The sequence below is a fragment of the Cetorhinus maximus genome, chromosome 15 (assembly GCF_964194155.1).
Source record: "Cetorhinus maximus chromosome 15, sCetMax3.hap1.1, whole genome shotgun sequence".
NCBI lineage: Eukaryota > Metazoa > Chordata > Chondrichthyes > Lamniformes > Cetorhinidae > Cetorhinus > Cetorhinus maximus.
This window is the reverse complement of record NC_135893.1, coordinates 5,726,692-5,965,343: the sequence shown is the minus strand read 5'-3', so window position 1 is coordinate 5,965,343 and position 238,652 is coordinate 5,726,692. Positions and strand designations below refer to the sequence as shown.

The window sequence follows — 238,652 nt, the reverse complement described above, 5'->3', positions numbered from 1 at the left end:
AACTCTCTTGGCAATAGTCCCTGACAGAAAAGATTATTTACTATGATCATTTAAAGGGTGCTCAGTCATGCAACATACACGGATGTTACACAACTGTTGACATATATGAATATTTTCTGCATACCCTTTTTATAGAAAATGGTGTGTAGTGCACATTGGAAGCCAAAGATTCCACATATCACTTTGAAAGTACCTGTTAAGCAACCAGATGAACTTCTGGGCACAATGTTCCAGCCATCAACTACTGAACCATCGAACCAAAGAAAAGTTGTGGTGCAGAAATAGGCCATTCAGGCCAATGTATCTGCACCGGCAAAAAAGAGAAAGAAGAAACTAGCTGCTCATTTTAATGCCACTTTCCAGCATCTGGTCCGTAGACTTGCAGGTTACAGCACTTAAGATGCAGATCCAGCTACCTCTTTAAATGAGGAGTGTTTCAGCCTCAACCATCTCTGTCCAGTGCCCATCATCCCATCCAGTGTGCATCCCCCAACCCCTCCTGCCACCATTTTGATTGATCTAACGGTTGCCCCACATGCTGCCGGCTGTTTAAACTAGTTAAGTTCTCCATTAAGCCAGTTGAATCACACGGGATTACAGTCAGCTTATCGATGACCAATTTCAGACCAAAAAAAGTTTAGTTTAACATCCAAATCACTTCAAAAGATGCTGAGCGTGGTCAAAAGGGAAAAATAAGAACAGGATTGAGGGTGACCCAATTATCCAACCTCATCCTACTTTTTGAACTTTGTTTCATTGGTGTTTAGGAAATGTACCTGATCAACCCCTACCTATCAGTATCCTTTATATATAACTAAACTGGCTGATTAAGTGGTGGAATGTTTTGTCCAAGGTATTACAAATAATGGTTCATTAAGCGGGTGCTCTCCTGGATAGAGCTATGACATAGCATGTCAGCAGTGGCTCAGTGGGTAGCGCACTCATGTCGTAAGTCAGGTTGTGGAGCCAAGTCCTAATCCAGAGGGTTGGCACCCCATTGCAGTACTGGGAGTGCTGCGCTGTCAGAGACAATATTTACCTCTCAACCAAAACCCATAGAAAAGGTTATTTAGTCACAGTCATTTGTGTGCAAATTGGCAACTGCATTTCTCTACAACAGTGACTACACTCAAAACTATCTCATTGGCTGTGGAATGCTTTGGGAAGTCCTGAGGTCATGAAAGGCACAGCAGAATTTTTTTTTTTAACTGTCAAAGCTGATAATTTAATGTTTGGAGATACTAGTAAGTTCCCATCTATTCTCTTCACAGGGCACAGTGACAGCAATGATCGACAGTGAGCATTGGATAAAACACTTTGCACCACAAGGAGTTTAATTCTAAATAAAGTGCAATAAATATACTGGCACGATATGACCAACAGTCATTTGTTCACCCTATGATTTCATTATGGGAAAATTCAAAAATATTATAGCAAAAGGAATAGTCCATCTTGCCTATCTATCCGACTTCCTATGTGACAGACAGCTTTGATGCATTGGTAAATCTGGTAACTGAATTATGTCTGGCCCTGCTGCAGCTTTCCGTTGCTGGTTACACGTGTATCAATCTATTGCCAAAATGTCTGCCTCAATTCTGCATTTATTTTTGCCTCCCTTAATTTAAAACTAATCCTTGATCTTGAGCTATATTTGAGAAAATGTTGGACCTTCTTGGCGAGGTGTAATTTTTTAGACCACATTTCGTTCAGTTTTCAAGTTCACTTAAGAGGAATACTGACGCCAGAGTTTACTATGGCTGAGTATAAAGTAAATTGGATCCATGCCCTAAAGACTGGTTTAAGAGGTGAATTTTATAAACTGTCCAGGATAAAGATTAATTAGTTTAAAATGGAGCAGATTATATAAATGGCAAAAAAAAAAATCCAATTGTAACTCTGTTTTCTACCTAATTTAAACCAGATGGAGAATTTACTGATTTCTGGTTCCCTTGAAGTGTTATTGCTTATTTTTTAACAAAAGTGTGATCTTTGCAAAAGAATGCATGTTGTAAACTTAACCTTTCCCAATTGATCACTATCTCCCATCCCCTGAATCATGAGCTACTTCTCGTTTATTTATCAGTAAGAATTAACTGTTGTAATACACAACACATCAGCGTAAATGGGTATATAATGCAGATCTCCACTATAGAGGAATTGATCATAAAAGGATTAACACCTTTTGTTAGGAATCTGCCAGTATCCTGGGAGATTGGAGTGAGGGTTGTGGTGACTCTTTCTGATTTCTTGTCTCCTTTTGAGGATTATTAATTTTGTACTGTCGCTTTATGATTAACAAGCTCGGTATTACATCTGACATCCATGTTGGAAGTTTTCCTTTTGAGGTTGATCGACCTGTGGTCCTTCAAGGAACAATTAAATACATTTTTGAAAAATGTAATTGGCAGAAAGAAGTTAGACATTGGCATCCTGGGGGCCCAGTTGTTAATCATTGAAGAGTCAGGAATTTTTGACAGATTCCTGACTTGGCTGTGTTTCTGAAGACAAGTTATGCTGGAAGAGACCAAGAAAACAAATGGCATGAATGTGTGGAAAGCTGATGGCCTGTTCTGATCTTAATGGCCTAATTTATGAATGTATACACTTGAATCTCAATCAAACCACCTCCTGTGGTGCATGGCTTTCTGAAGGTGACTTGTTCAAAGTTTACACATGGTGTTTTTAATGTGACCCTTTTGTTATGCTTTTATGGGCTGTGGGCATCGCTGATTGGGCCAGCATTTTTATTGCCCCATCCCTAATCACCCTTGAGAAGGTGGTGATGAGCTGCCTTCTTGAACCGCTACAGTCCATGTGGTGTAGGTACACCCACAGTGCTGTTAGGAAGAGAGTTCCTGGATTTTGACCCAGCAGCAGTGAAGAAATGGCGATGTGGTTCCAAGTCAGGATGGTGTGTCAATAACATTTACATTGTCAAAGTAAAAATCCCTCTGGGTACATCCTAGGGTGAGCTTTACAGTTCCCTAGCCTGCGCTTTTGAAGGCAATGGGTACATAAATTAAAGTGGGTGGCCAGTCAGCTGCTTGCTGCTCACCCCAAGCTGTCCCCCATATTACAGGGGTTTGGGAGGGGGGCGGGGGGAATGGATAAGGTGTCAGGCAGTCTGGCCCACCCTTAGGCCATTTGAGGTCCTCAAGTGGACAATTAACTGCCTCCACTGTAATCTCTTGGTCTGTGGGGAAAGGTGGAAGGCAGGCAAGCAGTCTAGCAGCTTTCACTGCATGGGCTGATGGTGGGCAGAAATGGGTGTACCTCCTTTGAGGGGTCCCCTGTGGCCAGCAAGGGCACTCCCTGAGATAGTTACCGCCCACCTCCCATCCTTTGTCTAACTCTTCTCTGCAAACCACCCCAAACCCGGTGTCTCTAACCTGACCCCTACCATCCTGGCACACCCCTCGCTGGCGAATTACAGTTGTCCATCCTGCCAGTCCAGTGTCCATTTTCTCCTCTTCTCAGGGACTGCCTGTAGTCCCAGGGATGGTCACTGCTGGAACTACAGAGCTGCTGGTCAAACAGCTCTCTAGGACGGGACTTCCTGTCTCCGGGGAGGTGGGGGGAGGAACTCTCATTCTCACTTTATAAAGCCGTCTCACCCACATCGTATTATAACTGTGGAGCAGCCATATTTCTGGTTGGCAATGTGACAACGGACTCTTAACGCGGGTGAGGGGATGGTGGTGTATAGCGTAATCCATCTCCCTTAAGCCCTTCTGCCATCATGCATTGAGAGGCTGGAGCCTGTATAAAATCCATCCCCTAGTGCTTAATGAGTCAAGTTGATAACTTCAGATATAGTAAGTCACTAGTCAGTGACCATCATTGAATACCCATTTATTGTGCAGCCATGATTCATATTTCTTGTTTCAAGTATATTATCTTGCATAAATTAATGAAAGTACTTCCCTCCCATTTCTGTCAACAAGGAACCCTTAAATCTGGGTGAAAATCCCAACAATCACTGTCTGTTTCCAGGAAAGTTTTCCTCCTCATCTTTCTCTGGCATGGTCAATTTGTCATAAATTCATTCATTTTTGCAACTCTTGAATTTTATTGGATAGCATCTGCAAATCCTAGAGAATTATATTGGTTGGATAACTTATGTCTATGAGTTTAGTTACCTGCAACTAATTTTAGTGGAGGGGATGACAGAAATTGAAGTTCAATGTGCAAGGAGAGATTTACAATGTGCTAATTTTGACCTCATATCACTTTTTTACCAAATGCCTTTCAGTGACTCTGTCCTTCCTATCTGGACAGGTGGATGATGGTAGTTCCTCCTGAGACTTTGCCAAGTCAAGTTTTTAAACTTTCTAAGAAAACGGGCTTGATTTGAAAATCAGAAGAAAATCTCAGTTACAGTTAGTTTCATGGCATCCCTTCTTACCATGTGATTGCTGGTCTCCCTGCTGCTGGAAATTTTTTTGCATTGCTTTGTTTGTTTTTAGACAGGATCCAAGCTGTGTTCCAATTCAGCATTGACTAATTATTACAGGCACTGCAGTGATGCGGAACCCAAAGCTTCTCATGAGTCATGCTGTACTGAATCTTCATGCGGAATAGTCAAATCATAGACACATTTAAAATTGTTTTCAGAAGTCCAGTTTGAAAGGAGGAGACGCTAGAGGGAATCAACTTATTTTTACCGTTGGACACAAAGCAGTGCAAATTTTCACTCAACATTTTAAATTCTCCAAATAAGGTGGTTATAATGACACAACAGTGCAATATCTGGCACTGTGAAGAGTTAGTTTTGTGTGCATGCCAGCACACTTCACCAGCATTGTTGTACACAAGCAGCCAGGGGGAGGTTAGACACTTGCTAGCAGTAAAGAAGGAATGTCAGCAGAAGAATCGTCCTGGGCCACTCTTGTCCGTCCTCCGATACTTATTTAACATCACGTTTACTAGGAGCAGGTTACCTGTTTAGTGCCTCAGCCATGGTAACCCAGTCAAATACATGATTCACAACAAAATGATTAAACTTACTTATTTGTTTCCTTCTGTTGCGAGCTTCATAGAATGTTTTCAGTAGTGAGGTCTATTCCTCTGAGAATTCTGTTCCGAGTTCCTGAGGCCTTTCAGAGGTAACACTCTCAGCTGAATAAAGAGTTCAGCAAGGCAGCGTCCTGTAACTTCCAAAATGCAGAAGTGTTGCTGGGAATTCTGTGGACAAAACAACGAGATATTCATTTTATTCCATCACCAAAACTGCCAAAAGAGCCAATTTAATGGCTGTTATCTTAGCTGGGAGGAGGGGGCAAATACACCCCAGATTTTCTTGTGATTGAACACAGGCTTTTCAATTTGTAAGCATACCGTTCCTCCTTCCTACCATTTCCCCTGCCCCCACCCCCACTGACCATTTCTAGCAGTGAGAAAGAGCTAAGGCTTGTTTGCATTAAAGTGCAGAAAGCTAATATTAGGCTGTGACTATTGCAAAAGTAATTGTGAATTTATGATTTTTGTATTAAAGAAATTTTCCAAAAAAGTGTAAATTGAGGTCATTTTAAATGGTCTACCTATTCAAGTGGTTGTTTATATAATGACAGTATGTTACACATTTATTTATGTAAGGTGATGGGGAATAAACTAATTTATCTAACTTCAGAGAGCGAGGAAAAACATTATTTACTCTTTATTTTTTCATCCAGGTGTAATGTCATGGGAGATCTATTATATCAAAAGTCTTGCATCTAGCATGTGTTTGTCACGTGTGTGTCCTGATTGGCACTTTTTTAAAAGCGGCAAGTTAAAACATTCCTCTATTTCCTATAAAAACAAAAAGCTAAAAGCTACTGCGGATGCTGGAAATCCAAAACAAAAACAGAATTACCTGGAAAAACTCAGCAGGTCTGGCAGCATCGGTGGAGAAGAAATCAGTTAGCGTTTCGAGCCTTCATGGCCCTTCGGCAGAACTGAAGCATAGTTAGGAGAAAGGAGAAATATAAGCTGGTTTAAGGTGGGGGGGTGCGGGGGGGGGAAGAGAGAAGTTGAGGGTGTGGTGATTGTGGAGATAAGCAAGCCGTGATAGGCTAAGAAAAGTGCTAATTAAGAATGGAAGACAGAACATTCAAAGTACAGCTCTAGTAGGGGTGGGGTGGAAAAGACTAACAAGGTTTTAGTTTTAGATTTAAAAATAATGGAAATAGGTGGGGAAAGAAGAATCTATATAAATTATTGAAAAAAAAGGTGGGGGGGGAAGAAACGGGGTGGGGATTGGGGATGGGGGGAGGGGGAGTTTAAGATCTAAAGTTGTTGAATTCAATATTCAGCCCGGAAGGCTGTAAAGTGCCTAGTCGGAAGATGAGGTGCTGTTCCTCCAGTTTGCACTGGGCTTCACTGGAACAATGCAGCAAGCCAAGGACAGACATGTGGGCAAGAGAACAGGGTGGAGTGTTAAAATGGCAAGCGACAGGGAGGTTTGGGTCTTTCTTGCGGACAGACCGCAGGTGTTCTGCAAAACGGTCGCCCAGTTTGTGTTTGGTCTCTCCAATGTAGAGGAGACCGCATTGGGAGCAACGAATGCAGTAGACTAAGTTATGGGAAATGCAAGTGAAATGCTGCTTCACTTGAAAGGAATGTTTGGGCCCTTGGACGGTGAGGAGAGGAAGTGAAGGGGCAGGTGTTGCATCTTCTGCGTGGGCATGGGGAGGTGCCATAGGTGGGGGTTGAGGAGTAGGGGGTGATGGAGGAGTGGACCAGGGTGTCCCGGAGGGAACGATCCCTACGGAATGCCGTCGGGGGGGGTGAAGGGGAGATGTGTTTGGTGGTGGCATCATGCTGGAGTTGGCGGAAATGGCGGAGGATGATCCTTTGAATGCGGAGGCTGGTGGGGTGATAAGTGAGGACAAGGGGGACCCTATCATGTTTCTGGGAAGGAGGAGAAGGCGTGAGGGAGGATGCGCGGGATATGGGCCGGACACGGTTGAGGGCCCTGTCAACGACCGTTTTCCACCACACCCCCACTAGAGCTGTACTTTGAGTGTCCTGTCTTCCATTCTTAATTAGCACTTTTCTTAGCCTATCACGGCTTGCTTATCTCCACAATCACCACACCCTCAACTTCCCTCTATTTCCTAGCGCATTTCTCTTAAACATTTTCCAAATCCTTTTGTGGCCAAGCATTGCTTCTAGCACCCAGGAACAACATAACCTACAGCTTACCATAAACTATGTCATGCGAGATAGTTAAAGGATTCTGTGGCAAATTAACTTTGGTATAACTTTCACTGAAGAGTAAGAGAAAGCAAAAGAGGAAAATGATGGTTTCCAGAGCTAATTTGTTGCAATAAGAACTTGCGGAAGGGAGATAATGAAAAGCAGAAGAGAGAAAAATAATAAATTTCTTGTATTTTACTGCACCAATGTATGTAGCACTTGGGCTACATTCTACCGTGGTAAAAGTAAGAGTCGTTAGTTATGTTTCCAATGCTTGCATTGTTCTGACATTGGGAAAGGGAAGCATCTACAGATGGATCCAGGTGTGCCCTCAGATGATTTTTAGCGATCAAAAAGCAGTGTTAAAAAGCTGAAAGCAAGCATTCAAACAAGAATGCTGGTACAACGGTTCACTACAGTTTCTCTCATCTTTAAAAGCTTATGTCCTTTTTGGCCCCAACTCATGATAAAGTGGCCACTTAGCATTCCTAATTTAAGCCTACCTATTACAGGTGGTTTCTGATTGTTTCGTGCTGAAAATGCTTCTGCCCTGAATTACCCAGAGACGTCACTCTCAGCGATGACTGAAGAAAGCCACTGACTCACAGCAGACTGGTTAGCAGCAATACATCAAAGCATGAATCAGCTACTCTCTGCAACTTGTGTGATGCGTGTAGCTTTCTCCCTATAGCCAATGCTGATGTATCTGATGTGAAGGTGGCTTATTGAAAATTTCATGCCTGGATTTTGTGCAATGTTGATTGATATAGCTACCACGTTTTTAGGAATTTGGCTTTGGTCAAGGTGTGCTTCTAAAAATACAGGTTGCAAAAGAAGAAAGTCCATCCGCATTTGGAAATCTGCTCACCTCATATCAAAAACCGGTTGCTGCACGTTTCTCAAATGTCAGGGTGTGAGGAGATTGGACAGGTGACAGTCCCCAGTCCTTGTCCTAATTTATGCCCAGGAAAATCCATTGCCGACTAACTGGATTGCTGTTTGAAAGAGCTGGTCCAGAGTTCATGGGCAGAATGGCCTCCTAGAATCATGGAATGGTTACAGCACATTCAGCCTGCCATGTTGGCACTGGCTCTTTGCAGGAGCAGTTCACCCTGTCTTCTCACCATAGTCCTGCACGTTCTTCTCAGATAATCTAATTCCCTCTTGAATGCCTGGACTGAACTTGCCTCCACCACACTCAAGCAGATCGTAACCACTCACTGCATAAAAAGATTTTTCCTCATTCTGCCGATTACCTTAACTCTCTGCCTTCTGGTTCTCGACCCTTCCACCAATGGGACCAGTTTCTCCCTATCTACTCTGTCCAGACCCCTCATTATTTTGGATAGCTCTATCAAGTCTCCTCTCAACCTTCCCTTCTCCAAGGAAGATTGTCCCAACTTCTCCAATCTATCTACGTTTCTGAAGTTCCTCATCCCAGGGACCATTCTCATGAATCTTTTCTGTACCTTCTCTAAAGTCTTCACATCCTTCCTAAAGTGCAGAGCCCATGACCGAACACAATGCTCCAGTTGAGGCCGAATCAGTATTTTATACAGATTCAAATTACTTTTTTGCTTTTGTGCCCTATGCCTGTATTGATAAAGCCCATCCATATGCTTTATTAACATTTCTCTCAACCTCTTGCCACCTTCAATGATTTATGCACACACACACACACCCAGGTCCCTCTGCTCCCGCACTCCTTTTAGAATTGTATCCTTTATATTGCCTCTCCATTTTCTTGCTACCAAAATGAATCATTTCACATTGCTCCACGTTAAACTTCATCTGCCACCTGTCTGCCCATTCCACCAATTGTGCTTTTGACGCTATCCTCTACACTATCCTCCTCACAGCTCACAATACTTTCAAGTTTTATCTCATCCATAAATTTTGAAGTGGAAATGGGAAGACTCAGTGATGGCACCGATATGTGATTGGAAGCTTGTCTCAGGGTTGACATCAAGCCTGTTTCAGCCTCAAGAGATTTGCTGGGGAAAATACTTAGGCTACAGAGAAATGTTGGACAAAGGTCAAGCCTGATCATGGCTTAAAGCATTGGGACTTTGACTTCTTCTCTATGGTTTGAAAGGAAGGTTTAAACTGAAGATTAAAAGCTGGAGCATAGATTCGTCCATTGGGAATGTTACACCGCGAATTGAAGGAACATGCATTTTTTCACACTTGACATAAAGTGGAGAATTTGATTTCCTCACTGTGGTACTCTCGATACTAACTTAATTATTTTGTGCAGCAGTCTTGATATTCTGCTTTCAACCTAAACCCAAATAGGAATTTTAAACTATCTTAACACTATATGCAAGGCAGTGAAGGAGATGGCGGTGTAGTGGTAATGTCACTGGACGAGTAATCCAGATCCCAGCCTAATGTCCTGGGGCATGCTTTCAACTCCCACCATGATAGCATGAATTCAATTAATAACCTGGAATTGTAAAGCTAGTCTCAGTAATGGTGACCAAGAAACCATTGTTGTAAAAACCCATTGAGTTCACTAATGTCCCACAGGGAAGGAAATCTGCCTTGGTTGCCTGGCCTGCATGTGACTCCAACACTCAGCAATGTGGTTGACCCTTAACTGCCCTCTGAAATGGCCTCGTAAGCCACTCAGTGCAAGGGCAATGAGGGATGAGCAACTAATGCCAGTGATAAAAACAAAAAACTACTGCGGACGCTGGAAATCCAAAACAAAAACAAAATTACCTGGAAAAACTCAGCAGGTCTGGCAGCATCGGCGGAGAAGAAAAGAGTCGACGTTTCGAGTCCTCATGACCCTTCAGCAGAACTGAGTGAAGTTAGGAGAGGGGTGAAATATAAGCTGGTTTAAGGTCGGGGGGGCGCAGGGGGAGAGAAGTTGGTGGGGGGGGTGGTTGTAGGGACAAGCAAGCTGTGATACAGATAATCAAAAGATGTTACAGACAAAGGAACAGGAAGGTGTTGAAGGTGGTGATATTATCTAAACGAATGTGCTAATTAAGAATGGATGGCAGGACACTCAAAGTACAGCTCTAGTGGGGGTGGGGTGGAAAGACTGACAGGGCATTATAGTTATAGATTTAAAAATAATGGAAATAGGTGGGAAAAGAAAAATATATATAAATTATTGGAAAAAACAAAAGGGAAGAAACGGAAATGGGGGTGGGGATGGGGGAGGGAGTTTAAGATCTAAAGTTGTTGAATTCAATATTCAGCCCGGAAGGCTGTAAAGTGCCTAGTCGGAAGATGAGGTGCTGTTCCTCCAGTTTGCACTGGGCTTCACTGGAACAATGCAGCAAGCCAAGGACAGACATATGGGCAAGAGAACAGGGTGGAGTGTTAAAATGGCAAGCGACAGGGAGGTTTGGGTCTTTCTTGCGGACAGACCGCAGGTGTTCTGCAAAGCGGTCACCCAGTTTGTGTTTGGTCTCTCCAATGTAGAGGAGACCGCATTGGGAGCAACGAATGCAGTAGACTAAGTTATGGGAAATGCAAGTGAAATGCTGCTTCACTTGAAAGGAGTGTTTGGGCCCTTGGACGGTGAGGAGAGAGGAAGTGAAGGGGCAGGTGTTGCATCTTCTGCGTGGGCATGGGGAGGTGCCATAGGTGGGGGTTGAGGAGTAGGGGGTGATGGAGGAGTGGACCAGGGTGTCCCGGAGGGAACGATCCCTATGTGCCATCATGTGATATCCCTAATGCCAGTGATGCCCACATCCCATGAAAGAACAAAAAAAAGTACCTACGTTTAAAATCTTTTTGAAACTGCTTTATTCTTTTATAAAAATCTACATCTTATCGTAATGCTTAGAGCCAATGCAGTGAGGGATTGGGAGTGACGGAATTCTCAAACTTAGATACATGACCAATGAAATGATGTCAGAGAATTGTGTTGTGCTTTAATCTGCTCTGCTAAATACATTTTTTGCCTTTGCTGTGTCACATCCAGGAATCTGTGGGTAAAGGTCAAACCATCTCATGTTAATACAGCACACGTATTTTCTACATTGCGTTTGTCACTGCAAGATGTCATGTGTCCATATTTGAAATTCACTGGATTCTACAAGAGTCGAAGTTCAATGAGACTTTAGACTGAGAATTCTGCATAGGGTTTTCCATGCTGGGTGCTGATTATTTTGGTGACAGTTTAGGTCATAATGTTATAATCAAATTTGCGACAGTTACAATGATGTTCTGCACTATAGGTGAAAGAAACAAAAATAATCTTTTTTAACTGAGATGAGCCACAGTTATTATACAGATATTACCACATGTGTGCCTGCAGTAATGTTATTGCTTGCTAATCACAACCCTAATGCATTGCTAAACTGATCTAAAACAACAAAATTACCAAGAAACAGGGCTGACAATATAAAGACTTCCTTCAATTTAATGCAACTTCTTAATTGGGAGGAAGCTTTAGTTCACTTATATCCACTAGACAATTTCCAGAGATAAATTGACTTTGTGTATTTTGCTACATGTCAAATTAGTGACTGCAGGTGAATGGAGTTGAGCCACGATCTAATAGATCAGCCTTGATCTGACAGAATGGCGGAATAGGCTCGCGAAGCCTAATGGCCTACTTCTGCTCCTAGATAGAACTACTGAGATTCATTATCATCGACCGGAAGCAACTAAAGGAATGCTACAATTTTGAAGAAGTGCCTGATTTTTCTGAGCTGGTGAGTTGTTGTGATTTGGGTTGTTAAAATACTGTTTAATCTCTCAAACCATTTCACAGTAGTTTCCACCAGATTGCCCAGTTTCCTCTGGGGAAACCTTTATTTTTTGAGGTGGTGGGAATCTGGAGCTCACTGCCTGAAAGGGTGAAAGAGGCAGAAACCCTCATCACATTCACAAAAACACATGGATAAGCACCCGAGGTTCGATAAATTCAGGGCTATGGACTGCTGGGAGGTGGGATTAGACTGGATAGCTCTCTTTTTTTTTTAGTTAGCACAGGCATGATGGGCTGACTGGTATTCTGTGCTGTAAATCTTTCCAGGATTTTAAGATTAACAGTTGTTCTGTTTTGCAGCACTCTTTTTGTGCTGGATTAAACCCTGCTTTTCCACGACTCTTTCCAATTAGATGAAATATCAAGCCACAGAGATTTTGTCAGTCTGAAACTAAAATATTTATTCGCAAGAACATTGTATCTTCAATGTGCAGATGCTGTGATAAATACAAACTTAACTAAGGGAAATCCTTATGGGGCTATTTCTGCTTTACATGTGACTTTCCATGAAGTACCCGAGATAGTTATTTGGTAGCACAGGGCTTGAGTATTGCTGAAAAAAGAGGTCAACGCTTTTTGGCCTGCACTCATCAGGGCACTCGTCTTGCACAATGAGTGCAAGGATGAGAAGCTTAGACATGTCTCTTTTTTTCAGCAATACTCAAGCATTGGGATATTCTTTTGAAACTAATATGGAAACTGTTTTCGAATGGCAAGTTGTTTTTTTTTTAACGTTAAAGATGTTTTGTGAATCAGAGCAAACACAGAAAATGCTGGAGGCACTCAGCAGGTCAATAGGTATCTGGAGTGAGACCTGCTGATTGGCCAGGTGGTTAACAGTGAGGTTGGAAGATAGAGACGGGATGGTCAAATGGGCAGATAAGTGGCAGATGGAATTTAACCCTGAAAAGTGTGAGGTGATACACTTTGGTAGGAGTAATTTGACAAGGAGTTCTGAGGAGCAAAGGGACCTTGGCGTGTGTGTCCATAGATCTCTGAAGGCGGAGGGGCATGTTACTGGGGTGGTGAAAAAGGCATATGGGACACTTGCCTTTATCAATCGAGGCATAGATTACAAAAGTAGGGAGGTCATGTTGGAGTTATATAGAACCTTGGTGAGGCCACAACTGGAGTACTGTGTGCAGTTCTGGTCGCCACATTATAGGAAGGATGTGATTGCACTGGAGGGGGTACAGAGGAGATTCACCAGGATGTTGCCTGGGATGAAACATTTAAGTTATGAAGAGAGGTTGGATAGACTTGGGTTGTTTTCATTGGAGCGGAGAAGGGGGCGACCTGATCGAGGTGTACAAGATTATGAGGGGCAAGGACAAGGTGGATAGGGAGCAGCTGTTCCCCTTGGTTGAAGGGTCAGTCACGAGGGGACACAAGTTCAAGGTGAGGGGCAGGAGGTTTAGGGGAGATGTGAGGAAAAACTTTTTTACCCAGAGGGTGGTGATGGTCTGGAATGCACTGCCTGGGAGGGTGGTGGAGGCGGGTTGCCTCACATCCTTTAAAAAGTACCTAGATGAGCACTTGGCACGTCATAACATTCAAGACTTGGGCCAAGTGCTGGTAAATGGGATTAGGTAGGTAGGTCAGATGTTTCTCACGTGTCGGTGGAGACTCGATGGGCCGAAGGGCCTCTTCTGCACTGTAATTCTGTATCATAGGGTAGAATTTTCCCCCCATTGGGCAGGTTGTGCGGGGGTGGGCACGGATCCGATTGGCGCCCCTGATCGGGTCCGCACTGCCATTTTACGTGGGCGGGCCAATTAAGGCCCGCCCAGTGTGATGCGCACCCGGAATCGCTGTGCGCTCCCTGTGCAGGGGGGGTGGTTTCCTGAGCCGGGAGTGCGGTCTTACGCGCATGCGCACAAAAGAGCGCAGAAACCTCCCTGAGGCACAGAGGTGCCACAGGGAGATAAGTTTTAAGTTTTAAAAATTTTAATAAAGAAAATATATTTAAGAAATGTCCCTTCATGTGACAGTGTCGCATGACCTGGGACATGTCAATGAGCTTGAATGAAAAAATGCATTTAATTTAATAAACCCTACATGAAACCTCATCCCGCCCGTGGATGAGGTTCCATGAAAAATGCGAAGGCCGCCTGGGCCCTTCGCCTGCCCCGTCAACCTTAAGGTTGGATGGGCAGCTTTCTCAATAGGCTTAATTAGTTCATTAATGGCCTTAATAGGTCTTTGACAGTTCGGCGGGCGCGCAGCCCACTCGGCTGTGCACCCGCCGAACTGAAAATGTAAATGATGCGCGGTGACATCGGGACACACGCCAAGCTCCGCGTCAGCCCCACCCCTGCTCGCCGAGCCGAAGATTCAGCCGATAATATTTCACATGTAAACCCTTCTTCAGAACTTGGTTCTCATCTGTTCTTTGCAAATGCTGACTGATCTTTGTGTTTCAAGAAGCATGTTTGAAAGGTAGGGGGAGTTTAATCACAGTTGATAAATTTGTTTCTTTGAAAATGAGTCACAGTTAAGTGGTGTTACATCCATACATGATTCACACTCAAGTGACACCCAGATCACACAGGGCTCCGTCGGAACAAGTCGACCATAAATTGGCCACTAAACTAACAACTATTATCCAGTGTATAAACCAAAACAATAGGGCCCATTGAAAAGTTGAGGTGCAATGTACAATCAAAAGCAGAAAACTGGAAAAGCTGGAAACCTGAAGCAAAAGCACAGTCAGTCTGTGTGTGTGTGGATAAGACCGGTTTTCATCATTTCGCTCAATGTGGGGAGGGTTGCCCAGCCACACTCCCCCCTATTGGAAGGGGCTGCTCTTCAACTTCTGGCTCCACTCCTGATCACATCCCTAATCTTTGGGCATCCAGTGCAAAGGGGGTGTGGGAAAGTTAGGAGAGCTCCTCGTGTCCCTGCTCTTGGGCTGGGAAAGGATGACAATTTACAGGTTCAGGTTTAACACGGCTTTGGGGGTGGGGGAGGGGGTGTGGTGGTGATTGGGATGCGGCTTTGGCTGCCTCTCTTCCATGGTCTTGTCCACCCCTTGGTGGCCCTAGAAAAAGAGTGTGTGGTGTCTGCTTTAAGGCCAGTGATTGGGGGGGGGGAAGTGGAATCTGTATCTTGGCCCTTAGAATTACTATTTATTCTTAGGTTTTGTGGCTTAGTTCTTCTGAAGGAAGTGCTTTCAAGGACTTGAGCACAAAAAGCAAGACTGACTCTGCAGTGCAGTACTGAGGGAATGCTTCACTATTGGATGTGCTGCTTTTTGGATGAAACAGTAAACTCTTTTCTCTTGAATGCAGTCGAGTGCAGAATATCCCATGACTCAGTTTTGAGGTAAAGGAGGGGGGTTCTCCCCGGTGTCCTGGCTACTATTTACCTCTCAACCAACATCACTAAAAACAGATTATCTGGTCATTATCGCATTGCTGTTTACAGGAGCTGGCTGTGTGCCACATGCTTCCCTCCCATTCCAACAGTGACTAGGCTTCGAAAGTTATTTCATTGGCTTTGAAGCACTTTGGGGACATCCTGAAATTGTGAAAGTCACTTGATAAGTACAATTCCTCTTTATTACTTTTGCCCTCCTGGTCTTACTTTGCATGACACTGAGACAACTGGGTGTCTCCTTTTGGGTCTGTTTAGAACAGGCATTTGTGGAGGGAACAGGAGAAACAAGAGTTTTGGAGTTTTTCAGCTGCAACATTTTAATTGTCCTCTTGACAAACGGTGAGTTTTTCAGGCTGATGGAGCTTTAGATTTTGCTGGTTTTTAGTTCACTGCCCCTTGTTCTCCTTCTTTGCAGCGGTTCTATTCCACCTCCCACCTCGAGATAGGAAAAAAGGATGACATGTCCCAAATATCCCTACTATGCACCTCCTTTCCCCCCGACTCTCTCCACCACCACCACCACCTCTGCTGTACAGCCTCCTGCGGCCAGTGGGCAGCACAGCTCATCCTCTGGGCTGACAGAAAGCCCGCATCGTTACGTCACTCAGTCGCTCCCCCCGCCCCACCCCGCCCCCCGCGCCTCAGGAGAGCCCCGATTGGCTGCGCCGGGCGACGGGCTCGCCTCTCAATAGGGCGGCGTCCCCTGTCAATCACCGGGCAGGCTGACGTAATGCGCTCAGAGAGGAGGGGTCGGCGTTTTGTCAGTCTGGGTCCTCCGGGTTCTTAAAAAAAAAATATATATAATCATTTTTTTGAGGCAGAATTTTATGAGTTTTTAATTTTTGCAAAAAAAGGGGAAATTTGCTTCCGCGGTTTGTTGTTGTTTTGGGGGGGGGGCAAGGGGGCGCACTTGAGGCGTAAAAAAGTATCCTTGTTGTGGGGGGAGGATGGAGTAGATACAAAGTGTCGGGCGGGCGGGCGCGGCTGGTGCTGAGCATGAGTTGGGACGCACTGGTTACAATTGTATCCACCCGCAGGCGGCGGTAACATTGTTACCCTCGGCTTCCCCTCCTCCCCCCTTTACGCCGGCTCTGCGCTCAACTCGGCCTCTCTTGTCTGGACCGCTCCTGCTCACAAGGGTAAGTGTTTGATGTGTCTGTTTTTTTTGGAGGTGGGGTTGGCGGCTGTCCCTCGGTTCCTCTCTCTCTGTCCCTCCTTCCCCCCTCCCTCCTACCCTTTAATATTCCTCTCCATTCCACCCCCCCCTCTCCCAATTCCTGGGATCGCACTGTGCATCCTCCCTCCCCTCCTCCCGGCCCCAGGAGCCAAACTCTTCACCAGTGAGGAAAATCCGAATCGTTATTTGGTCCTGAAGTTGGTTTTTTTCTGTCCAACTCGTCTCCTGATTATATTATGTGTACGTTTTAAAAAAAAACTTATTTTTTTTTTGTTTAAAAAATATATTTTCCTTAAAAGCTTGAGCCGAGCCTTGTTCTTTAATTTTGTTATCTGTGATGAATTTTTTTCCGCATTAAGAGGCTGTCAGAGGCACAACTGATGTGTTTTGTCTCGTTGCAGATCAAGGGCGTATGCCTGTGCCTTTTTTTAATGTTTTATTTTCCCCCCCCTCCCAAAAATATAACTTGACTCCAAGACATCCCAGTTGGTATTTAGGTGATTGTAATGTAGCATTTCCACCCCTCCCCCCCCCAAAAAAAAATGACTTGCTGTGAGGGTTGGAATGTTGAACCTTTTTCATTTGCAGGATCTGCCTGTGTGTACCTGTGCCTGTGTGTACCTGTGTGTGTGTGTACCTGTGTGTGTGTGTGTGTGAAGTGTGAGTAGAAATTTGGGTTTGTGCAGGTTTATTAGTTTTGGTTTATTTTCATTCCTGGGGAGGAGGGGGGGAAATGGGGATGTTTTTGAGCATCTGTCAGTCTGACTGCAGCATCCGAGCTGGCAGCCATGTTAGAGATGGAACAACTGGAAAAGTCATCAAAGCATCAGAGGCGGTGGGTTTTTTTTTCCCCTGTCTGTCTGTGTGTGTGTGTGTGTGTATGTGTATGAGAGAGAGAGTGTGTGCTTTCGTTCATTAAACACCCTCCCCATTGTCATCTTTGTTCTAGGGACTGATCGCTGTTAACTGAGAGAGCCACACAAAAGACCAAGATGTCTGGAGCATCTGTCAAAGTGGCGGTACGGGTCAGACCCTTCAACTCCAGAGAGATCGGCAAGGATTCCAAATGCATTATCCAGATGCAGGGCAGCTCCACCAGTAAGTGAGACCCCTTTCCACCCCACCATCTCTTCCCCCCCCCTGCACCTCAGCACCACTGCGTCACCCAGATTTAATGCCTCTCCTGTGCCTCACTGCAGATTTTCGCCGCTCCACGGTTACAAGGGCATATTGATTTAATGTGAAGAGGCTGGCTATAACGTGGACCTTTCTTTCCGAACACAGCAGTAAAATGCGAACCCTGTTGCAATATATGGGTGGTATATTGTGATTCAAATTTATATCCTGAGGTGGCTGTAAAGCACCCTTTTGAAAATTCTAGCATCCAGACACATGAATTGAATTAGCACCAACCTAGCTGACATCAGTAATTAGTTTGCTTTTTCAGTACTTAAAATGCCTACATTTTGATTTCTGGCAGTTTTGCAAATGCTCCACATGTGTGAGGGGCCAGAACAGATTTGGTAACTGGAGTGAATTTATTCCACCCAAGAGTTGTCTGTTTATCAGCAAAGGAGGTGAATATATTTTGTGAACAATTCAACTCTGAAGAAAGCGTGTGCTGTAGTTAGGGTAAAAATATATTGCGCATCTTTACAGGTCGAGGCATTTCTGGTAATTGAAGTTTGTCCTCAGGCATTTATGATTTAAATTGCAGCCAAAAAATATAGTTTCGGTTTTTGTATTGAGTGGGTTTGTTTACAAATTGTGCACATCCTCCTGCTTTATGGAGGGTAAGTTGTGAAATTGGTCAGTGTAGCCTTTTGATGTGTTATTGCATTTATTAAAATTACACCTATGGTATTATTGGTACAACATAGATATACATTCAATGTTGGGATTCTATTTTGTCAAAGCAGGATTGCATCTACAAGGCTGGTTTATACTTTTAAACTGGATGTTAAGGCAGTGCATACAGATCTTTGAGTAATTTGCACTTCCAAATGTTCTAATACTGCCATGGAATTATTATTTTGGATTTTTTTGTGCGTGTTTGACATCGAGCATTTCTAATTCCATTTGTTTTGACCTAGGATTCCAAGTGTGTTTTAGTTTTGTGCTGACTGAGCTGGCAGCTGGGGGAGGGACTGGCTTTGCTGCTTTCGTTCTGTGCAGACTATCCAGATGACGATTCTTCCATGGAATAAGACAAACATCAAAATGACCTTGTACCAAATTGGCAAGCTTTCTTTTTTTAAAGACATCTATATGGAAAAATATATTTGTTTTTATTGCATAGGGAAATCATTGTCACTAAGTGCAGAATGAAATGATGACATATTGGCACGATGCCCAGTCTCCACACATGGTCAGATTTGACTGCATATGGTGCAGACTGGTGCAAATAATCACATGATGCACTGTTGAGGTAGGGCAGGTATACTAGACAGAATCTTGCATGTTTTTTAATAACAATTTTAAATTATTTATCCTTTTATGCCCTATTTTATTATCTAATTTCTCTTCTGGGCTCCATGCCCACATAATCTGTAAGCTAAGAGCTGCAAGTTTAGTTCTTTATTATTTGCTTCCTTTGCTGAGGTGACGACATACTGAAAGGGAAATAATTTGTGAATGATTTAAATTTTCACCCACTTCTTGTGACGTGGACTGAAGTTTACCACCTTAATAACCGGTACTGACAAATTAGATAATTCATTTCGACATTAACTAATTGATTTGTATATATTTTTGATTTCAAAATGTGTGGTCGTGACCAAAAAGTTACTTGCACTATAAGCAACTCGCATTTATAAAGCACCGTTAACATTGTGAAGTGCCCCATAGTGATTCACTGCAGCATGATCAAACAAAAAAAAAAGGACACGGAGCCACATATGGAGCTATTAGGGGTGATGACCGAAAGATTGGTCAAAGAAGTAGGCTTGAGGCCTCAAGGGGAGGAAAGAGTGGAAGAGAAGTTAAGGGAGGTGATTCCAGAGTTTAGCAGCTGAAGATATGGCCGCCAGTGGTGGAGCGATTAAAATCCGCGATGGTCAAGAGGCCAGAATTGGAGGAGTGTCGTAGGGCTGGAGGAAGTTATAGAGATAGGGAGGGGTGCCGTCATGGAGGGATTTGAAAACACGGCTGAGAATTTTGGAAATTGAGGTGCAATTTGACTGGGAGCCATTGTAGGTCAGCAAGGTGGTGATAGATGAACAGGATCTTGGGCAAGAGTTTTATATGACCTTGAATGGATGGAGGGTAAAATCTGGGATGCTGGCCAAAAACACATTAGAATGGAAAAGTCTAAATGTGGCAAAGGCAGCTAACAAGTAGGGATTAAAGAAATCTCCAACTAAGGAAACCTTGCACTGAACTGTAAGATCTACTGATGAAATTATTTATTTTGGCTACAAAATACTGTCTAATCTTCACTGTGTATAATTTCCTTTAACAAATTGCTGGCAATGCTGCGATTTATCCAGAAATATATCATGTGGATTTCTGATGTTGAATATTATAAAGAGAAATCTAAAAACATTTGAATCGTAGGATAATTGGTTAAATTCTATTCCCTCAACACACTGAAATGTTTTCATGTACTAGCTGTGAAAATATACCAAAGGTTTCAAGATTTTAATGCATCTTAGGGAAAGAGGTTTGCTAATTAATGACTCAGCAGAGAAGTACAGGTCCTGCATTTCTCTTTGTAGGTATCAGATGGCTTTTGGCCTTCACTCTGTACACATTGAGCTGTTCAGCAATTGGTCTATTGGCCACAGCAGATATTGTCTTAATCGCACTGATTCATCCACACAATGTTCTCAGATTCTGATGGTTTAGTGGGTGAAGCATCACCTGGTATGGCACTAAGCTGTGCAGAACAGAAGGTCTTGGGTTTGATTTATTGTCTCTGTTGAACAAGATGATATTGTGGGGTTACAGTTGGCATTGGGCTGGAGGGAAAATTAGCCAGGGGTCCTGATGGTTCTCCAGGAATTTCCACTGGAAGTCTATTTGTGTGGGTGCCTCTTAAATGGAAGATGGAACTTGGCTGTGAAACCCTCAACACTTGGTGCAGCTTAACCTCAGATATAAGGGGGTGGTCAGCTTTTTTTCTTTATTCTTACATGAGATGTGGACGGCGCTGGCAAGGCCAGCATTTGTTGCCCATCCCTAAATGCCCTTGAACTGTGTGGCTTGCTAGGCCATTTCAGTCAAGTGTCAACCACCTGGCTGTCAGCCCGGAGTCACATGTGGGCCAGACCAGGCGAGGATGGCAGATTTCCTTCCCTGAAGGGTATTTTTTTTTTAATCAACTCCTTAATTTTTCAAATCCATTTATAACTCTGAATGAATTTGTGCTTTTCTTTAAGATCTAACAACAGTGAACTGGCTGGGTTTTTATCACTGTCAATAATTTCATGGTCACCATTACTGAGACTGGCTTTATATTTCAGATTTATTAATTGAATTTAAATTCCACCAGCTGCCATGGTGGGATTTGAACCCATGTCTCCAGAACATTAACCTGGGCCTCAGACTACCCTCTCCGTATGGAGGCGGGGGGGATAGTGGAATCCATGGAGCTGCACTCAGTGAGAGCTGGCATGTTCAGTAGGGGCTGGGGAAGTTAGAAACTTGTACTTTGTCTAAACTGAAGTAGGAGCCCAAGTCCTGAAGATGTTTTTTCTACTGTGAATGATGATTTATTGAGATTTTTATTTAATGGCAACAAATTAATGCTGTAGCTGGCTGTCATAGACTCAATTATAGGTTATTTGAGCCAACTGTATTTGCAGGGTGGTGAACTTTGGCAGATTAAATGAGAATTTACTTTAATTGTGTTGCGAAACATACAATTTACTCTGGCAAAATAGAGATGCCAAGCTGTTAGTTTTACTCCTGGAAATACTTTTTTGTTGTGGAGGGGATGCTGTGGAAGTTTAAAAATAATGAGCGTTATGAGTAATATGTAAAAGTGATCCCATCTGCTCAGGTTTCTACGTTGAATTTAAATTGCACTGGCTTTTTCATCCAACTTCCAATTACCTTACTGACTTTGTCACATTCAGCCTTCACATTTCACCAGGGTTATCCTCAAGGGTATTACAATTGTATTTTTTTTTCAAAATTGGAATGCATAAATAGACTTCAGATGACATCTTGAATGCAGGATTCAAACCAGAGCAGTTTGTCACGAGACTAGAAAGTATAAATGCCCTTGACCGTACTCCCAAGCTAATTCAAAATCCAAAATTGGCGTTATTAGCTAATTATGACAGTTAAGCAAGATATTTGGGTTTTAATATGTACAGGCATATTACACCTCAGAAGCACTTATTACTGGCAGTTGATCTCTGCTTCACTTGACTGCGTAAGAAAGTTATTCGGCCCATTGCGTCCATGCTGACCCTCTGCAAGAGCGAATTAGGCAGTGCCATTCCCCCATCCTTACCCTGTAGCCCCAAAAATCCTTTCTCTTCGGGCGCTTATTCAGTTCCCTTTAGAAAGCCATGATTGAATCTACCTTCACCGCACTCTCAGGCAGTGCATTCCAGATCCTAACCACTTGGTGCATAAAAAAGTGTCGTGTCCCCCCCCCACCCCCCCCACTGCCTCCAGCATATTAGGAAATTGTCTCTTTGACATGGGGTTACTCAAGAAAAACCTGGCCAATGGAGGTTTTGCATTGAGTAACAGGAAGAGCTTGAGTTTATAATAGGAGAGATGCCTTTGAAAAGGTTATTGCGTCTTTCATAAAACTGTCCGTTTCATAAAGTAATTGAGCTCAATTGATTTCCTGATTGCTTGAGACTTGTTCTTGTGGTTTGACTTCATTGGATACCCTTGAGCGCACCATGCTCTTTTAAGGTACTTCCAGCCATCATTATTCATTTGCAAAACATGTCTGATCAACACTGGTGACTTAAACCAATGCAGCAGCCCCTAATGTGACCAGAAATCCACCCGTAATCTTTTAGCACCTGGTTACTGTTGGGCACAAATGTTTTTTTTCCATTACAGTTTATATACCTAGAGCTTGGGGACACTTCTGAAAAGAGCAGCTGGTGTACAGAGTACAGGGTGTACTACTTCAGTGGCTATGAATGAGAATGATCATTCATGCATACACTGGAGTGTATGTGTGGGAGAGCAAATGTTCCTCTTTCATGATATGAATGTTTTAAGCTACCTTCTTCGAAGGTGAGTTCTGAAACAACAACTTATTAAATGAAAAGTGCTTTATAGAAATTTGTCTCAAGGTGCTTCTTAGCAAGATAAAACAATATGACACTGAGCCACGTAAAGGGATATCAGGTCAGATGACCAAAAGCTTGGTCAAAGAGAGGTATGTTTTAAGGAGTGTCTTAAAAGGAGGAAAGCGAGGTGGAGAGGCAAAGAGTTGTAGAGAAAGAATTCCAGATCTTGAAGCCTAGACAGCTGATGGGACAGCCACCAACATGCAGTGTTTAAAAATGGCGATGCTCAAGTGGCCAGAATTAGAGGAACGCAGATATCTTGGTGGTATGTGGGGCTGGAGGCAATTACAGATGAATTGGAGTGTAAAAGTTTATAATTACTATCATGGGATACAATCTGTTGAGTCATCATTTAGCTGGAAGAAAAATCAATAGTTCATTACTGGCCATAAATTTTATTTTTATTTTATCTTTTGTGCAATATCCTTCAAGGGGACGGTCCACAAATGCATGCAGTGTTTAGAAACATACAGCGCAGAAGGAATCATTTGGCCCATTGTCCCCCTACTGGTTCTATGAAAGAGCCAACTAGTCCCACTTTCCTGTTTTTCAACATAGCCCTTCAAATTTCTCTCCTTAAAGTATATACCCAATAGAGAGTTGGAACATAAAATAATTGGACTTGCATTTAGCATGCACAATTCGCTTGCAGCTGCAAAACAGTTAAAAGAAAATCCAGTCGTGGCCTTGAAGCTTGAACTTGATAAGCAATTATAATTGCTGTATGATTTAATAACTTTTAGATTTTTTTCTCACAGGAAATTATTGAGCGGTTATGTTAAGCGGGCAGGCCAGATTAGCAACTAACTCCAGGCAGATGGTCAACATTTCGCAAAAACCAACTATTTAAGTCAAAATGATGACATTACCAACCTAAACCTTAACAAAGTAAAAGAACAGTAACACATTTAAAAAGGTTGCACCTTGAAAATTGACTGTATGGTCAAGTTATTTAAAATACTTTTTTTTAAAGTAGCAAAGTACTTTAGATTTTACTTTTTCATTGGTTCCAACAGACTTGTAGTGAGTGACCAAAAGCTTGAATAAGGTGCTAAATTTTGGTCTGAGAGAACTGACTGCTGTTTAAAATAAAACTGCAGCCATTCCTCCACCTGTGCTTCAGGAAGCAATAACCTTGATCAGTGCAACAAAAAAAAATCGCAACTTAATTTACGACTTAATAGCAGGGAAAAAAGGGCAAAGGATATTGGCAGCTGCCATCATAATTGTATTTTGTGTAAGCTGCATTTTAGAGTTTGTAGCTAACTATACATTAAGGCAACATCCTGAGCAGGTTGGCCTTGTGAACAATGTCAACGTGCTCTAAATGCAGGAGGGCTTGGACAGTATATCATTCAATAAAACAAAGTTGGATTTTTAAAGGCGCTGGTGTTGTTATGGAACTTCTGTAATCATGATTTGCGTGAACTGCTCCCCTCTTGTTGTTTTGTCATTTTGTTATCTGATTTCCCTCTTATTTCCTCTTCTTTAGGACATTGGTCATGAAGAATGATCAAAGCTAGTAACATTAAGCATGTCAGTGTGCATTAGATGCTCTGCAATTGGAAATGAGAATGTCTGGTTTAAGGGAGATGATAGGTCCCTCCCCACTTTTGAGGTGGTTGTTGAAATGGTACCTGCACCATAAGAGCCTGACGAAACCTGATGGTGTTTTGACCATTTGAAGTTGAGTTGCCTGCCTGCTGATTAACTAAACAGTTCTGGTCGTAGCCGGTTGTAACAACTCAGATTTTGTTGAAATGGCTTGGCGTACTGCATGCTTTCAGCCTGTCTGCATTGCAGAATTGTAGCTAACCCTGGCTCCTCTGTTAATTGATTTGTCATCGCGGCACAGTGCTACAACAGAAGGCAAAGAAAGGATTATTGATCCCTGTGCTAAGCTTTGATAATGCATTGAAAGTTGAGGAAATGCAGTCCAACTCCAGAAGAAAGCTGAAATGAGAGGATATTTCGTAAAGTGAGCTTACATTTTCTAATTTAGAAGTAAGGATCTAGTGGGCAAATGCATGTGGTAGGGTATGAGTTAGTCATAGCTGCACAGTGCTGCTATTGGTCAATGGTGTAGTGCTGACAATGCTTGAATAAGGAAGAGGAAAATAGCCAGGATTCCCACTTTGGATCGGGGTGGGGAACGTGTATATGTTTGAATTGAGGGTGAGATCAAGTTCTGCTGTAAGGCTCAACATGATTAAGTAACCCATTATCAACAACTTGTAGTTATATAGCACTTTCAAAGTGAAGGAATATTTTGTGGTGATTTACAAGTAGGGGTATTGAAAAGCCGAGCAGGGAGAGATTGGAGGGATAAACAAAACTTGGCCAAAGAAATGGGTCTTGTGGTTTTTTCTGCTGGTTGGGAGTTGAAGGGCTGGGGTAAGAATTCCAATGAGCGGGGCTGAAGGCTCTGCTGCCACTGTTGTTGGGTGCAGCAAAGGTGGGGGAGAGTGCACCGATGGCAGGAGTGTGAAGAACAGAGCTTTTGAGGGGGGGGGGATACAGAACTGGAGCAGACTGCAGAGATAGTGTGGCAAAGCCATAGAGAGATTTACAAGACCAGGGTAATACTCATTGTTCATGCGCAAGGGTCTCTGGTGAATTTACTGGAAGTTATCAGCACCAATGGCACTCCAGCATGAGTGACTGCATTCAGGAGAGGAGTGAAGAGAGGGCTGGGAAAACATTTTTAATATAGAGACTTGCAAATGACTGTAATCTCTCCTATTTTTTCCACAGGCCTATGACTTAATATTCCACTTGACTTATTCCTCAGGAATTTAGTTCATTTCCAACGCTTACAAACTTTTTATGTAGCTTTTATTGGTGAAGCCGCTTTATTTTAATCTGTGCTGCTAAATTCCTGCTGAGTAAGTTTCAATTCACTTTCCAAATTTGTTTCAGCTTTGCACTCTACCCAAAGGCCAATCTTACATCTTTGGTTTCTATCCTTGATCACTTTTACACTTGCAGGTCAGCAGCACGAGTGCCTTGATTTATTTTTGTTTAAAGTGTTGCTGATTCACTCTCGGTGCATACTGGGAAGGTAAGCGTTAACTATCTACATGTATGCTGGCTTGTTAGATTTTTAAAAGGTAAAATGTAATTAGTATAATAATGTAATTGCTCCACTTTACCACATTTAGAAAATGCCTATAATGCGGGCTTCATGAGTACTAAGAACTGGATTGAGACTGTTGACCTTGATGGCCATTGTAGAGAAATGCACTTGGGAGTAATTGCTTTGTGATTGACCCAAGACAGGATGTTGAGTAAGCAGTTTGACAGCACATAGGTGTTGGAAGGATCAAGGGAGGTGGTGGAGAGGTTGAGCTGGGTGATGTCATTAGACATGTGAGAGCTGATTCCAGGTCTTTGCATGATGTTGCCAAGCAGCTGGCAACAGCTTAGATGAATAACAAGAGGGGAATGAGGATAGATCCTCGATGACTCTGGAGATGGTGGTGTGAAGATGGCAAGAGCAGCCACCGCTCGAGACGTTCTAACCATGATTTGGAATCGAGCACAAGCAGTCCCTCGAGCTGGGCAATGGAGGAGGTGCATTGGAGGAGGACCTTGTTAAAAGCGACCGAAAAGTTGAAAAAGGAAAGTGCATCACCGTCACAGGATGCAATTTTTTTTACCTTGACCACCAGGAATGTGGATTTATCTCGCCACAAATAAACAAATTGATTTATTTTCTCCGTTTTAATGTCGAGAGAAAGAAAGAAGCAGAGACAAGCAATGTGCCTTGTAATCTGTGCTTTTTTCATGATATTTGTTGTATTTCCACAGCAGAAGTTGCATCTTAAAATCGTGCACGGATTTAAGCAGTGGAATAAAACAAATTTAAGAGCAGATTTTTTTTAATTGAAATGCATTTTGAGAATGGCTTACTAAGTGGTTCCCATTTGGTAGCCAAATTGGTTTGAAGCGTTTATCATGAAGCTTTATATCTGGGTGTTAAGGGTGCCTCACCATATATATGAATATATGTAGGCTGGTAAATATCCCCGAAGTAATTAACTAATAATGCTCGTTGATCTAGTTTTTTTGTACTCATGTTAAAGTGGAAATCAACGTTATGTAGGCAAATATATAACCAAGTTTGCGATGCTTCGTGTCCTGCAAACCATGCCTGGTCACATTAGGATTTGAATTTTTGTGGTTGCTGCACTGGCACTGAAACTTTTCCCTTTTGCATGTAGTGTTTATATTGGAAACAAGAATTACCATGTTATTTAGGAGAGGTGCAGGCAGTGTAGTGTAGTGAGCTAAATATATATATATTACGTTTCAAAATATTTTTGGACAATAATTAAATTATTCCTTTTATACCTGAACTGGGAGGGCTCTGGTGCAGTGAAATGGATTAAGTTTGTGACCAAGTAGTTTGCGTACACTGTAAAATGTTTATAGCAATGTTTATAAGTGAATACCGGGGGGGGGTGTTGGACTGTCAGACTTTCTCATGGCCTTTGTGGTCCGTATATTTTAGTTAACATCTGGATGCCCTTGTGGTGCTGGCCCAAGTTTGAGATTTTCCTTGGCTTTTTAAGAAAAAAAACACTTGAACATTCTTTCCCTGGCAAGGCGGCCTAAAAATAATTGTGGTTGGGTCGTTTGTTATGTTTTGGCCCATGGCGCACACCAATTGGAGGGACGTTCTGAACAAAGAATTGCATTCAAGAAAGAAATGTTTGACTGGTATCTTCAGTGTTGCTTAAAAATTACCACTTCTACAACAATGACTTGTATTTATATAGCATCTTTAACGTAGTGAAACATCCCAAGGTGCTTCGTAGGTACATTATCAAACACAATTTGACACCCAGCCACATAAGGAGATATTAGGGGTGATGACCAAAAGCTTGGTCAAAGAGGTAGGTTTTAAGGGGCACCTTAGTGAGGATGGAGGTGGAGAGGTTTAGGAAGGGAAACATAGAGCTTGGGATCTTGGCAGTTGAAGGCACGGCCGCCAGTGGTGGAGAGGTTACAATCAGGGATGCTCAAGAAGCCAGAATTGGAGGAGCACATATCTCTCGGGGTTGTAGGGCTGAGCATATTACGAAGATAGCAAGGGGCTAGGCCATGGAGGCCTTTGAAAACGAGAATGAATGTTAACATTGAGGCATGTTTTAACAAGGAGCCGCTGTAGGTCAGTGAGCACAAGGGTGGGCGATGGTTGAATGGGACTTGGAGTGAGTTAGGAGATGGCAGCAGAGTTTTGGGTGACTTCAAGTTTCTGGAGGGTAGAATGTGGGAGGCTGGCCATGAGTAATGTTGACATAGTTGGGTGTGGAAGTAACAATTTTAAGTAATTTTTAACTCTTCAGCCTGATTGTCACCTATTATTGAACAGTTCCACGTTTCTTCTGACTGAGGGGAACGCAGGTTCTTTAGTTGCTGGTGGTTTGCGATTGTGGTTTTGCCCCTATGATGTAAAATGATTTGGGCAAAAAAAAAGTTACTGGTTGCAGTTACAGCCTTTGATTATTATCATTGCTTCAATGTTATGATGATCAATAAGTCCGTAAGCATACTTGTAGTTCTCTGTTTGGTGAGTGAGCTCAGCCTCCAGTCTTTACATTAACAGCCCAGTGTGGTAGAACGATTCTTTATGGTGAGAGCAATTCTTTCCTTAAACTTTTATATTGCTCACTGGCAGGAGACAATGATTTAAAACTAATCCCTCGGCATATGGGTATTTTGGATTTAAATATCTGTACTCTCTCATAGCAGTATTCACCTGGACCTGCCTATGTTATTTTCATGATATTTTCTTTATTCTTTCATGGGATGTGGGCGTTTGCTGGCAGGGCCAACATTTGTTGCCCATCTCCAATTGCCTTTGAACTGAGTGGCTTGCTCGGCCATCTCAGAGGCCTGTTAAGAATCAACCACATTGTTGTGGGACTGGAGCCACGTGTCGAGTTCAAACGATGATGGTTTCAGGGTCACCCTCACCGAGATTAGCTTTCAATTCCAGATTTATTAACTGAATTTAAATTCCACCAGCTGCCATGGTGCGATTTGAACCCATGTCTCCAGAGCATTAGTCTGGGTCTCCGGATTACTAGTCCAGTGACGACATCACGACACCACCATCTCCCCACAATTTTATTAAGCTTAAACATGAATTTATTTACTGTATTTACTTCATCTCTCGCTTTTCTATCATGGGCCAAGGCCTTGATTCTTCAGTTTTACGAATGACACCATAATGTCCACTAATTAGAGCCCATGTTTGACATGTCAGGGGGGAATCATTTTGTACAAATATTGATGAGTAATTCACATTTTTACATCGTGCAATCAGTGCTGCCCAACTCAACTCTTCATTCTACACCCCGATTTTCAAAACAAATATGACGTTGCATTTTGTTCATAGCATTTTTGTGCGTGTGAAATGCAAATAACTTTCGAAGACAAAATTAAGTTCACTTTCAAGGTTTCGCTCCTATCCTAACACAGTTGCTGCAGATTTTGGGCCTGCCTTGGATTTTCTTTTCTCAGACACAACGTGCTGCTCCCTTCTAACTACCGAGTTTCGTGCAATTTGCAGTGTTCCTGAGCTGCCCAATTTCTAATTGTGCGATTGAGTAACGAGGGGGGTTTAACAACTGTGTTTTGGCTGGGTATTGTGTCTTTCACACATGTTTTCCTTCACTCTTTCTGAAGACAGACTGACTTGGTAATTTAAGTCCAAGTATGAACTGCAGGTGAGCATGCAGAGTAATAACTAATGTAATTCCACTTGCTTCTCTCCTTGACAACGTGGGAAAAAATAAGTCACACAACCTTCCCTTTTTGTGGTCTGACTTGCTTTTTTTTTTGGGCATTGCCTCTCTGACTACAAAAACTGGCTGCCTTTTTTCTCTCTCTCAGAGTTCAGATCCTGCACCTGCACTTCGTGGTCTTGTTTAAAACCTGAGCGCCCGTGTGTCCCTTTGACTCTCTTCTGTTAATTCTAACCCCAGGAGGCAGAGCAGTAACGTTTCTGCCATCTCCCTGTGCAGGCATTCACCAGCAGGCCTGTTGACCAAACAGAACACCACCCTTCTAAGTTTGTATTCTCTGCGGAGTCCTCAGGCTGTGTCTTGATGAACAGAAGCATCATTATCATGATGGGTGAACATTAGTTGGCCCAACTGAGGCTGTTGGGCCTGGGATGAGTGAAACCCTTGTGTCAAGTTTGAAATAGAAAGGAGCTGTGAAATTCCCCAAACTGTCTTGCCTGGCTTTCATATGCATTCTTCAATCTGTTGGCCTTTTAAACTTGTGCAAAACTGCTTTATTTAAAACCCTTAAAAGCATAACCCAGTCCTCCCAAGTTCTTTCCAAGAAAATAAGTTATTCAAAAATATGGAAGTCTGATTGTGGGGAAGAGAGAGTTCAACGGAACTCCTAAAATTGGTTGAGGTAAGTAGCTTAGATGCTTTCAAAAATAAACGAGATTAGTAGATGAGAGAAAAGAAAAATATGTGGGATGATGTAGATAGAATAGGAGGAGGAGGAGTATAAATTCCAGCATTGACTAGTTGGGCTGAGTGGCCTGTTTTTGTGCTTATTTTGTCAGACAAATGAACAACCTCTTGTGGTGTTGCCATAAACATTGATGAGTAGAATTTTCCTGTTAATCTCTTGAACTCTCAGTTAGTGGTATAAGTAGTATAGATTTGGCCTTTATTGCAAAGGGACTATAGTACAAGAATAAAGAAGTCTTGCCACAGTTTACAAGGTTTTGGTGAGACTGCATCGGGAGTACTGGGTGCAGTTTTGGTCTCCACATTTAAGAAAAAGGATAAACATGCATTGGAGGCAGTACAGTGAAGATTCACTAAATTGGTCCCTGGGATGAGGGGTTGTCCTATGATGAGAGGCTGAGTAAATAGGGCTTATATTCTCTGGAATTTTAGAAGAATGAGAGGCCATCTCATTGAAACCTACAAAATTCTGAAGGGGTTTGATAAGGTGGACGCTGAGAGATTGTTTCTGCTGGTCGGGGAATCTAAAACGTGGGGTCACAGTCTCAGGATAAGGGGCCGATCATTTAGGATTGAGATGAAGAGAAATTTCTTCACTCAGGATTGTGAGTCTTTGGAATTCTCTACCCCAGAGGGATGTGGACGCTCCATTGTTGAATATATTTAAGGCTGGGATACACAGATTTTTGGTCTCTCGGGATTAAGGGATGTGGGGAGTGGGTGGGAAAATGAAGTTGAAGCCCAAGATCAGCTATGATCATATCAAATAGCGGAGCAGGTTCGATGGGCTGTGTTGCCTGCTCCTGCTCCTATTTCTAATGCAGATTTGGAACTTCCGAACATGGTTATCAGGAGAGAGACCTTTGAGACATTTTACCAGTGCTTCACTCCAATGTTAATTACGGGTTTATTACTGGTGGTACTGTTAAAACTATTTATATAGCATCGTTTTATTGGAGAAAAATGTCCCCCAAAGTGCTTATAGTAATTTTACACAGTATTAATGCATCTTGCATTGTATTCTGTTTTCTCCCATAACATTGATGCTTCTACCAAAATGTACTGACTCCAATATAATAACTCAAATAACATAATCTGAGGTAAAACCTTTATAAATTGGTTTCTTGTAAGTACATCTGTTATGTACTGGACAAATTAAAACCCAATTTGTGGCAGCATTTGAGCATGTAGTGCCAAATGGATTAAAGTGTAGGGTAAAAAAAAATTGTGCCACTTTTCTGTTGGCCATTTTGTGTTTTTACTGTATTGGGATGAATAGCTATTAGATGCTTGAAGGTAGGTAATTACTAAAGCATGTAATTAACTGAGTTTTCATTTATAATTTCCTAATTGCTTTGAATGTGAGGCGTACTGTCTGCATGTATTTTAACATCACATAATTCAAGTTATGATTATTCAAACTTATCACTAAATGATGACTGAATTGCTTAATTCAAATTCTTGGATAATTCAAATGTTTTATCAGAATATTACTTCAGGTTATCAGGAGTAGGCTGAGTTATGCCATTTAATACTACAGTGTTAACATTAACCAGTTCTCGGGGAGGGAGTTGCCCTGGGAGTTCTCAACATCAACTCTGGGCCCCATGAAGCCTCATGGCATCAGGTCAAACATAGGCCAGGAAACATCCTGCTGATGACCACGTACTGTCCCCACCTCAGCTGATGAATCAGTGCACCTCCGTGTTGAACACCACTTGGAGGAAGCACTGAAGGTGGCAAGGGCACAGAGTGTACTCTGGGTGGGGAACTTCAATGTCCATCACCAAGAATGGCTCAGTAGCACCACTACTGACTGAGCTGGCCAAATTCTAAAGGATATAGTTGCTAGAGTGGGTCTGCGGCAGGTGGTGGGGAATCAACAGGAGGGAAAACATACTTGACCACGTCCTCACCAATCTGCCTGCCGCTGATGCATCTGTCCATGACAGTGTCGGTAGGAGTGACCACAGCACCTGCTAAATGGGATATATTAAGAACAGATTGAGCAACTGGAAACTGGCATCCATGAGGCGCTATGGGCCATCAAGAGCAGCAGAATTGTTCTCGACCAGTATCTGTAATCTCATGGCCCGACATTTACCCCACTCCACCTTTATCACCAAGCCAGGGTATCAACCCTGGTTCAATGAAGAGTGCAGGAAGGTATGCTGGGAGCAGCACACCTAAAAATGAGGTGTCAACCTCGTGAAGCTACGTCAAGACTATTTGCGTGCCAAACAGCGGAAGCAGCATGTGATGGACAGAGCTAAGTGAACCCACAACCAACGATCAGGTTTAAGCTCTTCAGTCCTGCAATATCCAGTTGTGAATGGTGGTGGAGAATTAAACAACTCACTGGAGGAGGAGACTCCACAAATAGCCCCATCCTCAATGATGGGGGAGCCCAGCACATAAATGCGAAAGATAAGGCTGAAACATTTGCAACAGTCTTCAGCCAGAAGTGCTGAGTAGATGATCCACCTTGATCTCCTCCAGAGGATCCCAGCATCATAGATGCCAGTCTTCAGTGAACTTGATTCACTCCACGTGATATCAAGAAATGGTTGAAGGCACTGGATACTGCAAAGGCTATGGGCCCTGACAATTTTTTTCCGGCAATAGCACTGAAGACTTGTGCTTCAGAACTGGCTGCGCCACTAGCCAAGTCGTTCCAGCACAGCTACACTGGCATCTTGTGGAACCGTGTCCAGCTATGTCCCGTCCACAAAGATTAGGACAAATCCAAACCAACCAATTACCACCCCATCAGCCTACTCTCGATCATCAATAAAGTGATGGAAGGGGTCACCAACAGTGCTATCGAGCAGGACTTGATTAATAATAACCTGCTTATTGACGGTCAGTTTGGATTCCGCCAGGATCACTCAGCTCCTGACCTCATTACAGCCTTCATTCAGACATGGACAAAATAGTTGAACTCCTGAGGTGAGAGTGACTGCCCTTGACATCAAGGCAGCATTTGACTCCGTATGGCACCGAGGAGCCGTAGAAAAATTGGGATCAATAGGAATCTGGGGGAAAACTCTCGGCTGGTTGGAGTCATACCTAGCACAAAGGAAGATGGTTGTAGTTGTTGGAGGTCAATTGGCTCAGTTCCAGGACATCACTGCAGGAGCTCCTCAGGGTAGTGTCCTCAGCCTAACCATCTTCAGCTGCTTCATCGATGACCTTCCTTCCATCATAAGGTCAGAAGTGGGGATGTTCGCTGGCGTTCACCATTCACGACTCCTCAAATACTGAAGCAGCCCATGTCCAAATGCAGCAAGACCTGGACAATATTCAGGTTTGGGCTGACAAGTGGCAAGTAACATTTGTGCCACACAAGTGCCAGGCAATGACCATCTCCAACAGGAGAGAATCTAACCATCATCCCTTGACATTCAATGGCATTACCATTGCTGAATCCCCCACTATCAACATCCTGGGGGTTACCATTGACCAGAAACTGAACTGGACTAGCCATATAAATACTGTGGCTACAAGAGCAGGTCAGAGGCTAGGAATCCGATGGTGCATAACTCACCTCCTGACTCCCCAAAGCCTGTCCACCATCTGCAAAGCACAAGTCAGGAATGTGATGGAATACTCTCCACTTTCCTGATGAGTGCAGCTCCAATAACACTAAGGAGCTTGAAACCATCCAGGACAAAGCAGCCCGCTTGATTGGCACCACACCCACAAACATTCACTCCCTCCGCCATTGATGCACAGTGACAGCAGTGTGTACCATCTACAAAATGCCCTGCAGGAACTCACCAAGGATCCTTAGATAGCACCTTCCAAACCCACAACAGCTACCACCTAGAAGGACAAGGGCAGCAGATATATGGGAACACCACCACCTGGAAGTTCCCCTCCAAGCCACACACCATCCTGCCTTGGAACTATATCATTGTTCCTTCACTGTCACTGGGTCGATATCCTGGAACTCCCTTCCTAACAGCGCTGTGGGTGTACCTACACCACGTGGACTCCAGTGGTTCAAGAAGGCAGCTCACCACCACCTTCTCAAGGGCAATTAGGAATGGGCAATAAATGCTAGCCGAACCAGCGATGCCCACATCCCATGAATGACTAAAAAAGTGCATTCATAGTTAATAAAGGGGAAAAAAAGTGAAATAAAAACAGAAAATGCCGGAAAAGAGAAGTCATATGGACTTGAAACGTTAACTCTGTTTCTCTGTCCACAGATGCTGTCAGACCTGAGTTTTTCCACCATTTTCTGTTTCTATTTCAGATTTCCAGCATCCACAGTATTTTGCTTTTATAAAAGAAAAACATGGTTTAGTTGTATTAACTACCACTGTAATCTGAGTTTAACTGAATCAGGGATGCATCTTCTTTCGCATGGTAGAAATAATGTTGCCTTCTTCCTATTTTTACTGAATAAGACATTTGATCTTCAGTAACTAATTTAGTTAATTCTGTGGGCTTTGTTGCTTTTAGGAGCAGACTCTGACCATTAGCATCAGTCACTGGCTGAAATCCTGGCACTTTCTGTTGCATTGCAGTCGGTAGGCAACAGCAAGACTTCAGCTCACCAATGGGCAGGTCCCGTGATGCTGACACACTCTGTATTGAAACCGAATATTGCAAATGCAGGTCATTCCTGGGGTTGAATAATCATTGACAAAGGCTGCAATGGCTAAGCATTTGAGGAGGAAATGGCGGAAGGAAACATTGGGGAAAAAAAACAATTTGCCAGAAAAGAAAATGAAGAAAAAATAGAAATAAAACACCAAACAATGTGAAAGATGTAAGATTTTATTTTCACCAAAATTCTCTTAAACTCTCGCATCAAAAGCATGCACTTAACCTTAAATGTTATTTTTGCTCAATTCTTACTATTTTTCTTGGTGGTGGTGGTGGTATCTGTGTGTGTAATGGAGCTAAGAATAAGATTTTACAATACTTGCTCACTAGTAATAAACCGCTTGTTTGAGCTGGAGTCCTGTATATGCGAAGAATAATCTTAAAACCACACAGCAGCCGGTGCAGCTCTAAACCTGTGCTGGATTATAACCATTTAGTGTATTAGGCTTCTGAGCAAGCATTTTTTTTTTCCCTCTGCTTTCTGAATATAGAATCGAGAGAATTACACAGTGCAGGAGGAGGTGCCTCTGTGCCAGCTTGCTTTCCTGTATTGATGCAGTGTGAGCACAGACCACGTGGTTGTTCTTTTGCACATTTACTTTCACGTTGGGTTGCAGCTTACAAAAACTGAAAGTGCTGTTTTGGATGAGTTGGTGACTAGCAGAGGCACAAGAGTCCTGTGGTCTTGCATGTGTCCATACCAACTTCATGCCTGAAATCCTCTTGCGGTGTCGCATTTAACCTTCAGAACTTGAGTATTGCTGGGAAAAAAAAAGAGGCTATTGGAGCTTTTCGCTTTGCACTCATCAGGACAGTTTGCACAGGAATACCAATAGTAAAGGGAGCAATAATTTATACTGCATGAGAAGAGTGCGCTGATTGGTTGGCAAAGGGACTCTGATTTGTAGAGGCGTTGCCATGGAGAATGGACCAGGGGACAGTTAACTGCCAAGGTTTTGTTCATATTCAAATTAGGCAGGCCGACTCTGCCCTGAGGAATGAACCAGGGAATGGCTGTCCCCAAAGCTTTTCTTTAGTTGAAAAAGGTGAAATTCATGCACATGCTCCTTCAGTCTGCCAAGGACAGGGCCCCATGTGTGAGTATATGTAGTTTATAGCACATGTAAGTGAACCACACTGAGCCCGACTAATGATCTTAAATTGATTTTCACTGTGCTAAGAATTACACTGAAAACCAATTTAAGATCATCAGTTGGGCTCAGTGTGGCTCACGTATGCATGGTAGAAGCTACATATATTTACACACAGGGCTCTATCCTTTGCAGACAGAAGAAGCACGTTCATGCATTTTGCCTTTTTCAACTAAGCAAAAGCTTGGGGTACAGCCTTTCCCTGGTTCATACCCCATGGCAATGCCTTGACCAATCAGAGTTGACCTGCCTGGTTTGAATTTGAACAAAAGCTTGGCAGTTAGTTGTTCCCTGGTGCATTTTCCCTGGCAATGCCTCTACCAATCAGAGCCCACTTGCCAACCAATCAGCACACTCTTCTCATGCAGTATAAATTGTTGTTCTCTTTACTATTGGTATTCTTGTGAATTGTCCTGATGAGTGCAAGATGAAAAGCTGCAACAGCATGTCTTTTTTTTAGCAATACTTTAGAACTTTCCAAGGTTTTGAATGCTGAGCGTATAGAAGTGTAAAAATTTGTGCATACCTGGCATGTTAATTTGCAATGTCTCTCCAGCCCTCTTACTTAAAGATGCTTCTTAAAACCTACTGCTTTGACCAAACATTTGCCCTCATATCTGTTTACATTGCTCAGCGTCAAATTTTGTTCAATACTCCCGTGAAGCACCATGAGATTTTTTACGACATTAAAGGTGCTGTATAAATATAAGTTGTTGTTGCACTTGCGGTGGTTGTCTTTTATTTCGTTCCTATATTAAACTCCAGTTTTTGCTAAGGATCCTATTACTGGTTGCAGCAGATGTAACACTTGTACTTCTTGAAGCCGAGAACTTAAATAGAAAATATTGCCCATCCAATATAAATTGGACCAAAGAGAAGTAAACCTTTTTTAAAAAAAAATTATTTCTTAGTAGCAGAATATGCATGGCTTCAAAAATAATGAACTGTACCATGAGTTGCAGTGAGTTTTACAGCAGGTTGACTGTTTCTATTTGTCTTCTAGCGCTTTCACAAGCTAGATCATTGAATAGTAAACCATCACATGCCTGCCTTTCTGTTTTCATGTGCACCAGTCAGTTGTGTTAGTCTTCCTCCAAACGTGTGTTGCTGTCAAACTGGACCTTGTGGTCCTTGTCTCGCTAATGTGGTTGTCTGACATCTGGTGAAATTAATCCTCCCACATCCAGTTGAACAATTTGAAATCATCTATCCTCCTGCTGTCTAAAAGTGCCTTAAAATGGGATGGATCATATACTCAATGCATTGTGAAGCCTGATCTTTGCAGTGTTCCTTTTGCTTCTCCAAGTCTAGGATATTATTTTTTTTTTAAATGACAGAGGATTCCCTCCTTTCTCTCTCTCCAAATTAGGAAAAGAGCCTCTTCTGCTGTACTAAAGAAACTGGCTCAGTCGAAAAGCCAAGTTTCATCTTGCTTAGTCTTCAGTGAGTCTAATTTTGGAACGTCATTACAACATCTGGGGCATGTGAATATTCATCATATATTTAATGAGGAATACATATGAATGATGAACTCACTGCGTCAGAGTTTTAAGTAGGGCAAAATATGTTTTTGATTGTCAAATTGCACTCTCAGCCTCTACGGAACTCAAAATAAACCTGAAGTAGGATGACTTCATGAGCATGCAGGAATTAAAAAAATCTTAGTCCAGTTCCAATTTAGTAAACACACCTTATTAATCTTTAATTTCTATATTTATCTTAAACTTCTTGGAATAGACTAACAGCCCTTGATGAAGATAGAATATATGTGATGCTTCCAAAAATGATTTTTAGATCTTGGCTTCCATTTAAAGTGGAGGAGACTGCTTGCTCGAGCTTGTGCTTAACCCTACATGCTGCATTATTAATAAAGCAGTTTTTGGCAGAGTTGGTCTAAATTGATGTACAAGTGTCCTTGATTAACCTAACTGTAAATGGTGATGCCCTCCAGACTTGCAAAGTTCTTGGATAAGAATTTTTGTCTATTTTGCTGAAGTTTTATGTAGCTGAAAGGAATGTTTGGTAATAATGAGAGCTGGTGGTCATTTTGAACCCCCTCTCACACCCACTCTTGACAGCAAGCATAGCCCGCGCTGCTTTCAATTTAGAGGTAGGCAGAGGCAGAGTAAAGCCTTCTCCTCTGCCCTAACCCTGTGCCGTAACACTGCAGTTTAACAACAGCCTGAGAAGGGCACTGCTAGTCCTTACTGTGAAATTTCCACTTCCTACATCACATATGCTTTGCCAGATTAGCAATTTACCAAATTGTGGCTATTTTTGCATTGCATACCTGTGTGAATAGCATCTGCATTGACATTGTGCAAGTGAATCCTGCAAAACTAGTTTCAGAGCCAGCCAAATTAGAAAAAGACATATCTTCTACAATTTTTGTTCCCTTTGGCCTTCTAGCCCAAAGCTGAGAGAACCGTAGGTTACATGATGCTGTGCACTTCACCTGGAGTTGCTTTTTGGGATGGTCTCAAAGATGGGAAATATTCATTCCGGGGGCCCTAAAATCACTCCTATGCCTTTGTAGCTGGCGTTTGAGAGTAAGTTTCGCTTTATTCTTGGCAGCAAAGTATACTCCACGGTCATTTGATGGGACCTTGTGGATTAAATTGCTTTTGAAAAGGTAAGAAGACACTCTCTTGTATGGTTGGGCTTCGTGAGGGAAGGACACAGTGGCCTCCATTCTGTTTACTGTTGATGCAACTTACTGAAGGTTGTCTAGTTTGTGATTGGTAAAAGGGGCCCTTGGATTTGTATTGCATTGTGTTTGTTCCTTTTATTTCAATCCGAAAATTAAGACCCTGAGCAATTGCTGACAGTAAACTGTTTGCTCCATCAGCAAAGCAGCTTGTAATACTGCGGTGTTAAAGTTAATTCTGTTTGTTGATTGATATTCATCACACTTAGATTTATAATTGCTTTAGGTCCTTTCTTTCAGATTTTATAGAGAGTGAAGTGCTTTTGGTTTGATGAGCATCCAAACGTTTTGTTACATCCGACTTGTTATTACACTTAACCTTTTGCAACTGCTAAATCTCTCGGGTACTATGAGGGGAAAAAGTTATCTTGGACTCTAAATTTACACGGGACTGCTGAAATGGCAAGTTTGATTGGGTATTCTGGGTAATTAGTTACTGTAGAAATCAGTAAGGTCAATGTGTACACCAATCAGGGGCTGGCTTTCTCTGGAAATGTTTGGACCGTGCACCTAGCATATGACCCACCAGCTGGTGAGCGGTATTTATAGACTGTCTATCTCTACCGACAGCTGAACTGAGTCCTTGGGAGTGCAAGTTAAGTCTGAAAGTTTGTTGGGGATTGCTGGGATTTACAGACACACCTGCCTTAATTTCTTCTTTGGCCTGCTTTTCTCCCTCCCCACCGAGAAATTCAAGTGTGAATAGCTGCAACCCTGGTGAATTCCTTGAGCAATATCTGGGGCATTTCATGCCTTGGAAACCCAGCTGTGTATATATTCAAAAATTCAGTGGGAGTTATCTCTTGGATGCAGGTTGAGTCGGTAGTTAGGAAGGCAAATGCGATGTTGGCATTTATTTCGAGAGGACTAGAATATAAAAGCAGGGATGTGCTGCTGAGGCTTTATAAGGCTCTGGTCAGACCACATTTAGAATATTGTGAGCAATTTTGGGCCCCGTATCTCAGGAAGGATGTTCTGGCCCTGGAGAGGGTCCAGAGGAGGTTCACGAGAATGATCCCAGGAATGAAAGGCTTAACATATGAGGAACGTTTGAGGACTCTGGGTCTATACTCGATGGAGTTTAGAAGGATGAGGGGGGGAACTGATTGAAACTTACAGAATACTGAAAGGCCTGGATAGAGTGGGCGTGGGGAAGATGTTTCCATTAGTAGAAGAGACTAGAACCCGAGGGCACAGCCTCAGAGTAAAGGGAAGACCTTTTAGAACAGAGATGAGGAGAAACTTCTTTAGCCAGAGAGTGGTGAATCTATGGAATTCATTGCCATAGAGGGCTGTGGAGGCCAGATCATTGAGTGTATTTAAGACTGAGATAGATAGGTTCTTGATTGGTAAGGGGATCAAGGGTTACAGGGAGAAGGCGGGAGAATGGGGTTGAGAAACTTATCAGCCGTGATTGAATGGCGGAGGAGACTCGATGGGCCGAATGGCCTAATTTCTGCTCCTATGTCTTATGGATGCTTTCTGCACATCTTAGGAATTCACTGTGTGGACTGAAGCTTAATATTTTTCCAAAAGGCATTGGATTGATGTTTTTAAGCATGCTTTTGAGCAGGACCACAAGCTTGGTTTCTTGATTTCTTCTGCACGGAATATTCAACAAAAAGCAATTTGCATAAAAGGGGAAAAAATGGAGGGCAGGAGTGTTTGGGTTTGGTAGACATTGTGGCACAGCAGGTTAAGGGATCAACACATTATGCCTCTTTCTTCCTGTCCCTCAGTTTCTGATCTCTTCAATGTTGTCATTAAGCAGAACCACGCACACGCGGGACAATTTTTCTGTGTAAAAATTTGAGTCTGCTGAAGATATTTTCTCTGGTTCACTGGTGTCAGTCGTTCCCATAAGTGGATCCCATGTCCTTTTGGGGAGTAGAGAGAGACTGTGCCAGCTATCATGATAGCTGATTGTACATGTGGGCTTGAGTATTAAATACACTATAGGATACTCCGGATAAGATACTGTAAGGTACACTCTGTACTACATATGGGGCCACCTGACCTGGGGGTTTCAGGTCATATAGCACAATGTTAGGGAGTTAGCCAGTTCCGTTCTGTTATTCCCTTGAGAGGCTGAGTAAATTAGGCCTATATTCCCTGGAGTTTGGAAGAATGAGAGGCGCTCTCATTGACACATGCAAGATTCTAAAGGGCCTTGACAGGCTAGACACTGAGTTTGTTTCTTCTGGCTGGTGAATCTAGAACATGGGGCATCAGGGTAAGGGGCCGATCATTTAGGACTGAGATGAGGAGAAATTTCTTCTTTCGTAGGGTTTGGAATTCTCTATCACAGAGGGGCTGTGGATGCTCCAACATTGAAAAATGCTTAATGAAGTGTGAATTGGTAAATTGCCTTAGTTCACAAATGAACATAGAGAATAAGCTATGATTGGACTGATTTGCATTCAATCATTGTAACTTGTTTTTGCATAATAATGAACATTCAACAGTCATCGTTCTTGACTTAAAATAAAGTTAACTAACCTGCTTAATTCCATCTGAGCATCTGCTAAAAGCTGGTCTTTCCAGCTTTCGTTTTAAAGACTGCTATGTCTTCGCAGCCTTTGCTGAACTTCACTATCAGTAAATTACTTCCTAACTAGAAGGAAAGGCATACCAAACTCTTCCTACTGACAATCTGGGACTTGCCAATACAGTGGGTTTTAGGGGTGTGTGTATTACCGAATCAAGCTAACAAAATTGTTTGGGTGGGAGTTGGGGGTTGCGGGGGTGGGGTGGTTGGGAAAGCTGGGTGGCACCAACGTTTAGAAGTAACTAATTTTCCAAATCTTTTCTGCAGGGGGAAAAGGCTTATAAAAACCAAAATGTGGCATGCTCCAAGGCAGGCAACATTCCTGGAGTCCTGCTGTGTACTGCTTAGTAATGACTTTGGACACAGTGGGAGATTAACTCCATTTGGCTTGCTTAATAGAACAAAGACATTACTTCAAAGAACTGGATGCTTGGGTCATTAGCTCTTTTTATATTCAGAGGATATGTTAAATTAATGTATATTTCATCTCCCATCAGTTGGTACTGATGGACTGTGTGGCTTTTTTTTAATTCCTCCTTGGAATGTGGGTGTCACTGGCAAGGCCTGGATCCCTAATTGCCCTTGTGAGTGGCTTGTGAGGCCATTTCAGAGGGAAGTTAAGGGTCAATCACATTGCTGTGGGCCTGGAGTCACACGTAGGCCATACTGGGTAAGGACGGCAGATTTCCTTCCCTAAAGGGCGTGAGTGAACCAGATGGGTTTTTACAACAATCGACGATAGTCTCATGGTCACCATTACTGAGACTAGCTTTCAATTCCAGATTTATTAATTGAATTTAAGTTCCACCAGCTGCTGTGGTGGGATTTGAACCCATGACCCCAGAGCATAGCCTGGGCCTCTGATTACTAGCCCAGTACCACTATGTTGCCATCTTCCCCGGACATTAACATTAGCTTTTGACGAAGATTTTTTTGATGAAACCCCCTCTGTGCACTCTTGCTTCAAGATCCCATGTTAAACATCTGCTTTAATTATATACCTCAATTATTTACAATATATATTAATGACTTAGATGAGGGAAGTGAATGTACCAAGTTTGGGGATGACAAAAATAGGTGGGAAGGCAAGTGGTGAGGATGACTCAAGGAGTCTACAGAGGAATATAGACAGGTTAAGTGAGTGGGCAAAAACTTGGCAGAAGGAAAATGTGAGGTTATGCACTTTGGCAAGAAGAATAGAGGAGCTGAATATTATTTAAATAGAGAAAGGCTGCAGCACAGAGGAGGAACTTAGAACAATCACCATCATTAGAGAAAAAGTACTGAGCAAACTATTGGGATTAAAGGGTGACAAGTCCCCAGGACCTGATGGCCTACATCCCAGGGTCTTAAAGGAAGTGGCAGCGGAGATAGTGGATGCAATGCCTATAATATTTCAAAATTCCCTGGATTCTGGAAAGGTTCCAGTGGATTGGAAAAATGCTAATATAATGCCCTTATTCAAAAAGGGGGGGAGGCAGAAAGTAGGAAACTATAGACCAGTTAGTTTAACGTCTGTCGTTGGGAATCCATTATTAAGGAAGTAGTAATGGGGCATTTGGAAAGCCAAAATGCAATCCATCAGAGTCAGCATGGTTTTATGAAGAGTAAATTGTGTTTGACTAATTTGCTAGAGTTCTTTGAAGATGTGACAAGCAAAGGGAATAGACAAAGTAGACGTGGAGCGGATGTTTCCCCTTGTGGGGCATTCTAGAATGAGAGGCCATAGTTTTAGGCTAAAGGGTGGTAGATTTAAATCAGAGATGAGGAGGAATTACTTTTCTCAAAGGGTCGTGAATCTGTGGAATTCACTACCTCAGAGTGCATTGGATGCCAGGACACTAAATAAATTTAAGGAGGAGATAGACAGATTTTTAATTAGTAACGGGTTGAAAGGTTATGGGGAGAGGGCGGGAAATTGGAGTCGAGGCCTAAATGAGATCAGCCATGATCATATTGAATGGTGAGGCAGGCTGGAGGGGCTGAATTGCCTACTCCTGCTCCTAGTTCTTATGTTCTTATATTTGACAGCCTTGTGCATGAATCCCAAAAAGCTAACATACAAGTTCAACAGGTAATAGGGAAGGCAAATGGAATTTTGGCCTTTATTTCAAAGGGAACGGAGTATAAAAATAAGGAAAAAAGCAAAAAACTGTGGATGCTGGAAATCCAAAATAAAAATACCTGGAAAAACTCAGCAGGTCTGGCAGCATCTGCGGAGAGGAACACAGTTAACGTTTCGAGTCCGTATGACTCTTCAACAGAACTAAGTAAAAATAGAAAAGAGGTGAAATATAAGCTGGTTTAAGGGGTGTTGTGGGTGGGACGTAGAGCTGGATAGAGGGCCAGTGATAGATGGAGATAGCCAAAAGATGTCATAAAAATAGGGAAGTCTTGCTAAAACTATACAAGGCACTAGTTAGATCACACCTAGAATACTGTGAACAATTTTGGTTCCCTTATCTAAGGAAAGATAGATTGGCATTGGAGGCAGCCCAGAGAAGGTTCACGAGGTTGATCTCGGATATGGAGAGATTTTCTTATGAGGATAGGTTGAGTAGGTTGGGCCGGTACTCATTGGAGTTTCAAAGAACGAGAGGCGACCTTATTGAAACATATAAGATACTTGGTGGCTTGACAGGGTAGATGCTGAGAGGTTGTTTCTCCTTGTGGGAGAGTCTAGGACCAGAAGGCATAATCTCAGAGTAAGGGGTTGCCCATTTAAAACAGAGATGAGGAGAAATTTCTTTTGAGGGTAGTCAATCTGTGGAAATCTTTATAGCAGAGGACTGTAGAGGTTGGGTCGTTAAGTATATTCAAGGCTGAGATAGACATTTTTAATCAGTAATATAATCGAGGGTTATAGGGGAAAGGCAGGAAAGTGGAGTTGAGGATTATCAGATCAGCCATGATCTCATTGAATGGCGCAGCAGACTCGTTGGGCTGAATGGCCTATTTCTGCTCCTATGTCTTATGGTCTTATGATCTTATTTTTTATTTTGGAGTTATCTTGCAAACCTGAAATGTGGATGTAGAACCTTCACATTTCCAAACACATCTATTATTTGGTTAGTTTTTACAGTTCTCTAACATGGTGTTTAATCGCACCATAAACTGCAATTTAATGCTTTGATACCAAAGAAAATTTGGTCAATGTCTCAAAAAATACTGTTATCCTTATTTTCATTTTAATGGTTATGGTGGGTTGAATGTACTTTGGAACATTTAACAGTATGTATTTGTTAAAGGGTTCTGTTTAAAGTGGCAATTTGCAGTGAATGGCTAATTGTCAACACTGTGTAATGTGGCTCCTTATTTTACATTACTCACATGATTGCTTCACTTCATCTCACCAAATCCATCGACAGATCACTTCAACTCGATCTTAAATAGCTGAGGTAGTGAGGGCATAAATGGTGGAAAATGCTCTCGCTCCAGGATGTTGCAGAAAATAAGTCTGACTTGGTATTGTTAGGAACTAGAGGCAGTTGTAAGCAAGATATGTGTATTTGTGTGGGTTAGGAATAAGCTATAGCTTTAAGTTTAATTTATATTTCTGTCTTTGTGTGTTAAGGGAACCTTAGTTTCACTTTAAACTGATGTCTGCAACACTGGGGGGAGGGAGGGTGGCGATGGGGGGGATTTGTTTGTATACCTACATTCTAATGAGGTTTTATGACCCTTGAAGTAGAAAAACTATGCTGTTGCCTAGAAACAGGGGATACGCCCCTGAGACAGAGGGAAAACAGAAAAGCAGTTTGAGTTCAGTTGGTAGGACCATTCCACAGAAACTGCCGGAGCAGACAGGAAGGGAGCTGCAGGGAGCAGGTCCCAAAGGAGAAGCTGAAAGTCCCAGAAACCAGGGAGTGGAGACAAAAAGTCCCAGGAAGACAGTTAAGTCAAGGAACAAGCACAGGAATCAGGAACAGGTCCTGTTCAGTGGAAGTGAAAGCAAGGAGTAGAGGCTCCAAATTAAAGAGAAAAAGCTGCAGGAAGCAGACTCGAGGCAAAGTGGGCTTGCGAAAAGCCAGAAGATCTGAGGAGACAGCCAAAGGTTGGTGACTGCTTTCTACAGATTTGTGAAGCAGTGGTGTTCTGTTGGCACGGCTGAGTATCTGAGAGTGCATGGAAGGTGCAGCTTTAATGCACATGGCAATCCGGGGTAGGAACATTGGAAAGAGAGAATAGATAGATCTCTGAACTGTATTCTTCTGTAGCAAGTGGCTCTCAAACTCCTTGGCTTGAGGACCCCGTTTCCAAATGGATTAGTAATCATGGGTGCCCCACCTAAATTATGATGCCGTACAATACTCATAATGGGAAAGTACTGCACGTAAAGAGAGTTTTAGTTATGCTTTTTAGAAAACAGGTAATTACTTGGAAAAGAAAGACTTGCATTTATGTAGCGCCTTTCATGCCTACTGGATGTCTCAAAGCACTGTACAGCCAGTGAGGTAGTCACCATGATAATGTAGGAAATGCAACAAGCCAGCTTGCACACACTGTTCCCAGAAGCAGCAATGTGATAGAGTGTGAGGTTAATTGAGGGATTGGCCAGGGCACTGGAGATAATTCCCCTGCTCTTCTTTAAAATAGTGCCATGGGATCCTTTATGTCTACCAGAGAGGGTGGACAGGGGCCTCGGTTTAATATATAATACAAAGGATGCCACCCATATCAGCACAGCATTCCCTCCTTACTGCATTGGAGTGTCAGCTTTGATTTTTGTGCTGAAGTCCTGGTGTGGGACTTGAATCCAGAATCTTGGACCCAGAGGTGAGTGTGCTTGAAGCAACAATTTGAGGACTATTTCTCTGGTGTAGGCAGTGATGGGTTACATCAAGCAAACCAGAGAGGATAAGTGTAACTCTACTAAAGGTTCTAACGAGCTGAACTGGAAACTCTTTCGAGTTATCAACAGTCACAGATTGCAACTCTTTCGAGTACAATCACAGTTCTTGGTTTCCGGGAGTGGGACATGAACCCACAACCCTCTGATTCAAAGGCGAGGGTGCTATGGACTGAGCCACAGCTGACACCTGAGGTGTACTCAGCCACCATGCCACACATGTAGATCAGTTGAAGTCTAGTAGGTAGGTTATCCATGCGAATCAAAGTATTGGTCCTTCTGGGGACTGTTTGTTTTTGACTTCTTGTTACTGCCAATCGGCAAAAAATTTGTAATTTCAATTGTTGGGTATTAAAAAGCAAGTGGACCATCAACTGGCCAAAAAATTGCAGCGCAACATTACCTAAACAAGTGCAAGTGATTAAAATATTTTGGAATTAGTCCACCCAATGAGTCTGCTTTAGCATGGACAAACAGCAAGTTATAATTGAGTAACCCTTTAGTACTTGAGTGCCCAGTTAAGATCATCTGTATGAAGGAACACATGGGTTCTGTCTGAGCCATTCCCTACCTTGTATCCATCAGAGACTTGGTTGGAAGCTATTGAGAAGAACTACAAGCTGGATTTCCTATAGCTTTGAAACTGTTTTATATATTGGGCAAGTGAATGGCTGGTTTCTTGACTCAATGCGCTGATGTGATGTGACATTGTGGTATTTACATCTGTTTGGAATAGAGGAGAGAATGTGGTGGGTATCCCTGTGGTTTCCAGTATATTATACCTTAATTTTGAGTTGAAGGTAGTGGGAGGTCTGAATCTTATCTTTTTGGTAATGTTTTGAATATTAAATGAATAGCATGTAAGCTACTTTTTTTTAATTCAAGTAGCATTTCTAAACTAAGATTAGCTTTTTCACACCTAGTCTGTTGTGAGTACGATTACTTTTGTGTGGTTGCTAATGTTATGTATAGCCTTGCTTGTTAAAAGCTTTATTTCACGTATATCATACAGGATAACATATTTGAAAGCTGGTGTTTCAATTCTTGATTGCGTTAGGAAAAACATAATAATGAAGCAAAAAAATTGCAATTTAAGATGAAATTCTTTGTATTTGCATATACCAGTGATTCTGTGTCCTCAAGGAGTATGTGTACATTATCAAATTGAAGGAATATTATCACTCGTGGGAAAATAAAAGGTGAATAAAACATATGTGGTTAGTCATGATATTGTATTTCTTAAAAATTGCTACATCTCCTCCCTGGTGTTTTTCTCTACATTACTTTTCTGTGCTACATTGTGTTTCTGTGCAGTAGATTCTATGTAGATGCTCCAAAGCTGCTTGTATTTTGCATTTGTTCATTGTTACATTCCAGATATGGTCTTCTATACACTTTGCTTCCTCCTAATAATCCCCACGTTTGAAATCCAGGTTCATCATGGCCCTCTACTTCTCAAAACATTCTTTGCCGGGAGCTCAAAACTGTCATCCCTTTTTCCCTTCCTCCTCCTTCAGGTACCATGCTCTTAAAAAGGCGTGGGTGACCAAGGACTTCCATTGGGTTGGTCCATGGTTACGCTTGGCAAAGTAGTGCAGTGGTTTGCCATTGCCTACTGCAGTGTGGCTGACCAGGAAACTCTCCCGCTCTTACCACCTTCCATCAGGCATATTGAAAGAGTTTACAGGTTGATTAATCAATCTGTTTGGCTGCGTGATGAATGTACCTTCCATGGCCATCAAGCCCTGAAGTGGGACTTGAACCTGGATCTTTGGGCCCAGGGGCAGGGACGCTACCACTATGCCACAAGACCTCCAGTTTTCCCTCCCTTCCTTATTAAAGGAAAAAGCTTCACAATTTTCTGAAATGAAAAACAGCAAATGCTGGAAATACCCAGCTGATCTGGCAGCATCTGTGGAGAGAAAAACAGAGTTAATGTTTGGAGTTCATGTGGCTCTTCTTTAGAGCTGAAGAGAGGTAGAAATGGGATGGATTTTATACTGTTGAAGGGAGGGGGTAGAGCAGGTGGAGCAAAATAGTTCAGGGAGAGGTGGAAGCTTAGGAGAGATTTGACAAAGATGTCATGGACACAAGACAAAGGGATGTTAAAGATGGTGTTAAAGATTAAGGAAGGTGCTAATAGTAGCACAAAGGTCAGATTGCAGAATGTGGGAATAGAAGAACAAGGGTCAGCACTCTCTGAAAGCAAAACATAAGAACAGGCTACAGGATGGCCCTGTGGGGGGGGGAGGGGGGGTCGAGAAAAAAAATCTTCAAAAAAAAGATCAAAATGAAGGACAGAATTCATGGCCTGAAGTTGTTGAACTCGATGTTAAGTCAGGAAGGCTGCAAAGTGCCTAATCGGAAGATGAGGTGCTGTTCCTCCTGTTTGCGTTGGGCTTCACTGGAACATTGCAGCAGGCCAAGGACGGACATGTGGGTATGAGAGTGAGATGGTGAATTAAAATGATAAGTGAGAGGAAGGTCAGGGTCATGCTTGCGGACTGAGCGAAGGTGTTCCGCAAGGTCTGTCTGTGCGTTTAGTCTCCTCGACATGGAGGAGACCGTATTGAACACAGCAGGCTAAAGTGAAAGAAATGCTATTGAGTTGCTGCCTCACCTGAAAGGAGTGTTTGTGGCCTTGGATAGTGAGGAGGGAAGAGGCAAAGGGGCAGGTGTTACACCTGCGTGGGAAGGTGATGAGGTGTTGGCTGTGATTGAGGAGCGGACCAGGGGGTCCCGGAGGCACCCAGCTTTTGCTTTTATTCACAACTTTCTGATTGTTGTGGTGTTGCAATGGACCTTGGCCCGTTTGCTTCAGTTTTATTTTATTTTTTAAAAAATCTTGCATGTTCTTCCACATTGCTGTTGCCATGGAGATTTATATTTATGTACTTCCTGCAACTTGATGTGCATTTGCTGGTAGCTAGATTGAAGTTGTCATGGGCACAATCTTGTCTCCTATTCCGCCGATGTATAATTACATGCTGCTTTGGGGCAGTGATTCTGAACAGATTGTTACACAGCTGCAGCAGATAAGTTCAAATTTTATTTTCTGACTTTTAGACTTGTGACTAGGTAAGTCTCGCCTACAGTTGTCCCACAAAACGCTGCATACGCTACCTTGCCGCTTCTGCTCTCGTGTTTGCTACTTCCCGTGCACTTTAGTGGCTTACGTGCTGCAGCCCTATCTGTTTGTGCATTTAACAAAGCTCCCATTCAACAAAGTACTTTCTCCATTGTGCGCCTTGCTCAGTAAAGGATCAATTGAGCGAAACAAAGAAGAATGGATTTGGGGTAAAGTCCTTTCCTTGCTGAACAGTGGTTTTGCTGCTGAGTGAATTAATAATGCTGGAATGGAGAAGCTGGTCAGTGGGTTAGGTCATGTGATCCCGTGGTAGGTCTCTGTGGGGCTATCTATGCTGGAAAATATGTGAAAGTGGCACAGAGCACAATGCAGACCTTTTAGAAAACTGAACCAAAGGCTTTGGAAGCCTTTTAAGTGGGACAGGGTCTTGGCCCGTTCGGGTCTTGATTTCACTGACGTACGGTGCAAGGCTAAATAGTCTCATCCACTGCAAATTTCTAAATTCCTAACCTTACAAGTCTCTTGAAGGAAAAATCTGTGAGAAATATACCAACATGATATTAACAGAACAGTTTATGCACAGTAACTGGGCAACGGCTTCTAAATCAGAACTACATCCAAATAATACATTGTTGTTGCACCTTCTTTGTGAAGCTTATATTTTACTTTGGCTGTTTTGATCCCCAGCATGTTTCTTATTTTGATTCTGCATCTTAATTTTGTCCTGCATCTTTATGCCTTTTAAGTTGTTCTGTGTGTCCTTTTAGGAAGGCAAATGGTATGTTGGCCTTCATTGCAAGAGGATTTGAGTATAGGAGCAAGGATGTCTTACTGCAGCTGTACAGGGCCTTGGTGAGACCACACCTGTGGAGTATTGTGTGCAGTTTTGGCCTCCTTACCCGAGAAAGGATATATGTGCCATAGAGGGAGTGCAGCAAATGTTCACCGAACTGATTCCTGGGATGGAAGAATTGTTGTATGAGGAGAGATTGGGTCGACTAGGCGTGTATTCACTGGAGTTTAGAAGAATGAGAGGGGATCTGATTGAAACGTATAAAATCCTGACAGGGCTGGACAGACTGGATGCAGGGATGATATTTACCCTGGCTGGGGGTCTAGAACAAGGGGCCTCAGGGTATGGGGTGGGCCGTTTAAGACCGAGTACGGAGTAGGCCATTTAGGACTGAGACGAGGAGAAATGTCTTCACCAGAGGGCGATGATCCTATAGAATTCTCTACCTCAGAAGGTTGTGGATGCCAGGTCACTGAATACATTTAAGAAGGAAATAGGTTTCTAGACTCTAAAGGCGTCAAGGGGTATGGGGAGAGCATGGGAGTATGGCGTTGAGATAGGGGATCAGCCATGATCATATTGAATGGCGGAGCAGGCTCGAAGGGTCGAATGACCTACTCCTATTTTTTATGTTTCCTTATTATGAAGGTAATGGTGAACTGTTTTTCCTATTCGATATGTATGAGGCCTTCCCTTGTATTTGTGCCTTTCAAAATGGATGATGGTCCTCAACAGTGTCAATTTCAAAGTCATGACCAAACCAGTAATGTTACCCATCTGATTGAGGAGGATGATTTTGGGAAAGTGGGAGGTAATGAGACCTCCTGAAATGTTACATTACCAAAAGCCACTGTGCGATTGAAAAGGATGTTATTAGTAATACCTGCAGAAACCATCTTTAAAGGCTGTGGGACACGGCTGCAATTACTGTAGGCCCCAGGAAAGAATGAGAGCATTGCTCAGATTGAGCCCAAGGGTTCAACTCTAACATTTGTGGTTTGCTGTTAACTTGCTGCAGGAGAGTTAACTACCGTCTCCCTTTTCAGGCACCCAGTACTTCCATCAAGCACTGCTGGCTTAGGTAAAACCTAATATGCTTTGAATATAGAGTAAAGCTCCCTCTTTTCTACCCAAGGATATAGTTGAGTCATAACCTCAGAATTAAAACCATACTTGGCCAGTGTGACATTTACCACTTCCCAAATTAGTGATAGTTTTGTGCCATTGGTCAGCACCATTTTGGAGCTAATCTGGCATTGTCAAAATTCATGTCACACAAAACATAGCCAGCGGATCTTTCTTCCCATTAGTTTGGGTTGAATTTAAGTACAAATCACAGAAGTTAAAGGGCGAAGTCTAACCCATTGTACCAACTGAGTCCCTTCATTGTTATTTTTTGAGAGGAGGGGAGGGGTAACAATTGCAGTAATCACTTCATAGAAGATAGCAATTCGTTGTCTTGCGCAGAATCCTTTTTGATACAGCTTTACTAGTTTCATTACTTAAACATGGACGTAAATTGTTGCACTTTTATTGATGTGTTGAGTATTTTCACTAGGTGAATAGCTGGTATTAGTTTGGGCTTGGCAATGTTTTTTAACTTCCATTTTAAAATTTGTAGTCACTGTTGAACAATGGTGACCCACGCTTGGTGTACGTTGAGGGTGAGGAATGCAGATGTTTCCTTCGACTGAGTTACAATTAGTCACCCTAGTGGTTATTGTAGCTATGGATTTCATAGCACAGGTATAGTTTTCATTCAAGTGTACTGTCAGAAATTTGCACTGTGGGTAAGTGGAATTACTGACCCCAATACTAGCGCAAACCTGACACCGTAAAGGAGATTTTATGGAAATAAAGCTGATTGTCTCTTGGAAGGTGCAAAATTTTTTAGTACAGATTTCGTTTCTATGATACTAGATCAGATCCTGAGTGAATATTGCTCATGATCTCTCCCCTTCCACAAATCTTTTAAAAACCCTCCTTTCGTTGGAGGTTTGAGTTTGGGAAGAATTGAAATTTTGGTGGCCCACAGCTTTGTGGCTCATTGGTATATAAGCTTGCTTTAGTCAGAAGCACTAGCTAACATCAGGTTGGTCACCCCACCCCGGCTACAAACAGTGCGGCCTTTCAACTTTCTGGGAAGAGGAGGAAAGAACAGCATTTGCAGATTTTCAGAGGTTTGACTGGGAGCCACTTACCCATTCTTTTCCTGGGTCTAGTGATCAAATACATAGACACAGTGTACTTATAGCACAAGGCACATGGAAGCAAATATCAAACATTTCTGTACAAACCAGTGAGGTAGAAGTGTGTATACCGTCGCATATTAATTAGAAGTCCAATACAATGACCGTTTGAGTGCATTTTAATGGTCTTACAAAATTCCTTTTTATAATCTACCGTGTATAATTGTTTCAAAGACAAAATACTGCAGATGCTGAAAATCTGAAGCAAACACAGAATATGCTGGAAGCACCCAGAACTGAGGGTAGTCATGCATTTAAATGTTAACTCTGTTTCACTCCCCCACTGATATTACCTGACCTGCTGAGTATATCCAGTTTTTTCTGCAGATTCGTTTACTGGGCTAACAAGACCTTAAAGATGTCTGACAGTTTTAGTCAGTAATAAATGCCAAATGGTGAGTCATGGGTGGCAATGTTCCTGAGAAACAAATAAATCCACCATGTATTGATGCATAAAGAGACAACTTATTTGTGTAGATTTATATGTAAAACTGTAAGCAACTTAGATAATGTTTGAATAAAAATCACTTAGTCCCTTCAGAGAACTTATCTGGTGAAATCCATTTTAAAAACTGCAGTGCCACATCTTGTAGGGAACAGTAGATAGAGCTTTGGGTGATCTTTCTGTGGTCATTCATCCGTAAGCTTCATTAATGTGACATTAGCAAGAATGCAAAGGTACCTTGAAAAGGGATTATCTTGCAACTATTGAACATCTAACCGCAATTGTGGTTTTGAGTTTGTGTTTGTGTGTGTGTGCGTGTGTGTTAATTCAGCAAGGTTAGTGTTAACTACATAATGGGTAAGGAATTGAAATGCATGTTTTCAGTTATCAGAAGCCTGTTCGCTTGTGTTGCGTAAGTTATTCAACAGTGCTCTTGTTGGTTTGTGCAAGCTATTCACTGAATAGTTTCTAATTTGCATTTCTATTTTACGGACTGTTGAGTGGACCATGGTTGCTATAGTCTTGACGGTATTTGTGTCCTGACAGCCTGTAGTTCATTTGGAACGTTTTTCCATCAAGCATTTCTCAGGAAAAAAGACATATGTTCAACTAATGGGACTGGAGATTCATTAATGCGTGTCAATACATCAATATTCTAATCCTGGGGAGATTCCGAATCCTATGATTGAGCCAGACTGACCTTTACCTCTGAAAGCTAGGTTGAGATCAAATCAACTTCCTGGAAATACAATATCTGTAATCTGCTGCTAACTGGCTTGTGAAACCTTTAAGGTTTATCATACTGGTTACGCAACAAGGTGCTCATATTGAGTCTTGCATTGGCGTGACGTTTTACTGGAGAGTTAAATAGCTTATCAGACAGTTTGTTGGGTTCTTGCTCATTCATCTGAATTGCTGAAGTGTCCATGCCTTCTCCCCGGTTAAATGCATTAGGAGAAATTTAATTGATTTTCAGACCCGTGATGCAGTGAGAACATCATCTGTAATCATGACCGTTCTTGGTCTAAAAAGAAAGAAAAGATGGTTTCTATTTTAATGCATTAATCTGACATTACTTTTATTTGCACTTATAAACTGCCACAGAGATACAATCTGTTGACAGCTAATTAAATAAAACAGATATGATTGTTACCCAGATAACGAGTTGATTGAAATACTGATGGGATTTAAACGTTCCATAGTGGACAAGTAACTCACTTAATTAAATTATTGGCCTTAAAATGACCTCTTCCACCACATTAGACCATTTCTAAATATCTGTAGATAATGTGAGCAAACCGTTTTAAAAAAAATACTATTTTCTTTCAAGACTTTGGAGTATTAGTATCGAATGCAGTAAATTATTTCTTGGAGCAGCGTAATCACATTTTATATGCACAATGCCTCAACAATGGGCAGAGACTATACTGAACTGAACAACATTTCCTCAGACACTTGACATCCTAGTTTTAGTGAAAACATGTTTTTTTTTTGCAGGTCAGAGATTATTTTATTTGCTCCAATGTGCAGGCTTCTGTAATTGTCCCAATTTTAAAGAAAAATAAGCCCTAAAGTTCATGGGAACTGTAGTTTTTATGCTATAGTGAGATCTCTGTCAATAGTATAATGTTATCGGGGTAGTTCCTAATCACAGCCAAGGACTTTTAAAATTGTACGGGATTAAATTTTAAGTAAACAGTTGCACAATTTGAAGCCATGGTGAAGCATTGTCGTAAGTGCCGCCTTTTGGATACATCGTTAAATCAAGGCTCAATCTGCTCTCTCAGTTGGATGCAAATATCCTATGTCACTACTTTTCGAAGAGCAAGGGAACTTCATCTGGTTCCTGGTCAATATTTATACTTCATTCCACAACACTGATTTTTAAAAAAGGAATTATCTGGTCATTATTGGATTGCTATTTGTGAGAGCTTGCTGTGTGCAAATTGGCTCCATGTTTCCTACATTCCTATAGTAACTACCCTTCAAAAATACTTTGTTAGCTGCAGAATGCTTCGGAAGGTGCTGAAGCTGTGAAAGGTGGTGCATAAATGCAAATCTCTGCCCATCTGTATATTTTCAGAAAGTGAGCCTAACTTAATTGAGACCTGACCACCAGAAATTTAAGTGGAACTGAATGTGGCAGTTCCTTGTGGATGAGAGTTTCTATGAGATTGGAATGCTCTGTAAATTGAAAGTGGTATTTAAGGTATAGACTTTTTTTGTGTGTGTATAATGATTTATCTCTGTTTTCTACATAACTAAAGAATTTTACAATATTTATATTGAATTGTTCAACTGGAGGATTGCACAAAATATGGAATGAAAGTCGCCAAAGTCCCAGAGGATCATAGGCTGCTCATTCGAGAGAGACGACTGGTGGTGGGTTTAACCTGAGGGTCACCACACCTCGGGTGAGGGGCAAGGTTGAGAAGGCCTTTATGGATGGCCTCAGCCAGTACAGGAATTGAGCCCACGCTGTTGGCGACACTCTGCATCACAAACCAGCCATCCAGCCAACTGAGCTAAACAACTCCCACAGACAGAAGGAGCTAGTCAAAGTGTACAAATGTAACTTTGGGGTTTGCAATGTTAGTGTTAAGCATAACTAGGTCTAGATATGAAGCAATATTCCATTTACTCTTCTCAACAACGTGCCAAAAGACAATATTAGGGCGTTCCAAAATGCATCAGTGAACCATTTTCCGCTTGTGTGATTGACATCCTTGTCTTGAAATTTGCTTTATTTTGTGGACAAATTTGAACTCGCTAGGAATTGGATTGAGATCCCTCAGAAAACTGTAACTTGGAAGGAGGAGCGGGAGCGAGAGATTACTTCAAAATGCATTGGTTGAGAAAAGATTCGTATCAAATTTGCAGAGTGAGGGCAGTATGCTACCCAATTTACCTCTATTAGGAAGCGGTGCCTTATGCAGGGAGTATCTTGTAGGTTCTTAGTGATGCAAGGATATTTGGACATGAAGTGGCTGTAGCTGAACCCAGGCTTTTCCAAGATGTAGGCATATTCTCTGACTGTCAATTGCCAGCCCTGCATCAACGTATAGTAATTATCTCTTTTAATGTGCGACTGACATTAGCAAGTATAATCCGGAGGCAGGACTGAATCTTAAGACATGGTGCTCTTCCCCACTGAGCCTTTAGTGTCCAGACATTGGATTAATGCATGTTATTTCACTAAACCTTGTACTGAATGGAATAACTGGCCTTGGGATGAATTAATTTGAGATTGTTATTTGCGTTGAGTCAGTATTTGTACAATGGGTATTTTCAGCTAATGGGAAAATCCAAAACGATGTACGTTTTGTGAAATAACATGACGGTAGCAGGTAGGGTTGGAGAATTCATCTGAGAAGAAGCACATGAGGTTTTACCAGGAAACATGAATCTGTAGAAAATGTTTCCTTAGTGATCTTAAATTTGACACATGGCTGGTTGTGCGGACGGCCATTGTTACTCAAATGTTCCCCCTGTGCTTGTGAAAGAGTTGCCATTACCTCACTAACCCTGGGAGATATTCCCATTTGTTTTGTTTTTTTGTCGTCTTTTTCCCTGTTCATTTACAATTAAATAGCTGGTAGTATTTACCCTGGAGAAATGTCCTCCGATTAAATTTTACAAGGCAGCCCTTATACAGGGAGAAACCAAAAAAAAAAGTGACTTAATCCCTTGAACACATGAATTTTTATGATTTCAGAAACGTACTACACACTTTATTTCTTAAGTGAACAGCTTCCACTGGTCTTGGTTTATTTGAAAAGCTGTCTCCACTGACTAGATGAACAGATGCAGCAAACTTCATTCTCGCAGTGAGTTTAGACATCATCATGTGACTAAAGGCACGGCGAAGTTCAATTAAAAACCACTCTTTTTAAAAAAAAAATCAAGCTTGCTATTCCATCATAAAAATTTGGGAATGCTAAATGAGATGCTGCTTCATTTATTAAAAATCTATTTGAACAAATTTGTGATCCAGTAACAGGAGTAAGGGAGGAGATGGAGTTGACGGGCCACATGGGATTAGCTAATTTTTCTTGAAGCTGACTTTCTATAGAGATAAGTCTTAAGTGTGTAGAGTCTGCTGACAGCAATGCACACATTAGACCAACATTTGGTTGTGATTTATTTGACATTAGTTGCCCAGGCCTCTCAACTTGGCACAGTTACACCTTCATGCGCACATATACTTTTATCAGTCAGTTTTAGGCAATGCTATCAAGAACCCTGAAGCTGCATTACTATGACCGACAGGAGTGATTTGAAGAATGCTACATTACGTTGGTAAGATGTGAGTGATCCAGTAGCCATGATAGTGAATTTATGGCCAGGAAATCATTAAGAGCTTGAGTTCAAAGCTCGACATCTAAGCCACCGAGTAGGTTGAAATCAATTCATCCAGTCAGTTGCTGGTTGAGGTAAAGATGCAAATGTTTTCTTTCTGCTGTAGCTGAGCACTATTCCCAGAACACCATGAAAAGAATGGTATTGATGTTCATAGCGTGACACATGATATGAACTGAGCACAATTGTGCATATTTTATGGGTGGAGGGGTGGATAGAGGGCTGAAGATGTGATGGTACTCTCCCTTTTTTTTTTACATCTGATGGTTCTTGTTCAAAACTAACTCTCTGCAGGGGAAACTGGTATTGATACTTAAAAAAAAAAACTCTCGTTTGCTTACTGTTATCCCCTTCAGTCAGGGTTTAGTTTCTCCGGGCCATTTTTGTTTCTGAAGCTGCTTTGAATTGCACTGCATTTTAAACCCCTTGTTGCTTGCAGAGCATTCTATTTAGATTCCACATGCATTAGCATGTGCTGAGGAGCACATGTAGATCGTGGAGAGAGGAGGATGTTCCAAAGGCAGATACTGTAGGACTCTGGAGACAACAGGGCAGAAAACAAAGCCATTGCTGAGAATGCACTATTTGCATTTAGATGGATAGGAGTGGAACAATGCAAGGGCAATGGTGCAGAGCTAGACAGTGGAGGATGGTGTGGTTGGTTCATGTTAGTTGCCGTGCAAAGATCAAGTGGTGTAAGGATACTTTACTCCTTAAGACATGGGCAGCAGGTACATGGGAACACCACCACCTGGAGGTTCCCCTCCAAGTCACTCACCATCCTGACTTGGAACTATATCGGCCGTTCCTTCACTGTGGCTGGGTCAAGATCCTGGAACCCCCTTCCTAACAGCACTGTGGGTGCACCTACACCATATGGACTGCAGCGGTTCAAGAAGGCAGCTCACCACCACCTTCTCAAGGGCAGCTAGGGATGGGCAATAAATGCTGGCCCAGCCAGTGAAGCCCACATCCCCTGGATTAATTTGATTTTAAAAAGCCACTGAGGATGTTACTTGCTGTGAGTAAAGTGGAAGCTGAATTAGAGAAATTTGAACAAGAAGCTTTGGTATAAATGGGCATAGAGCTGGGAGGTGATGACTTGCTTGAGAAGAAAGGGAAAGGGGAGGTTGAATGGGGAGAGTGGATTATTTTGGGGAGGGGGTGATGATTGTATTTTTAGAAGGGAAGATGGTTGAAGTCTTGGGCAAAGGAACCATTACGGAATTGGCTAGCATGGGAATCATGAGGGGAGTTGAATGGGAAAGAGGAAAAGGAATCACAAGGAAGAGAAGAATGTGGTTGACAGTGGGGAGTGAGGGGTGAGAAAATTTGGAGTGATGGGATACTGGGATGGAGTGGGTGGGAGACTGAGGGGAGAGGTGAAAAATGGCAGAGAGAGGGAGGAATAGAAGGTGGCAGCCCAGGCAAATGCTTGGATGATATTAATCTGGAAGGTGATCTTGGTAAATGTGGTTTTAGGTAAGCACGGGGGCCCAAACTAATGCCTGACATGGCTGAGCCCCATTAACGATAAATGACTCAACTTTGTGCAAGGTACTCATGAATTTAAAGCCCTTTAATTTGGAACAAAGGTGAGATCTATATCGGGAGAATGGTGGGGGTGGGAGATGGTGAATGATTTGGTGGGACTGAGGGATCAAAGGTAGAGTTGAAGGAGCAATTTAGCAGGTCAGTGGCAGTAAGTGTCATCACAGGTTGGCGAGTGGAGAAGTGTGAGGTGCAAGTTTGAGCCAACTCATGCCAGTGAGCAGAGACGAGCAGGAGAGCACCCAAAGGAACAGCGGATAAAGAATAAGTGAAAGAGCAAGGGAAGGAGCCAAAGAGAGAATGAATAAGGTGCATATTGGGTGAAGGGGTACGAAAGGATTTTTTTAAAAAGGGGGAGATGTTTGCAGTAGAATTGGCATTGATTGTTTTACTCTTGAAGCACTAGCTCTGAAGACTAAGTGAGGGCTAACAGCTGCACCTGGTGGCATGTGAACTTCGCAAGTAGTGTTGAGTTCAGAAATCTACTGGAAATATTTTAAATATTGAGTTAATATGCAGCAAAAATGAAGAGTATATTCTGATTCATTTTTGACTTGATTTAACTGACCATCTGCCATTTGAGTTATTCACATCCCTTTCTCATTCATTGCTCCCTAAGAAACTCTTCTCACACGGTTATACTTTTCCTGGTCTTTTTGCCTGGCTAAATTTCAATAATGTTGCCTGCATTAGGGTTAATGTGGATTGGATCTATTTCAGGACCGCCATTTTCTTGATAACCTGACATTAGGGAATGTTCGCTCGAAATCATTCTATTTTTGTGTTCGTGTTTTTGTAGGTGTGCACGGAATGTTTTATAATTCATCCCAGGTTAAACCCAAAAAAAAATAGGCTGTTTCAACCATTTCACTAGCAGTCTTATGCTGTAACTCTCAATAATCAATGTGATTCCTTTGTTTTAATATTCTGGTGTTGCAGGCATTTGGAGGGAGATGAGATATGGTGTCAGTATCTCGGGTGCTTTGATGATTTCAGCTGCTTTTATATTAAGCTGGGGTGGAACAGAAGAATACAGATGTGATGGTTAGAAATTAAACTCTAATGCTTGAGGCAGCTCCATCCTTGTATCCAATGACTGTTGCACAACCTCATACATACATCTTGAGGTGGACAAAGTTTATTAGCTGTGTTTGCTCCAACCTACAGACCAGTTCATAAATAACTAAATGTGACCTCTACATCTTCTAGCTGCGCCTCAAAGCCAGAATGTCAATAAATAAATCAGTATTTTATGGTACAAATTAAGAGTAAAAAGATTGGGCCATGCCTTGATTCAACGTTCATGGTTTTTACGTAGTTATATAAGGGTATATAAAAGGTGAAATCTCCTCGTATGTCTTTTTTCTGTCTTCGCTGGTCTCCAAACAGTATTCTATCTACCCTATGTTACCGCGCCTGACAGCTCAATATTGTAACGTGTTAGCAGATGATGGCTGACAGCTGCAGCAAAACATTCAGGACCTATATAATGTCAGAAGCCTGACATTAAATTTATGTCTCAATTTACTGGTAGGTGCAGTGAATTCACTTCACTGCCGCTGGCCATGTCAATCTATAAAGTGATCGTCGTAGGAATTTTTTCCATAAGCATTGGCGTGACAGAAATTTGCAGCTTAATGGATGCTGCAGCGGAACACTGGAACAGAGTTTCCGATTGGGGTTATTTGTTCATGGGACGTGGGCGTCGCTGGCTAGGCCAGCAATTATTGCCCCATCCCCAGTTGCCCTTGCTCATTTAAGAGTCAACCATATTGCTTGCTGTTGGTCTGGAGTCACATGTAGGCCAGACCAGGTAAGAACGGCAGATTTCCTTCCCTGAAGGACATTAGTGAACCAGATGGGTTTTTATGACAATCGTCAATGGTTTTGTGGTCAGCAGACAATTAACTCTAGGTTTTTATTGAATTCAAATTTCACCATCTGCCATGGTGGGATTGAGGAATTCTAGTCCAGTGGCATACCACTATGTCACTGGAGCTAGACCTGTAGAAGCAATGGCTTGCTTGGCCTTAAGTAACACACAATAAAAAAAAAATTGCATTTCCCCCTGGCATTATCAAGATAAAGGGTGCACAGCTGAAACATTTTCATTCTGACAGTTCAATGGTGCCTCTTCTGCTACTGTGATGCAAAAGCCAATGTCACTGCTCTTGGGGTTAACAAAATTACGTACTTTGTCCTGACATTTTATTGCTATTATAGTCTCATGGCAACAATTCAATATAACAGCGTGTTGGAGCTCTTAAGAATATAGGATTTGTGGTTTTTTTTTAAAGAATAAAGTGTTTTCCAGTCTGTTTAATTGTAATCTTTTTAGATGAGCTCTTGAGCCACTTTCACCTGTCAGTTTAATTTCTCTGCTGTGATCTTTAACTACTTCAATCTGCTATGACAGCAAGAACTTTTCTCTTCTCTTCTCCCTTCCGGAACCCTCCCCTGCGTGATCTTCACCAGCATGTGTATTACCTACAGCTTCAAGGACAAGGCAATCATCTTGGCCCTTGATTGATGGTTGTGCTGTTGTGTCAGCCTCTAGATGTGTGAGCAGCACCAATGGTATGGGTATTTCTCCCCTCCCCGGCACTTCTCCTTGCCTTCCTATTGGTGAAAAATCAGGTTTTAGCTTGGCACTTTTCATCCTGCAGCATAGCTAACTTCAGACCTGACACGTCAGCTTTTGTAAGTGCATCTCGTGTGTTTGGAGATGTTTAAAAACAATTTGCATTTACGAGGATTAAAATAGATGGAATGCAGACGGTTGGGATGTTGTTTGTGGTCAGTTGTTTGAGCATTTTGAATGCTAAGTTGTATCTTCTGTGCCCTTTGGCAAATGTTGGAGCAATATATAACATTGTACCAGCAGCCAACTATAAGCAATTCAGGATATTGATTTGATGGACCATAGAGCCCTCCTTATCATCTTGTACTATTGTTTCCCAAGTTTGATGCCACTCCTATCTAGTTGCTATTATAGAACAACGGCCTTAAGTTATTGCTCAAAAATGACCAAGGTTAAATGTTGCCTAGTATGGAGTTGACTGGGAATGAGGGACTAAACAAGAATCATTGCTTGAAATGGTGTTCATTTTGTGATAACCTCTCTTATTTCTGCCTTGTGCGATATAGTTTACAACGGTTAAATTTTAAGTATTTTGGAAATGAGTTTGATACTCGAAATGAGATACACATGTTATGTTGTATTTTAAATTGCTAAATGCATTATTTAACAAATGAGTAACTCCATGCATTTGCATTTAAACTCTTGTATGGATTAATTCTTGAGCTAAATGAATAATGTTTTTTATTGGATCCTTTGTATTTCATGTAAAGCTGTTATAATTTTATCATTCTATATATCCTTTGGATTCATACCATTTTCAAGGTGTGTAGGGAACAGTAATGTCCATCTTGGTTTATAGATAGAAATAAAATAGTTAGAATATGGCTGGGATGGGGTGCCTGATGTCCACATACAATAAAGCTTAGTAAATATCACAAAGGAATTGTCTTTTAGCGCTCCTGTGGTTGCAAGTAGTGTCTCAGTGATTGCGTGTATCATCAATCAATATTTACAGCATCACATCAAGCTAGTTTACAATTGTATAGTTGAAGGTTTTTGTTGCTTCAAGTCAATAGCTGATTGTTCATTCGAAAGGCAATATCATCCATATTATGAAAGACTGACTACAGATTAATAAATAGTGAAATGATTGCTAAGTTGGTTTTACATTACAGTTCTAAATTTACATGTTAATTTTATACGAAACAAGAAACGTACCTGGTACAAAATGGCATGCTTTGATCTCTAGTGGCGAGCTCCTCTTGACGTCACTCTGAAGTTGGCAGCAAGACAATAAGGTGGCTTATCCAATTGTTATCTACAACTGTATGCCCGGAGGATATGTAATTTGATTCAGCTCGATGTACCAACTTTTCAGAGAAAGGTGTGAAGGTGTAGAGTAAATGATAGCAAGGAAGTAGGAAACTCCAGCTGCAATTGCTGCCAATGTCTTATTAATTACATTAAGGTTTGATGTAAATTATGTTAAGGTCAAATGTTAATTACATTGTTAAACAGGTGATGGGTATTGGAGCACCTTTAAGTGGGGATAGCTGGGACACTGGTGGGGGGAGTACTAGTGTTGACTATGAACTAAGTCAATAAACTCTCTTCAGCAAAGAAAAATACTGTGTCTTGGTTTTAACTTTACCAACTGGTGTGGATCCAGTTAACAATCAAATCGACATGATATTGGACTAATTTTAAAATTAAATGGTGTCTATTAGATTAACTGGTTTAAATTGCCATTGCATTTCAGAGAAGGTTTACTAGACTAATACCTGGAATGGGCAGGTTGTCTTATGAGGAAAGGTTGGACAGGCTTGGCTTGTATCTGCTGGAGCTTAGAAGAGTAAGAGACGACTTGATTGAAACATATAAGACCCTGAGGGGTTTTGACAGGGTGGATGTGGAAAGCATGTTTACTTTTGTGGGAGAATCTAGAACTAGGAGTCACTGTTTAAAAATAAGGGGTTGCCCATGTAAGATAGAGATGAGAAGAATTTTTTTTCTGAGTGTTGAGACTCTTTGGAGCTCTTCTTCCACTGCGTTTTGAGGAAGAGAGTCTTTGGATATTTTTAAGGCAGCACTAGATAGATTTTTGCTTAACAAGGGGGGTGAAAGGTTATCGGGGATAGGTGGGAATATGGAGTTGAGGTTACAATCAGATCAGCCATGCTCTTGTTGAATGGTGGAGCAGGCTCGAGGGGCCGTGTGGCCGTGTGCTGCTCCTAATTTGTATGCTCGTATATTCTTTTAAACTGTGGCTTTTTGTTCATGAATGTATTCTGAATTAGCACAGCGACTTCATGCTTAAGAAAATGTAATTGCATTTAGTTGCATTGGTATTTGTATGGAAGGATAGATTTTGCAGCATCTCCTTGACTGTATCTGTTCCCAACAAAATAAAGTGATGGTGAGAACAGGACATATTTATTTTTGCAATACATCTTCATTCTGTTACATAATAAATACAGACCATCTATTTATCTGGCGGAGGGGGTGGGTTTAAAGTTACTAGATTTAAATTGATGCAGTATTTTACCTTGAAGGATCAAACTAGCGATAATATTTATGCTACAGAATATCTACTAAATATAATATCTTTGGAAATAGGCTTGCTAAATTAATAGCTAAACCAGCATGCTGGAGCTTGGTTCTATTTTACAGTATTACTTTGTATGATTTTGCATATTTATTGTCATTCCTATGATTTCAAAGATCTAATGACTGGTTAAGTGGTTTTCTTGATAAAATGGTACTCCTAGCAGGTTTCTCGATGAGCTTTGTAAAACTCAAAATTTATCCTATGAACATATTGGAATCATTGACAGCCAGAAAATATTTTTTCCAAGACATTTCTTCTGCTTTTCCCCCCCCCTCTCCCTGTAACTTAAGGAGCGTGGAGGAAGGGAAATAGTGAAACTATTCAGAAATGTCTCCTTGCGAAGATGTGAGTCTTGATTGTGTTGCCATAACAGTGGCATCACTGAGACTGCCATGCTCAATGAACCAGCTGGAGCTGTTTGTTTGGATGACCTTATTCTGGTCGTTGCATTTTTGGCTCCCTGCCATCAAGCCAGCTGGAGATCATTACCCTTTCTGATCCTGGATACCGATCGTGGTTCTAGAATGCATTTCCAAAGCCCAGCCTTGGTAGGGGCTCATATACACCTCATGGATTCCCATGAGATATTAATCTCAGTTTAACCCAGAGACTTCTCATTGGTCCTTTTATGAGGCCACTTGGAAAAAATGATCAAACTGAAAAATTTCCTCTTAGGATAACTTCCCTCTTCCCTTCATTCTACATCTTTGTGCTGATGTCCCCTCCCCACCCCCCCACCACCACCACCACCATCCCACAGTAAGAAAAGGTTGGGTGGAGAGAGGAGATTTAAATGAAAAGTGATTACTGTGACCTAATAAAATTACGAAAGGTTTTAATAATGGATACAGAGAGTGTGTGTTTCTTCTTGTGGGGAAGAGCGAAACTAGAGGCCATCAATATAAGATAGTCACTGAAGAAATAAATAGGGAATTTAGAAGAAACTTCTTTACTCAGAGTGGTGAGAATGTGGAACTGGTTACCACCGGACGTGATTGAGGTGAATGGTATCGATGCATTTAAGGGGAATCTAGGTAAGCATATGAGGGAGGAGGTAATAGAGGGTTATTTTAGATGGGTAGAGTTTCCTGTGGTCCATAAATGCTGTCATGAACTGATTGGATTAAATGGCCTGTTTCTGTATGTATATTCTGTGTAATCTTGAGCAGTAATTTTGTATGTTAAAAATAAATCAGTCTCTGAAAGCATGGATTTTCAGAAGTAGGAGTGACGCCTTCTTAAGGTCCAAGTCTAGTCATCCGTGTGAATCACCATACTTCACAATTGACGTCAGCACTGTGGGTGGTGTTGAACAGTACGTGTTCTGCAGTATGCAGATGGTGCGGCTGTGTCAAGGTGAAATCAGATTGTTCTACACTGCTTGCTCAGTCCTTTTATTGGAGTAAAGTGTTATAATGTATATTTGAACTTGTATTAAAATAGTTTTCTCACCAAGCCCAGTGTTCACCAATATGTTCTGCTAATGAAGTTAGTCAAGGAGTGACCAAAGGAGAAAATTGGGACTTTACCTTTGTTTACAAAACATGTTAACACATTGAGCATCAAAACTTGAAGTAAAAAATAAATAACACTAAATTTATTTTCCTAATTCTTTTTTTGCTTTCTGCACTCTTACCTTAGAACCAGATGTGGAGCTCACTTTGTACAAATGCAATAGTCTTGCAGTTATATCCTTGACGAGCAGATATTATGAGTTCAAATCCTGTTGGTTCGTATCAGAAAAATTAACATGGAAACATCTAGATTGGAATAATGTCTCAGGGACATTCCACCTTACCCAGTCTGGTCTGCACTGATTCCAGTTTCGCACCGTAGGTTGACCCCTAATGCTCTCTGAAGGGATTCAGCAAACCATTCGGTTGCAAAAGGAACGGCACAAGGCAAAGGCTTGGCACCAGCTCCCCAGAATATTAAGTGTAGACATTGCTGTGTCATCCACATCTTGAAGGAAATTTACGCCAAACCTTCAAGAAGTGGGGGCTGCACTGGTTCTTGATTGAGGCAGAGGTCATATCATCATCCAGTCCTGATGCCTTGAGCATCCCCTATTTCAATTAGTCCACAGTTTGTGGCTGTGCTTTCAGCTGTCTGGACCCTAAGCTCTGGAATTCCCCACCCTAAATCCCTCTGTGCCTCTATTCTTTTTTAAGATGTTCCTTAAAACCTGCATCTTTGACCAAGCTTTTGACCATCTGCCCTAATATCTCCTTATGTGGTTTGGTGTCCGATTTTGCTTTATAACAATCCTGTGATACGCCTTGGGATGTTATATCATTCCAAAGGTGCTGTAGAAATACAAGTTTTTGAAAAGACAGTTAGGATTGGATTAGGGCAGGGAAGTTGATGCAATGAGTCTAATTTTGATGCTTCAGGTATCATGGGTGTGTAGCAGGTTTAATGGATCAACTGGGCTTTTCCTGTCCTTCATTTTCCTATGTTCAAATGCTGGAAGCAAAGCAATCAGTGAACCAGTTTCATTCTAAGACTTGAAGAACATTTTGTGCTGTAAGTTGGATACCTTTCACAGTTATTTTCCCTCAACCAGGTACCTGACTGACGAAATCACAAAGCGGCAGGGCTGCTGGGAAAGCCATATTGTATCTCCACTAGAGGCTTGGAAAGATGTTCTTTATAATGCAGAACAGTTATTTTTGATTTCTAACTGCACCCGCTTTCCCACTTCGGCTGTGATTGAAGTTGTGACAGAATTCGATTTGCAGTATTGTAATTGGCATCCCAGTACTTGAGTTGCAGTGTGAAAATTCCAGTAAAACAGAAAAAGGAATGTATTAGAAAGATCATTATTTTAATTTAAAAGAAGGATCCACATACTGTGTGTGGTATTGATGTTTGATATCTGAGAACCCAGTAGTTTATCTCTTTGAACCAGATCGCAGAAGTATTGGAAGCCGAGTAACTCTTTCAAACTTATATAAATTTTTTTTTTTAAAGTCTGTATGACATACATTAAGATGGAAGCTGACAAAGCAGCGCGCTCCACCTTAATATTAACTCTACCTTAAACATTCACTTAGGCCACCACAGACGCACAGTAGCAGCAGTGTGTACCATCTACAAGATGCACTGCAGCAACTCACCAAGGCTCCTTCGACAACACCTTCCAAACCCGTGACCTTTACCATCTAGAAGGACAAGGGCAGCAGACACATGGGAACACCACCTGCAAGTTCCCCTCCAAGCCACATACCATCCTGACTTGGAACTGTATTGCTGTTCCTTCACTGTCGCTGGGTCAAAATCTTGGACCTCCCTCCCTAACAGCACTGTGGATGTGCCTGCAGGGGAAGCGGTGGTGTAGTGATATTGTCGCTGGACTAGTATTCCAGAGACCCAGGGTAATGCCCTGGGGACCCGGGTTCAAATCCCACCATGGCAGATAGTGAAATTTGAACTCAATAAAAACCTGGAACTAAAAGCCTAATGATGACCATGAAACCATTGTCCGTTGTCATAAAAACACATCTGGTTCACTAATGTCCTATTTAAGGAAGGAAATCTGCCATCCTTACATGGCCCGGCCTATATGTGACTCCTGACCCACAGCAATGTGGTTGACTCTTAAAATGCCCTCGCGAGCCACTCCGTTGTATCAAACCTCTATAAAGTCTCAAAGGAATGAAACCGGATAGACCACCTGGCATCAACCTAGGAACTGGAAACAACAACGGCAAATTCAGCCCTGTCCACCATGCAAAGACCTCCTTACTAACATCTGGGGCTGGTGCAAAAATTGGGAGAGCTGTCTCTCAGATTAGTCAAGCAACAGCCTGATATAGTCATACTCAGGGAATCATATCTTACAGATAATGTCCCAGACACCACCATCACCATCCCTGGGTATGTCCTGCCCCACTGATCCAGCAGAGGTGGCGGCACAGTGGTATACAGTCGGGAAGGAGTTTCCCTAGGAGTCTTCAACATTGACTCCGGATCCCATGAAGTCCCCATAGCATCAGGTCAAACATGGGCAAGGAACTTTCCTGCTGATTACCACATAACCCCACCCCCCACAGCTGGTGAATCAATGCTCCTCCATATTGAATACCACTTGGAGGAAGCACTGAGGTTGGCAAGGGCATAGAATGTACTCTGGGTGGGGGACTTCAATGTCTATCAGTGGCTCGGTAGCACAACTACTGACCGAGCTGGCCGAGTCCTAAAGTACATAGCTGCTGGACTGGGTCTGCAGCAGGTGGTGAGGTAACCACCGAGAGGGGAAAACATAGTTGACCTCATCCTCACCTACCTGCCTGCTGCAGACAGTATTGTTAGGAGTGACCACCGCACAGTCCTCGTGGAGACAATTCCTTGTCTTCACAGTGAGAATACCTTCCATTGTGTTTTGTAGCACATTCACCATTCTAAATGGGATAGATTTCAAACAGATTTAACAACTCAAAACTGGGCAACTATGACGCGCTGTGGGCCATCAGCAGCAGCAGCAGAATGGTACTCAACCACAATCAGTAACCTCATGGACCAGCATATCCCCCACTCTGCCATTACTGCCAAGTCAGGGAATCAACTCTGGTTAAATGAAGAATGCAGGAGGGCATGCCAGAAGCAGCACCAGGCATACCTAAAAATGGTGTCAACCTGGTGAAGTTACAACACAGGACTACTTGCGTGCCAAACAGCATAAGTAGCAAGTGATAGACAGAGCTAAGCGATTCCACAACCAACAGATCAGATCTAAGCTCTGCAGTCCTGCCACATCCAGTCGTGAATGGTGGTGGACAATTAAATAACTCACTGGAGGAGGAGGCTCCACAAATATCCCCATCCTCAATGATGGGGGAGCCAAGCACATCAGTGCAAAAGATAAGCCTGAAACATTTGCAATGATCTTCAGTCAGAAGTGCTGAATGGATGATCCATCTCGGCCTCCTCCGAAGGTCCCCAGCATCACAGATGCCAGTCTTCAGCCAATTCAATTCACTCCGCGTGATATCAAGAAATGGCTGAAGGCACTGGATAGTGCAAAGGTTATGGGCCCTGACAATATTCTGGTAATAGTACTGAAGACTTGTGCTCCAGAACTTGCCACGTCACTAGCCAAGCTGTTCCAGTACAGCTACAACACTGGCATCTACCCAGCAATATGGAAACTTGCCCAAGTATGTCCTGTACACAAAAAGCAGGACAAACCCAACACGGTGAATTGCAGCCCCATCATTAGCAAAGTGATGGAGGGGCTCATCACCAGTGCTATCAAGCGTCACTGCTTAACAATAACCTGCTCACTGATGCTCAGTTTGGCTTCTGCCGGGCCCACTCAGCTCTTGACCTCATTACAGCCTTGGTTCAAACATGGACAAAAGAGCTGAACTTCAGAGGTGAGATGAGAGTGACTGCCCTTGACATCAAGGCAGCATTTTGACTGAGTGTAGCATCAAGTAGCCCTAGAAAAACTGGAGTCAATGGGAATCGGGGGGGGAAAACTCTCTGCTGGTTGGAGTCAAACCTAGCATAAAGGAAGGCGGCTGTGGTTATTGGAGGTCTGTCATCTCAGCTCCAGGACATCATTGTGGGAGTTCCTCAGGGTAATGTGCTAGGCCAAAACACCTTAGGCTGCTTCATCAATGACCTCCCTTCCATCTCAAGATCAGAAGTGGGGATGTTCGCTGATGATTGCACGATGTTCTGGTCTGGTTGGAGAAGCACATGTGTTAATGCTCTGTTACTTGTGTTAATAAACAACATGTGCTTCATCTTACACTGGTCTCTGCGGTGTAGTGTCTTGTTTACCAACTCATTCACTAGTAGGTAGGCGTACAACCGTGTTTGCTGAGTTAGCGACCCGACAGAAGGAACATAAACATGTACTCACATGACATGAGTTGCAGCGGTTCAGAAGGCAGCTCACCACCACCTTCTCAAGGGCAATTGGGGATGGGCAATAAATGCTGGCCTAGCCAGTGAAGTCCATATTCCTTGAATTACTAAAAAAGAACATGGACTGAAGCAGTTCAAGGTGGCGGCTCACCATCACCTTCTAAAGAACAACTAAGGATTGACAACAATTACTGGCCTAGCCAGTGACACTCACATCCTGCGATAAAACAAATTTCAAACTGTTCCCCCCCCCACCCCTGCCAAATGTGGGTTTATTGCTTTAATGCAGTAGCTGCATCAAAGAAAGCTTGCACCCTCAAATAAGTGTTGCTGCAGTTGTATAGAGCCTTTGAGTTCGCACCTGGACTACTGTGTACAATTTTGGTCTCCTTGCCTAAGGAAGGATATACTGGCCATAGAGGGAGTGCAATGAAGATTCACCGGACTGATTTCAGGAATGGCGGGATTGTCCTAGGAGGGGAGACTGAGGAGTCTGAGCCTGCATTCTACAGAGTTTAGAAGAATGAGAAATGACCTCATTGAAGCATACAAAACTCTCACTGGGCTTGATGCAGGAAGGATGTTTTCTGCTGGCTGGGGGTGGGGGATGGGGGGTCATCTAGAACCAGAGGACACCATTGTCTCAGAATATGAGATTAGGCCATTTAGGGCTGAAATGAGGAGGAATTCCTTCACTCGAGGGTGGTGAATCTTTTGAATTCTCTACCCCAGAGGGCTATGGAAGCTCAGTCATTGAGTATGTTTAGGACAGAGAGCGATAGATTTCTAGATATTAAAGATATCAAGGGAAATGGGGGTAGTACGGGAAAATGGCATCGAGATGGAAGATTAGCCGTGATCTAGTTGAATGGTGGAGCAGGCTAGAGGGGCCGAATGGCCTACTTCTGCTCCTTTGTTCCTACATGGTAAGGTGCCAAAAGGAGAACTGGACAACAGCTGGAGGCATGCAGATATCCTAAGGAATGTCATTGAAGGTTTTGTTTAAGTGCACTGTTCATCTTGGAATTTTACTTAGACCTGATTGCCTAATAGCTATAACTAAAAGATTTCCCTATTGTGACAGTCCAATATAAGAAATGTGATATTCTAGTTTGCCTGGTTTTAGTATTTTGTTGACGAAAGATGACTGAGAGGTGACCTGCTAACACTTGGTTGGGAAGTGATGCAGATTCATGATGAACATGTATACACTGACCCTTGCACTTCAGGAATAACGATGGTGTAGAGATGTTGCTAGAATGTAGCTGATATCTTGGGGAAAAAGTTATTTATGTTGAGGCCAATGTGTTTTTATGATTTGATCATAAATTCACTTAACCGCCAAAATTAAATCCAGTTATGTCAATTTGGAGACTAGAAGGGGATGCAGTTCCTCATTTTCTCTTGCACTCTTACACAGTGGATTAACTTAAAAGAAATTATAAACTTTATAAAATATAACATTTATATTTATTTGCCAAATACACAATTAAGTCAGAGCACAGAGACTTGTATTTATATAATACGTTATCATGCTTTTCAGAAATGGCTCCAGTGCTTTGCGCTCAATGAATTATTTGATATGCAGTGGTTATAATGTAGAAAAATAAAACAGTCATTTTGCACGTTTAGTTGAATTTGAGTTCAAATGTCTTGGCTAGTTACTTGCAGTTACAGGTCCGAGGATAAATTTACCTCTGCTTGCAATCCACAGTTGGTTATGGCAAAGATGAGTGGGAATCAGTTGCTGATGACTGCCTGCACTTTAAATGGATATGATGAGCAAGTCTTTGCTCGTTAGTCATGGCTTCTTCAGAGATTGACCAGCAAGTCAGGAAACAGATCGCTGATGCATCAAGATAATTACGGACGCAGCGGTTCTGTGATTTTTGCCAACTGCTGTTCCTGTCCAGTCATAGAATTGAAATTATACTGCAAAATTATCTAACAGCATTGAGCCTTGGAGAATGTGGCATTAAGAAGGAATTAAAAGAGCTGTATTTTCTTTCACCACTCTCCCAAATTTCCCTAGCCTGCTTTAGTCGTAGCATGAAGCTAGTCAATCGGTTGCCTACTTTTTCAAAAATTATTCATAAAATGTGTCAACAAACATTACAGAATGGTTCAAATGTGATATTACATGAAGTGAAATATAGATTAATTTTCAGTACAGGAATTCTGCGATATCTCACTCCACTTACTTGACAGTATTTTATATGGTTCAAATTCTGGCTTCTTGTGAAGATGATGCTCTGTGTTTAAGTAAAATTGCACTGTTTTTGGTTGCTGGCTTTCATTGTGAAGGCATATCTCTGTGTTTCAGTTACAAATACTGTTAGTTTTATTGGACTATGCAAACTGAAATATACCATGAACAGCAAAGCCATCAAACTCCATGTTCATCTTGGTCAGTAATGGCCAATTCATTTGTTTTGAATTTACAAACATGCAATGTTGATGTATTCAGTGCTCATCACAAAAGAAAAGTGGATAAATTACTCTCTGATTAGTGATAACATCCAATCAGCCTCTGATGGAAAGCAAATTTGAATTGCTTGATATGAAAATAATCTATTTTATTGTTTTATATTCGCTTATTTGTTATTGAAAATTCTTAACTATTTTAGTGTTTTATTATTTATCTCTGGGGAATTTATAATTTTTTTCTGTTTCCTCTCTGTTCTTTGCAATGACGTCACGTTCCCTCTTGTAAACATTTCTATTGGCTTCTTAAACGGCATCTTTGTTAAAAAAAAATCATTCGTTCATGGGATGCGGGCATTGCTGGCTAGGCCAGCATTGGTTGCCCATCCCTAATTGCCCTTGTTCAGAGGGCATTTTTAAGAGTCAACCGCATTGCTGTGGTAAGGACGGCAGATTTCCTTCCCCTAAAGTGAACCAGATCAGCAAAGATTTCATGGTCATCATCAGACTTTCAATTCCGGATTTCTGTTTATCGAATTCCAATTTCTTCATCTGCCGTGGTGGGATTCGAACCCTGGACTCCAGAGCATTACCCCCTGGGTCTCTGGGATGCAAGCCCAGTGACAATGCCACAATGCCACTGCCTCCCCTAAAGTGCCTCAAAAATGGATTTTTGGTAAAAATGCCCTTTCAGATTCCTGAGCATGGAATCACACAAAAAAAATACAACTGCTAATTTCTCACAGGGTTAGCATTTCCTCAAATTCTTCGAGGCTGGCGGCTCTGTGCTATGAATGAAGGATGGCTCTTTTTTTGTGTGTGTGTGTGTGTGTGTGTGTGTGTGTGTGTGTGTGTGTGTGTGAAAGCTTTGTAAAATACACCGTGAGGATCGGACTGGGATGGGATGTTTTTGCGTAACGCCGCTACTCCTTCAATAAAAAAAAAAATCCCCGAGCAGTTTTATGGGTTAGTATTTAAGAAAAGTGACAGCGAGCTGTGTCAGACAATCCTGTGTCAGAAAGGAGGAGGAATGTCTATTTTTATTGGGGACTGCGGAACAAGCCGTGCCAGCAGCTGTCTTGTGGCCTTTTTGAAGTGCTGCATGTTTGCATTCCAGAGATGCTACAGGTTCTTGCCTGCGACATTACCAAGTAATGAGCCTTTTATTTAAATATACGGTACACAGAGGTTTCGTTAGCACCAGAATTGAAGAGCTGGGAGCAAATACTTTTGAAATATAAGCCTTTGATCCTTTTTTTAAGAGCTTTTTTTTCCCCCTCTCATTCCTCTCCACCTACCGTTGCTACCAGGCCACCTGTGCCAAAGCTCCAGCTGGAGCGCAGCCATTTCTGTGGCTTCTGATATTCATACTCTTGAATGCTTCCTCATTTCTGACTAAGAACGTGGGGGATTCCTCCTGGAGAGTCCCTGCTGGATCCTGGTGCCTCAGATTATTTCACTCCGAGCAAGGGTTTAGGTAACGGGTCATGGGCAGGTGTCGGGCCGCCCAACTGGAATCGTGTCAACGGACACAAAGATCATAGGGACTATCCAGGAATGTTACTCCTGCTATTTCAAATATATTGGCTAGGGGATCTGTATTACAAAAGATGTTATCAACGTTTAAGAACATAAGAACTAGGAGCAGGAGTAGGCAATTCAGCCCCTCGAGCCTGCCCCGCCATTCAATACGATCATGGCTGATCTCATTTCGGCCTCGACTCCAATTTCCCGCCCTCTCCCCATAACCTTTCAACCCGTTACTAATTAAAAATCTGTCTATCTCCTCAAATTTATTCAGCGTCCCGGCATCCACTGCACTCTGAGGTAGTGAATTCCACAGATTCACGACCCTTTGAGAAAAGTAATTCCTCCTCATCTCCTCTGATTTAAATCTACCACCCCTTATCCTAAAACTATGGCCTCTTGTTCTAGAATGCCCCGGAAGGGGAAACATCCATTCCATGTTTAATTTGCCTATCCCCTTTAGCATCTTATATACCTCAATTAGATCTCCTCTCACCCTTCTAAACTCTAGTGAGTTTAGGCCTAAACTGCTCAATCTCTCCTCATAAGACAAGCCCCGCATCTCTGGAATCAATCTAGTGAACTTCCTCTGAACCGCCTCCAGTGCAACTACATCCTTCCTCAAGGGGAACAAAACCGTGCACAGCACTCCAGGTGCGGTCTCACCAATGCCTTGTACAGTTGCAACAACACTTCCCTATTTTTATACTCTATTCCTTTAGCAATAAATGCCAAAATTCCATTTGCCTTCCTTATTACCTGCTGTACCTGCAAGCTAGCTTTCAGCGATTCATGCACGAGGACACCCAGACCCCTCTGCTTTGAGGCATTCTGAACTTTCTCTCCATTTAAATAATAAGTCGCCTTTTTATTCTTCCGACCAAAATGGATAACCTCACACTTATCCGCGTTAAACTCCATCTGCCAAATTTTGGCCCATTCACCTAACCTGTCCATATCCATTTGTAAATTTCTTATTTCTTCATTGCAACTTACTTTCCCACCTATTTTGGTGTCATCTGCAAATTTAGCTACAGTACCTTCTATCCCTGAATCCAAGTCATTAATATAGATTGTAAATAGTTGGGGCCCAAGGACCGAACCCTGTGGCACCCCACTAGTTACAGCTTGCCATCCAGAAAAAGACCCATTTATCCCGACTCTCTGCTTTCTGTTGGTTAGCCAATCCTATATCCAAGCTAATATATTATCCCTAACTCTGTGTGATCTTATCTTGCGTATTAATCGTTTGTCCGGCACCTTATCAAAGGTAAGTCCAGATATACTACATCAACAGGATCCCCATTATCCACTTTGCTTGTCACATCTTCAAAGAACTCTAGCAAATTAGTCAAACACTATTTACTCTTCATAAAACCATGCTGACTCTGATGGATTGCATTTTGACTTTCCAAATGTCCCATCACTACTTCCTTAATAATGGATTCCAACAATTTTCCAACGACAGACATTAAACTAACTGGTTTATAGCTTCCTACTTTCTGTCTCTTTCCCCCCCCCCTCTTTTTTTTTGAATAAGGCATTATATTAGCATTTTTCCAATCCACTTTATTTTTTCATTTTCCCCTTGCTTTCCTGCATTGGATCTGTAGTTCTTGCTGAAGCTGTCATTGACTTAGCATTGCTTCAGGAAGGTTTCTTCACAGAGTCTCGAATGACAAACACCGACTGAGTGGTTAGTTGCCATGCTCTTGGGCTTTGTTCACTGCAGCTGCAATGCCTAAAGTTAGCAACAAAGAATCTCCAACAACACCCCCCGTCCCACCCCTCCCCCTGACAAATAAACTCAAAAGTATTTCAGTGCATAGCGTACAAAAACAAACTTTGTCCCAAAGACCATTGCTCATTTTTTGTAATGGCTTAAATTGTGTAAAACAGTTTTTTTTAAAAGAACAAGTGAAATTTCTATTAACCTGTTGGCCGTTACTCTGGACATTTATTTGTGCATGTCTGGCCTGGTTCTCCCATGCACGCTAGATATTGTAGTTTCTCAGAAATAGGTGAAAACTACAACTCCTATGACGCACCTTTAATGTTAGGAGCTATAACTTTGCAGGTTGCTTTGCGTTTGGACATTGTGGACAACAGAAGCAGGGTGAGCAGTGCCAATATAGTCAGTCCACTGTCACACTTACACCGAATTTCATGGAAGCTACAGAATGCAATCAGGCCTGATTTGTTCCAGCATTTATGGTCCAGGGAGCATCCTCCCACCCTTCTATCTAACCCCTCAGTTTTGTGGATTAAAAAAGAAACTGATTTTGATTATGTGGCTTAGTTTATTCTGGTTTTGTACAAATCACATTTTTTGCAAGATGTTGTGGTGAATCTGTATAAAACCTTAGTAAGACACAGTCTTGGATTCCACACTATAAAAGACATGAAAAAGGCATTAAAGGCAGTATGACACTAATTCATTAGCCTGTTGCCTGGTATGAGGAAAACAATTATGAAGAAAGACCGGGAAAGAAAGGGGAATTTCTTGTTACAACAAAGACAATTACAAGGTGATGTGATGGAGGAGGCGTTTAAATTATGATGGAATGGGACAGAGTGGATGGAAATATGTCGTCATATGTTCAGTGGTTGAGGGGCCTTGAACAAGGGAGCAAAGACATAAGGTTAAGTAGAAGATAATTAGGATAGAGAGCAGAAGAATATTTTGTTTTGTCTAAGGTTGAGAGGCTGGGGGATGCACTTTGCGAGTTAATGTTTGAAGCAGCGACCATGTTAATATTTTAAAAACGAATGCTACAGGCGGCTAAAGGAAGGAGGAGTAAAGGGATATGGGAACATAAAATGTGGAAGATAAAAGCTGCGGAGATTGGTGGGACTGAATGGCCTGTTTGTGTTGTAACGTCCATGTAACTCCACGCAGCTAGTGACGACAGCTGGAACCAACAGTTTTCATATGTATTGATCCAGATTAGTAGCAGCTTGCCACCACCTTCTCGAGGGCAGTTAGGGAAGGGCAACAAATGCTGGCTTTGTCAGCGCTGTCTGCATCCCGTGAAAGAATAAATATAAAAATCACTTCTTTAATTGTTCCTTCAAACAATATCCTCGTTCACTGAAAAAGAGGCAGATGTAAAGTAATGCGCAAAACACAGAGATGATTGCGGATAACAAATGGGACAAGATTTGAATTCACTCTGTAGTATAGAAGAGTAATAAGTAATTTGTATTTTTTCAAAAGCAGGTAATCAAAAATGAATCGCCTTTTCACCATCACGATTGCAGCTATCCCTGTTTGTTGTAGAACAAAAATCACTCCAAGCATTATATTGGGAAATGTTAATCTCTTGTGTTCTACTATATTGAATGCATTAGCATGGAGCCAGATAGTTACACAAGGGGATTACTTCAATTGACAGAGCCACTAACAACTGTTTCTATTTCTGGAGGATGGCCTTTTAAGTTATGAATGCAGTGCCAGTGTTGGTTTTCATTTTGGCATTTGGAATGAGGATGCTGCATCCTTCAGTTCACGATTAGCTATTAGACCAAATTTCCATGAATGAGACATTTTTGTGGAATTGCATCCTGAAATTGGGCATGGGTTTGCCACATGACAGTGTCCGTACAAGGAACGAAGAGTTTGTTTTTGTTTTTAGGAGCTTAAAGGGAGATTAAAGTTTTGATTGACTTGGAGCTTCAGCGTGTTCCCACAGTCTCGTCAGTCTAATCATTTTCTACAGTGACTGTAAAATGGAAAATGTTTTATATAATTTTCTTTCAATGTTGCAGTTTAAATAACAATTTTCCACACGCATAAGAATTTTGTTGCTTCTAAACGACACCTTGCTGATACCTTCCTACTAATCTGACAATGAATTGGCTTTGCTCCAGTTCAACAGTGAGAGATGTGATGTGAGGAGTAGATGCTTCCATTTTAGTTGGGGGAGAATGAGCAGTCTCAATAGTACAGGTGGTCATAGACTTTGCACAAGGTAGGGGACCATGCATACCTTTCTACGCACCTTGGCAATTTCTTTTCCATTGTGCTAGACCTATGGGTTCTCCTGGATAAATTAGGCAAGGCTTGACTTGGCAGGCGCTTATATATGAAACATGACGGTGCTGATTATTCATCCATTCATCCAACGTCATCATTCTTCACCCCGGGAAGTTGATGCCTAATCAGTAAAGGGAATGTAGGATTTTGTTCAATTTGTACATTTTCAAATATTAAGGATTAGAGGGATATGGATTAAAGGATAACACATCCATGGTTTTGACCTATTTTCTCTCACTCTAATCAGTATGTAGCTAGACTGCATTTCGCCTCGACAAGATTTTAACATTTTTAAAAATGCGCTTCGTAATTAAGTTTACGTACGTAACTTGGAAAATGATGCATCAATTTTCAAAGCTGTATGGAAAGCATTTTTAAATCTTCATGTTGACCATTGTTTTGATGATATTGTAATATTGCTGGATGATGTGAATGGATAGTTATCCAAATTGTATTTCCTAAATATTACAAAACTGCTAAATGAGACATTAACAATTTTAAATGGCTGTCACTATAATCCGTGGAAAACAATTCTCACTTTTCCATAGACCTTTAATAGGCTTGAAATTGGTGTTTGATTTCACGCTGATTTTTATTTAATTAAGTGAAGGTACAGTTACGACATAGATATTAAACCTCCAATTGTATTCCACTTTGAATGCATTGCACCATTCGTTCCTGACCTCTCATTAAGACTCATGCCTGACTTTTGACAGGTCTTTTGCAAAATGAGTGTGGGGGCAGCCCCAAAATTTATTAATAAAAGCAAAATACCGCAGATGCTGGAAATGTCAAATAAAAACAGAAAATGCTGGAAAAGCTGCTCAGGCCTGGCCGCATCTGTGAAGAGAGGAAAGGAGTTAACGTTTTGAGTCCGTATGACTCCTTTTCAGAGCTCTGGAGAAGCCATACAGATTTGAAACGTTAACTATGTTTCCCACTCCACTGATGCTGCCAGACCTGCTGCATTTTTCCAGCATTTTTCGTTTTTATTCCAAAAGTTCCTAATGCCCAGTTTAACATAAATGTCATAAATGTGGCTGCAGTGGAAGCCAAAAGTCAGCTTTAATTTGTTGAGTCTTACCAACTGGGGTCCTGAAATAGCGCACAGCCCCGGAATGTGCAAAAAGTTAGTTTGTTGCAAAAGTTTAAATAATTTAGGGATAGTTTAAATAATTTAGGGATTTATTCTTCTTAAATGCTTGTGTAGTGTGATGGCCTTTTTTTTTGTAAATTATCCTGTGTATAAATTTTTTAAGACAATTATTGTAATAGTACTGTTACGGCAACTTTAAAATATCATCTTTTTGAAAAAGATTTTGCATTCATATCTCTGAATTTACTAGTCCAATAACATAACCAATATGCAGTCTGCCCCATGTGAGGTTCTGTCTCCAGGGCAATACAAATTGAGATTAAATGTGACAGCAGCTGGTGCTTTTATTTTTCAAACTGATTATTTCACAGGGTGTCCGCGTCGTTGGTTAGGCCAGTATTTATTACTCACCCCTAATCGCCTTTGAGAAGGTGGCGGTGAACTGCCTTCTTGAACTGCTGCAGGCCGTGTGGTGTAGGTACACCCACAGGACTGTTAGGGAGAGTGTTCCAGGATTTTGACCCAGCAACAGTGAAGGAACGGCGATATATTTCTGATTCAGGGTGGCTTGGAGGGGAACTTGCAGGTGATGGTGTTCCCATGCACCTGCTGCACTTGTCCTTCTAGGTGGTAGAGATTGTGGGTTTTTAAAGTGCTGTCGAAGGAGCCTTGGGTGAGTTTCTGTAGTGCACCTTGTAGATGGTACGCACTGTTACTACTGTGCGCCAGTGGTGGAGGGAGTGAACGTTTAAGGTGGCCGATGGAGTGCCAATCATGTGGGCTGTTTTGTCCAGGATGGTGTCGTGCTTACTAAGTGTTGTGGGAGCTGCACTCATCCAGGCAAATGGAGAGTATTCCATCACATTCCTGACTTGTGCCTTGTAGATGATGGACAGGCTTTGGGGAGTTAGGAGGTGAGTTACTCACCACAGAATTCCTAGCCTCTGACTTGTTTTTGTAGTCACAGTATTTATATGCCTGGTCCAGTTGAGTTTCTAACAGATGGTAACCCCCAGGATGTTGTTAGTTAGAGATGATAATGCTATTGAATGTCAAGGGGAGATGGTTAGATTCTCTCTTGTTGGAGATGGTCATTGCCTGGTACTTGGGTGGTGCATATGGACATGGACTGGTGCCAACCATTGTGCAATCATCAATGAACATTCCCACTTGTAACCTTATTATGGAGGGAAGGTCATAAGTGGGGATGTTTGTTGATGATTGCACAATGCTTGGCACCATAGGGGCTAATAAGTGACAAGTAACATTTGTGCCACACAACTGCCAAACAATGACCATTCCTCCATAGCATTTGATGCCCCTCCCCAACAAGGATCTATTAATGTTCAACTCGAAAACTTCAAGCATCCAGAACATTTTGTGGGGAGGGTTCCACTACCTATTGTGAAAAAGTGCTTCCTCACTCTTTTTATAAGATATAGCTTTCATTTTATGATTATGCCCCCATGTTCTGAATTCCCCCAGGAGTGGAAGTAGTTTATTTGTATTGGATCTCTATTATTTTAAATAACTGGATCAATCCCTCGACCATCTGAACTCCAAAGAACGTGGCAGCACCTTTAAAGCAGATGCTTATCCATGGAAGCTGTTCGACGCAAACAAAAAAGTATTGTTAAAAACTGGAATTGTGACTATCAGAACGTTGAGAGCAAGGAGTAAGGCAATGTAGCCCTAAATGTGTCCTTTTAGGGAAGAGCACCTAACATTTAAATGGTTCATTAAAATTCTGTGAAGTGGATGATGAATTTTACAAATTGTCAGTTTTGTTCGGCTTACCGCTTCACATAAGTTTATTCAGCAGAACCTGACTCTTTGATGTATAATAACAATCAAGTACATTCTGTACCTTCTGCTATTGAGTAACCACCAAACGACAGGGAAAAAAAATGCATCTTAATCTCAGCAACATAACAAAGCTTCTATTCTAGACTCCCAAATGTCACACATACTCTTTCTCCCTCACTCTCGTTCTTGTAAGAATTCTTATGATGAGGATTTGTGATGAAGCTTGAGGGGGGGGAAAAACTGAAACAAGCAAGTTTGCTAAGCATATTTTCAGGATGATGCTCATCGGTTTCCAGGTTTTAATCATGACTTTATGTTGGGTACCATTTTTTTTTTAAAAAAAAGCAATTTAGTAACTGAATTATTCCCAAGTAATTTTTGTTATGTGTGCTGAGGGAACTTCCAAATTTGACCAACAAAATGTTGTATTACAGTAAAACTCTTTTTTGGTTTTTTTCTTCTATGGGATTCTTCCCCGCTTCCAAATTTTATGTTCTCTTCTTCCACCCCCTCCATTTTCCTTATTGGGCTTCGCTGAATGTTGTCCCTCATCAGTCATGATGGATGAGGGGACTGCAGTTGTGAAGTAATTTGCAGTGAAATGGTTGCTCAACCAGGCAGTTGGCTATGCTGTATTGGAAATTTCATGCTCCGTTTCCTCGAGGGGGGAGAACCTTCTCATATTACCACCTCTTCCCCCCCCACCCCCCCCCCCCCCCACACACACACACACACACACACACACACACACACACACAACTGAAATGCAGTGGAAACCTTTTATTCGTTCATGGGATCTGAATATCACTGGCAAAGCTGAAATTTATTGCCCTTCCCCAATTGCCCTTGAGAAGTTGTGGTGAGCTACCTTCTTGAACTGCTGCAGTCCATGCGGCGTGGGTACACCCCACAGTGCTGTTAGGGGTGGAGGGAGTTCCAGGATATTGACCCATCAGCAGTGAAGGAATGGCAGTATAGTTCCAAGTCAGGACGGTGTGTTTCTTGGAGGGGAACTTGCAGCTGGTGGTGTTCCTTGCTTCTGCTACCCCTTGTCTGTTTCGATGTTAAGAGGTCATGGGTTTGGATGGTACTATCAAAGGAGGCTTGGTGAGTTGCTGCAGTGCAACTTGCAGATGGTACACGCTGCTGCAATTTTGCTTTGGTGGTGAGGGAGTGAATTTTTGAATTGGTGCATAGCTGCTGATCACGTGGGCTGCTTTGTCCTGGATGGTGTCAAGCTTCTTGAGCGTTGTTGGAGCTGCACTCATCCAGGCAAGTGGAGAGTATTCCATCACACTCCTGACTTGTGCCTTGCAGATGGTGGACAGGACTAAGGAGTGTATTGTAACTTATCCAGGTTACCACTGGTTTGCTGCACTTCACAGCTTGTTCAGAGGTAAAGGCTTTAAAATAACTCATTGACTCATCTCTGTTTCTCTTGCTTTAGGTATTATAAACCCGAAGAACCCAAAGGAATCACCAAAGACCTTCAGCTTTGATCACTCTTATTGGTCACATACCTCGGTAAGAATCTTGCTCCCACCAACCTAGATTATTTCAATAAAAGTATATTTGTAGCAAGACCATTAAGGGTCCTCAACACCTGATTCTTGCACTTTAAAGGAAGAAGTAGTTAAGTGATACTCTTGATACTAAAAACAGAGTATACAGTAAATTTTAGTGCCTCATTATGTCCTAATGTAGATTAATGCGAATGATTTTCTTCCCCTCCCATCCCAAACCTCTCTCCTCCATCTTTAAAACATGCTGCTTCGGCCGTGGTGTTATGTAAATTTGATTCTCTCCTTTTTCCTTTTTCATTTGATCATTGTGCTGTTGAATTCTCAATGTGGGTGAATTCGTTGAGTAGAGGCCGGGCAGCTCTTATTGAAACTGTTGCCGCTGGACAATTTTTCTATTCCTCTAAGGGATTGAGTTAGAATAACATTGTGAGATGTCTCGGACCAAATTGCCTTCACGCCCTCTCTTTTTTTCTTGGTTGGGTCACGGAGCAGTGGGAAGAAATTTGGAGCACATTCAGGCTTTAAAAAGTTACTGACGAGAGAGCTGGATAATGTCTGCACCAAATAAGTTGGTATGAGAAATGGTTTCAATAGGAATGCAGCATCATTGACTCTTAAGCAGAAAACACTATAGCAACAGTTTGCTTTTTCCAAGTCCTGAATGGGCCACTTGTGATTTCCAGCACTGGCAACATTATTCAGCTAGTCAGAAAAACAAAGTGGATTGCAGTAGTTGTGACCAATTTGATTGCTCTGTTCCATCTTGGGTGTTTTTTTTTTGGCATAGTTTATTAAGGAGGTTAAGGTTCAATTCTTAGGACCCCAAGTTTCTTTCTTTTAAACATTCATAAATGCACCAAAATTTGGCTGCTGTAGATAATAAATTTAGCAGCTAAAAACATGTTGTGTGTCCAAGATTTCAGTCACGCTTCTTGGAGGGAGAGTTTGCTCTGTATTTAAAAGAGTTGGTGCTCCCGATCACATGAGGGCACCCGGAAAAATTGTCACCTGTGTCCTTTATTTCTTGTTGAGAATTGCAATTTACTGTGTAGGTTACCTACTTTGTTAAACTTGTGTGTCTGCAAGTTAGTTTGCTTTGAAATGGTTTTGGTAACGTTATCATTAATGTTTGTCACATATTCTAAGCTCTTTAAAGTCTGTAACTGACAGCTGCTTTTGTCACTGCAGCTCTGACATGTTATGCAAAGCGTGCTCACCTTGAAGTGTTTGGTGTGTCAGTCACTCGATCCTCCGTTGTTGTCTATTCTATGGTCTACATCGTCTCCCCCGTCTCACTCACCGATGAAGTGATAGGGCATCTTCCATTATTATTGTCATAACTATGCAGAGCCCAACAGGCTTCTCATATTACTAGGGCTGGTGAGAATTTTATTTATTTAACAAAACTTAAAATGTGCAGTGCAGGGTGATTGATTTGCACTTTGCTATTGGTGTTTCATGCTAAATCTAGCGGAGGCGAGATGCTTTCCCCAGACTGCCTGTAAACGTCGTACTCCTGCAGGAGCAGGGATTCTCTGCAAAATTCTCTCTCTTTCTGTCTCCTTACCTCCCTTACCCTTTCCCAAAAGGAAAAGCCGGTAAACTTGGAAATGAAGGGTACCGGTGAAACCTGTCCGAACTGGCCTTGTATACCTTGAAATGGAACTCCAGTATGACTGGTGCCAGTATTACTGATTTTTTTTACTGGGATTTGACAATTTTGAGCTTTTCTCCCCCCTTGTACAATTCTACCTGGTTGCCAGGTGCTTCCCAAAAATATTTGAAGGAAACCAATCTGGAGACCTGGGCTGATAATCCAGACATCTTATGTCCACGTCCCACCACTGTATAGTAGGGTTCCAGTTTTGCCACGTTTATTGGAACAGTCTCAGCAGCTGTTTTGTTCTTGCAATTGTCTTTTTGGGATAAGTGCATTATCCTGCCCTTGTCCTATTCTGCACTGAATCAAACATGACGTGAAACGACGTTTTCTTTCCCTCTTCAGCCCGAAGATCCGGCCTTTGCTTCTCAGAGTCAAGTCTACAATGACATTGGTAAAGAAATGCTGCAGCACTCGTTTGAGGGTTACAATGTATGCATTTTCGCATACGGGCAAACGGGGGCCGGAAAATCCTACACGATGATGGGAAAGCAGGATAAAGACCATCAAGGAATAATTCCACAGGTGAAGTTCAATCTCAATTTATGGCGACGCAACTGAACATTTTGCCTGTAGGTAGCTTCTCATTTTGTCGAGTGGGCCCCGACTCTGCCGCCCCTCGTGTTTTCGTAAGTTAACAGGAGTCTTGCTCTCAATGCCTTTGTCCAGCATGTTATTGATTTGTATTATGGCAGAGCTGGCAAATGGAAACTCCAACTGGCAATCATGGTTGTCGGCACTTTCGTAGAATGTGCAATCTATTTTCTTGTTTCATCTTGCATTCCGAAAAAGAAACCTCAGCCCCAACGTCAGTCAATCTTTATGTTTGGGAGTAGAATGGTCACTAATACTTTAGTGCTTCAATCCAGATTTTTTGTAAACTGCGAGGAGGACAGTGTAGAACCTCAAAAGGACATGAGCAAGTTGGTGGAGTAGGCAAATAAGGCAGATGAATTCAATGCTGAGAAGTGTGAGGTGAAGTGATGCATTTTGATAGGAAGAACATGAGGAGACAATATAAAATAAAGGGTACAATTCTTAAGGAGGTGCAGGAGCAAAGGGACGTAGGTGTATGTGTGCAGAGATCATTGAAGTTGGCAGGACAGGTGGAGAGAGCAGTTAATAAAGCATGCAGTATCCTGGGTTTGTTATTAGGGGCATAGAGTACAAGAGCAGAGAGGTTATGCTGAGCTTATATAAGACAGTAGTTAGACCTCAGCTGGAGTATTGGGTACAGTTCAGGGCGCCACACTACAGGAAGGATGTGAACGTATTGGAGAGAGTGCAGAAGAGGTTTACAAGAATGGTTCTAGGGATGAGAAACTTCAGTTATGAAGATAGATTGGAGAGGTTAGGACTTGGAGAGGAGAGGGCTAAGAGGAGATTTGATAGAGATGTTCAAAATCTTGAGGGGGCTGGACAGAGTAGATAGGGAGAAGCTGTTCCCGCTTGTAAAAGGATTGAGAACCAGAGGGCACCGATTTAAAGTGATTTGCAAAAGGAGCAAATGTGATGCAAGAAAAAACTTTTTCACACAGCGAGTGGCTCGACTCTGGAATGCACGGCCTGAAAGTGTGGTGGACGCAGGTTCAATCGAGGCATTCAAGAGGGCATCAGATGACTATTTGAATAGAAACAATGTGCCAGGGTATGGGGGGAAAAGACAGGAGAATGGCACTAAGTCATAATGCTCATTTGGAGAGCTGGTGCAGACACAATGGGCCGAATGGTGGTCTCCTGTGCCATAACAATTCTGTAATCCATCAAAGAAATGACTAAAATGTGATTTCACTGCAATCAAAATTCAGTAAGGAGTAGTTCTGTCTGTAGCCGTCAGCTGCAATAGGGATCAAGGAGGATGTCTAGGTGCAGTGGAAAACTTAGTATTTTGAGAATTTTCAATCTTTGTACACAATACAAAATAATTGACAGGTTTAGAACAAATTCAAAAGTTAACAGCTGTCTAAGAGTTCAAGAGCAGAAATCTGCTTCAATCCTGCTCATCTAGAGATGGCATCCCAAAGACTATATTCACACGTACAAGATTAGATTGAGTTTGATTGGTGGCTTCCACTCAAACCTTAAACTGTAATTTATTCCTTCTTTCTACAGCTTTGTGAAGAACTCTTTGAAAAGATCAACGACAACAGCAATTCTGACATGTCGTATTCTGTGGAGGTAAGAAACGATGCAAAAAGAACGTGTCAAGGAGAACAGCCATTGGATTAGAACACAGCCTTTCAGTTCTGAGAAACTTATTGAAGGCTGACGTTTATTTCAGTTTCCTGTTGTTGTGGGGGCCGTTGTGTAGCCTGAACACATCTCCAACGTTCCTGGATTTCAGACAAACCTTTTATTTAAAGAACTTAAAAAAAAATAAAAATAAAAACAGGTCGAAGTCATGCGGCTTTGTATAACTTGGTCGAGTAATTTATTGGATTGAGAGATGGAACGCATTAGCCTAACGCAAAGTACAGTGAGTTTCACAGATGGTTATGGCTTTACAGCACAAGTGGCATTTTCAACATTCCCACTAACATCTTCTGTGGGGAGTTTTCTGATGTGAACTGATGTGCATTTTGCTTGTATACATGAGTCTTTAACTTTCATATTGGCTGAACTGATCCCACATTTGTATATTTATGTAACAATAAGTTAAACAGTCACATTTCAAAACTCACCTTATTAAATGTTGTTCTCAGACCTAAGATTGCCTGTTAACTAATGAAGTTTTGCAATAAGACCATGAGTAATGAAACAAGAGTCATTAGCTCCATAAAGTCTGTCACCAGACTTTGCGCTGTGGAAATTTTGGATCTGAAGTCAGGCCCAGGAAGAGATGAATGTGACACCTGATGAAGGTCATGAATAAGCTGAGTGCTAATAGCCTGACTTGGCTTCCGTAAAGCTACTCTGAAATCCAAATTATATCACATGAACCATATGAGTTGTGGGTTATTTTTAAACTTTGAAGTGATGTTGATGCTACACAACTTCAGTTTATGGCCTTCACCGTCATCTAGAAATTAGGCTCCTGAAACAATAATTGACTTGTGAATTGAACACGATGCCAAGCAGTTTCCCACTTCGTGGTTGGAGTTGTAGATTGTTGGTTAACAGATTTTTAAAAAAAATTACATCACTTTCATTCTATAATGTTTGCAGTCCTTGAATCTAAAACAGTTTTCTGGGGTACATGGGATTTACAAGAATCCAGAATTTAAAATGCGTAGTTGATAGTAATTGTAATTATTCTCTCTGCCTTCTCTCCCCTTCCAACACAATAAAGAAATCAGCTGGCAGAAGCATTAATTGCATTTAACAATTGCTTTCTAAAAAAAAAAATACATCCTAGACACTTAGTGGTCAGCAGATGCAACTTATTCAATAATTTAGACTATTTGTGATATCTAAAGATGGTAAATACAATGAAGTGTTCAGGATTTTTAAGGCAGTGAAATACAAAGACACTTCAAAAGTAATGAGTTTGATATCCTTAATTTCAAATATTGACTGATATATTAAACCAACTTGATTGCCATTTAAGCCCTCCCTTAAACATGATGTTTGCAAATTTCTCCGCTACAGTCAATTCTGTACCATATTGGTTGATAGTATTTGTGTTTAGCTATATACTAAACGAATACATAAACATTCCAAATTACATTTCTCCCTCTCCATAATGCAACATAAAAACTGATGATGTGTGATACTCCTATCAATACACTTTGCTGAACCACTCTCCCTCTGTTATGGCAGGCGGATGGTAAATGCCAAGCTGCCCGAACCCCAGAGGGAAACTTGAAGCAGCTGCCACAACTATTTGCAATTTGTAATTATTTCAAGATGCAGACTTTGAATTCAGTAAAAAGGCCACCAAGTCTTATAGGTTTCTTACAAAACTAAATTAAACCTTTATTAATAGAAGAAATGGTTTTAAGCGTATACATTGATCTACAAATTACTGATATGATAACTTCTAAATCCCCTAATTAACCTAAACCCCAATTACACCTCCGTTAAGGCAGCAGTGAGACATAGGTTTTAAAAGACCCAGGCAATGTAACACACAACACCCTGAACAGTCGAATTCAAATTGAGTTTTTCTCAGCTTCAGTTCCTTGTAGACAGCAGCTTGTGGCTTAGATGCTGGAGGCTTTTCACACTTGTGTTAGATCTTTGAATGCCTGCCCTTACACACAGCCTTCTCTCCTCTATACATATTTTCCCCTTTGAATGCAAATTCCCATTGTTTCGCTATGTCTTTGGACCTTACCTCTCTAATAATAAAATCTATCATAATGCTAAATTACCAGTCATCTTTGCGAAAAATAAACACACTATTTCTTAACTTCTCCTGGCTAGCTGTAACATTTCACTCCCTCTTTTGAATTCAAGCTAGTCTGGTTTATTTAAAATGCAAGTGTTCCCTTTACACCTTGCATTCTAAAACTTCCCCCATGTTTACCTACTTAACATTTCAAACCTAACTTATCTTCTGATACATCAAAGCCTTCAGACCAGCTGCCTTTAATTCAATTAAGATGCACACGCACACACTCTCTCAGTCTCACGCACACGCACACACCCACACTCTCACACCCATAGACATAGACCCCGCTATTACTCTACAATAAATTCCAATGACATTATGAAAATTATTATACCTTCCTGACACTGTCCTTTCTTGTCCTCCTAAAAGATCAAACTGCCTTAACACTGACCTAATTTCTAAAACCTTTCTGTTCCTTGCTCTTGTTGCCCAAACCCAGTCATGTTTTAATGTTGTTTACAGGTCAGTTACATGGAAATTTATTGTGAAAGGGTTCGAGATCTGCTAAATCCCAAGACCAAAGGAAACCTACGTGTCAGAGAGCACCCACTGCTGGGACCCTACGTAGAAGATCTTTCCAAACTGGCTGTAACATCATACACGGACATTGCCGATCTTATGGATGCAGGCAACAAAGCTAGGTTGTTCATCAAGTGCTGAATCAGATTAATCTAAATTTGGGCTATAAGCACTTAATATCCTTACTACTTATTCCTTTCTTTAAATTCTAAAACGCATCTTTGTTTTAGGCATTGAATTTATCATTGTCATGCCTGCTCTGTCTGAGAAGCTATGACCCCTTGGCTCATTGTCTGCCGATGCTTCACCCTGTGCCATTTTTCTTTGTAGCTTCTTTGCCATCCACGCCCAGGGGCAGAGCGAGGAGGCAGATCCCAAGTCTACCTCAGTCGGAACGGGAATTGAACCCGTGCTGTTGCCGTTTTTTTTCATTTCTGAACCCCACGCTAGTCATCTAGCCAGCTGAGCTAACCTACCCCCATTGAACTTTATAAAGACAAGCAAATTGTTAAGATGGAAATCATCTCATTTTCTTATAGTAACGATCAGGGGCAGGGCGGTGATGTTTAAGCACTCATTGAAGCTTGAAACAAAAATAGCATTTTGCATTAAGATTTATAGCACTGCTTCCTAATTTTAGTTTATTCATTGAGTTGTATTTTCATTTATCTTGTGCATACAAAACTGCACTCGTTCAGGCTATGCAGAATGCTGCACAATTTATTGTCACTGGACCGGTATTCCATAGACCCAGGGTAATGCCCTGGGTTTGAATCCCACCACAGCAGGTGGTGGAATTTGAATTCAATAAAAATCTGGAATTAAAAGGCTGATGATGACCCTGAAACCACTGTCGTAAAAACCCATCTGGTTCGCTAATGCCCTTTAGGGAAGGAAATCTGCCGTCCTTACCGGGCGATTCCAGACCCACAGCAATGTGGTTGACTCTTAAATGCCTTCTGAACAAGGGCAATTAGGGATGGGCAATAAATACTGGCCCAGCCAGTGACATCCACATCCCAGGAACAAATATAAAAAACAAATTATCATTTGTAATTCTTTGAATTGTGACTCTTGACCACTTTCAAAAATCAAGGTTTTTGTGTAAGTGTTTGTCTGGTGTAGTACCCAACCTTTTTTTATAATTGTATTGAGAATTTGATCTTCCCTGATCTAGTGTTAAGGTTATCAGGTATCTGAATTAGAGCTCTACTCAATGCAACATTATTGTATAAATAATATAAAGAGCTGTGTGATGCTGGAGAATTGGCCAGGAGGAAATGGCTGGTGATTAACCAAGAAAAGGAATGTATTTAATTTAAGAGACAAATAAACTAGCAGCTGAGTTCTGGATACCGGGGAAGTTCGTGGAGGAAGCAGATTCCCTGTCCTGTGGAGCATTAGGTAAAGGATAATTTTTGACTCTGATTTTACCAGCTATAAAACACAATCATGTTTTTAATTTCAGAACTGTGGCAGCTACAAATATGAATGAGACCAGCAGTCGGTCACATGCTGTTTTCACCATAGTTTTTACCCAGAAGAGACATGATGTGGAAACTGACCTTTGCACAGAAAAGGTATAAAGCTGGTGATTAATTTGGGAGAGGAAACTTTTCACTTTGTTGGGTTCTAAATTTATTTTCACTTACTGCCTTTTCTACTTCTGGTGTGAATTGTTATTCCAGTTCTGTTTAACAGTTAGCAAACATCCCTATAAAATACTTTTGTCTTTCCATTTGTTCCCAACCAAGTACAATGCAACAATCCAACTTTTCGGCAAGTAAATTGGTATCTCAATAAAATCGCTATACCGTTCACTAACTGGAGGATTTTGAAGGGGTTTCATTGTCTAAGGCCAGTCATTAGTGCCATTCACAAGCGTATTCTCAGTGTAGTCAGCGATAAATCTTTTTGAGTATTTTTACTTTTTTTCTCCTTCTTCTGTCAGGAGCCATGGCCTTGTGGGTGGCACTCTGAGTCAGAAGGTTGTGGGTTGAAGTCCCACGCCAGAGACTTGAGCACAGAAGTCCACACTGGCACTTCGGTGCAGCACTGAGGGATTGCAGCACTGTCGGAGGTGCCATCTTTTAGATGAGACGTTAAGCCGTGGCCCTGTGCACCTGCTCGGGTGGGCGTAAGAGATCCCATGGTGCTATTTTGAAGCGCAGGGGCGTTATTCCCAGTGCCCTGGCCAATATTTATCACTCAATTATCATCACTAAAACAACAGATTATCTGATCGTTATCATATCGAGATTTGTGGGAATTTGCTGCATGGAAATTGGCTGCTGTATTTCCTACATTACAACAGGGATTACACTTCAAAAATACTTCAATGCCTGTAAAGCACTTTGGGATCACCTGTTGCCTTGAAAGATGCCATATAATTCCATTGTTTTTTTTTCCTTGCAAAGCATCATGTTCAAGAGAGGAATCAGTTACACTCAGACTTGATTCTTATAAAGCTACCCATGGGGAGGTTAACTGTAGTGATGTTAATAAAAAATAAAACAAGTTTGAATCTTTTTGTAAAAGTTGATGTTTAGCCGTTTGATGCCTTGGATATTTAATGCTAAGGGCATGGAGCAACCATTCATTTGTAAGTACTTGCCAGTTTTCCAATACCCTGCGCAGTTTGAGGGTGCAGTAAGTTTGCACAGGAATGACTTGGAAAATTATCCCTTATCCCTGCGGAGAGGTCATTGGTTTACTCACTCAAGTTGAGTAAAAACGATGTTCATTCCACTCGGTAATCATTTTTGTTTCACCTCCTCGCCCCTGCCCCCCACCCACACCTCTACCTGTAACATCGCTTGATGGTTTGGTTGAATTTGAAGCTGATTTTATTCTTTTTAAATGTAAGGCCAGTTATCCAGATTTTGAAAGCCAACGGAAGTTTGATGGATGTTCATATTTCCTCCTCGATTAGGTAAGCAAAATTAGCCTCGTTGACCTGGCTGGTAGTGAACGAGCTGACTCCACTGGGGCTAAAGGAACAAGATTAAAGGTAAAAGTGAATGGCAGATTTCTTGTCTACATTCCTTTAGCTCTGCTAATTGAGTACAGTGAATCTTTATGTAATCTCCAATAGTACGCTTGATGTGAGCATGTGCATGCTCATGTTTTCCACTGACTGACAATAGTTTTGTTTAAATTCTCAGTACATTGTATTTTGGGAGACTTGTTAACGGGATCTAAAATGTAGCATTGTGTTATAAATATTTAATTGTCATGGGGAGCTTATTTGTGGGTCCACCAAGACTTTGATGAAAAAAAAAAAATCAAAGCACCTTGAACTCTACAGAAGGAATGAAGCTCTGGTTTAATTCTTGACACAAATTCAATATATTGACCCAAAACAATTTTGATTTATGACTTCTTCACTTTCAGGAAGGAGCGAATATCAACAAATCACTCACAACGTTAGGAAAAGTCATCTCTGCCCTTGCGGAAGTGGTGAGTTTGTGACTAAATCTGTATTGTCTCAATTTTGTTGTAACAAATTTTAAGACGGATAAGGGCTGTTTTACTATAACTTTTTTTTGTCTTTTTAAATTGTGCTGCCATTGCAGGATAATGCCCCCAGTAAGGTAATGTTCAGACTATAATCCTATTATGTGCTTACCTAATCTTTGTTTCATCAAAAAAGAGTCTAAAAAGAACCTCCATTGGAAACTCTGTGTCGTGTAGTATACTTCCTTCACTGGATACACATTGCTTGCTTGCTTCAGAAACAGCACAAGATAGAAATGTCGCATATATAATTGGTGGAATTAATAAGTGTCTGCTTTTTTAAATTACTGAGGAGATGTTTTTTTAATGGTGTGACAGTCGTTCTGTCTGTTTTTGGTTCTGAAGTACTAAGGCACGATATAGACCTCACTAATACATCCATTTAGCTATTTAGAACTGTATGCACATTTGGCTGGCAAAAACTTAACCTTTTGACTAAAGGTTTGCTGTTCATTGAAGATGAATTCAAGAATGTGGATTAAATGTTGAGCTGGAACTGCACATTTATTTTTAATACTTGGCTAACATTGTTGTTGAAGCTTGATACAAGTTGCCCTTCATCACGGTGACTAAAGATGCTGCTGATCTTTGCAGGCGAAACTGATTTCCATCCCCTCTCATCTGTTCATCACCGTTTTATCTTTCATGTATTACAATGCCGTTTAACTTTTTTCAGTCACTGTAAAGTGGTGGCCCTGTGCAGCTATTGGCTCTTTCTCTGGTCCCTTCCTCTGCAGTAAACAGGTTGCACTTTGTAGCTGTGGTGAAAACATGTCACAGGTTACAGCAGGGTTTTGGAAGTTGGCAGAATGAATGTTACGTAGGTTGAGGGCCAACTGCCAGTTTAAGGAACTGATGTCATGCTTCTTATGCTTATCCCTGCTGAGCCTTTTGAGTTCCTGATTTTCTCGTGACATTTGAAAACTGGTTCGGTGTTTGGAGCGTGGCCCTTGGTAGCTTCGGAGACGCTCCTATTCCGAAAAAACGAAACAAAAAACCTATGAAAGTAGCAATGAGCAGGAAGCAGTATTTAGAAAACTGATGCTTTTCAGGATTAACTCAGCCTTCCATTTGAGTCGTGGCCATAGTTCAGAGTTCTCTTCTGATCCTTCCTCTGCCTTTTGGAAACAGTTGAATCTCTATTTACCAATTGCCGCATTTCCCTTTTTAAGTTGTGTAATATCAAGAGTAACGCGAGGCAGCTTCGCCTGAGCTTCCTCGTATTAATGTTTGTGGTCAGCCCTTTACATGAATTTAACCAGAGATTTGAAAGGGAGTGCCTTACATTTATGCATTTGAAGTAGGTAAGGTAGGGGTGGGGGTTGGTGGTGGGGAAGCTGTGGGCAAGTTATGAAACCACCAAAGATCGAAAGCAGTAAAAATAATCAGTGCAAAAGCGAAGGCACCATTTACCAGCCAACAAATCTACCTTAGTTAAAGGTGAAAAGCAACTTAACTCTGGCTAGTCAGTGAGTGCAAGTTGTTTGGGAGCACACGAGAATTGAAAATCTTACCATCTTTAATGGGGAATGGAAATGCTTTGGTTCTGGCACAATTTGACTTTTAGCCATTCATATATTATAGATTTAGCTCTGGAGCACTCTCTCTTTATTAGTGAAGCAATTGGCAATATTTGGAAATAGACGCTGATTGGAATTAACAAAAATCCAGCTTTAGGTAAAGAAAGACCCGAGATGGTCAATGGCATTTGGGTTATAATTTGAATATCCCTTTTACATGTGTTGAACAGAGCAAGAAGAAAAAGAAGTCCGACTTCATTCCCTACAGAGACTCTGTTCTGACATGGCTTCTAAGGGAGAATCTAGGTAAGGTGACCAATCAAAATAAAGTATTTGTCCACCCGCCTGGTACAATCTGTCTTGGTGGTCAGGGAGTGAACAGGGTTATGATTAATCATCAAAATGAATGGAATAGGCTATTTGATACAGGTTATTTTCTGTATGCTGAGGAGGTACAGTTGGGAATATATAATTACCATGAATCTTCATAATTTATCTGTTTACTCGTCAGTAAATTTGTCTAGTGTTTATAGACTAAACTATAACCTGATGGTCTTTATTATTCACTTCCACAGCCAAGGAAACCAAATGGTGGTTCTTGGTATAAAATGCAGTGGAAAAGGTTCTTTGTTCAAATCCTGCACTCAGTATGAAATTTAAGTTGCAATTTTATTATTTTGGTATGTCACAAGAACACAACAGACTAAACACTTGTGCCTCTAAATCAGGAAGTCTCGAGTTCAAATCCCAGTTAAAGACTTTGAGATAAAGTAGATTTGCAGAAAAACAGAAGCAGGAGCAGGTCATTCGGCCCTTCGAGCCTGCTCCGCCATTCAGTATGATCACAGCTGATCCTCTATCTCAATGCCGTACTCCTGCTCTCTCCCCATACCCCTTGATGCCTTTAGAGTGTGGATATCTATCTATTTCTTTCTTTAAATATTTATTCAGTGACTTGGCCTCCACAGCCTTCTGCAGTAGAGAATTCATCAACCTCTGAGTGAAGAAGTTTCTCCTGATCTCAGTCCTAAATGGCCTACCCCCGTATCCTGAGACTGTGACCCCTTGTTCTAGACACCCCACATCCCTGCATCCAGTCTGTCCATCCCTGTCAGAGTGTTATATGTTTCAATGTAACCTGTTAACTTGTTAATGCTACTAATTTTAGCAGTGTAGGTTTATAGATGCTGATTGTGACATGTTTCTCTTAGGTGGAAACTCGCGAACTGCTATGGTCGCTGCTCTCAGTCCAGCTGACATAAACTATGATGAAACTCTCAGCACTTTAAGGTATTTCTGTTTTTAAGCATCTTGCGGTACTAATTCTACCCTTCAAGTTTAGCAGGCTATAATTGTGATGACTCTGCCAGAAACAAATTAATTTGTATCTCTGCAGCAGTAAATTTGACTTCCTGAGGAGGCCAAATTCACTAAAAGCAATATTTACCTGGCAGCAGCTCTTGTTTTGATTTTTAAAAAAAAAAAAATTAATTAATATAAGCTTTGGGGTTTAAAAATTGAAGTGAGAGCCTAACTTTAAATCTACAGAATTTTGTAACAATGCCTTTTCCATATTTTAACACAGCGCTAATGAATTTCAGAGTGTCTGATTTGAGCATTTGAGGGCTTTTACCTGACCACCCAGATTAAAGATTCACTCCCTCCACCACCCGTGCAACGTGGCTGCAGTGTGTACCATCTGCAAGATGCACTACAGCAATTCACTAAGGCGTCTTCAATAGAATCTCCCAAACCTGCGACCTAGCGACTTAGGAGTACAAGGGCAGCTGACTCGTGGGAGCACCACTGCTACCGCCGAGTCAAACACCATCCTGGCTTGGAAATATATCGCTGTTGCTGCATTGTCGCTGGGTCAAAATTCTGGAACTCCCTCTCAACAGCACTGTGGGAGTCTCTTCACCACACAGGTTACAGGGCTTCAAGAAGGTGGCTCACCCCCACCTTTTTCAGCAGCAATTAGGGATGGGCAATAAATGCTGGCCTTGCCAGCAACACCCACACAAAAAAAAATCTTTCCCTGGTTGGGCTGTGCAATTTTGTGCGCTGACGTACGTTCATATGGAGCTTCACCCAAAGTTTTAATTTTCTACTTAATCCTTTCGTCACCCATTGAGCGAGTCATTGATCACCATTTAATTTTTCGAGGAGGTGGGAAGGATGTGATGAAACTCATGGTTTGGTCATGGGTGTGACGTTGGCAAGCCTTGACACTAGCTCTTTCTTTGACGAGTTTATGTTCTCTTTTTCTGTTGTAATTTTCAATCTCATCGGCATTTTTATTTTGTAGGTATGCAGATCGTGCAAAGCAGATCAAATGCAACGCGGTGATTAATGAAGATCCAAATGCAAAACTTATCCGGGAATTGAAGGACGAAGTCACAAGATTGAAGGACTTGCTGTGTTCTCAGGGTCTGGGAGATATCTTAGACAGTAAGTGGATTAAACACTAAGTGTAACGTTTTAAGAGATCCTCAATAATTAAAGAGCATCTGCTGCTGTGGACATGAGGATTGCTTAGGGCAGTGAAACCCTCCCATATATCCGGGGAGAAAAAAAGAATCTTATTCAAATTACCACCATTCTTCTACGCTCCTTACCAGGTTGCCATTTAGTCTCACTGTTAGTACAGAAATCCTTTCAGTGATGGCTATGTAAGATCTAAGGGATAATCCAAATAATAATCTCCTATTTTTTTGTGTGTGAGAATGACAGTGTGAATTAATGAGGCCACGTGTAATCCTAAGCAATAGCATCGCCAATCAAATTCAAGAACCTTAAATAGTTCCCTACCACTTGCAGGAAACCATTTCATTTTCACCTTCATGTAGTAACAAAGGTGAAATTCAACTAAAATGTTTGTTTAGCCCTTGTGTCTGCTTGGCATAAGTAATGCCACTAATTGTCTGTCATCATCTGGAGAGCATTGCAACGTGAACAGTTTAAGATATATATTCAGAGTTAAAATGTACATGCAGCAATCCTTAATTTTTGTAATACTGACCACTTGCAGTTTCCAAGTAGCTTTATCAGGAAGGCTTAACCATGTAACGTGACCATAAAGATCTTCCTCCTAAGATCAGCATGGTTACTTTTAGTATGGGCTTCTCTGAACAAATTGTACAGACAGAGCTACACAGTAACTTGATATGTAGTAATATCCGCCGAAGAGGAGAAGGATAAGGCTGTTCAAACACACTCCTCCATATTGAGCAGGACTCCATAGCATGAATCTGCCTCCTCCTCGCCTTCTGTTGAAAACCCATCAGTAGCTCGGCGTGGCACACTGCTGTAATAAAAGGAAGACACAGTGGGACTTTAGTGAAGCATTTGCCTTCACCTTTCTAGATGTGTGTTTCACTGCAATTTAATGGGGAGTTACTAGAGATGAATTAGATGTGTTTGCAGGCAAAAACTGCAGATGAAATTTTATATATTCAGGAGTTTAGACTGCATTGCTTCATTGGCTGTTTGTATTTAATATGTTTGTCATACCACCTGAAATTAATTATGTGGCATATCTTTTCCATAATGTGCACCTATTTTTAAGGTATCTCTTCCTGCACTGCCTTATGGACTTAAAAATTGCTGCCCGACATGATTTCTGTCCCGGGGGCAGCCAGATAACATGATGGGTTGACTAGTTTCCAAATTAGGGGGGGATGGGGGAATAAATGTCCAGCAAGGACTGCACTGTATTGTTTTATGGGGGATTCATTTGTCTGCCCTCTAAGGCAACTCTCCTTGTGATGCTTGTCGCAATAAGCCTGGCAAAACCGGCAAATATCTGCTTGAGGAACTGAAACTATGTTTGAAGAAATGAAAGATTAATCTTCAATAACCCAGCAAAGATGATGCACTGCTGAGCACAGGAGTCAATCCTGCGCTCGCTGGCACATTAACCCAATACTAACACACAACTGAATTCCACCTGATGTAACAACGTTCTCTCGGTGACCTTAAAAAAAACTGAGATGTAGCAAAAATCCACTGACAGTAGCATTTTGTCTACTAGCGCTTGGCGTATGGTTATGTCACTAATGACTTGTAACTTCGCATATGAATTTTAACATTGGCCCTTAACGATCATCCATATCCTACTCTCAGATATTCTCAGTTTCTACTTTTGTGTAATATAGTTTTATAATGCAGGCATTTTGAAAGAAAATATCTCTGATTCCCATTCCTTAAAAATTGCTTTTGTTTGCGATTGTGATGGTAAGAAAGTTTGAGGAGTTAAAAGATCTGAATGATAATTTCATGCATACAACTATGAGAATACAGCCATTCCTTACTGTGTGAATGTTTTGTACTTTAATGTGAACATTTAAATCTAAAGCTTCAGTATCCCTTTTATTAAGGAATTGCGTCCAACCTGTTGATGTAAATCTAATGCCATTTTGGAATGTGGGAGGTCGCTGAAAATCTAGCGCAAATCCACATGATCAATATTATGATCCATGTAGGAGTTGCATTTTATGGAAGTTTTTAGTGATTTATTTTTGGCCTAATTCAGTGCAACTCAGAATGAAGGGATACTGCACCTTTTTAAACTTTGGTGAAGTGTTTTGCAAGCCTAATGTTCAACTGAAAACGAGTATGCCTGAGTTTTCAGAATGATCTTTGACCCTTCTCGTTCTCCTCCTGCACCCCTCCAGTTGAACCAATGACTGATGATTACTCTGGAAGTGGAATCAAATGTGTGTATACGTGTGTCGGTACTTTCTAATTCTCCTGCAAATCTGCTTTAAATCAGCCCTGCTTCACCCCAAGCTTTGCATGATCAAATCAGTGGTGTCGCTTGCAGGGGAACCTCAGATAGATTTTCTGAAGACTGCCGGTGTTGTCCTACTTGCGTGTTCTGTGCCAGTATCTGGAATAAATGGGATGGTTGGAAATGTGTTCTAATATATGTGTGCTTGCAAGTTTGCTTTTGTGCGTGGGTGAGTGGCGCAGACATGAGTGTACGTATCTGCTGTGGGTTACTAAGTTGCTACGTTAACTTTCAGGGAGCATCTTTTCAGCTTCCAACTGCACCCCCACCCCGATTTCTTTTTAGCTTTTAGTTATCTTTTCGCAGGTCACTTGATTTACTATTTGATTTAAGAAATGAATGGCATCACATCAGACTACAATAACTCTGTGGAGCACATATTTCACAAGTAACTCCAGACATGTCATGAAACTGCCCTGAAAATGCAGCATACATGTGCCTGAAAGTCATGGCCTGGAATAGTATGTGTACCCTGAGTTCTGGATAAGCCGAAGGATTTTTGGAAGCATTTGCTCTGTTTTCTGGTACATAAACAATATTTTAAAATAATAATTAAAATAAGCAAAACAAAAACAGAATTACCTGGAAAAACTCAGCAGGTCTGGCAGCATCGGCAGAGAAGAAAAGAGTCGACGTTTCGAGTCCTCATGACCCTTCGGCAAAATAAGCATTTTGCTTTCAGACAGCACTGACCTTTATTCTGTTATTCGCACCTACTCTGGACCAATGCTTTGTTTCTTTAATACTATTATTATTACTCACTTCGCCTTTTGTTCCATGACATCTTTGTCGTTTAATCTCCCCCACCCTCTAGCCTACCCCTGACCTTTTTTCTTTTGCCCCACTTGCCCTTCTCCCTTTCTCGACAGCATTAAAACCCATCACGTTCCTGCCTCTTTTCAGCTCCAAAGCTGAAGTCATATTGGACTCAAAACGTTGACTCTGTTTCTCTCTCCACAGATACTGCTAGACCTGCAGAGTTTTTCCACCGCTTTCTGTTTTTTGTTTTAAAATAAAATTTGGCCAAGCATTTTTACCGTTTATGTTTAAACTTTTCAGCAGATAAAATAGTGACGAACAAGTAAATTTCTGCCACACAATTCGAGGCAGCCTGGTCAGCTAAAGTGTTCTGCTGATCAGGCATAGTTAATTCCATTCTTACGGGTGGTTGAGAATTTATCATAACTTCACAGAAGTAGCCAAATTGGCGTGAGAACCACAAAAAACAAAAAAAATTGCGGATGCTGGAAATCTGAAATAAAAACAGAGAATGCTGGCAATACTCAGCGAGTCTGGCAACATGTTTGGAGAGAGAAACAGAGTTAACCTTTCAGGTCGATGACCTTTTATCAGACCTGGGAAAAGTTAGAAATGTAATAGATTTTAAACAAGTGAAAGCGGGGAGGAGAGAACAAAAGGGTAGCCTGTGATAAGGTGGAAGACAGAAGAGATTGAATGCAATATTGGGCAGCCAAATGAGCAGAAAGTGCCTACTTACTACCTTGTCTATTGAACTTGCATTCCTTTTAACATATAACTAACTGCTCAGTGCTGTGGTAGTTTTAATCCCAAGTAGTAGGGGAATCTGGAACTCACTGCCTGAAAGGGTGGTAGAGGTAGAAACCCTCATAACATCTAAGTAGTATTTGGATGTGCACTTGTGATGCCATGGCATACAAGGCTCTGCGCCTAGCGCTGGAAAATGGGATTAGAATAGTTAGGTACTTGTTTGACTGGTGCAGACTCAATGGGCCGAAGGGCCTTTTTCTGTGCTGTAGACCTCTATGACTCTAGTACTCGTACTGATTTGTCTGTTTGTACCTCTTTTTTGTCAAGTTATGTTGAACAGTCAGCAGGGAGTAGGAATGGAATTAACTGTGCCAACTAAAGTACAGAACCTTCATAATTTTCTATTTCAGCTGTACTTTGAATCAATCCAATATGTTAATTAAATGTATTTAAAGAATTACAAATGGCTTACAATTGCAAACCACCACCAATTTCAGATTGTTTGACACATGTCGGTGATGCCTAAGTTTCTGTTTTCAAAAATTAGTGGAATGCATGTGTATTTGGCAAATATTACACATTCTTCCTCCCATTCCAACTTGATGTTAGAAAGATGGAGGATCCAGGGCATCAGTGGAGAGATTTTCAGTTCATCTGGCACATCACAGACCCAGAGCACTTGCAACAAAAACTAGTTTTACAAGAATATACAGTCGATAGCGAAGGAAATATTAATGATCTCAGCCTAATCACTACATCCGTATTATCTGTTCTGAGGCCACCTTCCACACTGATGGCCCATACAATAAAACAAATAGGCATTTTCCATGTTTGCGTACATTGTAGAATGATTTGATGCCAACCATATAATGATATCAATGTACTTGTCTGTTTCAGCTAATGTGTTTGCTATTTTCAACATAACAATCTTTTTATAAGCTTTGTGTGCAAGAGAGAAGTGTCTGTGTTGTAAGTGCATGTGTAATTTCCTCTGCTGTAGCTAGCTGCTTTGCCAGTCCCTTTATCAGATATTAACGTAACCAGATCTGCTACTCTGTTTCCTTATTGTTGCTAATACTACACTGATGGTGGTTTTAAAGTCTTATCGGGGCTCCATCGTTTGACCAAGAAAAAGCCCTATGCATCCTTGAGTTTACTTGTTGTAGACAGTACAACGTGAGTGGCTAAGTATCATAGGAAACACCTCCTCTGGTTCACCTCTGCACATTCAATGAACAGAATCTGCTAAATTGAATATGCACTTGCATGAATTACAGCAAAGTTAGTTCACATTATGTATGCTTATATGTATGTGTGACACACACATTTAATACAGGGTGTTTATAAATTCCTTGTGCAACGTTAAACTGTAATAACTTTGTCCGTGTGAGAAATAAACTGTAAATGGCATTAGGAAAGAATAATAATTTAAAAAAAAAATGTCCATGAAATCACCCAGCAGCAGCAGGAGAATAGTTTCAACATTCAGAGGATTGGATTGAACAATGTACCACAAAAGATGGTAGCTGTGTTGAAGGCTTAGAAATTTGAACTGTTTTACGTTTGAACTTTCTGAGTTACACTTTCATATGCTGCTTGCAGTTTGCGTCTTGTCACGTGTACATCCAAAGTTGCTACAGTTTAAGTTTGCTCAAGGACTTTACAATTTCTGTATTTATTACCATGCACATATATACACGATTCTTGTTTCTTCTGTTTGCTATTACTCTTATCAAAACTGGAATGCACTGTTTTAGAACTACCATCTAGTGTGCATGTCCATTTCCATAACCCTGTCTCGTGTGTCTTATGTCTTTCCTTTCCTCTTTCTCTTTCTCTTTTTTTTTTTCCTCCCTTTTCCCTCGGTCCGCTCCCCCTCTTACTCAGATTTGAAAGAGATACAGAACAGTAAGCATAAGTACAAACTAGCTTCAGGAAATCAAAGGCCTGGCCATTTCTCCACAGCACCCGTGGGTTCACTGACAGCTTCCCCGTCCTCATCTTCGTTGAGCAGCCAGGCAGGCATTCAGTCAGTGACCAGCCTGCAAGAGAGAATCATGTCAACTCCAGGTGGTGAAGAGGCCATTGAACGCTTAAAGGTATGTTGTGCTTTATTGGACGTTACTGTGCTTTAACCTTGCTATTTGCTTTGAGATACTTCCAAAATTTCATCCAGCCTGAAATTTAATTTGCATTAGTTAGGATGAAAAACATTTTTATGTTGAGTTTTGGACACTAGAAAGTGGTAATATGCAATTTTGATGTGGAGCTCACTACATTTGAACACATTTCATATTATAACAGTTTTCATAGGAGGAGACTGTTTAGCCCCTTGACCTGTCTGCTGCCGTTCAGTAAGATTGTAACTGCTCTGCGACCTAACTACATGTAACCCACCTTTGTCCCGTACCCCTTAACACCTTTGGTTGATAAAAATATACCCTATCTGTTCCCCTTCATATCTTGAAAACTACACTCAAATCACCCCTTCGTCTACTAGATTCCAGGGAATACAGCCCTAATTTGCATAACCCCACTTCTTAATTTAACCCTTGGAGTCTGGAGGAGGCTGAGGGGGTGACCTAATTGAGGGGTGTACAAAATTGAGGGGCCGAGATAAGGGAGACAGGAAAAACCTGTTTTCCCCTAGCTGAGGGGTCAATTACCAGGGGACATAGAGTTAAAATGATTGGTAGATGGATTAAAGGGGACGTGAAGGAAAACTTTTTCCCCCTGAGGGTGGTGGACATCTGGAATTCACAGCCTAAATTGGGTGGTTGAGACTGAAATGCTCAACTCAATTTAAAAGGTACCTGGATCTGCACCTGAAGTGTTGTAACCTGCAAGGCTATGGACCAGGTGCTAGGAAGTTTGATTAAGATGAGCGGCTGATTTTTTCTTTTATCCTTTTTTTTTTGCTGCTGCTGCAGAAATGATGGGCTGAATGGCCTCTTTCTACTCCGTAGCTTTTCTATGGTTCTATAGTAGGTAGGGAGAAACTATTCCCATTGTCAGAAAGGTTGAGAACTAGCGGACACTTATTGGCAAACCGCAGCGGTAACATGAGGAAAAACTTTTTAACGCAGCAAGTGGTTAGGATCTGAATTGCACTCCATGATGGAGGGAGGAGGCAGGTTCTACCTTGACTTTCAAAGGGAATTGGATAATTTGAGGAGAAGCTTGCAGGACTACTGGGAAAAGACGGTAGAGTGGGACAAGGTGAGTTCTTCTTGCAGAGAACCAGCGTGGACGCAATGGGCCAAGTAGCTTCCTTCTGTGGTGTAATCTTCCTATGATTCTATATATGTGGGATTTGTTGCTTTTCTGCTTCTATAGTTTACTGTACTAAAAGCCCTTGAAGTTCCTCTTGTCCCCAATCCCCTGGCTGGGGTGGGGGAGGGTCTAGAACCAGGGGACACAGTCTCAGAATAAGGGGCAGGCCATTTAGGACTGAGATGAGGAGGAATTTCTTTACTTAGAGGGTGGTGAATCTTTGGAATTCTCTACCCCGCCGGGCTGTGGAGGCTCAGCCGCTGAGTATGTTTGAGGCTGAGATTGATAGATTTCTACATAATAAAAGCATCAAGGGATACGGGGGTAGTGCAGGAAAATGGTGTTGAAGTAGACCATCAGCCATGATCTCATTGATTGGTGGAGCGGGCTCCAAGGGCTGAATGGCCTACTCCTCCTATTTCTTAGGTTCTTACGTTCTGTGCCCTTGTTTTTTTTTTCTCTCTGTTAAAACCATTTTTTTCCCCCACAACATTGCCACACAGACCACATTGGGCAGCATGCCATAATGTTAACTTGCAGTCATAAACACTGCAGCGCTGATGATTTGTTTCGGTTGATTTTTTTGGTGCTCCAATACACAATACTGTATAATCTGCATTTGATGCTACTTGAGGCAGCAATTTAACCAGGAGAAAATGCATATTATGGCTACAGGAAAGCATTAGATAGACCCAGGTAAGCAAAATCTGAGGCTGTTTTCCCTGGCTGGAGAGTCCAGGATAGGACTCAGTCTCAGGGGTGAGGACTGGGCCATTTGGGACTGCGATGAGAAATTTCTTCTCCCTGAGGGTTGTGAATCTTTGAGATACCCTACCCCAGAGGGCTGTGGCTGCTTGGGTGTTGACTATGTTCAAGACAGAGACTGATAGATTTTTGGGCACTAAGGGAATCTTAGGAGTGTGGGGATAGGGTAGGAAGGTGGAGTTGATCTGAAATATCAGCCATGACCTTGCTGGATGGTGGTGCAGGCCCGAGGAGCTGAATGGTCTCCTCTTTCCCTTTTTTTAATATAAGAAATAGGAGAATGCATTGGAATGTGAATGGGAGAATGTGGCTGGAAAATTGGCTAAATTTTGAAGTTGCCAAAGCCATTGTTGATATAAAGGTTTGCGGAGTCCACATAGCTGACATAGTTAGGATTGTTATAAACACTGAAAGGCAAATATGTTTCAGTAGTTATTGAGATAAGGGGAGGGGGAATATTATGTTACTTAACATTAAAGAACTATTGGGAGTACCTGATATTTCACCTGGTCGTTTATTTGTGCAGGGCCCATTTTGTTCCTTTAGCTGTTAAAGTGGATGGTAAAAATAACATTGCAAAAAATGTTGAAAGGTTATCCAAACATTTAGCAGAACAGAGCTTGGGCAAAAATTATTTGCTGCTGCCAGATTATTTGAGCAGAATGAGGGCCAATTTTGGCCAGTTGTCAGCAGGGCTGCTACTTGTGGGATGGCAACTAGATCTGGGGTGGGGGAGGGAACGAAAGAAGGCACCTTGTATATTTCACTCTATGCCCAAGATGACCCTTGTTACCACTGAGGAAGGTAATGTAGAATTTTTAAGTAAATCAATGTTCATCGATGTTTAAAATTTGGAAGAACGTACCCAATTACTCCAGAGGTTAGTAATCCAAAAATGAAAATAGTCAAAATTTTTGGGCAGGACAAATTATATTGCTTTAAGCCAGTGCCTCTCAGTATAGTAGATACTGGACTTTGACTATGTAGAGAGGTGCAAAGCAAGGACTACACAATTCTCTGCAATGAAAGAAGATTCATCTCTATACTTGTTGCCCAAAAGCCAGGTCAAACACAGGTGCCCAGGAAAAGTCACTTGGGTGTGCTGCATGATATGAGTGGAGCGTAGAATAGTAACTAGTAATAGTAGAGGGGTAGATTGAAGCATAGGAAATGCTGCAGTAGAAACTAAGCAGGGAACTGTCATACTTCTGAACGAATGACCTGACAAGGATCTACTTAACTGAAGAGGAATTCTGTAAAATAAATTGTACTGGCGTTTTTCACTGACTTTTCATTAATGTAAAGGACTCATAACTCATAGTTGCATCTAATGAAAGAATACCTGACAGACATCACTGGTTAGTGACTATCCTTACCCTTTAGGGAGTTCATAGTTCTTTGAAACCTTAATGGACCTTCAGATTAGTTCTAGGAATGCATCTCTACTAGCCAATAAATGGTCATTCACACATTTATCATTTTGATTTCAACTTGAGTGCTCACTGCTGGAATTTGGAGACGGTCACGTCGAAGAAATGCACTTTTAACAACTAAATACACACTGTTTTTGTGAAATCCCTAGCTGTTAACCACATTCTTTCTGTACAGCTCTGACCATGTCTTTTTTTGACTAAAACTTGTAGTGGGAACAGTGCTGAAAGAGGTATTTAGTAGTGAATCACTGTGCTGTGTTACTTTCAATGTTCACTTGAAGAGTAATTACAGATACCTTAATGTTTGACAGCTCAAAGTGTGACCATATGAAACAATTGACTGACATGCTTACAGAATGATGAAATACTAACGGACTTGCCTCCCCCTGTCACTGTAGTCTTTTTATTACTAAAGTAATAAGTATTTGGTTGAGGGAATATGGAGAATTGTGTTGCACTATGTTATTACTGGTATATGCTGGCTTGACACATTTTCCTTCAGTTTCTGATGGACGTGTGAAGGTGACTTTACTGAGTCAGAGTAGGGCTCCTGCTGCTCTCGTGTGTGCAGTAGTTGTCCCTAGTGACCTGGGCGAGGAGACACTCAGAGGAAGCTTAGTAACTCCCATAAGAAAAGAAAGATTACTTCCAGTTACAAACAGCAACGGCAAAAGCCTTGGAATGTGTCTCCAGCCTGGCCAGCTAAGAAGCGGCCAAATGTCAACGACAAGAGAGGGGCAAGGTTTTCAAAAAACACATTGGCCTAGCACATTTTTCCTTCTCCAGTCCGGTGTCTGCTTGGCTCTGTGGTAGCACTTTCCACTCCGAATCAGATTATGGGTTCTATGTCCACTCCAAATACTTGAGCACATAATCTAGGCTGACTATTCAGTACAGAAGGAGTGCTGCATTGTTAGAGATGCCATCTTTTGGATGAGACACCAAACTTGGGCCCCGTCTGCCTATTCAAAGGGGCGTAAAAGAGCCTGTGGTACTATTTAGAGTAAATTGAGGGGCGTTCTGTTGATTATCGTGGCCAACATTTATTCTTCAAACAATACTGCCAAAACAAAACTGGCCATTTGTCTGTCTATTTATGCAATCTACAATGTGCAGATTGGGTGACATGTTTGCCTACATAATGGTGATGACACGTGTGTGTGTGTGTGTGTGTGGTGTGTGTGTGTGTGTGTGTGTGTGTGTGTGTGTGCTAACGCTTTTACTGCATCGTGGAAAGTGGTTTACTGCCCCTCCCCCACTGACATATTAAAGTACTAAAGCACTTTGCACATCAATGGGAAGAGTAGTGTTCTAATGATGCTGCCGTCAATACTGGTTACTACAGCAACTAGAGAGACCATGTCTTGTAGTCCCTTGATAGTGAACCTGTCACTGCATGATGTCATTTTACTGGAAGATGAAACTAACATTTCAAGGTAGATGTAAATTTATAATTAGAAGGAAACTATTGTATGTTTACAAATTGAAGTATAACAAGCCCACTTATAAAAAAAAGTTATGATTTTAATGGTCTTCTCATCAGGGCATTTTTGCAGTTATGTATAATGCACTAAATTTAAATTTCTGATTTATGCAACAGGAATTAAATTATAAAACATGCGCTTAATGAGTTCCTTTATAGACAATATGCCATCACAATCTGTAACTAAGGTCAGCCAAATGGGACATGCATAGAATTGTTTAAGTGCACAGTATCAGAAGGGAGAATCTGAAATCCAATGCTTCAGATAAATTTTCTGTGATATTTAAATATAATATAGTTAAATAAGTTGGCAGTAATGTGATAACCATTTCGGCACCTAATTGCATCTCCAGTACTAATGAAACCCTAAATCCCTAGTCCAGGTCTTTGTCACCTCAAGCTTTGACTTGGAGTCATGGAGTAATTATGGCACAGAAGGAAGCCATTCAGCCCATCGACCCCATGCCAGCCCTCTGTAGAGCAATCCAGTCAGTCTCATTTCCCAGTTCTATACCCATAGTCATTGTTGAACATTCTTAATGTATTCCCACCACTCAAGTCCATAAGTCCATAAGACCATAAGGCATACGAGCAGAAGTAAGCCATTCAGCCCATCGAGTCTGCTCCACCATTCAATGAGATCATGACTGATCTGATAATCCTCAACTCCACTTTCCTGCCTTTTCGCCAACTCTTCATTAGACATTAGATATAGCTCCATTTAAAATGCCATGGCGTGCATCCCCACCCACAAAGAAGTCCCGAAATTTGCTCACATTGTTGATGTAAGAGCACTTTGCTCCCCACGTTTTAACCACTGCTTGTTGCTCTGTGTGCTCTGCTCTGCCACAGGGTCTTCCTTCCTTTGGTGCTCCTTACCTACTGTCCTTCCCTCTGCCTTACTTTCCTCCTCCCCTGCTTTGTAAAATCTTCTCAAAACTCTTCTCGTTGCCAGTGGCTGTGACCCCTTTGACGACCCACCCACCATTACCCCAGAACATCTTTTTAAAAATTCATTCACGGGATGTGGGCTTCGCTGGCCAGGCTAGCGCTTGTTACCCGTCCCTAATTGCCCTTGAGAAGGTGGTGGTGAGCCGCCTTTTTGAACTGCTGCAGAGCATTTGCTTTCCCTTTTCCTGCTGTTTGGGAATTTCTTTTCCCGCAAAATGCCTTGTTTTTTCCTGCAGATATACAATTATACAAATTGAAGGGATGTATATTTGGGGTTTTATTTTTGTCTTTTCCTCATCGCACCACCTGCAGCCTCAAGTACTTTTTAATGTCTCGTTAGGGCACATTTGAATTTTCTAAAATACTGTTTAGATCAAAGTGACAGCTATGTTGTTTATTGCATTGAGAATTGCACTATTTTTGGCCAGTAATTAAACACGTTGTCCTTTTCACGGTATGACAATTTGGAGACTAGGTAGCAAATTATTTTGTTTGAAATATTAGAAGAATCGAACCACGAGGGCCATTCACTTCTGAGCCAATCTTACAGCTGAAGTAGATCCAGTTGGGGGTATGTGGTACCGTGGCCACCATCTGAGAGACCCTTAAGAATCTTGATTATTAATCCTTGATTCCTGATTCAGCCGATTGGGTTTTGTGCTTTATGGGAGTTAAAGCAGTGAAGATAACCTGCTTATTTTGGATACAATCTGAAGCTTTTTACTTGTGGATGGGATGCCAATCTAAGATGGGCGCTTCCTTCCCCAAAGTGTTACAGTTGACCTGGTCATACAGCCAAAGCTTCTGCTCATATTCATTTCAACGTAAGAGAGAAAGGCAGCTTTTATCATTGGTATTTGACAGTGGAGTACTTCCTCTCTTGGAAGTATTTCTATTCAGGAGATGCTTGATGACCAATCTTGCCTGAAAGGGTTTGCTTTTACCTGGATTTGATAAGCTGGCAAATTTATTTACCTTTAACACTTCTTTCCTATCCCTTCTATAAAGAAAGACATCCATTTATATAGCAATTTTCATGACCGTCGGATGTCTCAAAGCACTTTATAGCCAATAAGTTTGCTTGACAATAGTAAAAAAAGAAAAATCGAAGCAAGTCATCAGAATATATGGAGTTAGGCCGCAGATCAATCCCAATCTCATTGAATGGTGGAATAGGCTCAAGGGTGTAAGTGGCCTACTCCTGTTCCTATACAGTGATTGATTGTTTTCAGAATAAGTCTCATTGCCCTCTTACTAGGGTAAATCTTGGTATGTGCAATATATATGTAGATTCCAGTTTAATATTGTAATGGAAAGATATGCACCCACAGATTCTGTTTCATTTCCAGCATCAAATTACTAATCTCCGAGTCAGTACCCACATCCTAATTTTTTTGACCTACAAGGGCAAATGTAGGTCCCTTACAGTCTGAAACAGGGAGAATTTATAATGGACGACAAGGAAATAGCAGAGCAATTAAACAACAACGTTAGTTCCATCTTCCCAGAAATATGAGGGAACCAAGATTCTAGTGAGGAAGAATTGAGGAAAATTAGCATTAGTTGAAAAAAACAAGTGCTGGCGAAATTATTGGGACTGAAAGCTGGATAAACCCCCTGGGCCTGATGATCTACGTCCCAGGGTACTAAAGGAGGTGGCCATGAAACTAGTGGATGCATTTGTTGTCATCTTTCAAAATACTGCAGATTCTGGAATAGCCCCAGCAAATGTAACCCCACTATTTAAAAAAAAAAATAAACAAAGAGGGAAGGAAAAAATAGGGAATTACAGACCGGTTAGCCTAACATCAGCAGCAGGGAAAATTCTAGAGTCGATTGTAAAGGATGTGATAACAGGACACTTAGAAAATATCAATGGGATTAGACAGAGTCAATGTGGATTTATGAAAGGGAAATCACCTTTGACCAACCTACTGGAGATTTTTGAGAACGTAACTAGTAGATGAGGGAGAACCAGTGGACATAGTGTATTTGGATTTTCAAAAAGATTTTGATAAAGTCCCACATAAGAGGTTAGTGTGCAAAGTTAAAGCACATGGGATTGGGGCTAATAGATTGGCATGGATTGAGAATTGGTTAGCAGACTGGAAACAGAGTAGGAATAAATGGGTCTTTTTCGGAGTGGCAGGCAGTGACTAGTGGGGTATAGCAGGGATCAGTGCTTGGGCTCCAGCTATTCACATATATATCAATGATTTAGATGAGGGAACCAAATGTAATATTTCCAAGTTTTCTGATGACACAAAACTAGGTGGGAATGTGAGCAGTGAGGAGGATGTAAAGAGGCTTCAAGACGATTTATACAAGTTGAGTGAGTGGGCAAATACATGGCAGATGCAGTATAACATGGATAAGTGTGAATTATCCACTTCGGTAGGAAAAACAGAATGGCAGAGTATTATATAAATGGTGATAGATTGGGAAATATTGATGTACAAAGGGACCTGGGTGTTCTTGTACACCAATCACTGAAAGCAAGCATGCAGGTGCAGCAAGCAGTTAAGAAGGCAAATGGTATGTTGGTCTTCATTGCGAGAGGATTTGAGTACAGGAACAAGGATGCCTTACTGCAGCTGTACGGGGCCTTGGTGAGACCACACCTAAAGTATTGTGTGCAGTTTTGGTCTCCTTGTCTCAAAGAATATACCTGTCATAGAGGGAGTGCAGTGAAGGTTCACCAGACTGATTCCTGGGATGGCAGGATTGTCGTATGAGGAGAGGTTGGGCCGACTAGGCCTATATTCACTGGAACAAAAACAGAATTATCTGGAAAAAAACTCAGCAGGTCTGGCAAGGTCTGCCAGACCTGATGAGTTTTTCCAGGTAATTCTGTTTTTGTTTTGGATTTCCAGCATCCACAGTAGTTTTTTGTTTTTATCTCTGTATTCACTGGAGTTTAGAAGAAAGGGAGGGGATCTCATTGAAACATATAAAATTCTGAACTGACTGGATACAGGGATGATATTTCCTCTGGCTGGGGGCGGAGGGGATTTAGAACAAGGGGTCACAGTCTGAGGATATGGGGTAGGCCATTCAGGATTGAGATGAGGAGAAATGTTTTTGGTCAGAGGATGGTGAACCTGTGGGATTCGCTACCACAGAAGGCTGTGGAGGCCAAGCCACTGAATATATTTAAGAAGGAAATAGATTTCTAGACACTAAAGGTATCAAGGGGTATGGTGGGGGAGAGTGGACGTATGGCGTTGAGATAGAGGATCAGCCATGATCATATTGAGTGTTGGAGCAGGCTCGAAGGGCTGAATGACCTACTCCTGCTCCTATTTTCTATGTTTAAACCAACCAAGTATTTTTTTTGTGTGAAAGTTGTGGTGAGGGGATTTTGAGTAAAGAAGACAATTTCATCTGTATGTTTCACATACTGAAAGTGTGAATCAGTGGCACTCACTTCCAAGAAGAGGATTCCTCGGGTTCTTTTTATTCTCTCTGTGACAGATTTGGTAACTAGATCTATTGCGATGTAATAAAACCTGAAGAAACAAGTGGGACTGTCCAGTGGGTCAGTTTTAAACACACATTGCTCTATTTGCAGGAATCAGAGAAGATCATTGCTGAGCTGAATGAGACCTGGGAGGAAAAGCTTCGGAAAACCGAAGCCATTAGGATGGAGAGGTCAGACCACTCATTCTTCAGAAACTCTACTCAAAAGCTACTCTGCCAATAAAACAAGATGTTGCTTTTAATCCTGTAGAACGTGTTGAATTCAACTCTTTGTCTTCCACCAATACCGAACCTCTTGATATCCTGTTGTGGTTTAAAAACCTGGGTTGAGTTGTACCAGTGTTTGTTCTATATTTATAATTATTTGTCTGGTTTTAACAAAAGAATTGCTTTCACCATGGTGCAAGTCCTTTCCCTACATGTTGAGGGACACACAAAAATAACAAATCTTCAGCCGATCTTAGAAGTTTGTAAACTGATAATGTTTTAACATTTTTAAGCGTGCTTTTTAAAAATATATGTACATCTGACGGGCTGCAAAATTTAATTTGGCTTTGCTAAGTTGTCCTTTGCAAGCAAATTTCATTCAATTTCAGAGCCACACTGTTCGACCTAGACATTTGCCCAGTTACCTTCATGATAACACACAAGGACGAGATCATTTGCTATACTAAGTCCAAATTGCTTTTTAGAAACTGACTCTTCATTTTGTGTTTCTGCATGAATAAAATGACTATCATTGCCAACCCCACCCCCCCCGCCCCCACAATAATGCTGCCTTAGCTATGCAGCCACGGTTAATGATTATCCGTAATTGAATTTGACAACAAGCAGATGGCACCTTTTAATTTAAAAGTGAAAAACTGATCTTTTATTAGAACGTTGCTTATATCACGTGCTCTCACCCCTTCAACACCACTGAAATTGCCGTCTTTTACCTGATGGCCTGGGAAATGGGGGCGACAGTTTGCAAATTTTGTGTCGGTGAGTGACCCTCTGGATAGAAAATATATATAGTTTTTAAGATGGCACTGTCTTCAGTGAGTAGTTATTTCAACCACTTATCGGAAAAAATTATAACCGAGTCCTGAATCATCTTGCAGCTAATGTTCAACTTGAGACCCTCTATAGTTGCAGTTAGTGGTTTAGTTGCTGCAGTTATTGTGCTATTAACATAAAATGTTATGAGATATATATATATATATATATATATATTTCATTGTGAAATTTATCGATGCACATATATGTGCCCACAACTGCAGTAAATCCAATTTGATTTCCTTTTGCGCTTATAGGGCAATGTATAATGACTCTTTAAAAAGGCTTTTTTTAATGCTTCCGAAATCCCCACTTTTTGTTATCCGTTCTGTTGTTTCATACACTGACTGCAGCTGCTGGGGATATAGAGCTAACGTTTTTGCGCATTTGAACATGTTGAATTTTCCATTTGAAGGTGAAGCCACCTTTTCGGTGAATCCTCATTTGCTTTCTCTGTTTTGCAAAGCTTCTCTGTTGTTTTCGTTCCGTGTGCTGATCGTTCTCATTTTGCTGTGACACCGTAATCAGAGCTGTTTGTGAAGCTGAGCTGAAACCATTCATTAGCAGCTGACTGGAATGCCATTTCTCTAATTCTAGGGAGGCCCTGTTGGCTGAAATGGGAGTTGCTATACGAGAGGACGGAGGCACATTGGGAGTATTCTCTCCGAAAAAGGTAGATCCCTTTCATAAAGCCGTCCTTGTATGTGAAACGAAAAGCTGGCACGGATGTAGAAAAATGTATCACGTGATTACTTTATTCAGTTGAATCGTCTACTTTCCTCGTGTAGCTATTCGCTTTTTAATTTTTCCTAAAGCTTTTTTTTTCAGCCACTCCACAGCTTTGGTTTTTCTGTCACTCATCTGCTTGCAATGGTTACGTCTCTCACATCATTCATACTACAACTGTGCATTTTGTGTTTAAAACCTGCACTGGTGTGCACTGGCCAGAAGTCTTTAGAAAGTCTTAAGAAATTCTTACACGATTTTATAGTTGTATTTATATCCAGCAAATGTGCGTAATCTCAACTACAGTGTGCCAAAAATGGCCGGAGTTTTTCAGAGCACAAGGCTCTTTCTCTCGTTTTCTTTTCCATCTTGGGATAGAATAGGATGAAAATGCTCAATTTACTTGTTGCTGCCAACCCAAACTGAAGGCTATTATCTGTGACAGTAGGTGTGTCATCGTTTTGCACAAAGCAGAACAGATTCCACGGAGGAAAATCAGATTACACAACGCAACAAAGTACTCTTGAAACTTTGATATATTATTTCATGGATTATTCCAAGGTCTGTTGGAAAGACCTGGTCATCTTGTTTGTCAAATACTTTTGTAAGCACCCAGGATTGTCGTGTTTCGTTTGTTTTGTGGGTTGCTTTTCCGTGTTTGATGCCTGTTCTTTTAGGTTAGGTTATTTACTGAAATTGAAAAACGTCAGAGGTATTTCTGTAGTAACTGACTGACTGTGGTTTTGGCGCAAGACTGGATTACTCCGAGTAGAACCAACACAAAATATGCAAACAGTTTGAGCATTCGAGGTTTGGGTGTCACTGTGTGAGTGACATGAGTGAGTTCTACAGCAACTATTCAATTAAAGACACGTTAATAATGCAATATGAAAAAGTTTGGCAGAAATTTCAGCTTTTTTAAATTCTGAAATTAAAATTCAACAATGCAGCATAACTTCAATCCCACAGTGAGAATGCTTTAGGGTCTGTTCTGCTATTGATGACCCTTCAATTCTAGTGACTTTTACACGTCTGAATTTTAGCTGGGTAAATTGTGCAATGCCATTTTTACCATTTCAACAAGTATTAGGGAATAATATTGTCCACACTTGTTTAATCTTTACAGTTGTGAATTGTGAAGTTAATTGGTACGGAATTATAAAAATGGTGCTTGCCACTGTAATATTTTTCTTTAAAACTATTGATCTCTTGAGTGTAAAGATAGCACAAGTACTTAAGCCATCTATGTGCACACCAGTGTAAAGCTATTTCATTATTTGTTTGTCATCGTCGTGTTCTTCAACTTTAAATTTTTGTTCCTGTTTTCTACCATTGCATTCTGCTCAGATTTGCACCCGGACATCATCTGACTTGTTTGAATCAGATGAAATGTTTACTCCTAAAAAGGTTGGTTTGCCACATTAAGTTCGTGAGCCTGAGACTGAAGGTTAATAGTTGTAAAACTTTCACAGTGGTAATACCTCTCATGAAAATGTTTTATTGAGTTTCCAAGCTCAGTCAAAGCCACACATTTTGTGCTCTCTATTTTAATAGGCAGGCAGCGACAAATGAGTCAATAATTTCTCCTTCGTTTCCAATGTAATGGTTGTCCAGATCTCCTGTGGTTAAATACAGGGAATAATATTGTCCACACTTGTTTAATCTTTACAGTTGTGAATTGTGAAGTTAATTGGTGCGGAATTATAAAAATGGTGCTTGCCAATGTAATATTTTTCTTTAAAACTATTGATCTCAGCCCCTGAGCCCTGTGATTTTTCACCAACTACATGGGCATCGTAGGTTTTGGATGCCGGCTGAACTTCAGTGTTGTGTTGTCAGTGGGAGTGTTGGGTTTCTATTGCCATTCACAAAGAGAATCAGAAGTGAGCCCCTAGATGTTGCCAAGCAACATCTGCAGCGGTTCAAGAAGGCAGCTCACTGCCTTCTCAAGGGCCATTAAGGATGGGCAGTCAATGCTGGCCCAGCCAGCGACGCCCACATCCCATGAATGAATAAAATAAAGCAGTCATTTGAACTGGGAAATATTAAGCTTTATCTTCAATGCTGAATACAGCTGTGCTATTTACCACAAAGTTCAGATAGTGAGAGGTTACTACCCCCCCCCCCCCCCCCCCCCCCTCCCCAAGTTTGAAGCATTCTCTTGCTTGCCACTTTGTAATAATTCAGTGTAACTGGCCCAAAGGAATGATAGCATGGTCACCCCTCTTATAACAATTTTTACTTTCTGGAGTGTGTTATCTCAACTACAATGCACAAAAATGGCCATACTTATTATTTATTTTTTTAAGAGCACAAGGTTCTCTTTCTCTCATTTGCTGTTCCTTCTTAAATAGAGGGCCTGAGCTTCCACGGAATGGCAATCAGCGTCGGTTTGCCACTCCGTGCCCAATTACCTACATTTATTTTTTTCCCAGCCTGTCTCGCCTGACCTTTTGACTCAGGCTGGGCCAGATCCAGACAGTGCCGCGTGTCCCTGGGGCCTAGTGTCCAAGTGAAGGAAGCCATGCCCCCTTTTATGGCACTAGCTGCTGTAAACTGGGTATGTTTAAAGGTCCTTGACAGGCCAGGGAGAAGGTGTGGAAGGTAATTGCATAGGATTTGTGGGGTGGGTGGGTGGGTGGGAGGAGGTTGGAGTTTGGTAGGCTGGGAACAGAGGTCAGTGGGATGGGGGGGTTGTTAGGGGCTAGGCCGGGCCTTAGGGTTGGGGGTTGGGTCCGGTCGGGCTTGGGGAGGGTGGTCCCAGAGTTGGGCCTGCTTGTGGGGTAACTATTGGTGTATCCGGTCGGAACTGTCTGAAGTTTATGATTTTAAATCGCTTTTTCGGAGGGTCCCCAGGGAACGTTTGCACGCCTGGGCAATTGCTGTGCAATATTACCTGGGAGCTTTCGAAGGGGGGATTCCCCAGCGCATCTTTGGGGTACCGGCCCCAACCACCCCCAACCCCTTCAAACTGACACTGAGGAGTCGGAAGTTAAGGCCCAGAATATGATGGAAAAAAAAAACACTGGCTTTTTAACAGCTCAGTTCACTTGTTGTTGCCCCAACCAAACTGTGAGCTATTTTGGAATTATCTGTGGCAGCCGTGTCATCATTTCGCACGACAGCTGAACAGATTCCACAGAGGAAAATCAGGTTGTTTTGCTGTTCCTCCTTCCTCCCTCCCTCCCTCCCTCGCTCGTTGCTCGAATATCTTGCAGAATCTGACTGGCCGTGAGTAATTTGAACCAGTCAAACAGATTCTGTTTTGAATAATCGACAGAAAATTGAAATTGAAATTTGGCCTTTTTTTCCCCCCCCCTAAAGGAGAGATTCTTTCCTTTTTAATTTTAAATAGTTGTTACCTCAGGAAGGCATGTAACTGATTTAGAACAAAAATGTCTCAAAGTTCTGTGAAACTTTTGCCCTAAATGATACTTCCTGTGCTGATTTTCTTTTCCTAAAAAAAATATCAGTATAGAATGAATCTTAATATTGGCATTTTGGACCTTCTTTAGATCACGTGATTTACAAAGAAATTGATGTGCTAGTTAATCAGTTGCGTTGAAAATGGATAATTAGTACTAACTTGCGTTTATCTAGCTGTGATGCAGAAAAACACCCCTTCACAGGACTGTTACCAAACGAAATTTATCACAAAGCCGCGGAAGAAAATATTAGGTCGGTTTTAAGGAGCAACATCGAAGAGGGGAGAGAGAGAGAGGTTTAGGGTAGGAATTCCAGAGATCAGGACCTAGGCAGCCAAAGGCATGGCCGCCAATGGTGGAGCGATTAAAATTGACGGTGCTCAGGAGGCCAGGATTGGAAACGAGTGCCGGTGTCTCGGAGGATTGTCGGGGCTGGAGGAGATTACAGGGGGTGCTGGGGCCGCAGCAGGATTTGAAAATGAAGATGAGAATTTTAAAACCGAGGCTTTGCTTAACTGGAATCCTGTGTTGGTCAGTGAGCGCTGGGAGGATGGGTGATTGGGACTTGGTCGGGGCTAGGCTACGGGCAACAGAGCTCAAGTCTGTGTAGGGTGGATGATGAGAGGCCGACCTGGAGAGCATTAGAATAGGCAAGTCTAGAGGCGACAGAATCGCAGATGAGGGTTTCAGCAGCAGATGAGCTGTCCCAGAGACTGAATTGGGCGATGTTACAGAGGTATAAGTAAGCGGCCTGTGTAATTCCCCTCCAATACAATACACACTACAGGGGATGTATTCAAATCTCCTCCCCCTGGGCGAATTCCCATGGTTACACTGACACATTTGTGGGCGTGTAAGAATATGACTCCTGTGAGTAAACCTGTATATGTAACTAGGGAGAGAGGATTTTTAAAAAATGAAATGGGGCTTAAGCATGCATGTTCTGTAAGTGGTGAGCAGGTGATGTGCATCATGCAATACATATTTCCTGATTAACTGATGGAAATGGATTAAGATTGACATTGTGGATCTTAATTGCATGCAGACTGTGTGATGCACGTCCATATTGAGGCTATCAATTGGACATTGGTATCTGCGTTGAAGTAAACCAGAGGTTAATCATAGTTCTGAGGTTAATCCACAGAGATAAACCTTGAAAGAAATTGCATGTCACTTTTTAACGTTAAAAGCTTGATATAAAATATAAACGTTAACAATCTCTTGTGCATTCTGATTTTACTCAATTTTTATGGAAAGCAAATCAAAGGTGACTCTCAATTACCATTAAAATTTAAAACGGATAAAAATCGCATCATGAGTCAAACTGCTCTGAACCAAATTCAGTCATATTGGATGGAGGTGGTTGTCTAGTTTTCAACTATGCCAAGTTAAGTTTAGCTCGACATGTATGGGAACAAAATAGAAAATTATGATTTGGTTAGTGTTGAGTCATCATAGTGTGTGGCTGGTTGTGTGGCTTTGACTTTGTGGGATTCATCTATTCAAGTGTAGAACCTTTGGGAAATACGTGACATTATCACAATAGTTTAGTTTGAAGTCTCATGAACTCGAATGGATTTATTTCAGTTTTAAATTCTGTGCCGTCTAATCTCTCCCTACTCCTTTTGTGTTTCACATAATTCATGGTTCTCTTCACTTGTTACCCGTTTTGTTGCAGTGTCTTCCTTGTGTGTCTCCTCGCACTCATGCTTTTTCTGTCACTCTTTACTTTGGCATTTCTGCTTCCTGACACACCATGTTGCTTAGATTTTGAATCCAAGGCCATGTGATCTTTTTGCCGACTCCTATGGCGTGTTCTCTCCGAAGAAGGTTGGTATATATGATAGTGTTGAGATTATGGTGTTAAATGGTCTGTTTATAATGCGTGGTGCCCGTGTTAATATTAAAACGTTGCATATGCCAGTGTTGAATCTGCCATGTCCATTTAGCACTGTACACATCACAGGAGGTGTGTTTCAACCTGCTGATCAGTACTCACCCCTGGAATACCACTTGCCATAGCACTATCCTTCTGCAAATTGGCTTTGGACCACAAAATAAGTAACAAGGGTCTTCAATTAACTAATAGGAATGATTTAGAGAAAAGTACGGTGTCTCAAAACCGGCAAACTCAGGACCGAGTCCATGCCGGAGTTTGGATCTTGCCTGTTTGCAAAGAGAAAAAAAATCAGAACCTTAACTCAATTAATAAGAGATGCATGACATCAAAGGTATAAGTTTATTTTTTTTATTAAAGTTTGAAAAAAGAATACATAATAGTGAAGAAATAACATTTTGGATAAAAATTAATAAGGTAAGTCAGGCTGATCTGGGTCAGGTGAGGCCACGGGTCGCTAAGAGCGTGGGAAAAGACCAGCGCGAGAAGCCGATAACTAACCCGGTGCGCTACTGCGCCGATGCTGCAGCCAGCCAAAATTGCCCCGGTTAAGTTATTTTACTCATTTAATAACAGTTAAAATCGATGCATAGCAGCTTATAAAAATGCCTGGTTTTCAGTCAACTCCAGTTTTCGTTTAGCTGGATTTGAGACATTGTACACATACTGTAATCTGTAGTAGCTTAAACTTAGATGTAGCTTGTGAGAATGTCTCCTGGGATTGCTGTTCTAAATAGGTTGAAAACTAACTGTCTCTTAGACAGTGTTGGGGTGCTGTTAGACTTTTACCTTGTAGGTCAGTTTTGCTCCCACCCTGAAGCATTTGCAAACATGTGTTGTGCTCCATCTTGCCGCCTGCTTCCTTATTGATTATATTCACTGAGCTAAAGCCAAGTGAATATGTGATGAAAAGCCATGAAACCCAACGTGTAGTTTCGTGCTGAAATGATTTAGACACTGAGCCATTTTTCATGAAAGGTCAAATTAAGGATGATCAAAGCAAAGTATTTGTGCCTTTTTAATTGTCAGTTTTAAAACTGAACTTTATGGATGGATGTGGTTGGCACAGTGGTTTACATCCTGTCCTTTCATCTTAAATGCTGAACTATTTCTCTGTTGACTACATAAAAGTTTGGCTGCTCTGTTTTGTTGTTATAATGATATAAACACCAATGGCTGATAAGGGATTTACGTTGCATAAACACATTGCACCATTATCTGTTGAACCTCACTCCTGAAAATATTTCATACTCATTGGCAATAGCTTATCCATATAAAGAGTGGATTTATAGCTAAGGGAGCCTACCGATATCTGTATTTCAGCTCTCCCAACATCCAGTAGGCAACAGCCTTTATAGCATCCTGTCTGTTTACAGAAATTTAAAGCAATGCCCTTGCATCTGATTCTCTGTATCAAATAGGAAATTAGAATTTGTGGATTTTCCCTCCCCTGAATTAATCTATTGAAGTCGGTGTTGTGGTAGGTTCTATACACTGGCTATTTGTACCTCACTTAAGTGATCATTGTTGACGTGTGAGTTTGGACATGAGGCATTGGACTGGTGGGGGCCAGCGAAATCCATTGTGACCATGCCTGCAAAGTGCATTTATACAGGAGTCATTGATATCATTGGTCTTTTCCAATGTTTTTGTTCTCCCTTCTCCCCCATCCCTCCCCCATTCACCAGCCTGACCCGTCTGGATACACAAGGACCAGTTCTGGCATCTCAACTGCCTAGTTAACTTGGCAAAGACTTAGGGATTGAAGCTGATTCTCTCCTGTTCTCTTTCATCCATTTGTATGTTTATCTATGGAGATACTCAGTGACCAAGTTGTGAAGATTTCTTGGATTTAAGGTTATTGCGAGGATATATGTGACCCAGACCAATCACTGAAATGCAATGTGATTTAATTCGATCTCAAACAGTTTAGTAAATGTAACCCTGTTTTGGCTGTTAAGAGAGGGCTTTTGTGTTCCAAAGAATAATGTGAATCAAAGTAAAATTTGCCTAGGTTATTTATAAAGGCTACAGATGTTAAGTATGCAGTTCTCCTGTTTTATTTTTTTTTTACTGTTCTCATTTTAATGTCAGACACCACATCTTGTGAATCTCAACGAGGATCCTCTCATGTCAGAGTGTCTTCTGTACTACATCAAAGATGGCATCACAAGGTAATGAGACTAAATGAAATGTCAAGCCAAACTTTGAATGAGCTGGCAACCAGTGGATAAACTGGGTTGTTGACTTAACTTTATAAAGCTCGACAGTGATGGATTTTTTTCTCATTAAAATGGACTACCTGGATTTTGATTCGAAAGGTTAGGTTTTTGTGAAACTTAAGCTAAAGTACTCACAGTTTTGGAATCTAATCTTTTCTTGAATTTGCATGACTTAAATGTAATTTAAGATATTTTTAATAGTTAGATAACCTTTTCAATGCTTCACATCTGACTCTTAACAGCATAAAATTCTGACAGTTGAAGAATACCTCACTGAAGCCCAATGTTCGGCCAGTCAAAAATCTTTAAGTTGCACCTAATGTCTCACAGGCAAGGCTTGCTGTCAAGTTCCTTACGTCAAACCCTCCCAGTGAAGGATATCGGGTGAACGTAGGAGCAAGAGTAGATCGTTTAGCCCCTTGGACCTGTTCAGCCATTCAGTGAGATCGTGGCTCATCTACGACCTAACTGCATTTACCTGGCGTTGGCCTATTTCCTTTAGTGCCTTACCTTATCAATCTCAGTTTTAGAATTCATATTAGATCTAGCATCAATTGCTGTTTGCAGAAGAGAGTGCCAAATTTCTACCACCTTTGTTTGTAAAAGTGTTTCCTAATTTCACTGCTGAATGGCCAAGCCACAATATTTAGACCATATCCCCTAGTCCTAGACTCCCCCAAACAGGAATGATTTATTTTTCTCCCCAGCCTACCTTTTCCCCTTAATATTTTGAAAGCTTGAACTGATTCCGATCATTTTAAATGGTGTAATCAATAAAGGGGTCTAGTATACTTTAATCAGAGACATGTTATTCATGTTATACTTTTGAATTTGTTTGTACCCCTGTAGGAGATTTGCACCAAAATAATTGCATAGAATATACAGAGCATGAAACTGGTTAATCTGTCCAACCAGTCCACGTTGACTTAGCTGACAAAATGAAATTTAATGTTAAGGTTAATTGTTCAACTTATTCAAAAAAAAATACAGAATTTGGAAATTTTCTGAATCCATTTTACCACCAAATTTTGAACAAATTAATAGTATGTTGTCCTTGTTATCTCTTGCATAGCATCATATTTGCTTCAGAGGTTTCTGCCTGTTCGTAGGATATCAGAATGAATCGAGCATTAAGAGGTTTTCATTTAATAAAGTTGTGTTAGGTGTAGGTATGAACTATTTTGATATATGCAGACTGAAATAGGATCAAAGTTGACTTTTAGTCTTACGAAAATTATTTTCTTTCCAAGCATTTCATTTATGCTCAAAATGAGGGCATCTGTGGTGCGGAATGGAACAACATTTTTTTTGGTATTATCATTAAGGATAGGCTTCCATGTTAGGCATTGAACTCTCTTTGACTGCAATTACCCTGACAAGCCTACATTTAAATTTCAGAATCATATCCCCAACGATGCTACTATAACCTTCTGATTTCTCGCACTGCCCTTATGAGCCTTGAGTGAATTGCTGATTCAGTTGCTGTTTTCTAAATGTCCCCCAAGTTTCCAAAAAAAAAAACAAGTTTGATCCTATCAGTTTTAGCTGAGCAATTGCCTAGATTCAGAGGGGGCCAATACCATTTTCAACAGCGACGCATGCTGCAACCTGAATTTAATCAGGTGTGTAATGAAATATTTGACACAATAGCAAGTGGAAATCTCACCTGATTGAGGTGTATGTTTAAATGCAGTGAATATATATCTTTCTTAATTATAAGGGTTGGCCAGGCCGATGCCCAGAGACGTCAGGATATTGTTCTCAGTGGCGCACACATCAGAGAAGAGCACTGTAGTTTCAGGAGTGACAAGAACCAAAATGGAGAAGGTAAGAACTAACAAGCCAATTCCCCCTTATGTTTGTGCCTAGGTTTTTTCTTCAACAAATATTTTCCAAGTGATTTTATCTCATTGTCCTAGCATTTGGGATCAAAATTGCAAGTTTCCCGAATCTGAATAGGGTTCCGTGGATCTTGTATTGATACCAGGCAGTCCCTACAGGTTACTGTAGATTAAAATAGTATGGCTTTACATACATTGGGCTATACTCCACTTTTTTTAAAGCAGGGATGTTGGAATAATTATGCATTCAATCATGCTAAAGCTTTCCAACAGAGGCTCCAATCATATTTTGAAAAATAAAGAGTTTGTATTTTAACTTCACTCGACTCAGTGTGATGCTGCTTTTCACAAATTGAAAAAGAGCATGTTAAAGGTGTCGAAAGAAACTGATTTCACAGTGCACTACTGTTCCACATGACCCAGAGCAGGGTATGATACCAGGGTGGAACTTGTGATATGTTGCTGGACCACAAAATAAGCTCTGTTTACATGGATGCTATTAAACGTTTGTCCATTCTGATTGGAGCTGAGTTAATAAAGATTCCAATCAGAGCTGTTGTTTGGCTTAGAACCTGTATTATCCTCCCTTTAGAGAACCAATGACTTGTAAAAAGAGATGAATTTCCAAAATGACAAACGGAAATGAGCGGAGGACGAGATTTCACATTTAAAGACTTTTACTTTAACAAACAAGCTAAAATCAACCTAGATCAAACATTGCTTAACAGGCAACTAATAGAACAAACTAGAAAAGATGTTTTCGCACTAACTAACAAATACAATCGAGATATGACTTACAACCTATTTCTCTGTGCAGCGCACATCTGGCAGATGTGTAGCGTTACAAGAACAGGTCCACTGTTCCTCCTGGTTCTCTAGCAGATTCACCTTTCCCTGCCACGATAGGTTGCAAGTTCCAGTGTCCTTCGAAAGTCATTCCGCTCAACCTGAGTATTCAAGACCCAGTCCAACTTCCACCAGCAAGGCCCACTTTGGCGACTCCTTGTTCTTTAAATCTTCAAAGATTCTCCTCTTTCCTTTTGCATGGAAAACAAATTCTTACAAGCATCCTGCTTCTCCGTGGCAACACCTGCCTTGTGTTTCTCAGCCTGTGTCACACTAAAGCAGCTGTCCCTTTTTACTGTGAGTCACTGTGAAAAGATGTGAAAACTGTCACTTGATTTCAATAGATTCCTGTTTGAGATTCACCCCCATGGCAACCAGACCATATAGACCTGTCTCTGAGCTAAGGCCCTTCCAGAATTTTCCATTTTAAGTTAAAGGACATTTTAATACATAACTGCCTTGTAAGGCCCAGCGTGCATAACCTGTGTTTTCGGGGTATTATTTAGGCCAATAAACGCTATAATGTAAGTGAATCTGATGCCCATTAAAAATGGGTGATGATGACTAGTTGGTTTTAATGTTAGGTTTTGTGAATGGTGCAATGCTCGTAAACTACTAGCAGCTTCCGAATGTGCTGGTAACGCTAGGTACGCTTGTGCCTTGTACACTATTTTTTGGCAGTTTTAGAAGTTGCCACAGCTTGTAAAGCACTGCACAGAAGATGTAACGTACAGATCAGCCCACTGCTTCCTCTGACAGTCATCAGCAGCTCAACGGAAATATGTTTTATGCATCCAGTAGCCTGGTTTTCCTCCCACCTCCTGTAAGCCGGCAATGCTTCAATCTGCTCGCTCTCATATTTGTCTTCGCAGTTATCGTTACTCTGGTGCCCTGCGAAGGATCTGAAACTTATGTGAATGGCAAACGAGTCGCCAATCCAGTGAAATTACGTTCAGGTAGGCAAAGCACAGGATAAAGTGTCGGCCTGTTACATTTATGTTCCATATACTTATAGGGTCTGGGTTAGCATGGTCTTTGACACTGCATAGTAGTATTTTCTACTATGGTTTGATACTTTCCTAGTTGGGAGAGGGGGAAGATGGTGGCATAGTGATAATGTCACTGGATTAGTAATACAGAGACCCCAGACGGATCACTGGGGACATGGGGTCAAATCCCACCACGACAGCTGGTGCAAGTTTAAGTTCAATGAATAAACCTAGAATGTTAAACTAGTCAGCTATCATCGATTGTTGTAAAAATCCATGTGGTTCACTCATGTCCTTTAGGGAAGGAAACCTGCCAACCTTACCCAGTCTGGCCTACATGTGACTCCAGGCCCACAGCAACGTGGTTGACTCTTCACTGCCCTCTGCACTGACCTAGCAAGCCACTCAGTTTAAAAAGAAGCCTATCTGCGGCTGACTGACAATGGAGCGCGCGGTGTCCAAGCTGATGCAAGTGCTTGCACATGTCCACTGACCAGCAGGAATCAGTAGCCATGAGTGGGAACCCCAGCTGTTTGTCCTTCTCTCATGTTAGACTCCAGGGATGCTGAGTGGCAACTACAGACCAAAAAACCTTAACATCAATACCTAGTAACATAATCGAATGGATCATCGGGACCATTTGAATATAGAATCATGAAATGATTACAGCACAGGAGGCCCCTTAATTCTTAAAACTCTTTGACCAAGCTTTCAGTCATATGGCCTAATATCTCCTTATGTGGCTCAGTGTCAAATTTCGTTTTGTAAACGCTTCTAAGTGCCTTGGGGTTTCTTTTTACATTAGAGGCACTATATAAATGCAACTTGTTGTTTTTTGCAGTCTGTTTTTTTAAAGTAATTTTTACCTGTCCTGGTTTTAGCTGCGTTGTCCTGAAATTTGAAACTGTTGGCTCAATCTTGCTTTAGGGAATCGTATAATTATGGGCAAGAATCACGTCTTCCGATTCAATCATCCTGAGCAGGCACGTGCTGAACGTGAGAAGACCCCGTCTGCTGAGACCCCAGTAGAACCTGTTGATTGGGCTTTTGCTCAGCGAGAACTCTTGGAGAAACAAGGCATAGATATGAAACAAGAAATGGAGAAAAGGTAACTGTATCTGGAGAATTCTGCTTTTTTCCTTTAAAATGTATATTTTGGGTCAGTTTTTAAGATAATGCTGAAAATGGACCTAGTATCAAGATTATAGGTGCACAGACAAGATGTGCGGGATAAAAATACTTCATTATGCCAACTCCTGCTGCACAAGTGATACACTTCTGTTGCCCACACTTGTGTGCCTGAGGCTTACAAAATTGCTGACACATGCATTAAATAATGGTGCATTCGCCTGGTTGTGACTGTACTGGATCCCAATGCACATAGTCATGCATGCTTTTTTTTTTTGCATGCTTACCTGCACAGACCCCAAGTTTCAAAATTGTTAAACATTGCCTAATGTAAAGATGTATTTAAATCCTGCAGTGCTAGACATTATCTAACTAATGTGAAATGCCTGTTGATCATAAATGGTTGGTCTTGAGCAGCTGGACTAGTATATGTAAGGATGGCTGTGTTAACAGTTTACTTTGGATTCTGAGACGTGATCAGCTCTAGTTGTGACACTGAAGGTGAGCTATCACTGAGCTGTTTTGTGTAGAGTAGTGCATTAAATTTCTTGCCTATTTTGGTGGCTGCTCGCAGATTTTCTGCTCAGAGACCTAAATTAGAGAAACAAAATCATAGTTTTAACAGTTACCATTGAAACAAAATATAGTTCCTTGAATGGAAAGCATATATATATTTTTTTAGTGTGTGTGTGTGTGTGTATATATATTATACATATAGACAGACAGACAGATGTATACATCACAAGGCACTATTCAATAAATGAATTGCTTTCTGAAATGCAGTCAAATGTTGTTATGCTGGCGAGTATAGCAGTCAGTGCGTGGAGAGCAAGATTCCAAAAGCAGCACATTAATGAGTATTAATCAGTTTTTGTTGGTTGGGAAGGATGTCAGCAAAGGCAGCAGATGAGCTGCTTGTTCCTCATTGTCAGTATCATGAGATCTTTTGCATCTATTTGAGGGGGGGAAGCGGTGCCTCAGTATAAAATCAAATCCAAAACGACAGTGCTTCTGATAATGCTCCCCCCCCAGCACTGTAGGATTAACCCTGATTATGCGCTCAAGACCACGGTGGGAAGTCAATCCGACTGGGAGCCAAGAGTGTTGCAAACTTAAACAGGTGTCAGGCTCTTGTACAAACAGGGAGCAATCTTTGCAATATTCCAACAGTGTCACTGCATCTTATCATTATCCCATGCACAACACTTGTATGCAATGGAATGTCGGATAAGCTACCATTTCAGATTTGCCTTGCCTCAGCAGTGTTTCAATGTCTTCTGTTAAAGAAGCACGTGTAAGGACGTGCCGCAGATTTTCCTTTTGCAAAATTATCACTGCATTTGGGAAAATCATTCGGTGTAAAATGTTTCTGGTAATGCTCTTTAAAGGGCACAATCAACATAAGCTCGTTTCTAACGAGACCTATTGTGCAAAGTCTTGTTATGACTGCTAATTGGAAGTTTGAAAGGACTCCAAATCTATCTAAAATTGCCTGTGCACTCAACACTCCATCCCTCGACTGCTGTGGTGTCGTCTACTATTTATTGGTAATGCCCTTTTTTGTACGTGTGACATGTAATTTGCATAGTTCTGCGAGCACGTATGGACAGAGAAAAATTGAACTGCTTTACTTGAAAACCAGGATGAGAGTTAGGCATTTTCAAAGCTGCCCACACCTGGGTCTGTGTTGAACTAACCAGGCCCCGGATCCACATTGTGAAAAGCGTCTAAAATATCCTATTCTCAACAGGCTTCAAGAAATGGAGATCCTATACAAGAAAGAGAAGGAGGAGGCAGATCTGCTTCTGGAGCAACAACGCCTGGTAAGGATTTTTGACTCCCTTAATTCTAACATTTCTTGTGTGTCAGATGTTTTTATTGCATTATACTGGCCTGAAATGAGTGGGTTGTTCAAGCTTGCTTCGTTGATTTCCAGACACTACTAATTTTGCACAATCTTCTACCTCTGACTTTCCATTGAGCTCTTTGTGATGAGTCTTGAAATGGATCATTTAAAACTGCATGGTACAATCCACTTCTCTTGCATGGGACTTGATCTTCCTCGTACCTTCCGGAGAAATAACGATTCTGCCATTTTTGAACAATATCCCACAGCAAGACTTATTCAGAGAGATGAGGGTTATGCACTCAGCAGATGCTTTAGCTTATGAGATAATTAATAGAAGGGTTTTGTTTTCTTGAAGAAGAGCAGCTGTTGCAAAATAAAACCATCCCGTCGTTAAATGGACATGACTATCTTTCATGTGAATCAGTTGAGTTTTAGAGCAGAACTTAGGAGGGAGATTGGTGGAGGAAATAATTAAACGCTGAACAGAGTCAGCAGCAAATAATTGTGATCATTGGTCAGTTAAATAAACCTTTTCCTTGTGAGGTTAGGAAACAGGATGTCTCGCATCTTTAATTGCTTAGAGACAAACTTTATTTTAAATCCTTTTTGAAGTTAGTCGTTTTTTTGAATTGATGCTGTAGACCTGTAGTTTGTCTAATATTAAAAAACAAATGTGCAATATTATCCCCGTAGACTTATTTTGGATTTGTTCTTAAAAGATAAAGATGAGATAGGAACTGGCTGGCACCATGGCTAGTCTCTGGGACTTAAGTTCAAATCTTAAGTTGATGGATGAAATTATCTTCCTGTTCAAGTTGTAAGAATCCTTTGGGAAGTCTTCAGTTCTTAATGGGCAATGACTCCGCTTAATTTATTTCTAGTTGGGAGTCTCTCTTGGAGAGGTCTAATGATGTTTGGTCTGGGAATTGGATAAGTGTCATGCTGGTGCAGTAGGAGGCTGAGCTTTACTCTGACGTCTAATGATGCTGTGCCTCCAATGGACAGGCTTCATACTGAAACTGGATTCCTGAAATGGAAAGTGCTCCACTTTCTGGTATTAACATCCCTCATCTTGATCAGTACGAACGTTTAAAGAACACCTCAGTTCTTCTGATTGACTCAGTAACCATGTGGACCAGAGAGGCCGTTGGTTTAGCCCTCCAGCCTGTGCTCAGTTAACTGAACTCTGCCCACATTGTAGGAGGGAAGCCACAGTTGGCTTCAGTGTGAGGCAAAGGTTCTGAGTCCCCTGATTGCTGTTGTACTTCAATTACCCACCTCTGACTGTTGAACAAGTGCGGGATTGAGCACAGCCTTGCTGGAGTAGCCAGCTGAGCCTTACTCCCTAAGTTAATGCTTAATGAATGGCCATGTGGACTCATGCAGCTACTGGAAAGATGCCTGGTGCCTGTGCAGCCTTAGCCCAGGAGGAAATAATTGGGGTTCTGATCTATTGTTTGAGAGGTATGCTGGTTATAGATTATGGTAGATTTTTTTTTTCTTCCTTATGTTTTAAACAGTCTTGGAAAAGGTGACTTGTATTCTGTAAACATCAGATGAGAAAATTAATCCGCATTTTAAAAACATGCTGCAAATAGTGTTCATTCTGCCTCCCCTAATTGTCCCTGTGAAACAATTAAGGAAGGAGGAAGAGCCATTATGAATAGCTAGCATTTTCCAAGGTTACCAATTAGAATCTATTAGATGCTTACAGAAAGGATGGTCAGCAACATCCATTTAGTTAAATAAATGATGGGGAAAAAAATGAATGGGGCTCAATATCTTTTTTTCTAAGCGTTTAATAATATAGGCTGGTGAGATTCCCTCGGAAGTATTAGTATTTGTGTTAATGACATATTGGTAAATTTCAGCAGCGTGTGAGCCCTACTTTCTGCCCATTCCCACGAGTGTGGTACACAAGTCACCTTTTTAAGCCCCAACGTGAGATCTGAATTCAAACTCATAAAAGCAAAGAAGTCCAACTGTTGTCCAATTGAATGTCTAAGTTTAGTTGATCAGCCGATTTGGTTCTTTGGCAGTTGATTTTTATTTTTAAATGTCAGCAGTAAGTAATTTTTTTTTAAAAAAGAGGTCAATATGCAACATGGTTTTCTCTTCTTGGTTTAAGAGAAAAAACTCTACCATGCTTCTAAAGTTTCGATAACCTGTTGCTATGTTTTTTTTTCAAATGCACCTAATGCACAGCAAAGGTTAGGAATTTGAGTGCTATAATTTTTTTTTTAAAAAAAGGACAGCAATGGACCTTCAAGCTTATTTCTTATCTAGTGATCTTTGTACTGCCCATACTGGCCTCACACTTTCTATTTCACCTTGAGATAGTAAATGCTGGCTATTTTGAGGTGACATTGTACTGATGCCTTGCTTGTTCCAATACATTAATCTTCTGAATGATTTGAATTTGTGATGTTAATTGTCATCAATTATGTTCAATGTTCCAAATTAGACTGATGATAACAGTTTATGTAGACTTCATCTTTTTCCCCAAGATTTAAGAGTTGGTAGTATCTCATTCTTGCTTAAACCTGATCCCCCAAATAATTTTTTTAAAAACCCACATGCGTGCACAATCTTTTTACAAATCTTGTGTTGTTAGAATAATGTAGCACTGAGACATTACTAAGGAGTCTGGCAAAATCTTCTGTCGAATTTAATCTATGTATTTTTTATGAAAGCAATTTTTTAATCAAAAATATTAAGCTTTTGATCTGATGTTAGTAGTTTAAAGGAATGACGAGTAACATTGGTCAGTCGATCTCAAAATGACCCTACTCCCTTCTCTGCAAGAATGAGAAGCTACTTTAAAACATATCTTGGCTGTGTTTTAGTACTGAGATGAGTATTGGCTGCTCTGGACTTAACTGCATTTATACGTGCACCTGCATTACTAACCCATCTTAACAACATCCATTCGACCACTGTACCAAACTGGATGCACTACACATTTATCCTGTCGTTTTGAATGGGGATTGCAAAAGAGGCAATCACTTTTTTGCATGTTTTTGTAGCATGCCTTGGGTGCAGCTTTGAAATTCAGAAAGGGGGATAAAAACAATTTTTGAATTTGTCTGTATAAATGAATAAGGGCAGTTTTAACGTTAAACATTTAAAAAGTTGAAATTTTGGATTTTGTTTCCCTTTTGTTTGTCAAAATAATCATCTGCAGAATTGTGGTGCAGAATATATAAATTACCTGATTTGTTTCTGCAAATATTTTTGAATGGCATTATGTGCAGAAAGATCCACCTGTACGGTAACCCTGAGAAGCACCTCAAAAGTCACGTAAGCGAGAAAGTGGGTAACTGGAAGCATCTGCTGTTTAAGCTTAAACGGCAGAGGCTGCTTTATCGAGATAGATTGTATCAAAGGTGGGCAACATCCAGCTGAGTTTAAAAATATTTGCACAAAAGTGTTTGAATCTTTTGGGATTCTGGACCATAATTGTGTGTTTGATTTTGTACCAAAGCTTTTAAGCATGCTCATCTAACTCATCATAGTTCTCCCATTCCCCGTGTTTTGTTCATAATTTTAGTTTTTGTTTTCATTCAATTTGAAATTTTGGGTTTAATTTTAATTTTGGTTGTTTTGGGGCATTTTTTTGGTTTTTTTTTTAAAGGATGCAGACTCTGATAGTGGGGATGATTCAGACAAGAGATCTTGTGAAGAGAGTTGGCGATTGATAACCTCCCTGAGGGAGAAGCTACCTCCCAGCAAGCTGCAAACCATTGTAAAAAAGTGTGGCCTACCCAGCAGTGGGAAAAAACACGAACAGATCAAAGTTTACCAGATTCCCAAGCGGCGTAAAATTACCAAAGACCCGAAATGGGTGACTTTTTCAGACCTTAAGATCCAGGCCGTAAAGGAGATCTGTTATGAGGTGGCCCTGAATGATTTCAGGCATACTAGGCAGGAGATTGAGGCACTGGCAATTGTTAAAATGAAGGAGCTGTGCGCGACGTATGGAAAGAAGGACCCCAGTGAGAGAGATTCTTGGCGAGCCGTTGCAAGAGATGTGTGGGACACGGTAGGTGTTGGAGAGGAGAGGATTGAAGAAGTAATAGCCACTGTGAAAACTCCGAGTGATGTGGATGACCTTAAGTGCCATGTAGACAAACTGGAAAATATCTTACAAGAAGTGAAGAAGCAGAACAATACGAAGGAGGAAGAGATAAAGATTCTCCGCAAGAAAATGCTGCAGATGGAGAAAGTTTTGCCACTGATGGACCCTCAAGAACAGCAAGGGAAACATGTTTCTGGTAATGACAGGAGCAACAGTGAAAACAAGAAAAACAAATGTGATTCCGTAAACGAGGATGAGATCAGCAAGGATGAGCGTGTTTCAAAACTCATGTCTGAGGATCCGGAATTCAGGCGTGGTCGTTTGCGATGGATGAGGCTGGAGCAAATTCGATTGAAAAACCTGCAACAGCAAGAGATCACGAAACAGCTGCGCAGGCAGAGTGTGCCCCACAGGTTCATCCCACCCCAGGACCGGAAACTGCGGTTCCCTTTTAAAAGCAACCCCAGCCACAGAAACTCCTGGAGCCCCGGCACGCACATAATTATAACGGACGAGGAGGCGGTGGAATTTGTGGTTGAAAGGGATTCAAGGGAAGGAGGCGACACCGAGGAAGACGTCAACGAAAAGAACGACGGCCATCAGCCTCGCGCCTGGCGCTCGTATGGGTCAGGCAGAGGATATAACCAAGGCAACAGGCAGCACCACAGGAATGAGCAGCAAGTTCGCTGGCGGAGCAACTCCTTCAGCAACGGTCAGCAGCGTGGCTTGCGCCGACAGACTTCAAGCTCAACCGAATCGTTACAGTCGTCGGATGGCCGTCAAACGCCAGAGTCTCCAACGCACCGTCAGAGGCGCAACCATCAGCGGCCACATTACTTTAATAGCGGGTCTTATGAAAATTGTTTCCATGCATTTGAATACAGTAGAACTGATAGACCATACCACAACCATTTCACTACCCCGCCAAGAATGCGCCGACAATATTCGGCACCAAACCTTAAAGCACGAGAGACGACTGTGTAGAACCGATCACTGGAAATAAGCCTTTTTCTCCCCTTCAGAGTTGCCCAGGGTGCTTAAGCTGACAATTATGTCTGGCTATCGATCTTCCTACATCATTAAAAACCCAAACTGCACGGTGGCCAGATTTTTGTTTATTAACACATTTTGGAAACTGAAAAGGCCAAGTCTTGCTTCATAGGATTCACCTTAATCTTGATCACCCAACCACAATAAACGCTCATCTTTTTGCACTAGTTTTGAAAGCTGACAGTCTAATTAAAAGATGCGCCAAAAATTGGCATTGAGAATTGACACATGTCACTTGGTCAGTAAACCTGTTTTGTTCATTTCAATATCAGTTTTATGGCACTGAAGCTTTATTCCTCATTATCCCGTTTCTCTGAATTTAAACTGGATAGAGAAATTCTAATGTGTTTCATAAATCTTTGTGTCAATTGGCAAAATTCTTGACAAACTGATAAACAGAATACAATGCACTTGGTGTTTTAATAGTGTTAATGGGCTCAAACATTTAATGGCTGAGTTGTTCTTAATTTTGCCTGCTGATATGTTTTGTGAAACCAATTTGGTCCAAGTGTTAAACTGCTGTTTATTATTTTGGATGGGTTTCTCTGTTTAAAATCACAGTGCAAGTGTATTTTCTGCAAGCCTGCTTCATTAGCTCTTATCGTGCCTTTCTAAAGGTCCAAATTGAATTTTTGTTCTTTTTTGGAACAGAAAACCCAATGCTAAACAAAACAGAATAGTATTTTCTTTTTGCATTTTGACTTCTGTGTAATACGCCCCAACTTATTTACGATAATTTTCAATATTTTTCACTTAGTGGAAGAATCTAGTGGCAAGTCTCCTTTTATAAGTATAGGTTTACATATTTAAAAAGAAATTAAAACTACCTCCCCTCCACCCTTCCAGGAGTGATCCTTTTGCGATTTTAAAAACTTTTAGCTTGTTTTTGTAGTATTCGTTACGATTTGAAATATCACCTGGGTAAACTGAGGGATATTGCATTTCAATATTTAAGTTTGTCCATTTCACTGATAAAGAAAGGTTGAATAATTCTCGTGCTTGACGATTAGGAACAAGTTAGCTTTTAAAGGTAATGCATGTGTGAATGTCTGTGAATGTGTCTTGGAAGGTTGGGGAGATGCTGACAAAAAGGAATTTTAAACTAACAATAGTGCCTTATCCACCTTAACATATTGCAGCAAGCTCTTAATATGTACTGCATCGCTTTACTTCAGTCTGAACCTGCTGCAGACATTATTTATCACTTTCATTTCTTATAAGTCACAATAATAAAACAATAGAAATAAATAGTTTCTCCTTTAATCATTTAACATTTATGTTAGAAGGATTCAATTGTGTACCAAAAGTACCTGAGCTCCATTTGCATTTCATTTCGTTAACATTTCAAAATTGCATTGTGCCCTTACTCTTAGGAACTTTCTATTCAACTAATGCAGGAACCACATCACTCCAACATTATTTACTTCCTCTTGGAAATTTTAACCTATTGAATATGTTTTTTAAGAAGCTTCATCCCAAAACACGGCGGGGGGGGAAATAAAAGCTTTCAAAACCTCATAATTTCAGAACTAGCATTCATTGGATACACTTTTGGAGATCGATACTTTGCATGTGAGCTTTTTGATTGAGTGATTTGAAACTTGATTTTTTTAAAAGATTTTTTTTTTGCTCTCACTTTAACCACATTAACTTTATATTTTAGATAATTACGTTCTATGTTGTTGCTTGATACCTGGAATGAGGATTATGAACAATCCTCATGATTGGTGCTCTGTAGGGGCGAAAAAAAGTCATCATTTTCGATTTGTCTTGATTGAGGTGATGCCCAGGGCTGCTTAGTTCCCCATAAAAGTGCCCTCAATTTAATTGAAGTTTTTTTTTAATCAGCATGTCATAATTTCCTTAACTTCATGTATAATTAGATGCTTTTGTTAAGAAAATATGTACTTCAGCTTATTTCTAGCTTCTGCCTCAATTCTGAGTTTCAAAAAGTCAAATCTGGAACATCATTAATCCTTTTACACTCTGAAAGCTTTGAATTAGCACTTCAAAATCTGGGTACCTTTTAACATTAGTCATGTATTTTGCTTCAATGGAAACTTGAAAATTTCTCCCAGGAAATTTTGTTCCACATCATTGGGTCTGATCTTAAATATTTAGCTTCCAAGTAATAGTGCTGAGCAATGAGTACCCAGAATAAGAATTCCTGAATTTAAATAAAGAACATCATCTACAAATTAATTGTGTTCTCAAAAATCATTTCTGCAGCGGATTTTTACAATACCTTGCTGCTGATGAGTGAAAATTATCACACATGGTGTAATGACAATTTCACGGATGACTTGATATAAAATGACCAGCTTCTGAAATGTACAGTTTTTGGTTTTAGTTTACAGACGTTGTATAGTGTGCTACAATGTTAGACATTGACCGTCTGGGATATAGTGCAGCTTCATTTAACTACCCTGTTTTAAAAACTTGAATGTGCTTTGATTCACACATGCATGAGCATTCTGTTTGTTTGCAAAGACATTGAGTTTCGAAGAACGTTTAAGTTGCCGCAGTGCCTCCAAAGCTACAGATTGACCAGTGCCTTTTCAATATAGTGCCTAATTAATCCCATTCACGAGATATCCCATTTTCCAACATCACCATTACATTTTGCAGGAAAGTTTATGTTGATCTTAATGATGATGCATGCTACTAGTTTTGTTTCTTTAATAAAATCATTCTGCATTGTTTTACAATCTTGGTAAGTTAAAGGATATGGTGCTAGTCAGTTTCTTGTACAGAAAAAAAGGAAGGAAATCACAGAATACTGGGACACTTTACCCTCCTGTGGATGGTTCATTGTGTGCTTTTAAAATGGGTCTTTGTGGACATTTGTTAAACCATTATAATCATTTTTTAAGTGAACGTTAAAAATTAACTAATTGCAAGATAACATCCAAGTATTTACAAACTTGATTTATGCAAGTCCAGCTTTGTAAATTTATGGCTCCCATAACTTTGGAATTGCAATAATTACGGTCTGACTGATGCCTCTGTATTTAGTTTCATTTTTGTCTTTTTTGGCTATTGTATTGTACGTTGGTGTCCGGTTCAAATCATTTGAGACGTTGTGTTGTAAAGGTTTCAGTCAAATAAAGTGCCAAGTCTTCCAAGTTTGTGGTGGCTTTTCTCAATAAAATGCCTTTAATTTTTCAGATGTGATGAAAATCACCCCCCCAATGCCCACATTGTATTTTCAACTTTTCATATTACTGGGGTTGTATTTGGTAGCCTTGGTTTTATTTTAGATGCTATCTTGCTGAATAATTGAAAAATGCATGTGGGAAATAAAAGAAATATGGCCAATGATTGAAGAATCTAACTTGTATAGGGTTTCCTTTATTTTTCTGGCCATCTTGATTAAATTTAGAAACTGGTAACTGTCTCCAAACTTCCCAAAAATAATCACCATACAAAAGTTGCCACTTTGTTTTGCCAAATTATGGCTATTTCTGTGGCGTGTCCTCTAATTCAGGCTTTGTATGAACAATCAGAGGGCGCCTGTTGGCAAAGAAGTTTCTACTTTTTTGTCTCGCTTAGACCAAGGTAGTGAATAATAGGCTATACTCCTGTTTTTCTTTTGTGAGGAAGTTTTCTGATCTATGATAGGCCAATGGCTTCTAAATAACTCTGCCTTGGGGAGGTGCAATGGAGTGGACCTCAACTTCTAATAGCTGTACTCAACTTTCCTCCAATTCCGTTTTCGAATTAATCCAATCAGCTTTTGTTCTGCGGCAGGACTGAAATTGCCCCGGTCGAAGGCACAATTTTGGCTTTTGACCTTGGTGCATTAACTACTTAGGGTACCCCCATCACTCATTCATTTAAGGTAGCATTTAAAAATGTTCATCCAAGTTACTGATTTACTGTAAATGTACATTGAGCTGGTGCAGCTGCAGTGTTAAGTTTCCAAGCAAAAACGTAAGAAATGTGCAAATAAAGAACAGTTTGCACAGGCTGAAATGAGGAAGTAGTTTGGCCTTCTGTCAACATTCAGTGGCTACATGTCTAATCCCAAGAGTGAAAATTAGTCCTGCTCAAATCAAGGAGGAGTAAAATGTCCTGAAGTGTAAGAGTTATCAACCCTTCCAAAGATTCTACAAATTTTAAAACCTCACCTGCAGTCCCTGTACTGAAATGATTTGAAAGCTTCCGTGAATGTTCTGGCCACAGGGTGTGTATGATTTTGGTAATACTTGAAAACAAGGTTCCTTTATTTTTGATAAATAAAAGTTTAGTTTTACTTTAAATTGTAACCAAACCAAAAGAAAAAAATACCAGCTGTGGGTTGCACAAAGGTGGGGAGACAACACTTCTGCTCAGATCAGGAGATGAGTGCAACAGAGATCAAACTTGCATGAATTTCAGCTCCCGTTCTGACCTTTTGCACCCTAAAAATATTAAAACAACTTGCAACCAGGCTTTCTGGTTTAGTAACTTATTGGAGCTGAAAGCATTGCAAGCATGTGCATTTTAATATTGCAGCCTTACTAGCAACTAAAACACACTCCACAGCCGTGTTATTGTAACGATTATGGTGCCAGTATCGTAAAATGGCAATATTTATAAAACTCCCAGCTTGTAATGGTTCTTAAAAATACAGAATTTAAAAACCCTACAATTGCAAGTGAAGTTCAACACAGATAAACCTGTGAGGTAGTACATTTTGTTAGGAAGAATAGTGAGGTCACTCCATTACTTGGAAGATGCAAGTCTTAGCTGGACTTGAGGAACAAAGAGATCTCAGAGTACAAATACACCAATCACTAAAAGTTGTGCCACAGCTTAACAAGGCCATAAAAAAGAAAGGCAAACCAAGCCCAGGGCATTATTTCTAGAGGGATAGAATTGAAAAGTAGGGAAGTTATGCTAAACCGGCACTGAACCTTGGTTAGACCACACGTCAAATACTGTGTGCAATTCTGGTCACCACATTATATAAAGGATATAGAGGCACTGGAGAGGATGGGGAGAAGATTTAAAAATGATCCGAGAAATGGAAGGACATACATACCAGGAAAGGATCAATAGGTTGCGTCTCTTTTCTCTTGCAAAAAGAAGGCCAATAGGTGACCTAATAGAGGTCTTTAAAACAGTGAAAGGTTTTGATCGAGTGGATACAGAGAGAATGTTTCCACTTGTAAGAAAGAGCATAACTAGAAGCCATCAATATAAGGTGGTAACCAAGACATCCAATAGGGAATTCAGAAGACACTTCTTTAACCAAAGAGTAGTAAGAATATGGAACTTGCTACCACAGGGATTGGTTGAAGTGATTGTATAGATGTTTTTAAGGGGAAGCTAGACAAGTATTTGAGGGTGAAGGGAATAGAAGGTTGCGATTATAGATTTAGCTGAGGAAAGATGAGAGGTGGTTTGAGTGAAGCATAAACACTGGAGTGGATTGTTTGGGCTGAATTGCCTGTTTCCGTGCCATATATCCTATGTAACCCTATATAATCCGGTGCTTAAAAAAATATTGCTGGGAGTAAAGTTTTAAATATTTCTTTACCCCATATATGACCGAGCTAAACTCACTTTTGTCTGTGCAACTTGTCTCTTCTGTGGTGCCCTCAGCTGCGAGATCAAAGCACTAAAACTGTCAGTGTTAATTCTGAACATCAGAAGCTTTTTTAAAAATAAAACCAACTATAATACATGTGGGGATCTTACTGGATTCCGTCCATAGGATCCTAAGTATTTTGAAGAATGTATTGATAAACTGTACAAAAGTGGGATTTCTTAATGAATTCCAATTACCAGCTCTGATATTGATGGATCCTTCCCACTCGCTCCCCAGTACATGACAGAGCAAATTCAAATCAGTACAAGATACAGAAGCTGCCATCCCAAAGTTTTAAATTAAATTGCAGCATCACATTTGTCATGGGCTGCTGCGATTGAAAAGACAGTGGGTACCCTTGACTTCTGACCCATCAGCTTGTTCTAATCATCTAAGGGATGTGGGTGTTGCTGGCAAGGCCAGCATTTATTGCCTATCGCTAATTACCCTTGAGAAGATGGTGCTGAGCTGCCTTCTTGAGCTGCTGCAATCTGTGCGGTGTAGGTACACTTGGTGTTCTGTTAGGTGGGACTTTCCAGGGCTTTGACCTAGTGACCATGAAGGAACAGCAATCTGTTTCCAAATCAGGACTTGGAAGGAAACTTGCAGGCGATGGTGTTCTCATGTGCCTGCTGCCTTTGTCCTTCTCGGTAGGTATATACCATTATACTGTTCATTCAGCATAGGCTTTGACACATGTGGAAGCAATTTAGTTGATTTGGCCTTTCGACTTGAACAGGATTTTCTTTCCCCATCTGTTTCAGTGCAATCAAATTACTTATTTAGGAACCTCATCCTTTTTGGGTGCTTCAAACCAGTTTTGCATCATCATTAAGATGGGAGATCCATGTTGCTCAACCAGTGTCACTTACTCCCCAAAAAATCGGATGCAAGTCAAGCACAGACCATTGTGATGATATGAAATATAAACACAAAATGCTGGAGTTCCACAGCATGTCGGTCAGCCTTTGGAAAGGGTAAAGACTGTTTCTGACATTTTGGGTGTGTCCTTCGTTAAGACACAAGGTATAACTGAGTTTATTTGGAAGCATACAAAACTTCAGATCCTGACCTTTTTCTTTATAAATGCTCATCTGTGTATTTGTAGCATTTTCTGTTTGACTTGCAGAATTTCCATTTTAGCCACGGTTTCTTTAGTTTAACAGCGACCACATGTTTGGCACAAGTGATAGGTTTGCGAAGGAGATTGGATTGGTTTAGGGGGGAGTTCCAGAGGGCAGGTCCCAAAACAGCTGCAGGCTCAGCCTTCAAAAGGTGCAATGGGGAAGGGTCAGTGGGTGGATACGTGTAGGACATTTGAGTCGGAAAACAGAGTGGACTGGGAGGGGGCACAAAGCTGGAAGAGGGATGCACAAGACTGTTGAAGGATTTGCATATGAGGATATGGATTTTAATTTCAATCCTTGGGAGATGGAGGGCCAGTGTATGTTGGCGAGGACGAAGGTGATGAATAAGTTGGATGCAAAAGTTAGCATTTTGGGCGATTTGGAGATTACGAAGGTCAGACGAGCACTGGAGGGGTAGAGTCTAGATGTGATAAAGGCACGAATCAGAATTGAGGGCAGCAGTCGTTATAAGGCAGTGATGGAGGCACTCAGTTTTACAAAGCTGCACGTTTTGGTTATGGATAGGATGTCAATCTGCGTTGAACAGATTAGTTGGAGTTTCACACACTGGTTCAGCAGCGAGTAGGGGAGAGGGAGCTGATGTGAACATGTTGATTGGGGCAGCAAATAATAACTTTGGTTTCCCAGTTGTCCAGTTGGAAGAAATTCTGGTACATCTATGACTGAATATCAGGCATGCAACCTGATAGCACAAAGGTGGTCATGGGGTTTGGAGAAGTTGAACTTGGCTTCAACAGCATACACATGGAAGCAGACTACATGCTTCTGGATCAGGTCACAGAGGGTGCAGCATGAAAACTGGGAAGAAATCTAATTTGCTAATAGCTTTTACCATGTAGCATCAGAATTTGAACATTGGAACTTTGAACAGGTATACCTGTGATCAGAAAGTGAACTCATGTCTGTGGCTTCATTACATTATTGGGGTACTGCAAGGATCAGTGCTGGGGCCACAGCTGTTCGCAGTCAATATCGGTGATTTGGATGTAGGGAACCAAATGTAATAATTCCAAATTTGTTGATGACACAAAACTAGGTGGAAATGTAAGTCGTGAGGGGGGTGCAAGGAGGCTTCAAGGGCACTTGGACAGGCTAAGTGAGTCGGCAAGAACATTGGAGATGAAATATAATGTGAATAAGTGTGATGTTATCTGCTTTGGTGGAAAAAACAGAAAGGCAGTGTATTTCTCAAATGATGAGATGTTGGGAAATGTTGATGTCCAAAGGGACCTGGGTGTCCTTGTTCATGAGTCACTAGAAGCTAGCATGCAGGTGCAGCAAGCAATTAGGAAGGCAAATGGTAAGTCGGCTTCATCACAAGGGAATTTAAGTACAGGAGTAAAGATGTCTTGCTGAAATTGTATAGAGCCTTGGTGAGACCTCACCTGGAGTATTGTGTATAGTTTTGGCCACTTTATCTAAGATATACTTGTCATTGAGGGAATGCAACAGGGGTTCACGAGACTAGTGCGTGGGTAGCAGAATTGTCTCATGAGGAGAGATTGAGGAAACTGGGCTTTTGTTCTCTAGAGTTTCGAAGAATGAGGGGCGATCTCATTGAAACTTGTAAAATTCTTGCAGCGGGTGACAGGGTAGATGTGGATAGGTTGTTTCCCCTGGCTGGTGAGCCTGGAACCAGGGGACACAGTCTCAGAATGAGGGGCAGGCCATTTAGCACTGAGATGAGGAGGAATTTCTTCACTCAGAGGGTGGTGAATCTTTGGAATTCTCTACCCCAGAGGGCTGTGGAAGCTCAATCATTGAGCATGGTCAAGACAGAAATCCATAGATTTCGTGATACTAATGACGTCAAGGGATATGGGGATAGCACAGAAAAGTGCTAGGTGTTGAGGTAGATGATCAGCCATGATCTAATCGAATGGCGGAGCGGGCTCGAAGGCCGAATGCCTACTGCTGCTGCCACGTTCCTATTATTTTTGATTTTCAAAACAATTGCCAGCTTTGTGAACTACTGCCTCCTAGGGGCTGTCCAGTAATGGTGCATCCTCGCAAGGTAACGTTTGAAGGTAATTTGTTTTCTTTTCCTTCATCCTATCCCAGGTATGAGCTTTGATTTTTGTGTATGCAGGGAATGTAGAAATGATTGAGAAGAGTTAATACAAGTTTTTTTTTTTAAGCTGCAGACCAGCTAGATTACCAGTAAGCCTGTGTTAAGATCAGTCCTTCAACTTAATCGAACGGCAAACTGTGTCAATATTAGAACTTCTCTTCTAAGAAAAATATGTTTGGATTTTGATATCCATAGCATTGAAATGACCTTCACTCACAAGCAAATGTGATTCTCTACTACTTAATTACATCTATTCCTGTCTGTGAGCTATTATAATTTTTAATATGTGAAAGTACTAAAACTACCATGGTCTGTAATTAATAATTAACTCTGCAAGTTAATTAACATGATAAAGCAACAGTGGAGATTAGTACTGGTACTGACTAACCCCCTAGTATGAGACCAGACTTGTGGTATACCAATTGCTTATAGTAATTAAGCTTTATTAATAACACAGCCATTCCCAATTACAATTCTGAGGGGATGCTGGCATGGCCCCTGCGCAAGGATGACACGCACATTCGTGAAGCATTCCATATAAATAGACTAGGTTGGTCATCACTTATTCCTATGGTTTCACATGCTTTCACCTTCCTGCTCCTGAGAGACTAGTTTTTGTGATGCATTGAGGAGTAATGTATTCCTCAGTGATATTTAGTCTTAAAAGTACTAACCCATGCGATATTGGTAGCTCTTGTGTTTCAGTTCCATTTTCGCATGGGGGATGCTGTATTGTATCAACTGCTTCCTTGGCCTTTGATTTATAAAACCTAAGCCCACAAGTAAGGGAAAAGAGACTGCCCTTTTATAAATACTCTGCTTTAATAAGTGAAAGCAGCTCCTTTTTCAATTTAATCAAACATTTATTCTTTAATTTTTAAAACAAGTTTGTACTATATACATATCTAATAGTTAATTGAAAAAATAATTAGAATCCCTTTTTTTCCACTTTTGTGGACTCAATCTTTTTAAGATTAGGCGAAGGAAAGTATCTACACTTGACCCTATGGTGCAAGTCAAATTTTGGATCACACAGCAAGATATGTTACCCCTGTACGGAAAGCAGTAACCAGTTGACCTTTAGAACCCCGTCTTTGACTCACGGAACCTTGTTGGATCTCTGCTATTGTCCTTTCTTCTACACGTCTTCTGTCTTTATTGCCAGGACTATGAAAGTAAGCTCGAAGCTTTACAGAAACAAGTGGAAACCCGTTCACTAGTTGCAGAAACAACTGAGGAAGAGGAGGAGGAAGAGGAAGAAGAAGGTGATGTAATTTGATTCATCGTGATTTTGTTCATTAATGCTACTTCCAGGCATCTGTTAAGTTCTCCGATAAAACCTGTGTGGATCGATTCAAAATGTTCATAGCAATTGGTTGTAAAATATACTTGACATCTCCTACAAAGCAAAATATAAAAACCCACTTAAATATGGAATAGGGATGTTGGAGAAGGAAAGGAGAAGTGACAGTGGTTCAATATATTTGGTGACACCTCTTTTTTATGATGTCTTTTGCCTGCGCTGTTTGTTCTTTTTCTGCCCTGGAAATCTCCTGCTAAAGCTTACCTTTACAGAATCATGAGGCCTCCTGATTTTAACGAGATATTAAGCTGTTTATCAAGTGACTATAGTCAATGTTCATCGCATTCAAGCTAAACAATGATAAAATAAATCTTGTCAACTTTCTGTTTAGTCAATTGATAGAATGTTAGACAAGTTTCAAAGACATGAAATCCTGTTGAGTGATTGAATGTGATGACACATTGACTGTGGTCACTTGATGCTCAGCCAGATCAGTCTGAGATTTTGACTGAAGTAGATGCTTTGCTGCATTCACATGCCATTGTGAACTGTTCATTGATCGGGGCTGAAGTGGTTACAGTCCTGCAATCTTTCTTTGTTTCCTGAAAAACCTGGAGTCTTCAGACCCACCCTCCATCGAAGACATTTGAGTGATTAAGCATTGGTGGTCTGTCCAGCTGTCAGATGGAAGGAGAGTAAGAAAGTACTACTAAGCTTGTTAATGCCACCTTTCAGATGGTGAAATCTTGGCACTGCCCCTCTTCAATCACCGCTAATACAACTTCTGAGGGAGATGAAAATGCATGGCTAATCTCAGGAAAAACTTTGGGCGAATGCTCCCTGACACCCTGAAATATTCAAGCAAACTCCAGGGAACCTGGGGCACTTGTGACCCATGACTATATATGCTTATCTAATACCGTCTTGGTCCTTCCCTGATATATTCCAATTTCTTAGGACTTGGAATTGTACAAGGTTGGGAAAGGCCATTTCCATCAAGCAGGCTAGTCCCATTTCCTAATACATATTCACTTCAACCTCTCAGTGATGGTCAGCCTATTCTCATTCATTGCAAAGTTGATCTTTGGAGTACCATGTGCCACAGTTTTGTTCTGTTCTCTACATCTCTATGCCTTACCGTTGCTACAGACCATATAGTTCTGGTGTTGCACATTAAGCGCAGAATTAAATTCCCCTCTCGGGAGTGGGCTAGGAGGTGTTGCGGGGGATGGTGGAGGACGTGGAGCAGGGGAATGGGGTGGTGTCATAGAATCGGGAGAGAAGGCAGGCGCAGGATGTGCCTGTTGCCTTCCCAACTCCCTCAGATCCAGTTAGTGCTGGGGAAGGGCGAAGATGGCCTTCCTGCTGGGAGAACAATTAAGGGTCTTAACCACTGCCTCTAGTATTCTACGGGCAAGGAGGAGGGGTGGTTTGCCGGGGAATTTGGTGGCTCTATGCCATTTGGGGAGGCTGCCCAGTAAAATAACTGGCTGCTTCCTTGTAGGCTCAGAGGGTAGGCAGGTGAGGGATGGCCCTCCTGATTGGGCCCACAAAGTATCCCCATCGGAAATATACCACCCGCCCCGCCCCCAAAACCTCTCATAGGACCTGCTTGACTGGCCCCAGCAATCGCCACACGTTTACTTCCATTTTGGGGCCACCACCATTTTCACTGCGCTGGGGTGTGCTGCAATACCAACTTCATTGGGGCTGGAGACAAACAGGCTTTCTGGTTGGCCGACGGCTCTTTTCACGGGGCGGGGGGTGGGGTTTGATGGGGATCTCCACCCTTAAAGGGATGAAATCCCGAAATAATTGCCTGGTGACCATGCAGTTGCGTCGGGCCTCCCAGAATTGGCCACAGCAGGGGCACCCCAGCTTTTTGGCCAATGGGCAGGGTCTACCACCACAGCCATGAAATTCAACCTCAAGTGTCACATTCTTATCTCGAACTTATTTTCTGTAGAATGTTGAGTAAAGAAAAAATCTCTGTTGGGTTTTTAAAAATTTTCAAATTTTTTTTTAAAAATTCCATTAATTTTATTAATGGAAATTAATAAATATCCATTAATCCTGAAGCTCCCTCTTAATAAGTATCAAATATATTGATTACTGATATGTGATTGTATAAGTGGGTACCAAGTCTGAGCTGATATGTATTCATGGTTTTCTACTGCTTGGTTATTAATGGCCTTTGATAAGTTTCGGTTCTAAATGATGTGTGAATCTTGGTTTGCCTCCGTAGCCCCCTGGACCCAACGTGATTACGAGCTAGCAGAGTGGGCATTCAGGAAATGGAAGTATCACCAGTTTACATCTTTGCGTGACCTACTTTGGGGAAACGCTGTCTATCTAAAGGAGGCTAATGCTATTAGTGTTGAGCTGAAGAAAAAGGTACTGCCTGTTCTGTTGTTTGCCACCAAATGACATTAACTCCCTCATTACGTTTTCAATGGCCTTTGTGAAATTTCCTCTCGCCATTGTTCAAATTAAGTCAATTCTAAACCGAAACCCCTACTGACTGCTCAAAAATATTGGCCTTCAGCCTGTGCTGCTGTTGACTGTACTGGCCTTGTGCTGACAGCTTGTGCTATTCTGGTCTAGAATGTGCTCTTCGGAAAAAAACTCAGAAGCTGCTCCACAAAAGGACATCGCTCTACAGAGCTGATGTCAGGAAAAAAGTGCTGATGTTTCTTTTCAATTATGTGCTGGTGTTAGTACTGTGGGGCAGAGTTGTAAAAGAAAAAAAAAACCGGATTGGACCAATCAACATTAATTAGTCACCAGTTTTAGATGATTGAGAAACATACATAATTAACTAATGTTTACAGTTAAGTTCTTACGGAGAAACAAGTCTAACTGGTTTTAATTTTTAAGAGGCAAAACTATCTTTTGTAAAACTTGGTCTGTCACTACAAACCAGAAGCAAGTGCGATCAACTGACTTTTCCTAATGCGTGGCTCGGACATCAGTTCACAGTGCACAGTTAACAAGTTTTAACTTGCAGAATGTTGTGGGGAGAGGTCATTTGAGTTTTGGTATTCGTAACCAGTTGCAGAGCCTGACATATGCCACATAATACGATGGTGGGTTTTCATATTGCACCATAACATAAATAGAAGCAGGAGTACATCTTGCAGCCCTTTGAACCCGCTCCACCATTCAGTTAGATCATGGCTGATCGCCTACTTTCCATTTTCCCATGCTATTTCATTAGTATCCACAAACCTGTCGATCTCTGTCTTGATTGTACTCAGTGATTGAGCATCCGCAGCTCTCTGGGGGAGAGAGTACCAAAGATTCACAAGTGTCTGAGTGGTGAAATTTCTCCTCATCTCAGACCTGAAAGTCCAACTTCTTACCCTGAGACCGTGATCTCTAATTCTCTACTCCCTAGCCAGGAGAAACACCCTCCCAGCATTTACCTTGTAAAGCCCCTTGAGAATTTTGTGTTTCAATGAGTTTACACCTCATCTAAGCTACGGAAAATTTAGGTTTGGTCTACTCAATCTCTCCTTATAGGATAACCTCCTTATCCCAATAATCAACCTATTAAGCATAGGTAGCATTCCCTCTAAGACAAGTACATCCATCCTTGGGTAAGGAGACCGTTTTGTGCTGTATTTTACTTCGCCATCATACCATGTATTACATCAGCTATTGATTTGAGGAAGAAGGGATGTTAAGCATTTGCCAGAATAGAGACGATAATTCTAGCTGGTGGTTTCATAACTGATTTTTTTTTTTTTCCCCCCAAACCCCTCCCCACCCCCAACCCTACACTTTTTTTATTCAGGTGCAGTTCCAATTTGTGTTGCTCACAGACACACTCTATTCCCCACTTCCGCCCGAGTTACTCCCTGCTGAGGCCGAATCAGATCGGGAAGCTCAGCAATTCCCAAGAACCGTTGTTGCCGTGGAGGTACAAGATCTGAAGAACGGTGCCACACACTACTGGTCCTTGGAGAAACTCAAGTAAGGATGCCTTAAATACTTGCAACATAACCAGCATGCCAAAAGGTTAGGCATGTTACAGTATCATGTTTTATAATGGGGCTGAAGTGTCTTTCGTAACCAACCTATACTATATTTCCTAGACTGCTTTAATGATTTGTTTCTAGAAAGCGCTTCCAACAATTAATGGGGAAGTTACAAATCTTCCACTACTAATGGTATAGTGTTTAGAGTGATATGAGTGATACATGGGTTTGCTGTCCACAGTGCAACTGGAGCACCTCCCTCTCTACCTGTTTTACTAATGGCCTACTGAAGATGGAATTATTTCCTGTTGAAGAACCTTAGCTGCCTCCAAGACAACTGCTTTTAAAGAAACATATTTGTTCCGTTAGTCTCCATTGCGTGTGGCGCCAGCATGTAGACAAGTGGGGGTGGGGTTTGGAGGGAGGGGGAGGGTTGCAAGATTTCTCGGTATGTGCGGTCCGACTCGTGGCCCATGGAGCCGTGCTTTGCACGAAATGGTTGTATCATTGTCTACGTACAGGGAGTGTTTAATTCCATGCATTATTTTGAAAGGTTGAAATGGTGGGATAAGATGCTGTGTCAGCAGAAATTTTTTTATCCTTGCACCTTTTTTCACCACCTTGGTGGTTGCTCTTTTAAGCTACCAATTCTGTTGGAGAAGTTACTCACCTACTAAAATGGGAAATTTGAACAAACATCTGGAGTTACTGTGCAGTTTCGTGTGCTGAGGGAAAGATGTTAAGCAAACACCTTGTTTTCCCTTCCCTGCCCCCGTTTTAAGGTTAATTTCTTCCCATTTCTTTAGATTGTTCCGTACTATTCCCAATCCCTCAACAAAAGATTGAGCTTCTGAGTTGCACAGATTTGGTCGCAATTTCCTCTCCGGTTCTTCTTTGCAGTTGTTTCATCGCTGCCTCTTTTTTGCTTTGCTTTGCTTTGCTTTACCATGGTGGGAAGGGAGAGAGTGTTCCTGCCAGTGTATGCTGCAGAACGTCCATTACATAGCTTAGTATGTCTGTCAGTGTGCTGCTGGCTATGGCATGTGTTGCTGTTCACTTTTTAAATAGGTTGTGATTGACTTGGTCCAAAGAGCATTGATGCTTAGGGGATCAAAATGTAGACAAATGGTCTCCTGTGTAGTAGTTGAGCAACATTCGCACATAGGATGCGGCTAGATAAATCTCAGATTCCCCAATGCCCTTGTGGAAGGGAAAACTCAGAAGAAAGTCATACAAAATATTGCGACGTTTTAACCATGGAACGTACATTCTAAACGTGCGTGCTTTGTTTGTGCAGGCAGAGATTGGAGCTAATGCGTGAAATGTATGACCGTGCTGGAGAAATGGCTTCCGCCACACAGGATGACAGCGAGAGCATGATGACAGGCAGTGACCCATTCTATGACCGCTTCCATTGGTTTAAGCTCGTGGGAAGGTATGTCATTGTTTCCTTCACGTCAGAAACATTTGGCAATGAAGTTGTCAGCTGCAGGGCAGAGACCTGGCTTAGATGTCTACCAGGTACTGGTGAAATAGATATTTTTATCAGAGATTTTTTTGCAGATTTTCTCTCTGCAGCACGCTTATTCCTACTGTAGGTTTCACATCAACAAGCCCAAGTTAGTATGAGTGATAGCAGAAGCATGCATTCCTGTATAACTCATAAACGCATGAAATGTAACCCAACAAAACCCTACTGAAGTTGTTTGGTTTACTTTCAGGTTTGTATTTGAGAAAACATTTTTAAATTTCCAATCAATATTCCTTCAAGCATTGAGGATGCAGAAGTCTGATTATTGAATGTAATAGAATTAAAATCTAGCCTGTGGATCCATTGTTTTCTGAAAGTTTTGCAGCTCTTGGGTTAATGTATAATCCATATTGACAATTATTCTCCATCAGTAAACAATGGTTATCAGTTAAGTTTATAACAAAGGTTTTAACTGTTGAAACATTATCAGCTGCATGACACATTCTGGTTGGTCAGGAAAGGTGATCACTTTTTGTATGCTGCTATAGGCGATAGTCAGTTAACAGATTTGGTTATCATCTTCACCAAGTGAACTCAATATTGTGCTGCAAGGTTCCAATCTGAAATGGCTGAGTTCCTCTCATCCCAGATTCTGGTGGATGTGGGTTCACCGAAGGAAACTGGCCAGTTTAGCACCAGCACAGCAAAGGAATGGCAGCACTGCGGTTATGTTACGGAACTAGTAATCCAGAGGCCTAGCCTAATGATCCAGAGCCGTGAGTTCAAATCCCACCATGGCAGCTGGGGGAGTTTAAATTCAGTTAATAAATCGGGAAACAAAAAAGCTGGTATTATTGATGGTAATCCATGAAACTACCAGATTGTCGTAAAAACCTATCTGGTTCACAAATACCCTTAAGGAAAATCTGCCATCCTTATCTGGTCTGGCCTACATGTGACTTTAAACCCACAGCAATGTAGTTGACTCTTAACTGCCCTCTGAAATGGCCTAGCAAGTCACCACCACCACCTCAGGACAGTTGGGGATGGGGCAATAAATGCTGGCCTAGCCAGCGACACTTGAATCCGTGTACGAATAAAAAAAACTGAATCAGGTCTCAGAATAACATAATTAATATTGGTGTAGTAAAGGGCAAGTGTGATATGGAATAATTACTAACGTCCAGTTCCTAAAACAGAAAAGCTTTTGACCCTGAAATCTCTCATCTTGAACACACGTTCACTGTTATTTTTCTCTTAAAATCCCACCCCTACCCCTCCCACCCCCCAACATACTCGCATGGCACTTTGCCTCATCTCCTGTGTGAGGATTGACTGTGAATATGAAAGATTATTTGACTTCAGGGCCATCATAGCCGCTTCTGGACTTGCCTACATCTTAAATTTGTGAATGCACATTTCCCACAGAAACCAGTCATTAGAAGCATCAAACTTTGTCAATATATCCCTGTCCCAACGAAGGAGTACTGAGAACAATTGCAGCTGCACTTCGACTATGGCGACTCAGATTGACTGAGGATTAAATACGGAACTGTCTAGAGATCCGCCATTGGATAGCTTTAGGAAAATGAAGAAAATTCCTGAAAAAGACACATGCTCTCGAAGCTTTTTGTCTTGCACTCATCAGGACAATTCGAAGAATACCAGATGTAAAGGGAACAGCAATGTTTACTTCATGAGAGAGTGCTGATCGGTTGGATAGTGGAAACTGGTAGACGCATTGCCATGGTGAATGCATCAGTTAACTAGTGCTATACTACCAAATGACTAAAATGAAGAATGGTGGACAAGTGATGGTGATTTGGAAGACAATTGTCTCATTTCAGGGGTTGAGGTGCCACTTTGCTTTTGTCATTTATGGTGTCACTTGAGTCCTGAACTAGGTTACCTTGAAATCACTTTCGGGTATCAATTGATCATTCTATTCTGTAATTTCTCAAATCAATCGCTTGCAATTTTCCATTCATCTATGCGGGATGCACCAGTATTTAAAAGCTAGACGCCCTTGCTGCTGTACTCTATCAACTTTTTATGAAAATCAAAAACTTCTATGGCAGATATTCACAGCTTATTTAATTAAGCGATGACTTTGTTTTAGTTTTTAGCTGATAAGGAACCTTCGTTCCAAAACCACCATATTTGCTTTCATGCTGGGCAGTAGGGGAAATGGGGAAATAAATCCATCATTATTGGGAAGTGTTGAGCTTCTGAAGTGTATGTGCGAGCTTGGAAAGAAGGGGAAGATCTGGAAACTTGAAGAACTTGATTAAACATGCTCTTTGTGAAGAATGTTTGTATTAAAAAGAAATCCCAGTATGGTGCTCTTTATGTGCTTCATATCTGGGCCATATATAGACTGATGTGTTATCGGTCATTTGCAACTGGCATTTGCTGAGCTGCTGCTGATGCAGAAGGATTAACCAGCTGCTAAAGTTGAGTTAGTGGTTTCTAAGGTTTCCTATCTCCCAGCTCAGAGCTGCATTAATAACACAAGCATCTGCTAAAATGTTTGTGTCCCCGGTGAATTTTTAAGAGCGAGCCACAGAGCTTAGAAGAATATTTCGGGAGCGTGTGGCGTCAAAAACTCTTTATTGCCCTGTTAAAATGCGGGAAGAAAAATGTATTCAAGAAACGCCTTGGTCTGTCTGATTGTTCTTAAGTGTTAAGTTCTAGCCACTTTTTTTTGGTGAGCCACAGCTGATGGACTCTTCCCAGTGAACTTGCACCTGGTGTGTGAGATCCCAGTCTCTGGTCTGTTTGGAGAAGGCACCAAGCTGGAGTAAGCTGCTTTCCCACAGAGAGGGGATACTGTGAAAGCAAAGTCAACCTACAAGAGTCTTAGACACCTCCCAATTCTTAGCTGGAGAGTCGTATTCTGAAGCCATCGAATGGGGCACCTGCCTGCCCTATTGATGTTGTGCACCCTAGTTCCTAAAGAGAGTATTTTTTTCTTCAATCGTGGGATGTGGGCATCACTGGCTGGGCCAGCATTTATTGCCCATCTCTTGTTGCCCTTGAGAAGGTGGTGGTGAGCTGTCTTCTTGACCTCCTGCAGCCCATGTGGTGTAGGTACACTGACTGTGCAGTTAGGAAGGGAGTTCCAGGATTTTGACCTAGCAACAGTGAAGGAACAGCGATACATTTCCAAGTCAGGATGGTGAGTGCCTTGGAGGGGAACATCCAGGTGGTGGTGACCCATGGATCTACTGCCCTTTGTCCTTCTAGATGGTAGCAGTTGTGGGTTTGGAAGTTGCTGTTGAAGGAGCCTTGGTGAATTTCTGCAGTGCATCTTGTAGATGTACACACTGCTGCCACTGTGCATCGGTGGTGGAGGGAGTGAATGTTTGTGGATGGGATGCCAATCAAGCGGGCTGCTTTGTCCTGGGTGGTGTCAAGCTTCTTTAGTGATGTTGGAGCTGCACTCATCCAGGCAAGTGGAGGGTTTTTCATTATACTCCTGACTTGTGCCTTATAGATGGTGGACAGGCTTTGGGGAGTCAGGAGGTGAGTTACTCGCTGCAGGATTCCTTGCCTCTGACCTGCTCTTGTAGCCATAGTGTTAACATGGCTAGTCCAGTTCAGTTTCTAGTCAATGGTAAACGGCCCCCCCCCCGCCACCCCCGGATATTGATAGTGGGGGATTCCGTAATGGTAGTGTCATTAATGTCAAGGGATGATGGTTAGATTCTCTCTTGTTGGAGGTGGTCATTGCCTGGCATTTGTGTGGTGCAAATGTTACATGCCTCTTGTCAGCCCAAGCCTGGATATTGCCCAGGCCTTGCTGCTTATGGACATGGACTGCTTCACTACCTGAGGAGTTGCGAATGGTGCTGCACATTGTGCAATCATCAGTGAACATCCCCACTTCTGACCTTATGATGGAAGGGAGGTCATTGATGAAGCAGCTGAAGATGGTTGGGCCTAGGACATTACCCTGAGGAACTCCTGCAATGAAGTCCTGGAAATGAGATGATTGATCTCCAATAACCACGACCATCTTTCTTCGTGCTAGGTATGACTCCAGTGGAGAATTTTTCCCCTGATTCCCATTGACCCTGGTTTTGCTAGGGCTCCTTGATGCCACACTCAGTCAAATGCGGCCTTGATGTCAAGGGCAGTCACTCTCGCCTCACCTCTGGAGTTCAGCTTTTTTGTCCATGTTTGAACCAAGGCTGTAATGAGGTCAGGAGCTGAGCTGAGATAACATCTAAAGGAAGGGAAAGTAAGGAGAAAGTTCCCAATACTCTGACAGAAGTGTGTGTGTGTCTGGGGTGGGGAGGGATTACCGTTTCCTCTTTCATTCTCTCTCTCTCTCTCTCGTTCTCTTGTTCTCTCTCTCGTTCTCTCTCTCGTTCTCTCTCTCTCTCTCTCTCTCGTTCTCTCTCTCTCGTTCTCTCTCTCTCGTTCTCTCTCTCTCGTTCTCTCTCTCTCGTTCTCTCTCTCTCGTTCTCTCTCTCTCGTTCTCTCTCTCTCTCGTTATCTCTCTCTCTCTCTCTCTCTCGTTATCTCTCTCTCTTTCGTTATCTCTCTCTTTCGTTATCTCTCTCTCTCGTTATCTCTCTCTCGTTCTCTCTCTCTCTCGTTATCTCTCTCTCTCTCTCTCTCTCGTTATCTCTCTCTCTTTCGTTATCTCTCTCTTTCGTTATCTCTCTCTCTCGTTATCTCTCTCTCGTTATCTCTCTCTCTCGTTATCTCTCTCTCTCGTTATCTCTCTCTCGTTATCTCTCTCTCTCTTGTTCTCTCTCTTTCCCTCTCTCTTAACTCCATTGACATGCCTTCATATCCATAAAATATCCTTGCCAAATAAAATTCTGTCTGTCTCAGCCTTGATCATTTAAATTGACCCCCAACATCCACAGCCTCTTGGGGCAGAGTGTTCCAGAATTTTACTAGTCTTTGGGTGGAATAAGTGCTTCCTGATTTCCCTCCTAAGTGACTTGGCTCTAATTTTAAGTTTGTGCCATCTTATTCTGAATTTCCCCATCCAAAGAAATAGCTTCTCTGGACCTACCCTGATGAATCCTTCCATCGTTTTAAACACCTCAGTTAGATGGCCCTTCAGCTGCCTAAACTGAAGGGACTGTGACACCAGTTTATGCAAACTGTCTTCATGATTCAGCCCTTTAAGCCCCCATTATTTTGGCAAGTCTGTGCTGTCACCCTTCCAAGGCCAACATATGGTCCCTGAGGTGCAGTGCACCCCACTGAACTGAACATAATTCTCCAGGTAGAGGCTGACCAAGGCTCTACAACTGGACATATCTTCCTCCCCTTTGCATTCCAACCCTCTGGAGATAGAAGCCAACATTCCATTTGCCATTTAGATTACACTTTGTACCTGTGCACTAGCTTTTAATGACTGGTGTACGTGGACACCCAATCCCACAATATCTAGTCCCTTGCCATTTGAAAATATTCTAATTTGTCCTCCTTGAATCCAAATTGGATGACCTCACACTTTTTTAATCTTTAGATTATTATATTTTCCACCCGTACCCTCTCTCTCCATTGGCTTTAAGAAGTCTCTATTGTCATATTTATCCTTTCTGATAGTGGCTTGGTCCCATTCAGGCACAGCTCCTTCCTGTCTCGAGTACTGGCGTCAATGTTCTATGAAAAAGCACACCAGTCTTTCAACCATGCTTTTACTTTCCTGGTTTCCCCTTCTCGCTCGCTCGCTCCCTCCCTCCGTACCTCCCCCTGCTCGCTCCCTCCTTCCCTCCCCGCTCAATCCCTCCCTCAACCAATACCACCTCTAAACAAATTAACTAGTTGTTTATCTCATTGCTGTCACAGGTCCTTGCTGTGCACAGATTGGCTGCTGTATTCACCTATATAATAAGTGACTAGCTCCAAAAGTAATTCAGTTGTTGTAAAGCATTTTGGAATTTCCTAATGACATGACAGGAGCTATTCCAAGTTCATTCTTCGTTTGTTTTCCAAATTGAAAATTCTTCTCAAAATATCCAACCAAATAATTTAAAAGGTTTCAAAAAGATGATGTTGCAGGTCACTTGGTAAACAAATGGATTTGTTGTAAATTGCTAGAAAGCAACTCAAGCTGCCATTAAAAATGCACCTATTTCGTAGCGATGTGCCTCTTAACTTTTATTTCTGACTTTCTATTGTTTTGATATGTTTGTTAAAGCGAATGAAATGTTAAAGGTCGAGCATGCAATTTTGCTTTCTAGCTTGAAGAGATTGAAATAATCATTAACACCCATTTTTCTCTGAAGTCAAATTAGACTCGTGCAATGGAAAATAACCCTTTTCTTGCCCTTAACTGCACTCCAGTTCCCCAATTTTCCACGGCTGTGTGAACGAGCACCTTGCCGATCGCACGCCCTCGCCCACCTTCTCCACAGCTGATTCTGATATCACAGAGCTTGCTGATGAGCAGCAGGACGAAATTGAGGACCTGGACGACGAGGCCTTTGTGGACGATACTAGCTCAGACCTGGGGAATGAAGAGGGATCAGACATCTTCGGCGATGGGCAGGATCCGTTTTATGACCGGTCCCCCTGGTTCATTTTAGTGGGAAGGTTGGTGAGGTTCTTTGGAGAATAGTGGGAAGGGACTAGCTCTTTTCATTGAAAGCCCTACGACCTGCGGCAACAAAGCCCTGGTACCAAACAACGTACGGAAAGCTTTATTCTGTTGTACCGTTTAGCTCACGGAATTGGGGCTTTTTTTTTAAAAAAATGAATCCACTTCGCTTAAAAAAAAATCATAATTGCTCCCAACTGTTCGTTTGTAAATTTGCGCAGGTGTTCCCAAGTGAGGACATTTAACATTGATTTCCAAATAAGTCCAACTAACCCTGCCATGAATTCCTATCACCAGCCGTCTCCGGTATGAGATTAGAGGATTTATCGGCTATCTTAAACTGGCCGAATCTAAAAGTGCACTCCTAGCACTGAGGATGCTGCTGCAATTGCGGATAAGAATAATGAATTGAGCGCAACAAATTGGGAAGCTATTGTTGGGGGTAGATGTCTTTCCGGCCTCTATACACGGGAAATTTAATGAAAACTGCATCTGCGTTGTGAAATTTAATCAAGTTAATTTTCTCCGCCTCTGTTCTTCCGACCTTTTGTGCGGTCCCTCTGCACCCCTGCAACTAAAGCGAGGTTTAGCTGACCAGAGGCTTCTGTGCCATCGGATCAAAATAGATTCGTAAAATTGTCCCGACTGGTATACAGTTTGTGAATGTGCTGCTCTGCTATCCAATAGCAAGTATTTAAAATGAAAACAGAAAATGCTGGAAAAGTTCAGCAGGTTTGGCAGCACCTGTGGAGAGAGAAACAGAGTTAATGCTTTGAGTGTGTATGACCCTTCTTCAGAAGAGTAGTCCATACGGACTCAAAACGTTAACTCTGTTTCTCTCCCCACGGATGCTGCCAGACCTGCTGAATTTCTCCGGCATTTTCTGTTTTTAATTAAGATTTCCAGCATCTGTGTTATTTTGCTTTTTTTTTTAAAGCAAATATTTAAATCCTGATTAGATAGAGTTTTGGCATGCACTGATTGCCCTGTTGCTGAAACTGGATTGGGGGCAGCACATGTATCTTTCACAGGTCTCTACACCTTACTAGAAATATCTTCTTGTGATCCAAAATACGCCAATCCCCACTTTGGCTTCACCTAGCACTCAGGGCCCCTGATAGCCTAATGACCAAGGCTGCTGCCTCCTCCTGCCTGAACACATGAGCATTGATGCCAGCTGTGATAAATTGGGGGGGGAAAAATGATTCTTTAAGCAAAAAAAAATTAAACTCTCTGATATTATGCAACAATAAAGGATGTGAAGCATATTCTCAATCCAACTCAGGGTAATGGAGAGAAGCCTTTTCCGTTTTGATCCTGCTGTTCTTGAGCAGTTGTCCGACTACTTGGCACAAACCAAATGTTAGATGTACAAGCCCGGCACCTAACTCCATGAGCTAAACCAAACTAAGTAACTGCATACAGTACAGTAAGTGAAACCAGATTAGAAATGAGGAATGTACATGAATTTGAGCCAGTGGGTGAGAAAATATCATTCTGTTGTAAATTTGTACAGCATACCTTTCTTATTATCATTCCTAATTTTGCCAGGCAAATTTATATTAAATGTATATTTATTGGCCTGATAGGATCTTACAAGATCAAACCAGCACCAGAATGGTGGAGATGAAGCTAAGTTCTAACTCCAGGAAGAATTTAAAATGAAAGGTGTAGAATAGGGAGGTTATAAAAGTAAGAAACACTGAACAGGTTAGCAAAAACCAAGTGATTAAGTTAGGCTAAGATCCAAGTTATTTGCAAGCTAACTAACTTCCAGTCCTGGTTGCCACACGGTTGGAAGGACGCGAGGGCCCTGGAAAGGGTACAGAGGAGATTTACTGGAGAGGTTCCAGGGATGAGGGATTTTAGCTACAAGGTTAGATTGGAGAAACTGGGATTGTTCTCCTTGGAGGAAAGGAGATTAAGGAGAAATCTGATAGAGGTGTAGAAGATTATGACAGGTTTAGATAAAGTGGATAAAGAAAAATTGTTCCCATTGGCTGATGGTACAAGGTCTAGGGGTCACAGATTTAAGGTTTTGGGCAAGAGATACACGGGAGATGTGAAGGATAACCTTTGACACAGCAAGTGGTAATGGCCTGGAACTTGCTGCCTTCCAGGGTGGGGAAAGCGGAGACTATGAATGATTTCAAAAGGAAATTGGATGGGCCCTTGAGGGAAATAAATTTGCAGGGCTATGGGGATAGAGCAGGGGAATGGGAGAGCAGAGAGCCAGCAAGGGCTCGATGGGCCAAATGGCCTTCTCCTCCTCCTCCTCCTGTACTGTGATGACTTTCCTGCCGCACTTTGCTAGGCTGTCCCAAAAAAAAAGGTTGACGTTAATTGCGCAATTATTTCCCCTTCGGTTACGATTGTCGATTTATATTCCACAGTCTGCAATGTGAACCAGAGAGGTTCCAGAATGGATTGACCCTAGGGTTTTGGAATGCTAACAACGAAATGAAGTATAATAAGCAGGTTCTGCTGTATGAATATTCCACTGAATTTGCTTCCATCAGTAAAAGAGCTCGTCCCTTTAGCTGTCTCCCATGGCATGCTGGGTGTGTATGACAATTTCACGCTTTTGATGAATTTAAAAAAATAATAATTTTTGTCTGGTGTCCTCAAACTGCATATTTGCGTGTTCCTAATACAACATCCCCTTACTATTGGCTGTAACTTTTACTTTGATTCAGAGTTTTATTTGGAAGGTTGTTTTGTTTGGAATTTGTTTTGTCAACATGCCATTTTTTTTTACCTCACCAATCTTACTGCTGATATTGTTTCAACCTCTTCAGTCTGCTTAAAGAAAGACACATTAAGCGTAGGCGTTAATATGAATTTCAAACTGTGTCTGATAAGAGTAACTTTTGTTCCACTGGCTGTCTGAGGGAGCTCGGCGATTTTTTTTTTTCCAAAATTTTTCCAGTTTGCTCTTTTTAAAGAGAGGAAAAATATATGCTTGCTTAGCAGAGCCTGTGTGGGAAAAGAGTACAAGGTACAATAACATTACTGCATTCTAAATATTTGTTGGCATTTCACACTTGACAAATGGTCCTGGGGCTACCGATTGGTCCTGTAAAATGAAGGCTAATATTTCTACATTGACGGTCAATGGGAATACATGTTCCGATTACTTAGGAGACTGCAGCTGTTGTATTCTTATTTCAGTTCCTTTTGCCATTCCTTACTAAAAGTATAGTTGTGCTGATAAATGCCGCAACTGATACTAATTATTCCCGCCAACCTTTTGGATTGTTTCTGATTATTCGAATATGTAAACATTAGCGCTGTTTTGCTTGTTTTATGTTTTTTTTAACGGTAACCTTTTGTAGTAGGAGTGGTTACTGGCTCAAAGCAGACTGAATAAGGCTCATGTGTTTTTTTTTTCCGTTCTGTTTTAGGTCTTTCTTTGTCTCGCTATTTTTAACCTTCATAGTGTTAGCTGTTTGCCATATTTTTCTGTTTTTTTAAAATATTTTTTGTGTTTACTTTAGTCTGATTAGGACTCATTTTTTATGTTTAGTTTTCATTTACAGCACTATCCTCTTTTCTCTCTCTCTCACAATTGGAAGATGTGTTGTTGGTAAACAAGTGTGTTTGAAGCATTGGCCATGATGATGGGGTGGGGGGTTTGGTGTAATAGGCCATAGTTGTAATTTAGTGTTTTATAGATCTGTCCATCTTGACAGTAGGGATTTGCATTTAAGTGATGAACCATCAAGGCCCTAGGGCTGCCTGAAGTATCATCAAATGTTATTTTAAGAGTTCCTTTTGTAGATTCTGATTTTTTTTCTTCCCCTCCTAAATTAAAATGCAGAACTTCAAATTTATGGGGGAGGGGGGGTGGGATCTTTTGATGCGTGAGGATTCATCTAACTGTGTCTCCCAGTTCACCAGGTTAGTTGAGCAGGAGTGGGACAGAGAGAGAATCGATTGCACTTGGCAGATCAGCAGCTGATTCTGTTGAATTGGAAATCGCAACATGATATGTTAAGTTACTGCCTACTTATGGATGTTTGGGATCTCTGATTGCAACAGTAGAGGAATTGTTATCTATGCTTTGTTGCTGACTGTCATATCAAGACAGTCATGTAAATTCTGCATTGCAGTGTTTACATAGTTTATGGGCACAGGTCATATCTGGGCAGTCCCTCAGAACTATCAGTGGTAAATTGGAGGTTTGTATATTGGTAAACGTACAGAATTTGGCAAATCAAATCAGACAGATTTTAAGTAAAGCTTTGGGCAGTTTAGTGTGATGAAGGAAAGCTGTGAACATGTTCATTATCCTGATAGGAAGTGACATCTTTATATTCAGATTGCTACATGAAATTAAATCAAACTCAGGCTTGAAATGAAGATGCCTGATGGTTATTTTTTTGGAAATACAATTCAAAACACGCTTTTTCTTTTAAAAAAAAAGTCACCAACATTGATAACCTTCGTAACTGGTGTCTTTCAAAATTAAAATACACAAAGTCAGTGCTTCATTGAGGCATTTTCCCAGTAACATCTCAAGTTATTTAATAAACAGCTGAAATGTTGTCTTTCTGGCAGCATATCAAACTCTTAAATCTTAAACTGTGTACACCTTTGACAAAAAATCTGCTTGGGCGATGTTTCCTACTGTAGAAATAAAACGAAATGATTCGTTAGCGTTTTATACTGAACCCAAATTATTATTGATGCTAATATCCGTTTATCTGAACTTTAATTGTCCCAATTTCTAAAAAGGATACAGCCTGAATATATCTGCACATCCCTACTGTCAGGTGTTGCGAGCATTCATGCAATCTCCAAATGTTTAGCTAAATTATAGTTTTGTGCCTATTTTCTTTCTTTGTTCACAGAGCTTTTGTGTACCTCAGCAATTTGCTGTATCCAGTACCCCTTGTTCACAAGATTGCCATAGTTAGTGAGAAGGGGGAGGTCCGAGGTTTCCTCCGAGTGGGTGTACAGTCCATTACAGGTGGGTTTTCAAGATCGAGGTGCAGTATTGTCCATAACCCTGGTGAGGGGGATAGCATGGAGCCTCAGCTGTGCCTTTTATTATGACTTGAGGTCATAACATGTTTCTGAAGATTGATAGACAAATTGTTTCTTTTATCTGCTAGACCGATGTTGTCTTTCTGGCAGCATATCAAACTCTTAAATCCTAAACTGTGTACACCTTTGACAAAAAATCTGCTTGGGCGATGTTTCCTACTGTAGAATTTTAATTTTAATTTTAATTCCTTCTGTGAATTTTAAAAAGGCGAAATGGTGCACGGCCAATCCCGTTGCCCGAATTGAGCAAGGGTACTTGCGTAGTGGAGTTACGATCGTGCCTAACTGTAAAGGAAATATTTTCCTTTTGTCGTTTTAGCCTTCATGTTGCGTTGTACAGCTTCGCAATGTAGGTTGTGTAAAAAACAGAGTTTATCAAAGTGCCAGAACCTGTTCAGTTAGCTTTCCAAGCCAGTGCTTTACTGACATTGCTCCATCCAGTTATCCATTTTTCCCTAACCCTTTGATGGTTATACAAGAGGACAGACTAATAAACCTGATGTTAAATACATCAGTAGGGTCTTGAAACCTTTCAGTGTGGTCAACTGGTACAGTTTGACTTGTGGTCAGGTAAATATTAATGAGACATTGTTTCTCGAGCAGGAAGATTTTTCACCCCGTGGGGTGGTCCAACTTTCTGGCCAGCAAAGGTCATTGTATCTATTCTGCCAGATTTAAACCATCAGCCAACTGGTCAGGTTTTGAGATCTGATCACTGCAGGCTTCACTTGTAGCAATTCAAAAGGTTCCAAAGTTGCGGGAAAAAAAGTGTGTTGACTGTAGTATGTAGTACTCCTAGTATTTTGTATAAGAGTCTGTGCTTAACCCATATTTGTTTGTATTTTGTGCTGAATGTCTTCCTCTTACCTAGCTGATGAGGAGGCACCAGACTATGGATCCGGTGTACGTCAGTCGGGCACTGCCAAAATCTCATTCGACGATGATAACTTCAAAGAGGTACATGTAGCTTTGCTGATTCTAACACACATCCACCACATATTTGCATGTCTAAATTGATGCAAGCCCAGGTTATTGTTATCTTTCTCATTTTGTTTTTTGCTGCTTTGTTTGCAGAGTTACGTTTCTTCTCTAGTGATGTCACGCTCTGGGCTCTCACTGGAGGAACTTAGGATTGTAGAAGGGCAGGGTCAGAGTACAGATGTCATCACCCCATCGGAGGAGATGAACAGAATCAACGAACTGGGTAAATTGTTTAGAATAAGCTTGAAGCAACATTGACATTGTGAGCAATTGCTTTTTCAGACTGCAATTGGAATGTAATAAGATTACGCAGGATGTTCAAATGAGTTCATTTGCATGAACCTCTTGACTACATTCAGTATAATCCAGAAAGTAAAGCCATTTCAGTAGCGGTACTGTAGAGCCTTGTCAAGGTTTAGTCATAGAAATCATTACATAAGCTGCTGTATAAATCTTACTGTTTAGAATTTTGTAGAAATCCTATTAAGAATAATTGGGGTACTGAGTGAATCTGGTGCTTAAAAATCTTCTTACAGAACTCAGCCCAGGTCATATCTTTTTAAGTTATAATGAAAGTTGGTATTGAAATTTCGCTCTCCGTGGGTATTCACGTTTACATCAGAGCACGAGTAATAAAATCCAACAGGATTTACAAATGTTAGCATTGGAATACAGTAAAATTCCATTTTTTTTTCCTGCAGAAATGGATTAACATCACGGTGTTTGTGAATATAACTATTTGAATATGTGGAGAAAAGAGTACCCCGATTAAGTTATTTAATACTTATGTCACAGAAAATTCAACAATGCTGTATATTTTTTCATTCTACTCCCCGAAGGGCAGTGAGCTGTATCATGGATCCTGCTGCAGTATTCACAGGAACGCTGCAGAACATTGCCAGCGGTTCACAGTGAGATTAGGCATGGACACTTATGCACTTTTCTGCCTGGCCTCTGAGAAGCTGTTTCCTCCTCTCTCCTAACCAGGGTGAAAAAAGATTGCTTACAGTACCTCTCCCCAAAGGTCAGACCCCTTGTCTGCTGCCAGAAAGATGCTTTTTAAATAAATTCCAATACAGATAAGGTTCTTCCTTTCACTCCCTCTCTTGTCTCCCATTGTAAATTTTATTCTAAATGTAAAACTGAGATTTGCTCCCAATTTTAGGCTAATGTGGCAGCTTTCACAATTTAGGAAACCTCTCCTCGGTCAAAGCAATGACAAATAAAATAAAAATATTCCAGCTGCTTTGAAACTATTAATTGTAAATTAAATGATGAGGCGTTTAACACTCTGAACTTGTTATTGCAACGAGCTTAAGCTATTTGCCAGGATCATAGTCTCGTCTAGTTCCTAAATTGATTTAATACATTTGGATTTATGCCTCTCTTTCAGATGATTTTATAGAACCATTGTAAAAACAGAAAGTGCTGGTAAAACCCAGGTCTGGCAGCATCCGTGCAGAGAGGAACAGCTAACGTTTCGAGTCCAATACGACTCCTCTTTGGAACATTATTATAGAATCACAGAATGGCCCCAGCTCAGAAGAGGAGGCCAGTCAGCCCCCCTGAGCCTGTACTGGCTCTTGACAAGAGCAATTTAGCGAGTCCCCTGCCCTTTCCCTTTAGCCCTGTAAGGCTTTTCCCCTTAAGTGTTTCATGGGATTGAACCTGCCTCCACCACACACACTCAGGCAGTGCATTCCAGGTTGTAACCACCCGCTGTGTAAAGAAATGGTTCCTCCCTTCGTCTTTGTTTCTGTTGCCCTTCACCTTAAATCTGTGGTCATCGACCCTTCCAGCAATGGAGACAGTTTCTTTCCTACCTGTCCCACGTGACTCTGAACAATCCCATCAAATCTCTTCTCAACCTTCCCTTAAGGGACCTTGTTTGATTTTTGCTGACGACCTATTAAAAATGATGGTAAATAACACACGGAACTAAGTTTCTTGAGAGGGTTCAAAGCTTCGCCTGGAGGAGGGTATTCACCTGTTCAACCTTTTTTCACATAGGGTGTTGTGAGCCAAATGATTTTAAACTGTGTTTGTTCGGGTGCGGTCATTAGATTAATGCTACTGTATCGGGGTCTTCTGAATGGCAGATTTTAAACCGGGCACGGAGCTGGACCCCAAGCTATCCCTGGAGGGGATTTCTGACGACATTGGGGAACACCTGAAAATTGGCAGTGTTTTCACCTTCCGAGTCACGGTGCTGCAAGCCAGTGGAATCCCACCGGAATACGCGGACATCTTCTGTCAGTTCAAGTAAGGAACTTATTCGCGGTTGCGCTTTGTGGTTTATGTCCGTGCTGTCGGCCTGAGAGTGACCGTCACAGGCATGATCTCAATTTGCCAGGTGGTTAATCAAAACAGCACCGTTGACTCTGAGATTTCGCTGGGTTTCAAAGCGATGATGCGCTGTGCAGCCCCTTCATATCGTCACCTGCGAGCAAGTGTTATTTTTGGCCGTTGACGCTATTGCATTAACAAGCTATTTTATTTTTAAGCACGTTTGCTAGTATTTTTATTTTCACGATTTTTCTAAAATAACAGCTAGGATGTGGGGCGAAGCAAATAACAATTCGGGTAGAATTAAACTAGGTCACGCGGCAATTTTGTTTTAGGCGCTGATCAATAATTTTAAAGTAATTGCCTCATTTGCTATTCCACACTGCAGCTATGGTGTAACAAACACATCACTCCTTTTCTCACCCCATCCAACTTTCTCCCTTACTGCCCCCTGCTGTCTCACCCACACCTCTCCCCTCTCCTGTCACTCTCCCTCTTCTGCCCTCTCCCCCGGTCTCTCCCTGACTCTCTGTCCACTCCTGCCACTACTCAGCTCACTCCCCTCACCCCCCCCACTCTTGGTTCTCTTTCGTTCTCCCTCCCCATCCCGTGCCTCCCTTCTCCTTCCGCATCCCATGCCCCCTCCCCCCCTCCCTATCTCAACCCCCTCCCTACCTCAACCCCCTCCCTATCTTCCCCCCCTCCCTATCTCCCCCCTCCCGATCTCCCCCCTCCCTATCTCCCCCCCTCCCTATCTCCCCCCCTCCCTATCTCCCCCCTCCCGATCTCCCCCCTCCCGATCTCCCCCCCCCCTCCCGATCTCCCCCCCCTCCCGATCTCCCCCCTCCCGATCTCCCCCCCTCCCGATCTCCCCCCCTCCCGATCTCCCCCCCTCCCGATCTCCCCCCTCCCCGATCTCCCCCCTCCCCGATCTCCCCCCCTCCCGATCTCCCCCCCTCCCGATCTCCTCCCTCCCCGATCTCCCCCCTCCCCGATCTCCCCCCCTCCCCGATCTCCCCCCCTCCCTATCTCCCCCCCTCCCTATCTCCCCCCCTCCCTATCTCCCCCCTCCCTATCTCCCCCCCTCCCTATCTCCCCCCCTCCCTATCTCCCCCCCCTCCCTATCTCCCCCCCCTCCCTATCTCCCCCCCCTCCCTATCTCCCCCCCCTCCCTATCTCCCCCCCCTCCCTATCTCCCCCCCCTCCCTATCTCCCCCCCCTCCCTATCTCCCCCCCCTCCCTATCTCCCCCCCCTCCCTATCTCCCTCCCCTCCCTATCTCCCCCCCCCTCCTATCTCCCCCCTCCCTTCCCCCCCTTCCCCTCTCTCCCCTGTCCCTCAGATATAGATTAAGAGCTTAAATAGCTTCATGGTTGCTAATGAGTTGCCGTTAGATTTCTCGTTTCCCTGATCTTTATTCGTCTCCCACAGTGAAATGCTCCATCTGGTGGTCCTACCAGGCGTTTAAAAACTGCCACTGAAGCAAATAATTCCGTTAGTATTTGCTGTCATCTTATTCATAGGAAAATGCTGTGTTCTAATTTTCTTCCAGTAGATTTAGCAGTTTTGTTGCATTAGTGAATTTTTTTTGAGGCTGCCAAGTTCTAAGTTTTCAAGAGCAAAAATGTGCTTTCTCTTTAATCAGATGAGAAAATGTTCCTTGGCAGTGTCATCCCTCCTTCGCGTGCACAGTAGTTTATCCACAAAAACCTGGGAAAAACCAGCTTGGATGATAATTTCATAAATGACCCTAGAACCAGAGAAGCCCACAATCCCATTTATTTTCCTACATTACAACAGTGTATGCACTTTGAAAGTCACTCATTTATTGTAAAGCACTTTGAGACGTCCACTGGTCGTGAAAGACATCATATAAACGCAAGCCTTACATATTTTCCCGTAAGCTGAAATTACAAACGTTTAGCTTCCTCAGCCGCTTCAGAAAGCATTAAAAGACAAACCCTCAGTGTAGAATTGGAGTCACACCTATAAGCCAAACTGGATAGGGTGGCAGATTTCCTTCTCCAAAGGACATTAGTGAAATGACTCTAGCTTTTTAAGGACGGTTAGGAGTTTCCTGTGATTTCTCCGGCATTTGGCGAGAACCTAACATTGATTGAATGCAATTTCCTGAAATAAAAACAGAAAATGCTGGAATCACTTGGCAGCATCTGTGGAGGGACACAGAGTTAATGTTTCAGGTGCATGAACCTTCATCAGAACTGGGAGTACAATTCTTGTTGAGTTTCTTCTCTAGCCTCATAGCCACTATATTACAATACCCACCGCACTGCTATGGTTCAATGCTGAAAACTTATCATTGCAATTAAAGCCATGTACAAATTACTATCAGGAAGTGGAAGGTAGAAATTGTTATTAGCAGTCTCTTGGTGGTACAGAAGTTGAATCTTTCTGAAAAGAGAGACATGTTGCTGAAGCTTTTCATCTTGCACTCATCAGGACAAATGCAGGAATACCAAATTTCAAACCATCACGGCGATCATTCACACTCGCTAGAAGCGGCGTACATTCATAAACAGGGACCCATTCTCTGCAAACAGAAGGAATATGTTCAAGCCTTGCCCCTTTTTTGTTTGAATTACCCGGGGGTCTATAGTTGCCTGTTGCTTTCTCCATGGCAACGGCTCAGCTAATCAGAATCGACTTGCCAACCGATCAGCACCCCTTTTCTCCTGCAGGATAAATTGTTGTGATTGTTTGATTGAAATTTGGCATTCTTGCATTTGTCCTGATGAGTGCAGGAGGAAAAGCTCCGGCAACATGTCTCTCTCTTCAGCAGTGTTGAAATTGTTAGGATCAGTGTCTGAAAGTTTAATGTGCCTGCATCAAACCTCCCCCATCCAGCATTTCAACAGAGGCGTTAACTTGTTTAACTTAAAATGTCATGAGATATAATTGTTTGTTGCCAGCTTCCTGCATCGCCATGACGAGGCCTTCTCGACAGAACCCCTAAAGAACAGCGGCCGGGGTACACCCCTTGGCTTCTACCACGTGCAGAATGTGAGTCTGAGACACCAGTGCATTTCTTTTTCAAACGCTTGACCAGTCATTTCATCAGCTACATATCCAAATTTTAAACGCCTTCCCAAAGTTAGTTTAAAAACCTGCCTTTAAAATGTTCTCCATCATTCGTTTAGGTCGCTGTCGAAGTGACTGAATCATTTGTAGAATACATCAAGACGAAGCCAATTGTATTTGAAGTATTTGGGCACTATCAGCAGCACCCGTATCATTACCAAGGTCAAGATTTTAAGAGGTAAAACCCATGCAGAGAATTGTAAATAGCTTTGAAAGGTTTGACGTTTGTTAAGTCAATAATCGAATTTGCTCGGCAAGGGTTGAGTGAAAGCAGACTTTCCTTTAGGCCCTGTCTACGTGCCTCTACCTTCCCCACCTTACACCAACGGCTCTTCCCCTCCAATTCTTCAGCAATGCAGTAACTAGCACGAGCACATTAAGATCTTTTTTGAGTCCGGTATGTACTTTAAAACCCTGAATCGTTTTTTCTGCGCCAGTATTGCTGCCGTGTGCTGGCTACATACCTGACCTGAATTAACTTAAGTTGAGCAGCTCTCTCTAATTCAGGGGTAAAATATTGTACAGCTATTTTTCTTTCTTCACTCAGGGAGTGCTGGTAAAACCAGCATTCATTGCCCGCCCCTAATTTCCTGTTGAAGATGGTGGTGAGCCACAGCCTTGAACACAGCTGCATGGTTTGCTTAGGCCATTTCAGAGGGCAGTTAAGTGCCTGTCAGATTGCTGTGGGCCTAAAGTCTCTCTCAAATTAGAAAGGACATGACTGAATCAAATGGATCCGTATCTGACTGACACTAGTTTTTATTCTCTCTTTATTTAATGAACTCAATTTAAGGCCCTCAATTGCTGTGGTGAGGTTTGAGCTCTTATCTCCACCTCATTAATCTAGACCTCTGGATTACCAGTCCAGTAACATAACCACTATGCTATCATACCACCAATTATTCAGTAATCTCATACTCGAGAGGAAATGCAGACATGTTCTCCATAATCAAAAATACAATGCGTGGGAAAGGAGTGAGAGAATAAAGTACAATTAAAATGAGATTCCATTGCAATTGTCTGTCCCAATTGTTCGTTCTTAGATCTTATGTACTTTCGATGTTTAGTTTCGAGAACATTGCAAAGTTAGTAGAAAATGAATAAACTAATTTTTTTTTATATATATTGTTCTTGCTCACAGTCCACCGCAACCAGCTCGCAAATATTTCCCTCCTCCCATGCCTCTTTCAAAGCCAGGTGAGTCTGAATGGAAGCTTCTTTGTGGATGTGGTATTAATATTAGGTGCAGTCAATTGTGCAATTTCAGCGATGTGCAATCTCTCCTTGTGCAGCCCACCCACCCACCTCCCCGGCCTCTCAGGCACACGACACCCACCCACCCACCCCCCAATGACCTCTGTTTCCCCACCCCCCGCCCTGCCAAACAACCTCCCTGTCTTTCCTTGCTTGCTTACTTTGGATTGACGTAGGAATCTGTACTTTGCTCCTCCAGCATAGGCCTAGCTTTATGATTATTTTATGACCACACGTTTCTACCCTGGGCTATACAACCATTTTCAGTAAGAATATGACCTAACACAGTAGCACTATTTTCTTTTTGTAACTTTTTGATCTTTATCTCTTTTCTGATTGTGCTCCTATAATTTGATGTGTTAGTTTCTTGTCCAACTGCAACAATTAACAAAGATATGCGTGGGATTTAATTTTCAGGATAGAATATAATATTTAATAAAATGTACACCTGTCAACTTGGGTCTTCAATCCTTGTCCATATGAGTAAATTTCAGTGACTTAATAACAGAAATATATTTATACAAATCTGGAGTAATGGGCCTGTGGATAAAAATGTTTCCTAAAGGAGCAAAAGGAACTTTATTGTTCATTTAATGTTATTAAACATACACTTAAAGATATGGAATGATTTTGGAATTATTCCCAAGAAAGATTTGAATTGCAAAGAGAAGAAAAGGATGTCATTAATATCAAGGCTTGTAAACCAAAATATTTTTAAAGTTTTTTTTTGCATGTTAAACATATCTTTTCTTTTCTATTCTTCCCCTCACCCCTTTGCCCCCTACACCATCCATGCCCTTGATTTCTCTTCCATTTCAGACCATGAGCGAAAGATTGAGTTGATTAGATATCTGATGTCTGGCTATGTAAATGTAGAGTTGCTTGATGCTCTCTCTGAGAACGCCAACACGTTTGTCTCATCTGCTGCCGGCTCATTCATCAACAGCGCTGATCAGCTGCCAGTGTTTCTTTTTCATCCTCTTCCCAATTGTCACGTTCTGAAAGTTCCAAAGCATCATGGTTGGTAACTAGCACAGAGCCATGGCAAATTAGTGATGCCTTAGGACCCTACCCAATGTTGTCCTCCCCTATCTCGCACTACTCCTGTAGTTCAGATGTACAGATTATAGCCTCCATTGTTCAAGATCAGCTCGTGCCCCGCGTTGTACTGAAGTAGATGCTCTAAGCGTAGAGAGAGCTTTGTGAAGCTTAATCCATAGTTTAAAATCTACCTTTATTTTCATATTGTGAGTCTGTGCCTTAACGTTGGGTCTTCGTTTGTCGTCTCATCGTTTAACGATTTAGGTTTGTTTTTTTGAATTTCATTTTTTTCCCTCCTTTTTTGAAGTGATGTGAAAAATTTAATTGGAGAAACAGCATTTGAAGTCTCATCTGGGTCTGAAGCCCTTCAGATTTCCTGCCATCAGAACTTGTGCTAGAAAACTGTCCAAAGTGGAGATTCCACTGACCTGGCCAGATTTTCCATTTAAGTGATAATAGTTAAGTGCAAGGACGGATTTGGATATGGGGTGTATTTGTTGTAGGTTATCCAAGACACCTATTGCTTTCTCCAAATTGGCCATCTGTTTTGGAAGAAAAAACAGTTGGTTGTATTCTGTCAGATGAGAAAGGGACAAAAAATAAACATTTCAATTTTTCTTAAAACCTAATTGTAATGACCAGGACCATAATACAGCATAGCACCAACACTGCAGAGAATAGATAGGCGGATGAGGTGAATCAGATAGTCATGATGGACAATATCAGTTTTGGGTCGTCAGAGGTTTTCTATTGCTGCTGGTGATTCTGGGAAACTAGAGAGAGAAAACTGCGATAAATCTCCATTTCAACACTGTGTTGGGGTGGGGGGGAGAGGGGGTGCGGGAGAGGAGATTGTCAGGCACAAGAGAGTAAAATTCAGGGTTAACAGTGGCCTTTGGAAAAACTGATCAAGCAGACATAATTAAGATTATAAATAATGGAGAGGCTGACGACTGTAACATTATATAATGAGTGAAGTGGTGGAATTGGATGATGAGCTGAAGGAACAGCCAGAATGTGAAGCTGTCGAATTGGTGAAAGGAAGCAAAATGAGCCGTCAACTGCGTTAAAAAGAAAGCTAGATAGCTTAGGTAGAAGACGTTATTATGGGTAACGTATTTCCAAGTGAGGGGTGCTGGACCCTTTCAAACATTTTCGAGATGTTCAAGGAGTCAGTAACAGACAAGATGACTTTTATCATTGGAGTGACCTTGCTGAATATCGCACTGGGTTAGGTCAGGGCTTTCACTCCCGTCCCTTATCGTTTTGTGCCTTAGTTGCGAGCCTCCGAGAGTACAGAATCTCCTGGTGTACGGAAACAAATACACAAAACACCAAAATAAAAGCAAAATGTTGCGGATGCTGGAAATCTGAAATAAGAACAAAAAATGCTGGAAAAAAACTCAGCAGGTCTGGCAGCATCTGTGGAGAGAGAAACAAGAGTTAACAGTTCGAGTCCAATTTTATATTATATGTAAAACACCAATATATTACTTTAAAAAAACTTAGTGGAAGGTAACTAACACTACACTCTGACAGATGGTATTTGGTGAATGGAAATGCAGCAATCAAAGTATGTGGACTTTTACATACGAGTCAAATATCCTTTCTGCCGAGCCACTAAAACGCGTTCAATCCCTTTTCTTGTTCTCTACTGTTGCCAAAGTGTTGCAAAAAAAAAATCCTCAACCAAAAAGCTGCTTTTAAAAAATATTTCACAAAAATATAAACTTTGGTGACTAGTTTTCTCTCTCAGGATGTGTTCTGAAATTACTTAGTTACTCTTTTTTTTCCTGCTGTTCTCCATTAGGTTGTATTGATGTATGCCAGTACAGTTGTGTGCTTGTCCAATATTTGCCATGGTCCAGAGAAATGTAGTTTTTATTCTTTCTCTTATTTTTACGCTGTGCATAGTTTTAAGATGTGAAAATATTTGCTTTTTAATCAAATAAGGTAGATATCAATCTTTTAGCTCCCTGGTATGGAGACAACCAGTTCCTTCAAAAAAAAAAGGCTGGATTTTCTAATGCATGTTTACTCTTCAACAGAATTGCTAACAAGGGATTTGCTTTGAATGATTTTGTCGAAGTTTCTGTGAAGTGAAAGTTACCCTTGTGCAGTAATCCATCTAATAGTCTTCTCATTTTCTGTACTGTCGAGCTGCTGCGTAGTTCAAAAGTAGTCCAGTATGCATTTGCCATTTCAAAACCAGTACCACACTTTAAATTGCACATGAGTTGAGGGAAGCAACTGTCATTAAATGAGCATTCTGGTTTAAAGACGGCGAGGGCGTGAATAAGTTCAGCTGTGGAGGGAATCACAGTGAATAAGGCTAGTTGTTCCAATGTAATCGCAACTTTCTCATATCCAGGGGGCCTGTGTGTTGGAGCATGGAGTCTGAATATCAAAATTGGCACCAAGGTCAGACTCTGGGTAGAAGCAGCATAGCAATTGTCACAACAAGATGTTTTGTCTCTTTCATTTACTTAAAATTGACCTTTAATTTAGATGACACTTGAATATTTTGGCAAATGAAATAGAAAACAGAAAAATTTGTTTGTGTTGACATTTAGAGCACAGCCTTTGCACTGTAAAATAGTTCCACCAAATGCCATCTGTTTTGAGAAAAGGTTTTATACAAAATACTGGAGGCTGATGTTAACTAAGTTAGGGGCACAGTTTAAAAATAAGAAGTCTTCCATTTAAAACTGAAATGAGGAGGAATTATCTTCTCTGAGGGTCATTAGACTTGGGAATTCTCTTGCACAGAAGGCAGTGCAAGCTGGCCATTGAATACATTCAAGGCTGAATTAGACAGACTTTTGCTGCCTGTCCCCCATAACTCTCGACTCCCTCGGCGATCAAGGTGGAGTTCAGGCCACAATCCGATCAGCCATGATCTTGTTGAATGGCAGAGCAGGCCCAGTGGGCCGAATGGCCTACTCCTTTTTCTTATGATATTATTAAGTAACATATAGAACCATAAAATATTTCTGAATTCATATACGTTGGATAAACTCTTCAACTTTTGTTTTTTTTATTTGCTCTCGAGGTATGAGTGACCCTGACATGGCTGCAGTTCTTGCTCAGCTGTGGTCCCCCTCCTCCTCAAAATAAATGCTGATGAGCCTTCTCCTTGAACTGCCACAGAATTTGTGCTGCTGGTGTCCCCAGAATGGTGTTGGGTAGAGAATTCCAGGAATATGGCCTAGCCTTGATCAATGTATGTCCAAGCAAGGATACAGGTAAAATGGAGGTGATGGTGTTCCCATAATTTTGCTGCTCTCCTCGTAAATAAAGAAAGGACGTCCTTGCAGTTTTATGGCTCCTTTCATTACCTCAGGATGCCCCACAGTGTTTTACAACCAGTGAAGGACTTTTGGGGTGTTGTCACTGTTGTAATGGAGGAAAAGTAGAGGTTATAGTGCTGCAAGGTGTGTATAGTAAATTCCACGGAGACAATGCGACAGTGTTAGAGCTCATTAGCACCAATCAAGTGGACGCCTTTATCACAGATGTTATTCAGCTTCTGGGTGCTGTTGTGGCTGCACCTGACCAGGTGATTGCATGGTAGAGAGCACTTGAGCTGCAGGGGGATAAAGGTGATGGCCGTGCTCCATCTTTGAAGGAGAAGGACGAGGAGGAGCAGCAGGAGGAGGAGGACAAGCCTCATGTGGCAACGGTCCCTACAGCACACAACTGGTTGTCATTGATTAGTGAGTTGTCCATCATTGACTTGAGGCTTGCAGATAGTGGAGAGACCTCAAAGGGTCAAGCAACGAGCCACTCATCACAAAGTACCCAGCTTTTGTAGCCAAGTGCTGATATGGCTGTTGCAGTTAAAATGTGACCTATGTTTCTTATCATTATGAAGCACCCAAATCCACTCTCAACCTGAGAGCAGCAACTAGCTGTAATTGATAAATAGCTTAGCTGTAACTCTTCAGATTTACAGGCCTGGTGGGCTAACTGCTCTGTCATTCATTTAGACCAGTGGACGAGCAGCTTTTTCTTTGCGACGTTCAGTCCCCTAGTCTAGGAAGTTGAAAGGGTTGAGGTTCAATCTTTCTAGTTTTCAAGAATTGGAGTCTTGTGAAGGATTGGGGGAAGAAAAAACTTGTTGGAAGAGGAAGAATGCTTGATTGTTTTTTCTGTATTTCTGGGGTTTGAATTTGTGGACAGAGGTTTTGCTCTTGGTTTTGGAACTGTCAGCTGTTTTTTGTGTATGTGAGATCTCAGATTTTCCCTGCGCACCAAGCCGGGTTTTTGCGTTTGCGGTCTTGCGATGTTTATACGTAGGAATGTTTATATTTTCTGTGCACACACCTTTCTGCAAAGTAGTGTAGTCGACTCACTGGTGTTGACATAAGTATTTGGTCCTCGGCTCGGCAGACTGGACATCCCTGGTTTATCTCGCGTGTTACCTGCGTTGGAACTGGATTATCAGACAGGAATACAATTTACCAGACACCATATCAAAGTTGCAGTTTAGCATTCTGTAATTTCAGCATTCGAAAGATTAAGTTGTCATCATATTTCCATCCATACTTTCTTAACTTAGCTTTAGTGAATCAGTTAATTTATCTTTTTTACCTCTGACATCAGTTTGTTACTTTACAGCAACCTGACACTGACTTGTTATGACCTGGCCAGGCAGACCAAATCCACAAGGGAAACTTGGCCAAGCTATCACAACGGTTTTGCAATTTGTATTTATTACGAGAAGATTTTTGCACTGAAATCAGAAGTAATGAGTCCACTAACACCTTTAAGAGATTTAAAAAGCTAAATCAAAACATTTATGAACAAAAGAAAAGATTTCAAGCACATACATAAAATTACAGTTATTTAATACTACAACTAATCCCAAAATTCCTAATTAACCTGATTCCGAACCACACATCCTCTTTAAGGCAACGGTTCAAAATAGATTTTACGTTTAAATAGCAAGCCAGCAAGTTTATCACAGCACCCACTCGACAGGGGAATCCAAAAGGCTTTCCTCCACCCTTGGTTACTGGACACAGCAGACTTCTGCAAAAGTGGCTGGAGGATTTCCCAAGCCTGTTTTACACACTCCTTTTAAATCCTACATGGCCCCACAACGTAGCCTTCCATTCTCTTTTATATATGTTTCTCTCTCTTTAATCTGTAAATTCCATTGTTCTACATGCCTTTGGAAATTTACTTTTCCCATTGTATAAAAATCTTTCATGTTGCCAATTTGGTCAGTACCTTTGGAAAAAATAAGCACACTGCTTGGTCTTGCTTATTTTGTTAGCTGTAAACATTCCTTTGAAACCCAAACAACTCTTCACTTATCTAAAAATGCAAATTTCCTTCACACCCTACATGCTGCCCACATCCATGTTTACTCATTAGCATTTCAAATGCCCTTTACCCCTAACTTCTTTTGATAATCTCAAGCTTGCAGTCCATCTAACTCTAATTCAATTAAATCACACAGACAGAACCATCTATATTCACGCCCATAAGCCTACTTTACAATAAACAACAATAATATAATGAAAAATATCTTAGCTTCATGACACTGACTAACTGATGTATCAGATAATTTACTATTTGGGTCAGAATAAAGAACATGGCATCAAGTTCTATTTGAAAGATCTTTAATGTTCAGAAGATTAAAGTGGGAGGAGGTGAGGAGATGGGGAGTCTGTGTTTAGAATTAATTGCTTGTTTTATATTTTGTCCTCCTTTTCCTAAGATGTTTTATTTTGAAAATGATAAAATAAATGGAAAATGGCGGCAGGTTATTGCAGACTCTTGCAGCATGATAAGTTTCATGTGTTGACATTCTATTTCTTTTCACGTTTCAGTTCCAGCCACTAAATTGAATGCCTTGAGCAAACCTAATCTAGGACAATGCGTCAGTAAATACGACTTGCTTGTCTGGTTTGAGATCAGTGAACTGGAACCTACAGGAGAGTAAGTTGATAACTGACTAGGTCTGTTGTTACTGATCAATACATGTACAGTCAGGCATAACACAATTTGCAGGATCTTATTCTCATAATATCGAGAATGTCACCTGAGATGAGTTTCATTAGTTGTGTAAATGCTTGTACAGATTTACATATCAAAACTGAAATGTGCATAAGTGTTACTATCTTCTGTGAACTGTGTACCTGGGGAGGGGTAGACACCATGAAGGTGATAATAGTGCAGTGGAAATTGGGTCATCCACTTTGGGTACAAAAGGATAGAACAGGTTGCTTCCTAAATGATGAAAAACTAGAAACAATGACAGCCCAAAGAGACTTGTAAGTCTAGGTACATAGATCACGAAAATGTCTTGAACAGGTACAGAAAGTTATCAGAAAGGCTAATGACATGCTGGCCTTGATACTTAGAGGACTGGAATACAAGGGTGGGTAGATATCATGCTGCAGTTACACAAAACTCTGGTTATTCCACACCTGGAGTTAATGTGTTCAGTTCTGGGCACCACACCTTAGGAAGGATAGATATTGGACTTGGAGGGAGTGCAGCGTAGGTTTACCAGAATGATACCTGAACTCCAAGGAGAGATTATACAAACTGGTATTGCATTCCCTGGAATTTAGAAGATTAGAGAGTGATTGGAGCAGGGTTCTCTAGATGTTAAGTGGAACAGATGGGTAGATAGAAAGGAGCTATTTCCACTGGTTGCAGAGTCTAAGACTAGGGGACATATTCTAAAGGTTAGAGCCAGACTTTTCAGTAGTAAAATTACTTTTACACACAAGGGTAGACAGTACTTTGGAATTCTCCTGTGCAAACTACAATTGATGCTTAATTGATCATTTTAAACTTGAGATTAAAAGATTTTTGTTAATCAAGGGTACATAAAATAAAAAATAGGAGCAGGACTACACCACGCGGCTCATCGAGCCTGCTCCGCCATTCAATATGATCATGGCTGATCTTGGGCTTCAACTCCGCTTCCCCACCCACTCCCCATATTCCTCGAGACACCAAAAATCTGTCTATCCCAGCCTTAAATGCATTCAACAATGGGGCATCTGCAACCCTTTGGGATAGAGAATTCCAAAGATTCGCAACCCTTTGAGAGTGAAAAGATTTCTCCTCATCTCAGCCCTAAATGATCGGCCCCTTATCCTGAGACTCTGCCTCCCCCATGTTTTAGATTCCCCCGACCAGGGGAAACAATTTCCCAGCGTCCTCCCTGTCAAACCCCTTCAGAATTTTGTACGTTGCAATGCCTCTAAACTCCAGGGAATATAAGCCCAATTTACTTAGCCTGTCATCATTGGACAACCCCCCCCAGCCATCCCAGGGACCAATCCCTTGCTGTACCGCCTCCAACGCAAGTGTATCCTTTCTTAAATGTGGAGACCCAGACTGCACACGCTAGTCCAGATGCAGCCTCACCAGAACCCTGTGCAGCTGTGGCAAGACATCTTTATTCTTGTACTCCAATCCCCTTGCAATAAAGGCCAAAATGCCATTTGCCTTCCTAATTGCTTGCTGTACCTACATGCTATTAAGGGATATGAGGCAAAGACTGGCATATCGCGTTAGTTCACAGATCAGCTGTTGTCTCATTGACTGGCAGAACAGGCTCAAGGGGATAAATATCCTCCTCCCTCTTTGCATGTTCCTATAATAAGGTCGTACATTGTTTTTAATACCCCTTGAACGTTCTTTGTGACCATGAAGACTTTTGGAATAGTCGTTAAAACTGTGATCAGTTTATAAAATTATAACAAGGTTTTTCTTTGTGCAAAGCTTATTACAGCAGGTGAGCAAAGAAAGAATGGTTCAGTTGAGCCTTTTCCCAATTTGGATTGGATTCTTGCTGTGACAATATCTTGTCTGTTCTGCAGGTATATCCCAGCAGTGGTGGACCATAGCGGAGGCCTGCCATGTCAAGGCACTTACCTGCTTCACCAGGTAAGTATTTCAGATAAACTCACCTGTTTAACACTATCTCTGGTAAATAGTTTATGCCAATAAGATCGTTCTGACCTTAAAAATTGTGAAGTGAACGTATTGAACTTTCAAACCTCAGTTAAATCCACATGTGTTCAATTCTGATCCAAGCAGCCATAACATTATCTTGAAATATCATTGTTACTTGGTATGTGTTCCTACCCTAGCAGTGCAATTGTCCTATTGCACCCAACTCTTAATTCTATGGAACTGGTTTTTTGGCCTATTAGATGCAACAGGATTCCTCGGTGAAGGTTTAACCTTGGCCGCACGAACTGAAGCCAAATCGCCGCTTGTTGATGTTAGGGAAATAGCTGTTGTTGGGTTTGACGCTCAGATAATCCCAAATGTTTCTAAATACGAGAGTGGAAATTTGAAACTGGGCTGGTCCTCGTTCTGTCTTTGACACGGTAATAGTCTCTCAATTTTAGTGAGGGGAGAGAAATAGCAGCCAAATGAGATTCTCAAAACTGAGCTGGGCTTTCATTGGAGGCAGGAAAATTTAGAGGGGCCATCATCTGGGAGTTTAGAGTGATATGGACAAATAGTACAACTGTAAGGCCATTTAGATTATATAGCAAAGTTAACGTGCAGCAAGCATACACTATCCTTCTGAAATGTGGGTTAGAGCCGCGCCATAAGCAACTACTTCCCCCCCTAATTATTTGTAAAGAGCTGAAGTGCCCCTCCTTCAGTTGTCAGGTGTTGTGCCAATCAGAGTCTCATTTCCACCCTGCGCTGAGATGGCTTCAGTGGACCCCTGTCGTCTCCGAGTTGGTAGGGATGGAATACAGCTAGCTTCTTGCTCCTGTAGAGTAACCCTGAGTGAGTGTGTGTGAGAGAGAGAGAGAGTGAGTTGAGAGAGACAGTGAGTTTGCTTCTGCGCTCACACATGAGCTGACACTGTTCACATTTTCATCTTATGATGCTCTTCACAGAGTGACTGAACCAGCTACCACATAAACCATAGACACTTGGGTGATCTGACAGTGAGCTGGACACTTTGAGTTGGTGCAGTTGGCACAGGGCATTTAGCAAGGAAGAAATACTGAGAAAATTAAAGAAAAAGGTGCATAAATAACAATTATAAAAATGCTATTATAAAGCAGCACATAGACATACCTGATCAACTATTCTGTGAATGTAGTGTGCGGTTTGCATAGTGTGTTAAAAGGTGTGATTGTAAAATATAGTTCTCAGAAAATAGTCCATTTTGTTTATCATTGTACATTTGGGCAATAAATGCTGGCCCAGCCAGCAAAGCCCACATGTGAATGAATTTTAAAAAAAAACTGAACATATACATTGTTGACATACATTAGACTAGTGAGGAGAAGTGAGACATCCTTTGGTTGAATTGACCTCTGACCATGCCAGGAGAATTATTTTTTAGCTTGGAGATTTTGTGGAGCAGAGACTAAATAAATAAAATAATCTTTTAGGGAAGAGGTTTAATATTGTGACAATAGAAAGAAAGACTTGAATTTATATAGAGCCTGTCACAACTTCAGGTTGTCCCCAAACCCTTTACAGTACATTATAACAGTGACTACACTTCAAAAGTGCCTCATGTTGGAAACAAGTCTGCCAATGGTGTGCACAGCAAGCTCCCACAAGCAACAATATGATCATGACCAAATAAAGTGTTTTAGTGTTGTTGGCTGAGGGATAAATATCGGTCAGGACACCAGCAATAGAACTTCTTCAAAAATAGTGCCACAGGATCCTTTTACATCCACCTGAAAGGGCAGGTAGTGCCTCAGCGCTAACAGCTCATCTGAAAGCTGCGAGTCACTGTTGTAATGTTGGAAACGGAGCATAGCAAATAGCAATGTGATAATGACCAGTTAAAACCACATTTCTCATAATTTCGGTTAATTTAGTGCGTATTATTTGAAGAATTTGGTAATGTTGAATTAGTCCATGACAGTGATGTGCTAAGTATTCTGGCTGTCTATCATACAGATTTAGTCTGACTTCCTCTATTGTTTTCTGTGTTTCTAACTACAAATGTACCTGAAGCGTTTTGCATCAGACATCCTGGTTGTTTGAGTATTGCAGGACGGTGATCAGACTAAAATTGTAATAATAAAATATGTTTCAGTATGATGTTACAGATTTTTATTTTTAGAATACTTTGTTCTAATTTCTGATTTTAAAAAAAAAATCTGATATAAACAATAATTTAGTTTTCTTTAAGCTTAGTTGGCTGATCTGCTTTTGTTCATCTTACCAAGGCTTAGCTCCAATTTGCACACAGCCAAGGTCCTATTAATGGCAATGAAATAAATGACCGGGCCATTTATTTTGGTGCTGTTGGTTGAGCAATAAATGTCAACCAGGATACCTCAGTTCCCCTTCACAAAGTGCCTTCACCTGAGAGGGCATGCAAAAGACTGCAGCTCAGACTGCGCTGCACTCCCTCAGTACTGCAGCTCAATGGCAGCCTTGATTGCGTGCTTAGTCCTGGAGTGTGGCTTGCACCTGCAACTTTCTGATGTGACAGTGAGAGTGAAACCACTGACCCACATTTGGGAACTTTTTTTTTCTTTCAATAGGGAATTCAGCGCAGGATTACAGTAACAATTGTACATGAAAAGGGCAGCGAACTTCATTGGAAGGATGTTCGAGAGTTAGTTGTTGGTGAGTTGTTTTCTCAAAATCCAATATGCTTTACAATTGAAAATATTAAACTTTGATTTGTGAAGCATTTTGATTTTGCTGCTCAGCCCATTCTACTGAAATCTTTCACAAATGTTCCCCGATTTCTGAAGTATTTCTCTACAGACCGACTGAATTACTGTAGTTAGTAATGTTTGAAGTATCAAGATTTATTAACAGCATTCTCATTTTAGCCTGAGCAGTACATCTCGGCATTTGGAATTTAAAAGCGTTCCGTGTTCTTATATTGGACAATCTGATTTATGACAAACTCGTCCAAGGAATCTTTTATCTGCTTCACACACGAAAAAATGCAGAAACCGCACGAGACAGAGAAGCTCATTCAGAGCCAGTAACCTTGTGTTTTTCCCTCGTCCCCCAGGCCGCATAAGGAATAAGCCAGAGGTGGATGAAGCTGTTGTAGATGCCGTTTTATCTTTGAATATTATCTCTGCGAAACATATCAAATCTTCAAATGAGACCCACAGGTACGTTTGTGTGGGTTTTTTTTTTGGAAGAAAAAGCACATCCTGCAGTTCAGTTCCTTTGCCCATACTTTTACAAAATAGTGTTCAAAATCTTGATAGCCTGTGTTTGTTTATTTGTTTGAGTAGTACACATTTGCAAAGCATCTCTCTGACTGGATTATCAGTGTGGTTTTGAGGTTTGAACAACTTCCTTTGTTAAATGGTTTTGTTTGCCAAAAGTCCACTTCCAGAGACCAGCTAATTAAAGCTACAGCGGTGCAGATTGCCATCAAGTGGCATCTGCAACCAAGGTTGATCTCCAAAAAGTGGAGAAGTTGGTCAGAGCAGAATGGGCTGTTGATACGTGCATGTTCAGGTGGCTCATAGACCACGCTTGCCTGGATGAGTACTTGTCTGTTGGGGGGGTTGAGGATTAATAGCTTGGATGTTCTAATATATAAAGATCTCTTACGCTGAACAGGTTTGGAAATTGAATCAAGGTCTTAATCTCATTCCAAAGTACTCGGGAACGGAGAAGTAATTCTGTGGTCAGGAAGCCTCTAACTTTTACATTGTACTGATCTAGGTCATTGACATTTTTGCAGTTTATTTTATTGCTTTCACAAGTCATGTCTGGCTGCTTTTTCTTTTAATGGGGCTGTATTTTGTATTCTTCTCCATTCCACTCTGTCTTCATTGCTACTAATGGATGCTTCTTGTATTTTTCAGGCTGTTTCTTGATTTGGATTCACCTAGGTATTTTGCTTTTTTTCATTGCTGCTTGTTTATTTTGTGCATGTTAGATTAGCATTCCATTTATTTTTTTTAAAAGACATCTGATTATTAATTTCCTCTGCTTTTTATACATTCGTTCTTCAGTGCTGTTACCAAACTTGTCTTTATATCACAGGCCTCGGAAATAGTCAAGGGAAACGGTTTACTTATTTCCGTGGGCGTGACATCGTAAGCGGCAGGGGCTCCGAGCTCTTACCTATTGACCTCGGGCTCTAGAAACTGGTCTTCAGCTCCACAGACAATGTTCTAGAACCGTAATTACAGAAAGTAGTGGAAATACTTGGCAGGTCAGACAGCATCGGTGGAAGCGAGAAAGGGAGTTAACATTTCAAGTTGTTCAGCTTTCATCACTGACCTGAAATGTTAACTCTGTTTTTCTCTCTCTCTCCACAGATGCTGTCTGATCTGTGGAGATTTTCCCAGCATTTTCTGTTTTTCTTTCAGATTTCCAGCATCTGCAGTATTTTCTTTTATCAATGTAACTGTATAGCGCGTAGTTTGGCAAAAAATGCTACCATTCTGACCATTTAACTATTTGAATTCAGCAAAGTTAAATGATCCTTTTCTGGTACTGTTGCAGTAGAGGAGTGTGAACCATTTTTTGCACAGTAAATGGAGTGCTGGTAACAATTTTCACAGATGGAGTGATAGTAACAGAGCTAGATTGGTGTGTGATACCAACAAGAGCCTAATCTTTAACTTAAAATTAATCAGCTCTTTAAGGGGATAGTGTGCCACAATGATGTGGAATATGAATGTTGGCAACAATAAGATTATTGTCAATTTCAGATTCGCCTACAGGAAGTTAGCTTAATAAGACTAAACAGAGTCATCCATGGGATGGCTACAATTAAACCTCAGTGTCTCAAGGATAAGGGGAAGAACAATTGATCAGGAATCTCCACAGCAGGTGAGCTGTGTAGACACCCGAGAACAGAATCAGGTTCACCGTGATGCCCCACAAGGTGCAATAGCCTCCAGACGGCCCCGGCCTTAAGTTCACATTTGGAGGGAGTGGCCTCCCTGAGGGCAAGGAACGAAAATTGAGAATTTAAATTAAGGTTTGCGGCAATGGAATATTGTACAGGTCGCGTATCCTTTACCTGAAACCCTCAGGGCCAAATGCATTTTGGGTTTCAGATTATTTTTGTTTACAGATGCCGCATATAAACTTGCATTACAACTGCCTAAGCCTAGGCTAGCTATAGACTAAAGTAAATAAATTGGCCAGAAAAGTAAGATGTATCACTGAATAATAAATGCAGGGTGCCTGTAATAAGTTTCTTTTTGACATGTTCACCACAAGCTAAAGAGTGCAGACAAACAACTAGCCTTCCCATGCTAAAGGTTGATGAGGTTTAAAACAAAACTGCAGTTTTTGGATGTGTTTGGTTTTCTGATTTATGGGTAAAGGATACTCGATCCGTGTGAGTTATATTTGCCCTAAATTATCGCAACTGGTGAAATATCATAGCGTTTTCCAGATTGTGACCACTTAACATTAGAGATGGTGGGGTGGGAAATCGGGAAAAGAAGGGATCACCATCCTCATTTTAACCACACTTGCAATCGTGAGAAAGCTCTAAAAGGAAATAGCCTGTGATATAAACAGTTATTTCCACTGGCAGCATCTGTAACTCAACAAAACATTATCTGCAGCAATTCCAGTAAAACCTAGCCATGGGAAACAGTTCCTGTCCAACATTCCTCTTGTATAGTATCCCCCGTGCCATTTCCCCTAGTCTTCAGTCGTGGCAGTAGTTGTTCAGTGTACATCTGAGTGTTCAGGCAATGTTCACCGCCTCCATAGGGTAATACTCAATCCATATTATAGGCCATGTGCTGTGGTGATACCCTGCAGATCCATCATATAATCTTAATCAAATGACTTGTGTAGATGGTATTTATGGCTATAAATCTGCACTTGGAAAAAAGATAATAAGTTCTCTTTCTGCCCACCTCTTCTCCCACCCATCCTCACAGGCACGGGGGTACTTGCTGGTCACCTGTCTTGCTGACTGACTTTGACACTCAGTTCCCCAGTGCCTCAAATTTACAATTCTCATCTTTATGTTTAAATTCCTTCATGAATTTGTTGCTCCCTCTTTCAGTAGTCTCCTTCACCTCCAGTCCTTCACCCGCCTCCCCAAGCTCTTCTATTCTTCTGATTCTGCCTTTTAGTTGCATTGTTAATTTAGAGAGGTGACGTTGATTGTGAATTAATTTTACTTCATAACGCTTACATTATGAAGTAATTCCCCTTGTAATTTTCTCTTGATCCTGGGGAGGCATTTCGTCCAGCAGCAGATCATATTAGCATTTCAAATTTTCAAGATTTGAAGGAAAATTGGACTGAAGGTAGACCAGTTTTGTTCACCCTGATAGTGCCATTTGCCTTCATTTGTATTGACTGATTACATTCTTCATCATAGCCCTGAAGTTGTACCAACATTGACTGTTGTAAAATGCCTATGATGAACATTAGCATAATGCTTTTATGTTCTGTTTTTTATTCCATACCTTAAGCAAAGCGCATTCAGATTATGCATTCCACGTGCAGCGTGTATATTGATGAGGCTGATGTGGGTTTTCTCAGTGTGGGCGTTAGTTAATAATTTGATAAGATGCCTTCAATTTTGAATGCGCATAGCACAAAGCAAATTTGAGTCTTAATTTTAATTAAAAGGAGCTAATTGAACCTTGTATTAAAGGCATACCGTCAAAAACTCACATTTCTGAATGTCGCGTTTACTGCAATAATCGTTTTCCATTTCACAGTGAGGGATGTGGCTGAGGATCAATCCACAACTTTCCGTTGAAAAGCCCCCTTAGAATGATGGGGGGGGGGGGTGGGGGGGGGGTGGGGGGTGAGATGGAAAGGAATAGAGCAATACAAAACTTAATGGTTTAATGTACTGGCCTGGACTCTGTCATTTGGGGTTGCAACACTCCTGGGCCACTAGGTAGGGGAAACATTAGTCAGGGTTCTGCTTCTGATTTCCAACCAGCTTGAAAGTGTGCGTGCACAAGGAGATGTCAGGTGAAGAAATGATCCTCCACAGTAAAACAACTTGCTGAAATTATTAGCTTCACTCGGTTATGCAGAGTAACCTCTCTTTCAAAGCGCCAAAATGCGCATTTTTGTTTTTAAATTCCCCCCCATAACCTCAACTCTCCCCATCTCTGTAATCTCCTCCAGCCCCACAACTTTCCGAGATATCTGCGCTCATCTAATCCTGGCCTCGTGAGCAACCCTGATTTTGATTTCATCACCATTGATGGCCATGCCTTCAGCTGCTTAGGTGCTAAGGTGCTGGAATTGCCTCCCTAAACCCCTCTTCCTCTGTTTCCCCCTTTTAAAATGCTGCTTAAGACTTACCTCTTTGACCAAGCTTTTGGCCATTTGCCTTAATGTTGCCATATGTCGCTTGGTGTCTGATTTTGCTTGTTTCACCTATGGAGTTCCTGGTGTTTCATAAATGCAAGTTGTTGTTGTTGAGGGCTTGCAATGTCTGAAAGCAAGATGGAGGATAATTACCAAGTAAGAGTTCAGAATTTCTATAACTTATCGCAAGGTAAGTTGAAGATTCATTACAAGATTTGTCTGGAGCTGTATGGAATCTTGAAGTGATGGGTTTGCCCGTGTGTGTTGGAAGTTCCTCACATGCTGATTTAGTTCCAGCCATACATTTCCCTACGAGGACAGGAAGAGAATACCTGAAGTGTTACCTTAGGCCATCCTTGTGCACTTTTTGGCTCCTGGTTTCAGAGCAACCCTTGGAAATTCTTTTGGAGTATGCCAGCTACCCATCCCATCAGCCGGGAATATTATAGTATTGGGGATGGATGGGGCGGCCAACAGGAAGACAAAAGGAGAAAGTATCAGGGAAAACAGCTTAAAGTCATTCTTACCTCTTAAATGCAGAGGCTGATCATCTTACATTGAGTGCATTCAGTTGCGAAAGCATCAACATTACAATGTAAACATATACTCCAGGTATGATGGAAAATCTTACAGGAAAAGACAATTAACTTTAAATTGAATATCAACACTTGTGTAGGTAAACCTATTTCTCACAAAGTGGATAAGTTCTATCTTTGTAAATTAAGGCAGACACTCTCTCTTTCTGATGTCATTAAAATTGTCCAGTTTTGGACCCATCTATACTGAATTTAAAATGTAACTTGATGTCATGGTGGCACTGAGCAAAGTATTTACCATCAAATATTTTCGGAAGACATCTCTTTGTTTACTCCAGACGACAACTGATCATTGAAAAGCAGTTGGTGCTTGATTTGCATTATGGACAAACGCAAAAGCGTTTGGTCAAAAATTTCACTGTTACTCTGGTAGCTTAACAATGATTCATGGCTGAGACTTGAATATTGTAAATGAAATGACATTTTCTATCTGTAAAGAAAATGTTATTTTGCAAAATGCCTCTCCTTAGAATCAATTTTCTTACAATGCGTACGATTGTGACTTCAATTACAGATAAGTGAGGTGCTTTGACTTTAAAATTTATAGCTTGGTTTATAGCCACTCTTCTTCCAATGCCCCTCCAAGCAGTCAGCCTACAGAGGCCATCAGTGACTGTCACCCAGCTGTCTGTTTGGTTGACCGCCATCTTCAGATCTCGCTTGTAGGTGTCCTTGTAGCAGAGGTATTGGCACCCAGGAGGTCATGACTTGTCCACCGTACGGAAGGTCTTTGGGTATACAGCCTTCTTCCACCCTATGAATGTGACCAAGCCGACACATATGTCATTGACTTCGCGTTGAGTGCATGCTAATGGAATTGGCACACCTCAGGACCTTTGAATTGGTGACCTTGTCCTGCCGAGAGATGCCAAGGATACATCCAGGACAGCAAAGATGGAAGCTTTTTTTGGCCTAGCATCTGTTGTTCAGGTTTCACTACTGTAGAGGAGTGCTGAGGACTCAAACTTTGGTAGACTTGCAGTTTGGTGTTCAGTCAGGTTGCTGTTGTTCCACACACTCTTACTCAGGTTGGACATAACAGCTGCAAGTTTTGCCACGCGCATGTCGATTTCAGCATTGTGACAGTTTGCTGGTGATTGTGGAGCACAGATAATGTGAAGCTATCGACAACGTCCAGCGTCACATTGTCAATTTCACTAGATGGTGGAATGGCAACATCCTGGACATGACATTCGCCTTCCTGATGCTGAGGGTCAAACCAAACTCCTTGCAGGCATGAGAGATTTTATCCATTTGCTTTATAGCTATATATCAGAAGATTACTGTATTTTAAATTAGCCCTTTTTGCTAATATTTTGCTGCCATTCCTATGATTTTTGCACCTTTTTGATGCTGAATTCATGAATTGACAAATAGCTCCATTTGTAAAAATATCAAAAAAGTATAGAATATCATCAGTGGCACAAATGATATCGTCCAACATATGTTGTTTACCCTTTACAACAGTGTCTCTTGGGAGGTTTTCCAGTGCGTTGTGTAATTACAAATAGAAATAGAAATGACAGTAACAAGACGTAACTCGGCGAGAATCTTTTTAATGCAGCGCGTTGTTACAATCCTGAAAGGGTGATGGAAGCAGATTCAATAGCAAAAGAGAATTGGATAAATATTTGAAAAAAATTTGTAGGTCTATGGACAAACCAGGGGTGTGGGACGAATTGATCACACCTTCGGACAAGATGGTCTCAATGGGCTCCTTCTCTGCTGTCTGATTCTTTGATAACAGTCCTTTTACACATTGTAGTTTAACATATCGGAAACCTTGTGTTCTTTGGCACGCAAAGGAACTAAATATGGCAGGAAAGGAGACTGATCTTCTACATCAACTCCACATTCCCGCACTACCTTACATCCCTTGATTCCCTGAGAGTGCAAAAAAATCTATTGATTTTAATTCTTGAATATGCACGATGCCTGAACATCCACAACCCTCTGGAGTAGAGAGTTCCAAAGATTCACAACCCCCTGAGTGAGGAAGTTTCTCCTCATCTCAATCCTAAGTATTGATCATTAAATAGTGGGGGGGGGAGGTTTTAGCTGAGAAGAGAGGGATAAGAGCATAAATACTTCATTCAGATTTCAAAATTTACATTTTTTCTTCAAACTGAGTGCTTAAATTTTTTTCCAGCAGCCTTTTGAGTCGTGAGATGGTGGTTTGCACCATGATGGACAACTCTGTGTTAAACATCGCCTGGTGTGGCTTAGAAGCCCCACTCTGGCATGGCAATCTCTGCCACTGCTAATGCAGAGGAAGACAGTGGACTGAGAAGCTGCAGGATTCGCTGGCTCCTGTTTTTATGAGCTCTCTTCTCGCCCAACTGGGCTTTCTATTTCGCCTCTCCCCTTCCAATGCCCTTCTGAATAGACAGCCTCCAGAGGTCATGGCCGTCAGCGACTGTCTTCCGGTTGCCCGTGTCGATGTCTTCATATCTCGCTTCCAGGTGTCCTTGTGGCGGAGGTATGGATGCTCAGGGGACTGTGCCCAGTGGCCAGCTCGCCTTACAGAAGGTCTTCGGTTGTGCGGCCATCATCCTATGAACATGGCCAAGCCAGCACAGATATCATTGACTTTGCATTGAGTGTCTGCTGATGGAATTAGCACACTCCAGGACCTCTTGAGTTGTTGACCTTGCCTGCCAATAGGTTCCAAGGATACATCTGGGACAACAAAGGTGGAAACTGTTGAGCCTTTTTTCTGGCCTAGCATCTGTTGTCCAGGTCCCACTATTGTAGAGGAGTGTGCTGAGGATGCAGGGCTTGGGAGACTCACGGTTCTGTGTTCTCAGTCAGGTTGCTGATATTCCACACACACTCAATCAGTTTGGACATAACAGCTACAATTTTTGCAATGCGCATGTTGGTTTCAGCATCGTGAGTTGAAGCTATCAACAACCTCCAGCGTCACCTTGTCGATTCTGATGGATGGTGGTGTGGCAACACCCTGGGCCGTGACATTCATCTTCCTGATGCTGATGCTCAAACCAAACTCTTTACAGGAATGAGAGATTTTATCCATTTGCTGTTGAAGGTGTTTCCCTGCGTGAAATGCTAGCGCTGAAGGCACTGCTAATATGCTTCATGTTCTAACGATGAACAGCCACTGGACACAGTATCAGAGAGTTGTCAGCACTTGTGGGACTGCAGACCAACCAGAATAACCAGCTTCAGGAGAGGTTGGATAAGGTGGCCAGTCTAAAAGAAAAATAAGCATAGACCTGCATTGTTTGTTTCAAATGTATTCTCGGAATGAATGAGTAAAACTGAGCAGCAATTTGGGGTTTTTTTTGTTAATTAAAGGTTAATTAACGTGTTCAGAATGCCAATGCTGAAGTACACCATCCAAATGCATAAGTTATGATTCTTTTTGAGTATTGCTGAAAAAAAGATATGTCTAAGCTTTTCATCTTGCACTCATCAAGACACTAGCAAGAATACCAATATAAGGAGAAAACAAGAAGTTATACTGTATGTGAAGAGAGTGCAGATTGGTTGGCAAGTGGCATTTGCCAAGGAGGATGCACCAGTGATGGTGACTGACAATTAACTGCCAAGCATTGTTTGATCAAACCTAATTTCTCATTTCCAGCCTATTGAATCCTCGGTATTGTTGCAATGTGAATTTGTTTCTGCAATTTGCAAACCAGGCAGCTTGACCCTGATTGGTCAAGGCATTGCCCTGAGGAATGAGTCGGCAAATGGCTGTCACTTATTTTGTTTAGCTGGAACAGGCGCAATGTGTGTACATGTTCTTTCTTTCTGTCTGCAAAGAACAGGGCCCCGTGTATTAATATATGTAGCTTCCAGTACACACACAAATGCACCACATTGCGAGCCTGACTGGCAATCTTAAATTGGTTATTGGCGTAATTCTTAGCACACCGAAGAATGTATTGTGTTGTCAGTGTGCACACTCAAGATTGCTTCATTCCTATGAAATGCCTGTAAAACACTTGTCTCAGCTTAGTAACTAGAATCTCTGTGTGAAAACACCGGATATTCTGTTTTGCTTTTGCTCCAGCTTAAGATCTCTGTATGTAGAACTGACCAATATTGCTTATATCCCTTTCTCCTCACAGAAGTTTTTATCGGTTTGAGGCCGTTTGGGATAGCTCCCTGCATAATTCCCTCCTCCTGAACCGCGTGACTCCATATGGTGAAAGAATCTACATGACCCTTTCTGCATACCTGGAGGTTTGTCTCTAACCAACTGTTTCTAATAAATCAGCAATATTTTTTGATGGCCATCAGCTTCATTTTACAGCATTTCAAATGTAAAAAAATACCTAATGTTCTCCTTGTGCTGGTTTTCACTCAGACGTGCAAATTGGGTAGTGTTTAAGGAATGCATAGGCAACAGCTTCTCTACATAAACTGGTCGATCTTCCTGGGGTCTCTCTCACTTGAGTTGAGACCTAGTCTAGTCTTCAGGTGAATTGGAGTTGATGGGGAGGTGATAACTATGCAAAGGCTATAAGATGTAAGATACAGGTCTGGAATATAAAACTTTCATAAAAACAGCATATTCTGACCTTTTTTTATTCGCTATATTACTTCAAAACTGTCCTCGTTAAATAATAAAACCTTTTTAAGTAGTAGAGATGTAGCATTGTTTGGGATATGAATTTGTCTGCAGTTTGGGTAAGATGCTGGGAGTTGCAAAATTGCTAAAGAAAATGTGAGTCAACAAAACTGAGGTGCAGAGACACCACTGTTCAAAATAGAAAACTGTAGTATTAGTTCAAAACCTTTTGAGTGCTGACCTTAGCTTCTAGAAATCTGTTGCGACCAGTGCATATTTTCAAATCGTCGTCAGGATGATATAATAATTTTCATAATGTTATTTGGAATTTATTGTAGAGTAATAGTGATGTCTGTATGTGTGTGCGCCTGTGTGTGTGGGACTTAATTGAATTAGAGACAACTGGTCTGAAGGCTTTGATGTAAGAAGAGAAGTTAGGTTTGAAATGCTAAATAGGTAAACATGGGTTAAGTTTTAGAATGTGAAGCGTAAAGGGAACATTTGCATATTTAAATAAGCCAGAGTAGCTTGAATTCAAAAGAGAGGGAGTGAAATGTTTCCCCTTAGCCAGGAGAAGTTAAGAAACAGTGTGTTTATTTTTCCCAAAGATTACTGGTAAAATTGGTACTATGCTAGATTTTTATTATTAGAGAGGTAAAGTCCAAAACACAGTGAAACAATGGGAATTTGCATGCAAAGGGGAAAATATGTATAAAGGAGATAAGGCTGTCTGCAAAGGAAGGCATTTTTAAGATCTAAAGTGTGAAAAGCTACCAGCCTCTAAGCCTTAAGTTGCTGTCTACACGAACTGAAGTTAAGAAAACTCACTTTGAATTCGACAATTCAGGGTATCGTGTTACTTTGCCTGGGTCCTTTTAAATCTGTGTTTTACTGTTGCCTTAACAAAGGTGTAACTGGGAGTTAGATTAATTAGGGGAGCTAGCAGTTATCATAGTAGTAATTTGTAGACCTATGTATGTGCTTAAAATTATTTCTTTTATTAATAAATGTTTAATTTAGTTTTGTAAAAACCCTCTAAGACTCAGTGGACTTATTACTACTGAATTCAAGGCACACATCTCTAAATAAATATACAAATTGTAAAACAGTTGTTTCAAGTTTCCCTTTGGGATTTGAGCAGCTCAGCATTTACCATCTGCTGTGCCATAACAACCATGGTTTCGCTTTCATGGCTCCAAGAAATTGTCATCTTTGTACTTGAACAAAATGGCTGAAAATGTGAGGTGGTCATTTTGCTCTATTGACAGAAGCTTCTCTTAAGAACTGTATTGTTGACTTGTTTTCAGGAAGTTTGCAGCTGAGCCCCAGGTTGCGCTCATTTTGTCTTATTCTTCAGATGTCTAAATTGGCATGACAGTTGTGATGTCAAATTGAGTGACAGAAGAGTCAGGATAGGTATCACCATGCCCAGTTTATCTTTTTGCTGTGCCGATGACTCATCAAACCACTAGTCACGTGTAGTGACCAGTGAGGAAATCAGTCCTGCAATTAAATACGGATTAAGTCATTGCTAATCCCTAGCTGTTCAATGGGGAGTTTTGAGATAAACTCAGGTCACAACTAGCTGCACTTTTCCCAACGTTGGTTTAAGTACAAATGAAATGATGACAGTTTGCTAAATCTGTGATTTTTTTTTGTGTGCTTCAACTCTTGATTTAACTTGTTTCTGCATCTTTTCACCTTTCAGCTTGATCATTGCATTCAGCCTGCAATAATCACCAAGGACATCTGTATGATCTTCTACTCCCGGGATGCCAAGATCTCACCTCCGCGGTCCCTGCGTAATCTGTTTGGCAGCGGCTATTCAAAGACACCCGACTGGTACTTGAGCCTTTCAAGATCAAATAAAAGGGAAGATGCTAGATGGGGGTTTAAAAGTGTTACCAACATTAAAATAAATTAGGAGAAATTTAGCCCAGTCACACTCCTTTGCATGTAAAGTGGGCTAGATATTGTTGCTTTTCGTAAAATGACTAGTGGTTGCAAATGCAATACTTTGTGAATGGTGAAGGGAGATATTAATGATGAGGACAAAAAGTAGCAATTTGTTTTTCTGGTTTTGTTTTAGTAACCGAGTAAGTGGCATCTATGAGCTCAGTTTGTGCAAGATGGCCGACACAGGGAGCCCTGGTAAGTCTAAGATTCTGGTGCTCTGGTATCTGTTTGTTACATGATTCACCCTCTACCTTTTGTTTAGCACATGACAATACACACGTACACGTAGGGCAGAATTTTGCCCTTGGCGGCGGGGATGGTCGGGAAGCTGACCGCTTGGCCTGCGATTGGCACCGGACCGCGATTTCACACTGGCTGGCCACCCAGCATGAAACGCGAGCCGCAGCGCTAAGCCCAGCAACAGGATAGGTGACCCTCCTTTTTAACCAGCACAGTTGGTGTCGTTCCACACCTTTAATATTAAAAGTCTAGAGTGGTTTCTTATGCATTTGTAGCTGAAATAAATTTCGTCAATTTCACAAAACCCCTACAATGTCTTCATTTGAATGTTTTTGCAACCAGTGCCTGATTTTTATTCGGTGAGCTTTGTCTCACTCCTATCTAATATCTACAGAACAGCATGCTAGAGGAAGAACCAATTAAGTTAATATGATCTCCTTTGAAAATACATTTTCAGGAAGTATATTGATCTCCATAGATATTCACAGAAGATTAACTTTCAATGATCATGATGCACATCCTGAGTGTTATCTTGTTACAATCCTTGGAAATGTCGTCTAATTATAATACACGAGTGATCTTGGTTGCAGGAAACTGCAGGTTTCTGGAGAGCGGGTCTCTCCAGGGACTTGCAATTATTTGGTTTACTGCTTTACATTTATGCTTTCTTGTCGTTTTCCTCGACTGTTTTTTTTAAAAGATTGATCTGCATCGTTTCCCACCTCAGAGGTTGGGCAGTACGTAGAAACGTACGGAGCAGGATAGAAAGCTGTTCAGCCCAGCAAATCTGCACTGGCTCTGTGCCACCTCTGACCAGCGTCTAGGCCGTTTACAAGTATAAACTGGGCTGGATGATAAATACTGACTGTTGTTGGGCTGGTGAGAAGATGCTTGAAGTGTTGTCTATTACACTCTACCTGGAGCATGCATCACATCCAGACTCCGCAAAGCCTGTCCACTATCCCAAGTCAGTAGTGTGATGGAATACTCCCTACTTACCTGGATGAGTGCAGCTCCAACAACACTCCAGAAGCTTGACACCATCCAGGACAAAGCTTGATTGGCATCACATCCACAAACATTCATTACTTCCACCACTGACACACAGTAGCAGCAGTGAGTACCAACTACAAGATGCACTGTAGGAACTCACCAAGCCTCCTTAGACAGCACCTTCCAAACTCACGATCGCTATCGTCTAGAAGGACAAGGGCAGCAGGCACATGGGAACACCACCAGCTGCAAGTTTCCCCCAAGCCACTGACCATCCTGAATTGGAAATATATTGCCTTCCCTTCACTGTCGCTGGGTCAAAATCCTGGAACTCCCTCCCTAACAGCACTGTGGGTGTACCTACACCACGGACTGCAGCGGTTCAAGAAGGCAGCTCACCATCACCTTCTCAAGGGCAATTAGGGATGGGCAATAAATGCTGGCCCAGCCAGCGACACTCGCATCCCATCAGTGAATAAAACAAGAAATATGCTATTAGGAGTAATGGGTTGTAGAGGGAGAAAATTGAAAGGATAATTGAAAATATTGAGTTTCTATCACAAGTGATGACTCAAATTCTTTTTGAAATAGTTTAGTTTTTTTGTGCAGATAAGATCATAATTACATCGTTGAAGTCTTTCTCCCCCATTGCCAGAACCAGTCCACAACCTATGAACATGCAATTGCGATAGGCAGGAAAGGCCATCTGGCCCATCAAGCCTGCCCCCCCCCCCCCACCCCACCATGATGGCAGGACCATCATGGCAAAACAATTCCTCTCACCCTTGCAGCCGTGTAACCTCCTGGGAGAGACACAAGTATGGAAATAAATACAGGGCCAGTGGAGGAAAAAATGCTCTAAAATTCTTCTGCACCCTCCTCAAGACGATTGAAACCAGTCCGACAGAGCTTGCCTTACCTATAAAGACACTGAACCTGATGTTGCAGTCTCTGCCTCAGTCAGGAAGCAGTCTATCCGCCACCCCCCTGCTTGAAGTCAAATAGAGAATCAACATCCGCTACACTAGTCGGCAATGTGTCCCAGAGGTTCTATACAAGTACAGTTCCTGTCTATCATTTCAATTTGTTTGTCGCTTTAATTACCTAATATACAAATGGAGCACAAATTGTGATTATTTAATATCCTACTTGGATCAGGTCACCCTACTGGAGATATAAATTTAATTCCACAGCTGGTTATCCTTGTATTTATGTGAGAGTGACATTTACCAGAGAATTGTAGAAGCTTACAGCAGAGGAGGAGGCCATTCAACCCATCGGTGCCTGTGCTGGCTCTTTGAAACAGCAGTCATGCCAGCCATACATCCACACTCCTTGTCTGTAATCATGTGATTTCCTCCTTCCTTTTTAAGTTATTTACAGAATCAGCTTCCAGCACATTTCCAAGTAGAGCGTTCCAGACCCCAACAACTCCGAGTGTAAACATTTCTGTTCATCTCATCTTGGGTGTTTATTGTTTCTGAATTTAATTAATTTTTTTTTGTTTTTTTGTTTAGCTAACCGTTGAACATTATTATTTGTCAACATCATTTTAGTATTTCTTGTATTTAATACATTGATGTTTTTTTAAATTTAGCTAACTTTTCCACGTTATTTCAATCACTCATATATGTCCTGTACCCTGAACTTGGGTCTATTTTAGTTTGACCACTTCATTCTGCCACCAGCAGTGACATAAATGTGCAATGCAGCAGCCTGAAATTTGGAGGATGGTTTGGGTACACATCATGATTATAATGTGCAAAGATAACCTATTGAGGCATCAATATATAGAGAGATATAAAATATATATATGATTATATGTACGTATGTGAGGGAGAAAGGAATGGAAGGATATGTTGGTAGGGTGAGTTGTTGTCAATAGAGTGGGAGGAGGCTTATGTGGAGCATAAGCACTGAATGGGCTGTTTCTGTTTTGTAAATTTCATGTAATTTATTTAGAATAAAATGCCAAACCTGTACTTTAAGCAGAGTGTAAATTGCCAACATATGTATAATTTGAACTGCAGATGTCTCCACTCCACATGGATTGCAACGCACAGTCAGAGAACTTGTTTCCAATTTGTGTCTTCCATGTCTGTGTGGGTGAAAATATGCTTAATAGTAGCCGTGTCTGTATAACGTGGACGATTTAACGTGGGTGGAATAATAATAATCTGTTCTGCTCCAGGAATGCAAAGGAGACGAAGGAAAATTTTAGACACCTCGGTTGCCTACGTACGAGGAGAGGAGAATCTAGCGGGATGGAGACCCCGTGGGGACAGCCTCATCCTGGAGCATCAGTGGGAACTGGAAAAACTGGATCTCTTGCACGAGGTAAACAGAGCGCAGGACAGGCTTACAAAAGCAACCATAGTGCGGAGGCTGGAAATCTGAAATACAAACATAGAACACTCAGCTAGTCAGGCAGCATCGGTGGAAAGAGAAACAGAGCTAACGTTTCAGGTTGATGGCCTTTTGTGGATGACTCCTGGCAAAGCAGCTTATGCTTTGGAGCTCTTTGGGTTCAGAACAGTGACCGGAACGGGCAGGTTTACTGCTCCTCCAGGCGTACATTGGAATTGTATGGTCATCTTTTCAGTATACTATAATAATTTATTGCTTTTGGTTAAGGTAAGCTTTCACGCATTTCAAAATATTCGTCTACAGTGTGGAAGCAAATGTTTACCTAAAACAATCTTTGAAGATGCTAAAAGCAGACCTAATTAATTTAATTAAAAATTCCCCACCAGGAATTTTCTCCCTTTAAGAAAGACGGAACTTTCACTTCTTTACCTGTAATGTCAAACCCGTGAAAGCAAAGGAATCGGCTTCGCTCCCTGTATCTGTCCTATATTTTCTCCTTTGTTTGATTTGAAACACTTGAAATTAGGCAGCAGTTCTAGACACCCAATTGTCATCATTGTATATATCTGGCTGAATGATGCCATTTAATACCATCACCATTACAATTGCATTTTTGTTTCTCATTCTAGCTTTGACCAAGAAACATGTTTAATGAGACCCACTTGTGATTATTATTGTGGTAACTTTACATAGTTGCTTTTAGAAAAATAGAAAAAAAGTTACTACACCAAAGAAGGCCATTTGGCCCATTGTGTTCGTGCAGGCTCAAAAAGAGTTATCCAGCATTTGATCCTTAGCCCTCTAGGTTACATTACTTCAAGTGCACACCCAAGTTTTTAAATGTAACAAGAGTTTCTGCCTCTATTGTCCTTTTCAAACAGTGGGTTCCAGCCTCCCTTAAACGTCAGGTGAAAAAACTACTTCTCAACTCCCCTCCAATCCTTCCACAAATGTAATTAAGTATATGCCCCTGGTTATTGATCTCTCTGACTGAAATAGGCCCTTTTGTGCACTCTATCTATGCCCTTCATTACATTATTGCGTGTACTAAATGTCTCTCTGATCTGGATTATTATCCATTTGAGGATATTTCTACTTCTTCCCATTTATGTTGAACTGTAAAATTAATTTTGGGAATCATATATTAGTTACAGCACAGAAGGAGAGCATTCGGCCCATTGTGTCCGTTCTGACTCTCTGCCTTTTCCCCCATAGCCCTGCAAATTTTTCTTATGTGACAGATGAACATGATGAGGTGTTTTTTGCGTGTCGCAATATTATGCTTCTACATCTTGAACACTTTTATATGTTTGGCCAAGTAACCTGTTGTGTGTTTACGAAGGTTGAGAGGACACGCCATCTGCTGCTGCTGCGCGAGAAGCTCGGAGAGACAACTTCAAAATCTCTCTGTGACTCCATCTCCCCGAGTATGAGCAGCGGTACACTCAGCACCTCGACCAGCATCTCCTCTCAGATATCCACCACAACGTTTGAGAGCGCCGTCACGCCCAGCGAAAGCAGTGGATATGACTCTGCGGACATTCAGAGCCTCATGGATCGAGAGAAAGAACTGGCAACCAAGGTATTGGCGCAGTGAGGCACAGCCTGCGCAGGTCATTCAGTTTGGGGTATCTGCAGTGGGGGAAAAAAAATCCATGGGGTCCGTTCATTGTGCCAACTGAAATAAAGCACGTGAAGGTTGTGATAAAAATCTAACACGTCAGCTTGGAACTTCCATAAAATGTTGGTACAATTGTTTCTAGTGAACAGGCTTAGAACTTCGGTTTAATGGCAGTTACTTTTGAAGAAGTTGTAAAAGTTTTCACGTCTTTGGTTTTGAAATAATTGAATGGTCTCTGTCTTTACTTGAACCACAGGTAACAATATCTTTCTGATGCAGTGCTAGGAACTGATGGTCTGTGAATGAAATGACAGCAATTTACTCATTTTCATGGTGATGCTATTGATTAACCCACCCCCCCCTCACCCTTGCAGTTGCTGGCACAGATTCTTGTACTACAAATTCAGTCATAGTTCCCCACACAACATGTCCCTGAGCTTGCTTTACTGTTTGAAGGGAAGCAGAGGACTATGGCCAAACATATCCTCACAGAAGTAAGAATCTGGAAAGAAAAGTCAACCCGATTACTCTGGCATATCCCCCAGAAGCTAGTTAAGGTTTCTAATGGTGCAGTCCTGATAGCAAGTTTGTTTTTTTTTTGCTGTGGAACAATATGCGAATTGGGAAACAAACAGTAAAACACTTTCGTGAAAGCAACGCTAAGATTTGCTTTATTGCAAAAATAGTGCCATGTATCAGAGTAGAACAATTAGCAAGGCCCTTATATTCAGGCAGCTTGTGATTTGGGCCCTGTGTGTTTTTCCTTTGAATCTGTAGTCCAGTGCGAAAGGTAGAGGACCAGTCATGCTGTTGCCTGAAACGTCCAGTCAACCTTCATTTTACAGTGTGTTTTTCTGCGAATTGTCGATTTTTTTTTTTATTCGTTTGTGGGATGGGGGCATCGCTGGCTAGGCCAGCATTTATTGCCCATCCCTATTTGCACTTGAACTGAGTGGCTTGCTAGGCTATTTCAAGAGAACAACCACATTGCTGTGGGTCTGGAGTCTCATGTGGGCCAGACTAGGTAAGGACAGCAGATTTCCTTCCCTATCAGTGAACCAGATGGGTTTTTTTTTTAAAGACAATCAACAATGGTTTCATGGTCACCATCGGGCTTTTAATTCCAGATTCTTTTTTAAATGATTTCAAATTTCACCATCGGGTGTGGTGGGATTCGAACCTGGGTCTCCAGAGCATTACCCTGGCTCTATGGATAGCTAGTCCAGTGACAATACCACTGAGCCACCACTACATAAGAGGCCATTCGGCCCATAACCTCTCTGCTGGTTCTTTGAAAGAAGAGCTATCCAATTAGTTCAACTGCCCGCTCTTGCCTGAAAGCCCTGCAAGACTTGCCTTTTCAAATATACGCCCAACTCCATTTTTTGACAGTTACGGAATCTCGCTTCCGCCTCCCTATCCGGCAGCGCATTCCAGATCAGGACAAATGTTTGCATCAATACATTCTCATCATCTCCACTCCAGCTCTTTTGCCAGTTCTGCTAATTTCCCTTTCCAGAAACAGGCATTCAGTTTATTTTGTTCCTCACACTTGATCCAAAGATATTTTTTGCAGTTTTTTTCTGTAAGTGAATATCACTAAGACTGAGGTAATCTGTCAAGTTGCTGATTTATCCCTCATACCAATTTAATTTTTTCATAGTTTGCAATCTGAGACAAATCTTTCCTGACGCTTTAATTCTTTCGTCAAACGTGTCTTCAGCTGTCAACCTCTCTGGTCCTTTTCATGCCCGGCTGTCAAGTCCTTAATGTGTAATAATCTTTTTGTTTCAGTGCCTACAACTTCTAATGCACACATTTAATAAAGAACTGAACCAAGTCTGCGGCAGCATCAGTGACAGTAAGGTAGGTAGAAGTTCACGCCACAAGAAATTGCTTTAATATAAAAGACAGCCTAAAAATGATGCAGTACAGTTATGTTGCACGCTGGTAAACCATAAATAACATGCATCTGATTCTCCAGTGCTGTGTTACCGGGGCAAGTACCAGACGAAGGCTGAGGAACTCCATTTCCCTTCTCCGCATTTACCTCCTAACAAATAACTTCAGACAAAATAGCGGTTTCTGTTATTTCCAAACTCCCCTAAAAACCAAGCTGCTTTGTGCACCGTGTTTTCCTGCATTAAAGATACAAGTCACATCGAGAGCCTTGTGACGTGTCTATTCCTGGATCCTTTGAAAACGGCCTATTCAAGTAAACAGCTGTAGCTTGCTCCAAAGCTACTTCTCTCGAATAAGCCTCCCTGACGTAATAATTCTTCTTACCCTCTTTGAAGAACAGGCTTTATTAACCGTTATCTTTACATGCTGCAGTCAACGGACATCCTACCGATGTTAATACTCAAACCCCTAAAGTCGGAATTCAATCACTCATGGCTGACGGCATTACTGTCATTTATTTCTTTGCACGGGCACTTTACATGTTAGAAAACAAGCCCTGCGTTCCCCTCGCCACAATTCAGAACCATCCAGTTTATCTTGGAAGACCCCTTGCTGGATGAGATGAAAAAGTTTGACTATTAACCCTTAACTCCCCAAGACGTCCAACTTATTACTACTCACCAGGGTGTGCAACAAGAATAAATTTAAAATAATCAACAAAGCCTTGGTGCATCTAATTATAAAAAGGAATATGCTCAATATTTCTACTTCTGTCTTCCACATAAATTTCGGAACTGCTATGTACATGATCTGGTGTCACATCACAAGCTATGCAAGGTTTTAAGTCGCTGGTTATTTATTTTATATTCTTTACATTTTAATTATTTTATCCTGAAGTGCACCATCCCCTATCGAGGACAGCTGTGGAATCTCATTCTGGTATCTGAGAGTTTCTTGCTTGAAATGGCTATGAAAGTTGTAGCGAGAGTTGGGTGAGGGCTGAATGGCTGAAATGCCCAGACCTCAGCCCATCTCACCCCGCCTCGTTACTTGCCTGAAATTGGGAATTTGGTGTCTGGGGAATTGTGCTTGGAGATGTTGAATGCTACGAATTGCCATTTCTGTTGTGATTGAAGCTACCTGGGTGTTAATGTGGTGGTTTTGTGAGCATGCTGAAGGTATGTAGGTTAACGTTTTAAGGGGATAGTCTGCTTTTGAGTGCTTCAAGTAATCAGAGGAAATTACAATACTCCAGGGGGTTTTCAAACATACATGCGGGAGGTTCTCCTGCAAATATTGACACGTTTCAAGGGACCCCGTGACTAAGATTACAAAAGACGAGGCCGGTTACCAAAAGGAAAACGGTGCAATGTTTGCAGAATTAAGGTAGAGAAATGAGAATAATTTACTGGTAAGTTATGAAGTGGGGGAAAAAAAACAGCTGCCAAAATCTGGGCCTGAATCTTCTGGTCAGCGTGCGGGGTCCAGGCCCCCGCTCATCAACATGTAAAATGACGCGTGGTGATGTCGGGTGTGCGTCCCAATGTCACCGCGCGTCATTCCGATCTTCACTTCGGTGGGCACGCACCGAAGTCAATTGCGTGTCCGCCGAACTGTCAAAGGCCTATTAAAGCCATTTAAGTACCAATTGTATTAATTAACAGGGCTGCCCGTCCAACCTTAAGGTTGGCGGGGGGGCAGGCAAAGAGCCCAGGCGGCCTTTGCATTTTTCATGGAACCTCATCCACAGGCGGGATGAGATTTCGTGAAGGGTTTATAAATGTAATAAAAACTTTTAGTAAAATTCATTGACATGTCCCAGCTCATGTGACACTGTCACATGATGGAACATGTCTGAATAATTTTTAAAATTCTTTTTTTTGCAAAGTTTTATTCTGCCTCGGGGAGGTTTCTGCGCTCCGTCGCATGCATGCGCGAAAGAGCGCAGGCCCCGACTCTCCCTCCTTTCTCCCCCCCACCTGTACAGGTAGCACTAAGCGCTTCCGGGTGCACATCACGCTGGGTGGGCCTTAGTTGGCCTGCCCACACAAAATGGTGGCGTGCAGCCGACCGTGGGCGGCGGTGGGCTACGCGGACGCCCGCTCCTGAACCGTCCGCCCGACAGGGAGAAAATTCTCCCCCTGATGTCAGACAGAAAATCTGGCTTAAATCCTGTAGCATAGAGGAATCCAAGTTTCGCTATCTGTGCTTTGTGCTCCAATACTGTACTACTTTTTTTCAAATCTGTGAATATTCTTTTATATTCCCATATCCTGATGTAACACTCCTGACTTCTGCATCATATCCTCTGCCAAAATCCTTTCGAAAACTGTGGACAGCAACCAATTTAATAACATAAACATCAACCTGGGTAGGATGAAATAAAAACGGAAATTGCTGGAAAAACTCAGCAGGCCTGGCAGCATCTGTGGAGAGAGAAGCAGAGTTAACATTTCAATTCTTATGACTCTTCAATGTTTTTGCCTTTATATTATCCTGTGGGTAAGATGTCTTTTATCATTGAATAAATCCTTGGACGCCTCCTGAAATAAAACTGATGTTCTATTAAGGAAGCTGCATCTCATTTGGTAAACAAGACTAGGTAGTATTGCAATGTAACCCATTGGAAAATACATTCAAAGATCCTTTCCACAGATGCATCAGAGGTCAGGTTACTTGGCGTACCTGTTGTTGAGAAATATTATTTGCAAACAACATGCTATTTTCCAAGAATATTCTTTGGTCATCGAGGAGAAAGCAAATGGCACTTTGAGGATTGTAGATTTTTTACCATTCTGTAGATTAATACTAGTACTTTTCTAGATCAGAAAAGACCATCAGCTCTTAAAATTTTGAGCGTCCTGAAATGGCTGGGCTCTGTGATGTACCACGCAAAATACTTTTTTGATACTTTTAATTGTTTCAAGGTAAGTTTAAAATGAGAACATTCTTGTGTTCGTGCAGTTGGATGTGGATTACTAAAAAAATCCTGTTTTTCAGCTTTCAGATGTAAACTCCCCGATTGGTCGCGATGCTTCCGTGTCCAGTTTCAGCAGCACCACACTCACTCCTTCTTCCACTTGCCCATCACTAGCCGACTCCAGGTGTAACTCGGTGGATCAGAAGTAAGTCTGAATGAACGCTGCTTTGTGCTAATCAGGTTGAGGGATGCTCGCACTGAAAAAAAAATGGAGTACTTTCTTCATTGACTTGTCAAATCTGATGCTGAAAGGGGAGAGAGAGTTTAAAAAAAACAAAAAACCCCACTAACCTACAACAATATGCCTTGATCTCATTTTTAAAAAGTACCTCCTGCATTGGTGTGTATTTTGTCGCTGTCTATTAGCTTATGCTTATGGCCATTGAGCCAAATTAATGTGTCAAGTTTATGCTGTGTCTCCCACACCACAAAGAGCTGGGTTGAGATGAATGAAACTCATTTTGGAGAACCCTTGCAGCCGCTGGAGAAAGTTCTGAATCCAACAAATCCAGGGAACCTGGATGTCGAGGGATATACAGGATTGGATGAAGAGAAAAAAGGGAGGCTTATGGCAGATACCGAGGGCTCAAAATAGCGGAAGCCCTAGAGGAGTATAGAATGTGTAGGGGGGAACTTAAAAAAAGAAATTAGGAGAGCAAAAAGGGGGCATGCGAAAACATTGGCACGTAAAATAAAGGAAAATCCAAAGTTATTTTACAAGTACATTAAGAGTAAGAGGGTAACTAGGGAAATAGTAGGGCTCATTAAGGACCATAGTGGTAATTTGTGCGTGGAGCCGGAAGACGTAGGTAGGTTCTAAATGAATACTGTGTGTCGATGTTCACAAGTGAGAGGGACGACGTGGGTATGGAAATCAGGCAGAAGGACTGTGATATAAATAAAGAAATTAGCATAGAAAGGGAGGTTCTAAGTGGTCTGGCAGGCTTAAAAGTAGATAAATCTCCAGGCCTGGATGAAATGTATCCCAGGCTGTTGAGTGAGGCAAAGGAGGAGGTAGCAGGGGCACTGGCAATAATTTTCAATACCTCTCTGGCCACAGGAGAGGTGCCAGAGGACTGGAGGACAGCCAATGTGGTACCGTTATTCAAGAAGGGAGGAAGGGATAAACCAGGGAACTACAGGCCAGTCAGTCTAACCTCAATGATGGGAAAACTATTGGAAGCAATTCTGAGAGACTGAATTAATCTACATTTGGAGCGGCAGGGATTAATCAAGGACAGTCAGCATGGTTTTGTTAAGGGGAGGTCATGTCTGACCAATTTGATTGAATTTTTCAAAGAGGTGACCAGGTGTGTAGATGAGGGCAATACATTTGACGTAGTCTACTTGGACTTCAGCAAGGCTTTTGATAAGGTCCCACGTGGGAGACTGATAACGAAGATAAGAGCCCATGGCATCCAAGGCAATTTGGCAAATTGGATCCAGAATTGGCTGAGTGGCAGGAAGCAGAGGGTAATGGTCAAGGAGTGCTTTTGTGACTGGATGCCTGTGTCCAGTGGGGTTCCACAGTGATCGGTGTTGGGTTCCTTGCTGTTTGTGGTATATATAAACGATTTAGACTTGAATGTAGGAGGGTTGATCAGTACGTTAGCGGATGACACGAAAATTGGTGGGGTGGCAAATAGGAGGATAGCCTTAGATTACAGGCGGATATAGACGGGCTGGTCAGATGGGCTGATCAGTGGCAAATGTAATTTAATCTGGATAAGTGTGAGGTGATGCACTTGTGCAGGACAAACAAGGCACGGGAATACATGATGAATGGTAGGACCCTGGGAAGTACCAAGGATCAGAGGGACCTTGGTGTGCATGTCCACCGGTCTCTTAAGGCAGCGGGGCAGGTAGATAAGGTGGTTAGGAAGGCATATGGGATACTTGCCTTTATTAGCCGAGGCATAGAGTATAAGAGCAGGGAGGTTATGCTGGAACTGCATAAAACGCTGGTTAGGCCTCAGATTGAGTATTGAACTGACAGCCATTCCAATTCTTTTTGAAAGTTTTGGTCTTGAAAGTATTGGTAATTATTGCCTTGCTAGAGATGTCAACATCCCAGGACCAAGTAACAAAAAGACTTGATACATAATTGGACCATTTTCTTCCTCCATAACTTGGATACCAAAATTATTTTCTGTAAATCTATTCCAACTTAATGTAATAAAATCTTCAACTTGTGGAGAAAAAAAGCACCAGATGATTCTCATCCACCTCATGATGGGAATGTGGAATTTGAAACACAAACAGATCAGCCATATGATCTTATTGAATGGCGGAGCAGGCTCGAGAGGCCGAATGGCCTACTTCCCCTATTTCATATGCTGGCATCTTCCATGCCCTGTATCTCAAAAATCATTCTTCGGGGCTTCTTTATTTATTAACGCGTAACTCTTGAAGAACTTTCATTCCTGCATGAGTGTTTCAAACATTGTTTCCCGTGTCAGTGTTGTAATAAATAAGCTCCTCAGCGCCACGTGGACATTTGTAATTGAGTATATTTCAGCCCTTGCTTCTTTGTGAGCTTAGACTGTGTTCATATTGCAGAACTCCTGAGGCCAACTCTAGGTCTTCTAGTCCGTGCATGGAGTTTGATGGCTTCCCCATGGTTTCTCGAGTAGAAACTTCATACCTAGCCAGAGCAGGGAAGAATGAATTCCTGAACCTGCTTCCTGACATTGAAGAGATTAGGACCGGGTGAGAGCTTCTTGCTAGATTCCAATTTATTTCCTCCAACCTACTCCAAATTACAAACACTTTGTAAATGTTACACCAATTGTATTCAACCTTTTTTTTATGCATGTGCTTCTTTTCATATGCTGTAGTCCTGTGGTGTCAAAGAAAGGATATCTGCATTTCATGGAACCACAATCTAATTCTTGGGTGAAGCATTATGTTGCTATCCGTCGTCCATACGTGTTTATCTACAATAGTGATAAAGACCCAGTAGAAAGAGGCATTCTGAATCTGTCCACAGCTCAGGTGGAGTACAGTGAGGATCAACAGGCAATGTTAAAGGTCAGTAAATGGTTGCGTTGCAAATATTCACCTCTCATGAGGCTCATATCACTAAGATCCACTAACCGTACCTAGGAATATGAGCTCAGCACCAATTCTGTACTCTGGTAATCCAATGCTCCTCGTATGGTATTTATACTTGCATTCTCACATTTTTAATCTATTGAAGTGTGTAATTAAAATATACATTAAATTCTACACCTATATAAGACATTCCAATAAAAAAAACCCATTTGAAGACTTCCATGGCTCAGTTGGTTAAGACAGTATGTAAAGATGTGATGAAGACGTAGAGATCAGGGGGTCTCTGGTTTGAACTCCCATCTGTGCTGAGTTAGTCGATTTTGTTTATGGTGCCAAGTAAGAAACAACAGTCCATGGTGTAGGGAGGCCAAATTCTGATTTCTATCCAATGACACATGCTAGAAAGTGGGTTTATATGGGTGTCAGATGGGGGCAGGGTCAGCTTGTTACAGTGCCACAGTCAAATTAGTCAAATCAAGGTAGGAAAGTAAGTTATGAAGAGGTAAAAGCAAAATACGCTGGAAATGTGAAATTAAAAAGTTTTGGAGAGGAGTTTGCAATGGGACATTGATAGGTTAAGTGAGTGGGCAAAAGTTTGTCAGATAGAGTATGATGTGGGAAAATGTGAACTTGTCCACTTTGGCTAATAGACTAGAAAAGCAGCATATTATTTAAATGGAGAGAGACTGTGAATTCTGAGGTAGAGAGGGATCTGGTGAATCAGGAAAAGTTAGTATGCAGGTACAGCAAGTCATCAGCAGGGCAAATGGAATGTTGTTTATTGCAAGGAGGATGGAATATAAATGTAGGGGAGTTTTGCTACAGTTGTACAGGGCGTTGGTGAGACGACATTTAGAGTACTATGTACAGTTTTGGTCTCCTTATTTAAAAAAGGATATAAATGCATTAGAAGTTCAGTTACGGTTCACTCAACTGATCCCTGGGATGGGGAATTACCTTACGAGGAAAGGTTGGACAGGCTGTGCCTGTGTCCATTGGAGTTTAGAAGATTGAGAGGCGATCTTTTTGAACATATAAGATCCTGAGGGGGCTTGACAGGATGGATGCTGAAAGAATGTTTCCTCTTGTGGGAGAGACTAGAATGAGGGGGAACAGTTTAAAAATAAGGAATCTCCCATGAAGAAATTTTTTCTCGAGGGGTTGAGAGCCTTTGGAACTCTCTTCACTAGAGACTCTGCCTGGAGGCAGGGTCGTTGAATATCTTTAAGCCAGAGATAGATAGGTTCTTGACTAACAAGGGAGTCAAAGGTTATGGGGGGCAGGTGATAAAGCGGAGTTGAGGCCACAATCAGATCGGCCATGATCTTATTGAATGGCGGAACAGGCTCGAGGGACCAAATGGTCATCAACTGCCCTTAATTCGTATGTTCATATGTAAATCTTCTGCTATATCGTCAATACTCATAAAGATTGTCGCTTGGCTTAAGGTCTGCCTCTGGGACTGCATCTTAACAAAGATTCAGTACCTTCTGGAGAGAAATAGAAAAGGCTAAAATTGGCAGTGAAGAAACACTTTTAAATATTACATGAGAGTTCGGGATGCAACACCTTTACTTCTTGGTTAAAAAGTCTCTATAGCCCCAGTAAATAACCATTTGTTTGTTTATTTTATGGCACTGTGCAGACATCTAACACTTTTGCAGTGTGCACAAAACATCGTGGAATACTTCTGCAAGCAAGCAATGACAAGGATATGTATGACTGGTTGTATGCTTTCAATCCACTGCTAGCTGGCTCAATCAGGTAAATTCATTATTTACCTTTCATCCCTATTCCTACTCTTGAGTATCCTGGAACCCTTTCTGGGTGATGCGGAAGACATCTCATCGTTAGAAGCACACTCGAATGACCCAATTTTAATTTTAATTGAGAAACATTGCTTGGGAGGCAATTTAATCAATCAGCACTTTCTAAAAGTCAAATTGCTGCAAGAACTGTAATTAACTTAATCCTTTCTTTTTGTTTTCTGTTACTGGTGATCTTGTTGAGTAGGAGCAGTGCACTCTGCTAGTGGTGTAAGAGAACTTTATTTTTCTTTCATTCATGGGATGTGGGTGTTGCTAGCAAGGCCAGTATTTATTGCCCTTGAGAAGGTGGTGGTCAGCCTTCACCTTCCTGAACTGGTACAGTGCTGTCAGGAGGGAGAGGGAGTTCCAGGATTTTAACCCCGTGGCGATGAAGGGATGGTGAAAGTAAGGATAATGTATGACTGACTGACTGAATTCGAATTGTTGAAATGGCAATCCCTGGGTTAATTCATTCATAGCTGTTGTTTGGTCAGCTTGCTCATGCTGGTGCCTCTATTTTCCATAGTTTGATAGTGGAATGGTAGGGACAAAGATGTTAGGGAATATTTTAAGGGACACTGATGGTGCCATTTCACTCATTAACAGGCAGTTGGGTCCTCTTTACTGTATATTTCAGTATATTTTATATTTAGATCTATTTATAACAATATTTTGGAGTTTATTTTAAAATATGCAGAGTGCAATATCAATTTGTTGGGTCTTTCACATTGTATCTCTTGATTGTACACACACTACTTCTTCCGCACTTCATTAGATGTTTAAAAAAAATTAGTTATAAAGTCGCTGTTTGTAAGTAAATGCTTATTCATAAGGACTCTGCACCATACCCCTTAATGTCCAGCATTAATTTTAAAAATGTAATTTCTGAAATAGCACTGATATTATAGATGATATTGTCTTAGGAGCCTTACTGTGCAGATGGAATTAATTTGTCATATGTTCGAATCACTTAAGTGTCCTTGGTTTATGACTGTGTCTCCTTCAAGACAGCAATAGAAGAATGTAGAGGCTGTCTAGCTTATTTTGTCTTTGTTAATTGTCATTTTCCACTAACGTTATTCACCTTGTATTTCCAAGTAATGAATCTGAAGTCACCAAATCAAACCGGGCCTGCCTATGCTTGATGCATTGAGTCAGTGCATTGTCCTTTCAGCACTGGAGTTGGATGACCCATACCGAGATGATAAGCTCTAAAGGGTCAAATTGAAATGTGTAGAATAGTCATGGGCTTAGGCTCTGGTGGGCGTGGGTCCACTGAACAGTTTGCCGCTAAGGTTGAAGTGGCAGAGTTACTAGAGAGGCTGTGATGGTTGACATGTAATGATAAATTGGTGCAGTCCTAGAGGCTCTACTCATGCTCGGATCAAACATAATATAACATAGAGGGAGCTGGATTGTCTGTTCAATCATTGCCTTATGTGACATGAATGAGAACCTTTTGATCCTGACGTTGAAGTTGAAAATGTCCCATTTCCCCAGCTCTAGCATCCTCACTCCTCCTCCTCCTCCAGGTACCATTCTCTAAGGGGGCGTTGGTGACCATGGAGTGGTCCATGATTATGCTTGGCAAAGTACTGCAGTGGTTTGCCATTTGCCTTCTGCAGTATGGCTGACCAAGAAATTCTCCCACTCTCACCACCTGCCATCGGGTGTAGTGGAAGGATTTACAGACTGATTATCAACCTGTGTGACCATGTTATGAATGCACCTTCCATGGCCATCAAGTCCTGAAGTGGGACTTGAACCCAGAGCTTCTGGCCCAGAGTTAGGGACATTATCACTGCACCACAAGACCTCCAGCATCCTTACTAAGGAACAGAATATGTCACCAAAAGTACAAACTTGGGTTGGTTTACTTTTTGATTACAGAGTGTAATAAAAATTACATTTCAGTATTTTGAGGGATGTCATTTATTTTTGCTTTGTTTTAATTTTTTTTATAATTAAATGCCTTCGGATTTCTAGGACCTAAGCTCTGGAATTCACCCCCTAAACCTCTCCAACTCTCTTCCTCACTTTCCTCCTTTAAGATGCTCCTTAAGACCAACTCTTTGATCAAGCTTTTGGTCCAAATTAATAAACCTTTATTTATTTACATTATCCTTAACTTTTCATTCACATTTAATTATGTAAAGCACTATAAAGTTACGTGGCTCGGTGTCCCAAATTTTGTTTGATAATGCTGCCATGAAGTGCCTTGGGATGATTTACTGCTGCATGTCATTTTTATAAATATCACATAGATTGATGCCTTCACAGATTCATGCCTTCCAGTTACAAATTTTGTTTCTGCCTTTTTAGGTCAAAACTCGCTAGGAGACGTTCAGGGCAACAAACGATGTAAAGGAAAACCTTCACTGAAAGCAAGAAATGAAGTAGTAATTCTGACTTGGCTTTCGAACATACAAGTGTTGCTCTTAACCTTTTGTGATTTTTGACGGTTTCTCATGTACACGTGGCTTAACTCTCTATCTGAGCACCTTTTTTCTAGTTACCAAAATACTGCTTTTTCTTTACATCCATTCCAGATCTCGTAGTAGCATGTTGTAAAATAGTCGCGTGTGTGCACGATTCTCAACACCTTTTTCCATTTTCGCCTTCTTGTGTCTGTAGGATGTCCTTGTCTGTGCTTTCTGTCAAACTGTAGCCTTTAATTTGCAAACCATAGGGGTAACTGCAACTGGCCCTTGGGGCTCGTAGCTGTGAGATGAGAGGGAGCTCATCTTGATGAGATGAGAGAGATGTAAGATGAGTTTAAGGAGTGTATGTATCTTCAGGAATAGGTTGTGTGTTCTGGAATACCTTGCATGGTAATCTTCAGTATTCTAGAATGTCATGGCTGCCGGAAGAATTTAGACTGAACGTTTTTGATGGTCGCAACAGCTGCAAACTTTGCTGGATTGTTAAATGTGGGTCGGTGGGGTTAGTGAAGTTCATTCTGAGGAAGTGCATTCCTTCTACTTAGTTAGCAGGAAAACTATCTTGAAAGCTGACCCACTTTGAATGGATTCACCAGTAAATAGCGTAACAGGAAGACGCAGGACGGACTGGGGAAAACAATCTGGGTAAGATGCTGCTTATTTTAGGCACGTGCTACAGTGGTTGGACTGTCCCCTTTCCTAAATCTCTTTCTTCTGTGTGCATGCAAATTTAGAGCTTACAAATTTGCTCTAGTTTCCTCCTCCTTACTTTTGAGCAAAAAAGCAGATAATAGCAAAAAGTTTTTTTCAGAATTGACTTCAAAAATGCAGGTGATTCTCACCTTCGAGTGCATTGAGATGCCCGCGTTATTTCAGTAACAAATGCTTCCTTGCAGTATAATCGTCATCAATCAGGAGCAATATCCGAGAATAACTGACCCAAGGTCAGGTAATTCCACATCACTGCTGTGCCAGATGGAGAGCTGAATATACTCCACAACTCCTGCACCATGCTGTATTCCTGCATACAACCAGATGCATTAGAAATAAAGTTGCCTTCTAATCCATTATGCCATGATGAGGTACTTGCTAACCCTTTTAGTTGCTGGCCTTTGCCCATCAGATAACCTGCAGCTGATGTTGCTATTTTAAAATAAGGGTGCAATTTAGAAAGTAGCAAAAGAAAAACAAGACTCTATTGAAGTTGCAGGTCAGTATTCACACCTGTGACTGTACCAGTGAGCTTACTGCAGTAGTTAAAGTACAGATGTTGAGGCAATTCTCTCAACAGCTCATCATGCGATAATCTTTAATGTGTTTCAGTCTCAACAGTTTAGCTAAGAGCAAGTTTGACTGAAGGGACAAGGGTTTCATTGCACGTTATTCCCCTGAAGTTACACACACACACACACACACACAATGATTTTCAGTTTTTGAAATCCATTTTGTATCTTGACTGTCACTAATGCATCCCTAAAGGTGTATGCTAAAATGTCCCTTGCCAAATGGTTTGCCCCTTTCACCAAACAAAGTATAACACAAGCTGATCACATCCCTGTTTATGGGCAATTGCAATGTCAGTATTTCTCAGTAGTTTTGAGTTTGCTGTCATAAAATGTCATCTTATTGCCAAAATGAAACGCACCAATTTGTACAACTGCAGGGTAGATTGGAACAAATGGTAGAGAATATTTAATCATTTGAGGAAATATTGACTAACCGCACTGTAATGAATGGAGGCATTTAGAGTGAAAACAAAGGTTTGTGACAAGCTATTTATTAGAAAAAAGTTAATATATTTAGGATATGATTGGCAATCATGTAGCATTTTGCCAAACTTGAACACAGAGGAAACATTTCGATAATTGTAGTTTTGTCCTTGATCTATTCCGTTTGGCCCAACAGAATAACGGGCTTCCCTGGGCATCTCAAAGACCTCCGTTCCTTGTAGGGCTTTTCCCTCCAATTGTTTTCAAATGTTGCTACGTAAGCATGTACTTCTAATGCATTATAGCTGCCTAATAAAGCTTGTGTGTCATGGAAACAGTTTTCCACTAACACCAAACGAAAGTGAAGTGGAATTCTATGATGCACACGGACCTTTTATGGTCACATGCAGTAGAGATTAGACCACATTTAGCAAACCAGCACAGACAATTTAGCAACGCTGCGGATTTATTTTTACAGTATATATGCACTTTTTCTTACCAATAACTGTTGACCATGATGTGCATAAATAGAGCTTGATCAAATGGGATCCTAGTGGGGTTAACTACTGGATATTCTTGCAGTTTGTCCACTGAACAGTTACCAGGAGACTTTAAGCTGCTTTACATGCTAATCAACATTGATTTGTGGAGTGGATATATGAGGGGCATTAATAGTCTAATGCGACAGAGAACCACATTGATGCTTGAATTGTTTACTACAGGAGTTACCAGGATGAAAGCTGCCTCAGCAAATCAAAAGTGAGAATTTCAGTGGTAATATTTGATTAGTGTACTGTTTACAGTTTCATTTTATTGCAGAAGGAACAGTGCTATGAAATGAGAAGGGGGAAATCTCTAATCTTTGCTTTGAACAACTGAAATCAAATGAACGAAAGTGCTGAAACTGGAATTTTAATCCTTAGTACTCATCCTATTCCTTGAAATCCCAATGCGATTTGCTCTTCCCTCACCAGGTTTCTGTTTTTAAAAAAAAGTTTAATTTGTATAAAAGAATCCAAGTGTTTATGAAATATATATGGAAACATGTTGCTGAGTTTAAGGTAAATGCATGTTCATTTGTACACAAGATTTGCCTAGTTTGCAACTATAACTTGCATTGCATCTCACGCTATCATAATATGGAGCAAGTAAAATTGGATACAGCTTAGCTTCTACAAACCTAGGAAATCAAATAGCAAACAACATTTATCTAATACATAGATCCTTTTAGATATAACTATTGAGAATTAAAATATAATTGTATTCTCTGATGCATTTTTAAAAAACTGTTCACTAACGAGAGCCATTTAAAAATAATGAAGGGCTTGACTGAGGCCGGAAAACCTACAGTTCATGGTCTGCACTGGAACAAAAGTAGAAATACCCAAGACCAGTTAAATGTATAGCTTTACAGTGTAAGGAACCCAGTATATTAGACTACATAGGTTATAGTATGCATAATGTAGTCAATTGCTTATAAATGACAGCAGATGATTTAACTCTTTGAGTTAATCCCTTATCAAGCTGCATGGCTTTTATTATTAATGGACTATGCAAATGTACCATTTCTACTAAAACATAACTCGGCTATATTTTGTTGCGTGACTTACATTAACAATATGCAAGCTTCGAATAGAAAGTATTACTTTTCTTTTTAAATTTCTTAAGTATAAAAGCTGAATCTAAACCAAAAGGTGGTAGTTTTTCGTAAGTCAGTATCTGCGCTTAAGTATCCGACTACAGAAGGACCCACCGCTATTTATTATCTGCAAATCACTTTGCGTAAATTTTAAAGATACGGTCCTTAGCTGTGAACGTGTACAGGTTTTGTATTGGAGAGGGTCAGGTTAAATAAGTATGACCGGTAGAGCCAGTACAATGTGCGCCTGAGGTCAGCCAACCTGCAGAGCTCACTGCAAGATGGTTCATGCCAGAGGCCAGCCAACCTCCAGAGCATGGGCAATTTGAAAAGCATTTGATTAGTAGGACTTAATGTACCATACATTGGTTAGCTAATGCTTCAGTGTCTGAAAAATAAGACTAGTTCATCTTTATATACTAAGTACTGGATATTTGAAATCATTGCAGTATATTTAAGCTGGATAAAGTAGTCAAAATAGATACACGTTCTTGTATGATATTTATAGCTAAATACAGGTATGAATGAAGGATGTTGTAGGAGTAAGCTTTGAAGCCTTTACTTTCCACATTAGATACCAAATGAAATTTGCACATCTTGCACTTTTAATATCATGTTTCCAGCTACATCACAATGTAAGCAGCACTGGCACTAAAAAGATACCAACCTAACTTTAAACAAAACAAAACCCTAGATCTCTTCAAAACATAATGTACAGTTTAGTAAGGGTATAACTGAAGAATTGCTCTGTTAAAATATAAATTGAAAACTGATGACTGAATTTATTTGTCATTTTCTTTAAAAAGGGTAAATATTTAAGTCTAAAATAGTATGGGAAGTAAAATCTGCAATTTGCTTAAATCTCAAAGCATTTTCAGGGAGCTGAAACAGATCCTAATATATGAAATCACATGAAAACATAAGAGTTAACCCTGTTTGAGAGTTGGCCTTCTCTACAGTTAGGAGAAATAATGTCCACATTTTTAGAAGCAGATTTTTTTATTCTCGTATCAAATCTCAAATAAATGAACTGAGACCCAAAGTTACCAACCCCCTCAGTGAATCAGATTTGTCAAATGAAGGACACTGATAGAGCAGGACATGCTTAAAAAAATGACTTGGCCTTCAGTGTTGATGAAGTTGTACAAGAAAAGAAATCCAGGCGGATATGTTATTATCTGTTCACCTGAGTAAGTCGAATCCACAGAACAAGTGCACTGGAAGTTCTTTTACTTTAGTACTGATCTTTTTAATTAACATTGTAAGATTCCATTATTGCCATTGTTTTATCAACTCTTTCAGATTATAAATCCAGTTTCTACTGGAGGCCAGAATTCGTTCACATGTTAAACATATATCATGGAGCACAGCTTTCCCCCCTCTCACTTCTAGCTTCTGTGTAATTTTTAGCTAGTGCACAATGAGTGCACTATTTATTTTGTATGAATTGTTTGCAGTAAATTGCACACCTTTTAAGAAGTAATTGTTTAGGAAGGGATTGAAAATTGCTGTGGGACATTGTATATTTTCTCAGCATAAGAGCCCTTTCACCAGTACTGCACATTTGGATATGAAACAACCACTTTTTTTGAGAGAGACCGTATACCTTTATAATGAGCATAAAGCCTTCAGAGTAGGGTTCCAGTATAACAGTTGGCTTTTTGTATTTCAGATAAGCCAGACTGCAAGTACTCTAGTACTCTGCTGCAGTACTTACTGTGATTATTTTATTATTTTTTTATAGAGTATTTTACATGGAAAATTTGAAAACTGGTAAATTGAGTGATCAAATCCACACTAATTTTTCAGCTCCACCAAAGCCTCCTGTACATTGTTTATGGGAGTCAGTGCTGAGATTGAATTATTTTGTAGATTTGATTGCATGAAGAACTTATACATAAATTGATGAGTTATACCATCTCCCTCAAAATAAAAGATGAGTGGGTATTGCCATTAAAGGGAAAGATACGGTAGCTGCTGTTTGTAGGTTTGAATGTGCTGGTAATCAGGAATTTACCTGTGTGTTTTTCTAATTTTAATTTTGTCTTGTTGTGGCTGGTTAACCACAATCCATTGTAGTTTAAGGGTAGTTTTAGTTGGGATTGATTTATTGTGCTTCCTGTCAACACCAGTCCCCTCAGAGGAGTGCATCAACACTGTACATTATTTATTATATTTCGTCAGGGTGGCTACACATTCATAATTTTTATTTTGTAAATATGTGTTGAACCAAGCTTGAGGTATAAAGACTTAAAAATGTAAATATTTCATTTATTTGTACTAATTATAATCCATTCGCTGTATAGCATAGACGTGTAATGCAGATATCTAATTCTGTGTATGGTAACCTGCACCACTGAACTGTTTAGTGAATGAGGTAACAATAAAGGTACAACCAGAGCATAAGCAAAATAAACTTGTCTTGTTTTTATTCCTACTTCACATAACACCGTAAAACAAGTGGACCAGTGAATATTTCAAGTAGTTTTCATTTTAGGTGGTAAAAGAATTTGCACTTATATAGTATATCAACCTTGGATGTACACTTCACAGCCAACAGATCACTTCTGAAGCGTAGGTGTTGGTTCTAAAGACAAACACGGAGCTGGAAAAAGCACACAGCAAAGTCCCACAAACAGCAACAAAATAAGTAACCTGTTAATGGGTTTTTAATGTTGCTTGAGGAACTAGTATTTTCCGGGACATTGAGAACTCCCCGCCCCTCAAAAATAGGCCGTGGAGTTTTCTACGTCCACCTGAACAAGCAGGTGTGCTTCAATTTTAATGCCTCGCTCAAAAGATGGTGCTTTGGACAATGCAGCGCTCTCTCTAACGCACTGGTGTTATCAGTTAAGCTGGTGTGCTCAAGTGGTATTTCAAAAATGGATTTTATGAGCACGTATAATGTTTGTGGCAGGTTAATTAGTGTCACATGGACCTAGATATTGTTACAGAATGCTTCATAATAACTAGATGCAAGACTTTCATTGATAATATGCTACATCCTTGTCTATTACAAAATGATCTAATACAATAAACTAGCTGTGTATCTGTTTGCATAACTGTATCAGTTTGATTGAATAGTGCCTTTACCTTTGATCAGTAGATTGTGGGACTAGCTCTCCTTTAAAACTAAAACACACAAACTTGGGGCTCACTCCAATGTAATACTGACAGCGGACAGAAAAGTCACAGGTACCATCCTTTGGATAAGATCTACCTACTTTGATGATTCTGCTAGACATTGAAGATCCCATTGCATCAGTTAAAGAATTAAAAAGTTCTCCTGGTGTCTTGGCCAACATTCTTTCAAACAGCACCATGGAAAAGAAGCAGATTAACTAGCCTAAATTAAAAACAGAAAATGCTGGAAATACTCAACAGATCAGGCAGTATCTGTGAAGAGAGAAGCAGAGTTGACGTGTTTCAGGTTGTTGGCCTTTCAGATTAACTGAGCATTCATTTCAGTCCTTTTGGTGGAATTTGCTGGGTAAAGATACCTGTCACATTTTGATCACATAATCCAGTGCACTTGCAAGTAGCCAATTGTACCTGAAGCGGTGCTATGTAAATGTGTTTTTACTTTTCATACTGGTAGTCTTCAGGGAGCAGTGCTTCCAGTGGTACTTTTGCAGACATTGGGTGAGACCCCGGGGAGCAGCCTAACATACTGGTCTTTTGGCTAACTCACTAACGGACTTGGAGCAAATAATAAGATTCAATATCTTCTGGAATTCCAGCTAAGTTATTTCAAACTGGTAATGTCCTTCCTCCTTGACCTTGTGGATAGAGTTGAGTTCATCATCCCGACCACTACATCATGTGCTTTGCAATGTGAAACTAGGATTCCCTACTTCAATCGTCAGTTAATTTGAATAAGCATGATCTTGCCCATAATTTGAGAAGTGACCATTCGCTGTGCACCTTTGAAAGGTAATACTAGAATGGATGTATTTACATTCTCCACTTTGTGCCTGTGTATAGATGGCTATTTCAGAAGAATGCAGCTCGGGTTACTATCCCAATAGTTTTGCCTGTATATTTTGAACTTTTAAAAATGTTTTCTACATCTTGAAATGAATACATGTTCAGGTCTTCAAGATTGTATTCTGGAGCATTCAGAGGAAACTGGGAAAGAAAAATATTTTATTGATGGAATTGCTTAATAAACTTGAACAGCTTTTACATTAAGAATGTGACTGCAATGGTTACAAATGTCTACAATGGCTTCACATAGACTTAGGGAAAGGGGGTTATCTTTTATAAGCATAATGGTCTCAATTTTGCAGCAAAAATAACAATGTCTATCAGTGCTCACTGTTGACTAAACTGGCAGCAACGCCCTGTGCTTGCACATGTGCAGTTATCCTGTTCCTCCAAAAACTTTGCTATGACAGTATCTTGCCCAGAGACTCAGCATTGAGTGTGAATTTGTGGTACTTAAATGACCGATACCCACTAAGCACAACAGAAAAATTCAGGGCTTGAGTGTGTTTGTAAGTGAATTTTTAACAGCATGCTGTGTCTTAACTACTGCCAAGCAACTTCCCTAGTACTGAAAATTAACTTTTACAAGTGTGGATTCTCATTCCTTAATATATTTATTATTGGAGACTTTTAAAAATCCATTTTACTTTTTCTTTTGGCCTCTTTTCCCGCTCTCTTAACCCAATCTTTCTTTTGCTTTATTTCATTCTCTCTACGTGGTTTGTCATTGAATTAGCAATTCTAACTTACGCTTCCTGATTTAGACTCGGCATCTCTCAGGACTTTTCAATCGGATTATGGAGACACACTGTCGCTTGTCCTCTTTACGCAGGTCCCAGATTCTCTGGAGAGGATACTGTGCTGCTTTGGCCTGTCATCATTTTTTTTTATTTGTTCGTGGGATGGGGGGGGGCATTGCTGGCTAGGCCAGCATTTATTACCCATCCCTAATTGCTGTTGAGAACTGAGTAGCTTGCTAGGCCATTTCAGAGAGCATTGAAGACTCAACCACATCGCTGTGGGTCTGGAGTCACGTGTAGGCCTGACCAGGTAAGTTCAGCAGATTTCCTTCCCTAAAGGACATTAGTGAACCAGATAGGGTTTTTTTTACCACAATTGACAATGGTTTCATGGTCATCGTTAAAGTTTTTTAATTCTAAACTTTTTTATTGAATTCAAATTTCACCATTTGCCATGGTGGGTTCTAACCCAGGTCCCCAGAGCATTACCCTGGTCTCTGGATTACGATTCCAATGACAGTACTATTACGCCACCGCCTTCCCCTAATCTTGGGTTCCAATGCAAAAACTCAGTGTGTGTGGGACAAGTATAAGTGTAATAAATGGCTAGTACCATTTGTTCACTGCTGGCTGCAAAATCCAGGCTATTACCATTCATCCCTGATTCATGCTGATAATTTGCCAAATTAGTCAATTTATTAATATGACAACAGAAAGGCTGAGACCACTATCCTAATTTTTCCTTCGTCTCCTTGTCAGTCTCATCCTTCTCCAACCCCCTGCCCTCTGTCCCGCACATCTGAAAATGCTCAATCTTATAGGACATCAGATGGTCATTTTGTCATATGGCACCAAACCCTTACTGGCTAGTCAGTTGCAATCATTCATACCAGGAGAAAAGCTCCTAAAGGAAGTCAGCAATGACAATATGGGCCAATTTTAAGCCTGCATAACCATGTAGCAGCCTATAAACCATCACTAAGCACTACTATCTTAACGAAAGAGTTACCTGTAAGGATGGATTCTAGTTACATCTTGGAATACACTAATACCTGCACTATTATGGGCTCTTGTATGCATTATGATTTGTATAGTGTCACAAGCCTAATAATTACCCTTCTACCATGGGATTAAGCACCAGGCTATTTTGTGTATTAACTGCCTGTGATCATCAAAAGATAAAAACTATTCTCTAAGGGTGTCCTGTAGCCGATTTTTAATTTGCATTACATCATCTAGCTAAAGTCATATGAACACTCCCTCCATTGACCTTTGACCTGTCTTGGACAGCAGTTGACACATTTCAACAAAATTACATTTCAAAGTTTTAATCATGGATTTAAGGTCTAGGAGAAATCAGCTTGCTTGAGATCAAGTCAATCTCAATTTGAGATAGAGGACAATATTGAACCAAGATGCAATTTCAGATCTGATGAATGTGGAAGATTGAAGTATGAAACCTTCCATATATCACTAGTCCAGTGAATGTTCAGATTAAAGTGACAGTTGGGTTATGGCAAAGCTGCAAAAAAAAAATTCTCCATCCACTGCAGCTGGATGGTTTACAGTAAAGACTGACCTAGTTGTCGGGGCGCGATTCAATGTGGGATACCCTGGGATTGCAGGGGGTCCTGGAGCAGAGTGCATAGGCAGTGGCCAGCTGGTAACTGATGACATCAGAGGGCCTCTTCCTGCACTATAAAGATACTGTGGGCCTCTACTCACTTGCAAAATCAGCAACATTCCAGGTTGACTCTGTATATTCCCTTTTGCAGTTCTGAAGAAGAATCATGTTGGGCTAGAAGCGTTAACTCTGTTTCTCTCTCCACAGATGCTGCCAGACCTACTGAGCATTTCCAGCACCTTGTGTTTCTACTCCCTTTTGTAATGCTTATCTTATACAAACCAATGTAACTGGAAGCTGCAATGGGAGATTTGGCTGCCCCCTTTCCTGCTCATTTACTGTGGCACAGGGACAAGAGAGATTTGGTATTAACAAAATTCCAGCTGGCCCTACCCAAACTAAGCAAGTAGATGCAGACAGACTGAGTTCATGGAATGTAAAGCAAGTAATTATCCTTCTTGTATGAAACCAAAAATCCTGTAGAGATATGGGATTTCCACATAGGAATAGCAGGGTTGACATATTTAAGCAATGTGATTTCCTGCTTTCCGTTTACATCAAATGACAGGTAAGATTCCTTAACAAAAATAAAAATACCTGGAAAAACTCAGCAGGTCTGGCAGCATCTGCGGAGAGGAACACAGTTAACGTTTTGAGTCCGTATGACTCTTCAACAGAACTAAGGAAAAATAGAAAAGAGGTGAAATATAAGCTGGTTTAAGGGGGGGTGGGGGTGGGACAGGTAGAGCTGGATAGAGGGCCAGTGATAGGTGGAGATAGCCAAAAGATGTCATAGACAAAAGGGCAAAGAGGTGTTGAAGGTGGTGATATTATCTAAAGGAACGTGCTAATTAAGGGTAGAAAGCAGGACAAGCAAGGTACAGATAGAAACAAAAAACTACTGCGGATGATGGAAATCCAAAACAAAAACAGAATTACCTGGAAAAACTCAGCAGGTCTGGCAGCATCGGTGGAGAAGAAGAGTCGACGTTTTGAGTCCACATGACCCTTCAACAGAACTGAGTTTAGTTAGGAGAGGGGTGAAATATAAGCTGGTTTAAGGTGGGGGGCAGGGGGAGAGAAGTTGAGGGTGGGGTGATTGTGGAGATAAGCAAGCAGTGATAGGAGCAGATAATCAAAAGATGTCACAGACAAAAGGATCAAAGAGGTGTTGAAGGTGGTGATATCTAAGAAAAGTGCTAATTAAGAATGGATGGCAGGACACTCAGATACAGATAGCCCTAGTGGGGGTGGGGTGGGGGGGGAGGGATCGAAATAGGCGAAATAGGCTAAAAGGTAAAGATAAGACAATGGATGGAAATACATTTAAAAATAATGGAAATAGGTGGGAAAAGAAAAATCTATATAAATTATTGGGGAAAAAAGGGAAGGATCGGAAAGGGGGTGGGGATGGAGGAGAGTATTCTGATCTAAAATTGTTGAACTCAATATTCAGTCCGGAAGGCTGTAAATTGCCTAGTCAGAAGATGAGCTGCTGTTCCTCTTTTTTTGTCCCCATGAGTATTCCCAGATGATTGAATTGTGAGTTTAGGCAGCCCAGCGGGCGGGGACCTTGACACCACATTCACCTGATATCCACGCTTTGTCCCTGCCCAAAATGTTAAGTCACGTTGACTTGCAAGAAATTGCTGTCAATCAACATCTGGGCTCAGCTCAGGCCATTCGCCCCAAGCAAACGAGTGAAGATTGACTCGATGGCCCGTCCCTGACCCACCCTCCTGGGGCTCGCCACCCACCCCCTGAGCCGCCCCCCTCCAACTCGAGCTGGTCTCTCTTCCCCTGTCAGTGTCCGGGGGTCCCAGGGGTGCCGGCGGCCGCCGCCTCTCTGCAGCCAGCAATCGATGGCATCCTTTGCTTTAGCCGCGGAGTTTCCGGGTCGCTGGTGATTGACAGGCGGATTGACCAATCGGCGCGCGCCGCCGGAGTAGCAATCTGGGCTCCGTCCAATGGGAGGCGGAGGGGGCGGGGCCTGCGGCCTGACATGTAACAAACGAGCAGAAGGCAGCTCCTTGTAGCAGCAGCTGGCCAGAGAGAGATACAGAGTTAACCATGGCTGAGTGAGTATGATCCTCAATCCAGTCAGTGAAGCGGAACCTTCATTGTCACTGGGGCATGTTTTATTTGCTAAATTTATTTTTTTCTTCCCTGAGTGATTCTGCACGTCTGAATCCAGAGTGAAAAGGGAATTATTCACTTGGATCTGGACAACTTCCTCTTCCTCCTGAACGTTCCTGGTTTAAAATTCCCCCCCCCCCCCCCCTTCCTTCAGTTCTCTTGCAGGTTTCTGGGGCCAGCTGTCTTTTCCTGGATGAGAAACCAGAAGATGGAACGAGTTCTCAGGCCTTCCCCGGCTCTTGTTCAGGGGCTGCTAGGAGGACCCAACAGTGCCTCCCTCCCCTCCATGTGGCATTTCATCAATGGGGTTGCATTCAGCCTCTACATTGCAGATTTGCCAGGGTGCTGCAAAGGGTGGGGAATCTACAGTCGTGAAGCGTGATTTCAGATACTGGAACTATTGTTGCTGAAGTAGTGAAGATTCAGAGGCGAACTAACAGTTTTTAAAATTAAGAGTTTCCTAGAAGCTCAGTGAAATGGGGCCACCAGTTTAAAAATGGCCACAGAGAGGATAGGAGAAATGTCTTTGCACAGGGTTGTCAGATGTGGAGTACTTTGATCGCTGTTTTAAAAAAAAATGCATCTTTTAAGGCAAAGTTAAAAGTAAAATACTGCAGATGCTGGAAAGTTAGCTAAGTGTTTGAAATGGCAGAATGCTCCATGGAGTGAGTGCAGGGCTATGGGATTAGTTGTGCATTTCTCCAGCAAAAGGCACAGCGGCCTTCAGTGCTGTAAATTTTCATAGTTCTGCAGTGCTGTCCATGTTCCCTTGTGGGAGCTCAGTGTGTGGGGAAATTTTAAGGTGCAGAAGGAAAGCCAATAGCCCACCAAGATCTTGCTTGTTGATTCCATTCCCTTGCCCTTTTCCCACTTTTTTTTTCTTTTCTAACTATTTTTATCTTTTCTAACTATTTATCCACGTACTTTTTTAAAGCTATTGGGTTCCATTGTTTTTCTCCCTTGGGCCATTTGGTGATGAACTGAAGGTTACACTCCCAAACCACTGAAAACACTTTCCCCTGACTTTATCAAATGGCCTCACAGCTTTAAAAATGCTTTTCGAAGTTCTTTGGGTTAATGAAAAGAACTCTGCTTTCTCCTCGTAACTAAGGCCTCTCACCCCTGGGCTCTTTCGGTGGGGGGGGCGGTTGGTAGGGGTAAGGAGGAAAGGTGGGGGGGGGGTGTCAGTGTTTACATCGTCCAATATGAATTATATCACATCGACCACTTTGTTCCCTGTCTTTCAGCTGATTTCCCAATGGAAGCACAGGTTTGGCTTCCACCGTTTAGCACAGTCTATTAGAATAATTATTTTCTGAAAGTGAACAAAAGCAGCTTTGTTAACCAGTTCCAGTGAGCCTGAGTAAATCACAGAACCTCACAATTTGAGAAGTTGGCTGTGTCTTTCATTAAAGATGGACAATACTTCTTTAAACTTCGGAGAAACTTTTCGTCTTTTCTATAAAGCTGAGGCAGGAACAGTAAGAAGGAAACTGCCCTTAAATTTCTCTCAGCTCAGGTTAAACTTGCCGCTGGGCTGGATAAAAGCAGTTCTCCCTGTCTAGTCCTGGTTCAGGTTCACGAATGAGATTCTGTGCTGGCGTGTGGATTATTTTGTGTATTGGTACAAACACACGATTGGTAAAATCACTTTGTGTCACTTTCAGAAATATTTGACAAACTGCTTCATGTGTCATCTTAATTTGTCACTTCAATTGTCTCCCACTACTACCACACTCAGTGACACACAGCCACACGTGTTAGTGCTTTTCCTTAATCTTTCTTCAGTCAAAAAGCTCCTCGGCACAACTGCATTTGGAAGTTTAACATGTATGATTGCTCTTCTTGGTGCAAGAACAAAACACGTCAGATGCTGGAAATCTTTTCCTTCATTCTTTCATGGGATGCGGGTGTCACTGGCAAGGTCAGCTCTTGTTGCCCATCCCTAATTACCCTTGAACTGAGTGACTTGCTGGGCCATTTCAGAGGGCAGTTAAGAGTCAGCCACATTACTGTGGGTCTGGAGTCACATGTAGTCCAGACTGGGTGAGGATGGCAGATTTCCTTCCCTAAAGGACATTAGTGAACCAGATGGGTTTTTAACCACAATCGGTGATAGTTTCATGGTCAGTTCCAGATTTTGTTAGTTGAATTTAAATTCCACCAGCTGCCCTGGTAGGATTTGAACCCATTTCTCCAGAGCATTAGCCCTGGTTCTGAACTACTAGTCCAGTGACATTACCGCTACTCCATCTGACCACAAAAATGCTGGAAATGCTCAGCAGGTCAGGCAGATGCTGATCCTTTTCAAGCATTGAATAATCATTTCTCATCACTTTATCCAACACCCCAACCCCAGACAGCAGTGATTTTAATGTTTTAAGATACAAGATTGAAGCTGAGTAGTTTGTGGAATAGTACAGGCATGATGGGCTGAATGGTTTCCTTCAGTGTTGTATTGTTCTGCAGTTTTAACTGCAGTATTTCAGTGGCAGATGTGCAGGATATAGCTGAAGGTGAATAATAATGTTTTGGGCTTGTAATGACTGTTCTGCTCAGTTTTCCCTTGAATCTCATTTTATTTTGAACAGTACTGCTTTTATGGAAAGTTGAAAGACCTTTAGTTCCTCATTTTATAGGTGGGATGGTACCAGGAAATATACCAGGTTGCAACTTATCCAAATGACTGTGGAGAGCTATTGCCACATATTCTGTGAATCCTGCTGCTATGTTTAAAGTTTTATGCTGTTTTGCAATATTGTGTTTCGAGTTTTGTAACCAGCATTAAATTAAAAATAGTATTGCTCTCTGACTAGAGGAAGTTGTGCAAACTGGGGAATTAACATGATTAATTGTATTGGACTTGCCTCCTAACCAAAGATGTAGCATCAGAGACTAAGTGAATAATGCAGTTCAGTTACACAAGATTATACCAGCAACCTTTGAGCTGGAACAGGATTGTATATTAGGAGTACAAACACTTTATTGCCTCTTTTACAAAGCATGTTTGCAATGGTTTTATTTTCCATCCTGTTTCCTCCACAAGGGTGAAGGTATTCATTTGCGTCTTGCTCTCTGGGTACTCAAAATCCTCCCCTGCTTCGCCCAGTTGATCATTTTTTTCCCCAAAATATACTTATTCATTAACATTTTAAAAAGTACATTTACAAAACGTTTCAACTTGAAAATTAGAGAGTGCAATAAAATTCAACTTGCCTTCTCATAATGTAAGAGCGAGGGTGTATTCAATCTGATTCAGGGTGCAGGAGCTTATCAGGTTCCAGGGAAGAGGAAGAGGCATCATGTTGTGGGGGAGGGCTGGGGAGAGGAGGAGGAGGGGCATCATGTTGTGGGGGAGGGCTGGGGAGAGGAGGATGAGGGGCATTGTGTTGTGGGGGAGGGCCGTGGAGAGGAGCCTTGCGTTGTGTGGGAGGAGGAGGGTGATCCCAGCCAAGATCAATACTGCCCTCATGATGTCTACAACCAGGAACCCTGCCCTTTCACTGCTCCATTATTAGCCCAGGCCAATTGTGGGTGATCTCTCAGTGCCCAGGTCAGGGACTGAGCCTGGTGATCCATTGACTCAACAATACTGAGCTAGCCATTAATCTACTGGGTTAATGGGTTTAGGAAAGGTTTCATTAGTTTCTACATAATATCTATTGAAATAATTTTAATGGGGTTTTCTCTTTTCCATCCCTTTGGGTGGGGAAGGTGCCTGTTGTTCTGAATCAGTTCTCTTGTCCCTGGTACAGTCTCTAAGTTTATACCGAGGTCAGCAGTTGCCTTCCACAGGCGCCCCACCCTGCCCAACCACTTACAAACACAAAGTGTTTGGCCACAAGCCAAGAATTTTCAGCCATTTCTGTTGCCGTCTTCAGTCATTCTTGGGGATTGCCCTGACCCTGGCACACAGTGCAGTTGACCATCTGGAGGAGTTGTGCCATTTTGTATTGTAGTAGAATAGTGCTGGACACACAAGGCTGACATCAGCTGAAAACAAATATCTAAAGTAACTGATGGAACAGTCTTTCCATCAGGCAGCTTTCTACCTGTAGCCAATACCTCATCAGAGAATTCAGAAGAAACTTCTTTACCCAGAAGGTGGTGCGAATGTGCCACTCCCTGCCACAGGGAGTGAGTGCTTTTTGTTTTATTCATTGATGGGATGTGGGTGTCACTGGCTAAGCCAGCATTTATTGCCCATCCCTAATTGCCCTTGTTCAGACGGCATTGAAGAGTCAACCACTTTGTTATAGGTCTGGAGTCACATGTAGGTCAGACCAGGTAAGGATGGCTGATTTCCTTCATAAAGGACATTAATGAACCAGATGGGTTTTTCTGATAATCGGCAATGGTTTTGTGGTCATCTTCAGACTTTTAATTCCAGATTTTTAAATTCAAATTTTACCGGCTGCTGTGGTGGGATTCGAACTTGTGTCTCCAGAGCGTTACCCTGGGTCTCTGGATTACTAGCCCAGTGATAATACCACTACGCCACCACCTCCCCTAACTGTCTAACTTCTTAAATACATCGCTACTAGTGTGTGAGGGTGTCCTGGGTTACAATGGTAGATTTAAATGAGAAAAGATGGGAGGAGACTTGAGTGGAGCATAAATACCAGCTTGAATCGGTAGGGCTGAATGGCCTGTTTCTCTGCCACATGTAACACACCAACAAGCCAAGTGAAATTGGGAGTCCAGTTCACTTGGTCAAAGAGCTTTTTATATTGGCTTATCCACTCAATTGAAACATCTAGCCCTTTGATAGAGAAACATCTGTTGCCCTCCTAGCAAAGCCTGTGGGCAAGGGGAGGCGGCAGCTTAGTGGTAAAGTCACTGGACTAGTAATCCAGAGGCCCAGGCTAATACTCTGGGGCCGTGGGTTCAAATCCCATCATGGCTGCTGATGGAATTTAAATTCAATTCAGTTAAAAGCTGGTGATCTTGAAACCATTGCCAATTGTTGTAAAAACCCAACTGGTTCTAATGTCCTTTGCTTCCTTTAAATCTGCCACCCTTATCTGGCCTGGCCTACATGTGACTCTAGCCAGCCACTCAGTTGTATCAATCCGTGACAGGAAAGTCAGTCAGGAATAAAACCGGATGGACCACCCAACATCCACCTAAACAACAGCAAAGTCCTCCTTATTAACGCCTGGGGGCTTTTCCCAACAGGGAGAGCTTTCCCATAGACCAGTCAAGCAACAGCCTGACACTGTCATACTCGCGGGATCATACCTTACAGACAATGTCTGGGACACCACCACCCGTCTCACCGGCCAGACAGACCCAGCAGAGGTGGCGACAGTGGTATACAGCCAGGAGGGAGTTGCCCTGGAATTGACTCCAGACCCTGTGAAGTCTTATGGCATCGGGTCAAACATGGGCAAGGCTGCTGAATACCGCCAAGTGCCCGCTCTCTTTTCTCCCCCCACTCCAAGCTAATGAAGAACACCAATCACTTAGGGGCAAAAAGGGTGCAGAATGTACCCTGGGTGGGGGACTTTAATGTCCATCACCAAGAGTGGCTCAGTAGCACCACTACTGACCGAGCTGGCCGAGCCCTAAAGGACACAGCTACGAGACTGGGTCTGTAACAGGTGGTGAGGGAACCGACAAGAGGGGAAAAACCTACTTGACCTCGTCCTCACCAATCCACCTGTCACAGATGCATCTGTCCATGAGTGTCAAGAGGAGTGACCACTATAAAATCCTTATGGAGGTGAAATCCTGCCTTTTACATTGAGGACACCTCCATCGTGTTGTGTGGCACTACCACCATGCTAAATGGGATAGATTTCAAACAGATTTGGCTCAAAACTGGGCATCCATGAGGCGCTGTGGACCATCAGCAGCAGATTCTTACTCAACCACAACCTGGAACCTCAGGGCCCAGCATATCCCCCACTCTACCATTACCACCAAACCGAGGGATCAACCCTGGTTCAATTAAGGGTTCAGGAGGGCGTGCCAGGAGCAGCACCAGACACACCTAAAAATGAGGTATTAACCTGGTGAAGTTACAACACAGGACTACTTGTGTGCCAAACAGCATAAGCAACAAGTGATAGACAAGGCTAAGCGATCCCACAATCAACAGCCCTGCAGTCCTGCCGCATCCAGTCGGGAATGGTGGTGGACAATTAAACAACTCACTTGAGGAGGAGACTCCACAAATACTCCCATCCTTCATGATGGGGGAGCCCAGCACATCAGTGCAAAAGATAAGGCTGAAGCATTTGCTACAATCTTCAGCCAGAAGTGCCGAGTAGATGATCCATCTCGGCCTCCTCCGGAGATCTCCATCATCACAGATGCCAGTCTTCAGCCAATTCGATTCACTCCACGTGATACCAAGAAATGGATGAAGGCACTGGATACTGCAAAGGCTATGGGGCCTGACAATATTCTGGCAATAGTACTGAAGACTTGTGCTCCAGAACTTGCCATGCCCCTAGCCAAGCTGTTCCAGTACAGCTACAACACTGACATCTACCCGGCTATGTGGAAAATTGCCCAGGTGTGTCCTGTACACAAAAAGCAGGACAAATCCAACCCGGCCAATTACTGCCCATTAGTCTACTCTCGATCATCAGTAAAGTAATGGAAGGATCATCAACAGTGCTATCAAGCAGCACTTGCTTAGCAATAACCTGCTCACTAACACTCAGTTAGGGTTTCTCCAGGGCCACTTAGCTCCTGACCTCATTACAGCCTTGGTTCAAACATGGCTAAAAGAGCTGAACTCGTGAGGTGAGAGTGACTGCCCTTAACATCAAGGCAGCATTTGACCGAGTGTGGCATCAAGGAGCCCTGGCAAAACTGGAGTCAATGGGAATCAGGGGGAAAACTCTCTGCTGGTTGGAATCATACCAAGCACAAAGGAAAATGGTTGCGGTTGTTGGGGGTCAATCATCTCAGTCCCAGGGCATCACTGCAGGAGTTCCTCAGCGTAGTGTCCTCGACCCAACCATCTTCAGCTGCTTCATCAGTGAACTTCCTTCCATCATAAGGTCAGAAGTGGGGATGTTCACTGATGATTGCACAATGTTCACCATTCACAACTCCTCAGATACTGAAGCAGTCCATGTCCAAATGCATCAAGACCTAGACAATATCCAGGCTTGGGCTGACAAGTGGCAAGTAACATTCATGCCAGGCGATGACCATCTACCAACAAGAGAGAACCTAACTATCCCCCCTTGACATTCAATGGCATTACCATTGCTGACTCCCCCACTATCAACACCCTGGGGGGTTACCATTGACTAGAAAATGAACTGGACTAGCCATATAAATACTGTGGCTACAAGACAAGGTCAGAGGCTAGGAATCATGTGACGAGTAACTCACCACCTGACTCCCCAAAGCCTGTCCAACATCTACAAGGCACAAGTCAGGAGTGTGATGGAATACTCCCCACTTACCTGGATGAGTGCAGCTCCCACAACACTCAAGAAGCTTGACACCATCTGGGACAAAGCAGCCACCTTGATTCACATACCATCCACTGTCTTAAACATTCACTCCCTCCACCACTGCACAGTGGCAGCAGTGTGTACCATCTACAAGATGCATTTCAGCAACTCACCAAGGCTTCTTCGACAACACCTTCCAAACCATTACCATCTAGAAGGATAAGGGCAGCAGATAGATGGGAACACCAGCGCCTGGAAGTTCCCCTCCAAGCCACTCGCCATCCTGACTTGGAAATATATCGCCGTTCCTTCACTGTCACTGGGTCAAATTCCTGGAACTCCCTTCCTAACAGCACTGTGGGTGTACCTACACCACATGGACTGCAGCGGCTCAAGAAGGCAGCTCACCACCACCTTCTCAAGGGCAATTAGGGATGGGCAATAAATGCTGGCCCAGCCAGTGAAGCCCACATCCTGTGAAACAAATTAAAACAGAAGTTGAAGCAGAAATGGAGAGTCACTGTAATTACAAGTAGTGATATTAAGGATCTTAAGGTCCTACCAAAGGGTTAATTCACCACCATGCTCCCTCTCTGACCTTGGCCTACTACAGTGTTCCAATGAAGCTCCAGGAACAGCTCCTCATCTTTCAACTGGGCCTTCCCAACACAACATTGAGTTCAATGATTTTCGATCATAACCTCCACACCACGTTGCTTCTTGTTTCATGCTGGTTTACATTTTTCTCTATAGTTTCCATGACTTATTGTTCAGGCAGCACTATCCTTCCATTCGCTCCTCGTCGAAACACATCTTTGTTTCTTGTTCCATTAACACTCCCTTTGGCCTTGCACCGTGAACCTTTGTTATTTAACCTCCGCTGCCCTTCACCCTAATCAGAGACCTTTTTGTGCTCCCCCCACCCCTCCCCTCTCCCTTTCACTTGCTGAAAATCTGTTATTTTTCTCACTTTTCCTAGTTCTGGTGAAGTGTCACAGACCTGAAACTATAACTGTTTCTCCCTCCACAGATCCTGTTTGACCTTCTCTGTATTTCCGGCATTGTCCATTTTTATTCTAGGTTTTTAAAATTTTTATTCATTTATGGGATGTGGGTGTTGCTGGCTAGGCCAGAATTTATTGTCCATCCCTAATTGCTCTTGAAGGTGGTGGTGAGCTGCCTTCTTGAGCCGCTGCAGTCCATGTGGTGTAGGTACACCCACAGTGCTGTTAGGGAGGGAGCTCCACGATTTTGACCCAGTGACAGTGAAGGAACAGCAAAACATTTCCAAGTCAGGATGGTGAGTGACTTGGAGGGGAACTTCCAGGTGGTGGTGTTCCCATCTATCTGCTGTCCTTGTCCTTCTAGATGGTAGAGGTTATGAGTTTGGCAAGTGCAGTTGAAGGAGGCTTGTTGAATTCCTGCAGTGCATCTTGTAGACGGTACACACTGCTGTCACTGTGCGTCGGTGGCGGAGGGAGTGAATGTTTGTGGATGTGGTGCCAATCAAGTGGGCTGCTTTGTCCTGGAAGGTGTCCAGCTTCTTGAGTGTTGTGGAAGCTGCACTCATCCAGCCAAGTGGAGAGTATTCCATCACACTCCTGACTTGTGCCTTGTAGATGGTGGAGAGGCTTTGGGGAGTCAGTAGGTGAGTTACTCGCTGCAGGATTCCTTGCCTCTGACCTGCCCTTGTAGCTACAGAATTTATATGGCTAGTCCAGTTCAGTTTCTGGTTACCCCAGGATGTTGATTTCTACCATATGCAGCTTTAACATTGTCCTCCTATGATAGGCTGATGGTCGTTTCCATATTCTGCATTGGAAGTGAAGCAGCTTCTATTGTGTGTTCTACCTCGAATCAACACGGGTATCTTTTTTGGTTGTGTGACCTGCATTTCTCCTGATTCGAGTATGAATCTAGTGGAACAAGATTAAGAAATGATAATATTTTCTCTCTTTCCTAATAGAGCTGACATTGCACTCATTGGATTGGCTGTGATGGGCCAAAACTTGATTTTGAACATGAATGATCACGGCTTTGTGGTAAGTGTGACCTGAATGATGATTCACTTGAGTTTGCTGTGAATGGCACCTTGCCAGGTACTCGCTGGCTGCAGGGACAACAGTGACTGGACTGCAAATGTTAGTCATTGAACGCGACGTGACCTGTGCCTCTGGCGACGGGCTGTAAAATTGAAAGTTTTCTTCCTTCCAACATTGTGTTCTCATCTTTGCTCCCGTATAAATCGGCAGAACCTGGCTGGGAAACAGGCCGCTGACTATCAGCAGATAAGTGGGTTGTGTTAATTCTGTTTGTGGGAGTTGATCTGGGTCTCTAGCTCTCTCTCTCCAACAACAAAATAGTTTCATTTGGCTCCGTTCTTCCCAAAGGCTCAGAGAAACAAACCCCGCTCTCCGTACTCTTGTGGGTTCCTTTATTTTTTTGAATAAATGTGGCTTTCCTGATGAATTTCTCTGCTTGAAGGAAGGAGAGGAATTGTGTCAATAAGAGCTCCATGATTATAGGTTCTTACTCACCGCGAACAGGATTGTGAGTCGCTGAGCTTTATGCTCCTGAGGCCTCACATCAGAGGCAGATGCCGATTAAATCCCATTGGCCCAAGCTGGATCCAGACGCAGGTTGGAGGTGAATGGGAAGGCTCTTGACCTGTACGTTATCTTATCCCCTATAATCCCTCACCGCCAAAAATGCTTCTGTGAAATTGGTTTAATGTCATGACGATGATGCAGATTTCACCCGTGTTTATCCTGACACAAGAAGTGATGGCGTAGTGGTATTTGTCACTGGGCTGGAAACCCAGGGGTAATGTTCTGGGCACCTGGGTTCGAATCCCGCCAGGGCAGGTGAATTTGAATCCAATAAAAATCTGGAATTAAAAGTCTGATGAAACCATTGTGGTAAAAACCCATCTGGTTCACTAATGTCCTTTTAGGGAAGGAAATCTGCCATCCTTACCTGATCTGGCCTACATGTGACTCCAGACCCACAGCAATGGGGTGGACTCTGAAATGCCCCCTGAACAAGGGCAATTAGGGATGGGCAATAAATACTGGCCCAGCCAGCGACGCCCACATCCCATGGATGAATTTTAAAATAAGTGTGGTGGCTGTACAGGGTTGTGATAATGATGCAGCGTTGGAGAGAGTTGACTCATTGTTTCTGCTGCAGGTCTGTGCCTTCAACAGGACGGTTTCCAAAGTGGACAGTTTCCTGGAAAATGAGGCCAAAGGGACCAAAGTGATTGGTGCTCACAGTCTGAAGGAGATGGTTTGCAAGTTGAAGACTCCTCGACGTATTGTTCTGCTGGTCAAGGCCGGCCAGGCAGTTGATGACTTCATCCAGAAGCTGGTTTGTTGACTTTTGCAGCTTGTTCCAAGTTTCTGTTGTAGAATTCTTTTACAGAGCAGGAAGGAGACCCACAGAAGGAGAACTGTCTGCTCGAGTCAGGGCTGGACAAAGTAAAAAGGGAAAGGCTTGTTTTGACTATTTTAAGGGATATGTATGTGGGATACCGGGGTGGCGAGGTTACCTACCCTCCTACAAAAACGCACACCCTTTCCTTCTTATTTTCATCCCCATAAGGGTCAACTCCCTCCCTCGGCTCTGCCCCATCTGGGTCCCTGTTGGTTGATGTGGCCGTTTCTTCCTGTCCTGAAAGTCGAGGTGCAGACTTGTGCAAACTCCCTGCTCACTTCATCTCCCCACCTATCCCGTGGATAAGCAGAAGTGGTGATGTTACTGGACCAGTAACCCGGAGGCCTGGACTAATGCTTTGGAGCCATGGGTTCAAATCTCACCACGGCACCCGGGAGAGTCTTAAATTCAATTAATTAATGTGGACTAAAATGCTAGGCTTATTAATAATGATCATGAACCTACAATGTGGTTTGCTAATGACCTGCAAGGGAGGATATCTCCATCCTTAGCCGGTCTCGTGACTCCAGACCCACAGCAATGTGGTTGACTCTTAACTAACCTCTGAAATGACCGCGTACTCGAATCAGACTGCGACAGAGGATAAAAGGTACCGTGGGTGTACTAACACCACATGGACTGCAATGGTTCAAGAAGGTGGCTCACCACCACCAGCACCTCGAGGGTAGTTAGGGATGAGCAACAAATCTCAGCCTTGCCAGTGACACTCACATCCCGAAAACAATTTAAAACAAAAAGTAATCTGGACACTATGGGTGTAGTGGTGATGTCACTGGAACAGTAACCCAGAGGCCCAGGCAAATTCTCTGAGGACAAAAACAAAAATACCTGGAAAAACTCAGCAGGTCTGGCAGCATCTGCGGAGAGGAGCACAGTTAACGTTTCGAGTCCGTATGACTCTTCATCAGAACTAAGGAAAAATAGAAAAGAGGTGAAATATATGCTGGTTTAAGGGGGGGTGGGACAAGTAGAGCTGGATAGAGGGCCAGTGACAGGTGGAGATAACCAAAAGATGTCATATTTTCAGGGACATGAGTTCAAATCCCACTGTAGCAGCTGGTGGAATTTAAATCCGATTAATAAAGTCTGGAATATAAAGCTAGTCTCAGTAATGGTGCCCATGAACCTATCATCGATTGTCGTTAAAAACCCATCTGGTTCACTGGTGCCCTTCAGGGAAGGAAATCTGCCGTCCTTACCCGGTCTGGCCTACATGTGACTCCAGATCCACTGCGATGTCGTTGACTCTTAACTGCCCCTCTGAACAAGGGCAATTAGGGATGGGCAACAAATGCTGGCCCGGCCAGCGACGCCCACATCCCATGAATAAAGAAACTACCAGCTACAGGATGGGTATCAGTGAGCAGCTGTGTGGAACATCTGTACTGTGCCTCTCACACACTGACATTAAATGGTTTAGCACTGCAAAGCATCGTACAGTTAGCAGAGATCCTTCATAGACCCCTTGCTGCACAAACTCCAAACTATTACTGTGATAACTGAAGATAACTCTAACTTTAGGGGCAGAACGTCTTTGTATTTATTCTTTAACCAGATGTGGGCATTGCTGGCATGGCCAGCATTTCTTGCTCATCCCTAATTGCCTTTGAGAATTTGGTGTTGAACTGCCTTCTTGAACCGCTGCAGTCCATGTGGTGTAGGTCCATTCACAGTGCTGTTAGGGAGGGTGTTCCAGGATTTTGACCCAGTGACAGTGAAGGAACGGTGATATATTTCCAAGTCAGGATGCTGAGCGCCTTTCCAGCTGGTGGTGTTCCCATGTATCTGCTGTCAATGTCCTTCTAGATGGTAGCGGCCGTAGGTTTGGAAGGTGCTGTTTAAGGAGCCTTGGTGAGTTGCTGCAGTGCATCTTGTAGATGGTACACACACTGCTGCCACTGTGCGTGGGTGGTGAAGGGAGTGAATGTTTAAGGTGGTGGATGGGGTGCCAAGAAGCAAACTGCCGGCTACTACATATAAAACTAACTGAAATCTTTCCTTCTCCCCAAACACATTACAACCATCGTATAAAAAGATTATCTTACAATCTGAAAAATTGTTCCCATATTGGAGTGTAGATTGTATTTTCGGAATGAGTTTCAGGTTTTCAAGTGTTCTGATATTAACCTAACTATTTATTTGGCCGCTGGTTGATTATTTTGATGTTCACCAACTACAGCTGGCCCTTGATGCAGAACAATCCTGGCAGCTCTGCTTTGTGCTTGAGCCTCTGTTACCAGCTGCCCCTTGGGAGGACATCACTGAGTGGGTCACCACTGCTCCCTTGGGTATGAGCTACTCCAGCTGAGGCAGCGTCTGTCACCCCCTGTAACTAACCTCCTGTTTTTACAGCTATGGTTCCATTTGGTTTTCCCACTGATCTTCCATTTTCCCTCTCCAGGCCTGCTTCTGGAGTCATTACTCCTTCAATCAAGACCTTTACCAGCCCAATGATGGGGAGCTCCCCCACTGCACTGCATCCTCACTTGGACTCTTGCACTGTCAACCTGACTTTTACATTCGAATCCTAGAATGATGCAGCACAGAAGGAGGCCATTCGGTCCATCGTGTTTCTGCAGGCTCTTTGGTGGAGCTATACCCTGCTCTCCTCTACAGCTCTGTAAAATTTTTCCCTTCAAGTATTAGCCACTTCTCTTTATTGGAATCTTTTTCCACACCCTTTCCTGATCACAACTCGCTGTGTTTCTTTTTTTCTGGGGGGGGGGGATAAAAAAATGTTTGCTCATATCGTGGAAAGTTTACAGCACAGGAAGAGGCCACTCGGCCCATCGTGCCTGTGCTGGCTGAAACACAAGCCATCCAGCCCAATCCCACTTTCCAGCATTTGGTCCATAGCCCTGCAGGTTCCGGTACTTAAGGTGCATATCCAGACACCTTTTCAATGAGTTGAGGGTTTCTGCCTCCACTACCCTTTTCAGGCAGCGAGTTCCAGACCCCCAAGACCCTCTGGGTGAAAAAAGTTTTCCTCATCCCCTCTTTAATCTTTCTACCAATCACTTGAAATCTATGACACCCCCCCCCCCAGTCACTGACCTCTCTGCTAAAGTAAATAGGCTCTTCCCATCCACTCTATCCAGACCCCTCGCTATTTTGTACATCTCGCTCAAATCTCCCCTCAGCCTTCTCTGTTCCAAGGTGAACAACCCCAGCCTCTCCAATCTTTCCTCATTGCTGCAACTTTCCAGTCCTGGGAACATCCTTGTAAATCTCCTCTGTGCCCACCTGGTTGTTTTTTTTCTCTAGTCATCATAAATCTGTAGCATCAGGTTATCAACCCTCCTGCCATTGAAACAGTTTCTCCTTTATTTATTCTATTTTATACCATTTTTGAGTTTTCCTCTTTCAAAATGCTTCTACAAAACCTCCTCTTAACCGCTGCTGGAAGGAGAGTTTTGGCTTCTGAATCCCATTCCTTCAGGTTTTGTTTGTGGCTCTGGTTATATTGGAGAGGGCAGATTGGTTTTCTCCTCCTGACAGGCGAGTTTGTCTTTTGTAATTGTATTTTTCCCCCTGCTACCGGGATAACAGAATCAGTTTGTTCCTCTCTCCTCAGGTTCCGCTGTTGGAAAAAGGCGACATCATCATTGATGGTGGGAACTCGGAATACAACGACACAACAGTTAGTATTGGGCCTTCCCTAGTCATTCAGTTTAATGTAGAATTTTATTATCTATCTCCTGGTCGCTATCAAGTACAGTCTTGGGACAGAGTGGGATTTTGCAGGAGAGGGGGAGACTGGACCAGGGGCAGAGGTATAATTCAATCCCCACTTTAATGTTGTACCTCCTGTTCTATCCTCCATGCCCATGTCCATATTTATAATGGATTCGGCTCATGTAAACTCGTCACACTGTGGTGAAACCCTCCAGTAAATGGTGCTGCAGCATCACTAGTGCCTGGAGGGTGTAATTACAGCAGAATCCATTTACCTCCGCAGTCTCTGTTATCAACGTGGATAACTATTTTACATGGGGAGAGTCGAAGCTGGCACACAAGTGTTACAAAACATGACAGTAGAAAGTAACTTGATACATTAAATTTGCACTAATTATTGAAAGATTGTGTTGAAACCCTTCTCAAATATCCAATACCATTGAGAAAAGGTTAACGGATAACCTGCGTTTCTTTCCCTTGCAATAGCTTGTAACTTTGTTATTATCCTGCGGATATGTCTGAGCTTTTATCTCCCTTTTTTAATAAACTATTGACTGATCCTGAAAACTGCACAGTTAATTTCCTCAGCGAAGGGAGTTTAAGTAACATCCTAAATCTGTAGATAAGCTGTGCGAAAGCCTCAGATAGATTTTTAATATTTAAACGTGTTCTCGTCTTTTGCCTGCACTTTCCAAGTTATACACAGGAAAACATCGCAATCTGCACTGTAAGCTGGAGTGTAAAATCCCAGAAGCAATGGGAGCTTTGGTAACTGTTGTGCTGCCCCTGGGCTTTCATTGGTGGACGAAAGGGATTCTTCGTCAGTGTGTCGAGTGCTATGGAGATGTGAACAATGTGCCTTATTTTTTTCCCTGATGTGTAGAGGAGATGTAAAGAACTGAAAGCCAAGGGTTTGCTGTTTGTCGGGAGCGGTGTGAGCGGCGGAGAAGACGGTGCCAGATATGGACCTTCTCTGATGCCCGGTGGTCACAAGGAGGCGTGGTATGTCAGCAGCAATTTAGTCCTGATTCCTGTAGCTAGTCCTTTTTATTTAAAAAAAAATTTAATTAATCTTTGCAAATGATAGTATTTCTGAAGTGCTGCTCTTATATTTGGAAATAGGATTCAGAAATGAACTAATGGGGTAAATACTGATTAGTCAATGAAGTGTTCTGATATAAAATATCATCTTTAGATATTAGTTGCTTTTCTGCTTATCCCCCTGTGAATAATGTCCACTTCAAGCAGATTCTCCAACTCCTTTTGATTCTGTGATCACAGAATCCTCACTGTCTGCCTGGGTTACTATGGGCTCAGTGTCCATACTCGAGCAGTGTTCCTGGCTAACCCGTGGTAACTTCCTCCTTTTTATTCAAGGACAGTAACCCCTCTTCTCAGCAGGACAGGCGATGAAGAAGCCAGCTCTGTTTATTCACTGTGGCTGCAGTGATGGTTCTGCAGCTTCAATCACTCACTGCCCCCCGGCAACTTGGGGAAGATTCTGCTCCTGTTCAGGGTGATTTGCTCCTGTTGTGCAAACTCCCATCCCCCCCTCACACACATCACGCATCCCCCACACATCCCGAAAAGGGCAGGGGCTGTTAATCTAGGCTACGCACCTGCCAGCCAATCACAGATTGGTTCCTGAAGAAGTCCTGGTATAGGCCCTTAGCCTAGAAATAGTCTGGAGTGGGGGAGACCTCCACAATGTGATTAGTGTATAAATTGGAGAGAATGGATTCCCCCCAGTCTCGTGTGGGGGTGTGTCTGGACTAGTCCCTTGGTTGAGACTGAAAGCCCCTTCTTTGGCAGTGACCAGCTGTGTTCTGGTTTGAATACTGTCAGCAGAAGCCTGTCCACTTCATGTTCTTCTGAGAATTCTACAGTTATCAGTGGGATTGTTCACGACTTTGTGAATTGTGATCCTTTGCTAGCTGTGCACTCTGTCTCAGGAACGCTGCACTGGGGAAGCAACTGAGCAGAAGGCAGACGAGAGAGGTGCTTCACCCTGGAAAGCCTCCTTTCAGAATGGGGTTGGCTGAGGAGAGAGTGTGAGAGAGTGTGGGAGAGAGAGTTGGCCATTTGCAACCTCAAAAATACATTTTTTAAGAAGTGAGATTCTGGTCCGTTTGCGTATTTTTATTTACAAACAATGGGAGCTCCGTGTTTGACCTCAAAGAGTAAACAAAATAAGAGAACAATTCATTCCCCCGGACTAGAAAAGGAGGTTTAATACAGCACTGAATGTTTTGGTTAATAGTGAGCAAATATGGCAGTAAATGCCTGAACTTCACTGTCAAGTGCAAATGGTGATGTCCATAATGTATTATTCTGACTCATATAGTGTGGGAGGGAGGGCCTTTTTTATAAGAACATTGTGCTCCTGTGCAATGATGGATGAGTGTAGAAGTTTAAATCATTAGTATTCTGACAAAGTTCATCTTTTGTAGGAGGGAACATTTATTGTTTCATTTGTCTAATGGCTTCAGTATCTTGGCGACAAGAGGCCAGTGATTTATTTTATTTTGTTGTTGAATAATTTGAGCCTTTCACTAGTTGTGTGGTGCAGTGGAGTGTGGACAGATGAGTCAGGTTTACTTCTGCTTTCCATCTGCACCCCCCCCTCAGGCCTCACATCAAGGACATCTTTCAGAGCATTGCTGCCAAGGTTGGTTCAGGCGAGGCCTGTTGTGACTGGGTAAGTCTCAATGCAGAAATCAAATGTTGTATAATATCCTTGAGCTGAGCTGTCAAACCTCTACCATCCAGAATAAAATAGTAAATGCCGGAGATGAGCACTTGACCGGTTGGTGTCGAGTAAAGTTCAGTCTTTGGGTGAGACCATCATCAGAATATTAGTCCATCGTTCTCATTCTGACTCATCTCGTTGGGTAATCCCAGAATCTGGACCATGTGATTTATTTTTATTAAACTTTTTAATTGCCCCTATTTCATTGATATAAAGCTAATAATGTTTTGTAATTTATTTTGCAAAGCCTATTTGCCTTAATATTTGACAAATGTAATTTGGTGTGTGTGAACAAAACATCAACCTGTGTTGAAGTCCACTTAGTGTAATATTGTGTATTTTTTGTCATCCTTGCTTTTTTAATTCTTTCACGGGATGTGGGTGTCGCTGGCAAGGCCAGTATTTGTTGCCCACCCCTAATCGCCCTTGAACTGAGCGGCTTGCTAGGCCATTTCAGAGGGGCAGTTAAGAGTCAACCACACTGCTTTGTGGTCTGGAGTCACATGTAGGCCAGACCGGGTAAGGACGGCGGATTTCCTTCCCTAAAAAGGACATTGATGAACCCAGATGGGTTTTTACAACAATTGATGGCCATTACTGAGACTAGCTTTCAAATCCAGATTTTTATTCATTGAATTTAAATTTCACCAGCTGCCGTGGTGGGATTTGGGCCTGGGAGCATTAGCCTGGACCTCAGGATTACTGGTCCAGTGACACCATCCCTACACCACCATCTCCCCTTAGTTTCTCCATAGCTCCAGCATTGGATAAGAGGTTAAAGCATTAGACCGTTTTGAAATTGACGTTGAACGTGCTTGTATTCTGTAATTACCGTCTTATATTTTTAAACGAGTTTGGGGTCTGTTTTGATTCCTCAATTTGATGAAGATCGCAGTGTTAAGTGTGCAGTTCTGCCTTATTAAATTGTAGTGGTGTCTTGTGGTTCTGTGAGCCCTGATGGTAGTAGTTCTGATCTCTGTCCTGCCCTCAGGTAGGGGATGAAGGAGCCGGCCACTTTGTCAAGATGGTGCACAACGGCATCGAGTATGGAGACATGCAACTGATCTGTGAGGCTTATCACCTGATGAAGGACATTCTCCACATGGACCATGATGAAATGGCAAAGGTTAGCACCGTCTGCCTGTGAGGTATACCTGCGATCCAAGGACAGTCTCCCAGTTTACCCCCTTCTGCATAATCTGGGTGCCGCTGGAACCTGGAACATTGAATTCTCCATTGAAATGTTATCCCCCCCCCACCCCCCCCGGCACGAGATAGAAGCTGGAATTTCAGGTTTTGATCATGTTGTTCTGCATAACCCAATTATTTTTTTCCCCCTTTTATTCTTTCATGGGATGTGGGTGTCGCTGGCAAGGCCAGCATTTGTTATCCATCCCTAATTGCCCTTGAACTGAGTGACTTGATTTGCTGTTTCACAGAGCATTTAAGAATCAACCACGTTGCTGTGGGTCTGGAGTCACATGTAGGCCAGACCGGGTAAGGACAGCAGATTTCCTTCCCTGAAGGACACTAC

General features: G+C 41.7%; 2 protein-coding genes and 1 pseudogene across 11 annotated transcripts in view; all 3 read left to right on the top strand.

Moving 5' to 3' along the window:
* Window positions 1-16,016: 16,016 nt before the first annotated feature.
* Window positions 16,017-213,746, top strand: kif1b (kinesin family member 1B). 10 transcript variants are annotated; one of them, XM_078557780.1, is made up of 49 exons: window positions 16,017-16,431; window positions 17,419-17,567; window positions 81,997-82,073; window positions 84,078-84,257; window positions 85,845-85,910; window positions 88,528-88,706; window positions 90,053-90,164; window positions 91,517-91,594; window positions 91,978-92,043; window positions 92,160-92,177; window positions 93,851-93,926; window positions 94,832-94,910; window positions 95,929-96,071; window positions 98,297-98,338; window positions 101,887-102,020; window positions 111,398-111,477; window positions 112,942-113,017; window positions 120,487-120,566; window positions 122,335-122,441; window positions 124,174-124,257; window positions 125,218-125,398; window positions 127,169-127,241; window positions 142,355-142,454; window positions 144,738-144,886; window positions 146,289-146,467; window positions 147,770-147,907; window positions 154,259-154,507; window positions 159,365-159,483; window positions 160,432-160,517; window positions 160,635-160,764; window positions 162,641-162,803; window positions 165,757-165,847; window positions 165,985-166,103; window positions 167,067-167,122; window positions 174,061-174,169; window positions 176,071-176,137; window positions 178,735-178,819; window positions 179,220-179,325; window positions 188,178-188,292; window positions 190,329-190,462; window positions 190,710-190,771; window positions 194,001-194,146; window positions 195,519-195,758; window positions 197,592-197,663; window positions 200,700-200,824; window positions 203,239-203,388; window positions 203,517-203,709; window positions 205,379-205,497; window positions 207,864-213,746. In XM_078557780.1, the coding sequence occupies exons 2-49, from the start codon at window positions 17,462-17,464 to the stop codon at window positions 207,904-207,906; spliced, it is 5,382 nt and encodes a 1,793-aa protein (XP_078413906.1). In that variant the 5' UTR covers window positions 16,017-16,431; window positions 17,419-17,461; the 3' UTR covers window positions 207,907-213,746. The 10 variants fall into 10 exon arrangements, with proteins under 10 accessions (XP_078413906.1, XP_078413907.1, XP_078413904.1 ...); XM_078557777.1 differs by lacking the exon at window positions 16,017-16,431 and adding an exon at window positions 16,840-17,304 and having other exon boundaries at window positions 101,809-102,020; XM_078557781.1 differs by lacking the exon at window positions 98,297-98,338.
* On the top strand, window positions 141,515-141,732 carry LOC144691293 (U6 spliceosomal RNA; annotated as a pseudogene).
* Window positions 213,747-229,208: 15,462 nt separating the features above from the next.
* The window catches only part of pgd (phosphogluconate dehydrogenase), a 20,065-nt gene continuing 10,621 nt past the window's right edge, over window positions 229,209-238,652 (top strand). Inside the window, exons 1-6 of the mRNA XM_078557790.1 lie at window positions 229,209-229,280; window positions 230,428-230,607; window positions 234,269-234,334; window positions 235,253-235,371; window positions 236,998-237,067; window positions 238,110-238,244. Coding sequence (XP_078413916.1) covers window positions 229,236-229,280; window positions 230,428-230,607; window positions 234,269-234,334; window positions 235,253-235,371; window positions 236,998-237,067; window positions 238,110-238,244 — 615 coding nt within the window. The 5' untranslated portion in view covers window positions 229,209-229,235. The remainder of the gene's footprint in view (window positions 229,281-230,427; window positions 230,608-234,268; window positions 234,335-235,252; window positions 235,372-236,997; window positions 237,068-238,109; window positions 238,245-238,652) is intronic.

Excerpts from the sequence above, each read along its gene's own strand:
- kif1b (XM_078557777.1), top strand. The coding sequence starts at position 17,462 with ATGTCTGGAGCATCTGTCAAAGTGGCGGTACGGGTCAGACCCTTCAAC. Across the intron at positions 174,170-176,070 it reads GAACTGGAACCTACAGGAGA|GTATATCCCAGCAGTGGTGG; the intron begins GTAAGTTGATAA and ends TCTGTTCTGCAG. Across the intron at positions 190,463-190,709 it reads TATTCAAAGACACCCGACTG|TAACCGAGTAAGTGGCATCT; the intron begins GTACTTGAGCCT and ends GTTTTGTTTTAG.